Consider the following 225,878-nt stretch of genomic DNA (forward strand, 5'->3'; position numbering starts at 1 on the left):
TTCTTCTGGATACAACACTGACGGTAGACAACAGGTTCTGTACAGATTATAAGCATACCTGGGGACTCCATTTGAACCCACCTGGTTACAGGGAATGACCCCATAACCATCAAGGGCAGGGGCAGCTAGAGAAGTTATTTGGTATAATTATGAGATTAATGACAATGCACAATTATGGCCATAGGCAAACCAGACATCACCTTGGCTCGTAGACTCAAAACGCAAGCAGCTTTACATCCACCTCGACAGACATATACTTACAGTATGTGTTACTGGAAAAGGTCATATAGCTTCTTGGCTCAATATTACACTCCTTCCCACTTACATGAAGCCAAGCTTCATTCTGGTTGCGTAGATGAGCCAATTTTTAACATACAGTGTTTACAAGAAGGAACATACACTATATGACCAAACGTATGTGGACGTTCCACTTAATTATTGGGTTTAGGTGTTTCAGCCAAACCCATTGCTAACAGGTTTATAAAATCAAGCACATAGGCAGCCATCTCAATAGACAAATCCTGGCAGTAGAATGGATCGTTTGAGCCCAAAGACTTCAAAAGTGGAACTGTCATGGGATGCCACCTTTGTCACAAGTAAACCACTGGGATCTGGAGCAGTGGAAACATGTTCTTTGGAGTAATAAATTACATTTCACTGTTTGGAAATCTGGGTTTGGCAGGTGCCAGGAGAATGCTACCTACTGAATCCATGGTGCCTACTGTAAAGTTTGATGGAGGAGAGATGATGATCTGGGTCTGTTTTTCAGTGTTTGGGCCCCTTAGTTACATTGAAGGGAAATCCTAATGCTGCAGCATACAAGGAAGTTATTCACAAATGTAAGCTTCCAACTTTGTGGGACCAGTTTGGGGAAGACCAATTCCCTTTTCTACCATGATTATGCACTTGAGCACAAAGCAAGTTCCATAAAGACATGGTTTGATGAGTTTCATGCCCTGTACAGAGACCTGACATAAACCCCACTGAACACCTAGGATGAACAGGAACGCCAATTGCTAGTGAGGGATTCTTGTCTTCATTGGTGCTTGACCTAAGAAATGCTCTTTTCCATCCTAATGGACACAAATTCACACAGACTTTACAAAATGTTGTGGAAAGAAGAGTGGAGGGTGTTATAGCCGCAAAGGAGGGGGGGACGCAATTCCATACTAATCCCCATGGTTTTGGAATGGGATGTCCAACATGCTCATAAAGGTGTGATGGACAGACGTATACATACTTTTTATCACATAGTGTAGCATAGTTAAAACATGCAGAATATAGTAGCAAAATGACAAGAATTAACTTACAACAGCCATCCTCAATATATGCTTCTTTTAGCACTGTTGAATTAATCCGTTTTAAAGGTGCACTGCATTATTGTTAAGTGCATATTGGTGTCCATTTTGCATGGATTTCAATGAATTGTGCTGCATGTATTCTCCTTTAACCCCTCCCCACACCTGATGCTAAAGAAAGCAGAGAACATGCTTGTGTACAATTTTTGCATATGCTCAGTAGTACTCTCACTCTACTCAATTACGTGTGTTAGAAAAACACCAGTGCTTAGATTGGACAAAAGTATTGGGACACCTGACCATTACACCAACAGGGACATACATAGAAATTAATATGTAGTTGGTCCCCCTTTGACAGCTGTAATAACTTACACTTTTCTGGGAAGGCTTTCTATAGGATTTTGGGTGGAATTTTTGTCATTGGCCTGGCTCGCAATCTCTGTTCCATTTCAACCCAAAGGTGTGGGACATGGGGTTGAGGTCAGGGCTCTGTGCATCCCAGAGAAGTTTCTACCCCAAACTCATCCAACCATGTCTTTATGGACCTTGCTTGGTGCACTGGGGTGCAGTGATGCTAGAATAGAAAAGGGCCTTCCCCAAACTGTTCCCACAAAGTTGGAAGCGTAGCATTGTCCAAAATGTCTTGGTATATCCCCTTCAGCATACCATGACATTTTGGACAATGTTCGCAACAGATGTTCCCAATCTGTTGGGACAATTAATTCTATAAACGAAAGTCAAGCTAAATACCAATACATATTGTGAAAAAAAATAATGAAACTTTAGATAGATAAAATTTGGGTGCAACTTAGGTACAGCTGACTTTGGCAGTGACAGCTTATGAATTGTGAGGTATTTATGGTTTTTAGCAAAAAAAAACCAAATGGAAACCTAGCCTAAGGCTAGGTTTCCATTTGGTTTTTTTTTGCTAAAAACGCCCATAAAAACGCCAATAGCGCCACCTGGCGTTTTTTTAGTGGAAAAACGCAACAGCCAGATGTTAGCTGTTCTTCAATAGGAAATCGCAAAATGCCATTTCCACTTGGCGTTTTTCTGTCTGGCGTTTTTTCAGTCCTCTTTGGCGTTTTTCTGCTTTTTTGGGCTCTGTGGCAGTTTTTCAAAATCGCAGCATGTTGACACTCTGGCGTTTTTTGCAAGGAAATCTTGGCGTTTTTCTCCAATAGAAGTCTATGGGAGAGAAAAAACGCCATGAAAAAGCCATGTGGGTTTATTGCCTTGGCGTTTTTTATGGGGTTTTTTCCACAGTTACAATGCAGAGGATGGACCCAGTATCTGTGTGTCCTACGAGAAATAGGCTGAAAACTGGATCCTGCGTGCCAAAAGCAACAGCAAACAATTTGCACCATCATTTGGGGCCAATCTTCCCAGAGGAGCAGACATTCAAAATAAAGCATGCCTTACAAACCACAGAAAAGAGACAAAAGGGTCTACCAAGTAAATGACATCAGGAGGGGCAGATACTTGCCATTTATCCTAATCCCTTTTAGCTGGGTGAAACTTCTAACTTGTAAAGGCTGGAAAAACTGCCTAAGGTCAAAAAAAGCAATTTCCACAGAAAGGCTAAAATGCCAGAAAAAAACTCCAGAAAAAACGCCAAAACGCAGGTAAATGCAGTGGCAGTTTTCTTGGCGTTTTTCATCAAGAAAAAAAAACGCCGGACAAAAACCCAAGTGGAAACCTAGCCTTATAGTATCATTTCTTCAACTTCTTCACTGTGGACCTACTGCAGCGGAGTGATCGATACAAAGGGTGACCACATGGTCCGAATTGGCTAGGACAGTCCCGCATTTTGACTTTATGTCCCCAGTCATGGGCAGCCTCGATCGGGGACAATGCATTGTCCAGGAATGAGAGCTCTGATTGAAGGAGGTCTCAACCATTCTGCTGATTGGTCCCTCCTTCACAGAGCGCAACATAAGTTGTAGCACAGGTAAGAAATCCACTGTGTGGTGTATGTGTGTACCTCACTGTTTTTGTTGGTGTGAATAGAAGGGTTACTTCACTGAAACTGCTCATGTCTAGTAAAAGAGGGGTTAACTCTCTGAAACGGTTTGTATCGTAAAAGATGGGGTTATGTCTCTGAAACTGCGCATGTCTGGTAATAGAGAGGTTAATTGCCTGAAACTGCTCATGTTTGGTAATGACTGCATAAATATTGTAATAGAAATATATGATTAAATATTAAATCAACATGATTCCCAATGCTTCCTAATACTTTTTATAATCTAAAATGTATTTATTTGTATGTGATGGTGTGTGATTATCTTCTCACATAAGAGAATTGCAAGGCACCGTTATGAGATCCCTTGTTAAATACTATTTATTCAAGTAATACGGATATGAGAATTTACTTTAAATATCCCGAAGCACCATCTTGCACAAGAAACACTTCAGAAAAACGGCCGCCACAAAGGGCGGAAGAGGCAGGTTTGTCACACGCGTTCGCCGATTGGTTAGAAGCGAAAGCGCTCTGGTAGGTAGAGACTGAGTAATGTTACTGACGGAAGCCGAACAGCGTTGCCTTTCGTAATATCGCGATAGGAAACGCAGCGTATTGATTAAAGGGTTGAGGAGAAGCCGATGGACCTATATGATGAGTTGCTAGAACCCCCGCTGGCTCCTGGTGAGGAAGCGATATGTATTAAACACAAACCGTGATAACACAACGCAGTCTGTCTCAGGCGCAGCTGCGGTAGCGAAACGCCATGTACACACAGTGGTGTAACCGGAGAAACGTGTGGCCTGGGCCTTTAACGTGACTGTCCGGGTTTACATGTATTACCGTATGTGCAAGCATTGGCGGAAAACACAGTGCCTCCCGGGGTGTGCGAATTCTCCCTGAGGGAAATGCGCGCTTGCCGGCTGTGCACCCATCCTTTTCTCATTATTGCATGCTGGGTGAAAGTATTCGCTGTAATAAAGCACTGTCGTAGTATGGTGTCCATAACACTATCACATAAATCTGTAGCCCTTCGAGGTCTTTCCACCACTATTCTTCTTGAATATAAAGTCCAGCTATGTACACATGAATATAGGTTAGCGTCAACTTTCTCTCATTTGGCCCCTTTTAGCATGCTTTATGGATGGATAGTTTCTCCTGAGCTACCCGCATACTTCAGTTTGTGAAACCTCCTGCAGTAATCGTGTATTTTAATATTATACATTTAGGGGGGCCCCTAAGCTATTTGTGGTCCTCATTACAAACGCATGGGGGTTCTGCTGAGTCCCTCCATATGCATTTGCCATCTCCTAGTCATGTGACACACCGCTGGTTTGGCGGGTGTATTTTTGTGGATTTTTTTTTTTTTGGAGGGAGTCAATATTTCTTCAGTCCCTTTCTTTTGTTGCTGTTTAGGAAGTATGGAGGTTTCCGCACTATGATACTCCCTGGGGAACATAAGGTGTGGGCGTAAGAGGACTGTTGGATGGCGCCTGTCTACTTTTGTTTCTTTTTCTAATATTACTAATTGGTCAAAACCTAATCTCGCTTTAGGAATGACTTATTAACAATAACCTTTAATTTCAATTCCACTTCAGCACCAGCTATATCACCGCCTGATGCAAGACCTCCACATGGTAACCCCAGCAGCAAGCGCAAAGCGGAAAATACCGACTCGGGGAGCTGTGAAGATGGGCAGCAGGAAAAGAAAGTATATAAAGGTTTTCACACAACTCAAAACCACAAATGGGACTTGTGTGTGGGAGTAGTGTTGTGTGTGTGTGTGTGGGAGTAGTGTTGTGTGTGTGGGAGTAGTGTTGTGTGTGTGGGAGTAGTGTTGTGTGTGTGGGAGTAGTGTTGTGTGTGTGTGTGTGTGGGAGTAGTGTTGTGTGTGTGGGAGTAGTGTTGTGTGTGTGTGTGGGAGTAGTGTTGTGTGTGTGGGAGTAGTGTTGTGTGTGTGTGGGAGTAGTGTTGTGTGTGTGTGGGAGTAGTGTTGTGTGTGTGTGTGTGGGAGTAGTGTTGTGTGTGTGTGTGTGGGAGTAGTGTTGTGTGTGTGTGTGTGGGAGTAGTGTTGTGTGTGTGTGTGTGTGTGTGGGAGTAGTGTTGTGTGTGTGTGTGTGAGTAGTGTTGTGTGTGTGTGTGTGTGGGAGTAGTGTTGTGTGTGTGTGTGTGTGTGTGTGGGAGTAGTGTTGTGTGTGTGTGTGTGTGTGTGTGTGTGTGGGAGTAGTGTTGTGTGTGTGTGTGAGTAGTGTTGTGTGTGTGTGTGTGGGAGTAGTGTTGTGTGTGTGTGTGTGGGAGTAGTGTTGTGTGTGTGGGAGTAGTGTTGTGTGTGTGTGTGTGTGTGTGGGAGTAGTGTTGTGTGTGTGTGTGTGGGAGTAGTGTTGTGTGTGTGTGTGGGAGTAGTGTTGTGTGTGTGGGAGTAGTGTTGTGTGTGTGTGGGAGTAGTGTTGTGTGTGTGTGTGTGGGAGTAGTGTTGTGTGTGTGTGTGTGTGTGTGGGAGTAGTGTTGTGTGTGTGTGTGTGAGTAGTGTTGTGTGTGTGTGTGTGGGAGTAGTGTTGTGTGTGTGTGTGTGTGTGTGTGGGAGTAGTGTTGTGTGTGTGTGTGAGTAGTGTTGTGTGTGTGTGGGAGTAGTGTTGTGTGTGTGTGTGTGTGGGAGTAGTGTTGTGTGTGAGTAGTGTTGTGTGTGTGTGTGTGGGAGTAGTGTTGTGTGTGTGTGTGTGTGGGAGTAGTGTATCACATATATTTTGATACATTTATTTCCAGCAAGTTTTGAGATGTGTGTTTTAATTCCTTTGTCTGCAGCCTCTTCTTGATAGTTGATATTTGTTTAATGGAAGCTGTGGATTATGCTTGTGTGAGACACATTGGTGTATTATAAGTTTATCATGTCATGAAAAATATATTGAACATTTCATAGTTTAACATAGTGTGCTACACAGTCGTATATTCCAAGTGCTGCATTTATTCTGTGTATTTATTTTTACACTTTCTGGAATGCATACTAATCTGATGTCTGTTTAGATTTATTATTTAAATATTTATTTATCATTAAAAAGAAGATTGTCATTTCATATAAATTGTACTTATCAAACAATATGAGATATTTAGCAACTTAAGCAGCACTATGTTGGTGCTGTAAAATGAACACGGTGCTTGGATTACTGGCACCCCACATACTTCTGTAATGGAAATACAGAAACGTGTGGTTATCTTTTTTTTGTTTTTGATTGCATTTTTTTATTTAATTTAGGAATTCTGTGGTTAAAAGCTCACGTGGCTGAGAGAAAAGGGGAACGTGAGGAAATGCAAGATGCTCATACTATATGTGACCTCAGCCAGGATTGTCAGCCCATGCCAGCTGACATGTAAGTACTGTATAACCTCCAGTTCTCTGTGGGGGGCACCTATCATATCATATAATGCTGACACGCAGGGATCAGGAAATTGTTACTGCGCGGTGACAAGCTGATCTAATGGCAAACATGAAAACAGACAGCTACACTAAGCTACAGGTATCCATACACCAATGCCTGCTTAGAGGTAAGAATCAAACATTTTAAATTTATTTTTCAGAGATGCTGCTGATCGGTTAGTGACCCGTCGGCAGCATTTATTGTTCTTATAGTGAAGCTGTCATATTAAGAAGTAAGTGTGAGGCTTACGCCTATTACATAAGTCTTGTGTGCATAGGTGAGGAATATGGCTGTCGATGGCGCCACTACACTACAGAAAAGTTTTTAGGGTTAGGTGTTGTTGCCACTGGAATGCTAAAAATGTGGTGAACAATGTGCATGAGAATGGGGTTTTCAATTGACCAGAGTGAGTGATGAACTGTGGATATTTTTTTTGGTTTCCCAAAATAACTCTGCTTTTTTAGTAAGTTTAGAAAGAATTGAAAGAGTTTGCTTAAAAAAGAAAAAAATGGTAATAGACACCTTTTACTCTCAACTATCCATTTTTGGTCTCCTTGCCAGCTCACGTTTGTTATACTTTGCGGTTTTTGATGGTCATGGTGGCAGCCGAGCTTCACGATTTGCAGCACAAAATCTGCATCGGAACTTGGTGAAGAAACTGCCCCGAGGTAGTATGAGGGTGAATGTCTGTATGAGAAGGGTGGTAATGTGTTCATACAACCTGACAGATCACTGTTGCAGGTGAGGGGAACAGTGTAGAAAAGGCAATGAAGAGGTGTATATTGGATGCCTTTAAGCAAACCGATGAAGATTTCTTGAAACAGGCAGCCAGCCAGTGAGTATAAACTATTCATTTCCCAAAATGTAATTCCTTATTTAACATGTGTGGCAGTGAGAGTCTCGATATAAATCTGCATGTTTTTTGTTAAAAAAAAAAAAAAAAGGGTGGGGTGGGGGTACTAACACGTAATAAATTGTCCTTGGTGTTTACAGAAAGCCAGCATGGAAAGATGGAACAACTGCCACTTGTGTTCTGGTTGCAGACAACATCCTATACATTGCTAATCTTGGAGACAGCAGGGTGAGCTTTACACTAGAATGTGAAAAAGACGCCTAGAAATCATTGCTCATTGTACAGTTTGACAGTCCTGACAACCAATGATGTATCCAGGCCGACTAGGCTCAGGGGACAGTAGTCCCCCGGGTACAAAACTGTGGGCAGGGGGGTAGATCACCTTCCCGAAACCCCCAGTGCCTGCCAGTTACAAGGGAGATCTTGAATATCCCCAACTGGCCTGTTTATGCTATGGACGCTGTGTCGGCCCAGCACAGCCTCCATAGACTTCATTAAAAGGCAATATGCACCTTTAAGACACGGCATGCAGTATTTTAATTCCAGGGCATGCAAGTTGGAAATAGAAGTGTACAAACTCGGTGGTGTTTAAAAGAAAGTATTGTTTAATTATCATTGAGAACAGTGGTAGTTTTTTGTTTATCTTTTGCCAACTGTTGGTGTCCAAATGTATCAGTAGGTGTCTGAAGGATAAGAATGTAGATTTAAAAAGATTGTGTTCCAGGAATATCTTAAGAAAGCACAATGCTATGAAGTGTCATTCCCAGAACTTCACTGTTTGTATTTACTAACCATTTAGTTTTGCGGAACTCGCCTTGCATTGAAGGAAAGTGATCAACTTACTTTACAGTGTTGTCGTGAATAACAATAAGTCCTCAGGTTGCTAACCATATATAGTAAATGATTTCTTCTTACTCCCTAATACCTCTAGAATTTATATAACAGACTGCTATAGTAGTGTTCCTGTGTGCAAATGTAATTTTTTTGACCTGCCATTAGTTTTTAGGGAAGCCACGCCAATTCAGTGTCTGATTCCAAGTAACAGCATTTTCCTTGAACAGATCTGAAGCAACATCAGCAATAATTTATTCAGAATTGCATCATGGATTTTAAAGGGAGCTACACCACAACGTTTAAACATTGAATTGGCGCAAATTACTGCCAGTAGCTTACAATAACTTCTTCTGATTGCATTTGTGTATTTTTCTAGTTGCAATAATAGCGTTTGCTTGTACCAGGCGTTGCTGTGCCGGGTGAATGAAGACTCACAGAAACCCGCAGTACTGAGTTTGACCAAGGCTCACAATCCTACCCAGTACGAGGAAAGGATGAGGATCCAGAGAGCAGGGGGCAATGTAAGGTCAGAAGCGATACCTTTCTACCTAGGTTTATCACCAGCCAAACCCACGGGCCCCACTCCATTTTATGTAGAGCACTGCGTTGCATTGCAGGGTAAAATAGGTTTATGGGTTTAGACTGGAGCATGACACCCTATCAATCAAGAATGTGAACACCACTTCATCACCGGCAACCCCCGGGTTAGGATGATCCCACCACAGTATGTAATGCTTTTAGTTAAAAAATAAATAAATACAAATATCTGGTGGGCTGAATGTGCTTCTCCCACAAGTAGTACTTCTAATGTGTTCAAATGCCACAATAAAAGAAGGTGTGATCCAATAAAGGTTCTGCCCAACAAGCACAAGACATGCCTCCCCCTGGCATTCTAAAAAGCCCTAGGTTTTAACAGAGAGAATATGCAACTTGCTTATATTGGGTTAGCCATGTTATTATTATTTGTTAACAAAACTTATACAGAGGAGTCTTAACATGAGTGTTTGGCTGTTAGGAAGCCCCGCTGGCCTGTTATGGGTTGGTTAAATGTGGAAAAAACCCTTACAGCTCTTTATTCCTGGGTGGAGTAACCAGCAGTCTTGGGGTGTGAATGTTTATTTTTGAAGAATCAGCAAATTCTGTGAAATGCCAGTCTGTTATCAGTTGGAACCATACAGCAGCTCGAGCTCTGCCGAGTATTCCACAATTGGCTTTGAGTTAAGAAATGTAGTTCAGTATCTGTAGAATACCGCCATATATGTGTACGGTCCACTGTGAAGCTTACGTCTGAATTCTTTTTTTCTCTCTTGCAGAGATGGAAGGGTTTTGGGTGTGCTGGAGGTATCCCGTTCCCTGGGAGATGGACAGTTCAAGCGCATGGGCGTGATCAACACGCCTGACGTGAAAAGATGCCCACTCGCTCACAGTGATCGGTATGCATATACTGTCTACAGTGGACACGCCACTGAAAAAATATTGAAAAAACAATATTATCTTTTGTTTGCAATAGCATTTTTTGGTGAGCGCTTGCCCCAGTAGGCAAAACCATTTTCACTTGAAAAGTTACTTCTGAATAGACCTGTTCCAAAAACCCATCTAAAATGGCTTACGGGGCTAAATTGTGTTCTTGATCCGTTGAAATCTTTACCTGTGACTTTCAATGTAAAGGTGTTACTTTTGCTTTCATATTCTTAGGTTTGTTTTGCTGGCTTGTGATGGCCTCTTCAAAGTATTTTCAGCAGATGAGGCTGTAACATTCATCCTGACCAATGTGCAGGTAAACAAATTCAAAACCATATACTAGGAACTAATATGTTGCTCTCAAGTATACCTACCCATGTATTTTATGAAACTTGCCTGATCGTTTAAATGGAGGTATAATGCCATGGTATTATGGCCCTGGAAGGGTACTTTTAGGCAGCTAATTAAATGGTTTCATTGCATCTCAGGAAGAAGGCTCTCTGGCAGAAAATAGTTCACCCGACCTCGACGCTCGCTATGAATCCGCATGTCATCGCCTCGCCAATGAAGCTGTGCGTCGGGGAGCTGCTGATAATGTCACTGTGATATTGGTGCAGATTCAACAGCAATAGGCGTTAAATATAATATATTTTCCAATTACCCTTTTTATTTTATTAGCATTAAACTGCATTGCAGAGGAAACACGTTATGCATTGCTAATATTTATTGTGCAGAAAAATTGGCAACTTAAATTTGGAGATTGCAAGTTAGTGTGATAGTGTATTTTTATCCTGAATCTGTGTGCCTTTATGTGAGATTGTCAGTGGTTTTTTGTTATGTTCCAGCAAGTTCCAATATGTTTTGTTTGGAGATTTTCCTTTAGAATTTTGTATGTTCTTTTTTCACCTTCAAAGTTACAATTAAAATTTTGTGTTAAAAAAAATTCATCCTGTTTGAAATTCTGTTTAATTCACTGCTCCACAATCTGTTATATAAACGCACTATAAATAAATAGCTTTGAATGATTGTCATCCTAATGGCAGTGAAGCTGCAAGGTCTTTGGAAGGCTAATCTTATGCCCTTGTTCTTAAAGTGCATGATGGCTATAGTGTCCCTTTAAGGCATATGTTAGCTGTGTGGTCTCTTTAAATTTTCATAGTATTACTTTTGCAAACGGAGATGTGTTCAGCCTAATGGTCAGGGGTCTTTTCAGACCTCAATGGGAGCGCCACTCATTTTTCTTAGAGAAACAAGGAGCTCAGGCAACATCTACAGGGCTGCTGCATACTTTCTGCATTCAGTAATGCTGCAATTTCTGTAAAGGTGTGTTGATCAGAATTGGATCGTGTGCATCGATCGTGTTTGCCCTCTGTGTCTTGGTTTTTGCTGTATTTCTTGGGCCATTTTGCCAGACTTTGTATCCCCAACCTGAATGTTGTCTGTCTTCCCTGACTGATAGCCAAACGCTGCTAATCAGCTCAGCAGTTCCACTACACCACAGAAATATATCATCATATCCCTTATTTAATTTGCCTCTCCCATATCATTCAATGCATTTGTATTTCTTTGCTAGCGGTTGCATCCTCCACAGCCCAGATACATTTATTATAACATAGATGTAATGTTTCATGCAAACTGCCTCCCTTATTGCACCAACAATGCATAAAGTTAGAACAGTACAACTATATCTTTAGATAGCTTTTTATAAACTGTTCAGTGAATGCTTTAATATTTATCCAGTACAAAATAATTTAGGAATGAGGTGGTAAGATGCATGCCAGGAATTGTGTTCAAGGGACGAGAAAAAAGCTTAATTAGAATAAATTGTTGAAAATATATTAGAATGCTGAACAATAGCAGAAGATTTTGATGTCTCAAAGAAAGGAAAAGAAAAAAAAAAAGTGGTTCTTTAGTATTCTGATTAATGCAGCCCTCTTGCGTGACAGTTTTTATGTAAATGTGGCAGAATCAAGCAGGTGGAATCAATCTCCAGCAATTTATTTGTGCGGTGCTTATAATTTCCACAAAAAGAAATATTTCAGGTCGATGATACTCAGTAAGATGGATCACTCATGGCCCAGACTGTCACCAGTATTACTGCGGGAGCAGCTTGTATACACGCAGAACCAAATCTGCTTTCAATATCCATGGAATAATGATTTGTGATCACTGACCAATCAGCACGCCGCTGAAATCAGAACCCTTTTTCACCACGAGCCAAGAATCCATCCTGTTCTCCGCAAAAACGGATACATACTGTCCTGCCTGAAAACAAGATATTGTTAGTGGCCTTTCCGCTAACGAGGTAGTAGGCTATGTTGAACTTAAACTATTTTTGTTTAAATGCCAAATTTATAGCATAAATACATACATATAGGCCTGATTACTTAGGTCCATAACTATTGTCAATTAGTTTATGTGCTGACCACCCTCATTTTTATTACCATGACCTAAAAATAAATACCAGTATTTATGGTATTGTCTACACATTACTTAAAAGAATCATACAGATAATTATACCAAGGCAGACGCGGATTTTGGAGACATATATATTTCGGAGTAACTGTGACAAGTGATGTCTGTTTTTACCTGTAGGTATAAGACTCCGTTCACAGTCACTGTGCGATGGACATCATTGCTGTTGAGACTCACTGTATTTTGCAGGGACCTTTAGCAAAGAAGAAAACAAAGGATTATCAGGTGGCTGGGCTATATTTATTCATTTGAAAGGGTACCAGGCAGGGGCAGAAATGTTCTGATAAATCTATATTCCAGCTAGAAGCCCTATATTCTGAAGGCGTACATTCTAACCGGCCTAAATGCTCATTCCATCTATTCTGTAACCCCATTCCAGTAGATATTTTTTTAACCCTTCTAATATCTTTGAGATATCTGAGTGTTGCCATTGATCACAAGGAAACGAAAAGTAATTTCCTATGTGTCCTTAAGCAGCACTTATTTTGTCTCCCAAGTACATTTGTTTGATGTGTTTTATCATTGGCATTTTTATTTCACTTAAGCGGTAACTTGCATTTTATTAATTGTGTGTGTGTGTGTGTATATATATATATATATATATATATATATTTTATAATTGTATATGTTTTGTGGCTGCCCTAGCTAGGAAAAGGATGTGCTATACATCATTGGCGTGCTGCCAGATGATGCAGAAGGAAAATACATTTCCCAGGTCTGAATTTTCTGCTTCTGCCACCTGTATAATAGATTAACGTGACATATAAACACACTTGCTTTGTGAAGTATGCTGAACTGTAAAATGTAGGATTATTTGGAAGCGACAGGTGCAATTTACTACAGCATGATAGTTACAAATCACTTAGTAGGCAACTTACAAGTTTTCTTGGCAGAGAGACTGGATGCATATTTGGACTCTAAGGAATCCATGAATATTGTCCATATCTTCCAGCTTTGGTATATCTAAAGACAGATTAAGGTTATAACAGCAGTCAGATTGCAGAGAAAGGGGGACTTGCACTGTATTCAAATCACTCTTTTGTTTAACATATTATATACGTACGATGTATAGCTTACATAGGCTGCAACTTACCAATTACCAGTCTGGCAGTGAATATATAAATGCCACTAATTGGAGCTGTGTATTGTCCGCTGGTAAGGCTGAACCCAGATCCTCGGTGGAACGATCCTTCTAACTTTGGCTGCAGAATAAAATGAACCATATATTAGCTCTTGCAGTCAACACATGTTCATATCTAGAAAATATACAGAAAGAGGAGCGCACAACCTAAAAAAGCATAAAAGGCTTACACATTCCGATTCCCGAATGCCGCTGCTAGAACAATAATGACCAATAATGACGCTAAACAAAGCGAGACTTCAGTGCATAGCCAGAAAATACTGGAGAGTTTTATCTTAGGTTAAAATGCAAAGCAGTACCACTGATTCATCTCCTTGGTTAGCAATATAGCCATGGAAAATTAGACAGGACTCGCCAGACTTGGTTACAGACTAACCCACTACAAATCTTTTGCAAACCAAAAGGGTTGATCATTATTCTCCATCCCAGGACGACTTGCTATCCCAATCTAACATTGCTCTTGCTGCCCACCTGCTGCCAAGGACAATGGCAGTGGCAGGCTGGCAACATTCAGTCTGGGAAGGTACTTTTTAGGTGGTGGTGGGACTCAAGCTCTTGGCCATAAGGCACCCTGTGTGAAGCCACCCGAAAAAGACAGATGTGTCCAAACCCATGACAAACATATAGACGTACACTGACAATGATACAGACACAAAGGAGAATCTGTGCTGGGTACGAAGCTTGCTGACTCCGACTAGACCAATGGATGTAGAGGAGGCAGTAACTATAGCTCAGCGGGACCCCCGAGACTTTGTATTGACTTTTGTAATTATTTCACAGCTGAAGGCCCTGCAACAAGAACCAGCTCCCCCGTAATATACTCAAATTATACAAATCACTAAAACAGACAAGAAGAAAAGCTTAGAGCTGCAACATAGGTAGGATGTTCTGTGCATTACGATGTGATTGTAATGTATTTGTAAAATGTAACGAGATTCCAGGAGTAAATATCTAACCTTCACTTTAAAGCTTTCATACGAGCCACCCCACCCCACCCCACCCCTCAGTTCTTATTGTCTAACCTGATGGTAAAGCCGTAACTCCATATGGGCTTCAGGGTCCAGGTTGGTGTCTTGTTCTGTTTTGCAAGTGAAAGCAGCAGGTACGGTCTCAGACCTGCCTTGTCCTGTTGTATGCTTACCATTCTGCCTTCTCACAAGTTCTGTAAGATACATGCAACCATAAGAATCAATCACTTGGGGTCAGGACTGTTGGTTTGTACTATTCCTGTCACTGGCTCGCGGCAGGGCTGTTATACTCTTGTGCTATAATAATGGTTCACAAATCCTGAACTTCTCTTCCCTAGTTATACCTGGATTTTGCTCGCATCTGCCTATTAAGGCTTATTAGTAGGTATCCCTGCAATAGTAAAGCACTAAAGTGAACAAAAAGTTTTCTGTATTTTCTGCTTTTTCTGCTTTTTTGCAACACACAGCAGAGGCAAAGACAGATAAGTATAAAGGCATGGCAAGATTTGGCTTGGCTTTGGAACCGCCATATGACGTTAAAAACGTTAACAGCTAGCATTTAATGATCCCCTAATTATATCAAGTTTATGGTGACAGAGCCACATTTTTTGTTGCTCAGAATGCATACAGTGCTGTGAAAAAAAGTACCGTATTTATCGGCGTATAACACGCACTTTTTTAAACTAAAATATGAAGTTGAAACCCTACCTGCGTGTTATACGCCGATAAATCCTAGAGCTGCACAATCTTCCCCTGCACGGCTCTCTCGCGCGCCCTCTCTGATGCCGGGAGCCGGGTGATGACGTCACTCCGGCCCCGGCATCAGCACAAAAAGTAAAATGCTGGAAGATAAAGAGGACCCATACCAGATCTCCCAAACAGTAGGGAGTAATATATAAGTTTAATGTGTGTGTGTCTGAGTGTGTGTGTGTCTGAGTGTGTTTGTGTATCTCTGAGTGTGTGTCTCTGAGTGTGTTTGTGTGTGTGTGTGTCTAAGTGTGTGTCTGGCTGCATGTGTGTCTGAGTGTGTGTGTCTTAGTGTGTGTGTGGCTTAGTGTGTGTGTGTGTCTTAGTGTGTGTGTGTGTGTGTGTGTGTGTGTCTTAGTGTGTGTGTCTCAGTGTGTGTGTCTGAGTGTGTCTTACTGTGTGTGTGTCTGAGTGTGTGTGGTTTCCCAGATAGCAGTGATTCTGATGAAGTTTTTTTTTGTGCTTTTTCTTTATTCTTTATTTCTTTTATTACATTATAATAAATGTTATAATGTTATAAACATTATTCCAACATTAAGTTCATAGCTTCCAAGTTTAAATTTATTTTTTCTTACTCAAATTTCCTTGTTAAAATGGGGGTGCGTGTTATACACCAGTGCGTGTTATACGCCGATAAATACGGTATTTGTTCAGATCCTGATTTCTTCTATTTTTGCATATTTGTTGCATTTAAATGTTTACAATCATCCAACTAATGTGAGTAAACACAAAAAATCATGTTTTAAATGATCGTTTAATTTATTGAAGGTTAGGAGTTCATCACAACGTATACAGCCCATGTGAAAACGTAAACCTAATAACCTATTAAACATTGTTTAATTATCTGAAACATTTAAATATAAGAAATCGGGAAGGGGCAAATACTTTTTCACAGCATGGGACAGAAGAATGCTGTTTACAGATCACGATTGGCATCTACGAGCAAGCAATGTTGTTTGCTTTATTCAATGTAATGCAAATCTCCATTGGTTTTGACAGCTACAGGAATAATCTGGCCAGGCATTATTCATGGAAGGATAGGAATTGCAAAGTACAAATTGTAATGAAGGTTTTAGGAAGGCGAGGTCTGTCTGCAGGAGTATCCTGGTATTGTTAATGATATGAAGGTCGCCACCTGAAGATACTTGTGTTCTCCTGTTTGTGTATATGAAGTTCATAAAGCCATACTAATCTGGTGCCCGGTTATATCATATATAGTAGATTGATCACCTACTAACTACAGATATACTCATGACAATTGATATGTATGCCAGGAGTATAGGTGTTCACAGGAGGTTTCTGCTCAGGCAAGCAAAACAATCTGATACATGGTTTCCAACTCTTAATGGCTGGAGGTGAGTACATTATTTCTTGGACTTACCGCTCAGCAGTCGCAGGAACTGATGTACTCGCTTCTCATGGGAAACTGTATTTGAGTGACTATTATGCTTTGGGGGTGCTGGGGGTCCGATTGGGCCAGGACGACGAGACTTGAAGCAAGGAGAAAAACACATGGAAAAGCACTGTAAGCACTTCTTCAGAAGGATAGACAAGACTTGTAAATATATGCGTTGTAAATATGAATAAAACACAATACAGTTGTTTATCATTATAGGAAGAGCTTATAAACTTTTTGTAGGCTTTTCCAGTCCTGTTTATAAGTTCCTGTAGAGCTCCCACTCAGCATAACAGGTTAGAGTTAACATAATTAAATGTATTTGCAAGAAAAGTCTTAAAGATCAACTGTGTCTGCTTTTTTTGCAAAAGATGCTCTTGCTTTTCATCCTAAGGAACAGCCCACTGTACTAGATAACAGGGTTTTAAGATCAGCTAGTGTGTTCCTTAACTGAGCTGTACTTAGTCAACTCCTTCTAATGATATACAAGGTCTGGAATGTATTCTTATTTTTTATTGTTTTTTTTCCCCATTTTCTATAATCTTATTTTGTATCTTAGGTAATGGAATATCCCTCAATAAAATCTGAACCCCCCCCCCAAAAAAAAATATCTCAATGCGTGCCAAGGTGAGATTGGCGATGGTGGACATCTGACATCTGTAATGGGTTTCACGGGTAAAGGAAGACAGTTGCAAGACATACTCAACAATATAATTGTGCCCCTAGACAGTAAAATACAGAGGCTTACACGCAGGTGGTCTTCTTCCCCTTTCTTTTTGGTGCTTGGCGTACGATCAGAGTGTCTGAGAAATAGGAGCCAGGACTCTCTAGGAGGCCATGGTGGACGCTGTACCACAGTGACCTTTTGTGTTGGGCTCACTCCTGCTGGGTCATCTGTATGTGGGGGAGTCGGCACAGGAATATATAAAAAGGGTAATCCCGTGACTAGAACATCCTGTGTAAATATAAAGCAAATGTAAAAGATTTTATAGGAATCTAGATTTTAATGGTCAGGGGGACATTGGCAAACCTCCAGTAGGGTACCAATCCATATGTGAGTTTGAGATCAGACATTGGATACAAGTAAAGATTACAAGCTCTGTATTTAGATTACTTTATGTATAATAATACACTTGCATGATTGCGAAGTGTTGGAAATCCACACATGTTCCAGCATTTATGAACGAGTGGCACGGAGTACTGATGATACAATATTAATATATATAATTAATAAGCTATTAACATTATTAACATAAAATTTGGGATCTTTGGAATGATAATGTGACTTTTACTGGGACTGCAGCCTGTTTATTTGTTAACCACCTTTTCTCTTTCTTTCCTTTTTTTCAATCGTTATTTTCCTCTTTCTCTTACCTTTTCATGTACCAGTTGGTATAACTAGTTCATTGACATGCTTGAAGTTGTGTTCAACCTTTTTTGTTGATACTGTACATGATATGTTGAAAATAAATAAAATGTTTTCAAGTGAAAAAAATAAATAATACACCTGCATTCCTTCCTGTGATTTAATATCTGGGGGGGGGGGTAACTAGGTCAGTTTTGTGTCCAAAAAGTGGTTGGGTTGTCTTCACGTCAATTTTGTGACTAAATGGTAAATTCAAGCTTTTCAGCCCATTTCCAAGCACATATATATCCAAATATATGAGAATTTAGCCAGGTAACACAATATTCACGTAACCAAGTACAACCAAGATGTGACAGAATTGTCAGTCCAGGTATTTAGATTTAACCTGAGACAAAATTCAGCAGCACCAGATTCAGTAGCTAAGATCAGTCTTATGACACTTTATACCCAGAGGTTTCACATCAATGCCTTCAACAGATGAACCTGGAAGAAAATGTCTTCCAACTTTGTCATGATGCTTTTCTACCAAGTAATGCTGTGGAGTTTTTAATAAAATGGAACAAGGATTCAGCTTGTGACAACTTGGAGGCCCATCGCATTCAGTTTTAATCTTTTCAGATTTACTCATTGGTGCTCACCAATAAAAATGTAACATTACGTGCTGAAGGTCAAGTCTACAATAAAACCACTCACAAAGTCCTCTGAGGTTACCTTTTGTCTGTAGTGGGTTTTGGACTAGTCAGCCAGGATTTGCTACTATTACACCGAAAATGCTAAACTTGTACAGAACTACATAGACATCGCATAAATACTTTAATGCGTGTAAAGGTTAAACACAACAGAGGTAAGGGACATATGAGGTGCTGTATAACAAAAATTGCCCACCGTTTAAAGGAGCCATTCCTATTTCGTTATATTAACATATCTGTAATGCAGCTACAATCACAACACTCTATCGCATACAATTTGGGTTGACTGCAAGTGCACCTTTGTGTCTGAAGGCAGTCAGATTTTGGACTTACTTGGAGTTTGGATCCTCTGTTCTTGTGAGTGCAAGCAGGTCCAGCACAGAGAAGAATCAACAGGACCCCCATGCTGATAGTCATTAGCAAGCAGCGCAGGGGGATAGGCCTGTACTTACTATCCATTGCACTTGGCTACTTATTGGCACAAACAATAGATACTGATAATGAATCACACGTCACAGTCCTGATGTAGCCCTATTGTCACTTTAGCAATACTGCAGTAACAGAATGTGACCATAGGCTGCAGTTACTAATTATACTCAGTATTATCTATACATGCGCAATAGAGCATCGCACAGACGCTGTGGCACACTAACCAGTTTCCTAGTGGTCAAAACTGTATTCTGAGCAATTATAATAGAAGTCTCCGGTTCTGTCAGTGGAATACAAATAAAAGGTTTCTCCAACTGCATGCTCTGCACTATCTGACCACACAAGCTCTCTGTACTCCTGCCTGATGTTGTGTCATTTCTGTCCCCTCCTTATAGCTGCCTCGTCCCTTTGCATAGATAACAAGGCAACAAATCCAACGCCCCACATGCGTTTCAAACTGTACAGTAGCTGAGGATAATCTTGTTTTTATTCCAGGAAACGGTGTTAGAAGAAATTTCTCTGTGTCCAAGTTTTAGAGGAACACATGATACGTTGACTGCATCCTCTACAAGACGTGCAATGAGGTTGGGATATCATTCTGCCAACATTTTACCAATTTATGAGTGATTTTCCACAACTTTCTAATCTTACTTAACCCTCCAGCTCAGCGTTCCTTTTGGAAAACTCTTTTCATATTTTCACATAGTAACATGCTTTGTGGCCCAGGGCGGGTTCCATTCTACTTACTTTTTTGTGTGTTTTTCAAAAGACCCCCAAATTCCCTATTTCTAAATCATATATTTATTTTCCTGAGTATATGTGATGTTCCTCATTCTGCTACGGGATCCACCTGATCCAGTACATTAGGTTAGGACCTCCTGTAGCCGCAGCCTGGCATACAACCTGGCGAGGAAGCCCATTGCTAAGTTGCTGACTGTTGTTGATTGGTTTTATTACTTTGCGCAGCCTGTGTAGGGGTCAGGAGAATGTTAATAATCTGAGGACAAGAAACATCATTGCTGATTGACAAGGAATACCCTTTAAGTTATTTAGGTTCACATTTTTTGTCTTTGCCATTATTTGCTTCCACCAACTGCAGTAGCTCTCTTTTTTGGTCCGAGGATTCTTGCCGCTGGTAACTGACATGAAAGCACTCCTATTGAAATAAATGGTAAATGATTCTACGCATGAGCATGAAGGTCTAAACAGACCCCCACTGCAGCTTTCTATGCGTCCCCGCTGCAGCTGACTGGCAGTGAGTTTATCACATGCGCTGAGATGTTTTCGGCTGAATATATACTAGCTGAGTCTCTAAAATGTAAAGGGTGCACACAGTGCATACGATGGCTGGAGTGTCCCTTTAATGCAGCGTTCAGTCATCTCCTATTATGTATGAGAGAAGGTTTAACTGGAATCCAATGCCCTTGGGGAGAGGATGGTTAGACGCGGGAGGTTTTGAACTAGGAATGTGGAGGGCAATAAATACTGGGCTAGAATATATAGTATAGAAAGGGAAGGCATTTGGAACATGGAGCATGGCAGTGGCATTGATTGTATGTTTGCAAATACCGGAGGTTTAACTAGTCAAATAGGGTAATTGGTCAATAACTGTGACTTCATTGGCATAACGGAAACATGGTGGGATGACACGAATGATTGTCAACCAATTTGAAGGACTACATTTTGACAAAAGATAGGTCAAAGAAAAGAAGTGGAGAGGTCTGTCTGTATGTCAAATCGGCATTATTGACTTATTTGCGGGAATATATATATATATATATATATATATATATATATATGCAATGACAGTAGTAAACATGTGGAATCATTGTAGGTGGAGGTACAACTGCCCAGGAAATATTAGTAAGTATTTGTTACAAGCCACCAAACATTGATGATCTTGAAGAATCACAACTCTTAATGCAAAAAACAAAAGATTTCTCAACTAGGAGGACTATAATTATTGGGGGTTTTAATTATCCAGAAATAGATTGGAAAAATAGAACCTGTAGTTCCTCTAAGGGGAAGAGATTTTTGGGTATGATGAAAGATAACTGGTTGACTCAGGGGAAGAGCTACAGTGTAACATTCAAGTGTCGCACAATAAGATGAAATATGCTGAAGGTCATTAAAGCTCCTGGATCAAATGGGAATCAGCCTCGGGTACTTAGGAAAATTAATTCAATAATCAACAAACCTTTATATTTACATTTTAAGGATTCCATTTTGGAAATCTTCCATTGGATTGGAAAATAGCAAATGTGATGCCTTTGTTAAAGAAAGGGGTCCCGAATAGGGGAGCCAAAAAATGATTGACCGGTAAGCCTAGCATCCATAGTGGGAAAACTGTTTGAAGCGATGTTAAGAGACGAAATCCAGGACTTTGTTTCAGGTAACAATATTATTACACATAGTCAACAGTGATTTATAGCTTATAGGCATACCTGAAAACTTTTAGGCTCTAGATTACTGGAGCCTACCCTTGCTGGATGCAGCCAGGACTACACGCTGACATCAGTGGGTGGTCTCACTGATGTCGCTGGTGGTCCTGCTGATGTCACTGGGTGGTCCCGTCGATGTCAATGGGCAGTCCTGCTGATGTTGTGGGACACCTCCCACTTAAGGGAGAAATGGGCGGGGAGTGGGCGTGTCAGGACTTTGGTCCCATGACCGGGAGGATTCGGGTGTCGAACTGGAGTAGCGGCACTTTTCCCAGAGAGTTCCCAGGTATGCTAAATGGTAGATTTCAATATAGACCAAGGCAATGCTGTGCATGTAATATACCTAGATTTCGCAAGTGCTTTTGAGATTGTGCCAAACAATAGGTTACTGAGTAAAGTAAAGCATGTCGGATTGGAACAAATATATCTGAATAGAGAGCTGGTTAAAAAAAACACATTATAGACGGTGGTGGTAAATGGCACATTTTCCAGCCAGACAAAGGTCTTAAGTGGAGTACCTCAGGGTTTTGTCCTTGGGCTGATTCTTTTTAATTTATGAGTGACTTGGAAGAAGGTCCTGGAAGCAATGTCTCAAGTTATGCAGATGACATAAAATGTAAGGTAATTAAATCGGAGCAGGATGTCATTTATCTGCAAATGGATTTGGACAAAATGGGAGAACAAGGAGTTAATTGGCAGATGCTTTTACAAGATACATGTAAATTCACTATGGAAAAGGATTTAGATGTTTTTACTGACAATAGACGGTGCACAATCCCAGGCAGCTGTTGCTAAGGTAAGTAAAATGCTAGCATGTTTTAAAAGGGGAATAAGTTTAAGAAATCAGAACATTATTCCCAACTGTGAAAAAAGGCCAAATTGGAATTGTGTTATTATGAACCTTTACAAGTATGTTCCATGTCAATACAGAGTTCTTTTTGTAGCTCCCTTTATAAAATGTACCTTCCAGACAACACATGGGCGTCCCTTAAGATTGGAAGAAAGGAGGTTTCGTTTTAAACATAGAGAAAGTTTCTGTTACAATTAACTATGTAATTAACTATGGAACTATGAATCCTACTGTCAGCCCAAACTGCAGCATCAAACATTCGTCACCAGGTTGCTCCTCTGTAAAGTGATTTTGATGACTTTCTGGGGGCTGCAATTTAAAAAAGATGATTTTACAGGAATATAGCAGCTATGATAAACCATATAACAAGGTGTGATTCCCTTAAGAAATTAATTTTCGATAAATAAGCAGCATGCTTCTGATTGGCTGTTTGGGAATGACGACTCACTGTTTGCTGATTGGCTCTGAGTCCCAATGATTTTCCTGGGCATCTGATGTATGGCTGTTTAAGCCTCCTGACACATGATGTAACAGAGCTTCCACAATAATCTATGTGTAGTTGGATTAGTGAATACAAAAAATAATGATAATGAACCCAGTGGCGCCAGGGTGCAGTATTTCTTTAGCCACCCTCCCAGTAACTAAAACACATGCACATAAGAACATGGAAACTCTTTCTAACACCCACTCCCTTAAACACCATACACTTACACACACACTATCTCTCCACCTCCTGACCTTCACATCACTAACCCTTGGTTTACCCCTGACACTCTAGAACCATAGATTGACACACAAACATTAACATTAACACAATACACTAAGGCCCACATACACACACACTCTAATTCCATATGCTGACACACTCATGCTAACACCATGCAATAACACACACATACAGTATGGTAACAGCATCTTTCACACACACTAACACCATACACTCACACATACTAACACCATACAGTAACCTACACTCACTCTACCACCATACACTTACACACTTTCCAACTTAATTCACTCATTTACAATCACTCATTCTGACACCATATACTTACACACACATATACACGCATGCACACACTCTCACCATCTTACCTCATGTGGAGGCCCATCTTCAGTACAGCTCGCAACCTCTTTGGTGCTGCTGCTGCCCGCTTTACAGCAGTGTAAGGTTTAAGATATAAGATAATCTGAAATATGATAGCAACTGTTTGCCACATTAACATCCCTGTATAGCCTACATCAGAATTGGCCAATATCTGTGAAATGGGGATGGCAACTCTCCTGCTGTTGTCAAACGTTAATTCCCATTATTCTCGAATCAGCCAAATCAGCCAAACACTGTTAGCTACCCCTGGTAAAGAACCAAGCTTCTAGCTGTAATCTTTAAAAGCAATAAAATAGTTAATAATAATCAATTTATTAAGAAGAGTAGTATCAGCAATAACACTTTCAGTTCACTTCTGTTGCAGGAATAAAGACAGGCAGTTTGTGTTGTTGGCTCGGCACATGTGAGTTATAGGTAAACAATGTTGTGCATATTACGGTATTTCCCAGATTTGTATTAGAGCTTTTATTCATTAAATTGTATGATTGATGTTAATATTTATGATCCAAATGTATGCCTTTTGTCTTTTTACAGCAGTTTACAAATATAAACATAAACAACGTAACATTCTATGTTCTACATATTAAGTCATTCTAAATGTAAAAAAAATCTAAAATATAACATTATAGGTCTACATTCACTACAGCAGTACAATGAAAATAAATGCAAAAGGGGTTGTTTTATGTTTCATTTTAGATTTGTGCAATAAATGTCAGGTTTCTGCAGGTTCCAGGTTTATTCTGATAATATTTTGTAGATGGACCTGCGATATAGTTTAGAAGACCCACTGAAAAATGAGGAATTAGTTCTTTGTCCAAGATTTTGTTGCATTGTCCTGCATGAAAGATACTTGTCAAGCATCTGTATGTGGATGTCCCTGAAATCTTTCTGTCCAGCGAGAAGAGTCCATGAAGATTGAAGTGGAGCAGTGATACATCCAGCGGCTTGGAAGGGCCCCTTCTCGAGACCAGACATCTTTGCTGCAGTCATAAGACTCCATGACTACACTGTACTCACGCGCCATCCCGTGCCAGTGTCCTCCTGTCACGTATAACCTGGATCCCACAGAGGTCATGCCTCCATTCTCATGAAGTGTGTGGAGCAGCTGTACCTGTAGAACAATACAGGCATTAATATAAAAATTGTGTTAGAACAAGGGGTCCATAGCAGAAGTTCCTGTGCATGTCGTTCCTTTATGCGTCGACCTCTCAGATAATAACATAGTAGTAAGATGCAGAATCTGGTTCCACAATCATTGCATTTTAGCTGCCATTATTTAACGTAATACTTAGGCATACACTTTTAGCAGTGGAGGAGTCATTGATGACTTGTGAGCACTGATTGTCTTGTCCTATTTGTGGCGGGCTGTATATTGCTGGGGCACCTAGCTGTGATTGCCTGTATTAAGACAGCCCTTTGACCTGTGGTGCCTCAGAAACTGGTGTTTATGCCTGATTCCACAGTCCCTCTATGTTTTCTTATTCCACTGCTGTTCCATAGGTTCACTGGGAGTGAGGATCTCTCAAAACGGGTCAGGCATCCAATCAGGTGTGAAACATCAGACCATGGAGGACACAGCGCTCCGCAGCTCTGTCTAAAGGTAAGTAATTATATGTACATTTTCACCTTTCGCTGTCTCCCAGCCATACTGGGGAGGACTGGGCGGCCCTGGAGCTTTTAGGACAGCAGGCACCAAATAACGTATGTGCAGGCGCCGGCTGGATATGCGCAGCCCTGTGTTACATTTTTATACTCAGTAGCGTTGTTGCAGATATTCAGCTGGCAGCCACACACAGCAAGACCTGATCTGTAAATATACAGCCCTACCAGCCAACGGCCTACCAGGTATTTGGAGGAGCGCTTTCCGAAACACTAGCCTATTGGGGAGGACTGTCTACACGCAAGCAATTCAGTTTCGCATGAATGCATATTAAAGTAGTTATTTTGTTCAAGACGCTGTCTTGGACACTGGAGTCCCTCTAACTTTTTACTGACAGACCACAGTGCCACCAGGCGGACAAACAATGTTAAAAATTATATGGCCAACGAATCTACCAGGACTGTATGGGAATCAACAAATCAGAGCGGTGATCCCACAGGAACCGTCATGCTTAAGTAATTGATTTCAATGCATGAACCATCAATTTATTCCATTTTTATTCATTTCAGTAGCAATCTGCTGAAAACCACTGAGATTAAAAAAAAAATACTTGTGAATGTCCACTTGTGAAGGTCGTCTATGTGCCTATCATAAAGCAGACAATCTGAACTGATTGGCATCGCTAAATATGTGACTCAACTACCAGTATCCCAAAAAACGAATTGGCAAAGGAGGGGGGACAATGCCACACGTTTGCAAATAAAAAGCATTATCAAAAGTAAAAAAAGTATGTGTTAATAAAAATTCAACTGCTATCAATAAAAATATAGTTACATGTATGAGTTATTATTGCAAAACATCCATGCATTAAATCCTGCTTGTTGATTTATTTCTTTTTTGTTACTTTGTTTTGATTTATATATAAGTTACATAGTGACATGGTTATATATGCTGAAAAATGACATGTGTCCATCAAGTTCAGCCTTTCCTATATCTGTTAATTGGTTGCTGTTGATCCAAAAGAAGGCAAAAAAACCCCAGTTCCCTTTTACTCCATAGAGTCGATGAAACTGGGTGAAACAGGAGATTCTGAAGACTAATATGCGTATATATATTGGCAGCTTGTTATGGACTTTCAAAAACCTCTGGAAGAACGACTCTGTGCAATGTGCTTTACTAATCAGGTAGTCTCTGCTATGTACAGGCTTCGTCTCACTCACAACCTGCTACAGGAATTGCGAGAACCCTTACGGTGACATTCCCTCATCTGTTCAACTGCTGAAGGAAATCATGTTACTTTTGTGTTATAATCCTGCAGAAATAAAGCAGAAGAGGTTGGCCTACAACCTTGTGTACCGTGTTTGGTGTCATGTCCTCTTACAAGGCCACTTAGACCATTTGGTACCCCAAGCAGCCACTTCTTTTATAGTAAAGCCACCTTTTGGTTCTGGAAATAACTTTTAGATCATTACAATTTCAATATAGGAAACAGTATCGAATAATACGAACAAAACACCGGAAACACTTCATATAGTGGCTCAAAGCCTCTAAGTGTGAGTAGCCCAATGTGAATAGCACCCTGTCCCTTACCAGCCCGCTCTTGGTGATCTGGAAAATGCACAAAAATTGCAATATTTTACAGGTAGTCTTTCTGAACTAAAAATACTTTTCAATTTCACATGTAGATTCGGTTTTTCAGGTGCTAATCACTTTATACATATAGGTACAGTCACTACCACATTGTTTTATAACAGGGGTACATTTATACGTAATACTTTATCAATAACATTAATCATTTAAACATGCAAGAAATGGTCGCTACATTCCACTATACACATCATTACCTTTTTCCACATGTTGGCTTCTGGTAAATACTTGTAAACTTTCTTTGTGTTATCAGCAACCAGATATATCGCGCCGCCTAGCACACAGCAACGAGGAGAGGACAAGTACTTGGGGATAAAAGGAGATGCAATGACGCTCCAGCCATCTGTAGGACACAACAGTGTATAATTTACACCACAACACACTCAGGTTTCTGATTACAACAAATGGGAATCCACGTTATGATGTTAAAGTTCACTGCCCCATACAATTTACATTAATGGCTGAAGTATTTAAAGACAACTATAATATTCCTATCCTGTTACGTTTTTACAATTGGTCCATAGCAACCAATGAAATGGCACAGTCGTCAGGGACATTCGGTTGGTTGCTATAGTTATAAAACAGCTTTCTAAAACTCAACCCCATTTTTTTCCAGAAACCACATTAGCTGGAAGTCATCGAGAACTCGAGAACCCGATGGCCAATCATACCCAGCTTCATCTAAAACTCTAGTAGAAAATGTACAAGATCGTACCAGAATTTAAAATAAGCGTAGATTAGAAATAAGTCATTGTATCTGTTTTTAGTGGTAGATGGTAGGGACACCCAAACCACTGGCATGGTAGGACAGTGCAAGTTGATTCAACATGCTTTAATAACACCAGGTTTGACAACTTGTATTAGAACCTCCAATGGACAAGCTTAAGGAATGTTATAGGTATGAAGAGATGATCATGGGAAAGCTAGACTGAAGGAAAGATGTAGCTGATACCTGTAGCTGGATTGTAGCATTGAAGGGTCAGTGCGTTATACTTAATTGCACAGGAACCAATCAAATATAGCTTCCCGCTGCATCCCACTACAGCAAAGTTACTGACGTACTTGAGAGCAGGGCTTACTGGAGACCATGTGCCCGTGTAGGGGTCATAACATTCCACCTCTACTGCATCCTGCAAAGTTCCTAAAAAATAATCAGAAATTACCAGTGATTCCTTGGTTCTTCCTGCTTAAAATATATCATATAAGATTCATCCCTCAATGAAAACTACAACATAAGGCTAAGGTATATTCTATGATCTCTGACCTCCTATGACATATATTTCTCCATTCAAAGTGGTGCTGGCATGGTTGGTGCGCGGGTTAATCATAGGAGATATAGGCTTCCATAGCCCCTCATTCAACACAAAACGCCAGCCTTGACGAGTAGACCATGAATCATCGCGAGACCCCCGGGATCCACCTATACAAGACAAAGGGAACAGTGTTTGTGTCATGGTTCCTAAGTTTGTATTCACAAACCAGAGTGGTCACCAAGACCATTCAAGGTTGCACTCACCTTGTGTATATATAATATAGGAAGTATGATAAAAAGAGGAATGTTCAATATTTAGATAAAGATATAGATAAAAGTAAGTTGAAGATATTATTCAAACCAGTTGATTTGCTTTGGGTTGTTTTTTTAAATACTTTTAATGTAAGTTTTGTTATCATAAACAAGAAAAAAATTTCACGGATAACGTTTCCAAAATGGCATATTGGTACATGATATTGGACAGACATAGCAACACATTTCAGTGTTACTGATTTCTTATGCAATGTTTACCAACATCTTTTTGTTCTAGGCAAAACAAGAAAGGTTTTGCTGTATGGCCATTGGTTGAGAATGAATAAATGACTGCCAGGTTTGGGTTATTTTTGACATTTCCAAATACCACACAGAAGAGGGGTGATCTATAAATGTTTTCATTAACAGTGTCTCAAACTTCATTATCAATGGTAAATCACAAAGTGAATGAAGTGTATCCTTTTAACCCTATATTTTCCTATGAGATGCTACTCTGTTAACATTGCCATGATGATCGGTTGACTGGTACGATATCTGCTCCATTAATTAATAACAAATTAAGAGTAATTCATATACTCACCTGTAACATATACATCGTTGTTCAGCGAAGTTACCGAGAATCCCCATTTATTATAATCTGGAAAATCTGGAAGCGCCATCCATGTTTCTGGCACAGAAAGAAAAGTCCAAAACCTATATGAATGATCTCAGTGGTGGTGTTGTGTTGAATATTGCTCATCTAAACAATTCATTATTTATAGGCTAACCAGACAAGACTGGCCTGTGCTTTTTAAAGTTGGGGGGTAATTAAAAATCCTGTTATTTTTAGGGAACAACTAGCATTTGCAGTGTTCTTAAAAGACTGGCCTCAGTTTACTTACTACTTTTGGTATTGTAGTAGGCAAAGTTTGGAGAGGTTCGGGGTGGTAGCTCTTCATCATCATCATCATCTTCTTCTTCTTCTTCCTCCAGAACTTTTCCTCCCACCACCACCACCACCTCTTGAAGTGAGATGGATGGCGGCTCTGTCGAACCGCTTGTCACCTGAACAGCAGAGAAAAAGAATTTAAACAAAACTTTCAACCTATAATCCTTCAGATCGTTGTCATTATTATAATCTGTCTATTCATCCTGTGCAAACTTCTGTTTAATCATTCAATTATTCATCTATAATTAACACAGCTGACACTGGTAACAATAGAATGACAGATGAGATAGGTGACACACATTTGAGGCCTGACAGGTATGGGAAACGTAACACAGAGTGTAACTGATAACTCCCGATGTGTGAGAAGCTATACGGATGGCGAGATTACCAATGTCATCCGGTGATAGGTTTACTAAGTGATTCAGGTTTAAGGAGCAACAGATGCAGAAGGTTATAGGAGTTCATACAATTGTGAGAGTTCACACTGATGTGAGGAGGGTGCCCAGGTTCACCAGGTCAGCATATGAGAGAAAGGACAACACAAACAAATGTTACCAGGCAATGGCAGACGTATGCGTTAAATTATGCATAAGCCAACTGAGAAATACATGACACCCTTTAGGAAGCACTTGTGAGACATGATATATAAGTTTAACGTAACGCAGGAGTGAGCAGTAGCATCAGTTCAAACAAAAGCAAATATATATATATATATATTATCCCCCCTATCTCAAAATAACTAAACACAACATAGTATCACACCTGCTAAGGAAGAGAACAAAAGAAAACTAACAATGCACATGTAAGAATCCCATGAAAATATGAACTAGAACACAGTTGTCCATCCGGTGGACAGCACACGGTTTGTAGGGCCTTACTGAATATCATTATTAATTTAATAGCATCCCAACAAGGGTACCTAGAAAATTTGGCACCATCCCCCCTCACTTTAAAGTGTAAAAACACCCACAATCTCACACACTTTGCAAAACTTGAAATCTTATGGAATATGCCACTGAGCACCTCTTCAGTTATCAGGCTTCTTTAGTGATCGTTATGACCTGTACTCACCTGCCCAAGATTTATGCTTATTAGGGCTCTGCAGGCCTCTGACTCATTGATCAATGGTTCAACATCCATCAATTCCTGAAGATACAGATCAGTCAAGCTGGAGAGCCTAGCCAACCTCAGCAGCTCTGGGAGGTAGCAGGCCCTGCACGCCTCATCATGTCTAACCCACTGGAGGATGGCTTTTGCCCGGCTTTGCTCATCCCTCACTTGCAACAGTGGGTCCCCCAGGTAACGAATCAGCCATTCTGGTGGCAGAAGCAGAAACTCCTCTTCTTGTGAAACTGCTTCAAAGTTCTCTTGCAGGAAGGACCAAGCCTTTGCTGTTACCTCAGGACATCCATGGGTTTCACCAAACTCCCAGATGCCCAAACAATTGGTAGCATCCATCTGTTGCTGCAAATAACGACTGCACACTTTTCGTACAACTGGAAAATGGAGAAGATTGGAGGTACGAATGAGACCTTCCACATTGCCTTGGTTAATAGTAAGCCGGCCGGTGTAGGAGAAGTCAATCAAAGTCTCCATCATATCAGCATCCACCTCTTTGATTTCTACATTGGCTGAGATGCTTTCTTGGAATTCGCCAGTGAACATGGCATGGAAATACTGGCTGCATAGAGCAAGCACAGCTCGGTGACAGGGAAACTCACGACCTTGGACTCTCAGTGTCACATCACACAGCCTGGGATTGAAACGCAGAGACTTGAGGCCAGAAAGAATAGAGTCTGAGTGAGAGGGGAGGCAGAACTCTAGGTCATCAATGTTCCTCACCATTATTTCCTCTGAAGAACACTCAGAAGAGGCAAATCATGAACCAAAAAGCTCTGCAGAAGTAAAACAGGTTGTAGTCAATAACAGTGATTCAATTGTGTATTGATCATTAACTGGAATGGTCCTTATGTTTTTTTTATTCTCTACCACTATCGCTTTTCTAACAACACACTGTAAATAACAATGACAAACACAATGATAAAACCTTACTTTACCTCTCTTTTGATTGAAAGCTTTCTCATTTGTTCGTGTAATGTTCATTGTCTATCTCCAGCACTACTAAGAATATTGTACAACTAATCTACTATGAAAACTTCCATCAGAGTTCTTACTCAGAAGAAGGTGAACATTTCAAATCCTAACAGGGATTTTTGTTAATATGTTTAGATATTTTCAGCAGATAATCACATATTACAGTTATTCTTCCCTGCCTTGCAAACAAGCTTAAACCGGATATGTTGTCACCTCCTCAAATCCTACATTTCAAATTTAGGTTAATATTATAAAGCTGTGTTTCTTCTCTTGTTCTGGTGCAAGACCTTGTAATGGTGGGATACGATTAGATTTTAGCACAGGCTACAAATTAGAACGTTAACTATGACACCTTTTGTCTTAGACATAATTGCAGAAGGGTTTTCTAATGATCAATTAGCCTTTTAAACTTAAACTTAGATTAGCTAATGCCAACGTGTCATTGGAACACACAAGTGATGGTTACTGATAAAGGACCTCTGTATACCTATAAATATATACGATTAAAAATCAGCCGTTTCCAGCTACAATAGTCATTTACAGCATGAACAACGTCTGCGCTGTATTTCTGATTCATTTGATATTATTTTAATGGACAAAATGTGCTTTTCCTTCAAAAACAAAGAAATGGCTATGAACCTCTGGCTGTATGACAATCACGATTTCTGAAAAGCTGGTGCATATCTGCGGTCTGATGTACATGCCTGCTTTGCAGTTTGTCTAGAATACCGTATTTGCTCTATTATAAGACAAGTTTTTTTCAGAGCAAATGAAAAATACCCCTTGTCTTATATTCAAGGACATCTTATAATCTGACCTCAAATAGAGGTCTGACTACAAGACTAGGATCCAGAGCCCCTGCAGTGGTGGAGGTTGTCTGCACGCATCGCGCAGACGTCCACTAGCAGCCCCCACTTGACACCAGGGAGTCTGTAACACAGGGTAAAAGTCTAGGGTGCATCGGTAAGTCGAGGGGGTGCATATAGGGGGGTATAAGTCATATCTGGGGGGCAGAGTGGTAAATAGGGGGGTATAAGTAGCAAGCTGTGGGGCAGATGTGCATAACTGGGGGGCAGGTTGGCAAATAACAGGAAATAAAAAAAAATGCATTTTTCTCAATCATAGTTTTTATTTAATATGAAAAAATAGTTTACATGTGAATGAATATTTACTAGTAAAAGTTTTTCCTATAGGGTAGTCTGATATTCAGGCTTTTTCTTTTTTTTTCTAAATTAATATTCACATTTTGGGGGGTTGTCTTATAATCGAGCAAATATTTTATTAAGAGGGTAAAAGCTGGGAGATAGGTGGAAGTGAGTATCAGCAGTATGGGAGTATGGAGTATGAGTGAAATTGTGTAAGCAGGAAAAAGAGTCATAATCTTAGTTTAAGCCGGAGAGGCCTGTAGACCCCTAGTTATTGCTTTAGGGATCCTTTGTGACAGGGGCCGGACGGACGACCGGCAGACTAGCGTTCAATGCGGCTGCAAAGTTAAAAACTAAGCGGCCGCGAGCAGGATTGAATGCGGCCGTCATGCGTACCTGGCGGGGGGTTGTGGAGGGGCAGTCCGCCCCGGCTGCCACTCATCTGAGGGGTGCCACCATGCCGGCACGCTTTCAGAAACGATGTGCGCGGCAACTGTGGCTGTGCGCCGGGACTTGATGTCAAATCCCGGCGCACAACACTGAAGCCACGCCCACCGTCTTCCGCGCTCAGTGCACCGGAAGGACAGGAAGAAGAAGAAGTAGAAGAAGAACAAGAGGAGGAGGAGGAAAAGTGAGAGTGAAAGAAGAAAAGGTAGGACAAGATTCAGGGCGAGTGGATTAGTAAGTGTGTGAGAGTGATGGGTGTTATGCTGAATGTAAGTGTGTAAGAGTGATGGGTGTTATGCTGAATGTAAGTGTGTGAGAGTGATGGGTGTTATGCTGAATGTAAGTGTGTGAGAGTGATGGGTGTTATGCTGAATGTAAGTGTGTGAGAGTGATGGGTGTTATGCTGAATGTAAGTGTGTGAGAGTGATGGGTGTTATGCTGAATGTAAGTTTGTGAGAGTGATGGGTGTTATGCTGAATGTAAGTGTGTGAGAGTGATGGGTGTTATGCTGAATGTAAGTGTGTGAGAGTCATGGGTGTTATGCTGAATGTTTGTGAATGAGAGTTTCAGATAGCATGGATGTGTAAGTGTTGGGGGATAGCTTGGCATAGGGAGTCCGTAATCACATTCCTTTCATGCCCAGATTCCAGCATGTAGGATCGTGATTGTTGTTATATATATGTGTGTATATATATATATATATATATGTTAATATTGATATTGATTTTTTTGTCTAATTTTGGTATTACTTTTAATAAAGTATTTGAAAGTATTTTTTTTTTATTTTTTTTTTTTTCAGTTTTGGCCAAGTGAATGCTGAATTTTCAGTTTCAGTCCAGAATTTTCATTTCGGTGCATCCCTACTATATACTATGCCAGTCACTAAAGTGGTAAGCCTACACCACATCAATGTTTGGCTTAGTATATAGTGATAGGGGTTGTCAGTGTCTGGCTCAATGTATAGGCACACATTGACGGTGGTACCGCATAATCCCTAAGTATATAATGATAACAATTTTGCTGTACCCCTGTCAATGTTTGCCTAACTATGCATTTTTAAAGTGTGTGTGTGTGGGGGGTGCCACATACAGGGTCTGCCACAGGTGCCAAATACTCTAGGTACGCCCCTGCATCATGCAGCTGTCAGACCCAACAGCCATGCCTCAGCTCCTCTTCCCACGTCTTAAAAGGGTTGTGATGAAGAGCTGAGGCATGCGGTGTTTGCACGCCGGCCACTTTAATTTCATTAGGCGCCAGTGGAGTGACTGCCGCACGACGGCCTCTTTCAATGTTGCTCGCAGCCGCTTTGATGGTGCAATGGGCCAGTTGACTAGACTTGCCCCCCAGGCCTTAGGCTGCCAGCCCTCCCCTGCTTTGTGACCACAGACATGGTAGCGTAACCCTTTCCAGACACGTAGGCATCAACTGCTTTCTTGAGATGTTCTGAAATGTCTTTTAAATGTTGCACAACGTGACCTTGGAACTTTATGGCCCAAATTATGTCTCATTATCTATCAAACTCTTTATAATCCCTTTCAATGGGTTTGAGCTTACTAGGGGTGTCTTCTTCGATGAGGGGAAACAACATTGCAGAAAACCAGACGGGGCAAATGCATTTCCACACAAAAGTTATACAATAGATTTCTAATACAAGTAAATGATTTCAGCTTTTCTGCTTGGTACATCCGGCCACATTGGTTTATCCTCTTATATCCTCATATGTTTTCTGCATCAAGCTGAAAACTTGTGAATGGTTAGTAAGCAGACAGGAAAGGTAATGGCAAACCTTAAATTTATAACAAACCATATGGCATATTTATATTAATGAAACATAGACGTAATAATGTTCTTGAAACTCACATATTCCACAAGCAGGTTAATATTACGTTACTTGTGCAGAGATGCGAGCCTTCTCTATATAAAGCAGCTATACCTTCCTATACGCCATCCCCTCCCACCACCGCTTCCACCTATTGTTTGTGTCAATTGTTTTGTGAGCTACTAATATTTCTCGGGTAATGAGTATGACATTCTAATTAAAACTTAATGCAATTTTCCAGAACATTCTATAGCCCCAACTACAGGTATAGATTTAGAGCTTCTACACTGTAAGTAGGTAGTCTGTATTGAGCGTATGGTCAAGGCACAAAGAACATCTCATTGCAAATGTTATAAACCTTTATTAACAAAGATACCATCATTCACTCGAAACAGTGACTGAGATCAACCACCAGACTTGCAGTAATAATCATTTTTAATTATATATTAAGTCACATACAACAAAAAACAATAATACCATTTTTTTAACACTCTCATGGGTCAGCCATAACTAGCATGCACTTATACTAACACACAAACCTGCTCTGTCACCCGCTCTCTCTAACATAGTGCATTTATACAGACATGCATATAAGTACTTCTTTCTCCTTTCACCTCTCCCAGGTGCCACTAACCCTAAGCTAACCAATAACTTGCCAACACCATAAGCGGACAGACACAGGTAAACGCTTAAACCAAGTACTAACAGACACATATTCATGCTAACACCATACACTAACACACACGCTAACACCATACACTGACACCATACACTAGCTAACACTATATGCTCAGAAATGCTAAAATCTTACAGTAACCCCATAAAAAAAAGTAATGAGGGAGAAGTTATAGACGGGGATCAGGAAAAAGCTAATCTATTAAATATATTCTTCTCTGCTGTATTCACAGAGGAAAATGAAATGCCAGGTAATATACAGCAGGATGAGATAAATGCCCCAGTACATGTCGCCTGTCTAACCCAGGAAGAAGTGCAGTGCCGCCTAAAAAAAATCAAAATAGACAAATCACCAGGTCCAGATGGCATTCACCCCCGCGTTCTAAGGGAGTTAAGTAATGTAATAGACAGACCCCTATTTCTAATATTCAAGGACTCTATAGTGACCGGGTCTGTTCCCCAGGACTGGCGCATTGCAAATGTTGTGCCAATATTCAAAAAGGGGACAAAAAGTGACCCGGGGAATTATAGGCCTGTTAGTTTAACCTCTGTTGTATGTAAACTGTTTGAGGGTTTCCTAAGAGATGCTATTTTGGAGAATCTCAATGAAAATAAATGTATGACTCCATATCAGCATGGGTTTACAAGGGATCGGTCCTGTCAAACTAACCTGATCAGCTTTTATGAGGAGGGGAGCTCAAGACTGGATCGGGGTGAATCGCTGGATGTCGTATATCTTGATTTTTCCAAAGCATTTGATACGGTGCCACATAAAAGGCTGGTCCATAAAATGAGAATGCGTGTGCTGAGAATGAAGGGACATTGTAAGGCAGGTGTAAGACAGGTGCAGTGAGCAGTACTCAGGCACCCAGGTAACCAAGGTGTCAAATGGGGTCCTATAATACTTATTACATTCCCTGTGGTGTTGGGGGCTGCTCACATGGAGAGTACAAAGCTGTAAAGACAGGGCTCTGTGAGATGTAAGAGGGATGGGGAGGGAGATATGTGCATGTATGTATGTAATGTGTAAGCATACAATCTGTGATGTGTGTTAGTGTAAGGTGTTGGAGGGTGCATGTGTAAGTGTATGGTTTTAGGGTGAGTGTGTGTTACTGTAATATAATAGAGTGTGTGTGAGTATATGTTGTTAAGGTGAGTGTGTGTCTCTGTATGGCATGACCATGTGTGCATTTGTTATTGTACGGTATTAGTACATGGCATTAGAGTGTGTGTGTGGTGGGGGGTGTTAGCCTGCACTTTGTTAAATGCCTTTAAGTATTTAAATGTTCCGATCACATTTCCCCTCTCTCTTCTCTCCTCAAAGCTATACATATTACGATCCCTTTGTCTTTCTTGATATATTATCCTGCAGGCCATTTTCCTTTTTAGTAGCTGCATGTCCCCTGAACTCTCTCCAGTACGTCAATATCATTATGTGTATGGGGTCCCCAGAACTGTACACAATACTGTAGGGGACATCTGACCAGTGATCTGACCAGTGATCTGACCAGTGATCTGTAAAGTGGCAGAACTACCGCCGTATTTCTATTAGACTTGGGCACCGGCCAACTCTTCGTGTTCGTCTTCGTGGGGAAAAAATTCTTCCTATTCCACGAATATTCGTCCGCCCCTGTGTTTGGTTCGGGCGAATATTCGTGTACATTCTTCATGTTAGTTTTTTTCTTCATTTTTTGTAGAAGGGGTTAATACGGGGTTAACGCGCTACGCACTACGCAGCAGCTTTGGCACCAGAATTTTAAAGGTCCGTACGAGCAACTCTATTGGTCGGCGGCAGGGGCCTCCTCTGCCATCAACTAATGAAGTGCAAGTGCCGTTAACCCCTGCGATTCTGTGTAGATAAGGTAGGCTATGCACCCTTCGTGTTCGTTTTCATGTTCACCCGAATACGAACGCACAAGTCTACTTTCTACTACTCAGTAGTCCCTGAGTCCCTATTCCCTCCACTGATGCCCCTCCTGTCTAAGCACTTGCGTGGTATGTATGAGTTACAGGGCCTAAACGTCACAGTAATGTATAGATAAAATAGCAAGGCAAAACAGAAATTGTGCTTGGAAATCAAAACCAGAATAATTGTGTAACAGACAATGCCATCTAAAATGGAGACACAAACAGGGATGCCAAAGAATATGTTTGTCTAGTCTACTACTGCGTTAACCCACTCTCACTAAATATATATTACAGCAAATATGGGTTAAATGCATGTGTGTAAAGCAGCGGATTCTCCGTTAACCTGTGTGTGTCCACGTACTAACACAAGATTATTCTAAAATGATATTATAGAAAGGGTATATAAGGGACACCTTTGGTAAAATTGATGACATTTTATGAGGGGTCCCTGTGGACCACTGCCCTGTGTTTGGGTGCCTTGCGACATGATAGTTGGAAGTTTTCACCAAACTGATACAAGTCATTCTGTTTTTAAGTGGTGGCCGATGTTTTTTTGTTTGCACCCAGCTAAACTTATAATACATCCGGAACCTATAGCGAGTAGGCTGGATACCTTGGGTCAACAGCTGGGAGAGTTTAGTCTGATCATGGAGAGAAGAAGAGTGTTACATACAAATAAATTCAAGGTACATGAACAGTACATAAACTGAGTGCTGTAGCTGCACTTAGTATAACCGCGTCTTTTAAAGGAACGCATTAGTGTATGGACATTTTGTATGGTCTTACGTGGCACGAGTTTGAACTTAGTTGAAAAGCATGAATTCTTATTTGCCAAAAGTCTATCAAACAATATAATTCTTTATAACAACCCTGATTATTTATTAATGGACCAGGAGCCCAAAAAGTAATTTATTATGCCATTGCAAGATCCATTTTCTTGTACTATGCTAATCAGTCACGCACAACGCTTTGCACCAGAAGAGTGAAACAGGGTCATAGTCATTAAGAATATGTTGTGCTTAATCTTTGTAACACCTTGTGACAGCTACACAAGTAACAGACATGATCATTACACACTTACAGATATGCTGCCTGGGAAAAAGGGCTTAGTAATTCTGCTGGGCAGTACAAATATATATATATATATTAAAAAATTATTACATACTACATTTTTTTTTCCTGGCTATTTTGGTATGAACAAATTTTGTCCTAAACACTGTCTTTGTTCATAATCTCTCCAGATTCACTGCCCTTTATGTAATGTATTACGCAGGGAAGAAGCCAATATAGGTTGCATCATTAGCATAATAGAAATAAAGCAAAACTAATTGGTGAGTGGGGGGCAAACAAATTATTAGGTAACATATACATATTGTTAATAAACACTGGCATACATTAAATGTAAAATACGCATTTCTGACTCAACACAATTTGGTATTATCGGTATGTCATCGGAAGCTTAAAATTATAGCCAAATTACCACGATATATATATAAATATATATATAAATATATAAATATATATATATATATATACACACACACATATATATATACAGGGTGATGATTAAATGGCCCTGTCACTTTAAGACCAGCAGCCGCCTGAAGAAGTAAGTGCGCCTGATGTCTGGATAAAATGAGAACTCACAATAAGTGCTGTATAAATCACTTTATAGCAAGTATATGTAAAAACTACACTTAAAATATATTGGTGAACCTGACATTTAAGCTCAAGAAGAGACCCAGTAGACTTTAACAAGTACTGCACTTGGTAATTATTCCTAACTAGCAATAAAAGTCATATATATGCATTATAGACTTTACTTACCACTTATGAAAACACAGCCTGTACCCAGGCTAGAGATGCGTATGAGTCCTTGGTTGAGTGCTTCCTCTGGGTTACTCAGCTGTTTCGTGGTAGGAGTATTTCTAGTATGTGACTGAGCTCAGAGCTGCTGTGATTATTAATAGCCCTTCCACTCGGTGGCAGATTGCCCCTTACATTCCAAACCCCTCTTAGCCAGCCCCCTCCTACTCATTTTAAAGTTAAACACACAAATACCTCAAAATCCCCTACCTGTCCCATGGTCATGTATCAAAGACAGAGAACCACCTGTGTGTGCATGTAATGCGCGGAAACCTATTATACATAAAGTAGAGCCAACTCAATTTTTATGAATTTCCACACCCATATTGCACACTAACATAGTCTCTTTCACATATAGATTTTAAATAAATAACTTTATTATTTTAACTGATAAAAATGACCATCACTTCTTTTTATTTCAGTAGCCTTTTTATAAGTGGCCATTGTTTTATTTTGATTATTTGAAAATTAGCAAGTAACCAGTCCATACCATTTCATATAATGCTGAATAAACTATATTGGAACCAGCGACTTTACGTTATCAAGCAGCGTATGTATCCAATGTACTGAAGGTAAAAGTAAAAACGTCCAGAAAAATACTATTTCTAGTCCATTTATTTAAGGTAGAAGTTTTATCATGAGGGCTGTGATACAATTGGTGAAGATGTATTTTAGTTATTCTACTTCAGTTTGACTAGCGAAGTTCCTAACTTTTAGAAAGCTGCCAGCTAACGCAATATTTTATTTATTACTGTTCAGAAGCAATCAGTTTGAAGTTTACTTATTGATCTTGGGGGTGATTTTGTTGTGGGTTGTTTTTTTCTAGCACAATATACACAAAGTGATTATGTGTCCGATCCAAAGAGTTCTGCTTCTTTCTCTTTCCAGAATGCAAAGCTTCTCTCAATGAACTTACATATATCATGGTTGTCTGAAATATGGGGGTTATTGTTCATTTCTTCTTTCTTTTCAGCACTAGGTCCAAAAAAGCGAGCTTTGACATCCTCAAATCCATCAGACCATGTCCTACGTCCAGTTGCTATCTCCTGTAGGACAGTGCAGTGGAAATCTCTGGCTGTTGCCCATCCGTGGCGTTCCAGCTGATCAAAAACCTCAAAGCAGAGGAGGTGCCTCATCCGCCTTTCCTCCTCTGGAAGTTCTTGCTCAAGAAGTCGGAAGTATCCAAGCATGAATAAGTCGAGAGTCAGGCTGTCATGATTCAGAGATGTTGGATTGCGAGATGTTGACAGAAACTGCTCAGGAGACTTTACAACAGATTGGTTCTCTGAAGAATGAGTGCTACTTGGTTGCACTGACCTCCAACTTCCAACCAGTCGCTGGACAGTGGTCCTTTGCCTTATTAATTGATTCAGTAGATCACCCATGCGAGGTGAGACCTGGCCCTCTGAAAGCTCTTGCCTATTCCTTGTTAATTCGTCAGTGTTATTTGCATTCGGGGACATCCCAGCCTCACAGCCATTACTGTCTACGACTGTCTTTAGTATTTTTGTAGTAGGATCCCTCTCTGGAGTATGTCCGTTTGATATTCCAGTGTCAAGATTCTTTGTTGCTTCACAATCATTTCCTTCCACACTTTGTTTTTTGTTAGAATCATCATTAGTATTGAGTATATCCTTGTGTGTTTCATTTTCCCTTACTGCCTTCTGCAGCTCCAAATTTCCCACATTCCTTGCATGCAAGGAATATGCTGATCTCTTCCAGTGGCTTAGAAACAAGAGGACAATGCGCTCTTTCCTTAATGTCCTTGGAGGTACAGGAGAGTCTCTAAGAGAGGGAGATTCAGCTGAACTCACCCCTGAATCACTGGCATCCTCTGTTTCTGTTGTCACCTTGGACATGTTCACATGCGACAAACTGCGTGGTTGTTGTCTCTCAAACTGAACTTTTAGTCTCCGCACAGAGACCCCACACTGTAGCAGCTCTCTCATAGGAGATGGTGAAGGAGAGCGATTCCTACGAGCTTTTATTACTTCCTTTGTCTCTCCTGGAATTCCGCTAGCTGTTGAGAGAAGTTGAGACATACTATTGACTACTTGCGACATGCAAGTGCACCAGTCTGCATCCTCTCTCTTCTGGAGAAGTTGGGTGTTAAGGCTGACATTAACAATGGGCGCAGGAAGCAGAGCTTGTAGCTGCTGGACCTGGCGATTAAGCTCTTGCTCATATTGCTGACATTCCCTGCGACAGCGAAGTCCTTCCATTTGCAGATCAAGTATACGAAGTTCCTCCTCAGTCACTAGTTCACCATACGGGCCCAGCATAGCGTTCCTAGCATGAGAATACCTCCATTCACCCTGTTCAACAAAAGAGTACAGTATGTCACGCAAAGTAAAAATCTAAAACATAATTTGGTAAGTTATCACCATCACAACTTTACCTAAAACTAAATACATCTATTGTGATACTGGCCCCTGATATTGCCACCTTTTAATTCTTTCTAATGCCAATTAATTTGTTATCCCTATCATTTCTTCTCTCTCCTATGCTTTTATTTATTTCCTTAATTGTACTTTTTCCTTTATAGGGCCCTTATAGGGCCATTCCTAGTTGAGCCCGTACCTGTTTGGTCTCTTCTTCTAGATGAGCTTGAAGCCGATGCACCATCACCTGTCTTTTCCACTCTGGTATCAGACGCCCTTGTTCATCATGTGTGGGCACTAAAGCATCTAAATCAGCCTGGCTGTCTTCTACCCGATTTGAGCTTGTATCAAGTCGTTCCCCCTAAAATAATACATTGTTGGTGGACATAAAGATGTGCAGTTGGTAAATTCAATTCAATGTTTCAAGGGTAGCTTGTTAGGTTGCAATCCATGGTGGAAGGAGAGAAATCTAGCTGAGGTAAGCTGACTTTTGAGAGTGAGAGGAAGTGTTAAAAAATAACGTGTGGGAAATGCGAAAAAATATGGTCACTAAGAAGCAGATTACCTTGGGGACTAATACAGAATGGTGGGGCAGGGGGACACATGGGGCCAAAAGGTGGCAGCCCTCTCCTGGTATAAACACTTACACATGCTAATAATTTTAATAGTATGTATGCTGGGAAAGCATTAGTGATCGGAAAGCATTCATGTCACTCGCTGCTGCTATTCCCACTGATTTCAGATGAATCGCAGCTCCCGTTGGTATGCCCCCTGCTTTCAGAAAAGGCAGGTGGAGAGTCATTTTTTAACGCCAAGAACTAAAGAATGTACTGCATGCTGTAAAATGCACTGGAGCCCATGTAGAACCGATTCCAATATGCATTTAACTTGACAATAGCGCTGTTTTACAAGAAGCATGCTTCCCAATTATGTGGAAAAGTGCCTAGCTTGACCAGATAAACCATTGATTGTTTACTCGCGGGATTCAGCAATGACTAATTAATTAACATTAGTTCTTGCTTAGACTATAAAAAATAAATCTTGAGAGTCCATGATGGGTGTTTTCTACAGGCTAATGTGATGTTAAAAAGAGAAAGGACTATTTAATGTAAGATGACTCACGGATTGTAAGAAGATCCCAGTGATTCTGGCTTTCTGAAGACACTGACTGATTCTGGATTTGTCGGGGAGTTGTAAAACATCCGTTAGCGCTTCCATTTGCTCCCCCCGTCCACCTCTCTAGAAGTAAAAGAACAGTGAGTGATAAGAGACAAGAGGATGTAATGACAGGAGCAGAGAGAAAGGGACGTAGATACAGATCCAGCGCTGGACCAAGCATAGACAATGACAGAGTAGAGAGATATGAACTTTATGGAAACGGAAAAGGACACCATCAGGAACAGACACAGGTACGCACAACGACAAACGAGATCCTGACGGCAGCATTATTAGTATAGTATACAAATCTGCATAAACAAAGTGTTCACATGCACTATAAACTCCAAGATGTATCATACAAAACACTGTAGCCTTCTGTCAGTGCTATGGAAAATCATACATCCTGTACATAAATGCTTCTCGTTTCGTTAGCAGACTGGTTAGTTTTTGTTGTTGCCATTCTCATAATTAGAAAACAGCAAAGAGGGTAATTCACTGTAATGAGTGCACAAGCTGTGGGATATACACTACTGTTTGGGGGCGCGTAAAAGGGAAGCCTCTAGCTGTCACATCATTGCTAACGATCAATAAGCCTTTTAAACTTGGATTAGCGAACACAACGTGCCATTGGAACTCAGGAGTGATGGGAGTGATAAAGGCCTTTGTGCACCTACGAATATATTCCATTAAAAACCAGCTGTTTCCAGCTACAATAGACATTTGGGCTGGATTTCTGATCCATTTCATGTTATTTTAATGGACAAAATGTACTTTTCTTTCAAAAACAAGGACATTTGTAAGATACCCCAAATATATATACATACGACAGTTAATAATATTAAGAGAATGTACAATTTGGGTAATATATAGAGATGAAGAAGCATTAGGGAGAACCTTTTTGTTTCTCGTGTTAAGTTAAACAGAGACTGGAGGATCCTAATCAGATCTGGTTATAAAAAGGGTGAGCTTGGAGTTTTAGAGAGATTCAGTACAAAAGGAATACATAGTTTTGTAAAAATACAAAGCCATCAAAGGGACAGGGGAGAGAAGGAAAAAAACGACAAGAGGCAAAAGGATCCAAATCAAAGAGTTAAAATTAAAGTCCACATACACTGTTGGTGAAGATCGCTGTGATCTTGGCTTTCTGGAGACCTCTTCCAACTTTATGCTCTGAAATCACTGCTTGGTCCACGGGCTCCATAATCACACCAGAGATATACATCTAACACGTATCGCCAAAAGCCCAATAATTCCTAACGCAGATCAATAATTCTTAAAACAAAAATGATTTTTCTACATGACTTCTGCTTATCAAACATATCTAATTGGGTGTCTCTTCACAAAGCCCCTCAAACGCACATGATGTGCACTTTCACACATCATTAATCTACTTAATGGGGATGTTTGCTTACCACCTGTTCAGCTGTTCTACAAAAGCACCCAGAACTGTCTCTGATACTCATCTGTCCCAAACACGCCTGTCTGTCTCCCTCCTGCTAACACATCTTTCAGGTGCACTGCCTGCTTGGCAAGACAAGGGAAGGGATTGTGTAGCAATAATAACAGATATGTAGGGAAGGAGGGGGAGAACTTGGTGTTGGATATCTCAAAGGAGGAGGCACACTACTGGCATGTGGGCAATTTTACCTGAAGCCATTGTACCACTGAACCACCTCTCTCTCCTCCTCTACATTGCCTATAAAAAAACAAGCCCCGCACCGATAGACAGAGAGATCATGTAACTACACGGCAAGATCCGTGTTACCTCCGGCTCATTAATGAAATGAGGCGCACATAGAGCACCTTGGCCAAAGGTCATAGGAAGAAAGGACTTCCAGAGCTCCCATAGAGTCGAGAGAGAAGGAAAGACTTCCACCACAGGTGCGACAGGAAAAGTGACACATTCATTTGGAAAGCTATGTCTGTCTGACGCTGTGTACTTACAAGACTTCTAAGTTAGCCTTTCGTGCGCTAGATGCCAATCACTGGTGTCAGCGACATCACTGTGATAATATAAAAGAGAGTTCCAACTAATATCAGCAGAACACGCTTATGTGAGGAGTCACAGCTTCTACGTAAACTCTCGTAAATATTAAACACAATGACATACTTCTTAATCTTAGCGGGTGCCTCGTCATATTTATCATGGCAAACGATGGAAGATATTAAATGAGAAGGTCTCAAGATATGAAGGTGGCCCTTAATAGCAGCTTAATGTCTAAGATGGTAGCACCACCATGGCAGTCCTGCTCCAATATTGCAAATTATCACAGTTTTGTAGTTTTTAAATTATTATACTTTTTACCTGTTGAGCGCTTTTACCTTTCTCATTACTAAAGCATTTCATAACAAAACATCTTTCCACCCAACATAGAGCAGAATAAGCCGCATGATCCAATAAAGAATTTCAGTCAAAACATGACTCCAAATCAGATGAAATAATATTCATATTTTGCCAGCCAATGGCGCTCACTATGTTAAGTGGTGTCTCCAATTGATGGTAAGGGAAGCATATTGATCACCAACCAAAAAAATATGGGACCTGTTGTCGTAGGTGCGTATTTAACGCCAAAATGTAAAATCTATCGTGTGCTAATGGCTCCTTATCCTTAACACTCCATCGGCAGTATGAGATCCATCTGCGCTACTACATATCCAGGTTTCGTTAATCTGGAACCTATGGATTCTACATGGATGGAAGAACTTGGTTACTGATATGAAATGCAAGCCTTTGTGCACAACAGTTCTTTATTTAAGTATAAGTACAAACAGAGAGATTGTAAGCTCGCAAAAGCAGGACCCTCTTATTACTTGGTGCCAGTTTCTTATTGTGTGTGATTTTAGATGTATCATACCGACTCTGATTGCAAAGCCCTGCGGAATCTATATAAATAAATGTGATGTAATGTAATGAAGGTGGCTCAGACTGAAGGCCAGGCAGCAGAGAATCAGTCTCCCTCTCACACTGATTTTGTTCCCATTAATATTTAAGCTGGAAATTTGGCAGCTCCCTAGAAATTTGACCTCTCGGCACTTTAGTACTGTGTGTCTGTGCGGGTCCTATGATGTTAGTCACTGTAACACTGTGTAAGTTGTGTGCGAACGCTCTCCATCACTAAATGCGCACTAGAGGCAATCTGTTATTATAGCTGCCACTAGCTCGCCAACCGTTAGAGATGAATAGTGAGATTAGTCGGCAGGCGGCAGCCATTGGGAAATGCACCGGCCAATGCGTGAGAAAGCAAAGCGTGAACAGAAGTCACTCTAACCTGCAGCGTTCCTTCCCAACCACCCATTTCCACCCACTGCCAGACTTTTAATCCAAGCCCAACTCATTGGCGTACTACGTAGACCAGGCATAGACCACTGGAATTAACAAAGTAGCAGCTGATGACCTGAACATGATGTATTTTTTCATTGTTATTTTCTACATTTAAAGCAGTATATGCAGAAGGGCTAACCATTGCACAGATTATCATTTAATGTATGGTATGGTTACACGGATATAATAAGTGCAGCAGTTGGACTTGTCCTTTATGTGTAGATAGGGCGACATATGTCACCGGGGCGTATCGGGTATTATCACATTTTCTGATGTTAAGCTTTGTTTGGAGGTTGTCTTGACTACTAAGTGACAACAACTGACAATGAAGTGCTAAAAAGCGGCTTCGGTCACCAATCCTCATCCAGCATCTAGAAGACGGAAGTCAATGTTTTCTGCACATTCCCGCAGATACTAGCGATATGTGCTAATTATTGGTAACATTAGCAAAGCTTTTATTGGACGAGCCAGCTGTTTCTATCGGGATCTGATTACTGCATTGCTGCCTGTCTCTGACGAGTATCTACAGTATGTACGAGTTCCTTAAATCTGCTATCATACGCTTCCTCTCTCCAGCCCTCTTATCATACGGTTAAGTGTGCGGCATCTAAAAATATATCTCCACTTGTCTGCACAACGGTATAGGAGTTCACATTGCACTTACTAAAGTATTCTGACAAGTAGCTGGCTCATCATATCATTTTAAAAGATTTGCTGAATAGTCAGCTTTTCATCCATCAGCTGAATTACAATTCACGGTTTAAGGGGATACTCCAGCTATCACATACACGGCAATGCATTTGATAGCTGAGAAGTCCCTTTAAATGTCCTTGGTGTTGCACTTGCAATGGATGGAGGCATTTTGCAAAATACCCCCATATGCATTTGCACCTTTTCCCACCCTGATGCCATTCAGCTCCGGCACTGGCTCGGCAAACACTACGGGGGTCCCGTGAACAGGCGCAGAAAGCATTAACGGTGCTAAGAATCTCCACATCACAAGAGAGAAGATGAGTGCAGATTCTCCCTCAAGTAAAAGGAATATACATCAAAGTACTTTAATGAGTATTCTTTTTTCATGGCGCTGTCTCTACGCAAACATTTTCGTTTTTTTATTCTAGTATTGTCCCATTCGACGCGCCAGGAGGTGTTTAATCCAATGGTATCAATCACAAAACAATGGTATCAATTGCACAAAGGACTAACTGAAAACAGCGTCTTCCATTTAGTTAGTGAGTAGATAGTACATAGTAACCGCCGCTTATCTGTCGATACCTGCTGTTGGATCACTCTAAGCGATCATATCCTGCAGCTCTATAATTGTTACACAGGGGGAGTTGATAGGGGCTCTGTACCCTGCAGTTTATCTCTGTAAACCGATTCCATTCTTTAAGTCTCTGGCAAATGAAAGTAACATGAGATCCTTAGTCAAAGGATACATCGAGTGTGCGAGTGTCAAGTAACTCCCACCATTGTTACGAGGTTAGAGCTTTGGTCCTGCTGTTGAGGCTATTTTTTTACTGTGTAGAACATGTAGGGAGTGACGTCTGTAAAGGAAACTACCGTATTTGCTCGATTATAAGATGAGGTTTTTTTCCAGAGAAAATGCTCTGAAAAATACCCCTTGTCTTATAATCGGGGTCGTCTTACAATCAGACCTCAAATAGGTCTGACTATGAGACGACTAAGATCCAGATTCCCCGCAGCTGCAGGGGACCTGGATCCTCCTGCCCCCCCCACACAAACTTACCGTTGCTTCTGAGTCCCCTGTCATGTAGCAGGGGCAGCGTGTAGATGTCTACACGATTCGCGTAGAGAGCTTATGCTGCAGCCGGAAGGAGGTGTGGCTAGCAGCGGGGGTTGTCTGCGTCCATCGCGCAGACGTTCCCCGGCTGTCAGAGATCAGAGTTCCCCGCACCGAAGGACGCAGACAACCCCCGCTGCTAGCCACACCTCCTTCCGGCTGCAACGTAAGACATCTACACGCTGCCCCGGCTACATGACAGGGGACTCAGAAGCACCGGTAAATTGGGGGCGGTGAGTGTTAAATGGGGGGCATAAGGCATTTCTGGAGGCAGAGTGCTCTACGAAATGCCTTTTAACCCCCTTAATGCCACTTTGCCTCCAGAAATGCCTTTTTAACTCTCTATACGCCACTCTGCCTCCTGAAATGCCTTAAACCTCCCTATATGCCACTCTGCCCCATAATATGCCTTTTAACCCCCTAAATCCCAAATGCATATAGGGGTATACGGCATTTCTGGAGGCAGAGTGGCACATAGGGGGTCAAAAGGCATATAATGGGGCACAGTGGCATATAGGGTTAAAAGGCATATCATGGGGCACACAGTGGCATTTAGAGGGTTAAAAGGCATATCATGGGGTACAGTGGCATATAGGGGTATAAGGCATTTCTGGGGCAGATGTGCATAACTGGAGGGGGCAGGAAATAAAATAAAACCAAAATATTTTTCTCAATCAAAAATAGTTTAGATGAATTAACATTTACTGGTAAAACTTTTTCCCTATAGGGTCGTCGGCTTTTTCTTTTTTTCCTAAATTAATATTCAGATTTGGGGGGTCGTCTTATAATCGAGCAAATACGGTATATCTATACATCCTACAAATATACAATGGGCTGTACGACAGTCTACTCCACACAGTTTCCCAAACTTCATATATTTCTGCATTGAGAATGTATCGCCTTTGTAGTGAATTGTGACGCAAAGGGGTTAATGTTAGTGTGATGAAGGCATATTGGTGTAAGGGTTAATTGTTGAGGAAAGGGTTAACAACTGTACGTTATCTCTGTATAACGCATGGTTAAACCTGTAAGATAGATTTAATGCAAGGTCACTGACTTACTTATGCATTATAGTAGAATAATATGACCTATCTTGGGTTAAAAATACCAATTTCACTGTGTTGATTATTATTATTTAAAACAATATAAAACATATGTTCATAAATACCTCCACCAAATGGGGGCCATTTTGGGGAAAAAAGAATCCACCTGGGATAGAGAAGCTCACTGCGATCATTTGCATTAACATTAGCATTTAAAGCAGACACCTTAGAGCTGCTGGCGTGAAGAGGTGTGATATCCATACAGCTACGAGCAATTGAATGTTGTCCACAGGACCATTAAAGATTAAGGAATCTTGCAGTGTCCGTTACATTTCATTGTCTAATGAAAGAATTAATTGAATATGTGTTTGCAAGTTTCAGCGTAAATAATAAATATACTTTTTGAAAATCCCCTGCATCACTAAAAAATACATTAACTTCTGGATAAAGTCACATTAGATCCTCGGAGTTCTGTGAACTGGACTATGACATCATAACTCGATGCTTGGTAGCAGAACGCGGCTCACAGCATGTGAGATGTGAAACGCGAGTCAAAAAGACACGCGACTTACCGGTCAGAGATCTGATTTCCCCGACCTCCCTCTTGAAAATGGGTATTGGCCTCACCAAGCCAAGTAAAAAACCAGAGATGTTCACAAACAAGGCAATAAAAAAGCCGACATACAACAAAATATTCAATTGTTTTATTTTAGGCAGAACGGTATTCAAACAATACAAATATTTTATTTTGACATCTTCTCTATTTGTCAAGCAATTACCATTATTTGATCAGCCAACCCCAGCTAGCCCTCATTTCCTACATTTCTAAGCATTGCCCAGGATCACCTCTCCACGGACGTCACATCTTGATTAAACGATTTGCTCACGATTAAATTCCCGTGCATTCAGTACTAATCTCTCCTGCCTTATACTGTCTCCTTATTTCTATACAACGGCATTACAGATCCTAGATGCTGGCCCTGCTCACTTTTTGCTATGTGACGTACTGCTTGCCATGGCCTGTTTACCCGCTTTACTGGGTTAGCAAATCCAAAGGTGCTCTATAAATTAATAAATAATAATAATGCATTATATTCTTCCCATAAGATCTTATAACAAGCTCACGACAACATATAAAATCAGCCGCTATTAAAGTCGGAATATTTGAAGCGCCATTACGCTTTTTCAACAGAAACAAAAATAGATTCCGCTTGTTTGATGGAAATTCTCATGAATATTCTGATTTGTACATGGTTGCTATTTGGTGTGTTACACATGGAGATCATTTGGCTTCTCCTTGCCTCCCACAGATTTTATTACATAATAATGGGACTGGGATCTGCCCAAGCCTCATATACCAGTATATACATATGTCCCGGAAAACATGGCGGATATGATCAGGTACCAGAGGAAAGGGCAGGCTGGTCTCCCATATAAGCTCTGGGTCGCGTGTGGCTGATGTGGTCGCCCTAGTTTAATGACATTAAATTGCAGAATAGTCTGCTTGCCCAACGCAAAAAGATGACTAACCGAGGTCGCGTTCCACCGGCACTCTTGTTTCGTTTATGCATGTGCTGTTTCAAGTATTACAGGATATCTATTTAAATTGGTATGTTTACATCTGCATCAGATTACACGTTCCCAGGTGATCTATATAACTGCAGAGTTCAGCTTATTCATCAATAATGTATATAACGGAGATGTATGTTGGAATTCGTGTTATTCACAACGGCTTTTCTTTTGATTTGAAAGCCAACTGCTAAAGTTTTGCATTAGAAGAGCAGGTTCAGGATTAAAAGCCATTTCCATGGTATATTATATGTTACCACAGTATATGGCATCCAAATACATACAAAGAACATTATGTAGTGCAATTCTCAGTTTATGCCATTTAGACTAAAGGGGCCAGATAGTTATGCTTCAGATTCCGATTCCTCCATTTCATGACAATTTCATAATATGACCAGATTAAATCTATCGACACAATCAAAAAAATGAAAAAGTTTGGTATTATGGTCCCTGTTCTCCCCCCCAAAAAAACGCACCCTGTAAAAAGGGGCATTTACCCCATAACCTAATGGTCACCTTCCTATATCTGTACAGACACCCATGCCCCCCCCAACACCTCCAACACAATACGTTTTGGGCCTGAAGGCCTTCCTTTCACTGTGTTTGCTGTGTTTCAAAATGCTGCACAGCTTTCTGAAGGTCTTTGATGATCAGGTCCACATCTTCTTTAGAAGTCTCTCTTCCAACACTAAGACGCACTGCCCCCCGTGCCACTTCATGGGGTATCCCGCAGCTCAGCAGCACTGGAGATGGGCTGTTAAGACATATATATATATATATATATATATACACTCAATATATCTAGGTGCCCTACATACAATTCATTACAGTAAAACAGTTGTCATTACTGTCCCAATCTCCACAGTATGGAATACGTGTTTGTGTAATGGAATGATTAATAATATGCACACGGGACAGGCATGTTTAACTGCATCCCCATGTTCGTGATTGATTCAGATGTGATGGTTCAAAGGCTCACCTATCTCCTCGGTCTGAGTGACAAGCAGCTCCAACACTAGCCAGCAGGTAACGGCACTGGGACAGCCACTCGCGACCTGCCAAAAGCCACAAGTTTACATTTCACGAACGGCTAATACCGACGCAGACAGGAGTTATCCATTAACACGGAAGGGTTAACATTAGTCTGAAACACCTGGGCTCTGGAACTTTTTAGTACTTGGCTCACCTTTGTAACCACACTGGCTTTGGGTGTAAAGTATTGAAAGGCTAGTGAGGAAAATGTGCGATAATGGCTTGTTTTACAATAAATTTGGGGAAACAGTTACCTAGAATGGATGGTCTCAGCAACGATACATTGCAGGTATTTGGAAGCCGCTCTGTGCCAGGGAAGCGAGAGTTAAAACAGATCCTTTCACCAAACGCAGCCTGTAAATTTAGAAAGAAAATGCTTATACAACAAGGTCAGAGCATCCTGGCCGTTCCTTATGGATTCTGCAGAGAGCCACAGGGTTCTGAATACAAAGAATTCAAGTCAGAGTGTTGTGACAGCTGAGCTAACATTATCTTTCTGCTCTGGAAATGACCATAGTTTTTCCTTTAGACATATTTACTACTTGTATGTGGAATCTAACACGCAAGTCATCAGAATAAAATCCAGTGACTGTGTGTACAATAGGGTTCATTAGTTAAAAAGAACAGAACCCCTGCCCCCCTGGACAATTGTCATTGGGACCACAAGACTTGGCCTAAGGAGAATGGGGCACTTGCCGGCGTATTATGGACCCTTGATTAGTAAAAAGTTTTTTGCATCCACATCCGATACAATGACTCTGCTTACTGGCAAGAGGCTTAACATTATATCCAAAAGGCATGGTAAGAAGAAAACAATCATATTCAAAGTAGATACACAGGGAGGTAGAGAAGTGGAACTGCTGCTCAGCAGACGTGGTAGAGGTTAACACATTAAGGGTATCTAAACATGAAAGGCATAGGCATGCGGCTTCCCTGAAGCAAGACAGAAGGTCTGAGCCTTTAAGGATATTTTTCATCCTATGGCTTTTCTTATTTAAAGTATGGATTTTTTCATAGGGACTCTTCTCACCTCTAACCTCTGCTCCAGGTAATCCCGCACACTCGTCATATGTGCATTGTATGAACTGACGTGTAAGGACACCAAGTTCGCAGCCTGTGGGGAAAAGTAATGAAATCTGCAACTAGTAAATGTAAAATAATAACACGGGTTACTGTATTGTACAGCATCTAATACAAGGAGTACACCGCTGAACTTGAAGAACAGGTGAGTAATATAAACACAAACAACATGCCTGCATATCTTTTTCTACTTTTGGCTTTCATTGGCTGGCAAAGTGGATTGGAGACTTCAAGTTACTTATAACAAAACACTTATTATATTTGTAGATCAGTCTGTGCGGAAGCCTAAAACAAACAAATGATAAAAAGGTGATAGATCTGTGAGTCATGAGGGCAACACACGTTGATCCCAAACAGCGGACCATCACACTGGAGAGGCAGGTAGCCAGTCCCAGCAGCTCACCTTCCCCAGCCCAGCAATCATTGGCGTGTTCTCTGTCCTGCGAGAGAAAATTAAGTAAACAAGAGCTATAGTTTATTGAATTATGCTGCATTTTAAAAGGGCATACGTGTCGGTGCAAAACAACGCAAGGGGCAGTTCTCACCCCGGGCGGAAGTTGCGCTCCTGTCCTCCTCCATACAACATCGGAAGCAGAGGGGACGTCTGACCAACGCTATTCACGTACAGGGCACCGATACGTGGTCCGTAGAACTGTTTCAAAACAAAGGCAAAATATTAAAGCCTTGGTGCGCCATCCGTTTAAACAATTATTTTTGGATGGAGTGTGGCTGTTGCCCCTTTGGTCCATGTTAAATATTGTGTATCATTGCTACTGATCAATCACATAATATATTGCAATTTATTGTTTCTTGTGGAACTAAAAAGACCTATACATTATTTCTATAGGCTACAGAGAACTGACCTGTGTGTCACACACTGCAATATATCAGAAACTTTACTATCCATTGTCCACACTTGTGGTCGGAAGTTCAGGTGCACCCCACAGTTTCCATTTGTGTACTGGAAGACCACACAATGATTGTTACCTTGTGCCCTACAATCGTCAGGTAATTCACACCCAGCTCCTGGACATCAACCTCCACCTTCCCCAAAGCCTGGGCAGCATCGGTGTGCAGTAGAATTTTGGGAAGCCCCTGCGCAGCCCGTTTTTGGGAAATAGAAGCCAAATGTTGGGACAACTCACCTATAGGCTGCGGAAAGAGAGTAGAAAGGTTTTAGCAAGAGCACTGATGAGACCTATTGATTCAGAGATAGCAAGTAAATATCAGCTGATATGGTTTGAATGCATTTATTTCAAGAGTGGAATACGGATACAATATGTATGTATATAGATGAATTTATCGCCTATGTCACTTCAAAGCTGTGTGATCATGAATTACTTGATTAGAAATACAACAGAAACGAGACGCAGGTATTTCCTTATGAAACAGCGACCAAAATGAAGAATATGAACGTAATGAGGTTATATGGGTCCACTCACCATGATAACGCCAGTTTCGTTATTTGCCAACATGATGGACACTAGACAAGTGTTGGGACGCAAAGCTGCAATGATATCTTCCACCTCCACACGACCAGTCAAAGTAGACACCGGCACGAAGGTCACTTCTGGATTAGACAAACATCAGTAATGAGCATCTTTAGCACTACGGTGGTGTCACCGGCGGTGTGGATTCGATAAACCACAGAACGTGTATAGTAACGTCAGTGTAACACATCAAAAACTTTAAGCGTTACTCTTTCAGTGTTACTGGTACTGCACTGACTAGAAGCAAAACTGGAGCTACAAACGTTTATTCTTAGTAATGAGCACCGGGTGGCACTACGGTATTATGAACAAAATACGTATAAGAAAGAAAAGTCTGAGAGTCCGGTCCATCAGCAGACACTCCTTACTAACTCCTGGTGAAAAGGCTGTTGCCCTCTATCTCATACATACTGGAATATTAATATTTACTACATGGTGTTATAAGCAAAACATTGCATTTGATAGAGGATTTGGCCCATCTAGTCAGACCATTTTTCCAGATGTAAGACTCAGACTTAGTTTGCCCCTGGTCTTGCCTTAGCTTTATCCCTATACCATGGGTATTTAAATTCCCTCACTGTATTAGCTTCTACCACTTCTGATTGGATACTGTTCCACTTATCTACTACGCTTTCAGTAAGGTAAAACTGGATGTAAAGCCTTCCAGCAGGCGCATGGATAGACATAAGGCTGTATTTAAAATAACACAAGACAAATGACCAAATCAGGCTTGATGTAGCAGAATAGATGCGCTAAATCTGCCATCAAACCCTGTGTTTCTACATTAAAGAGCATTTTACCCCTTACTATCCTGCAGAATGTTTTATACGGAAAAAGCATAGTACAGGAAAACAGTGGTCTTCTTTTTCTGAAGTGATAGTTCCCTGAGAATTTCTGGTATACAGAAGACTCCTGTTGTCCAACTGAAAGCTCCTTTTTGTATAACCCTACACAACATCCAATAAGTTCCAAATGATATCTTGGAAAAGGTGTGAGAATCTTCACAGTCTTAAGAAGCTTGACAATAACAAAGCAGACAAAGAGCGAATGTCCAATGGATTTACTGATGGGGGTTGCTTTAGGAAAACACAGTCTGCCCATTTTTCTAGCTCTAGCAAAACCTCAAACATACTAATTTGGTATTTGGAGTTTTTATACATTACAATAGCTTTACGTCTGTTGTGTCGCGTGTGTGTGGGGGTTTGGAGGGTATTACAGGACAATGCACACACTCCCTCTTTCGGTGTGCTCATAACATGGGACATACCAGCTTTCTGAGTCCTCTGCAAGTGAAGCAGCGGTAGTGCCACGGAGTCGTGTTCCACGTTTGAGGTGATGATGTGCGGCAGAGCCCCGTCTGCTCCATTACTGCTTCTTCCTGGGGCAGCAGCGCTGAAATGTTCCACTGCTGAGAACAGCACCATGTTGTTGGCCTGGAAAACACAGAACGTTTAGATCACAGACAATGTCTCAAACGGAATGATTTACACAGCTCCCGAAATCACATACTGGCTGAAACTAATTGAGGACTGGGTACTAATTTGCAATAAAACTTGTAATTTGCAATAAAAAATAGGCCAGGACTCACTGATCATCCGGGCTTTCGACCTGTGTGCCCTGTGGCCAGTCTACGATAAAGCTCATTAAAATGAATTGCAAGGAGAGTTTGAAATCACATGGCTGTGTCCCTTTCAGTTTTCTCACTAAGACTAACTTATGATTTGTTTTGTACTACAATGATTTGTGAAACAGCTAGTCCAGCAAACCACCAGATGTTGGCGAACTAAGCAAACGCCAGGTTTGGTCACTTTGGGAGAGGTGGATGTACATCAGCTGGCAGGCTGTTTGTTCACCGGTTTGGTTGGTAGGTTCTACTATACCTGCACAGCAATAGTGATGATTATACGAAATTATTACCGTAAATGTCATTTATACTCTCTACCTACTTTCAGTCAAAACGTGCAGACAGAAAAGGAAAATGAATCATTTATCAGACATCTACTGAAATGTAGAAACAAAACGTGTTTGGACCTAAATACTAAAAGGTATTTATTCTTCAGCCATTGCAAGCTTGATGGGGTTTGGCAATGATTCTCAATGATACATTTGGATCGTATACTCTTGCTAATACTCTTGCCAATGAATGAAGGAGAACTACAGCCACCAGTGGCAGCTATACTTTATTATTACTGCATAGTAAGTAGTAGGCACTCATAAAACCCTCTTTCCCTCTAATATTCAATTGTATCCTAGGCATGCATTTTAACTATGGCTGCACTCATTTCACGCAGTTCTACGCAGCCAAACCTTCATACTGAGTACGGGAGAATATTCTCACTTCTGTGCCTCCGGAGGTAAAGATGATGTCCTCTGGTTTTCCACCCACCATTCTTGCAATCTGCGCCCGTCCCGTGTCTATCATTTCCTTGGCCTTGCATCCTACAAGTGAGGGGCGATGGTGTTATCAGCTTACAGGTAAGTGATAAAATAACAGCAAACAGGATCAACGCTAAAACAATGACTCGCAGCTTGAATATCATTACTTTGTACAGTCCAGGCCCCCCACAGTCACTAGTTTCCTAATAACACTGTTTGGACACACATGGCACTATTTATACAAAACTTGCTTTGTAAAATAAAATGCCAAAATGTAAACCCAGTTACCCACATGCTCATATGATTGCCAACACAACAAAAGGGGTAACTAGCTCTAAAAGAGAGGCACACACTTATATCAACACTAATTAAATGAAAATACATTAAAAAGAATAACACATATTTTGTACACTATACATTTTAAATATACTCCCTGTGATGTGTGTTATATCACTTTGGATGTAATCTGCAATGAACACAACACATAGCTGCATGCCAACTGATGTGCTGTAAGTCTATGGGCTCGTTACTGGGCATCACCGTACACTACATTCTTATAGCAACAGGTTTTTATTTCCATGTCCCTCAAGCTTATTTTTAATTCACCTCTTTAAGTATCTCAGTATCACTAAATAGCACCGGCACAACCTGCACTGAACCAGAACCGGCAATCATTTTTCACAGTATCAGTTTATCTTCACTGGATTAGCCTCCCCTGTCTGATATAATCTGCTACCAGTTGCTTCATGATATTTATGTTAATAATACGCACAATGTTTGGGAATAATATATATATATATATATATATATATATATCGTGCTCATATATTATTAGCAGGGCTTCTTTCTTAACACAAAAAGTACCAGGTCACCCAAACTTGAGATGTCGCTCAGCAGAGTGTAGGCCAAGTTCCCCATTTTCTTGCTGATGTTGAGTAAGATCTGAGAAGCACACAGAAAGCCGGGCTGCTCGCAAAAGGTACTAATGTACTTCAGACACAAAGCCTGCCAGGTTGTCATTTCAATGACACACAAGGTCCTTTTTCACGGGGTATAATTCACTCACAGAATGTGTGATGAGAAGACAGTCACCAGTGCAGACCACGAGCCCCCCCCGCCCGCCATGCCGCATTTTCAATACCTGCAGTATAACTGCTACTTGGGTTACCCCAACCTTCTAGCAAAGCTTCTGTCACCACCTCAACCACTTCTGCTGCGGGTGGAGTAGTCGCATTGTAATCTAGATACACCTTGCTGTTCAGGGTAGGAGACAAGCATAGCGTGAATATAGGTGAAGACACATCAGTACCTTACAAAATCTACTTCCACTGCAGAAACATACTCTGAAGGAGCAAGAAACCGTGGCTAGCAGCAAGCAACTATCACTGACTATTCACAAACAACAACAAGTGCTGACTTCATTAATAATAACAGGTACGTTAGGAAATCATTCTCACAACTCACCGCTGCTGCGAATGCTTGTCTCTGCTCCCCAGACAATTTCCTTCTCCTGACAGCGGATTTGTCCAAGATTTTTGTTCCATAGCCACAAAGCTGCGAACAGAAAACAGACAGGCATAAGTAACCCCAGCACGTGTGTGTTACCCCCTCACAGAACAAGTGGGGTAACAAGCCTGGGATGTTTTGATGTCATGAAACACGGAATCCCAGGAGGGAAAAGGAGATTACCCCGGACTCACACTGTATACAGGTTCAGAAGATCGCACCATCCAGTCTATACGGGTTCTACATACATTTGTTTGTTATTAAATAAAGCTATATAGTTCACATTCGCTGATATTTACGCTGTGACATTCATTCATTCATTCATTCATTGCATAATTGGCGATATCTTACGCTGCATTCATGACTTATTTTGCTGGGACTGTTTTTCCTCGATCTCTGTGCTATTTTGTAATGGTCTCGGTGTACATTTACCTTGAGGAGTTATGTCATATACGTCATACGTTTTGCTTTAAGGCCAAGAAACACGCGCCCCAGATAGTGAATACGGAACGTGTGTTTCTCGGCATTCAATGAATACAGGGCCCATGATAATAATAACACGGATAACACACGGATTGCTTTTCTCAGCGTTATACACAGTTATTCCATAGACACACAGATAACGATGCATTAGCTTTATACCACCATAAGATCATTAGCTTTAATCACCATAAGATCAGAACATACATGCAGGACGGGATGTGACCCAACTATACCATTGTCTCTGCATCTGAACAGGAGACCAATGAGGTCCTGAGAGCTTATGTGACTACACCTTATCGCTTTCCACCAAAGTCACTGCTTTATGTCCTCACACACCTGGGGATGTACAGAAGACGGGGGCGCGGGGACGTACAGAAGACGGGGGCGCGGGGACGTACAGAAGACGGGGGCGCAGGGACGTACAGAAGACGGGGGCGCGGGGACGTACAGAAGACGGGGCGCGGGGACGTACAGAAGACGGGGCGCGGGGATGTACAGAAGACGGGGGCGCGGGGACGTACAGAAGACGGGGGCGCGGGGACGTACAGAAGACGGGGGCGCGGGGGCGTACAGAAGACGGGGGCACGGGGACGTACAGAAAACTGGTAACAGAGTAACTTAATGTAAACATTTCATACACACCATTACAGTCGCTGATATACTAGATTGGAGGAAAGCACAGTTCCCGGGGGTGTTTATAATGAACCGGTCAACAAACCCTTTTTGAGCATGAAATGCAAATACAGCAACTTTACAATAATTGGGAACTTTCCTAAGATTTAATATATGATGGTTCACAATCTAAGGCTCAGCTGGTAAACGGCCATTACTTGCGCGCAGTGTTCTAATAGAATCTTTAGACGCTTAAACATGTTATGGGTCAGCATAAAAAAATTAAAGGTTATTCCCGTTTTGGAAGCCTCAGAGGGCTCTTCTTTAGATGTTGAAACCACCCAGTGGCACCCTGCACAGATAAGATAACGCCCATCCCATACAGCAATAAAAAGCATCTCCACACTCACTTTTCAACCAGGAAGCGCAGCAGGGACCATAGAGAGGAGGGTTGGAGGAGAAACTGTCATTAACCATAGAGAAAGCACTGTATAGACAAGCCCGGGATCGTAGTACATAGCTGTGTGTTGGAGGGACAGGCTGTGGGTAGTGATTCAATGCTTTATGTGAATCCAGAAGTGTTTGTTCTTTTAAAAACTGAACCGCTCAGTGCCCCCCCAGGTGCTGACGTTATAAGTGTATGATGGTACTCCTGCAGTCCAGACTCTCGGCAGAGGTGGTTCCTTGTAGCCTCTCAGGACACAGGCACCTGCCTAGGTTATTTAGATGGCAGGGCAGACACTGCTTTTAATAAAAAAACACAAACTAAAGAACTAACCTCACAGCCTTCTAACCCCGTGTCAGTTTCCAAGGGAGCCGTACCGGGTTACCATTTCATCTATTATACAGTATTTTCTCTGTGTTTACACAGCTGCTGTCATTGATACAATGATTAATACTATATATATGTGTGTGTGTGTATATATATATGTGGAACGAGGGTTCCAGCTTCTGTTACTGGTACATTTGATAATTAAAATGGACATACAAACTACATGTTATGTACATAGGAATTCGCTGAGAGGCATATAAAAAGTCCCTAAAAATCCCATACGAGAAAATGTCAGATGGTTCATGTAGCTGGAATTTCTTTTTAACTGAGGTTTGTAAGACATGACTTAGTGCTTGATGTGGAAATAAAAACAGAACTTTGTGAACTTTTTGATTTCTGTGTAAAGCAGAGACGCTCTATTTCTGGTTGATGTCATAGAGAAACGAAGTGACCGGAGATGTTAAGGGACGGTAGATTTGTGCATTCACATTCTTACAAACTTGGTTTTTTTTTTTTAACAAAAATTGCCTGTTTAATGCGTTCGTACGAATCTCTGATAACGAGGCCACCTCCGACAAAATCAATGAAAACAAATTGCAAAAGTGCCAACATTTCGCTGCCACCTGTAGACACCTCCATTACAAGCTGTTTTCACTCTGCCCAATCAGCATTTACAAGGGGAAGGGGGAAGCGTTAGATATATACGGTAAGTGTGCCGGTGGTCCTGCAGTGTGGATCTCATCCTTAATCTTGAGATGGTGCTGATGTAGATGAGTCCAGAAGGTGTCAGGAACTGGGAATGTCAGGAACTGAGAATTGGGAATGCCCCCCAAATGTAATTTCTGAATCGGAATTTCTTCCGAGCCAAACAGCTGAGAGAGGAATGTTGTTGCCTGTCAACAAATGCGGTAAAAAGCAAAATAAAAATTTGGTCTGAACCAATTTTTTATATATAGAATTTGGAGGGTTTTTTTTAATTTCCAAAAACTGACTTACTTTTGAAGTTAGCCGAAAGTCAGAAGGTAATCTTTTGTTAAAAACAGAAAGCACAAACCACTAAAGAGGCAATGTTCTACCACCTTGTTATTGTTATTATTATCTGTAATTTATATAGTGCCTACAGTTTATGCAGCGTTATACATTCAAAGGGTTTGACAAAACTAGAATTGACAGACTAAGAGCCCTGCTCACAAGCTTATTACATGCAGATAACCGTACCTGGGAACTCTCTGGGTTTGACCCAGAGACCTCTGGGAGAAGCACTCCGGGTTTGACCTGGAATCCTCCGGATTGCGGGGGCAGGGTCTTGACATGCCCCACTCCCCACCCATTTCCCACTTTAAATGGGGGTGTTTTCCGCTAAAGCCCAGTGACATCAGCGGGAATGCCCTGTGACATCAGGGGGGTAAGGCAAGGGTAGGTGCCGCGTGGCCTGAGCCCAGAAGATCCCAGTTATGCATAGAACAATATTGTGAATACTATTATGGTGCTTTGCCCTAGGTCCTCTTAATGGCATCTGTGCTGGCCCAGCATGCCTTATGCTAGAGAAAATAAAAGGTCCAGTGCTGGGCTAGCACAATTGGTGTTAACATTAGGCAGATTTACAGGACCCAGATGAAGGTGGAGTTTGGCTCATCGTTTTCTCTGCAGGTGGCCTCTGGTAAAAGGGAATGATGGATGAAAGTTTTTCCAAGGACTCTAAAAGTTAATTTATTATGTATTAGCAATTAAACGTGAGACGTTTGCCGCAAACACCTTGCCACAAACATGTTTTTATATTAGAAAAGCTAAGTCTTTATTATGTATCTCAAATATTTCTTTAAGAGGTTTTTCAAATTGTAACTTGATCAGCCATGTACAGGAGGGCCATGTTGGGCAAATCCACTTAGTGCCCTTCTGCTTACTTGAGTTTGAGTTTTGAGGCAACAAATTCAAATTGCCCTGTTTTCTTACAATGCCAGTCCTTTGTATACTGCTCATGAGTCAGCTGGGAATTATGGCTGTTATTTAATTATATTAAATTCTTTTTTTCTTGCTTTTATTTATGATATTGATTAGGTTACGTTTTGTGTGTTTTTATTAAATTTTGGAATTCACTAAAAATAAGTTTGCTATGCAGTCAGGGTTGTAACTAGAAACCATAGGGCCCTGGTGCGAAAAATGCCCCTGGGCCCCCCAACTTCCACAGCTGGTCTGTGCCTTCTTTGCCCCTTCCAACATACAACATATGTAAACACACTTACACAAATTACACACACCCATACTCACTAACACACACTTCATCTCACCTCACTTACACAAACATGCTGACACAAACATGCAATTACTCATCCATATTCACACGCACAAACATTACACGTCCATGCGGCATGGGCCCTGTCACAGCTGCGACCGCTGTAGTTGCCCCAGTGCATACAGTTACTCTGCACCTTTGAGCCAACTATGTTTAAACCAAAATGCAACAACAGCTCCGCCATGTTGCTCAACTCATTGGAAACATGCTCCCACTTGCACTGTTTAGACAGTTAAAAGTATCTTTAACAAAGTAAGAACTTTTCTCGATTCCCACCTGTTTGTCACAGATTTTTTTTACTTTTGTCCTAAAACTCAATGCTTCATAAATCCACCACTCAGTGGTCTAACAGGCATGGTGACAAATGGGGTAGTTAAAACCAAGTCCAGGAGTCTTAAAGCAGTAGAAAACTGTTCTCCTCTCGCTCTTCTTCCAGGTAGTTTATCATGGAGGCAAAATTAGATGTATGCCCTGAATGGCTCATATCTGTTTCCTTACCAATCTTCTTAAAAAATTCAGAACGTTTGGAAATCAGATTGAGATTTGGATTTCTCAATGTCATTATTTCTTTTTTTTGTAGTAGTGTGTGATTTTGAGTGGTTTTGTAATTATCTTAATTTGTTTGGTATTTTTGTTTATATAAGCCCTTAGTATTTTGATATATATTTGAATGCTAGTGTCCAGGTACTTAAAATGTTTTAACCAAATGTGGATTAAGCAATGGTCACTGGAAAGTCCCTGTTATTCCATATTTCGATGCAGCCAGATAACACAGCTCTGCTTACATTAAATTACCTGTACTGAAAAATCTTCAAAAGTATGTATCTGGGTCTTGTGACTCTTCTGCCTTATCTAAGAAAGCTGTCCAGTTTGAAGATAGTTAACAATATTATTATATCTAAGTAACACAATATACAGTAAGCATGCAGGGCCGGCCTTTGGGGTGTGCGACCTGTGCGACCACCGTAACGTACCGCTGCCGCCAGCAGCGTACCTAGCGGGGGGGGTGGTCCGCACCGGGTGCCGCTCATCAGGGGGGCACCCGGCACCCCTCCAGAGACGGACAGTAATGTCCGCCGCTGGAGGGGCAGGCTCGCAATGGAGCGGTATCGGAGGTCTTTAACAGACCTCCGGCTCCCTTGAGTGATTTTAAGCCGGTTCAAGGATCTCCCTTGAACCCGGCTTAAAATCACTCAAGGGAGCCGGAGGTCTGTTAAAGACCTTCGATACCGCTCCCTTGTGATCCGCGCGGCAACAGCTGCTGTGCGCCGGGGTTTGTTGTCAGATCCCGGCGCACAACACTGAAGCCGCGCCCACCGCTGTCCGTGCCCTCTGACCCGGAAGAAGACAGAAGAACTGAAGCAGAGGAGCGAAGAGAAGGGAAAGGAGCTGTAAGGAGAAAAGAGGAAAGGAAGGAAAGCATTCAGCGAGAGTGGATTGGTGTATGTGTGGATTGGTGTATGCGTGTGGATTGGTGTATGTGTGGATTGGTGTATGTGTGGATTGGTGTATGTGTGGATTGGTATATGTGTGGATTGGAATATGTGTGGATTGGTATATGTGTGGATTGGTGTATGTGTGGATTGGTATATGTGTGGATTGGTATGTGTGTGGATTGGTGTATACGTGTGGATTGGTAAGTGTGTGAGAGTGATGGGTGTTATGCTGTACCATTTCCAATGTCTTTTTCATGATCTAATTATGCTCTAAAAGTACATCATTCTATACTGTTCCATACAGTGGCAGAGCTGGGAGGCAGAGGCCTTGGACCCCCACCGCAGGACTCCTGAAAGGTAAGTGAACTTCAAAGAGGGAAAGGGTAGATAGTTAGGAGGGGGTAAATAGGGAGAAGGGAGTGAGAAAGGGGAAAGGGGGTAGATAGGGAGAAGGGAGTGAGAAGGGGTAGATAGGGCAGAAGAGAGTGAGAAGGGGTAGATAGGGCAATCATACTCCTATCATGCCAAGTCTGCAAGTACATCCTGGAATCTGGGTATGCCTGGGCATGATAGGAATGTGATTGCTGTTAATTATATATATATAATATTGTTATTTAATTGTTTTGTCCTATTTTGGTGTGTTACTTACTTTAAATAAAAGTGTTAGATTTTTTTATGGTGTGGGGGGGTCATATTCGGTTTTGGCCAGGTAAATGCTGCACTTTCGGTTTCAGTCCAGAATTCGTTTCGGTGCATCCCTACTACTAAGCCAGACAATGAAGTGGTAGGCCTACACCACATCAATGTTTGGCGTAGTATATAGTGATTGGGGTTTTGTTACAAGTTTTGTTACAAGTTTTTATTCCTTTCTTTTTTTGGGATGGGGGGGCGCCAGAGGAGTAGTCCGCACAGGGCGCCAGAACACCTAAGGCCGGCTCTGTTATCATGTGGTGTGTATGAGAAGCATGACCAAAAGCTTTGTCCTCCTCAAAGTGACCCTAATCATCATCCATCTTACCCTCATAAAGTAGCGTGTTTATGAAGCCTTCCAGTCTATTAGGAGACAAAAATCTATGAAGAAGTCAGAAGTTGTACCTTCAGTGGTGGCCCCTTACTCGCCATCATTATCACATTCACTGCCCTTATGACAAAGCCGCCAACACTGCCTAACCCAGGGCAGCTCCACCAGTTGCAACCTCCTCACTACTGCTCAGCACTGCGATATGACATCATATCCTGGGGCTTCGCCTTTTAAGGACACACGGCGGTGGGTGGAAGGAAACTATGGTGGACTGTGCCAACTGGCACATCCCTCTATACAGGGCCGGACTGGCGATGGTAGGACAGTCTTGGCACTTTAAGGCTGCGACTGCCTGATAGTGTCTGCCGCTCAAAAGAGGTGCTGTCTGCGAGAACCCTCCATGCATTGGCCTGGTGTGCCAGTTGGCCAGTTCAGGTGTGCCTCTATAGTGCCGGTTAGGGAGATCAGTGATCTCTCTTTTATCTGGCTGATTGAGAAGCGGGGTTACAGGGGGCCTGAGTGCCCAATAGGGTGGCTATCCTGAACCTGCTTTTCCTGGCCAGAATACACCACTGCTGTATGTCTGATAATGAGAAACAGTACAATTATCAGTGCTGGTGCTGACAAATGTCTGGTCTGACACTTCAGAAGTACATCAATACAAAGAACAATATGGAGGAACAGCACTGTTGGTGCACTGGCTTGTCTGATCACGTACCAGAAAGATGAATAGAGCATCCTTGAGGAAGGGCAGAAGGAGTAGGCATGAAAGAGTGGCATCACTACAGAGGGGAGCTTGATAAGTGAACACCTGACAGTGACACACACTAATCCAAAACACAAACATGCAGCTTGTGAAGTTATTTCCTGGGACACACAGCAAGGGTGGGAATGACAAAGGGGTCATTCTTGCTTTTTTGAACAGAGATGGGGCTAAAATTGACATCCAGTTGGCTTCAACCCCAGTAAAGAATACAATTCATCAAAGTATCCTTTGATACCACCTGGTACATCCTCTCTGCGCTTAATATGAAGCAAGAAGTGGGGCCTCAAAATATTGTTTTACGCAAGTGCAGGAAGCGGAAAATTAGTTGCATAATGAAACACATCCACTGTGGCAATAAGCGGGATAATTTATGGTGATGAACAGAGTCCAGTTGATACATTTATTGCCTACCTGAGTAGATTTAGAGTGCAAGCTTTCAGGACCTCTCAGGTCTCTTCCTCAGGCACATGCTCCCACACAGCTAGAACACATATGAACTGTTTTCTCCATCAGTTTTGCTAGAAAGCAGAGCATACACAGTTTCAAAGAGAATCATCTGAAATGTGAATGCATTCTGTAACATGGCGGCAGCTTCTCCGCCTCTTTAGTGAGTATGTGGTCACCATGTGGCGTCAGTTCAGATCCAAGCCTTTTCACTAATATTGGATCTTTCTGAATTAATGAATGAATACACACAAACACCCAAATTCTCTTCATGTAACCTATACACTTCTGCTTTACATGTTTCATGCCAATGAACCTTGTCTATCCAGTTAATTCTCGAAAAAATGGGCTGTCTCATTGGTCGAACCTAATACATTCTTATTGGCTTAGTTATTATCTTAAGCATCATATAAGAGCGAAGCATGCAATACTAAAATTAGATCGCAAATTGGGAAACAGGGAGTTCGAAAAAGGTAAGGCAAAGAATTATTGCGGGGCATAATAGAGACAAAGCAATAGAAAATTATATGAGAATTATGTGCTAGGAATATCGTGATGCTCCCTGTGATTTCCCTTTTTTTTGCAGTTTTAGCCAATGTGATGGAATATTATGTTTGGTAAAGCTGCCTATAAATGCATCAAAGCATGAAAAGGCAACATGGTTATTTATATATGTGTGTGATTTGCAGCAGATAATTGTTTCCCGAATGAGTCTTTCTGCAGAATGTCAGAAAAGGACCCTGCAGACCTGAGAGCACTACTTAGGTGGCACCGCACTGAGATTGCTGTGGCTGTGACTGATCTGTTCCCTTTGCTGCATGGGATGATGGACAGGGACCTTGTCCCTGAGGACAGATTCCAAGTAAGAGTCGGGTACCGCCATTGTTCATGAAGAACAATGCTATATTTCTTTTGTAATCAATGCTTTTATTCGTTTTCAAATAGACATTGCCACTTTTTGAGCAGACCAGTGGTACAGTGCCTTGTTGTTATCTATCCATCTGTGGTTGGGTTGGCAACCATTGACATTTAGCACGTGAACAAAATTTTTGTCAGATGTTTTACAGATGAAACTATTAGCTTTATAAACATGTCTGAAATGCGCTACTCTATTTAGCTTTTCTATGAAAGCCAAGTTTACCACAATGCACAAGACTTAAGCACTACATGTGTGATGGCGATAGCACTGTCCATGTCCATTACCTATACTCCAACCATTTCATGCATGCTCCATAAGGTATTGGATACTATGCTGAAAATGTGTGGTGGGGGTATGCCATGTCTAAGAAGAGTGATCTTGTGATATCATGTGCGGGTGCATATTGTCACAAAAGGAACTCAAAAGTTGATGGCAACACGCTGTAGGTGTGTAATTTGTTAATTTATGTCATCCTTGCATAATCTTCACGCTCCACCCTTAGATAGGGGGACCCTAAATAGCCACATGTACCCCTGACATCTAATCCCTGTGTCCCATGCAAACATCATTTCCATTGAAAACCGCAATGATATACAATCTGCTAAGCTTCTAGACTGTTATTTCTCCCTCAATTCACTATAGATAATAAATGCATTTTATCTTTGTGTTATGCAGCTTCACATGGCAGATGATTGTCTTAAATTAAAAAAACAACACTATAATAAAAACCAGCAGTCAACCATTTTTTCTAGGAGACACAGCAGGCTGGAGAAGGGGTTGGGGCACAGAAAGCATCGCATGCTCTTCTAACATGGCTCCTTGGTCAGGATGCACAAACTATCCGTGGCTTCTGGTCCCTTTTATCCACCGAGTTTATTCTACGAAGCTACCCCCTTCTGTCTGGAATACACAAAACCCTTCACACAGGTGATTATACATTTGTTGGGTGTGCATACAAAATCACAAATTACACATCTTTGATATAAGTTTTGAATTATAAAGACCAAAAAGAATGATTTTCATGCCAAGCAGAAGTTGTTTATTTGGTATTTTGCACTAAAATGAAGGAGGCAAAATAGAAATATGGGAAAATAAATTATAGAAATGCAGAAACATCAGTTGCAAATCCCCTTTATTTTTGAAAACAATCAAAACGCATGCAAAAAATAACCCATTATTTTAATCTCATTAAACCTTGGAGTGTTCTGTTATCAGGTTCAGTCATTCGCATTTAAGGTCTAGTGGCAAAAAAATTGTGGTTATTCGCATGGTGTACTTCAATTCAGGTGGAGCTGGGAGAAAACAAACTCCATCAAATGGCTCGAAAGTAGCACTTTCCACCGGGAGGAACTCTGATCCAAACTCTAACGCAAGAGTAATTACACATTTTATTTCATGTAAATAAACTAAAGACCCATTACTGTACCTACATTATCCCAAATTTAATCTATTAATGCCTTCCTAACAGAAATATGCACATACTAGTGTCCCACACTACTCAATGTACAGTTTCTTAAGTAGGAAGACTGTGCTCAGTGTAACATAGATTAACTAAGGGGCATTAAATATAAATTACACTTAGTTTTCAATGGGCAGGCTGAATAGAAACAGCCCTATTCATTTATTATCGTACATGTGCAGTAGCGATTTAGTACATTCTTCACATCCACAGTAATTTCCCATAGAATAGATTACAGCGCCTTTTCTTCTCCTACAGATGAAATAATGTTAATGGGTTCCATCTACTGGCTACGGAAAACCGCTAATGACTGCTATTAGTATAAACTTCTAGCTGAATATGTTAATGCTATAATCTCGCTTTATTGAGAGAGTCGTATAAAAGACTCATCAGAAGTGGTAGAGGATAATACAGTAAGGGGATTTAAACATACATAGGATAGGCCAAGTTTATAAAGCTACTCTGAATCTTATGGTGAACTCAAAGACTAATTGAGGTTTACATTTAAGATGGGCATCCTCGCCTGTACAGACAGAGAAAAAGCCTTTGTCTCATGTCTGTCTTATTTATTCATGCACAGCTGATGTGTTATTCTCATCAGATGCCTCTCACTTTGTCAGTGTCGGTCCATTTGACTTAATACATCGTCTCCTTCCCAGTCACAGATTCCTTGTCTCAGAGAAAAGTCCGAAGGCTGCCTCCCTCCTCGAAGTCTGTACCTCATCCAAAACCACAGACAAAAAGGAAGGCTGGATCCATTGCGTATTCACATGGAACTGGTAGAGTAATCTGCTGAGGCAAATGATATGGGTATAAGATAAATGTGATAATAATAAGCCAAATGTCTTCTGCCTCTAAGGAACTGCTAAGGAATGCTTGGCCTGTGGGTTGATCATGGATGCTGTTCTTCTCCACAGCTGCATTGATGTCGGTTTCCTGCTTTTGGCAGGTGGTGGCTAGGATCGAGCACATTGGCAAATAATGAGGACATGCTGATTAATATATCAAACCATACTGTTATATTAATTTGTATTACGTGAACTGATTTCACAATGGTTTCATTGTTTTCTCTTCCAAATAAGTTTTTATGAAATGCATTAGTGTGACTCGAAAATTTTCTGTATGCATTTTATTGTTTATCTTTATTATTTATTGGTTATCTAATACACAAAAGTGCCAATCTCCTTTCTAACTAATTACGATGTCGTTTGTGAGATGGGCATCCGAAATATCAGACAGTTGCCTAAATGGCAGTCCTTAATGTCACCATTAGAACCAGCCATTTAGCCCTTTAATATGTATATTGTTTTCTGATGCTAAGTAAAATAAAAGTTTGGTTTCTAATCCAGTTTGGACATAGCCACCTATAGCACAAGTGTTTCTAAGACTATGGCACTATGAGCAGACATGCAGCTAATTCAGTCATAGAACATCATATCATGTATCAGTTAACAGTTTCTGTAATTTTAACACTAAACTTTGTGTTTGGATTTACTCAGGCCCCCCAATAAAATCTAAGCCCCCTCGTAAAATTGAGAAGATTGTCTTTACTCAGGAACAGCCGACAATATGTGAGTAACTCATCCTTGGCTGGTAATCATTATTGGTTTGACGCGGAGTCTCCGGCAGAAGCCCTGCTACCTTTGGGTCCTTAGGTCTGTTTCTTCTTTCTAAAGGCAGGGGATGGCTTTTGCCCACATCCACTCTCTGCCCTCTCCCCTCGCTCTCCATCCACCAGAGACTGTTAGGGACTGCACATACACACTACACATGCCACTTCAGGTCGCCAACCTGGGAACTTTCCAGGTATGACTTACACAAGAAACCCTATCTTTAGGTATACAAGGTGATGACAGAAAGAGTCTCTTTACTTACCTACACATGAGAAGCATGAATTAAATAGTTAAGCTCTCTGTTTTGGCAAAAGTCTACTTAATAGAGCTTAAGGTCATCCTCTCCCAGGTACCGACAGCTACTAAAGCATTCTCACACACCTGAGTTCATTATGGCTGCTGGGCAATGTCAGTATCTCTTACTTACTCTACATGTATTTTTGTTATACATGTTTATGCAATGATCACCTCTTTTCATTCTGTGTTACTGTACCTGTCAGGCAAAGCTGGCCCCACCATATAACACACCAGGCAATCAGCAAGTGGCAGGGAAACATTTGAGGAGCTCTCCAATCTCCTTGATACATACTTAAATAAATGCAAAGAAGTGAAAAGATGAAGCCGAAGCAGACCTTGACAACAGGCTCCATCATGGAATTTACAGACAGTGTTGAATGTTATTCTTCTGTGATCTGCTTGTGTACCCTACGCTCTAGCTCTCATTGCTCCTCTGATCATGCATGATAGTAACTGGTACTCTAATGTTCGCAGCTCCACTCAAAGTTCCAGGCACCATGTCCATGTGTCATGTTGAAGGGAAACCTCTGACCTTCACCATAAGCAGATCAGCGACTACTTCCGGGGAGAACACAGGTACAAAAATGCCCTCACTAATGCACTCTTCACATTTGTATGTTAGTATGGGCTACTGAAAAAAATGGTTGAGTAGTGTGGCAGCATGGAAACAAACAGGCCGTACATTACACTATTTACGTTTGTGGGTAGTGATGGGCTAACTAGCAGAACTATGGCTATGTTAAAAACCAGGCATCACCATTAAAAGACATCTGTCACTGGTAACACCCCAGTACACTCACAGTTTTGGATGATGGATTATTCTCTTATATTTTTTTGGCTTTTTTGGTGCAATATATTTACCAGCAATTAAAATAAACTACTGAGTTTTGAAGATGGGTCCTGTGTAATATATTTTGATCTGTAGGTTATCATGTACATATCCTGCTGGGGATTCGGAGATTTAGATTAAACTAATGTGAAACTTATCTGTACCATTCTAGTTTTTGAAAGTGTTTTGTGCAGTTAGAGAAGTGAATCGTATTAATGATATAGATCAGGGCTGTTCAATAGAATCATAATTAGAAATGGGATTCTATTATAGCATGACTTTGACCTACATATGTTGACAACGACTCTACACTCCTCCTTAGGAAAATAAACGGTACACGGGACTGTTAGTACATTAGAGACATGCAATAACATGGCAAAGTGTGTGTGTCACTGCTTTTAAGTATTCTTCCTCAGAAAGGACTGTACAGAACGATACAGAGATGGCTGTCTTAGAGGAAACCCAAAGCCAGTCCATGAAGTTGACTCCACGACCGAAGCTGGTCTCCCAGCATGTGAGTAACAACATTGACATTCCTTAAAACTGTTAATATTCTGCATTATCTTATTTTTCTGAGCGTGTTAATCCTTTTCTCCAAAGAATTATAGTAGCATTTGTGCAGATATACCATTTATCAGAAGTTGTATAGGACAGCAACCTATCACATTGTTTGACAATTCAAATATTACATTAATATTACTATCAACTGTTGCTTAGCACCTAATGCTAAGCACAGTCTTTTTTAAGTTTGTTGAGCCCAAGGCCAAAGATTTTACTTGTAAATTATTTATGGAATGAAAAAATTATTCTATATTATAATATCACCGTTCCTTCACAATCCTTTTAATTTATACAATGTAACCGTAAATGCTGATGAATCTTATCTTTCATTCCCCATTTTTGTCAGAGTAATGATGATGAATGCTCAGTATGTCATGATGGTGGAGAGTTAATATGTTGTGATGGATGCCCACGATCCTTCCATCTCTCGTGCCTGGTGCCCCCCCTTACCCACATTCCAAGGTATGTAAAAGTTTATGATTTAAAGGCATATAATAGAGTTACGATGGTTAGCTTTGTTGTGAGTCATCTCACTATACATTAACTCCCTGTTTGATCAACTCTTAAATAATGAGTGATCTCATGACCCCATAGATTTTCTGTCTCCATATTGTTAGGTGTTCCTGACCAAAACTATGTGGAAACATGAAACCTTTTATTTAATGTCCCTAACACCACCATCACCACTGGGCCAAATAATGTGTTCATATCTTATAGCAAGTCGTGGGACTTAATCCCTCTCTTTATGTTTAATATGTTCACAGTACATAAACAGATATATGTGCTATTTAAAGTCATTGAGTGAACATTAAGCATGGATGCACACTAAATATTTTTTTTTTTGCCCCATCAGTGGTACATGGAGATGTGAAATTTGCAGCTCTGAAGAACCAGCACTAGAAGGACATCACAGCAGTTCTATGGGAAATGATGCAGCGTTAAAAGTAAGCATTTAATCACTTTCAAAGTAACTATATTGTGTTTTAGAATGTTTTGTTATGATATTAATGTCAATAGCACGGTTATATAGGATGTTACAATAAGTAAATTGCAACAACACTGCAACCCCATACATTGCTGTTGGATTAAATATCATGGATTTAAATGTTGCGGCAGTAGAGAACCAAAGAGAAACAGAACACTTTGTGTAATTTTGCAATGAGATAAATTCTGGTTCTCATCACACAGGATTCTTCTGAGGATACAGGTCAGAACAGAGCCAAAGATTCCAACCCTCTTCCAGATTCTGGATCTCACAGGTTAGATCTCATAGAGGAACACTCCAAGTGTGCCAGGCCTTTGATGTCGTGTTTCAGCATGATGGGGTTGGGAAGGGTGGGTGGTGGAGTATATTTCTGCCCATTCTTTAGGACATTCTGTCTACTTCTTCACTCTCAGCTTTTGAACACCTATTAAAGGAAAAGGAAGGGTTGACAGACACCGATATCAGCCAAATATACTGAACTGTGAAAGTGGCAACTGAAGGAATATGATGAAAACACACAAATATACGTCAAAAATATTTGCAAGCCACTAAATGTTATAAAACTATCTAGTATATACACAAGTAAATACTTAACTTGCAAAAGATTTCAATGATTTGGCCTCATTTACACTCAAACACGTCTAGTCGTAGTTCATAAAAACATCTTCATAAATCTAAAAGCTGTATGTCTATTTTAATAGAATTAACCTATTCATCCAGTATGTCCTGTCCAACTCTCAAGCACATTACTTAGCAGTAGTGAATGACAAGTCCTGAAATATAGCAAACATATGGGGTCTTAAGATGCTGGGTGGCAGTTACCTACCCAAAATGCTGCTTCCCCAAGCCACAGCATTCATGGTGTGTCTGAATATTGCTTGAAAAAATTAGTAATTGCTTCTGATTAATAATTGTTTATGTTGAATAATGGAACTAACTAGTAGATGTTTTATTGATGAAAATTAATCAAATAGATTTATAATCAATAATACTCTTTTTGTTTTTCAGCGTAATACAGAATACAAACCCGTGTTCAGATCAGATATGCCCTCAGCAGGTTCCACAACCAGATACCTGCCCCACACCTGTATCTATACCCCAAGTCAGCACACAACAGCAATCACAGAGCAGCTACCAGTTTCCATCCAAGCCTCACAACCACCCTCAGCCTTTGTTACGTATATGTGCTTCTCAAACACTCGCACGCCAAGTTTGCTCACAGTTTCCACCTAGGCCACAAGTGAAAACCCTGCACCCATTTCAGGCTAATTTTCAGTATCGCGCCCATCCTCAGCAATTCTCCACACCTGTTCTACAGATGCCGTGTTCTCCCATTGTCCAGCCTCGAAACTACCCAGCACCTACAAACCATACACGCACCTGTCCTACTCCCATTTTCCAAGCCCTCCAAAACACAGCATCTGTATCTCAGCAGGAGATATGTCCCTCACAGCAGTCTGAACACTATCCCCCAACTATATCTGTCCAAGAGGCATGCCCTCCAAATGAATCACAATTTCAGGTTAGCCCTGCATCTTTGCCTCAGCGTGACATTCACTGTATCCCAGTACAGAGGACGGAATCCTGCACTGCACCTTCCTCGGCTCAAGCAGAGATGAGACCTACTTCTGCAGCATTACAAACAGATATAGGAGACGTTAAGGTGAGTTATTCCATATAACAATTAGGTAGATTTCCAGGATTTAGGGAAACCGAGGGCAAGGACCTTAACCGTAAACCAATGGCAAGGACCTTAACCTTAAACCAAGTGCAAGGACCTTAACCTTAAACAAAGGGCAAGGACCTTAACCTTAAACCAAGTGCAAACGACCTTAACCCTAAACCAAGTGCAAGGACCCTAATCTTAAACTAAGTGCAAGGAGCTCTTCACAATGCTCAATTCAAGTGCAGTTACACTGAAAGCTAGAAAGCATCAGCATTGTAGAGATCCTAAACGATCAGCACTGACCCTGCATGGTTCTCTGATGATCCTTCTGCTTGTGCTTGTCTTAGAGGAAACCCAAAGCCAGCCTCTGAAGTTGACTCCACGACCGAAGCTGGTCTCCCAGAGTGTGGTTGAAAGACAGGAATATTAGACCGAGATGAAGGTTAAACAGTTTCTCTATTTTCAAACAAAAAATCTAAAACCTGCATACATTTGAAATGTATTGTTTGCCTTCAGGTACTGGCCGAAAATCAAGGACACAACTTGGCACTGAGCCGACAGGAATTGGAATGTCTTATTACTGAGGTGAATGGAACAGTTCTGTCTTTAACTTGTAATGCTGTGTGAAATTACATGTATTTTTCGACTGTGAATAACTGTTTTCCTTGTGAATGGCCAATTACATGTTTAATTGTATGAATAACTTACTTTTAGAGAAACAGAGGTTGTTAAAGAGACTGCTGTTGGTTCAATGAAATACGCCAGTGGAGTTCCTTCCTCTGTTAATAAGAATGCTCTGAAAATCATACACAGTTTCCAGTCAGTAAAGAGTTTGTGTCATGCCAGGGCCTTACTGCTGGTGTCTGGTCCTCTATGTCTGGCTGCCAGCTGCGTAGGCACTGTCCTATGCTTTGGTGTCCCTTTGGCATGCTTTCACACCAAGTCCTTGTGCATTGGCGTATGTTTTGGGCATCTTTTGTGGCATCTCTGTGCTTGGCTGCCCATTAGGACGTGTACACATCTAGCATTTCACACATTGGTGACTATTTAACCCAGACGAGGGCACCTTATCCTAGTGTAGTGAGCTAGTTTCAGTGATCTTTTAGTTGAACACATTCTGAATTGTCTTCTACATTTCGACTTCAGCCTGCCTCTACATTTGCCCTGTGTCTAGACTACAACATAGTTTTGTCCTTTAGTACTTCAGTTAAGCAGCTGAAGTCCTTGCAGTTGTGGTACCTGGAGACTCAACTGAAAGGGGACGAGACTGTTTTAGGTAGAAGACCTTACCAAGTCATTTCTCGATGAAGGAGCCAACCATAGACTCAGTATTAATTACAGTTTGACAACAAATCTCTAATTCTTTAAGCTGTACAGAGAGTGGGTTTGAAATGTTTAGTGTTGGGATGTGAATAAAGTCGGGTTTAATTATATTTCCATTTAAGTTCATTTTAATTATATTTCTTGAAGCAACTGATTGAAGGCTGATTTTGTTTTGCAGCTTTTGGCTAGATAGAAGTCTGTTTGCTGTATCCACCTTTGGTAATATGTATAAAGTTTGGTCTAAACATGGAGAAACCTTAAATATTTTACCTGATTGAGAAAATATGGGGAAATGGATTGAGAAAATTCTGAACCAAGGGGCGAGGTGAAAAAGGACACGATTGCATTTCAAAGCTTCCTGAAATCTCTTACTTCATCCTTCCAAAATAAAGGTTTTCCTATATACAGAGCAGAGTGCAAGATGATGTTTTTATTTAATTCAATTGTGTTGTGAGTGCCATAAATTGGACTAATACAAGAATATTTGTGATGAAGTCTCAAGACATGCAGATGAACCTAGATCTCCTAAAATATAGCCAGAGACAAACCAGTGTGTTGCAGACATCTTCTGCTGACAAGCATACAATATGTATAGATGAGATATGTATGTATGTATAGGGAATGCATGCTTTCTATGACATTCCTAGATGTCGAATAGTCAAGTTTCCATTCTTTCTTGAAGATAATATATTTAAATTCACAGGTAACATTGAGCAATGTAGCGTCCGTGTAGGTGATGGGGGAACCACTGCTGGGTTTTATTTTATTGCTTTTCATTAAACATACAGTAGGGTTGAGGGATCATACAGCGTGAATTTATGTGACCCAATGAAGGTGTCCACCTGCAGCAGAGACAGGAGATACACTTTACTATACAGATTTCCCAACAACTCTTGCATCCAGACTTTGCTTTAAATGGTTACTCTGATATAGCAGCAAGGAAAAGTCAAGTGAGTGATGCTACACCGCTAGAGGAGCTTTGGGAAGGAGTAGGATACCCTCACCTATCTCCTTTTGAGAGTCCTTTCTGGCCAGGCTGGCTATCAGTAATGACCCAGAGACCCTGCGCAGCTGAATGATAGCTGGCAGTACAAGCAGAGTTTCTCTGTGAACCACTGCTTGAAATCTACCAAAGTAAAAATTCAATAAAGCAAATTGTTTTCACTGAACTTCAAAAAATACATATTGGGCATTATTGCCTCTTTAACACATAACAGTGGCGATTTAATATTTGATACCTATATGCTGAAGTTGTACATCATGTATCAACCAAGAGGTCTTTCTATAGGCTTTTTTTCATACAAAAAAAAAGAAAAGGCCTCAAGCTGAAAAAAGAATATTCCTGCATTATTGTTGGTCTTCCAGGTTCCTTGCAAAAGGTCCCTTTTGTTTAATGCTTTAATCTAGGAAAAGGGTATTATTGCGTTTCTTGGTTCCTTGGAGCTTGTCAGGGCTGAGATTTACACTCGGCCTTCGTTTTCTGCACCATTGGTTATTCTGGCCATATCCCGCGTGACATAAGAGTAAATGCAGAAAAGAATTTACAAAATCAAAATGTACATGCTTGGGCCATGCAATTACCTCAAAAACTACACAGAGCTGCTGGAACTTGCCCACTCTCATTATACGACTAGTCTGTGGACATGTCAGCAATTCAGCGCAAAACTATCCCAAAAGGCAGAGGTCAAACAGCTTAAACGGAGACAGCTCAAAGCTGGTCACAGACGTGCATTTCTCGGACTAGTCTGGGCAAATATATCAATATTATGTGTGAAACCAAAAAATATGAAACATGTTCTAAACCAAGGGTTCAAAGGGTTGAAGGCAACGTAATTAATTTCACATGGCGGTTGGTGTATGCCATGAACACAATCCATTATTTAATATATGGATTATATTTATATATTTATATTTATGCTCAAGATGAATAAGTAGAGACGTTTTCCATGACAAAATCAGTCTTGATACATCTCCATCATATCAACATCTCAAATGAACTAATTTGGAAATAAATGGTCCCATAAAATAATCAAACCCAAATAAGGAAAAGAAAGACTAAGGTCTCTTATGGAGCATCCCACCCTGTCCAGAAAGCTTTAAGCCTAAGGCAGCCCCACCAAGTGTGTGATCACCTCTGGCCCATTGGCACCTCCACCACCTGTCTGTGCCGAAACAAAGAATGCAGCACTGACAGCACCCTGTACCACCTTCCCTGTACAGCCATTTGTGTGATCCTGAATTGTGTTGCTAATAGAACAATGATGTGCTAAGTCCATCATTTTCTCCCATTCCCTTTGGGAGAATTGCTTGCCCAGATCCCTCTCCCATAGACACAGGTGATATGCCCAAGATTTGCCTGGCATATATAAATAAATAAATATATATATATATATATATATATATATACAGAGGCAGGGACAGCTCAACTAATATTTTACAGGACCCAAAGTTCCTAATGTATTGTTGATTTTAATGCAAGACTAAAGGCTTAAAGGCTACCTTAGTTGGTCCACAAGTAGTATATAAATGACTAACCACATTAGCACAAAACAAAGATCTGCGCTCACTTTGGAATGTTACGGTACTTTGTACTGCTGGGTATATTACTGAAATGATATACACTATGACGGAACAACCCGATGAGAGATAAATATAATTATTTGACATCTAATCACGTGAAAACGCTATTTCCCCCGCAGGTATCCGGCTCTGTACACATTGGGCTTGAGGCAACAGGAATATAAAGTGTGATGATTAGGACACAAAAATCATAAAAGCACTTCCTGGGAATTCACCAATCTTGAAGTACATTTGTGTTGATGGACTAACTGATAGCTTCCAGGTTTCAGACGGGCGCTCTTTCTAGTAGTGTAGTGGTGTACGATTGGTGCAAGTCTAAGGACAGGTGGGATTTTTCAGCCGCTAAGGCATCATATAGATTATTAATTACTATATAATTAAAAAGCCGGGAACTACAAGATAAAGTTCTTCTCCGCCATTTGCTTTTGGTAATGACATCAGATATGACCGAACAAATAACATTATCAATAACATAGTGATGATACCAAAAATAACATCAATGACATAACGATTACATCACAACTGACATCATCGAGTACCCAAATATTTCTTCAGCCACCTCAGCCCCACAATCGCTCAAATCAACCACATCAGACTCATTGGACTCAGACAAGAGCTTAATCTTGATTCTTATCTGGTGGATGTCTCTGCAACTGCACCAAACCTCAGCAAGAAATAATATGCAACACGCAAATGTTTTTTTTTTAAAGTGCAGAACATTAATATTACGACATACTTTGGGAGAGATTCGTGACAAAATGTGTATGTGACACGTGTCCACGTGCTCTGGATTGTCTACTTTTAAAAAAGATATAATCTATATATATATATGATCTTCTAGATGAACTCCTTTGATTTTAACACCGTGATTAAGAAATGTAATGAGCAGGATCAGTGTAATTTTTCTAGAGTTCCTTTTCCTTTATCCACCAACAGGTGGCAGTGTAATTCTAAAAGCGTTTTCCCATACTTAGCAAATGTAATGCCAGCTTTACTATATAAAACACTTGTCTATAATAAAAACATGTTTATTAAAAGTTTGCTTTGATCTTGAAACTGTATATATAAGAAAGCATTACTTTAAAGCTCCCCAGCTTAGTTATATTCTTAACCATCCAACAGCATAAATGATGGGGGTTATGGGTGGGCTCTCTGCACCCACTCCCTCCGTTCCCAATCATATTAGAAACATAGAAAGTGACGGCAGATAAGAACCAGTAGGCCCATCCAGTCTGCCCAACCTCTGAGTACCTTCCTTTAGTACCTGCCTTTATCCTATATCTAGCTTGGCCTTATGCCTATCCCATGCTTGCTTAAATGTCTTTACTGTATTAACTTCTACTACTTCTGCTGGAAGGCTATTCCATGCTTCCACTACCCTTTCCATAAACTAATATTTTCTGATGTTACCATTAAACCTTTGCCCCTCTAGTTTATAGCTATGTCCTCTTGTTGTGGTCGTATTTCTCCTTTTAAATAAACTATCTTCCTTTACCTTGTTGATTCCCTATTGGTGGCAGGCCATGTAAAATAAACTTTTCCCATTTTCTGTATTTCTTTGTGCAAAGTTTTTTCTAGCCCACCCGTTCTAATGATATGAAGAGACTTTAAAAACTGAGTGCAGATCTGTCACTTTTTCATATCCTACATTTTAGAATCCGGTATACTAAATTTATCTACACCATCTCTTTACAGATTTAAAAAAAACGCATATTTGCGTTGCACACTGACGTTATGAGTATACCATGAGTGCGACCACTTTAAAATCCAGGTTTTGCAATATTATTCCTCTCCAGTTGTGAAGACAGAGGTTCCAGGAAATTAAATAATTGTGTTGGTTTTGCCTAAAATGAAACAATGAAACAGTGTACCTCTTAGTGTACCTCTAACCTTTAAATAATATGGTTTAAAGTGGACCTAGAAATGGCATCCATACAGCTTCTTACAGCGAATGAACGACACATTTTATTCTTCAACCACTAGATGAAGCAGATTAAACGAGAAGATATACACTGATTCCCCGAAAACGAATGGCCAATCTGCCGCCGTCAGGCAGAGACCAACATTATTTTTCTTGCATGGCCTCTTTTCATGGACTGAAGATGAGGAATCAGGGTGTTTGACATTGATGGATGCCACTGCAAGGCAGGTTTAACAGGTTTTACAGACTGCACCCCAAAGAGTTCTATTCTTAACCATCCAGCAGTGAGGGGTCACGGGTGGGCTCTACGCACTCATAAATAAGCTGTGGATCTAACCTCATTACACCCCACACAGGATGGAGGAGAAGGGAATGGATGGGATCCGTACACCCAATGGGTTTATCGTTAACCACCAATCCACCATAAATGAGGGCTAGCAAGCAGTCACCGCTTTCCCCACCATGTAGGTCCTTGACTGTAGATCAGCTTACAAGCAACTGAAATGTGAAGAAATATTTGAGTTGCTTTGCGAGTTGCAGCATGCGACTGCATCCAGGCTGAGTTTTTTGCCTGTAGTCTGACTGACAACTTGACTTCCAGTGAAATAATCCCAAACTCTAAGATGGTATGGAGGCTGCGATTAGAAGAGGAATACTAGACACCAGAATTAAACAGGAGCTAATCCACAAACTGTTTCTATAGTGTAATAACAGGAATAAAGCGCACTTGCTGATCACACAAATATTCCCAGGCTGAGACTGATCACAAATGACCACCTTGTTCTTTAACCCACATTGTACAGAAGTGTTTAGAGAAGTCCGCCAGTGAAATGTCTGAGGAAGTTTCCTTCTGGCCAATGTGGGCTGAAGAACAAAGACAAAGGACTTGCGTAAGTAAAACAAAACTACGTGCATTCAATTTCTCAGGAGCTTCACCGCCCCTATCAGAAATCCCCCATGTCATAGTGAAGAAATCTCCCCAGTCCCTTCTCTCCTGTCTTTTGAAGACTTTTTGCAGAAGTCATTCCCCACCAACAGTTATTGCAAAAATGACTCGACTAACCCGTGTCCTGAAAGAATGGGGGACAGTTTTTAGAACACTCCTGTTGATACTGGACTTGTGCAAGTTTTTCAGTCCATGTTTGACAAGGGGACTTTAGATTCAGTAACTAAATTCGTTGCCCACCGCCTACATTTACTCTCACTCTCTCTGAATGTCTCCCGATCTTCTCTGCTGACCACTTCCGCGTCTCACAGCTCTGCTTCTGTGTCTCGCATCTTCTTGTTCTCCTTTCTCCTCTCTTTGTTCCCATCTCTGCGGTCATAACCTCCTGGTGAAATTCCACCAAAATTGTGACATCCTCTCCTCTGATCCTCCAATCGGGGGAAAGGATGTCACCAGAAGCTCTGCCATTTTGGCAGAAGTTAAAATGAGGTCCTCTTCCACCGATCCTCCACTCACAGGGACGGGACGTCACCGGAAGCTCCACCATTTTGGTCGAAAAGTCACACAGAGATATCTTAGGGCAAAATGGCGGAGCTTCTGGTGACTTCCTCTAGAAAACCATGTCTCTCTACATAACACTCTCCTTACATTTATTAAGATCTGCTTGGCTGGCAATATTTACTGGCCTTCCACAAAAACCAAGTAGCCAACTGAGAACCCTCCGCAGCCTGTTGGTTTGAGGGTGGTGCTTTAATATAGCCATCTAATTACAGAATGATTTACAGATTAAGGTTAACCATACATTCATATGACCACATGAACAAAAAGCCACTGGGACTTCTACTCGTACAATAAAGCTCCATCGCCATCTGGAAAGCCTGATTTTAATCCCTTTTACAAAACGAGATAATAGGCCCAAGCATCCCAGACTGGAGAGGGGGGAGTAGATCCGACTCTCAGAGAGGAAATCACTTTGTTTCTTTAAGTGATGATGGCAGTCAGGTGAAGAATTAACTCCTACCGCGCCAAATGCATCGCCAAGAAATTCTTACCTGTGCTGCTATTTCTATACTGATCAGGGATGTGTGGACAGCTATGAAGTGGTGTAAATTTAACGGAATTAACCACCAGAATCCGTATCTATATAGATAGTCGGCAATTAAAAAAAAAAAGTGGTCCATAGGTGTCTACCAGTAACAGAACAGACTGCGGGCTGTTATTGGGTGATAGAACATACCATGCCGGTAATATACTTTATAGTACATATAGAATTATTAAGAACATGATAAACAAACTGAGATAAGGCGAGTCTAAGAGGCCTTTAGTGGCTAATACGTAGGGTGAGTGTGAGTGTGAGTGTGTGTGCATATGTGTGTGTGTCAGTGTATATGTGCCAGTACTCCCCCGCCAATACATTACAGGCTCTCACGCGACTGGATGATAACAGCATCGAGACGCCCGACCTTCGCCAGTCCGTGAACCCCGGCTGCCCACAGCGGGAAATGCTGCGTTATCTGCATTTTGTGGGCAGCAATAAAAATAGTGTAAGAAGCTCATTATATCAACATAAATAACATATACCTGTATATTTATATATATATATATAAAGCACCAAGCACTGCTACCAACTTGAACTCCTTCACTACACGTTTGGAGGACGAGCAGCACATGAGCTTCTGCCGCAGGGGGAGTTCGCTGTTTACACATTGTACAGCGCTACAGAATATGATGGCGCTATATAAATCCATTTACTGTGTAACCCCCAGCATGTCTCTCCTTTTACACCATTAAAGTGATAGCATGAGGTTGAGAAGTTAAGAATAATAACCCCCCCTCCAGCTCCGGGTATTCTTACTCTTTCCTCGCCCTTTGCTACACCTGTTACTGTAAGGCTGATACTGGGGCGGAAGAAGCGAGTTCTGTCTTCGCAGGGAAAGTTGCGAGTCCGAAACTCTCCTCCTCCCCCCAGCTCCTCCCTTCTCAAACTCCTCAAAGCAGCTGGAAGTTTGCGAGCCCTCCAGTGCGCTCTCCCCGTGCAGTGCGCTCTCCCTCTTGCCCCTTCGCCGTGCAGTGCGCTCTCCCTCTTGCCCCTTCGCCGTGCAGTGCGCTCTCCCTATTGCCCCCTCGCCGTGCAGTGCGCTCTCCCTCCTGCCCCCTCGCCATGGCAGAGGCTGAGCTGGCCCAGAAGCTGCAGCGCCGCTTGGTGCTGGAAGATGCGGATTCCCCGGCCGGGGACAGCGCGGAGCCGCAGGTGGAGGACGGAGAGAAGCTGCCCACGGCCAATGCCGACAACGAGCTGAGTGCCAAACTCAACAGGCGGCAGGACATCAACGCGGGCAACGCCGTGCCGGCCACCCGGACCACCGTGTTCAACCCCTACACCGAGTTCAAGGAGTTCTCCCGAAAACAGATCAAGGACATGGATGCCATGTTCCGCCGGTGAGTGCGAGCGACGACTTCTGTCACTGGAAGAGGGGGCGTGGGGGCTACTGGGGCATTGGGCATAGGGGGGGCTACTGGGGCGTTGGGCATAGTGGGATGGGGGCTACTGTGGGAATGGACATAATGGGGTGGGGTCTACTGGGACATTGGGCATAGTGGGGTGGGGGCTACTGGGGGAATGGGCATAGTGGGGTGGGGCCATTGGGCATAGTGGGGGGCTACTGGGGAATGGGCATTGTGGGGTGGGGGGCTACAGGGGGAAATGGGTATTATAGGGAGCATGGGTATAGTGCTGATGGGGGAGGGGGTAGTATTTGTGTATTATGAGTCCATTCATATAATTATATATGTTCTATAAAGCTGAGCTTCAGGGCTGCTGTCTTTAAAAAAAAAAAAGTGTAAGAGTGGAATGCATAACTTATTTCTGGCACCCAAAGAGTTAACTCTCCATTCTTTTCATGTAGTTTAAAGTGATCCTTTTTTTTTTTTTAATCGCATAATCTCTCTATCTGTATATGTATGTATATATCTATATTATATACTGTATACACTGTGTGTTAAACGTCTCCCGATCTCTCGTCTTGCCCGGGGTGAGCCTTTGGTCTTTCTCCAGCCCCTCGGCTGATTCACACTCGAGTTCCTGCTACACTCACTCGTTCTCGTAACTTCTCTTATGAATCAGCGTAATTCCTCTTTCTGAACTGAACTCCGCGCAGATAACTGCAAAGGGTGCTATTCGAACCTGCGGGGCTCGCTGGGATCTTGGCACAGATGCCAACTGTCGATCATCACTATGGATAAGACTTTGGAACAGAGGAGCTGCTTGTGGTTGTTGGAGTATAACTCTCAGCATGCTCAAAACAGCCAGAGCCAATGGAAGGCGTAAGCGACGCTCTGATCAATGCGCCTGGCGGTATACCCAGGAACAGCGCTTAGGGCAGGGCAGATCCCGCCAGATAGGTAGCCCTGTTCCGGTGCCACGTAGGTTTCGCTCTATTCTGCGTTGATCTTTATGGCTCTTATCGCTGGCATCAGACCCACATCCTGGCTACCGCATTCTTCTTGGGTGTGGGCCAGCAGGTGTAGGTAGCCGCATGTTGGACTGTATGCCATTTATTCCGGTACTTCTAGCGGCATTATTACCCCATAGGGCAAACATAAAGGAAGAACATAAAATCCTATTCAGTCCTAATGCAGCTGGATTGTGTTGCATCCAAGCGTGATTCATACAGTCACACCTCTCTGTATGTGCTAACTCTTATGTGTCAGTTTCCTCACTTAGAAAAAAAAAAAACGTATTTATTAAAATAAAACTGCACAGGAAACCCCTTTTTAAATAAAAAATGTTTTACTTCCTTTAAAAATGTTATAAAAAAACCCATAAACCTTTAAAAGACAATCCACCGGTGCAATTTAAATCATTAACGGTATTTACGCCAGGAGTGTATGCGCTTTGTTTTTCCTTTTTAATAGGAGCTCCCGTTAGCCGCGTGGTTTACCTAAAAGGACACCCGCAAAAATGTGGTTATTTATGTAATTCTGGTGCAAATTTCTAACAACAAATTCTACCACCTAAGCAAAAAACAAACAATATTTTGCTGACTGCACATTTTTATTACATGAATTGAAATGGCGCCATCAGTTTCTGTAGCGTTGTTACAATAGGGAACAGTATAAATATTTAACAACTTTTAAAAAACAAAACAAACATTAACACCATATTAGTACAGAAGAAGCGGGCCCTGCTCTTGCACGCTCAGATATGTATATACGGCAGCGTGTATTTTAGAGTAATGTCACGTGATACACGGGATACAGTGGCGTGTGTTAGTTTGTGTGTGAGAAGAATGCGTGTTTGTGAAAGGCTTGAGGTGTGTGTGTGGGGGAGGCAGACAGCGTGGCTACTTGTTTCCCGGCTGGTTTAGGCTGCGGTTGTGTTTGTAGATATGAGATGACTGTTAGGTCAGTGTGCGTGGGGACGCCTGGCACCGCTGCTGCCGTGTGTATGCGTGTGTGTGTGTATGTGTGTGACCTCCGCCCCGGAGCTCACGGTGTAGGGTGTGTTTCTCTTCAGAACACTTGTTGTGCAGCTGTGTGTCACTGACAATCGCCGCCTTGTGCAGTTTAACACTATCACTGCTGTCTGCCTGTCTAATTATTACCGGGGAAGAACACATGGACTGTGCAATATGTCTATATGGTGCATCTATAAATAAGAATGGCTGAAAGTGATGGGAGGTGTACTTGTATGGCAGAAATCCTGTATAATCTCTCAAAATCATAACTTAGTGCAAAGTTAACCGAACTACACTGCGCTGGTCTCACACCTTAACCCCTTGAGTTTCAAGGACTTCCCCCTTCTTCCCCCTTCTGCCAAATGTGCTTTCGGCTGCTTTATAACCGGGCGTCTTGGCTACGCTTGCCCCTCGGGTCCTCCTATGATCTGTGCCGAGGCCCGGGGTTTACGTGTTTATTAAACTGATGTTAACCCACCAGCGTTTTATGTCTTTTCTTTCCTCATTTCTCCAGCTTACTTCTCCTTTTTTTCTCCTCTCTGTGCTTGTTATCTTCCCTTTTACTTGGCTCTTTATCTCTCATCTTGGCTGTGCTGTTATCGCCGTAGATGTTTCATACAAGTTAAAACAGCGAGCGTTGCATACCTGGGAGTGTCGGAATGGATGTGTGACATTCCCGCGGCTCTTCCACTCGCATACCGTTCACAGATGCACACGAGGCATGTAGCGTACAAATGGTGTGGGACACTTGGCTTTAACTGTTTCTACTGCTGCACACATCTTCACTTATGTCACATTATATACAGTATATATAATAAAAATATGTGAGCACCTAAAGATTCAGTAACACTTTTACAAGAACACCAAATTAACAAGAAGGGACAGTTTAATGTCATGGGGATCCGTTTCAAAGGATAATGCATATTAAAGTAATTTCTGACTGCTTCAAAATGCATTATCCTTTGAAGCGGATCCCTGTGGCATTAAACTGTTCCTTCTTGTTAATTTGGTATTCTCAGCTCTTGTAAAAGTGTTACTGAAAAAGTAATAGTAATAACTTACCTTAGAGAGAAGCTGCAGTTCCTTCGTGGTCTGATTGTTGCCGCAGCAAACAACCAGTGGCAAGAAAGCGAGCCTAATGAAGTCAATGAAACCTCTTTCTTTTCATGTCAGACTCTCAGCAGTAAGTATGTCGGGATAGGTGTTCCGCTGAACATATCTCCTGCGCAGAAAGTAATGGGGGGGGGGCAAATGCACGCGAATCGCCCATTCATTTGCAAGACAGGAATCTTGGAAATCTTTAAGGGATCTCTTGGCTATTGAATGCATTAAAGTGCATACGATGGCTGGAGTGTCCCTTTAATGCCTTCCTACCAATGAAGAATGGATATTAAAGCACCCTGTTTAATAATAATCATTTAGTGCTACATTTTCTCAATTGGTCAGTAGCCGGGGAGTGCATGTTTTGAACTTGCCGAGCTTATTAGTTACATTACATGATTCATGTAATGTAACTAATAATCCTTAATACAAACAGATGCAACTGTCCTTTTAAAATATAAATGTATATAAAAGCACTGTTTTATTCCAATACATATTAATGATATTCTTTAAAAACCGTGTTAAATTCTTTCCTACATTGTAGCAAGTTATTGCAGGTGAAATTGATCATTTCTGCATTTAATACGGTATATGCATGGAGCAGTTTATTCTATTAAAGTGTATACTGTTTACATTTTCCCTCTTCATATAAGCAAAATTATTTTTTGGCTTATTTTAAACATTTTGAGTAGTGCCCCAATTAAAATAAATAACTAGTAATTTACATGAAGCAGTCATTTTACTTATATTTTAGTTTTTAATAATTGCGCACGTTCAATAACTCTCGCCCTTGATCTGTGACATAACATCTCAAGAGGGGCGGCTTTGGCAACTGGTTGCCAAGAAGACGAGACCCCAGCAGATCGTCTCCAGCCGATTTAAAGCGGATCACCACCAGTGAGCTTTGTGATGACGAAGGAAATCTGCCTCCTTCCTCCTCGGCTGTGAGTTGGTGAGACAGAGGGGTCTATTCACTTAAAGAGCCAGTTTAATGTCCCCAACGCCCACACTATAGAAGCATAGAATTATGCATATTAAAGCGCTCTGTGAGCTGGAGCATGGTATTTAGCTGGGGGTAGAGAAAGGGGCACATGCGTTTGGGGGGGATTCTATAGAATCCCCCATGCACTTGCAAAATGGACTACGAAGCTATCGTGTACTTAATGTATACAATAGCTGCATAGTGATAGGCGTGTGGGGATCCGCTGTAAATTACTGGAACGACCCTTTAAGAGGGAGTGCTGCAGAAGTTGGCATTTCAGTTCTCTGATATTGCTATGCATTATCAAGGGCAAACCTCACAGAGCTTCTCTTGCAGAAAACGGGCTGAGCTGGCCCTGTACACTGCATAGCTAAATAAGGCAGAGTGTTAAGAAATGTCCCACTCCTGCATGAGACTGATTGGGGTTGCCCTTGTTAATGCAAAGTGACATCAGACATTGTAAAAAAGGCAAATAGCCAGCTGTGATGAAACCCCCCACTTTATTGAATTTGCTCCAGAAGCAGGGCTAGGGTAAATGTTTTTTTTTTATATATATATATATATGTTTATTTTTGGAAAGAAACAAAATGCAGAAAAGCAACTTTCTGCCCATGAACCCACATGGAGTGCTATTAAACTGTGTGTGTTTCAGCGGCTGCGAAAGTGCAAAGGTTCTGTGAATGACTCGGTTATGTTTTGCTACGTACTTTAGAAGAGGTTAAAGAGTAAATGGCTGAAGCGTCGTGGAAATACTGTGACCCTTTCTAGGGTTAAAAATATTTTCTCCTTAGGGGGTTAATTTGCCTCGTTGCTGATGCCTGTTAGTAGGCCCAGGGCAGTGAAAGGGTTAGCGCTTCTCTCTGGCACAGGTATGCCCTTCGGGCGACAAGGTGATGTGACGTCTGCTCACACGCACTGAGTGCTCCTCGGCTCTTCCTGGCTCGATGCGTTGTCCTGATTGAAGCTGGGACCTTTGTGATTTGAACAGTGATTAGTCAGTAACTCCTGTCTAATAATTAAACCGATCCATAAAATGGCTTCCTACAAACACGCTAGGCCGAGACCACATAGATGCTAAGCAACTTCGCATGGTTACGCGCACCTTTCCTCGTGTTCTATACGGATAAGTGTCCCGTCTTGCAGCTGTGATTTAATGCGCTATTTTACTATCCCTGACATCCCTGCTAAAGAAGAATGCTTATTAAAATACTCCTGTGAGTACTTTTTAATATGCTTTCTTCAAAAAATAGGGGATAAAATGCACTTGCTCCAGGTTGCTTCTTCCATGATGTGACGATTCTTACCACTGACTGGTAGGAATCGGTGGCCGGAAAGCACTCTAATTGAAATCAATGGGAGCGCTGTCCGCGCATGCACACAGGGGCCTACAGCACCCTCTGAGCCAGCGCTGGAGCTAGAGGTAAGTATATCACGTGCTGGAGATGTGCTCGGCACGTAGCTGGGGGAAAGGGACACATGCATATGGAGGGGATTCTGTGCAGGGAACACCACAAAATTTAAAGGCGCCGTGCAGATATAATGGACATTAAAGTGCGTATGATGGGTGGAGTGTCCCTTTAAATGTCCTTGTGTGCCCGGAGGTATAATTTCCATTTGTATCCTTTAACTGTAATGGATGCAGCGTTTTCTGCACTGATAACGTGTACGTTCCGTGTTATGCTGTAACCCATGTCTATAAATGGTCTTTGGTATGTTGCTGGCCGAGATCCCCTCCTCCTATGACACAATCAGTTCTTCCTTTTCTGTAACTTCCAATTTAAGACTCAAAAAGCATTTTTTGCCTCCGCTCTGGTCTTGCTATATCTGAGCTGCACTATTTTCAGCTCTGGCCGCTGTTCCCAGGAAGCTTGTGCTGCGCTCCATCAGCAAAACCGCTGGGGTTTCCTGTATGCCATAAAGTAACGCGCGCGACGTGGGTTTCTTTTCTCTCCCGTACTTTTAAGTGAAGCATGCTTCTGTGTTTACACGCTCTGCGCTGCTGTTCTGATTTGTATAAAGATATAGAGGCAAAAAAGGTCATCATTGTTGGCCTTGCTTGCATATATATATACCCAGAATCCCTTGCCGCGGCGATAGCGCTACAACATTTCTGTGGGACCAGCAGGTGGTGGTGTCTGGTGGATGTGAATGAGTGTTTAATAATGCCTCTGCTACCCCGTTAAAATGAATGCACACCGGCACAAACCGGGATCATGTCACTTTTACTACCAGTGCCCATTAGGTGTGAGTACAAACTCAAGACCCAATGCCTCTGATAGCCAAGCAGCTACAGTCTGAGTAGGGAACTGAGATAGCGATGTAAAGATTTTTGGTGTAACAATGCGGAGACTCTGCTTAGTGGAACCTAGCTTCATCCACTAGGTCCTCTATAATGGGCATTAGTCTCAGTTTTCTTGATGACCACCATTGTTCTTTTGTGGTGTCCCAAATCTCTGGAACCCTTTGCAGTCTCCATGTCTCCCCGGCTTTTTTCTTTACTTCTCTCTTGGTTCAGATCTTCTGCTGATTCTGCATATCTAGATGTTGTCCATTGCCTATATTGTTTACTTATTATCATGGAAGTTCGCAATGTTTCTGCCACTTGAGGGTATTAATCGTTGTCCTTTCAATGCAGGTATGATGCTGGACGAGATGGCTTTATAGACTTGATGGAACTCAAGCTGATGATGGAGAAGCTAGGGGCTCCACAGACGCATCTTGGGTTAAAAAACATGATATCAGAAGTAGACGAAGACTTTGATGGGAAGTTGAACTTCCGAGAGGTAATGCTACATCTTGACAGGCCTGAGATGATATAGTTGCGTGAAGTGTTTAAGCTATGGGTTTATATATTTAGATCTCAGGCTTGGGGGGGGGGGATATGTAGCAAACCATATATTGTGTATATACTCCAAGGGGGGAGCTCTTTACATGTGCTGGTAGGTGACATGTAAAATGTTTGTATGTCATGGGAAGAATGTCTGATGCGGTCACCTTTGTTTTGTAGCAAGGTTTATCTGGTTCTTGGAAATTACCTCCCTCTTACCCATGGAGTCAAAGCAACATAATGTTTCACTCTGTTCCCAATGCACGCTTACATGAAAACTCCTGACTTGTTCTACACAGCCATATATGTCAAAGAAGCCTAAAAAGAATGCAGATCGAAGTACTCCGAGTACTTTAGTATTCATTCTTAAAAACGCAGGGGCATAGAGCTTTATTCCAAAGTAGAAGCTGTAGCTGCCCTCTTCCTTCTGGTCTAACAGATCTTGCCACAGATTATATGGTTGAAAAATGAAATCGTGTTTTGGCATTAATCTCAGCACAAAAAAAGGGTTTCTATGGCCAAGCAGCTGCATGCAAGCATCACATCACCAAATACAATGCCAGGCGTTGGATCGAGTGATGTAAAGCACGCTGCCACTGGACTCTGGAGCAGTGGAAATGTGTTCTGTGGAGTCACGGATCACGCTTCTCTGTTTGGGTGAGTCTGGGTTTGGCGGATGCCAGGAGAACGTTACCTGCCTGACTGCATTGTGCCAACTGTAAAGTTTGGTGGAGGGGGGATAATGGTCTGCGGCTGTATTCAGGGTGTTGGCCTTTATGAATACGATGTCATAAAAGTCCCTGTTGGTGTATTGGTCAGGTGTCCCCATATAGTTTACACTGTGGTGCGGCTGTAATGTGGCCGATGGGAGAGGCATTTATCCTACTTGTCGATGTCTCAGGGGAATGGTGACTATTGTGTGGATCAGAACAGATTAACCTATATTTTATGTAGCCACCTGTTGCCGATGCCTGGTTAAGTGCACTCCCATTCCTGGCAGATTTACTGTTGTTGGTGCTGGTTCTCTGGGGTAAATATGGGTTTCTGCGGAGTCCTATGCCTCTTGTATATTTTAAAACATAATTTGGCTGGTTCTTGTGGTGTGTGTGTATAGTATGTACACTATGAGTGTTCCAGAAGGTATCTTCTAAAATCCTTTTTATATTGGAATAGCCGAGCCATCACATGCACTTTACATTTTCATGTTGTCCATTTTGCAAATGCATGGGGGGGGGGATTCTGCAACCCCCCCCAAGACATTTACCCCCCCTTCCACTAAATGCCCTGGAGGAGATGCACTTGGCTCCCCCGTCAGATCCAGTGCAGCAGCAGAAGATATTACAGCATGGATTTTTTTTTTCTTTATTTCCGCTAGGAATGTATATTAAAGTACTTGCAGAATATGCATTCTTCTTTAGTAGACGTGTCGGGGAGATTAGACTGTCCCTTTAAGATAGAAACAACTTGAAATTTAACACCACCCTAGAAAGTGCTGAACTTGGTGGCTATTTTTGGTACAAAATTGGTTTTGTCCTTTTCAGTAGAAAGGGTAACTGATTATTTGAAGGTTGCTACAAATAACACAACTCTCCTTAGATACTGTGGCTGGTTTCTTCCTATTTTTGTAATGTCAGCTGATTTATAATTTTTTCAATAAAACATTTGATTTCTGTACACCAAGGTCCTTTGGTCGCAGCTGTGTAGCTTAAACTTTGTTTGATTTTATTGACAAGACAGGATGTTCCTGTTAATACCGAGAATTTATTTGTTTTATATTCAAAGTTCTCCTGCATTATAATAGTTTACTTGTTGAGGATAACAATATTCACCATTGTATTTAGTGGTGGGGGGGTGGAATCTAGGGTACATTTGCTCAGTTTTTTATTTAAAATAATCTTGGATATGATTGAAAATCCCACGACTCCATAGTCCTTTGACCCCTGGAGTTCCCAATTTCTTGTCGTAATACGAGCTTGCTCCAAATATCATGAACAATTAGGAATTTATTTCCTGTCCAGCTTTTTTATAGTTGCTGTATTTTTTTTCAGTAGAATCCTAACTAATGCAACAGAAATGTTTTGCGTTTCCTGTATAGTATTGTGGGATTATAGGAGAGCCTCGTAAAGGGACACTCCAGCCACCATACTTTAACACGTGTAATAGCTGTGTCCCCTTTTAAATGCATGGAGGAATTTAGAGAAATCCTCCCACTCCGTGCATTTGCTCTCCTTCCCTGCCCTACAACTCCTTGTCTTGCAGAAGAAGCGTTCTGCTGATCACGTGTTTGCCAGCGTACATGTGTGTTTATACTCAGGAGTTCAAGGTGGTCTAATTAGCCCCCCCACCCTGTTGATTGTGAACGCTTTCCTGACCGTGATTGGACTGTATGCTAGAGCTGCAGCTTCTCCTGAAGCTAATGCATATTAAAGTAGTTCCATTATTTTGTTGATGTGGCGGCATAGGGTACTAAAGTGTTCCTTGATGAATTGACAAGCTAACCGCTGTAACGTCTCCGCGCTGGGGCACAAGTAGGAGGGTGAGAAGCGTGGGAAGCTATGAGTGTACAATAGACCCTTAGTGCTGGATACACAGGATGCTCTGGTTACCTGATATAAGATGTGGCACAGCAGTCTGATTGGCATCTTCCCATGCCAACCTTGGGAGTGGGAGACCTAGTTAGCGGTGCTGTCGGCATCCTCTTGGGATCATGTAATGAGAGAGCAGCTAGAAGTTTTAAGAAAACCCAAGGTCTATCATGATAAGCGTGTGTGTGAGAGAGATTATTTTGTCTTTTGTTTCTTTGTGGATGCAAAAAGAGATTATGAGCCAGTAATGTGTACCTTGTATTAAATGTCCCATTAGATTCCCACCACACTATCTGTGTAGTCGCAACTATTTACACTATGGAGTGTTACAAAGCTTACAATTTGGGGCAGTGTGAAAACAAGATGGCTATTTGCTATACAGGAGGTATAAGTTGAAGAAAAGATGACACTACTTGAATACGTTTTGGGAATTTTCTTTAATGATGTGAGGGATGGAAAGCGCGGATGGACACCAGACAGCAGCAGAAGACACATCTTATAAGTGGATAAGTAGGGGTTGTCCGTCCTAGGGTTGTGCATAACTATCTATTTACGTTTATTAGGGTGGAATTTAACTTTTTTTTTTTTTTTTTGTTACATCTTCTTTACATAGTTCCTACTGATCTTCCGTAAGGCAGCTGCCGGAGAGCTGGAACAGGACAGTGGCCTGATGGCTTTGGCTAATCTCTCTGAAATTGATGTCTCCACGGAAGGAGTGAAGGGGGCCAAGGGATTCTTTGAAGCCAAGGTGATTTAATGCAGGGGCATTTGGGAAGAGAGGAGATGGCAATAAATATGGTGGGGGGGGATCGAATTTCTGCCGTTAGGCATATGTTTACCGTTTCTACCACTTGATGTCGGCTGATCATTGCATAACTTGTTTCCCTTCCTCTGTGTGTGTCTGTGTCATCTTGTTTGTTTCATGTGCTTTGTCACAGGTCCAGGCTCTATCTTCGGCAAGCAAGTTTGAGGCAGAAATCCGGGCAGAGCAAGATGAGAGGAAGCGGCAGGAAGAAGAGAAGAAAAATCGCAGGGCTGCATTTAAAGAGCTGAAGTCTGCGTTTAACGCGTAGCTGCTAACTCATGCAAAAAAGAACCCAATCTTGAGTTTAGTCAACTTAACCAAAGTTCAGCTTGAGAGGTGATAGCTGGGTGGCCACAGCCCCCTGGCTATTGGACTGCAATCTTTAGCATGCCTAGCAAAAGCATTTGAGCATTCTGGAGATTCTTATCCACGCAAAGGCACCCGTGGGACCCATTAACATCCTCCTCATAATGCATCAACATCCTTCACGTAAAAATCATAGCATTCTGTCCTGGCCCCTCTTTATTGCATGGACGGGCATTAGGCCTTAAGCCATGTTTATCACATAAAGCCTTGAGGCATATTTCATTATCTGCCTTCTTTTTGCTATAAACCAACATATTGTGTTGGAGGATATTCTAAGGTGATTTTTGTTTTTTAAAGTGTACCTGCATTTACTTGCTGGCTAGATCTACTTGATCCCATTGATGCTGTAGTGGGACAAATACACCATACCATTCCTGTTAATAATACTTAACGCACAAATTTGTACATGAGCCAACAACTACTTTTTAATAAGCAGGCTTTGTTTCCTGCAGTTTATACACACAGTATTCTGTTAATGCTCTCTAATGCCCTGTCCCTTAAACATTATTTATCATTTGTCAATAGAACCTCTTGACAAAACAATAAATAGCGAGGATCCGGGCAGATGTCTGTGCAAAGCAGGTGCCGAAATCCAAAATCCTTCCATTTACATAAATTTTTTTTTAACTTGCTTTTGGAATATGGGGGGAACCCTTATGTTGTTGAGAATACAACTCTTGTGATACTCGGCCAGCCCTTGAGTATTATTTGAGTAGTAGTGCAACAAGAGGTTGTACAATGTGGTCTTTAGCAAACTATAAAGAGTGTGTATGCGATGATGATATAAAGTCAACTTATTGACATTAATTGTGAGTTTATGGGTGTAAATATGAACAATATATTTAGTGGACCAGTAAATGATAGTGTGATTGAAACGAAGTACCACAAACACTGTATAATGGGGTTCTCTGTGCAATGTCCCCAAATTCCATGTTCCATAAAAACACCCCTCAGATTTACATTGATTCTAACTGTGGGCCTTTGTGGCTAGTATTTTCATACTGTGACCTGACAAGATTTTAGAGTAGGAGAGTGCTTGAATGTGAATGGTTTTATTTTTATTCCCGGTCCAAATCTCAAACACTTTTACATACGCGCGTACCCACACACCCTACACAAATGAAGCAATTTCCTGGTTAATACTTGGTACCTAAGGTGTTAATAGATTATATCTTGCTTCTTGTGTAAGGGGATGTAGTGTCCATGATAAACTTTTCTAGAATTATGTGCAGTTCCTTGCACACCACGAAAATGTTTCTGCTGGTTGCTGTTCTTTATACATTTTATATTAAAAATAATAAATATGTTTTACTAATGAATTGTCTCATTGTTTCTCCTCTTGATCTCATGATCTTTTTTTGCATTGTCTGGCCTCGGCTTCACAGGGTAGTTGTGGGGATTTTACTTAATTCCTTTATACATAATGAATCCTGGCAAGATTCCCTGGCACAAAGGGCTGAGCTGGCCCTGCACAATGCATAGTTCATCCAGCAAGGTGACTGAAGAAATCTGATTTCGTTATATGACAGGAGTAACCAAGCTCTTTTGCCAGAATCTTGATGGTATTGGTCCTTGATAATGAGAAGTAATGTTGGAACAGAACCCCCTCTCCTGCCAACTCCCACTTTAGGGAATATATACCACTTTGAGGTGGTTATGATAAAATTATTCCACATAACAATGTCATGATCTGGGACATCTTACTAGATAGTAAGAATATGCAATACGATACACAACCTTAAGTAATTCACATTTCTTCTAAGTCCATTATGAGTTTTGTAGTTTCAGGAATGTTTATAAATTATACACTCAAGGAAGAATTCACATTTTTACTATAATCATTCTAAAATGACTTTCTGTAATAGTCGCCTAATCTTTGTTTTAGGAGAGTTATGACAAAAGCTTTATGATGTAATAGCCTCCTTTACCTTGGAGTAAGGGCTTAATGGTTTAGAACCTGTTCTAAATAGATTCAGTTCTACCCATAATCAGGCTTGTTCCAGCTGTTACTTGGTCATGCATGTATCTTTCCATTCACGAAGCCTTTTCATTACACCATCACAAGCCACCTTTTAAAAATGATACATGATATATATATATATATCATGCCATAATTGTTGGGTCTCCAATACTCACTAATTGGCTTCACTCATTGTATCCTGGTCTGTGACTTGGATAATAAACAATGCGTGCTATTGTTTAGATCTTCACAGATGTGGACAGATCTCCTCTAGCCTGTTACTTGTGTATATATGCATATCCGGAGAAGTTATTGATATGCTCATGCATATGCCAGGCTATAATTTCCTAATTATAACAACCCTTTACCTCTATGGCTGAGTGGAAGTGCCGGTTTCTCCTGCTTGTGTCTTCATAACACAGGAGGCATAAGAATCAATGAAAGTGCAATATCTGGGCCAGCAACATTCCTCTGCCCAAGAAGGTCACAGTCTTCATATGTTGTGATTAAAGTTACATGTAATATATACTCTCATTTTTTACTCTAAACAGTAAAGGGGACCCCCACCGTTTTGTTTTGTTACTAGTATGGTTGTTCTTTTTGAAAAGTTTTTACTTAATGTTTTCAGGCAGCTGCCTATTAGTCATTCGAAGTGTTGTATTAGACAAACACCCTGACTTCTTATCATACTGCCTTTAGGCAAACAATGAAATGGCTCATTGTTAAAGGGACAGTCTGGGGTTTTAGTCATGTTTTATGGGGGTGTCTATTAAATCACGTACCTATAGGCAGCCCTCCTCTCCATGATTGCTCTTCAATTCTGCAGAAACAAGGAGAACCACACAAAAAATACTCACTGAGCTATCACATGGATTGAAGTACAAACGAGGGCCGGAGCCTCCATATAATCACTCAGCCAGATACTCTGACTAATGAAGGTCAATAGAGAAACGTACTTTATTAGCATTTGGGCTGGGAACGTCAACCCAAACCCAACCAAATCCTACATGAATGACAACAATGGCAGGCGCTAGCCCTGAAATGTATTTAAATAAATCCAGCACTGTATTATATGCTTAAGGATCAAAAATACCCTGAGATACACGTGGCTGCTTGTATCCCCGTTCTTGTCCGCTGCTTTAATGAACCAGGGCTGATTTGAATCTCTTGTCCTTCCTTGGCTATTTACTAACAGAAATAGTAGGGAGTGGACCCCAGTCTTGGGAATTGGAGTAGCCACACTATGCAGGGTATTTCTTGCTAAGCATTGAGGTCACTTAAGTGCAGAACTCCACCTTCCACATGAAATCACTGCGGAGGGCTGTGTTGGTGCGCACTGGATGTATTAATTGCCTCGGTTTTTAATCCTACATGGGTTCCTCGAACAGCTTCAGAGTCTCCATTCAGAGCTCCAGTCCCCTTAACCTCTCAAAATAGTCCCGTTTAGTATTTAGTCCTTAGTTACATTGTAGCCAATTACATTGAGAAAATAAAACAAGCAATATAAAGCTGTAATAAATGAACTTTGCTATCTTAAAAGTGGTGGAGAAAGTTCCACATTTGGGCACAGTTGTCTCAAACGTAAGGTTTCTTCAAATGGGATAAAATATGTTTGTCTAAAAGAACTTCCAACATTTGGACACTTACAGCATTTGTAACAGCAGCCCTGCTGCGTACAGCCCTGGAGATCACGCAACAGACTTTCCATCCACCCAGTCCCTGCCATGTGCTATACTAGGGATTTCCGGGGAGGGGGGGGACCGAGATGCCTACAAAACCCTTTGGTTTGTATTCTCTGGGGAGTTGGACTTTTAGCTCCCTGACTTCATTATAGCTTATAAAGGGCCAAACCCAAAGATTTCAAACAAGCAGAGGTGATCTCAGATTTAGCTATGCTGTATGCAGGGCATATGATTGTATGAGAAGTTAACCATACTTGGCCCTTCATAATGCAATTCTACAGTAAAGTTGCAGTTTAGTAAATACACCCCAATGGCTTTATAGTTACTAGATTGGCGCACATCCTTTGTGTCACAGATATACTCATGAGGCTTCTCCCAGAAAGTTTCCAGGTATACCTATATGTCAACTAAATTCAGCTACAAAATAGCATACAATTCCCAAAATATATCTTATAAAAGCATAAAAGGAGACTTCTGTGGTGCTTGATAAGTAATCAAATATAATTAATGATGCGAGAGAAAATTAGAAGATAATATCTGAAATAATGTTTATGTTGACAATCCTGATTGGCTAAAAGGGTTAAAGCAATCGAGCCGCTGTCTTCACGGATCATCCAGCTGCAGATGTTGGATCTGGAACTGCCAGGAGTTCTGGGAAAGAATAATAGCTTGGCCGGCAAACAGATATCATAGCAGGCTTCAGACACAGCAAATGAAATCTGTTTTCTAATGTATCCTGTGATTATAATACGCGGAAACAATGTTAGTGGAGCTGACCGATGATGGGGAATCACTTCTTTATTTATTATACAAACATGGCTGTGTTTCCCCATCAAGGAGTAATGAGCTGACCCCGCATAAAGCATAATTCAATGGGCGAGGAGACTTTTAAGAAATCTACCCAGTCCTTGCCCCATTCCCAACACATGTAATGCTCTCTGGGGCTAGTGCCACCCTTGTCGCAGATAGCCCCGTTGCTCACTCCGGGTAGCCCTCCCTATGGTAACGTTAATATTAGTATAGCGCAGGTGTTTGCATTTAGCCAGTACATTTTACAATGAAGGAGCTTCCATTTAAACTGTTTACCCCAATGTTCTTTTACTCGGGCAACCTCCCAATGGCTTGTGTTTAAAGGGAGAACCCAGACATCATATGAACTCAGAGCTCTTTTCCTTTTGTTTAATTTTTGGAAGAAAGCATATTAAAGAACTCCGCGAGTACTCGTAATAACATTTGTAAAATTACAAACCTAGTATTCTAAATGTAAATATATATACGGATATATATCTGAAGAAGCGATGTACAACTAATTCACTCTGTAATTAGAAAGATTCAGTAAAGTCTATACGGAGCAGCCCAAAGTATGAAATTCAAGACAAGGCGCATATTTTGCAAAGTAAAAATAAAAGTTTAATCCAAAAAGTGGGTACAGTACTACAAGTAATGCCCAATTATAGAACAACGCATGTCAATAGCGGTAACAAGTCTCTTCCTTACAGTTAATAATATACCACAACATGTGAGAAAATATTACAGAAATACAAACGAGAGACCCTGGACCTGAGATACCTCCCACCATACTAAATGGATAAACAATGCGTGATTAAAAAAAGTTTTTTCCATATATGTGTATATAAAGTGGATCCGTATTTGAACAAACATATGGTAAAATGGCAAAAAATAGGTATAAAATACCCCTGCTAACCAATGGGGTAACCATTAACCAACAATGGTACACAACTCCAATCCCAGTTCCAATTGTGTTATGTGTATATGTGTGTGTATATATATGTATATTGTATAAGTCCCATTTGTGTGGACTTCAATGCATACTACTTCATGGACCTAGAAAATGAAACATCAAATAACACCCCTACATGATCCAGGAAGTGTAAGCAGCATACTTAAGTACACTTAAGTAATGCTCCCACTACAACCAATGGGAGTAGCAGGAATTTTTTTTTCATCCCCCAGGTTTTTATTTTATTTTAATAAACTGGGTTATATTAGATTACATGTATGAATATATATTTTTTAAAGAAACCCCGCTTCTCATGAATTGAGTTAAGTAAATCTGAAAAACAAAAAACAATTTTTATTCGTCATACCCTTTCTCATTTTCATTTTACCAAATACAGCGTATACTTTCCCTTCCTTTTCTCATAACTTCTGTACTCAATTATTTAAAAAAGAAAACTTTATATTAAAAACTAGGCCTGTATATAGTAAACTGTATACACAACTAGTACTGAATAAATACAATAAAACCCCTAAATTCTGAATGAAATAGCAGATACCCATATTATCAATCTCTTCAACCCTTCCTGCGTAGCATGTGTTATTACCTGGCACTTACCAGTACCCGATATGGCGCACGCTAAGACAGCTTCCTCACGTGACCTAAAGTTCACGCAGCGATGTACATGGTAATACCTGTCCTTTTTGGCTTTGACGCACTGTACGTTAAGAATCCTATCTACCATTTCGTCAGAACTTTATGGTTTCATTCATCCCATACATATGATGCAATTCGCTACTCCGCTGCGCCCTATTCAGGAGCCATTATTGTGGAGACAATTGTTTACGCCTCAATGCATCTTTGTCTTCGAGAAAATGGCGGCGAGGCATTCAACTCCAGTGTAGCCCTGAAGACCCCGTGTACTACGGCGTCTGTTACCGGTTCCTTCCTCTAGGGTTTAGATCTCTGGCTGCGCTGCTCTGTCATTGGTGACGCGAAGCGTGGAGTCGTCAGGTGACGGTGCGTGGCATCAGCCATCTTGTGTTGTTGAGCTTGTGGATTCGCTTCTCGGGTGTGAAGCAGAGTGAGAGAGGTACTGAGAGATTTAGCCTACGGTGTGTATTTATACCGCGTGCTGCGGGCGGGAAGCAGCGCGGCTGCGGCTCACGGATCGGGCGGATCAGTCTGTGTGAGCAGTCGCTGGGGACGGTGCCAGAAACCTAGAGGGGGCATCAGGATAAACACATGTGCAGGAGTGCCTGACTTTTAATGCGCTACCCAAATGTGATATACGCACATATATGTGTGTGCGTGTATATACACATATGTATCTATATATTACAAAGATATCCCACGTGTACGTGTTTAGTGTTGCCGTACATGCTTGTTACTCCAAAGAGAGACGTATGTGAGGATATATGTGTATATATATATATGTATCTATATATAATATTTAATACGGCTTAATCAATTTACATAACATATTTAATATATATAAACTGAGAGCTTCTGGTTGTTTGCTTGTTTCTGATATCTGTGGTCTGTGGAAGCAGCCGCTACATGTAACACATGTTGGTATGTATAGGAATTGGAGCTGTTACTGCGTGTGCTTGCTGCATGGACTCTGTGCATTTATGGTCTTACGCCCTCCATTTAAACCGCTAACCTTTTCTCTTCCTTCCTGCTGTATTAAAGGTAACGTAGGAGGTCCTGATACGTGTTTTAACCGTCGTGGCTTTCGATGTGGTTATTTGGTGAACTCCGTGATGTTTGGGTTAATAAGTCACACATCCACTCGTTTAATAAATAGGCAGTCTCTTATTAGAGCGGAGGAGGGATATCTATTCACTATAACATACAGGCAAATCAGTGAGATTTCTTCAATGTTTCCTCACCCCTTAACTTATCCATTGCACGGGGCCGGCTCAGGCTGCTGCTGTTGCCCCTCCATAGTGAATAATAAGCTTTCTTGCAAAGTCTTCTGACAGCTGTCCCGTTAGTGAATAGACTCATGTAAAGCAAGAAGTGGCTGAAACATCCATTCTAGTGATTTAACGTTAAGGTAAACGTGGCGTGTGTCACCGGTTGGCCTAAACAGCTGTTCGTTACATGAATGATGTCATATTATTAATAAATGACACTTTTTAAAGCAAAATAGCAGCATCTGTTCCGGTGTATAACGCTGTTACGCTGTGTAAGACCTTCTCATTGGGATAGATTATTTTCATTGGAGTCACTGAAATAGCGGGTGTATTGATGATGCCCCCATAAACGTTGTAGTGACGTCTAATCGTTTGGTGTGTTGTTTTTGTGTTGTTTAGCAGCTGGTCGTACGATGTTTCTGGTTTTAACGGACGTAGATATTTTGTTTAAAGCGGAGATTTAGCGTCGTGCCCTGTGTGCTACCAGCCCAAAAATGGTGATGGTGTGACACAGGCGCTCCCAGCTGTTGCACACTCGTCCTGCCCTTTGGTTACAAGGGGTCGTGCCTGTTGGGTGCATCGTATTAACTGTAGGTGACATTAATGTCAATTATTTGTCTAGCGCCGAGCATACTTATACCCGTGACGGATAGTTAAATTAATATATAAAATCGAGTCTGCTCAGAAATAGCATAGTTACCTCATTAAAATGCTTTGATTATAAAGCGCCGTAGCGGCGTCTGGTTTTGAAGGTGTTCCAAGTTGCGTTCTTCGTGTTAACGTCGTTGTTACGGCTCTTGCGATTGTTCTCTGCATTGCCAGTTGTGTTGGGAAGTTCTGATAAACATTCACTGATACTATTGTGTTAATCAGAAATCGGCTATACAGTCAATCCTCCTGCTTGTGTTTTTTGGAGTAGGGCCCTCTTTATAGTATTGGTTTGTCTTAGTGGAGCAATTCTAGTTTTATAATCCCTTTTTAACATATAATGTAAACTGTTGGCGCCATACAAAAAGATAATGGAAAGAAGATAGAAACGGTTAACACTTGGTAGTGTGGTTTTAGCGAGCTGGAACATGCTGCGGCTCACCCAGTTACACTTGCCGCTTCTAGTTGCTAAATTATATTGCCATCCGTTTTTCCCCTTTACTTTAGCTTCTCTTTAAACCTTTTGTACCCCTTAGGAATGCGTCGGTATGTAATTAAATGCTCCGCCAAGACGCCCATTAGGACATGTCTTATTAATGATAATTACATTTTCTGTATTGATATGAATTTGAAAGAAGGCCCTACTTCTGATGCATAGTTTGTGAGGGTTCATCTAATATGGAAAAGGGGCAATCATGGTATGACAAAAACTTCGTAGACCCCCCCCAGGCCTGAAGGGGTTAACATTTTAAGCATAGAGATAAGATATTGTAATATGTGTCTTATGGTACACCTTGTTTTTTTTTTGCCGTTTCTTGGCAGAATAAATAAAAACAAATGTGAAGGAAAAATTTCGGCCATTCTCTATCCTCACACACGCAGTATTTGCTCTCTTCGCTGGAGTAGCGTTTACAAGCTACAGTGTAACTTAATGCTAAATCATTTCACTGTCACAAAGTTTTAGGCAGTTGTGAACAAATTCTGTACAGCAACAATGCTTTCCAAAATAGACACGTTAATAGTTAATTTATGAAAAGGAACAGAAGAAAAATCTAAATCAAATCAATATTTGCTGTGGCCATCCTCTGCCTTCAAGACAACATCAAAACTTCTAGGTACACTTCTACAAAGTCATGGGTTTTGTAGGCAAATAGTTAAGTTTGATTAAACAATTATACCGAGCGTGTCGTCATCACTTTAATATGTAGGTTGAAACAAAATCATTCACTGAAACCAACAGCTGTGTAGGAGGAATAACACTGGGCGAGGAACAGACAGACTCACTAAAAAGGTGAGGTTGCTGAAGACATCAAGTCATACACGATGGAAACACTGAGCGCAGCAACAAGGCACAAGGTAGTCATACTGCATCAGCAGGGTCTCTCCCAGGATGAAATTTGGGGTTTCCAGATGTTCTGCCCAAGCTTCTTTTGAAGAAGCACAAAGAAACCGGGCAATGAGGATGCAGTAGCCAAGCGACTCAACTATTCATGAAAGCACAGGAATTGGGTTGCAGAAAAATGGCATCAGATGCTCTGGGCGGATGAGTAAACATTTTAAATATTTGGCTGTAGCAGGCGGCAGTTTGTCAAAGAGCTGGAGTGGTACAAGTATGAGTGTTTGCAGGCAACAATGAAGCATGGTGGACGTTCCGCCCAAGTTTGGGGTGGCATTTCTGCAAATGAAGATTTAGTTAGAATTAATGGTCTCAAATTTATTATGCAGCCTGACAATGACCCCAAACATCCAGCTAAAGTCATTAAGAAATAAATCGGTGTAAAGAAGTATAAGGACTCCTGGAAGGGATGGTATGGCCCACACAGAGCCCTGGTCTCAACATCGAGTCTGTCTGGGATTCCAAGGACAGAGAGAAGCAACTGATGCTGCCTGAATCCACAGAAGAGCTGATGTTAGTTCTCCAAGATGTTTGGAACGATCTACCTGCCGAGTTCCTTAAGAAAAACAGTGTCCAGGTTTACCTAGAAGAACTGATGCTCTTTTGACAGCAAAGGATAGTCACACCAAGTATTGATTAGTTTTTTTCTTCTGTTCACTCGCTTTGCATTTTGTGAAATGCTAAAAATTAAACTTATATCTATCTCTATTTCTGGATACATTCTATCTTTACAGCGTTTTTCACACCTGCCTAAAACCTTTTATTTTTATTAACACAGGTAAATAATTTGCAGTACATGTAGTCTTTGGTAGTGTATGAGACATTTTCATCCCCCCTTAGGACGTACTTGGCAAGAATCCCATTACGACAGACAGGTACGTCCTGACATTGCTGCATCGCTGGCTTCCTGCCGACATAGTGTCTAACTTCCCTCGCTGTGGTACACCATCGTTCAAGGAATGCCAGTTACGCGATTGGACGTTGCCTTACGTGTCACTGTTGACACCCAGCTGAAGTTCACTTGAGGACAGGAGAGCCGCAGCAGGGTCGAGCTCTGCTCTCCCGTTGCTCTTCCTGCTGGCAGATTGCAATCACTTGCAATATGCAAAGCAGGGCCATGGAGCCTGCTTGCTGATCACGTTGTGGTCGGCACAAAAAGATCAAGGGAAACAGTTTCTCCCTCTTCAAAATACATTTTTTAAAACAAAAAGGGAAAAATGAAATAGTTTTGTACTACAGAACACCCAAAAAATCTAAAACATTGTTGAACATAAATGGGGTCATTGTTCAGCGGGGGAACTCACAGCATAGGATAACGTTTAAGCAAGATTGAATTGTTGTAATCTATCATCGCTACTTTTTATTTCTATTTTAAAAGGAGTCCCTACTTCCAAACAAATGACGTATAATATGCAAAAGAGCATTGATGGATTAACAGACATGGTGAAAATGACAAAAAATATTTTGGTCCTTTGCTTGGCTGTGCGCCTATTACTGTATTTCATTTAGGATCTGTTGGTTCCACCGCTGGGTGTTCTTTTGCGTGTTGGTTTCTGGTAGCGCTCTTTACTTACTACCAGGAATTGACATGGAAAGTGTTTGACACGGAATTTGCATGTAATGCACACGTGGTGTCAGAGCTTGAAAACATACATCGGAGCAGCTAAGTGTCCATTTCTTCCAGAGTGTTTAACCCCTTTCAGATGTTTTCCTCCTTTGGACTGTCGACTTCTGCATAGCACCAGTATTTTGCCCGATGATCAGCACATCCGGAAATTAACATATAGACTGATACCTAAGGTTCTGCGCTCAAATTTACAATCCAGGCTAACTGCGGAATAAATACATTTCTAAGAACGCTCGTGATCAGGCCTGGCACTAAGTAGCTTCGCCTCCTCAGATGTTAATAACATTTAGGTTAGTTTTGTGATCTCTGTGATAACTCTTCTTGACCCAAAGCAGTATCCCAAATTCCTCTGAAATGTGTCCCTCTCACAAGGGCGAATACATCTCCTGGCATGTGATCTACTTCCTGCCGGGGGGGTGTAATCAGACACCTGTGCGCATGCACCAAATGCTCCCATTTAATTGGTTACAGGGGGTCACTGTGGTACTGGAGTACACCTTTAGCTATAGTATGTTTATATTTAAATACGGCACAGTCCATATCTTATATAGAGTGACTGGTATTGGGTGAGCCCGTGGCTGGATCAGTTTGGGATTTCTTTTTTTCTTGTAATGCCTTACATTTAAATCCAGGTTTCTGAAGGTAAATACCAAAAAATGAAAGTGTTTATGAAGTTTAAATACTGCTGACAATGATCTGACTAGAGCTCAGAATTTGTCTAAAATGATTTGTGTGTAAATACTGACTGAGAATGTATGTTTGTATTTGTACGTGTGTATAATTATATAATATTTTGTCGGTAAGCTTGACAGTGTGGTTGCCCAAATAGGACTTTAGCATTTTAGGGCCTTCACTATTAAGCCCAGTCCCTGAACGGTTTGTGTGTGCGATGGCACGTGAATCGAGATGAGATTGGGCTGAGATTACATGAAGTCACATGACCTGGTTGCCTAAGTAACAGAAGTAACATTGCAAATCTTCCTTTTAGTTCGGCGTGATTAGCATGATTAAAGCAATAGAAGTAGTACATTATTGCGAGGCGTGCGACATCTTTGTTATTGCGCTCCTCTCAGCCCCGTAATTATGTTAATTGCCTCCGAGTTGGGGAAAATCATGTAAACAAAGGAAGAATGAGCCGTATCGCTGGATGGGGGCAAGTGAGGTGAATGAGCGAAGCTGGCTGAGAATACTCGTTTAAATGCATGTCACGTCCCCAATCTTCCAATGGGAAGCGTGAGAGTTACAACCTTTTAATTCTTACCAAACAGTTCAGAAAAGTGCTATGAAATGCAGCGTATATAAAAGTATCCTGCGTGAAATAAAAGGACAGCTTATTCAGTAAATCGCCTAAATTTGCTTTTTAAAACTTTATTTTTTGTTGCAAATGGAACAAGGTCTGGACGTGTTGAGAACCGGTAACCTAAAATTACAAATGAAAAAGTGAAGTAACTGGCATTATTTGTGCTTCTTTCATAAAGGTCTTCATGCAATATACTTTGAATGCCGTGTAATAAACATTTATCATTGTAAAAGAGGATAATCCACACTTAGTTTTTCTGAAAAGATCCAAAAACAAAAATGGCTTTGGAAAAAACCTATTTTTTTTTTTGGTTTTTTTTGTCCCCCCCCCCATCTCTGGTCCTTCTCAGCTGGCTTTTGTGGTCATTTCTATTATAGATGTTATTGAATATCCTGTAGATTCCAGCTTTCAGGTTTTAAAGTGGTCAAATTTCAGAGAGTGGGTGCGGTAGATATCTGGTGGCAGAATGGTGGTAAAATAATAAATTAAAGAAGGAAATTTTTCCCTTAAATGTTTCAAACTTTCTGTCAGTCGCGTCGTCGGTGGGTTATCGGGGGTGCTTACAGCGGCTGTATAGACGTGTAGACTGTACTTATACATATATGGTAAGAAACCGGAGCTATGTTCTGTGTAATCGGGGGAGTGCTGCATGTTTAGGAAAGTGCTTTGACGCGCAGTTAAATAAAGTTAAATAACTTTGAGACGCGTCTCTTCCTGCTCATTGTATCGCACGGTTACACCGCCCATCGGCTTCCTGCGAATGGAATAATAATGATGTCTGTTTGATGCGGATCCCTTTAGGAAGGAGCCACGATACGCTGGCAATTCCAGCCAAAGGATTTCTGTGCCGCGTTAATAAATTGTTGCAGTAGGGGGCAGTAAAACGTCACAAATGCCAGTGGCTTTCAAATGACTTGCGTGGGAAATGTCCCTGTTCCTTCTATTCATTGATTGTAATACAAATAAAATATTTCTGGTTTCTTTGGATGAACAGCAAGGCCAAGGATACAAAAGCATTATGTGTGAAAGGGCATCCGAGTAAATGTTGAATGTGTATGTACAGAAGGTGCATCAACTTCATTTGGGTCACTTAAGGCTTTAAAAAAGTTTTACTGGCCCCCCCTCCCCCCACCGAATCAAGCGTGACGTTTATCGGTACCCTACTAACATGTATGTGGATGTTATCGTTTGACATGTTTGTGCAAGAATGTGTATTGCAGTATGCTCCCTTCTTTCAGTGCAGGCAGCTGGGGAGGGGATACATGAGATGGAAGAATGGCTGCACAGATTTCGATGCAATTAAATGCACTTGCAAAACCATCGTATTGTATTCCACACAGTCACAGAGCATGTGAAAAAGCCTACGTGCCATAAAGAGTTAACATTAAATTACATAACAAGTGATCTCTATATAATAAACAACCAAATCAAAAGGCAGAAAATCAGAGAAATCAGTAAGCTCTTAGCAATTTCTTTCTCCTTGTTATTATTATTGCCTTTTGGTTACTGTTGCTTTATATGTAGACCCAATACACGGTGGAGATCACTCATATACAGGGCCAATTAAACTCGATGCAAACACTGCAGACATATGATTTGATCTGCTAAGCAATAGCGAGGCGTATGATTAGGGCAGCTGAGTGTGTGTTTAATAAGGACACTTCTCTGAAGAGGAGACAGGATGGTAAATCGCATTTAGAGTTACTGGCAATCTTATAAATGTTCATCTACTCGTGTGTGTTTTTTTTTCTTCTTTCTAGTTTTTCATCCTCTTGATAAAAGCAAGAAGAAACAGAAGGCATTATGACTGCCGAGACTCAAACACTGAATTTTGGCCCTGAGTGGTGAGTGGCTACATTTGCACATTCTCTTAAATGGAGTTTTTATGCATGTGTGTGTCTGTGTATATGTATATATATAAATATATATATATGTGTGTGTGTGTGTGTATATAATCTTTTTTAGTCAACCAGTTTTAGTTACAGGCAGTATTAGCCGATTGTATGTTACTTTAGCCTGCTCTATTGGACAGCGTGTTAAACATTAAAGGCTCACCCAGCCGGACTCTGCTAATGAAAGTCTTGTAGGAAGGGACTTCGCTAGCGCTGCCATAAAGAATCGGCTCCGTGTGGTGTCTGAGTAGAGAGAGTCACCCAAAATATCACATGACAGGGACAGCCTCTAGAAGTTTGTCAGTGCTAACCCGTGGCTGTATTCAGCGCTGTATTTTGTGCTCTAGGAGAAAGATATAGTTTTACGAAGGGCTTTCCCCTTTAACGATACCATACGGTTTTTAATTTGTTAAAAATATTTAGTCATATAACTGTCATGTTCCGGTAATGTGGTTTCTGATATCACTTACATCACCTATGAAGACACACTGCAGTTTGTGTCACTTTTATGTTGATTTGTTACAGGCTCAGGGCTCTGTCTAGTGGGGGCTCTGTTGTTTCCCCACCACTCTCCCCAGCATTGCAAAAGTACAAACTTGCAGATTATCGGTACGGACGGGAAGAGATGTTAGCACTTTACATAAAGGACAATAAGGTGAGATTTCATCCATTCGCTATTGCCTGTCTAGAAATCACACCAGTTCCGTGTTTGCAAATGAAGGGGAAATTGTCATGAACCCCCCCCCAGTTAAGGTGATGTTTTAAGGCATGTTCCTGCCTGCTGGCTCAGAAGCATTAGATAGAAGACGATGGTCCAGGGATCTGTTTTATGGGATGTCAAACTATGTATAGCATTCGTTTTATAGGTTTTCAAAGAAAATGTTATTTAAAGAGCGCCAGCAGGTTCCGTAGCACTGTGGTGCAATGAGTGTGTTTTCCATTCCTCGGATAATCAATGTATATATTCTCCAGATTCCTTCAGACCTCATGGACAAAGAGTTCCTGCCAATTTTGAAAGAGGAGCCCCTGCTACCATTGGCACTTGTCCCGTTCACTGAGGAGGAGCAGGTTGGTTTTGCATATGGCAGCTGCCCCGTTGGCTTAAAAAAAAAATTGTCGCGAATAACATACTATGCACAGAGATTATATATAATATTACACGCTGTGTACGATGGTTGCTTAAAAATATTTTTTATACATACTTTAACAGTCAACTTATGTTTTTTGTTAACTTTCTACAACATGCATTTTGTGAGTACCGTGCACAATCCAGGTTATGTAGTTTGTAACATCCTTCTGTGCAGGACGCCAGCTATCTAGTACATTTATTTTTTTATAGTAGTTTAGTATAGCTGGGGATCAACTGATGGTGTTTCTACATTTCTTTATTCCCCCGACAGAGAAACTTCTCAATGTCTGTGAACAGTTCAGCCGTGCTGCGACTCACGGGGAGAGGCAGCGGCGGAGGTGGAGGAACGGTGGTAGGGGCGCCTAGAGGTCGGAGTTCCTCCAGAGGCAGAGGTAGGTTGAGGAGAACAGATCTGTATATTTTGTGCGTGTTTGGAGGATTCCAATATGTTGTGGACAGGCCAGTCCCTCCAGGAGAAACTGGACCCAGAAAAAATTTCTATGTGACGCTCCCTATTAGAATTCCGAACCGGAATCCCACACGGTCAACTTTACCCCAGGCGCGTGGTGAAGGAGATATCCAGCGCCTTATTATCTTGTGATAATTAGTCTAGTGAGCCAGTCATGCAGTTTTAAAGATAGTCTGTGAGCTGTTCAAGAAGGCTGGGGACAATCGGCTACTTGATTTCCACGTGCATCGTTCTTGGCAGAATCTGACTGCAGATTATTTTTACATTCTGATCACTGATTGGTGACATTTGAGGTCATTGGTTATTGCTCAGATTCACCGATCAATGTCATGATTCTATGCTTGTCACTTATAAGTGATCTGAGTGGCTTATTTTTATTTTACAAGATTTCATTCAGTTGATCAATGATTTAACAATCTCGCTGATCCTAAAACGGTGACCTAATCTGGTGGGTGCCTATTATCCATCTGCAGTGGATGCTCAGAGCTATTCTTGCTGTGGCGACGTTGTTTTGAAAGCAAGGATGTGCACTTATGCCCCTTTTTCCATAACCCATTCATCAAAGCATCTTGAATTTGTGTTGTTTATAATCACGAAGCAGTAGATCGCTTTGGTGCTAGAGCATGTACAAGAACTCCCGTAGAGGCTGAGCCAAAGCTTGTCAAAGACTTGCATTATTTTAGATTATGCGGCTTGTTCTTGCATTAAAATCAGTTTTCATTGTCGTGATATTTTCCCTTTAAATAGCTCAGAATTACCCAGAATTATAGGCAATGGTTTAAATCTTTATAAAGCTGATTACTTAGTGACAACATTCCTAGGCAGTTTGTGATGTAAGCCCCTGAAATTAGTCAATCGTTTCTGGCAAACGGCAGATAAGTAGCGGCACAGCCGCGGGGAACAGTTTGTGCCGTCTGTACGGGCGGCTTGGCGGGCTGTCTTATTCAGTGAAAATCTTTCTTACTGTCAATTACTTTCTAAAGGTGGACATGGACCTCATTTATTATCTATTCGATAACTTTACAATTACAAAAAATGTTTTTATATGAGTAGCACGGATGGTGTGTGCGTGTATAGGAGCCTTGTGTTACCAGGCCCAAGCCATGATTCCCACCTACAGCATGCTAGTAAATGTTTTTAGCTATGTTTTTAGTCATTTTTTGTAGGTAGAATGAGTCATTTTGTGGCATTTCGTTAAGTCTCCACTGAGTGGCGCTGTTCTCGTTCCATAAAAAAATGTGGCGTGTAGATAAATCTCCTAACGTTTCCATCCGTTTAACGTAATAGTCATAATGTGTTGTGATTTTGTGGGTTTTTTTTATTTTTTGTATACCGTTGCCGGATCTGGTGACTTTTCAGTTTATTTCTCACATACCCTGGGATATAATGAGCGTTCAGCACAGTAATTTCTGCACGTTTTACAGGGATCTGCGTTACTGAAGTATCGGCGACGTGCCTCCCAAACCATTACTACTTGAGTAAAGAGCATTTTAACAGATGAATTTAATGATGCCAAACGCAGTTATTTTGGTCTGTGCGAAGTACATTATTTGTATTTATAGAGCGTTGTCATTCTTTTTATTGCTCCGAAGTCCATTACAGAGGACAGGTCCAGAGAAACGGCAGCTGCAAACATCTAGTTGGTTAGGGGGGGATTTAAATGCCCGCTGAATGTTAAGTTAAGCCTCTAATGACATGATGAAAATATTAGATCTGCCGGGTTGTCTCTTCCAGTCTACGGGGAAAACCGTGTTTAAATGTCTACACACCGCTCGTGATATCCCTGTGACCATTGCTGCAATTTGGGAATACAAACCCACAACCATTCTAGTACTATATCGCGATCCGATTCAATAACCCTTCTGTGGGCATTTTGTCGCACATTATCTATACGTTTTATCCTGCCTTCCTCGTTAACAGTGGTTGTTTTTTTGGTGATACGTCCCTTGATGTTTCCCCCACGGTTTCTGTCTGTTTCTACGTGATCATCGTGCCGTTCTTATTCTGTTCCTGTCTCGTGTTGGAAACTTTACGAGGTCCGCACCATGTACAGCACATTAGCTGTGTGGTTCATGTGTATAGACTCCTTCTAAAATCAATGCGAAATGCTTAACCTCTTATGTCATAGAATAGAATATTGTATTCTATGTTAACACGCCTTTGGTGAGGGTAAAGGATCCTTTAGCACCTTTTCATGTGTTTAACCTGTTTTTTTGTGTTCCTAAAGGCAGAGGCAGAGGCGAGGGTGGCTTCTACCAAAGAAGTTTTGATGAAGTTGAGAGTGGATTTGGCCGAGGGGCCCGTGAAATGCACCGGTCACAGAGCTGGGAAGAAAGGTGAGCGTGTGGAGGATTGCTGGATAACATGGCTTGCCGTGCTTGGAAAACTTACATCGTTATTGATTGTCCAAGAATAGACGAGGGTCTATTGGATGTGCTGCCTGGATCCTTAAATCAAAGTCTTTGTAAGGAAGAAAATATCTGAATGAGGTTTTCAATGTTTGTAGGATTCAGGGGGGGTTTGCTCAGTATAGTATGATGTGACTATGCACACCGCTGATGTAAGTGGCTTTGAATGCGCTAGTGGAGGTAGGACTTGGCATTTTGACGTTGTTAGTAGGAGGGGTGACACCATTTGTCCTGGTGTTCTGATGTGACCCAACTCAGAAATGTTCTAAGCAAATAGCCCAAGCTCACGATACCGATGTATGTTTCTGTTTGACACCTATGCTGTATACTGTACTGTGAGACCGTAATCTGTCTTGGGTTCAGGATAACTGTATACCTGCGCCATGCAATTTCTTTACCATATTCAGATCTACTACTTCTGCTCACAGGCTGTTTCACGTATCAATCACCCCCTCAGGAAAGTTTGTACTTTGCATCTGAAACTATAGCTGTTGAGATGTTTTTTGCTTTCTGGTGGTAGAATACTCAAGAAAATAGCTAGGGTATACACTGAACCCTTTCTCATTTTGCTTTTGTATTTTCTACCTTTCCAGGGGTGACAGGCGGTTTGAAAAACCAGCACGAAAGGAACAAGGTAAACAAATATAAATGTTTTATATTCATATAAGTGAGTGAATGAAGAGTTGGAGTGTAACCTGATTGCATTCATTGCATATTGCCCTGGATGCAACATCAAACACTGGGAAGAGTGAGGATGATTGGAAGGCTGGAGGTTAACCCTTTGGGCCAGACGGTGTTGGAAATTTAAATCATGAATAGTAAAGGACATCTCAGGTGGGGGGGCAAGGACTGTGGTATACACCAGTTAGTGTTATTTTACATAATAAAGCATTACCACATATAAGCTTTCCATTCACTAAAGACGCGGTTTACTTTTTGTCTGCTTTGATGTTATTGCTTGCATGGTATGTAAGTGAATATTCAGCTATCGTATAGCAGACTGATTTTGTGTCCATGTACTACGTGCTTATGATATTCTGTGTATTATGGTGGCTGTACTGATTTAGTGGGCATCTGTAATTGTAACGCTGGTCCCAGAGTCTGTGTAGTTTTGTGCTCAGACACATTGATCAGCACCAGGGAATCAGCTGGAAGCGCACAGTTTATTCAGGTTTATTGTCAGAAGTATATGCAATGAATGTTACGGGGCCGGCCTCCCTGCCATCCCTCGGCTTCTTCCTGCTCTGCCAACAAGCCTCTTTCTTTCTGCTCTTCTCTGGTAATCCGCTAGCTGGGAATTGTTAAGGGTTAGTACAGCAATTCTACTAAGAACACAGAGCCAGATTCAACAAAAGATTAAAGGGAATGCATGTGCTTTAGCATATTTTGCATATGTATTAAACGTATGTATGTAAAAGAACGGTTTTAGTTTTCCCGTTGGATATGTACATCTTTGGGCACCTCTACGTCTTGGGTGTTGTATTGCTCCTTGGTAGAGTATAGTGCGCTCCACTTTAAAAGGACAATCTGCTAGAATAAGCCAACCGTATAGAACAGCGAGGTTTAGCTTCTCAAATGTCCATGGTTTCATTTGCACTTGTTGCCTTTTATGTACGCTTGCCTGCTTTACAAATGCATACATATATATATGTTATTGTATGAGCATGTCCACAGTTTTTGCACAACATTTTGCCCCTTAAACCTACTCTGTCCTTCTTCTCTCTGGAGTGCTCTCACTCCTCTGAGCGATGCTGTATTGTTAACGTTGTTGTACATGTCGGCTGGGCAATGCCCTATAGGCCCCTCCTGCAGCAAAGGCCATACAGTGCATGTAGTCCTGCAGTAAATGATCACAGAACAGTCTTTGGAGCCTTAACACCACCCTCGTTTCCAGTGTGAAAATCCTTTGGCGAAGGGTCAGCTTGGTTATTAAAGTGAGGATGGCTGAAAGGGGAAGGACAGCAATGTAGTGGCCGGCTATTACTCCCCCAGGCCAGTCTCGCAGATTTGGAAGGTGTCCGCTCTTTGCCCATTAGCACAGACTTCCAGTTCAGTTCTGTACGACTGTCTGTGTGACGATTGGGGTAGCTCCGGGAGCGGCCGTCCAAATGATTCCATGCAGATGCGATATCCTCCTTCAGCCTGTCTCATTAGGCAGGGTGCAAATCGATGGCCTTGGAGGATCTCGCTGGGCAGATAGGATGTACGACTCTGACAGATTTCCCCTGATGATTCCTGAGTAGCTGATAAGCAGACGACTAACTCCGAGTGAGCAGAGTTGGGTAATGTCTCTCGCTGAAGTAGGGTTGCCAGAGGACTTCCTGAAGATAGGCTATGATTGTAAGTAAGTGGGAAGGAGAAAAAGGGGCACTCTACCCCGCTGTTTTGACTATCCAATGAAAAGTCCACGCTAGTCTGCTGGATTTGCCCATCACCCCTCTCTTGGTAGAGGATTCCACTCACTCTCACCATGGTTAATGGACTTGGCCGTGTATTGGCCACCTGGAACATAAGACATGGCTTGCCTTCTGGACTTCCCACCACTGCCAGCTTTGAGAACAGTATTGAGGGGGATCGATTCTTAGGACGTGCAATTTTTGCTACAAACACACCTGTGGAATAGATAGTTTTGTAATAAGTATCAATGAGAATACAACAGAATACCTTACCACCCCCCCTATTTTTTAACATGTTGACTTTAACTCAGTGTACTTGGTCACACTAACCCACACGTTCCCCATAACAATTTGCAAGCAAGAATGGAATTGGCTCTGACCTGTAATGAAGGCTTCAAGCATTAATCCCAGAAGCATCTGTATTGCCAGCAGTGCAATACCACTAGGGCAATCCGCACTGGGGAACATGGTGCCATATCCAATGGTGAGCTGCGTCTCCAGGGAAAATGAAAATGCGGCAGTGAAGCTAGTGATGTATTTAACACAAATAGTGTGGTTCTCTGGAGGGGCATCGTGATCCAGTGCCAGGTCCCCATTCATCCCTGCCAGGAGGTACCAAAACACAGCAAAGAGAAGCCAGTGGGCCAGGAAGGAGGCAGAAAATGCCAGCATCATCCAACGCCAGCGCATGTCCAGTAACAACCCCCAGATATCACGCAGGTAGGACAAGCCTTGGCCTTGCATTCCGACAGCCGTTGTGGTGCTGTGTCCATCTTTGGTCACCAGCCGGTGAGAACAAGAGTTGAGTAAGGTGCATTTTGGGGACCTATTATGAGGTTCCTCCTCCCGGTCTGTGCCGACCTGCAGCACCACTGTGAGAAAAGGAAAAGTCACATCAAACAATGTATAACATGCGTTCATCTTCACAACGAAAGGGGCGGCGTTTTTATTTTTCAGTTACATTAACTAATGGACTGTGAGTCTATCAATGGTGGTTAAAGTGAGGATGAAACTTTTTTTTGTGCTCTAGTCACAAATATAGTGAGCAGCCACACTGCAACAATCAGGAATATGCATGAAATAGTAGCTTTTTTTATTTAGTGTAAAATCATTAAAAAAAAAAACTTGTCACCACAGCAGCTTATCTTTCTATAGTGTCACTCAGGCTGTATTAAAAAAATAATTATGTTCACAAACAGTGACACACTGTAGATAAGCAGCTGTGGTGACATCTTTTTTTAATGATTGTACACTAGATTAAAAAAAAAATGCTGTACATCTGTCATGGTCATGAAGCGAGCTGGTAAGAGAAGTACAGATAAAAAGGATGTTTATTAGCATGATACGTTGTCAGGATAGAGCGTAAAGCTAGCATTCTATGGTGTGATTGCACCGTTAGAAGAAAATACAGAGCCCTCTGTGATCCCTGCAGAGAACGGTTGGCTTCGGAGAACATAAAGTTAGCGACGGGCAGAGAGTGCAGGAGAGTGTTATTTAACATACGACATGCTGTCACAATGAAGAGAGCGGATAGGTCGTCCTACGTTAATAGCCAGCAATCATTCCGGAAGAACAAGAAGAAAACATGGCATTCCAGGTGTGGACAGGGTGGAAAGTCCACTGAGGTGCCCGTTTTTTTTTTTACTTACTTTTCAGCTTGTCAGAGACCTGATGCTCCACGTGTGCCACCTGTCACTGTGGTCCTCCCACAAACATCCGGTGTGATGGGATAATGTGCTCAGCGGCTTTGGCAGAGAGACGCTTCTTCCCTTCTCGGCGAGCTTTTTTCTTGTTTGCTTACTATGTCGCCTGTTTGCCGACCAAAATGAACAGAGTGCGTGACACCACACATCAATTGCATACTCATAACTTCTACTTCAGCGGCCTTACTCTTTACCCGAGTTACAGCCGCCCTCATTTTCACTCATCTCCACGATTTCCCTTTATCCCAGCCGCTCCCCTCCCCCCACCTTCGGCACCTGAGCTGTCTCTGGCTTTATTCCCTTAAGGCAAGCAGGGGCCTGTGCCTAGCTAACCCCAGTGTTCTGAGCTCTTGCCAGACCCAAAGGGAGGGGTATGTGCTGGGGGGGAAAAGTGTTTGTGTTATGATTTCACGCTCAGGGGTAAGCTGCTTTCAGACGCACACATCATGATGCTCATGTGACATACCCCGCTGCGGGAAAATATCCAGGCTTTGTTTGCTCCGGGATGCATGGGAGGGCAGGTAGGATTCACCTGGACCTGACACCAACCTTTCTGCCTCTTACCGCTTACCCTGTCAGCTCCCTGCAGGCTCCGGCCATTAGTGTGTATTAATGACATTCTTGTCACAGTGTGACCAGTTAGAATAAATACGCCGTTCTCTCATGCTGTGCTCACAATCCTTCTCCCGACGGAGGAGATTATGGAATACAAACAAACCTTACACTTTCCTTTTTTTTTTTTTTCTTCTCCCCAGAGCTAGCTTATTCTATAATGCCTTATACTTGAAAGCGGCTCAAACATTGGTACGTGGGGGTCTCTGCAGCTTCCGGGTGCGTCCGAAAGCCTTGCGCATACCTTTTCGTCTCACTGTAGCAAAAGTTTTTTTGCGTGTCTTTGTGACCGTACGCATGATGGATAAGTTGCCAGTATCTCATACTAGTTCAGGTTTAGAGAATATTTTTGTGTAAGTAGTTCAAATGGATTTAAAGAAACTTTGACATTTACAGTGGCTAAATCAGTAACCATATCATTGATATAATGCAACATTATTGCTTGTTTCACTAAACCTAGAACAATCTTTCTGGCTACCTGTATGTACTCCTGCCATATAATCACGCTGAAGAAGCAGAGGCTCAGCACTTCAAATAATAAGGTGAGTTTATTTCACACAGGCAACGTTTCGACGCACAGGTCTTTCTCAAGCCAAGGCTTGAGAAAGACCTGTGCGTCGAAACGTTGCCTGTGTGAAATAAACTCACCTTATTATTTGAAGTGCTGAGCCTCTGCTTCTTTATTTTGGATTTATTGAGGGACTTGGTGGTACCCTGGCTCGTGCACCATTTCACTGCTGAGTGCTGCATTCCAACCTCTCTTTTTGTGTATATAATCACGCTGGACTAGCGGATGTTAAGCTCCCATTAATACCAATGTTATCACACCTGACCTAATGACAAGTCTGATGGCCCACCAGGGACGTCGCACACATGAATAAACATAGTGCATTTGCTTTAGGGGGGAAGATCTTAATCTAGCATCACAGGGGTTAAGCATAGGATTTGCTGAGGTTTAAGTAGGGTTTCTAGCCTCCAGCTGCGGGCTCTCTGTCTGAATTCACTGTGAGACGCATCACATGCGCTGCATGTGCCGGCTATCCAGGCTCGGGAAGGGTAGGGCAAAGGGATAAACTCACAGGGTTAACAGTGATTGGGGTCATATCTGGGCCTGCGTAAGCTGAATATAGTCAGAACGGAAGGGATGCTCTCGAGTAATACATTACATTTTATCAGTATTTACAGCTACATAACTAGGTAAAGCATGGTTTGCAGTAGACCTCGCGATAACTTTGGCATGGGCTTCATGGGGCTTAAGGAGTCACTTACCGGTTATCAGAGCGATGCCGCTAGGAATCTGCCCTCTTTGTATAAAGTTTATATTTTCCAAAGTCTTGTCTTAGTTCTTCCACTTCTTTCTAGCTTCTTTTGTACATTCACAGTCTCCTGTGTTGTGGTTTTCCAGTCCCTGTCCACCAGATCCCCTCCCGGTAGTGCCTTGTCACTCTTGGGCTTTATTCTCCAGTCCGGTAACTGTGTCCAGCATGCTGCGGTAACTATGGGGGGAGCCCTTGCTGGGTCTGGAGTCATAACCCACATTCCTGTGTTTTAAAAAATCAGGGGGCCGGGTTTGTTCGTTTCCGCATTTGATTGGGCATCAAACCATTGGTGGTATGCCAGTAAGGGGCCGTGTCTTGAAACTTTCCTCCCCACCCACCATTTTTTTTTTATTGGGCTCTGCACCGTAGGTCAACGTTATCTTCAATTTAACAATCTCGTTGCTACTAACTTCATAAAAAGGGTTAATGGAGCAGCACACCTTGCAGTATTCAAACAGAGCAGTATCTATCTTGACTGATGGATGGAGATTAAAGTTTGTAGAGTGTTATCTGTTCTCGATACAGGAGACGGCGTTCTAGCCTTCTAACTATATCTAGGTGCACGTGAGAAGGGGGGACTCTGCAAGTCTCTCACTGTAGAGTGTTTAACGATTATAGCTTATTCGGCATAGAAAGGTTGACTAAATATATGATGATGGGAACCCAGTCTTTAAAGAAGTCGCAGCACTGCAGGGAAGAAAAGGTTACGGCGCAGGTCTTTGGGAGAATCGGTGCCTTCAGTGCTATATAGCTGTTAAGCCAGAGGTCGATGGGGAGGTTCTTTGGAGGGGTTAGCTAAACCACCTCCTTGCTCCACAAGGTTAGAGATTACATCCCTTACAGGGGAGAGGACAATAATTGTTGTACTTTGTGGTGATTTATTCGAACAACATCCCCCATGGTGTCATGGAGGATTATGTTCTGGGTAAGCAGATCTGTCCAGTTCAGGGAAGTGAAGATGGTTGCTGTGTGCACGGGCTGGGGGAGGTATGGAGACAAGGGGGAAAGCGCTCTGTTCATTTCAAGGGGAGCGAGAGCTTGTTTTCCACTGGACTTTGCTCGCCTCTGTCCAGTTAAGCGGATTGGGAAAAACAGAGACCCATTGTTCTTGAGGAGCAAAGCCGTCTTCAGGCCTGCGGTGCTGGATATTAAAGTAATGACCCAAATCCCACCCCCTCAGGGCTTCTGTTCTGTCACCCTGCCCAGCGTTTGGACCTCCTGCTGTCAGTGGCACGTCAGTGCATGCCCAAAGTGAATGGGGAAAGCAGAAGCTACGCAGGTGCTTGTCACATTGGCGACCACTTATTACCTATAGAAACCACTTAACCCCCTCTGCTGGCAGAATCCCATTTTTATTTTTATACAAAATGCATTTATGCAAATCTCGTAAACCAAACCGGCTGATTGTCTTCACGATGAGCGGCCGAGCTCCCAAAGCTGCTCGTCTTTTTAGATTAATTTTAAATTAGTCACATAACATAATTTTCTTGTCTGGCCTTTGCCTTTTTGTTCCCTCTTTGCCGCTCTTGCTCCGTAGCCATGCACACTAGTGACCCCTCTCCAGTTGGGGAATTTACACGTATGCATTTGGAGGTGATTTCCAGGTTTATGGGTTACTTTGGGTGACTCTTGCCTGCGATAGGAGATGTGTGAGCCCGTTTCGGATTTGTTTTAGTGTCCATGTTCCTGGTAAAGCCCAACAAATCTGCCTTACCTTTTGAGTTTCCTTTAATCATCAGACGTACGAGGTAAGCTTCTCTTTGTTGCAAGAGTCCCTACTTGGTGACCGTTATAGGAAATGATCCCTTTATACACCAAGGTCACTGGGGATATGTTGAAGGTTGCATTTCACCGTGTAACATTTCTTTTCTAAACGGTTCATCTTCCTTTCTGACGATATTTTGATAAATAACAGAAAGCAGTTAACTTACATATGAAAGCAAGTGCTAATGCCTTAGCATCATTCTGATAATAAAGCCCTGTACGTGGGCTCATATTCAGGAGTGGCCTTTCACAGCGTGTTGTATTTTGATGTGGATCTTTAAAACGTTACTAGGGGTTTACTAAATCTGTGCTTCTAATAAAATCAGTTATGTCAAACTAAGATGACTTTTTATAGGTGCAGGGCAGTTTCCCTTTATTTATGGTTTATTTGAAGTCTATAGGAAGTTCTCCAGATCTTGCAGAGCTCCCATGATGCATGTTCACTCTTGGCGTTATAGGATAGAGAGGGATTTTCTGTACTTCCAGACATTCTGCTTGATAACCACTAACTTGGGCCCTATCTAAAGGATTATTCCATCTTTGTGCAGAAGCATCTGTTTTTTTCAGTGTATATTTGGACAATGCCTTCTCCGTTTGGTCGCCATCTTGGATTGGTTTTCATTACTTTTTTACACTAGAGCTGGACCTTGTCTTGTGAATGTAATCCAACGTTGGTGAAGATTTGGATTTCCAATGCAACCATTTCATATCCTATAAATACCAGAATGTGGGAATCCTCATGTAGGAGATGAGATTTACACGTGGCATTAAACTTATTTGCTCAAGAAAACTATTAAGCAGACCTTACGTATATTATAAGTAAGCTTTGCAGCTTTGTGTCCTTAAGCAATTCAAAGATCAAAAAATAGTTACCCACCGGCTATTTAAGTGAGGAGGCAGGTGTGTTTTTTGGACCCAGCAGGCTCCTGTACTGTTGGAGACAGGCTTTTTCTGTGAATACCAGCAGGTGGAAGTCCACATCTGCAGGTAAGTTAAGGACTTTTTTCTTCTAGCAGCTTAAGAAAACAATTCTTTGCAATAAACTTTTGATCGGTAAAAAGTCAGCATATCTGTTTTCTTAAGAGCTCAAAAAAAGTTTCATACCACTTTTAGTTCTCCTTCCATGAAAGAAGATAGGATAGCGACATTATTTTACACGTGAAATCCCTCTGTAGAAGTTCACTCTGTAGATCACAGAATCCTTCTACTATAGTATATATAGTCGCTAATCGCTTGGGCTTTTCTCTGTGAAGCCTGTCCAGCAGTGAACAGGTGAACATGTCCACTATAAACACTGTCCAGACAGAGGTCTTGATCCTGTGTTCTGCCCCCCTGCTGGAAAGCGGCCACTTCACACAGCTTCCGACACACACACTTCTGGTAACTTTTTCCATAAACATATTTTTGGCTACAGGTCAAAATGCCCCACTAATGAGGCCTTGGGCAGGATCCAGAGTTTGTGCTCCAGCTCTGACCAGCTGCTGAGGACTGCTAAGACTGCACTAGAAAGGGGGTGCGTGTGATATAAGAGGGAATGGCGGGGAATGGAAGTGATGAGAAATGGGATGGTGTTTATGTGGAAATGGGTGAGTCTTTGGCGTTGGCTCGCTGGCATGAGAAAACCAGTTAAGGGTTATAGACTTAGTGGTAGATGTCACTTTAGAACAGCATTAGAATTCGGTGTAGAGTGTTCTGCTTTTGACAGATATATTTCTGTTTTGTTATTATGAGAAGTCTGCAAATTGGAGTTTCGCAGGTACCTTCAGCTTAAACCGTGTTAAACCTTTGGCTGCAAGGAGGCTAGCATCGCATTTTTTTTTGGCTAAAGGGTCAAGTGTTGGGTGGAAATGTTTTGCTGAAGTTACCTGTGAAGTGTGTTTGTACCATGTTCTTTGTGCATGTAACATCTGGGCCAGTGCCTTTTGACTTACTAGGCAGTTACCTTTTCCTTAGTTCGACCGGCATTTGAAGATGCAAGCGTAGCACCTACTGTGAGAAAGCACGAGTTTGTACGTTCAGAGAGCGTACGCTGGCGCAGCCTCCGGGAGGAGTTAAATGGCGAGGAAGAGGAGGGTGGAGGTGTGTGGCGAACTGCAGCACCCAGAAGGGAAGGAGAGAGATGGCGCTCCAATAGTCCAGGTTAGTATATACAGCCATCTTTGATTAAGGATGCATGCTGCCCGTTATTTTAATGGTGAAGTAAATTGGACCCATAGAGCCTGTTATAGGTCTGGCTGTAAATACTGTGTAGGATACAGTACAGGAGCCTCACGTTTGCGGAATATAATATTAGCTTTTCACTTAGTATAGAGTATAGACTTTCATGGTGGGACATTCAAACGCATTCCATCGAGACAATAAAAACTTCTTGTCAAGCCTCATTCGTGTGGTCACAGGTTTAGGAGCCAGAAATGTGTCTCCTAATTTGCCTGTCTGGCTCCCGAATCCTATGCAAACTTGTCAAACCACCGGTGTAGCCTAATCAATGGCACGTATAACGAGACGTTAAACCTCATTCAACTAAATGTTAGATATATATTTGTTGCAAAACAAAACCCAGGTCCTGGTGGATGGCCAACCTTGGTGAGGGTTGGAGCTGTTCAGCACCAAGTGTTTGAATGAGTTTTGAATGGTGGCCGTTTTTGGATAGTAACCAAGATTGGGTGCGAAGCCCGGCATACACAGGCGTCTGTGTAAACTTGTTTTCAAATGACTCCCGGAATTTACTGCCACGGAGCAGTTTGATTCAGTGCAACTATTTGTATGGTTATGTCTAGGTAATGTTTTTTTGGAATGGGTTTGAGTGTCTCTTGACTCTTCGTTTGGTAAGGACTTGCTTAGAGGCAGTTCTGTTAATCTGGCCATTGAGGGCATTTGAACCACCCGTTGCTGGAATACCATTGTTTAAGTTAAGTACACCATATGTGTAGATTAAATATTTTAATTTAGTATCAGGTTATATGCAGTGACATGGCTAGTCAACTGTTCTACTAAATAGCCTTTGGCGCCCGACCCATTTCTTGATTAGCGTTTTATTATTTCAACGATAAGTGAAGTATTTGTATTGACCATCCGTATCATGTGAAAGAAGTCACATTACTTAGTTATGGTCAGATGAACTGGTCACTGATGGATGCCTCTCAGACCACACTGCCCGGCTATCCTTATCTATAGCCCAAAGCCTCCGGTTGGACACAGATTCGTTGTTCCAGAGACATGGTCTATTTGTTATGCGTTCACGTGGCATGAAAGAGGATACTTATGAAAAATAACTACACGTTTGTATTGAAGAGGTATCTGACCAACTATATGGCATCTGCTGGCCTGGTGGATAAGAATCTATTTAATTGTGCGGTGGAGTACGTGACATTTGGAATGCAGATATAGCCAGGGGTCGAGCACATGGTAGAACATGAGTCAAGTTGGACACTGCATGAAAACAAGAAGCCCCTATTCTCTAAATCAAATGGTAAAAGTTACTACTCCTTCAGCAAGTATTTATTCAGATGGTGGTGGTAATGCCCAGGTTGCAGCGTTTTAAACTTGCCCCTGACAGCTGCAAAACTGGAGAAGGTATGAGGTCTTTCAAGCAAAGTAGATGTGCGTTATATGTGCATGTATATTGTATGTTTGTGGGGTAATTAGAAATGTTATTTTTTTTCTTTTGAATGGAATCTCTGTAATCTTATGGTAATATTTGACAGACATTGAAACCTGCATGAGTGGTTGCCTGGTTAGGCAAATAATGTTTGTTTCCATTGTCCAGTCTTGTTCATGTCAACATTTTTACCATCCTTGTTCAAAATGCTGTGAAATATACGGATTTTCTTATTTTGTGGTGTAAGCGGCTGGTGAAGTGGTCGGTATACTCATCTAGGCAAAGCTTATCATGGAGTAAATAAGCATGTCCGTTCATGGGTTTTAACCAGAGGGCATGTCATGATTCCTCGTAAAACGGCTGTTTTAATCTGCTCCAAACTTATTTAATGGTTTCTAGGAGTAGGCAGATCACTAAGGTTGGCAGAGCTTTCTTCTGCTCTGGACCATTGCACACTGGAGTAGCTCCATAGCAACTACCTGGAAACGGGCTTCCAGTTTGCCTACATCTGGTTACAGGGAGTCATTAGTAAAGTGCTAGCTCCTGAAACACCGCATCTAACAGATTCACGGAAAATGTCCCTGTCTTATCTGCTTCTCTCTTGAGGTGAGTGTCAGGCCTCAAAAATCAGTAGTTATAATAATGGAATAGGCCTTTTGTGTAATAGATCCTTTTTTGCAAGCTTATTGAAATGTGGCCCTTTAAATACTTATAAATTCTGTTCTGATTTGTAAATTATTGAGGATTACCTTTTAAGAATACCAATAATTCTTTGTAGCGTCTTCATTAAAGGAACGCTTAAAGGAACAAGATGTGTACCAACCTACACCCACACCAGGCAAATGCATGGAAAGAGCTCTCACTAATTCAGTCAAAGCACTTTCCTGCCATTGATTAGCTGTAGCTTCAACACAAGGTGATTTTTTTTTTGTTTGTTTGTTTTTTTAAAACACAAGAATGCAAATTAAAGAACTATAATTGTTTTAACGGCGTTATTCATTACTCTGATACTACAGTATATACACACATGCACTGACTATAGTACTATACGTATACACACATACACATTGACCCTGACACTACAGCACACTCACATACACTACTCCCCCTCCCCTCTTGTAGACCTGCCACACGGCTGCCTATCTTCTGCACCCTATGCTTTTCCTGCGGGATGCAGTGAAGAGACCAGCAGGAAAGCATAGGGTGCCGCTGTCACTGCAAAACCCTGAGCGTTGGGAAGCGGCTTCTATTCGCCATGGCAACCTGGTGCCCAGGCTTTGTTGAGCCCAGTACTAATGCATTTATCAACTTTAACAAACATTGAATTGTTTTCTCCAATCATTAATTGTATCCGTTTAGCAATATAGTTATCAATTAATAACTTAATTTACCAATAATTGAATGCATTAGTTTATCAGCTTATTAAATGGACGTTTACAAAGCTATCAATTTTTTAAAAAAATATTGCCAAATATTTATTGATCAATAAAAAAAAACAAAAAAAAAAAACTTATTTGTTACATATATTTTGTGAGATACCTTTATCTTTAGATTAGGACATTTTTCTTAATTATATTTATATGTATTATACTAAAGGGGGCTTATGATGGTGGAGCATGTTGAAACTTAAAATTTATTAAAAAAAAAAAACCTGACTCCTCCTCCTTGTTTGGCTGTCACCTAGATCCAAACAAAATTTGGCAACCCCTAGGCTAATGCTTTCAGCCCAGATTTGTGTGCGCTATGACCACAGGGCGAGAAGGCAGCCTGTATGTTTTGGTTTCCCCAATGGGTTAATGGATCTGTCGCCAAAACTATTGCACTGAGAAAATGTATTTTGAAAATCAGATTTATTTGCCACCGGTTATATGTTCCTAGTTGCTGATCATGGTATGTTAGGGGGTGCCTTTAATAATTTTCTGTTTAGTAAAGATCTGTGGTGGTGGCAATTGTAGAAGTTATTTTATTTTAGCTGTGGATTATATTCATTGCTCTAAACACAGCAGAAGAATTCTAATTATGCATAAGCACTTTGCCGAGATTAACACCTGCTTTTTGTATCCAGCAACGTATAATGGCGTTCAATATTTAACTCTGACTTTGCCATTGCCATCATAGAGCAATTTTCAAAACAATGGATATGTACAAATCCTTATTTTTTTTAATTTTTTTTAAAAAAATTTTATTGCTGACTTTTTTGACCACCAATGGGTCCACACACCTAATTGGTATGTATTGTTGCAATCAAAATTATTCAACCCCCATTGCAAATCAGGTTTATTGTCAGCATTTATAGACTTTCAGCTGTTTGCCTTGAATAAATCAAACCAAAGCATTTGAAACAGCTCAACACAATGTATGCGTCAAGTGGTTTGCCCCAATTTAACTGAAAATGCAATGTGTGACTTCTACAGTCTCAAAATAATTCAACCCCTTAAATAGAATACCTCACAACGGCACCAATATGCAAAACAGATGTTGACTCAAGCTCACCTGATGGAATTAATCAAAGGCTTCATTAGGTGCACCGGGTGTTCTTGAGCTGGAACGCATGAAATATCTGAACTGGTTTGCTGTGTATTATGTTGAAATGCATGTTAAAAAGACAGCGAAGGCACTGAATGTTCCTAGAGACACCGTTGGAAGCATAGTTTGCAAGTTCAAAGCTAAAGGAACATTGGTTACACTACCTGGATGGGGCAGAAAAAAGAAAGCTATCAATGGCTGCAACCAGATTTCTGGGAAGGTTGAGAAAAACCCTCAAGTGACTGCAGAAGACCTGCAGCAAGCCTTGGTGGTAAGAGACACTGAGGTTTCAGTGAGATCGGTAAGGCACATACTAGAAGGTTTCCATGCAAGTACTTCAAGGCATACACCGCTAACAGAAATGTTGGTGTTTTGTTCTGTGGAGCGATGAAACAAAACCGGAAACTTGGGCGTCATTGGACCTTCCACCTGGAGAATGATTCCAAGCGTACCTCAAATTCCACCAAGAATTGGTTGCAGAATAAGTCCTGGAAGATTCTACAGTGACTATCAGTCACCTGACTTGAACCCCATAGAAAATCTCTGGAGGGATTTGAGGAAGATGGTTGCAGTGTGCATACCCAAGAATATTACTGACCTTGAGTCTGTTGCTCATGAGGAATGAGCTAAGATGCATCAGGAATGCTGCCAGAAGATGGTGTCTGGGTATGCATGTCATTTGCAGAAGGTCAAAAGCAAAAGGGTGATCTACTAAGCACTAAAGATGTTTGCCATGAAGGAGTTGAATCATTTTGAGGCTGGAGAAGTCATAAGTTGCATTTTCAGTTGAATTTGAAGCATTTGTTGTGTTGAGCTTTTTCAATTTCTTTTGTTTTATTTGTTCATTGCAAACAGCTTAGTCTGTAAATTGACAATAAACCTGATTTGCAATGGGGGTTGAATAATTTTGATTGCAACTGTATAATTTTATTACCTGGTGGTTTGTTGAAATAGCTGATGGTGAGAGTCACTGCTTCAGGGACCATCATGGCAGCAAACTGGGTCAGGATGTCAGATCATCTGGACTTTTACAAATGATGTATAATGTTCATGTGTTATGAATGCGAGTCTTAGGGTACTACTGTAATGGTAGGTTTAGCAAAAGATGACTGAAAATAGAGTAGAAAATTTTTCAGCTTTTTTGGTTTCTTGTTATCCAAATGACCAAGAAAGAAAAATAGTATCTGTAGACCAACGTTCAAGTCAGAGATTGTCCCTTGTGATTGTCTGACGTTATGGCAGTTGCTGATATGCACTTGGAACTCAGATAGTCTGATCATGTTGATGCTGTCCGTTTCTTATCATTAACTGGTGCCATTTATGTATCCTTTAAGTATGTTAGAGAATTTGTTTTTACTGAAAAGGATTGGTGTTACCATCAAAAAGTGATTTTGTCCCAAGAGCGAGCCTTATGATCATTACAGTGGCACTGCTATGAAAACGTATGTGTTATCAAATTATGGTCTGTAGCGGGTCTTGGTATCCTGGCTGGATATACCCGCTTAAGTCTGCTTCCCCCCTGCCAACCACTGAGCCTCTCGCTGGTTCCTGGTTGGTACCAGAATATCATCCGTTGATATAGCTACCCCCACGAACGTGAATGCTTGAGGGTCAACCAGGAACTACTCGTGTTATTAGAGGATGTGCACACATTTATACCAAACCTTCCCACCAGACAAATAGGGCACAACAGCACAAGTCCCAGGAGAAAATTACATCAACAAATAAACAAAGGTCTCACAGGATAAGGTTTTCCCACCAGAACAGCCGTTTGGTGATAAAACAGTCTTTTACTCACACCAGGGAGAGATTATCTCAGGAACCTAATGATGGAGCTGCTGAGGAGTGATCCTACCTACATCTCCTTTCTGGTGCTCCTGCTGCCTCTGGGCAGATGGGCTGGTTACACCATCTCCCAGCCACTGGGGAGTACGGTGGCCTATGTCCCCTCCTTGTAGCCCTGTCAGCCACTGGGAAGAACATCTGCACTGTCTCCCTGATGTACACAATGCCATTGGGGAGATGGGCCCCTCTGCTCAATTTCCCTGCACCCCCAGGGCTGCTGAAGGGTATACAGGAAGGTTGAAGAGTGTGTGTGGGGGGGTGCTTGTGGTGCTCGGGTTGCGGCTGTAACTTTGGTGGCCGATATTTAAGGGTCCTGTGCCACCAATAGCTGTTGTAGATACTGCTCTGCTGCCTGTTCTTACGCTGCCGTTCCTTTTGCTCGCTGTTGGAGGGATGTCGTGCTGGATCTCGTGCATGTTGGGGACAGAGGCCAAGGGCTCTGATGCCAGATCTTCTGATGGGGTTGCATCATATTCTATGTCCAGCAGCATACTCTGGAAACCCATGAACACACTGTAGCGGACTTTGGTATGCTCTCTCCAGCTACCACTCCTAGGTAGCCATACTGACCAAATCCGGTTCTAACTCTGGCACTCCAAGATCCAGCTGGGTTTCTCTGGCATCCCAAATTTCCCAGAACTGCAATTTGTAGTCCTTTCCAAAATTGTGGTCTTCCTTAAAACTCTTGCACAATAATCTGGGGCCATAAAAACCATCCCCCGCAGTCTCCTTCTGGACCCTATTGCTCCTGTGCTGCACACCACCGCAGCCCCCGATATTGGTCATCCAGGTCCACCTCCATATGAACTAGCCACTCCAGGTTTAATATCCATTTGGCCTGGGGCTGCTTGCCCGTGATTGAGATAGTACATGCCAGAGTGTGGGCACCACACATCAAGGGCTTTACCCCAAGCCTCTGTCGAATATCCTCCCCCATTGCAGAAGTACTTTCTCTGAGCTGGGTACGTCACGGCTTGCCTCTACCTCTGGTTCTCAGACACCCGGTTACCAACTTCCCAGACTGAGTGGCTAGCGTTTGATATCTGTCTGTTTTCCTTCCTAAGCATCGGCTGAAGCCAATATGGCATGATCTTCTTAAGCCAAAGGTTGTGGAGCGAGGAAGTGTGTGGAGCCCTCCTGCACTTGCCTATAATGAAGCCACTGCACAAGTGCTGGCCCAAGCGCCATCCTTGAGCTCTCCTCTGGCCACTAGTGACGGGTCTTTGTCAAGGTTGCAGTGGTGGTTTGGAAATGCCCCGTGAGGAAGAAGCAGATCACACGTCTACCACCTATTGTAGCGGGTCTCGGTATCCTGGCTGGATATACCTACTAAAGGCAGCTTCCCCCGCCAACCACTGAACCTCTCGCTCCCTCCGGGGCATGGAGGCGTGCTTGAGATGGTCTTAATACCGTTCCTTGTCAATATCTTAGTATATGTGATAATGATCATCTTCTGATTGATGGAATCTGTAATACGACTGATTATTTTATCTTCTTAGCGATAAGTGTCCTTGGCCAATTGCCTTTATGTAATATTTAGTTCACCCACACAAGATATTTGTTTTCTGGACAAGTTTTTGAGACTATTTTCATACATATAACTCAATAATTTGATTTATTGTTATATGTACGTGAACCTGTGTGTCATTATTCTGTGACCTTATGCAGGGAATGTTTTATTTTTGTGGTCTAGCTTTGTGGGGACCCCATAAGTAACTGCAAGCAGTTTAGTTGGTACACATTCTTCTTGATGGGCATGTGTGCCTAGCCCAGTACAAAGCAACTAACAAGCTTTCACATTTTCTATCCAAACATTTGCTAGTAGTTTTGACTCTTATTAACCAACCCCAATGGCCCTCATACATACATAGATATCATTGAAACCCATGTTTCTAGTTGTGTTCATATGTATCTGAACATGGCAAGGTAGGCATCAGCTGTATTGTTGCCTCCAGTTTGTATTTTTTTTTATGTTTTTGTTTGCTTCATGTCCACCTTCAGTCTCCAAAGGCATATTTGGTTTAAGGGGTATTCTGAAGACTTCTCTGTAAAAATAATAATACACAGTGTTAATTTAAAGAACACATGATAAGTAACGCAATCCTAAAACTCTGGAACATTTTTTTGCTAGGCTGTATAGAAACATTTCTGTATGCTCTGGAGCACTGGGTACCAGACACCATTTGCTTTCTGTGCCAAAAAAATGTTAATCACTTAATTTAAGATTGCAATTTGTATAGCTTATGTAGTATAATTACTAAGCGTATTAAGTTGGTGAATGTGTTGGTTCTTGAGATTTCTGTGAATCGTATCCAATAACGGTGTCTTTCTATAAAGATGGTGCACGAGGCAGTGCTTGGCGGGAACATCCAGACCGCCGTAAGCGGTTTGACTATGACTTCAGAGAACGAGATGACGAGCGTGGTTTCCGGAGACCACACAGTGGCTCGGGGAGTGCAGAAGATGAAAGAGACGCCTTGCCTGAGTGGTGCTTAGAAGATGCTGAAGATGAAACTGGCACCTTTGACTCTTCAGGGGCATTTCTGTCTTCCAAGGTACATGCTTTGGTCACTATACTGATCATACCGCTCTGTGTGCGAATGTTCTTCTTTCTCTGCACATTTGCATGTTGTATTCTGTAGCATTCTATTACCTTAGATTACTCTTCCTTTTCAATGTACATATACGTGTGTTTGTTCCTAGAAGGTTCAGAAAGAGTCAATACCTGAGGAACAGGAGCTGGACTTCCGACCAGCAACAGAAGGCCATGAGCACTCTGACTCTGATAGTAGCCATACGGAGGAAGTCAAGGAGACAAATCAAACCCAGTCAGGAGAACATGCAAAAGAAGCTGGCAGAAATGGTGAGAAACATAATGCAGCTATTGTTTCATAGTTGAAAAGAAATGAATGTCTGAGGTCTTCCATCCTCGTATAAATTGTGTACTTGTAGTGGTGCAGGCTGCTTCGGAGCGAGAGCACAGGACTCCCTCCCCAGCAAAATGGACAGAGCCTTGTTCACAACCTCCTCTGAAGAACGCCAGCTCTCCTCTTTCCAACCACAATGAGCAGGAAGTGAAACCACTGACATCTCCCGCACCTCCCACCCCACCAAATCATAAAGAAGGTAAAATGTTCCCACATGCCATCTTACAGCTAATGTCAACATAAAATATTGTTACTGCTTCATTTTTATAATTTCTTGAATTACGAAGTATTAGAGTAACTCTTGTGTTTTTCACAGTTAGCATTGTGACTTGATATATGAATCCTGCCTTAAGTGCATGTCATAAAGAAATACATACTTCGGAGCTTGGAGCAGAAACATAAGATTTTTTTGGTCCTTCAGACTAAAGTGTGCTTCTCTCCACAGAGGGTCATAGGGGATCCATTGAAAAAAATGCTCCATGCATACCTCACTCCACATCTGCTATATTCAGCCAAAGCACTGCTGTTCGGCAAGTCCATGACCCTCATTCCAGTCCTCCCATCCATCCTGCCCCTGTCATTCCATTAGACACCACTACAGCAACCATCCCTCCGTCTGTTTCTGGAGCTCCCGGTATGGGGTCTGTACCTCACGAACCTGATGAAGAGGATGGTCTTGAACACTTAGAGCAGGTAATAAACACAATTATAGTTAAGGATAGGATGTTTTTTTTATTTTTTGTTTTTAGGAGGGAGGAGGATGACAAGTTTTAAAATTGTTTTTAAGGAATTGATCGTCTAGTAAGGTTTTGAAGTACAGTAGAAGGGTCTAGGTTTTATGGATAGCCCTGGGTTTTCACAAGTTTTACAGTCTTAATTTATAAACAAAGGTGGTCTCTGTGCAGAAGGTACAATGGCCTTCAGATATGTACTTCAAGCTAGGGTTCAACCTCTGCACAATCTATTGGGGGTTCACAAATGGTGCCCTAGAAAGTAAAATAGGTGTTAGACATGATGAGACAAATATCAGTATAAGCAGTTGTTAAAATATACTATGACAACAGCAGGCACAGCAGCTGGTGGCGTACCTGCAGGACGGGACGCTAGATGACGACAGACTATCAGGCAAAGTACCTGACCACAGAATAAAAGGGCCCTCTCCTGACAATCAGCAGAAGTGGTACTATAAAGATCCTCAGGGGGAGATCCAAGGTGAGTAAAGCACATTTTCAGATCTGCTTAATAAACATTAGTGTGGTGTATTCTGGAAAATCCCATATGAACCTGACAGTCTCTCTGTTATGTAGGTCCTTTTAGTAATCGAGAAATGGCAGAGTGGTTCCAAGCTGGGTACTTCCCCATGACCTTGTTACTGAGAAGAGCCTGTGATGAGGCCTTTCAGCCACTTGGTGAAATAATTAAATTGTGGGGACGAATTCCTTTTGTCCCCCCTCAAACACCCAGACTGGTAAGTTACTTTTGTCTTTGGGCTCAGGATGAAATATATATTTGTTTTTCCCCTTCATTTTTAATTAATTTTGTATTATTGTTACAGGGTGAAATGGTTCTTGAGCATTTGGGTCACCAAGACATGAGAGCTCTGTACCAGTTACAGCATCTGCACTACCGGCAATTCCTTATCCAGTGAGTATAAAGTGTGTTGTGTGATTGTGCACACATGAGTATATAACACTGCAACATCCCCAATTGATTTTTGTGACAAGTGCTTGCCTAAGGCTGTGCTCTATCAGGTTGAGTAGCATTAATCCGAACTTTGGATCCCCGTGTCCTCGTTTTTTGACATTTAGGCAGCAATACGCTCAGGTCCTGGCACAGCAGCAGAAGGCAGCTCTGTCATCACAGCAGCAGCAACAGCTAGCCCTTCTCTCTCAACAATTCCAGTCCCTAAAGATGAGGTACGTAACTTGGATCAATCTGTTAAGCAGCCTAATAAGTCCACGTGTGAAACTAATGATCAGTAATACTTTATGCTTTAACCGAGAAACTAATATTCCCAGTTAAAATAATTCAGTACAGTGAATATTTCCCTGAAAATGACAAATGGTATTTAAGTCCTTTTTTAATTTAACATATTTCCTATGTAAACTACCAAACTACTGTAATTTCTGGGCCTTGTCTAAATAATTCAGGCACAGAGAATAGACTGTCTCCCCACCTCCTGCAGAACCTATGGTCTTTGGTATTTAATTGCAGTGTAGGCAGATCAGACTTTATTATTATGGGTCACTAATACATTGATTAGAAGCTCAGTGTGCTGGGGATAAAGCTTAGGGACCAGACATAAGGACCTGTGATCTACATATCAAAGAGATTTTAAGTTAAATACGTATAGAATTAGTGGCTGCTTTTGGTAGTTTAGTATAAATAATATTTTGTGATTCTACTTGGAAAGAGTTTCTAACTTCCAGTGTTCTGCTCTTACAGTTTCTACTCTAGGGCCCAGTGGCTTGGGTAACATTCTCCAGTTAAATTGCACCATGTATTGAAAATTTAAAAACACATTTTAATGAAATCTGTCAGTTTCATAATTTTGACTTGAACACAGAAAGACATTAATAGGGATTAGCATCTTTGGCAACAGCCTACTAACAGAACTCATACCTCCCGCGCGGTCTTTTACGTATAACTGCTGACACAGCGCCCTCTTTCTGACAATGTGGAATCTAATCATTATATGACATTAATTTATAGAGCACTAGCCCATCTGTAGCACTATAACAAATTGGGGATCAGTGAAAATAACGTCAAACAGTGATGCACATTGCCATACTAGAAGGAGAAGCTCTTGCTTAAATGGGACATTTTTGAAGATTCGTCTTAAGATTTTTATGGCTTTAGTTTAAGGTATAATTTTTGTTGAGAAAAGTATAATCCACCTTAGCTGCAAGTGACTTTAGTTGCATTACTTATGCCATAAAACATGGACTCCTTAACTAGTTGCTAAGTTGTGGCGGTTTGTCTTTCTAGACACATGTCTGTGCCAGATAACACTTCATTGTGGGAACTCCAGTCTGCTGCCTCACCTCCCACAGGTAAGTGGTCCTTCTACCTTTCCGTGATTAAGGGAACACTAGACTGCTGTATACTATAAAGGACTTGGCCCATGTTTTAGTATTCAAGTATTCTGTAGGATGTATCGATGAGGGTTGTTGAGAAATCCCTACATCTCTTGTGTTGGGGTTATCTCAGCCCCTCTTGCAGGAGAAATTCACTGGGGTTTTGCCCTTCATAGTGTTATCAGGGAATGTTCAATTCTCCTGCAAACTCTCTTTAGGGGAGAGACCCCTGTGTGACATGGTGGAAGGAAATTGTGTCTATTTTGTAATACACCCTAACACCCTCCAGATTATAAGGCTGTTTGAGCAGGGCTCTCCTCACCGGTTTCTGTAGGTCAAGTAATTGTTACATACAACTTATGTCCTGTGTACCCGTTGTACAGCGCTCTGCAATATGATGGCCCTGTATAAAACAATAAAAATAGCTAGTTTTACCACGTTTTTGTCCAATGTTTGTATTGCGCCTGCCCTTTTTTTCTTCTCTTCATTAAAAGAACCTCTCAAACATGGACCCAGCATCTGATCTGAAACAAATGTGGGTTCTTCTGCTCTTTTATGTGTAAAATCCCTAAAATGCAGACACTGGTGTGTGTGTTATTTAAAACCGTCTTTGTTTGCAGTGTGGGAGGGCAGCAGCGTGTGGGACCTGCCAGTGGAGCCGGTATCTCAGGGAGCAGCGCGAGAGCAGCTGGAACAGTTGGAGAAGGTGAAAGCTGCCAAGGTCAGCTATCTGGATTCGTGTGGCAAAATGCTTGGTGTTACTATGGAAGACACAAGTATCTTGAAATCTAGGGTATAATACACACAATTTACAATTTCGTGAACCTAATCTGATGGATGCTTAATATACAAGTACTGATTCTTGTGCCTGCAAGATTAAGTGTAGTATTAACACATGTGTATACACAGTGATTGCTCAGTCAAAGTTTTTTCAACATGTATGCATGCTTATTGTTTTGATGGTACCTAGCATGTATTTGGATGTTTACTGTCATAATGTCCCATTTAAATGTGTATAGAGCTTTAGAGTTGGAGTACATATCCCCAGACAGCTTTCCGGGTTTCAGGTTTGTCCTGGTTTACATTGATGCTAGGAGCGTGTGTAGATGTGGGATGTCTTATTTAGCACTGGGCAAAAAATATCGTCTACAAAATGTAGTTTTAAGTGTCTCTGAGCCGGTTGTCATGTCCTGTATAAGAAGAAGTTTGTTAGTTTGCCTATTTAATAGGTCAAGATCCAATCTAAGGAGACACTGGACAGCCTTGTCACGTGCCTCTCACTAATGGGTCGTTTGTATTGGCAACCAAAAGCAGTGGGATTATAGTACAAGGTTCAAAAGAATTTTAAGAAGATTGACTCAACATGCTGAAGTATACAACTCAAATGTGACCAAACACTTTGTATCCATGTTTATCTTCATTCTACGTTACTTATGTCAGTAGCTGTTGAATCAATGTACCAATCAAAGGGCACAAACAGTCCAGCCTAATGTACTTGAGAATAACGGAGGAAGACCCTTCTAAATGTATATGTAAATCTTAAAAATGTAAAATCTATAAATTGAGATAAGAATTGCATGCAGGAAGTACCTGTCCGTGCCCAGCGTCTTTTCTTTAATGCATAGATTATGAGCAAAGTGGGAAAAGAAGCTGTTGTGGTTTTGGGTGCCCTAAACTACAGCAGAAAGATGACCTGGCAAGAGATTTCAATGGAATATGAGCAGTGCTAGTTTAGATCACTGTTTCAGTAGAGTGCCAAGACCTGGGCTCCTATGGGGCACTTTCCCCTGGCAGGGCATCTGCTTATTGAACAAAGTACCCTAACCATAGGTTTAAAAAGTATGCATCATAGCGGGTTTAATAGACATACAAAGTTCTGTAAGATGACATAGCTTGCGCATACTCTGCAGACTGGCATGGTGCTTCTAGTTAGAACATTGGTAAAAAGTGTTGTCTTCATCTGCAGTTGGAGCAGGAAAGAAGAGAAGCAGAGCTGAGGGCCAAACAAGAGGAGGAAGAGCACCGCCGGCGTCTCGAGGAGGAGAAAAGAAAAAGACAAGAGGAGGAGGAGCTGGCACGGCGCAAACAGGTGCGGACCGTTTTTTTCTGCGTAGATTTCAAAGTGAAAGCGCCCATAAGTTCCTGGCACCGCGGATACTAGCTTCACACTAACTTTTTACAGGAGGAAGCGCTGCGGAGGCAGAGAGAGCAGGAACTGATCATAAGGAGACAAATGGAAGAAGAAGAGCGGCAGCGAGAAGAGGAAAGGCGCCAGCTGGAAGAGAGGAGGCGGCTGGAAGAGGAAAGGAGGCGGCAAGATGAAGAAAAGAGGAGGCAGGAAGAGGAAAGGAGAAGACGTGAGGAGGAGAGAAAGCAGTTAGAAGAGGAAAAGCGAAGAAGGGAAGAGGAAAAGAAAAAAGAGGAGGAGAGGAGGCAAAGGGAAGAGATGCAGAGAAAGCAGGTGAGAGCCTTTTTATTCACACCACTTAACAATTTTCTCGTAGCTATGTCTTTTCCCTTGATTATATTTGTTTTCCATTTCCTATTCCACAAAATAATTTATTAACGTATTTGATCTTATACTTTTAACGATGCATTAGCGCACAACTCGTGGAGTTTCATCTGCAAAGTAACCGAGAATTCATTGTTAGCGCTGCTGTTCAGCAAATGCCGAATGTGACGTTTTTGTGACCAAATCCAGCATTAGAAACATGAGTGCTGTTAGTTGCCAAAAGCAGTCACTGTTGGAGTTCCTTCAGGAGCAGTTGGGTGTAGGGTGGCCATTTTATAATCCAACGTGGCGTCATGGATTTTAAATGTTGTTGTTTTTTCTCATCATTGTTCATTGAATAAACCTAGTAGGTTTGTAGTAGTTTTCCTGTTGGTGGGAATGTACTCTGTACATTGTGCTTTTGTTATTTATCTGTGTAAATCCTACTTTGATTCTTTGTATTGTGGCCTCCTCATTGCCTTTGTTTTCTTTATTTCTATATCCACAGCATAAAAGTTAACCTTGGGGAATATATTGTCTATAAGTGTTTTTATTTTTCAAGTGCTGCCAACGATCGCCCCGTTTGTAGGATGTCTAGTTGTAACTGAGATCTGCTCGTAATTATTTCTTTAAGTTCTAAATGTTTGGATCGCTTCCAGGTCATTGCTTTGTGCTTCCATTTCCTTGTGTGTATCTGCACTGTATGTACAATGCTGCTCACCTGTTTGTGTTTCTTTAAAACTTTTTAATTTATATTTCAGGAGGAGGCAGCTAGGTGGGCACGAGAAGAGGAGGAGGCAGCAAGGAGGTTGTTGGAAGAGACACAACTGAAGCAAGAGGAGGAGGAACGCAAAAAACGTGAAGAAGCTCAAAGGCAAAAGGAGCTTCAAAGACAGCGGCAGCAACAACAGGAGGCTCTCAGGCGCTTACAACAGCAGCAGCAGCAACAGCAGCTGGCACAAATGAAGGTACTGCCACGGACTTCCATCTACTCCACCACTGCGTGGCTTTGGATCAGAATTAGGTTCAATAGGTTAATCTAGGAATATAGGTTCATCCAAAAGGGGGGGGGGGAGACAGTTTGCAGCCATTCTACAAAATCTTCTTCCATGATCCAAAACTTGCCACTGATTGGCTGTTTAAGCTGTCAATGAGCGCAGTACAGTACTTCCAATGAAACCAGTGGGAGTATTCCTGTCATCGATTAACAGCAATCACGTTGAAATCTGTAGGAAGACTTTACATACGCGCTTGCAGCGATCAGCAGAGCCAGCGCTGAAAATGATATCATATGCAGGGAGAGACGGATTCGGGCCGAGGGCATCTCTTGCTGGGAATTTAGCGGGTGGTGGGGAAAGGCAAATGCAGAATCCCCTCATGCAATTGCGGAATGGCCCACATTAAAATTTAAAGTGCATACGATGGCCAGTGTGTCCTTTTAACAACTGGCACCCTGACTTATATTGTGATTTTATATTTTTCAGCTACCGTCATCTTCCACGTGGGGGCAGCAGGTGATCCCAGGAAATAGTGCCCAGTCCGCACTGTCACTGGCAGAGATACAGAAGCTGGAGGAGGAACGAGAGCGACAGCAACGGGAAGAAGTGCGTATAGAGAGATTGCCTGTCATGCAAACTAGCATCTGCTTGTTCATGGGAATAAGTTCTCTGTCCAGACAATATACGATGGCTATATTGGACTGATGTAGAATGTACAGTTTTCATAGTGATCACCTGTCCTGACAACAATGTTTAGCGCCCAAAGAGGGTGCATGGTTGTTCCATGCTTATAATGGCCTTTCAAGTCCCCGGGGCATTCATTTATAGCCTCACTAGGTCATGAAACGTAAAATGACATCCTTGTCTGCCCCAGGAAAAGGCACTCTGTAAACATGATAATCGTGTGCGTGTGTGTGAACGTTTTGCAAGCTAATATTCTGATACACTTATTAATGAAGCTGTTCTTGTAATAAACTTGTAATGCAGCAGCGCCGTCAACAACAGGAGATGAAGGCTATCCAGCAACAGCAGCAACAGCAGATGCAGCAGCAAAAATCACCTGGGTGGGCAAACATGAGTAAGTCTGCTGGCGGCACCAAATCTCTGCTGGAAATACAGCAGGAAGAAGCCAGGCAGATGCAGAAGATCCAGCAGCAGGCTGGCCGTGGCCGACCAGCAAATATCAGCGTGCCACCTGCCACCGTTGTTTCTGTGAGTACTACATTTTCTAATGTTGACCACTACCATCCAGCGTTTGATGATTGTAATTTTTTTGTTTATATGCTCTGAACCCCAACTTTTAGCTTCTCATCTTGTTTCCTTATGATCATAGATTTCTATCACATAGGTACAGACGTAAATAATGCCTGGTGGTTAAGTACTGTTGATGGTCTCTCAGTTTATAGGATGCATAGCAGTTGTGTTGAAAATGCACGTGGGGGAAACACTTTATTTTTTTTTACAGTAACTAAGCCCAGTTTATTGTAAAGCTTAATCTCCATAGAAAGTTGTCCTGTCCTTTAAAGTCTCCATATTTATTTAACCATCGGCACACTGTGTGTTAGTTTTTATTCACATTTCCACATTGTGTGTGAATTTCTCCAGCATGCATTGCTACATTGCAAGTGAGTAAGGCCTACCCAGTGTGTGTGTGTGTGTGTGTGTGTGTGTGTGTGTGTGTGCAGCCCTTGAATATTCTTTTTCCCGGGAAATTGTATTTCTTAATCTTTTGTAATTTTGTTTTTGTGTTTATAGCCACCCCAGCACAACAGCAGCAGCAGTAGCAACAGTTCTGGAGGCTCAGTTTGGGGGACTCTGAACAACAACATTAGCGCCCAATGGTCACCTGACAGCATCAACAGTATTTGGAGCAGCACAGATAACAAGAGTTCTGGTGTAGGATTCTGGGATGATGCTGTAAAGGAAGTAGCCCCCAAGAAGCCAGCCCGCAAGAACAATGCCAGGTGAAGACTCCTGTTTTCAACATGAGTTCTCAATCATAAGGTTGATGACTTCAGATGACCTGCAACAGCAGACGTGTTACATATAGTGCATGCTCTACGTGTCCTTCCCTATCTGGACGCACGTGTTGGTGGAATGCTCTTTTTACAACACATCTGCAAACCTTTGTTTCAGACACCTCCCTGGTTCCATCTACATTACTGGCCAAGTTTTAGTTGAGGTTGACATTGGTTGGTCCAGACCTCTTCTCTCTGAAACGGCTTATGTAAAAGTAGATTGTAGCAAGCTCTGGATTTCTGAAAATAATTTAAAGGCACAGTTTGTTACGGTTGGGTTACACTTTAGTGAAAAAGTCCCCTGTTGCTGTTCGTTGCAGGATTTCAGTTTTTTAAAATTGTTCTGTATTGTATTACTTTGGGTCGTTGGTTTGCTTAACTTCGAGTGCACGTCTGCTATCTGTACTAACCAAACATACAACAAATGATATAATCGCTTTTGAAGTTGAATAAGCTTTTGGAACGTCTGGTCACACATTGTTTCTAACCCAATAAGTTATCCACTTCAAGATATCATTTATATTGTAAGTAACTTGCATGTTTTCGCATCCCCTCACATTGCTGTTTCAAACTTTCTCTCCTCAGTAAGTCAGCGGGCACAAGCAGCCGGCAGAATAAGAAGGTTGAACAGGAGGAAAAGCTACTAAGACTCTTCCAAGGAGCCCCTAAGACTCAGGACAGCTTTACTCAGTGGTGTGAACAGACACTGCATGCACTTAATACCGCGCACAGCCTGGACGGTGAGACAGCCGGTCCTCTGATACTCTCTCCATCTATGGCCTGTCTAAATTCACTTTTTTTCAGTGTTCATGCAGATCTGCCTATTTTCTCCCATATCCTACTTTTCAAACACTGCTATGCATTATGATATGGTGTTCAGGCACTTAAATAAATTGCAGGTGTTTATACCTTTACCGTACATCAAGAAAGAACAGGAAGTCCATGTAATCTGTAAATAACGCAATTATAAAATATCAGGAATGGGAAGGTAATAGACAATCTTGAGTTGTAGGGTTGGCAGGTTAATATGAAAGAGGAATATTACCTAAACAAAAATGAACATGTCCCTGAACGGGAGTGCAGCAGCAGGACATGTAAATGCTCTAGTTGCAAATCTATTTTCAGGAGAGAGAAAATAGCTGGTGATTTGTAAAAAAAAAATAAAAAATATATATATATATAGCTTTGAAACGGTTTAAAGCGTTTGGTGGTCCCTTAAACCATGTGTTACACAGATGTGAGTAAGGTGATGACATACAGGGATGTTGCATATTATTGGGAGAGCCCTAGATGGCGCCAGATTAAAACCGCTAGTAATATCGTTCTGTCCTCAGAGCAGCATTTTTATTTTTTTAAATTGCAGTACCAAACTTTGCTGCTATGATGGTCTTTTCCCTAATTGTTTTTTTGTTTGCTCTTATTTTCACTCACCATGGAGACTGGGTAAAAGTCTTTTTTGCCCATTTCATTTACAACCGTGTCTGCTCCTTTTTTGCCCTGTCTAAAAAAAAGTTTAGTGACTCTCATTCTTGTCTTTATTCCCAGTACCCACGTTTGTGTCCTTCTTGAGGGAGGTGGAATCTTCTTATGAAGTACATGATTATGTCCGTGCGTACTTGGGAGACACAGCAGAGGCAAAGGATTTCTCCAAGCAGTTCCTGGAGCGCCGGACCAAGCAGAAGACTGGTCAGCAACGGCAGCAACAGGTATAGTACTGGGATCTGGGTGCTGAGAGATCCACGGTATATGTGGTGAGAGAGAGACCATACAATAAGAGAAACCATTGATGTTTTACATGGCTCAGGATTCCGCATGGGGGACCTTCCAGACAAGTCAAAATAATGTACAGCAGACTTCGATGGAAACTGCACAGAGCGCTGGGCGCAAGAAAAAGAAACAGAAGATGGTTAGAGCAGATCCAAGTCTACTAGGTAAGATACTTTTCTGTTCAATTTTATCGAGTACTATTGCATGTTATGTACTCTTACCACGTACCCTCAAACCGGTAATAGACTTTGTGTTAACGTGGAGGCAAAGGAGTAGGGACAGATGTTCAATGGCAATAATATCTACACTGACAACAGAGAAGAAGAGAACGAGTGAAGCATGGGCTAAGCATGTTGAGGAGTACACTGGATAGGCAGGTTATGTTATGGGTGCAATCACATTGTGAAACACAATACGTACCTTTTCTCCCCATCTTGTCCTTGTTTGTATCCCTACATGATCTCATCTCCTGTTTCTCATTCTGCTCTAGGATTTTCCGTGAACGCTTCTTCGGAGAGACTGAACATGGGCGAGATTGAGACTTTGGAGGATTACTGATCATCGTGGAGGGGTAGGGGGAACCGCCCCCCCTCCCCTACCTCGGCTTCTTTGGGAGGGGAGAGCCGAACATGTAATTCCACCTACCCCGAACACACAACCCCAGTGTCCTGCTGGGGTATTCCCAGGGCACATCCCTGAGAGATGCATGAGCAGGACAATTGGATAGCTTCCTTCTCACTCCACTTACCCCTTCATGCGTAGGCTTCCGGCCGGGGTCAGTGGAGAGAGCATTCCAGGGGGCTCACAGTGATTTAAGGGGGAAATTTACCCTCCTCCATCACAGCACAGCACGGTCTCGTTTCAGAGGCTTGCATGTTCTGTCACTTTACCACCGTTATTAGGTGGAGAGAGGAGGCTTTTGGTGGGACTTTGCACCTCCCCTCACTGCCTCGTTGGGGTTCAGCTCTGTGGATTCATCAGACGGACTGCCTTAATTATGTTTGGAGCGTTTAAAAGTGTGTAGAGTGCGTTGACTTTGGGACTACCGGTGAGGTGAATCTATATAAGTAAAGGGTGATAAGACATCTCACCCTCTTACTAATCTACCCCCCGGTAGAACTCCTGTCTTCTCTCTTCATCCCTCCCACACCTTTTAAAAGGTTTGCATTTCTTTAGTAACTGTTTGAAAGCCACAGCAGGTGGGTCCAGGCTGAGTTAGAAACAGCGTTTCTTTGACGTGCTGCAGCCATATATATATATATATCTATTGTTTTGGTGCTGTTTGAGCGGATGTGATGAAACGACTCGCCTAGTGCGGAGAGGCAGTGACGGTGTGGGAGGGAGGGAGCACACTAATGTTTACACAGCTCCTGGACCATGTTAACGTTTGCCCCAGTGTGCAGTGACGTTTGAGAGGGGGGAGGGGCCAGGCCTGACCTTAATAAAGCGCTGGTTGTATTATATCACATACCTGATCTGGATGCCTTATTGCTTGATGAACATCAGAGTGGTGCAGACAATATTCACGAATCTATGTATGTCTTCCGCATCTTGTGAGAAATACCAGTGTGTAGGGACGGCTGCACGAGCATCAGACCCTGGCCTGCTGCCACCAGTCTGGGGTTTGTGACAGAGACAACATAATACTCCTTCGCTGGGCCATATGGATCCAAAAAAGGCCTGCAGTACTTTGTAGTTCTTATTGTCATTTAGGTGCCGACACACGTATTGAACGAGCTATGTGGAAACTACTAACCGCCAAGGTCAAAGGGAGCTGGTGCAAGCGTACAAAAAATGAACATAAATGGTTATAATTTCATGAAAGTTCCGCGCTACATTCATTGTATTAAAGCCTAATTTATTTAACAACATTTTAGCACTGATGGTTGCTATGTTTCTTAGACTTGATTCAAAAAAATATGCCCCACACGCATCCATATACGCTAGTACATTTCATCTATATATAGGAAAAGTGAAGTGTGATTGCTTACACATACAGCAAATGGTAGCCAAAGATGAATCCCACAGAAGTCCGTATGATTAGATGTGCTTTTGGTTTCTTTTGAATTTTCGTAGTTTCTCGAGGGGCTTTAAAGCAGACCTTTCACTCTTACCCACTAAATAAACGGTAGTTAGTAACCCCCTCTGTGCATACCGGTTTCTGCAGACCTACTTGAATTACTTTACCTGCCCATTAAGTCAGTCCTCGGCTTTTAATTTGCTATCCCTCCTTGTTGGCTATTGATTTCTGGTTGCCTTTGGTGAACAATTCACAATAATGACTGGATATGAAGAAAATGTTAGTTCTGCCGCCTTTTGAGAATTAACACACATTCCGCGTGATAATAGTCCCTTTACACCAAATGTCTCATATTATAAAATGTTACTGACACTCTCACAGATACTGTTAAAGTAAAGAAATGGGGAGAGCTTTATAAACAATTAGTGAGGCATATTATACACACTCGCTACCTTTCAGATCTAAACTATACGTGTATTATAATGTATATTGGGGCGATATATTATATAGTGCGCAATCATGCTGTACATACTGTTACCAGAGTAGTATGAATCAGACTGTCATGGCGGTTTTCCGTAGTAGTTGGCCCTGCTACATATACTAAGGTGTTGCCTTTTATTTTTCTCGCTCACTGTTGAATACCTTGGTATTGATACATTATTTATATCTATACTACATATAATACGCACCTCTGAGAGAATGTAGACGGCATTTTTAAGAAGAAAAAAAAAAAAGTGTTGGGTGTTTCTGATTGCTTATGTGTGGAGTAGGAGGTCTGTGAGGGGAGTGTGAGGTGTGCGGGGTGTGCGCTTCTCTCTTGATCCTCGGCTAAATATTTCCATCCTCGCTGGACAGAGACATCTTTGTTAACCCGGGAGCAGCAAGGTCCTTATAGCGTCTCACCTCTCTCTCGCTGTCCACATTCTCCCGTCCGTGTACGCAGGCAAACATGACTCGCTCGGCAACTCCACGGCTTCTGCTGCTGCTATTTGCTGGACTCCTGCTCCCTGCGATGCTTACAGGTAAATAAGGGGAACCCGGAATGTATATTGTAAGAGCGTGTATCGGCCTACGTGTCGTCGAGTAGGAACGTCGCGCTTTTTGGTGCTTGTTTTCAGGTGATGGCTAATTGAAAGTTCAGTGTTACTGTACAGGCATATTTGTTCAGGCGTACTGGTAGCTGTCCTAAGCTATGTTTACCATATTTTGCCTACTGGCATAAATTTTGTGGGGGTCATCGTAATTTTATTAAAATATTAAAGAGCGATTGTCAAGAGACATACATTTTAATTCGTATGAAGAATCTCATCGCGTAAAATATAAAAGTGAGAGCCACGTTGCGACACTCCAGCGCAGACATAGACCTATATTACACACCTAAATAAGTTGATGAAGCTTGTTTTGCGGCTGGACACAAGGCTGGGCGCGCGCGACTCTCCAAATGGACAAGGTCCCCTTTGTGTGCGTTAACAGGGCGCCTTTCATACTGTCACTGGCCATTCGCCCGCTGTGGCTACTACTTCTTCGTAGCTGTGCGAAAGCCTGACCGGTGGCCTTGTCTGATCCTACTGCTCCAAAATGTTTACCACACATACCCCATCAGCTCTATTAACCCTTTCCTTCATACAGCCTCCGAATAAAATGTTTCAAGGTTGCCTGCTCAGGGTAACGTTGATCTCTGTGTTTGTTCCTCGAACGTTTCTAGCGGACAAGCCCTAAAAATCAACCCATCTAAACGAACGGTGACCTGCGCCCCCTCTGCGCACAGTGATTGTATTCAGAATTAAATTCTTGTTACGGCTTAAATATCTAATCTGTCATTAAGAGATTGTGTAAGGTATGGCTGTTAGGAAAAGTAATTTTAGAATTTAGAGGAACGGTGTCTTAAAAATCATTTTCCGCTTTTTACAAGCCGCTTTGATTTTTTTCTAAAAAAAATTTTTAATTACAATTTAAATTATATTTCACAAAATTCTGGATTTTGCGTGTTTTCATCCACCTTTCACTGGTAAGAAGCCAGTTGAAATCTTTACTCAATTATTATAAAGAAAACTGAGCCTGGGTCTGATTTGTTCTACGGAGATTCTAGTGCTAGTCTTAAAATGAGCTTTTAATGAGTGCTATTTCATTAAATTGTTAGAATAATTATTTATGTCAATGAGAAACTCTGTCACAGATTATTTATTCTAGCAAAACATTTAAATTTGCCATTTATTTTTTTGTTTGGCAATCTTCAGATTATATTTGTATTTTCTATCTCTATAAATGGCATAGCTAGGAAATTTCGTACCAAATATTCAATCCCTTTTCCTGCAATTCTACACAGATTATAATCTTTCCGTTGGCCCAAATGGGAATATGCGGCACTAAGGGATCGTTGGCATGATGCCGTAAAGTTCTTATTATACATAACCGGTATTTTTGGGTGAGTTAGTAGTTTGAACAGCACAGCAGGAAAAAAGGAAAAATAATTCTAATACTCAAGAAGAAAAAAATGTTCGATTTGTAAGGATTGGTGTGTAGTAATTGAAGTGTAATTTGTGTTGCTCTTTTAAATGAGTGTTCAGATTTTGTTCTCATCAGTCACCGTTACCTGCCAGATTTTGAATGGTTCAGACGTGAGATGTAATTTCCATATTCCTGTATTGTTACCCATGTTTTCTTGGGATACTAACATTTATATGGGTAAATAAAGGAGCTAAAGTTACCTGTAATATACATATAAAAATACTCATAATGAAAAAAAAGGAAACCCCACCACCGGGTTATGAAATAATCTGCTTTCCTTAGTAGTGCCTCTTGGCCGGTGGTACAGATGCTTTCTCTGTCTCCTAGGAGTGGATGCTCAATGCTGAGCAACCGCTGGAAAACCAGACCCCAAACGCTTGATATTGACTTGATATTGGCTTCTCTCCTTAAATGGCGAAGGAAGGCATTTTAAAGGGAAAATGCTATCAAAGCTTTTAGCTTAAATAGATTCATTTATTACACACTCACAGCTTGTACTTTGTCACTATAATTTACAAATGCCGTCTGAACCAATCAGAAGTGAGCAGCGACTCAACAGACCAAATAGAGGATGGATAACCTGATGGTTGAGTTTGATGCTTCCATTTCGTACTCACAAGCAGGGTTCCCTCTAAGTTGTGCGCGTGCACATAGCTTTTGTCCAAAAAGCGCACGTCCAAAAATGTTTGCTCTGTGAAACTTTTTGCACAAGAGAAATTTTCTGCGCACGCCAACTAAGTAAAATTAGATGGAACATTGCTCACAAGGTGTGTCGGTATCTGGTTATGAAGAAGGCCCGATGAGGTCATCCTCCAAAAAAAGCTGATCTGTCTGCATTATCCATAGCGATATGGGTTTCTTGAGTAATATGTAACTATTATGTGAGGCTAGGAGGAGAGATTCTCCGGGACTTCTGAATAGGAGCATAAGGGAACTGAAATATTAAACCCTTTTAAAATAAAATATAAACAAAATCCCTGCTTACTGAACATTAAAGACCAAGTCATGATTTAGGTATTATGAGCAGAAAAGATATATACATTTCTAAGGTACTGTGTGAGGTCAGGTTGGACCAATGGAAGGTATTATCAGATGACGTGATCTGGTTTACAGGCTGCTGTTTTTTTACGTAGTCACATAGGCTTTTTCCCCATAACGTGAAGAAAAGGTGCAAGGAGGGTGAATGGCACTAAGATACTTTAGGGTAATACGCGTATGGCTGTTGTGACAGGTATTGTGTGCAAATGGAAAAAAAGAAAGCTGTTAAACCGAACAAAACTATTGCCTCTTCCATTCAGCTGTTTGTTTTTAACACTCACAATGTGGATTTTCTCCCGGGGGGAGCGGTCGTGTACGTGGGTATTGGAAAGATGGCCCCTAGTAAATGTAAGCAAGCCTTGAAAGCGTGGTGTGGTTACGGGAAAAAAAATGGTAATCCCCTTTTGTAGCCCGTCAGCTCTGGCAGGAGGGTGCAAGTTCTCCCAGTGGCGTGTGGAATGCGTGTCCTTGTGTGTTCTGCATTCACAGCGCGCATGTGAAGAAACTGCAACATTCACACAAATGAAGTTATGATGCCAATAGCTGTTTGCACCACAAATTGCTACACGTGTGTGTTTACAGATAAAGGCCCATAGGTTCGATTGGACAAATTGATCATCCCAGCTGGACACCAAAAGAACGTCGGTGAAATTCTGTAGAACTAAATAACACTGCTTCTTGAAAATGCAGTTCCTTTCTCTTGTAACATTTAATTTTCTATAATTCGGACTGCTTTATCCATCGCTGAAACTGTTATCAATGGATTCCAAGGTACCGATCGAGGCGTTTCGTATAATTGTAGCTTTTATTAATTTAAGGGTAAAATAAATGGAGCTGGAGATGTCGGAGAACGAGACGTAATCTGAACATTCTATTAAATTTACCAATACCGTACGGAGCTCAAGCTGAACGAGTATATGCAGTACAGTTGGTTCATGCGTGTCTTTCTTTATATCCATTACCCATGCATATGACTGGAATTTTCCAGGAATGGGTGGGTGGATATTAAGCTGGACAGTCACTGGTGGGGTGAGAGAGGTTTGATGTATTATTATGGGCTGGAGTAGTTGCCTTTCAGTAAAAACCAAATATAAACCAAATAAAAACCAAAAGGGTATACACCATAACATTGCATTAGATCAATATTACGTAGACATAGTGTAGAGGTGAACAATAAGCATACCAATAACACCTAGCATAATCAAGATGGAATCACCCAGTCATACACCCCTGTATATGAGAGCAGCACTGCAATAATGAGGAAACTCGGTATCCGGTGCCACAGAGACCCCGAAATAATAAAGGTGACGAATGAACTTGAAGTGGATATTATGTTGTGCGATGTGGGTGTAAATGGACATTGTATATAACAAAGATGAAATGGAATGGGGCATTGAATGCGGCGTATGAATCACATATTCTGAATCCGGATCAGGTCAAACCTGTAGGGTGAAGCAAAGATCAGATCAGTTTTCTTGGTGTTTTGTCAAGACAACAAAAATTAAAATTAAAACATAATATATATATAAAGAAAAAAAACATATGGCATGTCCTGTAGTTTAGGGTATAACTTCATGATGAGGCGTTCCAAAGGATCGGGAACCCAGAGTGAGGCATTGAGATCATTCATGGAGAATTGGCTTCACAATGTTACAGTTTGTGACATTTCCACCGATCAAATACCTTTCTATGTAGCATTTAAGTTCTCGGCAACCACCTTAGTGTTATTGTATATGTCACAGTGTGCAGGTATTGGGTGTGTGAAGTAAACCTTGATGTTGGTTTCTGGGTGCTTTCAGCAACAGCTCATGATGTAACTGTTCCATACCCTCTGACCAGACACCTGCTTGGTTTGGGATTATAAAATCTGCTGGCCCTTTGTAAATGGAGTGAACTGTAAAGACAGCATTGGCGGCTGATCTTATATTAACGATTGTTTCCGTACACAGTGTGTGGATGCCGGTGCTCCACTAGGTGGCACTCTGCTACCGCACTCACCCTTAATAATATACTGCAAATAATAATAATAATAATAGCTTGTGACTAAAGCATTCTGGCTCTTCACTTACCACAAACCAGAAAATCACTGTTCTGGTTAACAGAATAATCTTGGTTTAGATGATCCGTTGACTACAAGCTTCCGGTGTTGCACCTTTTTTCAGGTCAACAAACTGTTTTTTATGAAAACTATAAAACATAAACCTTGAGCAAAAACTATCGAGCAGTTAGAGGGTAAACAATGTTAAGAAACCAAAAAACATACTCATCAAAAAAGTTTATCTTTTCCTAGGAGGTTCTGTAAAAAGAAATGGGGTGTAGATACAGTCTTCTATAGTTTGTTTTGAGATTTTACTAATAAAGCACAATGTGCATTACTGTGGGTCTCTGCTTGCTATTAATGGGATTGGGGGCATTTATTTTATGCAGATTTTCCTTAAGTGGCCACATGTACACCAAGTGGGCATCTGACAAACCAGGTATTAGAAGGACCAGCACTCTCTCTTCCCTGGTAAACCGGAATCTCAAGTAGTCACCTAAGATTAAATTGACAGATTTGTGTATGTTAGGGCTGTCAGAAACTAGAGCCCTAACACAACGGATAATGTTCAATATGTGTGATTGAACTCTCTGACTTTACTGCACGTTAAAAGGCTAGCCATGTTGATGTTCTCCTGCAAAATGCTCGGTCAAGGAGGAGAGATTTTGAAAGTCATGTCACTCTTTAAAGCTCCTTATCCCAATCCTCCATATCTGTAGCGAAAAGTCAAAAGAATTGTCTGATTTTGACACGGATTACAGTTGTTAGAGAGGGGAGAAGGTTGCAAAGAAATTGCAAAAAGAGAAGGGGTAACAGTAACATTCTCTACTTCTAGTTCTTCTGTATGGTGCCAGCCCTTTAGAACATGGAGACGGGTGGTACCTTCAGGAACATATACAGTGCCTTGCAAAAGTATTCACTCCCCTTGGGTTTTTTCTATTTAGCTGCATCACAACCTGGAATTAAAATTCATTTTTCTTTGGATTTCCTGTAAAGAACAAACACAAAATAATCCAAATTGGTGAAAATAACGTGTTTTTTTTTAACAAAATTCTAAAAAATAAAAACTGGAAAAGTGGTGCATGTGTATGTATTCTCTTCCTTTGCCATGAAGCCCGTAAATAAGATCTGGTGCAAACAATTACCTTCAGAAGGCACGTAATTAGTTCACCTGTGTGCAATATAAGTGTCACATGATCTGTCACATGATCTCAGTTTATATACACCTGTTCTGGAAGGCCTCAGAGTCTGCGGTACCACCAAGCAAGCGGCACCATGAAGACCAAGGAGCTCTCCAAACAGTTCAGGGACAAAGTTGTGGAGAAGTACGGAAAAAAAAATATACATATATATATCCGAAACTTTTAACATACTGCGGAGCACAAATAAATCCATTATTTATGAAATACATAGAATATGGCTCCACAACAAACCTGCCAAGAGAGGAGAGGGCTGCCCATCAAAACTCACAGACCAGGCAAGGAGGGCATTAATCAGAGGGGCAACAAAGAGACCAAAGATAACTCTGAATGAGCTGTAGGAGTGGAGATTGGAGTATCTGCCTATAGCATCGCTTTAAGCCGCACACAGAGCTGGGCTTTACAGAAGCAAAACCCATTGCTTAAAGAAAAATAAGCAAACACATTTGCTGTTCGCCAAATGGCATGTGGGGGACTCCTCAAACATGGAAGAAGGTACTCTGGTCGGATGAAACCCAACACCTCTTATCGCCCGGAGAACACCATCCCCAGGTCCCCATCATCAACAGGGACTGGGAAATGGGTCAGGATTGAAGAAATGATGGATGTTATTGAATACGGGGACAATCCCAGAGGCTAGATGTGCCAATCGCATAGAGATGTCCTCCGAGAGACTTGCAGCTGTAATTACTGCAAAAGGTGGCTCTACAAAGTATTGACTTTGGAGGGTGAATAGCACGCTCACGTTTTCTGGGTTTTTTTTGTCTTATTTCTTGTTTGTATCACAATAAAAAATGGTTTGCATCTTTATAGTGGCAGGCATGTTGTGTAAATCAAATGATACAAACACCCAATAAATCCCTTTAATTCCTGGTTGTAATACAACAAAATAGGAAAAATGCTACAGGAGGTGAATACTTTAAGAGGGCATTGTAGCTACAGGCAGTTTCTTTAAAAATGTCGAGTTCGCGCGGACCGTTTCTTAATTACCCTATTATTTAAGGGGGGGGAGGTGCAGCCTATAATCGGGGTTTAGCGTAATTCGTGTTGCCCGACGCCCGGGACATGCAGTTCCGGGCGCAGGGTGGGTGTTTTTTCTTTTCTTTTTTCATGTAGCCCTGCTGCGGGCAAACAGCAGAACGCCGGCATAGAGGCCCCGGCACATGTGACGAGCAGCAGCAGAGGCATTGCGCAGACGTACACCGGCTGCCCCCACTAGGCACCGGGAGTCTGGGGGTTCATTGGTAAGTTGAGGGGGGTCAGAGTGGCAAATGTAGGGGACATAAAGCATATCAGGAGGCAGAGTGGCAAATCTAGGGGGCTTAAAGCATATCAGGAGGCAGAGTGGCATATCAAGGGGAGCATAAAGCATTTCTGGGGTCATAAAGCATATCAGGGGGGCAAAGTGGCATATCAGGGGCATAAAGAATATCAGGGTAGCAGAGTGGCATATCTGGGGGACAGAATGTCATATCTGGGGGCAGAGTGGCATATCAGGGGGGCAGAAGGGCATATCTATAAGTAATGTGCATTATGAATTAAGGGGGACCTTTAAATGGCTATTGGCTTTCCAAATGTCTGTATATAACCTATGCTGACTATGCCGCATAATAGATACCAATAATGTTAAAATGCATGTATTCCTGTTCATTAGCTAAAATACTGTTTTATCATTCCACTAATGTGTATTTCTTTAAAATAAATGTATCTTTAAAATAGAACCAACTTTTAAGGGTGCGGCTTATAATCGAGCCAATACGGTATAATGGTAGTTAGCATTAATTAATGGTCATTAAAAGTATGCTTTTTAGATTATTGTTTTAAATGACAAATGCAATTGATAAAACATCAAAAGAGGCATCAGAGATTTGTAAAAAAACAAAAACAAACCAAAAACATACTTTTTGAAAAAAAGGTGAAAACGGCATATTCCAATTTGAGTCAAATTGTTTCTTGATGTGCATTCATCACCTTCTCCGTCCTGTCCATGATAACAATGTGTATAGTCAGGGCCGGCTGGGTATAATGAGGTGGCCGGCGACTGCGTACGACATGATATGTGGATATGGGAGGTAAATGGCACTGTCAGCCATTGAGCATTTACCCCGCTGTGTCAGCCAGTCCAGGCCTGTGTATACATAGCATGCGGATGTGTATTACGAGGTATAATAATAATTTCCTGGTTGTGCCAGTTGACTTCTGTAATCAGTTGGTTTAGATGATCCGTCTAGTATGGGTCCTTATCCTCCTTTAGCTCGCATTCATGTTTTATGTTCCCTAAAGACATTCATTAAAATAGTGTTCATTCCGTAGTGATATTAAGTCTGCAGCATTTACTACCCAGATTCTCTAGATTACGTTATGCTTCCTCTAAACCGGCTCTCTGTCAATAAAGGAAAGAATGGAAATACACCATAACAAGTACAGATTTTGGGGTGCTGCTGAAATCATCAACATGTTCACGTAACAGAGCAAGAAATCAAATACCATCCAAAAAACATCCATCTCAAGCATTAACATTGGAGATGCCTTAATTCTATGTGGCCATTTATCACATAGGCTGATGCCACCTAATCTTGGCAAGTCCTATCTAATGCTAACATGAAGCTGGACCAGTGATTCTGGATTATTTACAACTCACTCTAGACACCATTAATAAGGGACCTGCAACGCAGGTCCAGGGTAAGCAATACAGGCAAGCTGGGATTTAGTAAATGATTGGAATACTTTGCAGTAGCGGTTGGCGAATTCCCAAGTTTATTCTTGGGATAGGTGTCCTTGGACGGTATTTGCTTGGGGTGCGTTGATTCCTTGTTTTGTTACCTGCACTAATAAATAAATACATTTATATTAGAGGGTTAATATTTCAAGACTGCATTAAGAAAATGTTATTAGGTATGTTTATGTGTAAGAACCGAAATTATTTACGTGAACAGAAACTATTAATGCTTGTGCCTGGGCTTCGGAAAAGAAAAATGCAGGATGCAACAGGAACCATTATGCATTTTTGTTCTTTTGTTCTTTCTTTCTTTCTTTCTGACACAGAATATTTTGGTCTCGATAACAAGTAATTTTTTTTTTAGTGAAGAAATCCAAAAGTATCAATAATGATGTAACTTACAGCGTGTAACATTAAAAAGAACAATATTGTTACACTGACTCCATATTGTGCTTGAATGCAGCAGGGTACCCACAGGCGGCAGCACCTACTCTCTGGCAGGAGCCTCCAGAGCTTCCTTCTGGATTGGAACCCATTGAAACCACACCGTCTATTCGTCTATCAGATGTCACAGGGGTGCCACCCGATACTCCTGAACCAGATCCTACGCACGAAGATCCTCTCGGTAATGGTGATGGTATGTAAACATTTTACCTATACCTTATTTCTTCTGAGCTGACGAGGCAACATGCTTCACTTGTCTACTTAGGGAATTCCAAGGAACAAGGATGCTGAAAACATTATATATTTCACTTAGCAAGATATATATTACTGCATATCAATATAGTATACATGACAACTTCACATTACATACAATCTGTACACAACTGAATATACATACTGTGGGTCTGCTTTCTATTTATATAGCAATTATAACATTATTGAACCAGTAGGTGTCATCAACAGGAATGATCAACAGCAGCCAGGAAAACACATAAAGTAAATTAGTTTGGGGGCAATCTGTTGAAAACTCAAAGTAAGAATTATGTCATTCAGTGTACATTCAGTACAGTGTACATCTGCAAAAATGGGGTTAGAAACATGGTGGGAGATGACCTCCAACATCCATTTCCTGAAGTCGTGAATAGAATGTTACGTGTTTTATGTGATGGGTGATATGCTATAGGAATGGGATGTGAACACCAAAGAGGAAATAGTCAACATGTAGAGCGTTTAATGATTCCGGCGCAGAAATTCATGAGAAGGTAGATATGGATGCCATTGGATGGAACTCCATACACCTCAAGGAACTACAGCTGGTGGACAGGATGTGGTTGTGAAATGTAGGTTTAAATTTGTTTACTTTGTAGGTGAAAGGGGGTAGAACACAGCCTCTCAAATATAACGTAATCCAGGAGCGAGGAGTATTTCTCAGATATTCTTTGAGGTCGGGCTGTAGGACACTGGGGGCACTGGTTCAGTGCAGGGTGGATCAAGGTCAAGTAGGGCACTGGGCAAGACATGGGGTCCCATTCTAATATTAAGTCCTACACATGCCGCAGTGCCAGTGCATTAGCAAGCCTATGGATGTTCAGTGTAAGAACGACATCTCCGTAATTCTGGAACTTTTTTACATGTGAACAAGTCATAGCACAATTCAGCCTGAGATTTGAAAGCCCCAGTTAATTGCATCACCAGGTATTAAATGTAAGAGTATAGTAATGAGATCAAATAAAAAACTATAAGGATCATCAAGCAAAGCAGGTTTCTGTTCCCTCAAAGCTGCATGAAATTTAAAAGAAAGTACACACACAAGCAAGTATCATGACAAGAAGGTATAAAAAGATATCTTTACATATGTCAGGGTTGTGGAAGCAGAGACAGTGCTTTTTTGTTGTGCTGCTACACTGGTATACGTAGACCCACAAAGGCATAATGCAGATACCTGCATATACACACATACGATAATATGCAGCCATCGTAGAGGCACAACCACATGTGTTCTTACAGTGACATCCCCACAAAATGCATACAAGCATGCAAACACACCAACTTCCATACAAATGAATCCAAGCTCCTGGCTGCAAAGAGTATCTCTGCTCCTACGGCTGCAGACTGTTGGTTGGGGACCTTTACAAGTTGAGAGCCATGTTACAGTAATAGAAGGTGCATGGTTCTCAACTCAACTCTCAACTAAAGCAACTTCTTACCAGGTGATCCTGTCACATTACAGGAAGCAAAAAGCTATCTGTCGTTACCCATCATGCTCCAGAAGTGGAGTCTGTGTCTGCAAGTACTCCTGCTGCTGGAGAGGGACCTCCTGCCCCAAGTGAGACACCAGTGCTGGCCACCTGGTGCCCTTTTGCCCCATTATGAACCAGCCCCTGGCTCAATGTGAGATTCTGCAAGAACACGTGCAAAGTCTTAACTGACTCTTCAACAGCTTGTCAAAAATATTTGTGAAGGACTTTGTTCAACACTGACATTCAATTCAAAAACATGTTACCAGTCTGGTGTCCTCAATGTTACACGTGTGATTTTAGTATTGTTATAGGAAACATTTTCTGCTCCTCAGCTTTGGAAACAGCTATTCGATGCAGGTTTTTGACAATGATTTCACTGTGATTCTCTGTCTTCCATGCAGGTTCTTTGGGTCCTGGAGCGGTAGCTGCGATTGTCTTGGCTGCTTTGCTGGGGACTTCTGTGCTAATTGCTCTGATTGTTATCACCCTCAGAAAATTTTCAGCCCCATAAACCAATAAAGAATCAAATTATGTGCTGACCTTGATGGCCTGTGTGCATGTATGTGATAAAAAGCTGACAACTAAATTGGAGATGACTCTTCTGTTCTAAGCCATAGCTCTCTATCTAAAGCATGCTTGGTGGAACTATGATCCTGCAGCACAAATGTCTTTAAATTACATGCGTTTAAAAAAGCATTACACAACCATGAATGTGAATATAATGGGGGGTGGGGGAAAGGATTTTGTTTTGGATATGTCTGTTGATCAGATAAATAAAAATACTGCATTTAAACCCTAAATATTTAATTATAGGAGGCAATGTGTATAAAGAGCAAGTGGCCAAACAAGCATGCACTTTGCTTAATATGGCTATTTGTAAAGGATTTGGTAAAATCCTAGACAGGTCATTTGTTGTGTGGGAATCCATGTTCGTTGGTGAACTACAAATACAATGAACCTCTTCTGGCGCAAGGTGAGCTGTGAATAGTCAGTGGACTATCATGGGGTGTATATCAAAAGCTGGTTTCCCAGCACTGGGTTATACGTGTGTTCTTCCTAAACCAAAGAACGTCTCATCATTCATGTCCCATAGTGTGTATATATATATATATATATATATATATATATATATATATATATATATATATATATATATATATATATATATATATATATACACTATGGGACATGAATGATGAGACGCTCTTTGGTGTGTATATATATATGTATATATATATATATATATATATATATATATATATATATATATAATATGATATCAGCATAGACTTTAGTCCATGATTGTTCAGGTCCCTGCAGCAGCCAGTGGTCTACCTGTTGAACATATATACACACACCTGAAGCCAGCACTCATACTACAATCATTCCCCACTACATTATTGTTATTATACATTTGGTTCTGGCCAATGGTAATCCAATGCTGGTCGTTATGCTGTCTAGATAATATACACATATTTATAGATTATATTTGCATCGCGTCACAGACACACTGCTCCTCTACCATGCCCAACCCTGTAGATGCTGGACCCCAAGTCTTTACAGGGTCACTGCCGCGTACGGCTTCCCATCTTCCGTCTGTCCTTGTTCTGGCTGCTGTCATCACATTTGTGCACCCGAAAACATTCCTTTAGGTTCTGTGTTCTGATGTCTCTGTTCATTATTTCCTCTGCCACTGTGTTGGGGAACCAACCTTTCTCCTGGTCATGCAAGCGCTCTCCAAAAATCCAACCTGCAGCACAAACCAATGGAAGGAGAAACAGAACAGAAGAGGGCTAAGAGTTGATGATTCTCATATAATCCACAAGTGCTTATCTTTATAACGTTGGCATTTAGCAGTTTTCAAGGGAAGATGAAGAAACAATCCAGAATATGGTTTCTTAACTGGAAACCACTCTGGCAACCAGTCTGTCCAAACAATCTATAGGTTTTTATTACACTAAAGATGTATTTAACAGTCTATGGCCCACCTGCCTGGTTGTATGTGGAGTTCCACAACACTAATCTGGAAGAAAAATCGAAGAATTCATATGAAATTCTAACGTAACACTTCCTCTCCGCTGTTACGGATCCCCGTCAGAGTAAAGATTTATAGGAAAACTACTGCATTGCTACAGTATATCAATGCAAATTCAGTGCTTTGTTCCCTTTATTTACGTTTTATTTTGTGGTCACAATCAGTTGAATATTAAGCCTTTTTTTTTTATCCATATACAAATGAATTATATATCATCCAGCGTTATGCTGCAATACAAAGGGAGAAGATTTCAGCTGAAGATGGAATGAGATTGCCTCGCTGTCACTCTCCTGCGAACACTCACATGCTATTAATAACACTTCAGATGCTGTCACTATCTCATCCTATCACCGCACTGCGAAAAGACTGCGCCTTTATTCGGTAAATCCACTTATATGGCACACTGGAACGCTCTCTCTTTTGCAGACACAGAACACCCACTTATAGTTAATAAAAATAATACATACTACGTGAACAACTTTTGCTTAGGAACGGCAACTTTACTGTGCACCGTATTCCATATTAAACGAAAATTAAATTCATGCCTTTTTGGTGCAACCGTCTTTATTCTCGAAAGCAGGGCTTGGCAAGGGAATTACGCATTCAGTAGTGACAACAATAACACGTTTATGATGGAAAGGTATAGCAGTGGATTCTCACCCATCTATGCAGCTCCGCTATACATGCAGTAGAGACGTGCTAAGGTTGGCTTTGTAATGCATAACATGGTACAGCAAGTACGTGAATATACAGCAATGTCCAGACAGACAAAGCTTAGAGATTACTTTGTTATATCTCAAGTACTTGTGCATGTTTAGCCATTTAAATAAAAGGGGGCACAATATATTTAACTCCTTGCCCTTCAAATCCTTACACAAACACTAATACAGCAATCATTCACTTGCTAAAATATTCCAACGGCTGTCTGAATAGAATAGAAGTGCTAAGAACTACTAACATGTTGAACTCCAGTCACTGTGGACTATGACTCTCGTGGTGAGTTGATGGGAGTTGTAGTCCACAGCAGCCTGAGTGCCTTTGGTTGCCTTAGAAAATCCACAACCTAAAATACAAGACCTGTATTGGGCAGCTCTCCTTGGGTTCTTCAGATAGATCTATTAAAAATACTCCCTGTAGATTATTTAAGTAAATTGTGATATGTATGTGTATTGCGGGATAGCTAGTCAGTCCACAGATTTCGTGCATCTGCTCCAAATTAGGACAGATATTTTTGCAATATTCCCAGATTTTAATTCCTTTATGTTACTGCGCAAGAGGAATGCTTTCTTTGCATACAAAAGTCCTATTATTAGAAATGTTTAAAAGATTCTCAGTCTGGTTATTTTGAGTCTCCTGCTAGCACCCGTTCCTGCGATTGTGGCTCCGACCTGTCACTCTCTGTCTTCAGGCTCTTATATCTACCTATTTAACAAAGACTCTCAATCTGTCATTGTGTCTGAATTATCACAGCATGCAGCATGACAGGGCCCTCCGCCGACCCTGGAGTCTGCCACTGACATGGGACACCTACCATCATCAGTTTTATCCAGCACATTGAGAATATCAGCCAGGTCCAGTGTCAGCTCATCAGGCTCCTGAGCGATGTGCGGATGGACGCACTGCACCTGAGGGCAGTCTAAAAATGAGCAAAATACTTTAAAATCAAAAACGTTGGTCAGAAGTGAACAATAGTAATAGTTCCTTAAATAAACAGAAATAAGTAATACATAAATATTGTCCGACCATGACTGGCCATCAGGGAAACCGGCAAATGGTTCCCGATATGTCATTTATCGGCCACAGGCCTTAAAGTGCCAAGGCTGATTTTAATCCCCAGTCTGGCCATGACTATTTTTATTTCAACAAAACAAGTCGACAGGTTTGTACCAAGCACACACGAACATATGATTGGCCGTGACGGTGACATCCTTTTCAGAGTTGGTGTGATTCTGCTGTTATGTCAAATTGTTATGATAGCAACATACTTTACATACTTCAAAACGGAATGGATGCCACTGCTCCACCCTCATTTAAGAGGCTAATAACGCATGCAGGTCAACAAGTGTATATGAGCATAGCATGTGTGATAATCTGTAACAGAAGATATGCACTGGGAACTGAGGTCAAAGACACATAAATCCAGACCGAGCTTTTTACCGATAGGAAACACAAAGGGATGTTAAATAGTTTCAAGCTGCACCTGAAGCACCTACCCAGAAGCTTAGATGTTATTGAAAAGAACTTCGTTCTTCTGTTTGGGACTAAAGATGTCATCCAGCGTTTCATTTCACTCCTAAAAGAAACATACGCGTTACATACACAGTTAGCCTCACCAGACAGGTAACAATTGGTAGAATGTTTCAATTAAAATGTAATGAGCAAATAAACTTAGTGTGCAGTAAAGCCACATCATAGGTTAGGAATTCAATCCAAGGTTACTCATTATTTGTTACATGTCCAGCAATCAAAAAGGCAAGGAGGTTTGGTCACTTTGGTATAGGATGTCTGGAGGTCAATACTCACTGGGATGTGGCCTTCAACATGTATGTGAACTCTCTCTCATGCGCGTTCTCCAAAAGCTTCAGTATAAATACATTTGCTAAAGTCTGCCCTTGGTCCTCCAATTCCTCCACACGCAGCAGACCACGTGCAGCTGAGTCAAACACTTGATATCGATCTCTAAGAGCGGATAACAAGTTAACACAGAAACAGATTAAAAATGACTAACAGCAAACATTCTTATCACAGAACTTGCGTAATGATCATGTTCCCTGCGTAGAGTGCTCTGTATCACACTTACCCTGCGAGGCGCTTGCACAGCAGTAGCAGGTCATTAAAGAGGAAGAGATACACCGAGCGGAAGAGTTTCTTAGTGCGCAGGGTGCGGGAGGTGCGAGGCCCAGACATCTGTTGCAGCTCACCTTGCTTTAATAACCAGCGAGAGTGAGAGATGATTGGTACTGACTGGGAAGAGAGAGAAAGAGGGGTGTCATAAATGTAAGACCACTGGAGGAATATGCCATCAAAATGGCATCATTATTTGTAGCACTGTTATAGTGGAGGTGCACCAGGTAGAGATATGTTGGTGGTCCGGAGAATGACATCACTGAGAGATATACTGCAAATATTACTTAATCATGGGACTAAGGAGGTTGTTCTTCTCATCTTCTGTTTCCTGCAAGGAACATGTACACTGCTTCCAATACAGAGCATGAAGCAATGCCTAACTGAAGTCAGAAGTGCTAATGGTAATGGCTTATTTTTGTGGTTCGAACCACAAAAATGTTTTGGCCAGGTCAGTCTTAGGGTTCCTGGTGCCGTAGGTTTCCAAGTGACAGGGAGCACTCCAACTAAGTACCCTCACAAAAGAGAGCACCAGATATATTGATATTGTATATTGATACAGAAAGAGAAGAGGGCCCTCTTCTAGTGACCTTACAAAATATTACTGTGTGTCTCATTGTGCTTGACCCAAAAAATGTATTATAAGTGAATGAGACAAACCTCATTCTCCTTGATATAACTAGCTTTGCAACATCTGGGGGAGGGGGAACAAACCCTCATAAAAGAGCTCCCTCTCACAATGTACAGGCTGGTTGAGTGCCATGAAGTTAAATAATCTCATAGACATCTCCACCTGCCCTGCTCAATGTGGGCACTCAGTGGTGGCACCCTCTGCCTTTGTATCCTAGCCAATTGCCGATTTTTTTAAATTTAATACTTGATATATATAATATAAGCTTCTTTTCTAGCTTTTAGGCAAACTGAAAATATGGAACTACTTGGAGAAAAAAAAATCGCTTTTAATGGAAGCCATCAGTGGCACCAGGAAGCTATTAAGAATTGACACAGTAATACAATTTTTACATTCAACAGCAAAAGTAAATTGAAAATGGCTGGTAGAATAACGAAATATGGGGAAAACAGAATTACATCTATCAGAAATGATAAATGTCTATTCCCTAGCCAGTAATATTTAATTTAATGCAAGCATCCAAGAACAGGTTGGAGGACAACCATTTCAATCTGAGAATTTAGAGGTCACATTGGACATTTTCATACCTTGATCTTGAATTCAAGTGTCTTCTCTATGCTGATAAGTTGCTCTGTGCGGCTCATTTTTCTCACCCCGTCATTACATGCCCGTACCAGCTGTCAGACACAAGATCGTTAAATGAGCATCAAAAGGACTGCAAATAAATTGTGCATACTTGACTAAGAAGCCACAATTAATCCCTACCTTCTCCAGCTCCTGATGTGCTTGCAAAGCTGAGGCTTCTCGCTCTGATCCTTCTTCCACCTTGGTCAGAATGTTCTACAGACAAATGTATCAGTTACTGTTATTCTTAATCATAGATACCAACAAAAGGTAGATGTGAAGACATGAATCTAGGCTTCCTTTGAACTTGATGTACCATAGAGTTCAAGCATTCCTATGCATCATGCTTTGGATAGACCTCTTACTGCTTACACTCTTCAGGAATGGGGGTAATAAAGCTCTTAGTTGGCACCAGATATTAGGATGGCCTCAAGGCTTGCTGGTGAACAAGTGGGTTCTTTGTTGCTGTCCCTGATAACACCATCTGTAATGCCATCTGTAATTATCTATTACTATGTGCTTGATGGTAGTTATCATATCCCTGGCCTATTTTTATGCAAAACAAACACCTTGTGTTTATCTGTTCCATATTATAATTCCAGCTAAAGGTGTACCAGTTTCGCTCACGTGTAATGAATGTTCTGAGACACCACCAATTAGCTCCAAAACAGGATATACACGTAGAGGGGGTCTTCAGTACATCTTTGTGTTATGCCATTTCCTACCTGCTGATTTGCAAGAGACTTAAAGCTAAGCTATAAAAGAAGTGTCAGTTTTTAAAGTGATCACTGATACCATAATAACGGCTGGACAATGATTTAATTTAGGAACTATATGTCTGAGACATAGCAATTGCTTCCTGTGGATTTCCTAAAGTGCACATAAAACAGGGATAGGCAGTAGAAGGGCACCATTGTCAGTGAGGAGGCTTGTGGAAGTTACCATAACCTATGAAACATTTGGTTGGTGAAATGTCAGCCACAAAGCCTAGAGTTGCCTGCCCATGAAATCAAGTATAAGAAGTTTTGTTGTGTTAATATGGTTATTTCATGCTGGGGTGTTCCTTAGTGCCTGATGTACGGTGCTATTCCTCTTTCTCCCCGTATGTATTTAGTCTGGGAACATCTCTCACCATACATGGAGCTACAGGCTTCTATAACACAGAGGCATGCCGACTGTGAGTTGGATTTTGCTGATTGGGACACGGTCCAGGAGAATGTTCCAAGTAAAACATGCTTTTAGTTAAGTTCAGCATTTTCTGTTTACTCCACTTTTTTCCCATTCTGGAGGATGGATTAGATTATAGCATCCACTTGCAGACGAAGGCTGAACTCATATGTGTATAGACATGGATCAACACATTAACTTAATAAGGAACTTTATCACTTAGATAAATAACATTTAACCAGCAGTCTGTAACATCTCTACAGAAAGCCTATGCCTTGACAGACATACCCGAGGATAAAATCGTTAACATCCGTAAACAAGATATAATAAATTGTTAACATCCGTAAACAAGATATAATAAATGTAGGGGGGGCCTACATACGGGAACCACAGATTCTCCATACACTTATATGTCTGTACTGCATTTTTCCTTGAAACAAATTTGTGATAAACTGCGCCCTAAATACCTTATAACACAAGTGATAAAATTAATAATTAGGCAAAAGTATTTTCACCTAAGGACCTAGAGCAGCACGTGCAACAAATGCTGAATCCAGGATTGCTTGTTAGATTAAGTCTCCGTCAATGTACCTGTTCTTTACCATTCTCAATCCATCTCCAGTATAACCAGGGTAGGACTGTCCCAGGGGGCAGGGGAGCAATCTCCCCCCCAGGTCTGTCCAAAACTTTTCAAAAAGGGCCAGGTCTGACCTGGGCCCACCTACTTGCAGAAATAGCAATGCTGCGGGGGTCACGTAATGTTATGTTATGTTATGTGACCGCCAAGGTAAAGTCGTGGCTGCTCACAGTGAGTGAAACCAGTTAGAAATAGGGCTCAAGGCAATATAAAGGGTAAGGGAGTGAGGGACAGAGTAAGAGAGTGACAGGGCAAGGGACTAAGGAGGGAGACAGTATGTATGTAATGAGTGTGTTTAATTCACCCACCAAGACATGTCATTCCAATGCACCCCCTTGGTTGCTGTTAAAACACCTCTACACATAAGCTTTCGTAACAATGTGCAATAGTATGGCTCTGAGTACAGCTGGGCACCTTTAAAGAGCTGTGATCCGTGAATCCTCAGAGATCACGCACACAATACAATGAGAATTTTAAGTGTGGGTGCGGCTGGAAATATTCTAGCAGTGCTACTCCCGATAAACCGGTAAAGTTGTATGGTCACTGTCTAAAACCATACTTCATAACAAGAGACAGGACCTTCCCATTGTTTGAAGGTTCACTTTTTAAATGTGTACATACAATCATGTTAAGCTTGTGGATTTTGTCAAAACAGAGAAAACCACTTCACGTTTAGGTTTACCTATAGCAAACAGCTGAGAACCAACCACAAACTGTTGAGTAAAACACAGGACCTAAATTAGGTTGGCCAAAGCTATAAAAGGTTGACTGCAGTTATTCTTTTTTAAGTCGACATACAAGCTTGGCCCAGTTCAAAGTCTTTAATAACTATTGTTTAAACAAAATCCGGGGCTGTGGAAACATTATAACTGGGAAAAGTAAGAGCTGAGCTCCTGGCTTCCATGAAAGTCACAACACGTAAGACAAGGGGGGAGAGCACGTAAGGCTAGGAACAATATAGATGGTGTCCACCATACTGCATTTCAATTTATTACATTTTAATCCCCTTTCACTGAAATAGTTAATAAAGTGAAATCATATAAAACAGAGGAAGCAGTTGATTTTATGAGCATGCCGAAAGGCGTTCACTCACACAAACCTGTTAGACTGCTGCACGGACACGCTCCTAAGGCATTGTTATTCTTATTATTCATAATGTTCTGATGTTTTCTGTAGAACTATACATCATGGAACGTACATTCCTCTGTCTATATTCCCTTGCTTGATGCCTCTGTTTTCTGGGATGTTTGGTGTGTCACAGCGATTAACAGTCGTACAAGTCGCTTGGCTGCATAAATGGCTATTAACGTGTCACAAAGTCACATAAAAATTCTTGGTAAAGTCCCACCCTATAGCCATAACTCTAATCACAGCTCTTAGAACAAATGTGTCCCTTCTGGGCCATTTGCAATGATTGGAGATACGTGGATACATATAAAAGGTTTGTTACAGTGGAAGCTGTCAGTCAAAAGGTCCAAAATGGTCCAATCACAATTGAGGTACCGGACACTAATTGGGCCTTTGCAGTAAGCTCCGCCTAGTGTGACTGATAATTGCCATGGCGATCTGTCATTAATATGTCCTCCTTGGTGTTGGAAACAGTGTGGTAGCTGCTGTGTGGCAAGGATGTTGTGTAGTGGGGTAGTACGGGCATGGGGGGAATATGCTGTGCATGCGGTGGGGTAGTTAAGGGTATGACACAGATGTAGAGTGGGTAACTGTGCAGAGGAGTAATGTGACAGTTACTCAGGTGGGTATACCTGAGATGCGATGTATGGGCAATGATATGGGGAAGTGGTTGTAAAGCAGATAACTAAATAATACGGGTAACAGGATGAAAAGGTTGATGTAGTGTGAGGAAAAACTGTAGGTGTCTGTAATGGATGCTGGACCCCCATTTTATGAAAATTATTGTGACTGCAATTTTAGATTTTAAAACAATACACTGTGCATTCATCCTCTTGTTTCCATTTCTACTTGTATTAAGAATGAGTCACCATCTAGTCTACATTAAAGTGTTACATCTCTTATCCTTTCACCTCTGTTGTGTATTTGCCATTGTTGAATGTGTGAGAAGATGTCTACATAATCGCATGCCGTTGTGCTATGTGTTAATTATGTTGATCCTTTCTTGTTTCCTGTGTTTGTCTATGTCTCCTCCCATGGCAAAGTGACTATATACAATAAACTATGCCCAGTCCCAAAAAATGTGTGCTCTCTTGCATCCTGACCAGTGTGTTGTGGTGGCACAGGTCATCTTGTACACGGCTTTCGCTAGGAGGAAGGCGGCGACAACAGCCAAGGACGTCCTGGTAGAACCCTGGTTCCTGTTACACGCTATAGGCACGCTAGTATGAAAAGTAAGAAATCAAGTTTGGGCCACATGTGACACCTGAATGTCCCCTGTGAGGATTTTTTCTCTCTATTTAGACTATATGTGTATAGAATGAATGAAAATATTTTATTCTGAGGTTTTACTGTCCATCCAACCTCCAGCCTCCTGCACCAGGTGTTTGCAGATATTCGTGGCTGCAAACCATGGCATCATAACATGTTGTATAATTGTAATATAACGGCCTCAAATATAATACAGTTGTTTTTTTTTTTTAGCAAGAACATTTAGGGAACTGAGAATTCGAAAAGAAAACTGAATATTTGAAGGATTTGCAATGAAACATCTGTGTAGACAATGTGTAGACAACACACTGCTTGTTTCTGCTGAGTACAAGGCACCATAAAGCCAATTTGTTTCAAGTTTGTTTAGAAGGAACAACGCTCCATTTATTCAGCATCAATAAGCTCTTTCTGGATGTTCTAAAAGAGGTGTCTGGCTGTGCTGCAAACTCTGCATAGGTACAAATCTCAGCCTTGGAAAGCCTGTTCTATGGTGTATAAATCACTATACAAAAGTTCTGATGACACCAAAGTATATCTTACGCAGATCTGACTGTCACAGAATCACATGATCTGTTTTGTGCAGTGTGTCAGTGTTAATATCATGCTATCTCATTTATAGCTTCAGTTTTTGCTTAGTTGAAAACTCAGCAGTGGAACTGATGCTTATACCGCTTTCACCTATGCAGTTCACTACCCTTTTAAGAAAATAGGAAGCATCTGTACAACCTCTGTGTAAGATATACTTTGGTGCCATGAGGGCCTTTCTGCAATGCACCCCTGTGACTCTTGTAATTGCATCACTGGTTAAACTTATGTAGTTCAACTGACTCCTATAGACTTCTAGCAAATGAAATATGGGCTGCTACAAAGGATTCAGTGAACTGTTTGCACTGTTATACAAAACTACAGAATATAGGGCATTCTATTCAACGACAAGTCTACAGTACAAAAGCAACCGCTTGACCTGTTTGTGGATATCTCAGTGACAAACAACCTATAGAACTACAGTGGTTTGGCCCAGGAAGTCTCATAACCCTCAATCATGCCCAAGGCCATCGCTTCATAATCACAGCCCTGTAATTCCTACACAAGGCAAGTACTGCTGTTCTTTTATGGATTCTAATAAGGGAGTAACTTTATGAGATATGACAGCTATTAGATCTGTACCTGCACCAGCAGTTTGAGCCGAGTGATCCTCTGGAAAGGCAGGATGAGAAACGAGGAGAAAGGAAGCCCTCTGCAAACTGGATCCAGCTCTAATTGCCCCAATGCATCACGGAAGTCTGTCCGCTCCTGACTAATAGATAACAATAGAATAAAAACAGATGCAGTCAACAAAGGGATACCGTCTAGGATGGTAAATTAACAGACACAAACACAAATTACAAAATGAAGAAAATGGAATGGTGTAATGCATCCACCACATGAAAAGAAACCAAAAAAGGAAATGACCTGCACTTTGTCTAGACACATTATAGCCAATTATTTCATATAATAAAGCCAATGGGGTCCTTGGGTAGGCTTGGGGCCATCATGCAGATCTCGCTGGACTGGAACCATCCTAGGAGGCTTATAGCACTGGGCAAGAAGAGTGTAAAGAGATTCTGTTTAAGAGCCCAAGTACAGCTAGATTCCACAATGTTAAATTAATTCCATGGAGATATCCCCTTTGGTCAGATCCCCATTTCTTGAAAGATCCCAAGGGCTACAGACCCCTGCTGGGGCATGCCTGGGACAGTATACTATTATGATAGCACATTGCTGTATTTAATGGCAGGAGAACAATACACTGTGGTAGACACAACACACAGAAGGAGAGGGAAGACAAAGCGAAAAAAGACCAGAGGTTACTTTGTTACATTTACATTTCTGTCATTGCTGAACTCACAGGAGCTTCCTGTACATTCTTTCTTGGTAGGTCTGGTTGCAGACATAGGTAACGTAAACCCCAAAGTGATTGGCAGCATGCTGGTAGACTATATCACAGACGTCAGAAATCACTATGTTCTCCTCAAACCTCTGCTCCAGATCTAGGAGAAACCTGGGGAGAAGTCAAGTAATACAGATCTTCTGTGACAAGCTGAAGCTGAATCCAAATCAAATTTCCACATACTATAAAATCTCATGTACTTTGTGGTGTATAGGGGTATATAGTAAGCTCTGTAGCCTAAGAATTCTTCCCTATTATGAAAAATGACTTGTAATTGTTGTGCACCATCTGTGTGCGAGGTGATATATATCCTAAACTGTTTAAACACTCACTGGCCACTTTATTAGGTACACCTTCCCAGTACCAGATTGGATCCCCTTTTGCCTACAGAACTGCCTTCATTCTTCGTGCCATACTTTCTACAAGGTGCTGGAAACATTCCTCAGAGATTTTGGTCCATTTGGACATGATAGTATTATGCAGTTGCTGTAGATTTGTCCCCTGCACATCCATGATGTGAATCTCCCGCCCCCCACACCCAAAAGGTGCTCTATTGGATTGATATGGATTGGGTGAGTGTGGAGGCCATTGGAGTACAGTGACCTCATTGTCATGTTCAAGAAACCAGTTTGAGATGATGTGAACTTTGGTGCATGGTGCATTATCCTGTGGTCATGAAGGGATGGACATGGTCGCGTTTAAACAATGCTCAAGTGGCACTAAGAGGCCCACAGTGTGCCAACAGAATGTCCCCACACCATTGCACCACCAGCCTGAACCATTAATACAAGGCAGCATGGATCCATGCTTTCATGTTGTTTACGCCAAAGTCTAACCCTGCCATCTGAATGTCGCAGCTGGAATCGAGACTCATCAGACCAGGCGACGTTCTTCCGGTATTCCATTGTCCAAGTTTGTTGAGCCTGTGCGAATTGTAGCCCCTTTCTTCCCCATCCGGATGCTCGGTTGAACTTCAACAAGTTGTCTTGACCACATCTACATGCCTAAATGCATGCCATGTGATTGGCTGATTAGCTATTTGTGATAATAAGCAATTGAACAGGTGTACCTAATAGAGTGGCCAGTGAGTGTATAGTTTGTTAAACTTGCATTCAAACAATGCTACTAGATGATTGTAAGTTGCACTCTATAACTGCATCATTGGGGTCTCATTCATCTGCAGGTTATGACATGGGGTAAAATGCACAAAGTTATTAGGGTGCATCTGTAACCAATAAAAATAACAGGTGACAAATAAGGGTCCAGTAGCACTGTACCTCAATAAAAGAGAGGATTTCCACTTAACATATTAGACCAGTCAATCAGAGTGAAATATACTGTAACCATTCCACCTGTAATTCCTTTACATCCTGGTGCTCACATATCAATATTCTCAGGACATTGCTGCAGTTAAAAGTAACACATGGTATAATCCTGATTACATTATTTAAAACTATAGGGAGTAGTTGGCAAATTTGCCTCATCTCTCAAACATAATGAGTAAACACAAGTCACGAGGTTAACCATCAAGAAGTATTTGTCTTGCACACACAGTAATGTTGGTGCTGTATGACTAGAGCTTTATTTAACTCATTAATATACAAATTTCTTCCCATTAAAGTTTTGACTCAGAATCAGATTCATAGGTATGTGGTGCTTTCCTCCAAAGCCAAAAATATTCAGAGAATAATTGGTAACCGTTACAATTTTATTTTATTTTCTGTTTATTTCAGAAGGTCTCCCTTATATTTTACCTTTCACTGGTGGCCAACACCTCTATGACATTGGAGAAGATGAAGTGTATCTCAGACGGGTTTAATGTAGATCTCAGTCTTTCGCTCTCCATGAAGTGAGACACCAGCAGGCGTAGGCTCTTGTAGTAAGAGGCCTCTGAAGTCACCAGCTCAAACATGGCCTGTGAACAGTGTAATAGTTTTTAAATAAATAATCTGCATTATTACGGAACTGCAAACATTGCTGTTAATTTGAATATACATTAAGCAGTGAACACACTGGAACCATTTCCCATTACTGTCTATCATACAGAAATCATGCAATTGATGCCATGCCCAGCTTCACTGTTATTGTGGCATCAGATTTACTTTTTTCTCAGTATGTGATACTTGCACCAACACTTATCCCTTCGTCGTTTTTTTACCCCAGCTGTCCATCTCACCTCCTGTAATTTAATTTCTCCAGGTTGCAGGAGACTCAGCACACTGCTGCTCTTGATTTCTGGTAAATCCTGCCATAAATTGAATCCAGAAACTGAACTTGAGAGACGACTGAAAGTAGAGTCAGTCCTCCGGCGCTCAATGGGTGGGGGTGACCCCTCTTCAGGGGCTTGGGAGCTGTCCTGAATCTCTGGAGTCTGCACATAGTTATCCTGCAGTCTTCGAGCTTGAATCTCATGTTGGTTAGCTTTATCCCTATACTCCTGGTATAGGAGCTCTCCAAAGGAAAACATAATGGATTAGCATCAAGACAAAGCCTAAATCATCAGCAGCTATGGAGGTAACCCGTTAAACAAAATACCTTAAACAAAAGGAGAGAGCAAAACCCCCCAAAAAGAAGAATATAATTATAACGTTTAATCCAACCTTATCAAAATCTGATAATTCATAATCCCTCCATATATTACATAATACTGAACACATACAAAATATTGAGATAGTGTGCATATGGTAAATGCACAGAGTGAACACCAAGGCTAAATTGCCATAAGTGACTTAATAGTAAAAAAAAAAGATTAAAAAGCACACATCATACTCCCAGTAACCCAAACCCAAATAACTGAATATATTTCATGTAATATCCTAATTGGAAAGGTATAGGAAACCCAAAAAGCTCTGATGAAATCTACCCTTTCTATTACTGGAGATCAATCCGCACATATTAAGATAACATTTTGGCTATCTCAATGTAATTGGGAAGCCCTGCTCCTATTTTAGTGCAAGCATGCTATTTATCTTGATTTTAGTGTCCTGCTTCTTTGTAGCACAGGAGCAGAAAATATCCAGATGTAAAATGGATCAACAGAAACATGGATGAAAATTGGTTGTCTGTCACCGCGGCCATGCCGACAGATCACCCCCACCTGTGGATATAAAGTGATTTCTGCAGACAGTTCCTCATTTTAACATTGTGTGCTTTATCAGAACACTACATTGGTGAATACAAGCAGAAATATTAAGCCAATCAGTTTTGGAAAAAGACTGTTAGCAAGTATATTATTGTTGCTTATTTTTGCAGGTTAGGTATCATCTCTCGACCTTATTCAGTCACCCTGTATGACAGCTATTGAGGAGCCATACAGAAGCGCGAACATTTTGTCTTCTTTCTTGAATTGTAGACCTGACATATCGTTGCAGTATTTTGGCACTGGTGCCATTGGTCTGCTTGTCATAAAATGTCATTTACTTTCTAACTAAGCAAATAAATAGAAAACCATAGCCTAACACAAAGCTCGGGCTCAGTGAAAATTCACTGTTCATAGTATCTATTGGGAGTCAGAACTGTCCTAGACATCCCAGAAGTCAAGTATTTAAAAAAGCCGTCACCAGGGGTGGAATACCTGTTTCTATATAAATGTCTATTTCATTTATCTACCACCCTCTTAGTAAAGTACAGTACATCTAGACCTTAGACTCTCTAGTTTTGGACCATAACTTCTTGTTCTAACATTTCTCCTTCTTTCAGATAAACTTCCCTCCTGTACTTTGTTAAATCCCTTTTTGTAGTTAAATGTTTCTATCACATCCTCTCTTTCTCTTTATTCCTCCAAGCTATACATATTAAGTTTCCTTAGTCTTCCCTGTTTGCTTTTTAAGGTGTCTGCTTACCTTTAAGTCCTCAGAAATAATTACTCCTAAGTCCCGTTCTTCTGTTGTCACCAACAGTGTCCCCAATATTTTATTCTGTCTTTGATTTTTATGTCCCAAGTGCATTATTTTACACTTATTAATATTATTGAATATGGAAATCTCTCACTACATTCTATTTCTAAAATTATGAAACCAGGCAACAAAAGGCAGGTATTACCAGAGTTATATTACAGAGTTATACATTATACATATCTGGCCAATTAATTTCAGGAAACGCTAAACCTGGCTTGTCTTTGGTTCCAGATATTTGTCTAAATATCCTAGCTGTGAATATTACCTGTCTCTATACATATGAAAGGCATGTCATTGCGGGACTTGTCGGTTGCACTGGTCGGGGGGGGATTAAAGTTGGGGTTGAACCCTAGTGCTGTATGACTGGACACCGTGCCATTCTGCAGCCACAGTCAGTGGAAGAGGGTGAGTTAACTCCTGAAGGAAAAGGACACTGGATTGGAAAAAAGGCAATGGGGGAGCTATGTGTTGGGTGGGCGGTTAGAGCTATGTGTATACTGCTGTGGCTTGGGGGGCACAGAATAATGTGTGTACTGCTTTGGTGGTGTTGGTATGTGTGTTGTGATTTGGTGGTGGTGGTGGCGGGGAGAAAATTATATAACCTGTTAACTGAGCTTAATGTTTATTATATGACATTTTCTGTATTTATGCATGGAGGATTTCAGGTAGGAATATTTTTAATTACCATGACTGTGCATACCATGGTATAAGCGCATAACAACAATAAGATATACAATATTTATGTGTCTCGTGTATATTTACTTTTTTTAGCCTGTGTTGTCTCCATCTTTGTCACATTTATGTAACTGAGTGTCTTATCCAGGACGTCTCTTTGTCTCTACATCATATGCCAAAAGTGCAGAAGGCTGCTTCGTTCAGCTACTGACGTTTCTATTAAAAATATCTCCATATGCTTTTTATAAATCCCCCGGCCTCTAAAAATATAGCAAAACCCCTTTCTCTCCTAATAAACTGCTTTATACTGCCGCATACTACAAACAAATTAAATATGCTTTAGTAGCCTTTCAGAGCAACAATAATTATAATTCAAAAGGAGAGTGTGCAGTTACATGCAGCCCTCCTCACGTTTACCTCAGGTTAGAGGAAATGGTGGTGTAAGATAAAACGATGTGAGGCAAATCTGATTTTTTAGATATAAATAATACATCAAGTTCCTGACCGAAGGGTTTTTGGTTGGAAATGTCTGTGAATATGTTTTAATAAATATACTTAGAACACTAAGCACATGCAGTACACAACAACATTATATGTTTTAATATTTTAAGCATGATAATAATGCGGCAGCGTGGTTTAAGTCAGAGCATATCATGATATAATTTGAGATCAGACCAAAAATGGAGGCACCATCTAGGTGAATTGGGTCAGGGATAAGAGTTGAAAGTGTAAAACGAGCGCTGCCGCTGCTGTGGGGTTATTGGCTTTTAGTGCAAATAGACAGAGCACCGAGGGCTTCAGGATGTTAAGCAACCAAATTAAAGAGCTATCATTGTATTCTGTGTCATTAAGGTTTCAACGCGTAGAAACAATGATGAAACTTTTAAAAAGAGTTTTCTAGTGCCGCGGCAACAAAGCCTTTCAATCTACATGCACAGGCATTGTGTCATGTACCTACAGGCTAGAATTAATAATCCCAAGAGAATACACGACTAGGGTAAAATTTAATGTGATTAAAGAATTTCAAATGGGCAATTAAAAAGTTCTGGGAATGCTTTTCCCGATGCTGTATTTAAATATGAAAGCATTTTTTGATATGCAAGATATCGCAGTTTTGTTCTGCTGGGGAAAATTCTCATTACCACACAAAAAAATTCTATTATTACAATTCAAATATATGTCTTATTATAATTCACCAGAATCAGGAATCTGCACACACTCCCCACAGGAACTCAGGTGCTTAGCTGTGCCAGGAAGGGCCAGCTCCCCAGTAAATCAAAATAGAAAAAGGCTCCAGGCACTCAAGGGTTCCATCAGGCAGATTTATTGAAAGAGACGAACAACAACGTTTCGCCTTCACGATGAGATCAAGTTGACCACACAAGTAAAAAGTAAAAGTTTAAATAGCACATATCAATAAATGGATAGCCAATCAAAAGACCGATCTAATCTAACACCATGTGTAATATAATTGATAATCATGTTTTAACATAAGTAAATATTCAAAAGTATACATCGCATAATAAATAAATGATACTTGCAGATGTTAAAAGAAACCAGTGACAAATAAAGAAGTATATTAAGATATGTGCTATTTAATCTTTTACTTTCTACTTGTGTGGTCAACTTGATAAAGACCTCATCGTGAGGTCGAAACGTTGTTGTTCGTCTCTTTCAATAAATCTGCCTGATGGAACCCTTGAGTGCCTGGAGTCTTTTTCTATTTTTATTATAATTCACAGCCTAACAAGTTTGTCTTGGGATGCATGTCTTCCATATTGTTAGCAACATGGTTGTCACTTGTCAGGGTTAGAACAAAAGTTCAAACACATTGATCTAACAATCTTATGACATTGCTAGATTCGTGACTATCTGGATGTCCAAAGACGATAATGCTGAGGTCTTGAACTCTTATGTGACACTATATGTTACTCTATGAATGTCCACTAAAAGTATTAAAACACCTTTGTATTCTTTTCTATGAGTCCAACATCCATATTTGTGGTATGGTTGATCCAAATGTGTGTATGATGTTATTGGGTTGAATTCTGTAGGAAACAGAGGAATCTGAAATCAGTTTTCAAATAATGGATTGCAAACAAGGAGGAGGCCACCAATGGTAATTAAGAAACCTAAGAGGTTTAGGTGTAAGTCGATAACCTCTAGACAGCATTCCACTTACCTATGTGTTCAATCAATGTTTTCCAAGAGTCTGCAGGCATGGGGTACACAGCTGGCAGTGCCTCAGGTTTAGAAGTGACACACTCAGCCGGAGATTGGTCTTCAGGGGGATTACTTGAATCTTCAATGGGAACATATTCTCTGTTGAAAGAGTACAAGGCATAGAAAAGAGGACTGAGTGGCATAGGCAAATAATGGTGAAATGTAAAACATCCTGTTTTTGGTGGTAATAAACTTAGGAATCAGTAAGCAGTAGAGTTGCTTTTTCTGCTCCTAAGATCCAACCTCATTGACCTTCTGCTGTAGGAAGAGCGTGGCTGGTCTGCTATAATGTATAGTTAAATTAGATTTCTTGAAATTGACCTCAGGGCCAGTTAAGCACCCCTTTGTGAAAACTTGCTAAGGATAACACTTAAAAGCATAAGTCTCCTGCTAACTCAAAAAATTGTAGGAAAGTGCTTGTATATAGGAAAAACAGTATAAAAAAAACAGTCAGGAAATGGAAAAAAAATCTGTGGACAAAAAGGCAAAGTTGGTGGATGACCTCCGTCATGAGGTCCGTGGCAGAAGATTACAAAATGAGCGTTATCTAATGTCCTGCCCTTCTCCTCAATTACCCTTTACAAAGGCTGACTGAACAACAGATATTAACTTAAAAGCAAGGGAGAGATAACGCAAGAAAACATTTTTGTATATATATAATACACTAATTTAATAGTAAATAGTACATTTTATTGCATATATTTTTTAAAAATATTTTACACTTTGAATCCAACCCGTCAGTTCATTCCCTGGAAGCCCTACCCTAGGTTTGCCAAATGCATTAAGCATGAACCTACAGTAAAATTACTGACCAGCTACCACGAAAAGCATTTTGAGCAGGTTGATCAGTAGTTGGCTGTGGGAAAAACAAAGTTTGGAACCAGACAAAGATCAGGTGGGACCAAATTTAAGCTAGTATTTTTAGAAGAAAGAGAGAATGTAAGATTGTAATGATACTAAATGTGATAAGGAGACCTGATGATAGGGAGGCAGATGTAGCATCCCCTCTATCCGCAGGGAAGGGACAATTACATGTTTGGAAGAACTGAGAGATCCTTTTGTAGTTTTGCAACAATAACCATTTTTAAAAAAGATAACATATATTTTGTCCTAGGTATCTTCTTGAACAGTATCACTTTTCGAACAGTAATACTGATACTTCATTCTAGAGTAGTTACTGTCTGAATTTAGAACGAAAGCATGCAAACCATTATTCAAGCCTTCTTTACGTGGTTAATTCTGTAATTCTCTAAATCCCTCCAGCTATTGCTCTCAGGTGGCTAGTAATATCTCTTTGATGTTTTTCAGTACTTCTTTGGGATTATATTTACTGGATCGACTCAATAAATTTGGCATGTATTTGTCTTTTAATTTGTAGTCTGCAATCAATGTTGTGTATAGTATAGGAGGCGCAATGTTGTTTCTTCTGCAGAACAGCTCCCAAGTGTCCCCATTTAGGAATTCCTTTTTTTGGCTTGGAGTGATTTACAGCCATAAAATTAGTACTTTACTTTGGTTTTAATCCCTAAGGCTTTTTTATGCTACAGGGCCAGAGCAAATTTCATGTTTTTGCCATGTCTTGCTTCAATCATTATTTTGTGTACCCTACTGGACAAGTAGTAGCTATTTTAAAACCATGTTCATATATGCAAGCCATGTTTTTATGAGTAACATTTTTAAAACTGGGATAATGGGAAATAATGAGAAAATAAACCCAAAACATTTATTCACAGCTTGTCTAAATGGGGCAAAAATATATTTGTTAACTTTCCCTAATTTGCAAACCAACCTCTATTCCTATATACAATTTTCATTTATTTTAAGGTTTTTTTTATTATTTTTTTAAACCATGAACACTTTCTAACCAACCCCACCACACTAAATACAAAATCTTAAAAATATACATTAAATATAAGGAATTTGCTGTAGACTGAAATTGTAACAGAGCTGCCAGCTATAGGCGATCACGAGGGGGACTGTTTTTTTTTTGTTTTTTTTTACCAATGGCATACCAGCTATGCCATTTGTCTTGTAGGGTCATCTTTTGATGACGTACCTGGTATGTTATTAGTCACAAAGCGGTTATAAGGAATATGTTTCCTTCCTGGAGATTGATTCTAATTATTTTTATAGACTTATATAGCTACATCATATTTCACAACCCTGTATAAACTTGTATGATATCTAAAACAAAGCCTTTTAGGGGAAAAAAATGACATCCTTTCATCCTCTATTCACTCATTTACCTGTAATCTAAAATTATAACCAAAGTGATTGGTATTAGTTTTCAAATATGAGAGTATTAGAGGATGTACATTAATTATTTCAACTGGACAACCAAACATTCATTTTTTATATATCTATGCAATTTAATAGACATGCCTCTTAATATTGTTATCTTCTAGATAGCGTCTAGTGTGTTTATTTCACTTATAGTTTAGCTATCAACATTTAAACTCAACAAATAAAACAATTGTTCTAAAATCTAAATTATATATTTATCGTTACAGTGCTGCCTGCCCTGGAACTACATAACACCTTTGTCTTTTAGTAGTGATGTTTGAGTTTATAGTAACTCTACCCCAGCTCCAAATAACATAAATCAGAAAAAAAGGACATCACAGGTCTTGAACACTTTTGCAATGCTATATTGTATTTTGATCATTTGTTGGCTTGCTAAATGCATTTTGGAAATATTTATTGTAAAAGACAGACTGTTTTGTCCTAATGAATGTGAGTTTAGTGACAAATAGTGGAAGAGTGCTCATAAATAAATATTAACCCCTCTCCCTTTTAATCGCCCAACTCCTGCAAAGGCTGCCAGAACCAATACACTTTCACCAACAGAGAACAGCAATGTATAAAACACGAAGGAATAGCCGAACAGGCCTAATGCATACACTATGTCTATTACAAATATACATGAATCAGTTTAGGTTCGGTGGTTATTTTCTTTTTAGTTTTTAAAGCTGAACATCCAATTTAAAAGAATTGATCAGGTTTATGTTCTGATGTTCATAAGGTCTGTCAGTACCATGGACAGGACTGTTACCCTGGACTGATAACACAAGTAATGCCTTTAGCTTCTTTACCTCATTCAAGAACATTTATCAATACATGTCTGTGTTATGGAAGTGCCTATCATCATTAATTCCTGGGCTGAAATGAAAAAACATATACGATATATACAAAGATATATATATATATATATATATATATATATATATATATATATACATTTCAGAAACGTTGATGGTAATATTCCTGCTGGTTGGCCTGTTCAATAAGTTGGCACATGGCTACTGTGTGTACCTCTTTATGCGGGGAATCAAATCCCTCTTTCCTCTACTGATACAACTGATAGAACAGAATATTTGCTGGGTGTGATTGTATTACAGTGTTCTATGTCCCTAAAAGTCAATAATTTGTATATAAACATTATTCTAATTCATATTCCTTGTAAAGCACCAATCACTAGCCACACATCTAACCACGCCTCCTACAAACCTGTCCCTATATGGTCATTGGAAATGTAGCCACACTGGGAGGAAGCTCAGTGTTTCCAAAGAGCAGATAAACAAGAAGTGACCTTGAAATGCTTGTTTTTATAGGACTGTTCATTGATAATCAGCGGCGGAGTCTGCAGAAAGCAGCAGCAGGCTAACTTGATTCATTGAATCCACAGACTGCTAGAGCAGTCTTCTTGGGAAAGAAACAGATTACTGTCTCCTGTACTTAGCATAGTGGATGCCCCCAAAGGGCTGGTCCAGGTCAGACTGTCCCTTTGTGAACAATTTTGGACCGGCAGGAGAGGCAGAAATGCAGCAGGGTCAGATAATGCGAGGTTATTTGACCCTGTGGTGAAAGTGAGGTTGCTAGGACAGTGTCCGAGTATGTATGTATGTATGTATGTTTATGTGTTAGCATAGATGTGTATGTGTAAGTGGTGTGAATGTGTGTTATCATGAGTGGGGGTGTATTAGTGAATATGAGGAAGTGTATGGTAGTGTAATAATGTCTATGTGTGTTAGAGTGAGTGTGTAAGGTTATATAAGTGTGTGTACATATGCGTATGTTGGGGTGGCAAGTGCGTAGATTAGGGTGGCAAGGGGCCAATGGGACCACTTGGCTTTACTTGCCTCCTGGGCTGTGCATTTATATCAGCTCCCTTTCCCCTTAATTTGAGCGTATATGTGAATGAATGAATGGAAATCACTTTATTGCAATCCCAAAACAAGGGTCTGGAATTTTAGTCACAATATGCATACCTTCCAAGTGTCCCTCCTTAAACGGCACAGTACCTCTTTGAGTTTTACAGTCCTACTAATAATGTGCAAAGATATTTTTGGAATTTTATTTTGAATTAATTGTTTTTTTCTCACTTCTGCTATAAACTATAGCAATTGCTTCTTAGGATAATTGTGCAGTGTGAAAATGTTACACAACACATGTAAAGGAAAAATCCAGACCAATTTTTTTCATCTATTTTGCATGGCCTCCAGTGTATTCTGCTGCATGCAAACAGGTACAGGCATTCTTTAGTCACTTGAGTTCTGAAAGCAGGTAGCATACAGAGGTATACTTCTTGCACGTACTTAGTTGAGTCTTATTTTCTCTAATAGCCAATGCATATGGTAACTTGAATTCGCTAAGAAGCATTAGGGTTCATGTAAAATAGACTCCAACATGCATTATAAAATAAATAAAATAAAAAAATATTGAATCTACTGTTCCTTTAACTCACATACATACAGTATACATTAACAGGTATCAGATATTGTAGGGCTCATTTCATGAAGTTTTCTAGGCATCGTCTATTACTGATAACTAACTCAATATGAGTAGTTTACAAAAGATATACTCCACATAAAATGAGCTTAACGTACGATTCTGGCCTAATGTTCACTATTTGGCTGGATGGGTAATGTTTAGTGAATGTCCCTAGAAGCAGTAAATTAAAGGATGCACTAAATCCAGAATCCAGAATGCACTACATGGATGTGGTAAGAAAGAACTGATGAGGTCATAGCTTCTAAAACTATGACCCTTTTGAAAAGCAGAAATTGGCAGTCAAATTATGTTAAAATTGTGTTTTAGAATCTGTATATATAACTGTTCTATATCTCTCCCTGACACACTGTTCTTCACTAAAAATGTAATGTAATTTATTAATAATACAATGAAATTCAGCCTTTACTGATGTAAGCACACAAGACTTATAGCCTAGTCTGGGTACATCACAGGGTACCCGGTATATATATATATATATATATATATATATATATATATATATATATATATAGATAGATAGATAGATAGATAGGAGGAATTAAAAAAAAAAAACAGACAAGAAATGTCACACCTTGTGCAGTTCAATTGAGGCCAAAGCAACAGTCTTGGAGGACTTTTCCCGTCTATCCCACCTTAAACTTAGGGGAGTTGATGTTTGTAGGAGATCTGCCCCTACTTGTGGGTTGTCTGACGCAGCTGTATCTAACGTTTATAGTTTGAAACAAACTTCTTGTAGTATTTATCAAGACTTTTGAGGTATATATTTCATTGTGATCTATGAGCTCCTTGATAATGTTATGGCACAAGGCTCTTATAAATCTGGCAGGCTTATTCCTCCCCCTGTTTTAAAATTGGTTACCGTGTCATGCTATCAAAAGCACAATCAAGATTCTAAAGTTAATAAATGAAAGCAGGGAGGCTTGTCTGTATCAATCTAGCTATAAAATGAAAATCCCCCACATTTCCCGTGGCATTGCTAAACAATAAAAGTCTGTTTATTTACTTTTTTCTTTACAGCAGGTTATGCTATAACTTTTTGGTGTCATTCAGTTTATTCTGTAAACGCCGAACTTGCAGATCAGAGCAGAAACATTTCAACTTCACTGAAGTGCCAACTATAGTGAGTCCCTCTCTAAGGAAGGGCTAAGCTGGCCCTGCACAATGCACAGGCAAATTTGAGAAATTTCTTAAAATTAACACATATTTAACTATGGCTTTTTCTGTATGACCAGCTGACATTCTGGCAGGAGAAACTTGCCCACTCAAAATGCATGGAGAAGCCAAGGGGTTATTATTATTATTTATTGTTTTATATAGCGCCATCAAATTCCGTAGCGCGGTACAATGGGTAGACAGGACATAACAAGTAGTATGTAACATAACAAATTGACTTACAGAGACAACAGGTGAGGAGGGCCTTGCTCAAACGAGCTTACAATCTAGAGGGTTAAAAGATTTTTAAATCACCTGCAAAACTAAAGGTTAATAACCCTTTTTAAGATTTGAGGTTTTAAACATTGATGCGATGTGAGCAGTGACTCTGCTAATGGGGGCCAAAAGGGCCATGGCCCCCTCTACATATTATCGTGCCACCATGTGCCCCCCAAATGAAACGCCTCCTAATGGGACTGTGTAATTGCGTAAGTTGTCAAACCCTGCAATAGAGTAGATAACATAGTAAGAGGGATCTCTGGTCAGAAGATGTTTTGGGTTTTTTTGCCACAGGCCCCTGAAGGATGAAATATAAAATCACTGTGCTGTTTAGTTCCATGCATACGCTGGGTAATTATACCACATAAGCTTTCTTTAACTGGGTCAGAATTTAGCCTTAACCCAGTTTTTGGCTGGCAGAGATGTAATAAACTACAAAAGAGGTTTACATAGGAGACCAGAGAGTACGGAGAAGGGGAGGCGGGGGGAACAGCTATAAAGTTCTGCTGATAGGGCTGTCACGCTACAGACAAAACAAACTAGGATTCTAATTAAAGTTTAGCCTTTGGCGTATCAACCCCCCCCCCCCCAAAAAAAAAACAAAAATGAAAAAGAGAGAAATCCAAAACCCATAAACCGTGCCAAATCAACCGCAGCCGGGAGCTATGATCCTTCCTGAACACCTTAATATCATTCTGGGGCACAAAAAGTCTAGAGCATCGGAGAAAGATCCTCGCTGATGTAAAGTATAAGCTAAATCTTTCCAAATATTCTCCAGCAAAGTACATGCGAAAATGACATAAACATACGTCAATATTCTATAAACCTCTGTTCCATTCCTGCGTGGTACACACAATCCAATCCATTTGTAAGCATCAATTACAGAGAAGACCCAATGCTTGCTTGTAAAACAGACTCTGATATATTAGGCACAGTAGCCACCTGTTTGTTACATCGATATATATTTTTGGGGATGCAACAAACAGGTGGCTAAAATAAACAACAATACAACCTTTATCTGACAGTCCAGAAAGAGTAATTATAGAATACTGTTTCTCATGAATCAGACTGCTTGCTGTGGACAAATAGTATCTTGTTATGTGCAGGGATCATAGGAATCACAGTTCCTCGGGTAGATCCTGAGGAAAGCAACTCTTGTCACGCTAATGCTTAATCTACGGTATATGTTTCTGAGTTCAGTCTGTGTGAGAACTAGAGTGCAGTTTTGATCAGAAGTGTGAGTGTGACATGTAAGTTGTGTACACATAGATCATAGTAAGCAGAGTGCAAACAGCATTAATCCATTACCAAATGGTATCACAGGTTTTTCCAGAACCCTTGTAATCCTCAGCCAGAAGTGGATGGAGAGTCATTGGACTTTGTAGAATAACAGTTACTAAAGAGCTCCTTACTATCTACCCCTATTCTAGAGGAACTATAGTTAGATCAGCTAATGAATGAATAACTCTGTAGTGAGACCCATATGAAGCAGAGAAATGAGGGACGTTCTAATGTCAATAGCAGCTAAAGAAGCATAAACATACATTGGTCATTCTATAGGAAGCAGTATATACCTGGATATTGTCTACGTTGGCCAAATACAAGACCACATTTGTTCTAGGACACACATTAGGAGAACATAGATGAGTAGGACATACATTTCAAAAGTTACTGACATGTACACGTAAAGTGCCCCCCTGCAGTATGGATGATGTACAAGCACAAAGACAGGAACACAGTAGTTTATATGTGTCAGTTAGCAACATGACATGTTTTGTAAAAAATGGCTGAAGTGGTCACTCAGAAGCCAAATTTACAGCTGCACACATATGGGTTTTTCTAGGAAGTCCCTCTTATAGTATATACGATATTATCTATTCTATATCACAGTACCCACATCACAGCAGACAGCATACAGGCAATTTATATGCGACACAAATTTAGCAGCAACTACATTGGCTATACCATTAGAAGCTTACGTTCTATCAGTAGTAATATGGGTTATTACATATGAATCACCCATAATAACAGTGCACATGTTCTATAGTCTCAAAACAATACAACCAAAAAACCACTCTAAGTAGCCTAGATACCAAATCATCGACATTAATCATATAAGAATTAACATATGGAGCAGTGCTTACATGGGCCATACCATATGAAACCTGTATTTTAGAACTCATTCTATACAGGGCCAAGATGCAACAGAGTATCCTCAGATTAGACTGCATTAAACAGGTACTGGAAGGTGCATATGTGTAAAGGTGTTCTTACCACGTAAAAGATCTATTTATACCAGGGCACACCAGTGTCCCTTCATATGGACCTTAAACATTCATACATGCTTTTTGGTTAACCATGATTTCTATGGAAAAGACCTTTCTTGGGTCCTAAAATAAAATAGCTCATTCTAACCTTATAAATATTTTCTCTGCCCATATGATATGTGCAGTAGTTTTATACTCGTACTTACGAACCAAGGTAAAACGGAAAGCTGCACAGCACTGGTATACCCTGTTGGGATGTGGTGATACTACATTATTGAAATACGGATTGCTGTTCTAGGGCCCCCATCTATTCTTGAACATTCCATAGATATGTTGTATTACACCATTCATGAAGTGGCATCAAAGCCCCCATGCAAATGGTATGCCCCCTAGAACATAGATACAGTTTATTTATGATTATATTATTATTATTGTTAGCGAGTACTGATTATTTGTGACTTGTACTAATAGAATTAGGGAAGGTATGCCCCATCCCCAGTCTGCTAGACCACTGGAGCACTAAATCCTTCAAACACTCTGCCATCTCTCCAACATTTGCAGAAACTTCCAGCTTTACTAAGAAAATACTATTGAGGCTGAATGATATAGAATCTTGAAATCTGTGCATCCAATTCTGAATTGGCTGTACTACAGGATCGCTATTAGCATTATTATATAGATAAGCAAATGGTTAACCCTACACATCAGAAAAGCTGGCTAATGAGTCACTGCACATTGTTGTATAAAGGTAAATTCATTGGATTTATATTTTAAGACATAATTTCTCTTCAATCTTCATCACTTTAGCTGTCAGGGTATTCCATTATTCTAGAAGTGCATAACCTTTTAACGAGTGTGTTGCATTACCTCATTACTGTCACCCTGGATGATGCATATTTGCAATCTGTCCCTGCTAAGCACAATGTAAAAGGTTGTCTTTCATGGCCTTGATAGGACTTGTAAACAAGGTGCACGTACGCTATGCAGAATTAACCCAACTGTCTGCAATAAACAGGTGACTTTTGCATTCAGGTGCACTGAAAGGGTTACTGGGTTATTCGGTGTCTGAGAATGATCTAAGTGTGTTGTCAAAGAGCCTTCCCACCTCAACAAAAGAGCAGGATTTTAGGATCTCAGGAGCACAGGTGGCTCTTTCATTAGGACAGGTGGAGCTGTCACTTCCATGGAGGAAATGATTGATTTACCCAAAGCTTATGCGAAGAGATCTTGAAATACTGGAGACGTACACCTTGAGGACGGTTTAACGCTCGGGTATCCTGCAAAAGTGCATCTCATTACAGATTTGTAAAAACACCCCTGTCTTTCACTTGTTTATGTGCAGGCGTAAATTTGTGATATCTCCTACAAATATCAGGCAAAAGATATTAAAATTGATATATTATGAAATAAAATAGAGCTTTCATTACATATCCCCTTTGATTGGGGACTGGGTAATGCATTGACATCACTGGGTTATCTTTAGATGGTTGAGTGACAGGAGACAGGTTGTAGTTAATGGTGTATATTCAGAGGAATGACTTGTTACTAGTGGGGTACCTCAGGGATCAGTATTTGGGACCCTCACTTTTTAATATTTCTATTTGTGGTATTACAGTAGGTCTTAAAGGTAAGGTATTTTGCAGATGATACCCTGGTATCTGCAACAGTACCCTGGGGTGCAACAAGTCAAATGGCAAATGAGTTAAATAAATTAGAAGAAAGTGGTTGATAGAGTGTGGCCTCTGCAGTTTAATGTTGATAAATCTAAAATAATACACTTGGGACACAACAATCCCAAGCCAGAATATAGCATTGTGGGCACTGACTCAGTGACAGAAGAACAGAAGACAGAGACTTAGATCAAGCAGGGTGCTGGGTTGCATAGCAAGAGGCATTAGTAGCAGAAAGACAGATCTCTGGTCAGGCCTCATGGTGCAGATCTGGAGACTTCAGAAGGATCTTGACACACTGAGGAAAGTTCAGAAGAGGGCTACAAAAATTGTAAGTGCTTTTGCAAGATAGAAACCAAGAGACTAATATATACCACTTGGAGGAGAGAAGGGAGGGGGGTGCAATAGAAACAATTAAATGAATAAAGGAATTTAACAAAGCACAAGAGGCAAGCTTATTTAAAAGAGGCAATGTTATAATAAGAAAACATAAAACTAAAGAGTCAGAGGCTTAGAGGTAACGTAAGTTCTACTTTACTGAGAGGGTAGTAGATAAATGGAACAGTGCCTCAGCTGAAGTGGTGGAGGATAATATAGTGAGGGAATTTAAACAGGCATGGGATAGACATAAAGTCACGCTCAATATGGGACCAGACCAATAACTGTTATGGGTTTGAATCCCTTACATCAGGAAGAGTTGTAATAGGAAAAATAGCAGATGTGGTCACTCTACATGGAGTTGGCATAGCAGCTGATTTGTATTGTTTTCGTATTTGTTTTGTATTAAAGAAAACGTTCATTTGGCTTCTGTTTCATGTAATTTGCAAAGTATCTTCCATGCATACAAAACCTAGTGTAACTATGTATGAACAGAAAAATGTATGAAAAAGAGAAGTTATAGGGCTTGACTATGGATGCATGGTCACCTTATAACAGATGACACATATCAGGTTTTTAAAAGGCTTTCTATTTGGTTCTGTCCAACTCTACTGGAAGAAAATATAATCTGAAGAAATTGACATTTCTGGCTAAACATTGAATATCTGATGCTCACCACTGTGGAACATAACATGTTAATGATTCGTGTGTCACCGGAATTACCTAGCATGTGATCCAAGGGTGAAATGTCATTTTAATAACAGACAAAACTGAAATATTTGTATCCCACAAATGGTTTCATGTTAATTTGGAGTATATCAGCTAATGGCAACCCCACAACAATCATACAGTATAACTAGTAAAGCAGGATACTATGTCTCTATGTCTGGTGTATAAAAGTGACATTCTTTTCGCCCCAATAGTGTAAAAATATTATTTAAATTGTTGCTAGTAATAAGAAGTTATTTGCTATTCCCCTGTTCTCATTTTAAATCTTGTATATATTTCAAAAATGAAAAACAGTACAAAAATAGTGCCTGACTGTATTAAGGGCCAGCTGCCATATAACTATTTTTGTACATACACTGATATAATCGGCAGAGCGCAGCCTGACGCATGCTTACAAAGCTTGTATCCTATTTACCCAAAAGCAGATCTATTCAAGGAAACACAAGACAAACTCATTTGGTTACCAAGATGCAGGGGTTATAGTCACGCCAGCAAAAACTGAGACATGTGTACTACTTTATCATTCTAAACCAGTTACATCAAGAAAGGTACACACAAATTATATCTATATCTATATCTTTATATATATATCCTGACAAAAATGCTCCATTTTTAGTAGATGGTGCTGTCGCAGTAGACAGTGATATGGCCACCCAAGAGATGTGGCTTAAAGTCTTCTTCTTGATGAAGAAAACTGCTTAGTATATATGTGCCAGATATCATGCCATTTTTATGGGTCATTATGTGTCACGGTACATGTAGGTGTTTGTGGTATGTCGCATACAAATGTTCATAGACAAATGAATGTGTTCATCTACACCCACGAGACCTATTAATGTTACAAACGCAGTAATTATACCAGAAATGACACATATACACTAACGTCCACCCACATCTCTTTTAACATTCTTAAAATCCTTACGGTGCCTGAAAGTGATCGTGTACAATCACAGTGACACACACCTGTTCAAACACACACACGGTCCTGCAAACAGGACGACATAAATGCCTACAGGTAGAATGAAAATGAGAAGTACCCATGAACAGAGGAAAGGTAGATCTAAATGGACTCAGAGGGGAGCAAAAGGGACGCAGGGAAATCTACAGGCACAACGATTCTAGAGACAGAAGGACAAACAGAAACACACACCTACACATGCGGTTACACACTCTCAGAACTGCCAGCACTTTCTATATATAGCTGTCACCAATCTGCTCTGCCCCTCCGTGCCATGTCTCTCACCCTTCAGTATGTTCTCCCTCGCTAGGGCTTGGTGGGTCATAGGCATCCGACTCCCCTTCCTCGGACAGCGCCTGGGGCTCCATGCTGCACTCTCTCAGACAGTCACAGGGTGCAGAGAGTGCAGGGACGCTGCTTGCCAACTGGAGACTGCACTCCAGTGGTTACCAGGGAAACGGGAAAGAAAAGAGTCTATGGATGGGGGGGTGTCTTTCTATTACTAAATGTGGAATATGTATAGGGGAGAGAGTGAAAGAAACTCAGAGGGGAAAAAGGAACAGAGGAGAGGTAATAATAGCTGAGGAGAGGGGGATAGACAAAGGTGGAGAGCAGAGCGGAGAAAAGAAACAGAAGAAAAAAGAATGGGAAACAGAAGAGGGAAAAGAGAGGAGGAGAAAGAAAAGGGAGGGAGTCAATTACAGGAGGAGGAAGGAAAAAATAGGTGCTTAGAGAAAGAAGATAAAAATAAATTGAAAATACTCAGTATTCTGAAGACAGATTACGGTTGATGACATTATCAATGGAAGAGATGGGATATGTGACCTCATAACCTATTTAGTCCTGCCACAAAGACTGACACAAGAGATTTCCAGAAAAAAATAGAAAAAAAGGCAGACGGAAGAGACTGACTAATAGTGAGATTTTGGAAAGAGAGGTGAGAGAAACACAGAAAGCAAAAGAGAACTATGCTCGGGGACACGCAGTGATAGAAGTTGTTAAATGAAGAGGCTGACAGGGTGATAACAGTCCTTGGTGCAGGTTTATTGGAAAATGAGACGCTACATATATTATGTTCTTGTTGTATTTAGGATTTTGCTTTAGCTGGATAGGAGGCGCTATATGACACGTTAGTTGTAAAGCTCCTTAAATATCTCGGATCAAACATTTTGTACACCGGCAGAGTGACAGGAGGAGAGCGGCATTGAGATTCCTCCTTCGCTGTTCCCAGGAAAGCATTTTTAAACTTGACAGCGCTGATTTGTAATTGTAAGCCTTTTGTGATCACAGCGTGATGTTTCACATCAATAATTAAAAGAAAACTACAGCAACTGTCTTGTGTCTTCCCTTGTTACACCAGATTAAAGCAGAGAGATAAAATAAATATGCAAGTTTGGATTTTTTTTGTATTAATCCATTTTTAATCTCCTTTATTGGATATAATTAACAGCTGAGCAAAGTATAACAAGGTGAATATACTGCAGCGCTGTCCAGATTGTTTCCCTACCTGGCTGCATCTCTCCTACTGCACATCTTATAGGGAACTTTAAGAGTTTGACCTTGGTCTCAAGGTTTGTTTTTGCTGCAATCTCAGGGTCTCAGGGCAAAATTTAAGGGTCACACATTCTGGAGCTGGAGATTCATACTGTACATTGCTCTGATGATATATAATATAACTCCTAATTAGTGCTTTTGCTATCTGATATCCCTATTTATATGCATGTTACTCAATTAAGTGTATCTTTAAATAACGGGAAACCAAAGCTTCCATGATGCAGGGGCTACATGTCGATGCATGTTTCAGGGTACTTAGAGCTTGTTGAGTATTGTGTTTAACAGCCTTGGAGCATTAACAGGACTGCTTGAGTGTATGGGAATTCATTAGGATACAGAGGCATAGGTTCAGGATAAAGGGATGTTTGGGTTCTAGAGATGAGATCACAGCCCATCATTCAGTGTCAATAAGGGGCTGCTTCATTGGGCATGGAAGATCGTTAGCATAGATAGCGCTCAGGGTTCAGGTCAGTGTGAATAGGTCAGAATGAATTTGACTGGGGAAGGGGCTGGTGAGCAGGAATTATGGGGGGTGTATAAATGGTAGAGCTTCACTGACTTCAGACCTCTTTGGAAAAATCTGCCACATGGATTTGTTTCCCTCCTTCCTAATTTGATCTGGTTTCAAGACCAGGATCAGTGCTGGCGGGTAGTGTTGAGGGCTGACTTCCTCCACGTGCAGGGAAGGTTACGGCGGTGGCTATGCCCGTGTCAGTAGTCTCAGGGACCCCAGCCCATCATCAAAATCACGTCAGTTAGCAGGTTTAAGCTAACATGTTTTATCAGTTAATCCATATGTTTATTACAGTTTGCCTTGAAATGAATTGCCACGTGCACAATACACTTTGGCCTTTTATCGCCATGTCTCCAGGTCTGTTTAATGACCATATTTACATCCCACCAGACAAGGTATTAGAGACACCACATAGAATCTGCATAATGGGTTATTAAAGGGTTACATAGTTATATAGGCTGAAAAAAGACATGCGTCCATCAAGTTCAGCCTTTCCTATATCTGTTATTTTGTTGCTGTTGATCCAAAAGAAGGCAAAAAAAACCCCCGGTTTCGCTCTTTCCAATTTTGCACTAACCAGGGAAAACCAGGGTTAATGTTTAAAGTCTCAGGGTCAGATTATTTAGAAAGTTCTTGAGTATGTATGTAGGCTTCCATAAGAGAATCGCTCCAAAACTTTGACCTTGAGAACATGTGCATGGTTGTGGGTGTAACATCACATCATTAAAGGTTATACTTACACAACATACTCCCGTAGTATTCAACCCACCATTTATTTTTTGGATACTTATTGCTACCCCAGTTACTTTGCCATACCTGAAATTCGTTGAGGCTGTCGAGACATTCGGATCAACATTCACACGAACGCTTCTTGGGTCCCTATATCCCTGGTGACCTGGATGAATGAGTAGAGTGGAATGAACAATTTAATTTCCATAGAATTATCACATCACAATATTTGTGTATTAATAGAATACATGTACACAACTGTGCTAAAGAGGCCATAAAAAGCTTGAGAAGCCACTTAGAAGAGTAATTGAGTTTATTCGAACTGCAATTTACTTTTCTTGACCTTTATAGGGTCCAAGCTGCTGAGGGCTCCAGCTAAGTTAAGCTGGTCTGTTGGCAGGGAAGGGCTGATAAGGGGGCTAGGGATAATTGCTTGGGGCTGATGATCTGGATGGCTAATAGAAAATTATTTTTTTTCGGAAGAGTTTACTCATGCAGACCAGCTGTTTAGAGTAAGGCACCATTCAGCTCTGTCTGGATACAGAATTCTTTAGTTAATATGTGAACGGAAGGACTTTCTCTGCCAGATAAGTTTCTGTGTCAGCTGGCAGGGCCAATTTAGTTCAATGTCTCTAGTGCTTACACAGGAGTTGGAGAGATTTCTTTTTCTGGATAGAAAACTCTACATCCCACTAATCTCTTTTATTGCCAGACATGAAAGTATTCTTCCTCTAAACATCGCTGTTGGAGACTTAAAAAAAATATTCCATATTCAACCCAGTTGCTAATGTGAGAAAAGAATGGTGGCATACTATTAACTTTGTGATCTTAACCACAGAAATGACATGATTTTCAATGCAACAATCCCATCATCACAAGTCAATCAGATTTCAGTTTATAGGTGGAAAGCGACTCCGTTTCCCAGTCAGGACAGGCGCGTAGTCGAATGTGCCCAAGATAACCAGAACCCACACCCTCCAGTTCCCCAATAAAGACACGAACATGTTTGTTTAATGGAAAATATACTTGTGATAGCTTTAATGAATATTTACAACTACCAAAATCATTGTCAAAAAGACCATCACAAATGAATAACAGTAACATTTCCACAACACTAAAACGATGACAATGACCCCCGATGTTAAACATTGTAGACATTGGCACCCCACCACATACAAATTGCCAACAACTTATTGAAGGATCCATTGTAGGGGCATACCAAGATACCCCTACACCCCCAGGTTCTAAGCCACAGGCCAGCTGAAACCCTACCACACCGACTTGAGCCAAGTTATTCCTAACCAAAAACCCACTCTACCATGGAACGTTACCAATCTAGCCCCGGCGCAGTGACAAAACAGAGAAAAAACAAACCAAAATGAATCAACGTAACCATAATGTAACGGAAAGGAGGGTGGGACACAAACAGGTCCGGAAAAGACGTTAGTGAATCCACATACAAAATGGCTCACCTATATATATATATATATATATATATATATATATATATATATATATGCCACCCGTAACCCCACAAATAACACCTTACCAATTAAAGCAAACTAACCCCTTAAGCCCACCTCCTAGCTCTGTTAAGGCTCACTCTACTAAACTGCACTCATCCATGGGCTACATTAATCATGCCACATTCATATCATGGAACTCACATGTGTATTTATTATTGATGTTATTAAAATGAGGGTTAGGAAATGGTTTAGAACACAGCGTTCAGTCCTGTTACAGGAGAAGTAAATGCATTATTTTGTACATTTACTGGATTTTGGATAAATTAGATACACTTTCACGGAAATGTTAAGAAGTAAATACCACCAGTGTCATAATGAGCAGCTGTAGCCAATCACATGCTATATGTTATATGAACACCAATGTTTTCGCTAGCATACAGAGCATTTACTGCATGTATGTGCTACAAGTGAACATACTAATGGGTTCTGGTTTCAGCCAAAGCAGCCAGGGGAGGAGGGCAACAAGACAGAAATCTTGTGTACTAAATACAATAACGGTTTGATCCAATGTGCATGCAGTAAAATGCATTGGAGCCCATGCAAAATGAACTCCAAATTTTGGGAAAATAATGTTTTTACAACCACTTAAGTGCCAGCTATGTAGGAAATAAATAGGCAGAAAGGGTCATATAATCTTAAATCCCCTAGTAAACCATCACTGAAATACTTTTATGTAATGTAGTGAGGATTGGCAATCTTCTCATACCTACCCTGACCCGCTCCCCCACCCTAAAACCCCACTGACCCTTACACTCAAAGCGTTAGTGACATTCTGTTAAAACAGTTGTATTAAACTTTTAATTATGTGCTTTCCTTGTAGTAAAGACTTTTGGGACAAGGTGACAACATTAAATGATTTTTTGCAAAATATATAAACATTTAAATAGGTAAGAGCTGATGTCTTCATTTCAGCATATGTAGTATGCAGTAAGCAATCAATGCAAGGCAAGCAAATCAAAATGGCGTACACTCAATGGATGCACACAGAGCGATGTTGCTTTCCTCTCCACACAATTTTTACAGGTCCTTTTGCTTATACAACCCTCACTCAAGCTTCGTCAAACAGATACATCATGCCACAAACTGAACGGAGTGTAAGCATTCATTATTATACACTAGAGACAAGGCATCCATTGTAATGAATGATAATAGCAGGAAATGCACACTGTTGAGCCCCATTACAAACATATAGCAACTCAGGAATTTGCACCATTAGAAGCTGTGGTCAACTTCCCTTAATCTTATCTCCTGCGCATTATAATTTGTAAAATTACTGTTTAACGATGAACGTGCACATAGCATAACAAAGTAGTCTTTGCAGCGATGTGTTCAATTTAGATAACAACAAAAAAATTGAAGTTGTTGCAGTAAAGTGGAAGAAGTGGTGAACTGGGAAACATTGGGGCAAAAATACATTTTTATGGATTGTGATTTTTAGACCGAGGACAAGGTTTCACAGAAATCAGTGGAGTTACATCAGGGGTCGCAGCGTTTCCAAATGTGACATGGCCCGTGCCTCTATGGTGCCTCGGACGACCCCTGTGACCACTTGTTCCTGTCTCCTCGTACCAGTTTAAAATTTTTAGAAAGGGACTGCCATACCAGGTGAAAACAAGGGGTTAAAACAGGAGATTAGGTGTTCAGACATGTTAGACATGATCACAGCAGACTGTGACCTGGGGAATCTACCCCTTCACCCTGGGATCCTGAGACTGGGGCAAAAACCCTGAGAGTTCTCAGGTATGGCTTTAAGGGGATCTAAGTAAAAGCACTGAACAGGGCCTCATACTCCAAATTGTTGATTTAAAAACTTGCTATAGCCCTGTAACATGATAAGTCGGTGTTCTTAACCAATTGCATAAATTGCATTCATGGTAGCACCACCTATGTCTGGATATCAGATCATTTTTCTGAGACCTTCACCTTTGGAATGCATACATAAAAGTATGTTATGACAACAGCGTATGCTTGCAATATAATATATGGTGAAATTAAGATACGGCAGTCCTGCTTGGGAATATCACTAGGAGGCTAATATAGTTATAACCTTCCTCCAAACATTGCAAACAAAAGCTCCATATATCACAGGAGGTAATCATAGCGATAAATAAAGTCCTACAGTAACTTCTGCACTGACATGTTTTTAACATCCGCGTGGCTGCTTCTCCATGTGGAAAAGTGCTGCTTAGTGTCAGCGTGAATTATAGGAGAGAAGACCAGATGCAAAACAGGCATATGTGGTCTTCAAAACCTAAGATGATCTGGACTACGACTCCCATCATGCTCAGCCATGAAAAGCTGGGTTTCCCCTGTGAACCCTATTGTACACTAAAATGCTAAAAGTCACAGAGCGGGGTCACCGAGTGCTGAGGGGCGTGGTGCGTAAAGGTTGCCAACGCTCTGCTGATTCCATAGCAGAAGAACTCCAAACTTCCACTGGGATTAATATCAGCACAAAGACTGTGCGGCAGGAGCTTCATGGAATGGGTTTCCATAACCAAGCAGCTGCATGCAAGCCTCACATCACCAAGTACAATGCCAAGCGTCAGATTGAGTGGTGTAAAGCACGCCGCCGCTGGACTCTGGAGCAGTGGAAACATGTTCTGTGTGGTGATGAATCACGCTTCTCTGTTTGTCTGTCTGATGGGTGAGTCTGGGTTTGGCGGATGCCAGGAGAACATTACCTGCCTGACTGCATTGTGCCAACTGTAAAGTTTGGTGCAGGAGGGATAATGGTCTGGGGCTGTTTTTCAGGGGTTGGGCCCTTTGTGGGAAATGTTTAGGGAAGGCCCTTTTCTATTCCAGCATGACTGAGCCCCAGCGAACAAAACAAGGTTCATAAAGACATAATTGGATGAGTTTGGGGTAGAAAAACTTAACTGGCCTGCACAGAGCCCTGACCTCAACCCCATTGGGAGGAACTGGAATGGCGCTTGCGAGCCAGGCCTTCTTATTCACACACATGCTCACCTCACAAATGCTTGATGAATGGGAAAAAAAACACAGAAACATTCCTTTATGAATGCAATGTCAAAAAAGTCCCTGTCCCGGTATAATGGTCAGGTGTCCCAATACTTTTATCCATATATTGTATAGTATATATTATATAGTGTATATTGCCGCCATTTTCATTGCACCCATACGTCAGAGGGATTCTGGGTTTATGCAGGTAATGTGAGTGAATAATAATTTAGAAAAAAAGAACAGCTTTTGACAGCAAAGGATTTGACTTTATGAAACAAAACAATACATTTTATGTGGGAACATAAAAACATAAAAAGATGTAAATACTTCATTTTTTAATTTAAAAAGGCTTTGTGACAAAATAACAGTAAATTATAAAAATAAGAAATCTTACTTAAGATTTCAAATCAAAATTGAAAACCCTAAGGCCCTCATTGCAAGGATTACAGGGTGTTTCTCCAGAACCTAAGTGCATTTCATGTGATAACTAGAAATTCTTTGATGTGCTTCATATGTATTATTCTCCTCTGGCCGAGGGATTTTTTTCCACTATCCCTGCATAGAGCCTACAGTCTCCAAAATCAAGTAAGGTAACTGAAGCAATAAACAAACCTTAACATCACGTGTGACGGCAATACCAAATAATTTACAAAAGCCAGTTGTTTCCAGACTGGCCAGCAGGAAGATTTACATACACCACAGGCTATTGATGTTTGTACATGGGGGTAATTTTTTGATGAAGTGAAATGCTCGTCATGTGCAAAAACAGATGGGCCAAAAAAAATGTGAACAAACCTTTTGGTCCAGTTTTGGCCCAATCAATCTTGGGCAACAAATGTAATTCCTTGCCCAATCATTTTGGTAAAACATTGGGGACATTTTTCACTCTGGAACAAAATCTGTTGCCTAGTGCCCACATTCACTCTCACTCACATTATCATTCCCGTTCTCTCTCTCTCACGCTGTTTCCCTATATTCTTTGTCAACCGCTTATGCATCTTCTTGTTCATCTTCTATCTTTTCCCTTTTCCTCTCTCTTTATTCTGTCTTCAATATTTAATCCTTAATTTGCTATATTCTTTTATTGTTCGCATTTCCATGGATATAACCCGGCGGCAACTTCCTCCAATTGGGGGGAGGACGCCACTGCAAGCCTCGTTATTTTGCCCTCAGGTAAATAGAGGGCAATATGCTTAGAGGAGAGGACGTCACCGCATTGGCTGTCATTTTGCCCTCATGCCAACTTAGGGCAATGTGACGGTGCTTGAGGTGATGTCCTCTTCCCTGATTGAAGGATCGAGGAGGACGCAACCACAGTGCTACAATTTTTGCAGAAGTTGACCCTGTGTTATGTCTGGAGATGCAGACAGAGAAAGAACATAGTGGATTAAGGACTGAAGGTAGAATAGCGAAGGGAGAAAATAGAAGTAGATGCAGAAGTGGTCGACAGAAGTGGAAGTGGTGGGAAGAGAAGGTAGGGAAACATTTAGAGTGAATTGGAATGAGAGTGTGAAAGAGTGTGAGCAAATGTAAACCCACGTATTTCGGACCAAAATTGTTTTCTGTCCTTCGATAAAGAAAAGAAAGGACCCCAAAAATAGTTTCTGTTCAACAAATACCAAAAAACACATAGAACACAACTTTTCTAGATGCAGAAAGAAAGTTAATCACAGGCTGGCATGACCACGCTCCTATATATATATACCAGCTTTTACAAATGGACAGCAGTGAATGGATGTTATTAAAATCAAATGAGCCATCTTAGCAGGGGCGTAACTAGAAACCTCAGGGCCCCAGTGCGAGAATCTGTTAAGGGCCCCCCCACCCCCAACCATCTATCCCTTTCTCACTATCTACCCTCTCCCTCCCTAACCCCCCTTCTCATGATCTACCCTCTCCCTCCCTAACCCCCTTCTCATGATCTACCCTCTCCCTCCCTACCCCTTCTCACAATTTCCCCTCTCCCTCCCTAACTCCCCTTCTCACGATCTACCCTCTCCCTCCCTTCTCACAATCTCCCCTCTCCCTCCCTAACCCCCCTCTCACAATCTACCCTCTCCCTCCCTTCTCACAATCTCCCCTCTCCCTCCCTAACCCCCCCTCTCACGATCTACCCTCCCTACCCCCTTCTCACAATCTACCCTCTCCCTCCCTACCCCCTTCTCACAATCTACCCTCTCCCTCCCTACCCCCTTCTCACAATCTACCCTCTCCCTCCCTACCCCCCTTCTCACAATCTACCCTCTCCCTCCCTACCCCCCCTTCTCACAATCTATCCTCTCCCTCCCTACCCCCCCTTCTCACGATCTACCCTCTCCCTCCCTACCCCCCCTTCTCACGATCTACCCTCTCCCTCCCTACCCCCCCTTCTCACGATCTACCCTCTCCCTCCCTACCCCCCTTCTCACGATCTACCCACTCCCCCCCTTTGTAGGTCACTTACCTTCAACTCCTGTGTTGGGAGCGTGAGGCGTTTGTCTCGGGTGCCGGCGCTTCACTGCAGAGCGCCGGCATATGACGTCATATGCCGGCGCTCTGCGTGAAGCGCCGGCACCCAAGACAAACGCCTCACGCTCCCAACACTGCACTCTGGGCAGCGCTGAGGCAGGCGGCGGCGGTGCCGGCGGCGGCAGCAGCGGGGAGCAGAGGCATCCTGGATTTCTGTCAGTCAGGGGGGCCCAAGAGTTGCCGAGCGGTCGTTTTCAGCAACCGCTCGGCACCCCTTGGGCCCCCCTGACTGGCAGAACTCCAGGTAGTTCCCGGTAGTTCCGCCACTGCATCTTAGATATGGACTTCTTGGTTTCCAAAGTTTCCCCTTCTCAATTTTTTCTATTTCTCTCTCCTTTTTTCTACTTATCTCTGGTTATCTTCGACTCTGAGCCATACTGTTTGGATACAGATGTCAACCTGCCATGCTATCGCTTAATCCACCACTGAAATAGTGTAGGTTGTTGTTTAGAATATCTAGAACTAACTCAGAGTCTGTATTCTGTTTAAAATCTCTTAAATAATTTATATAAAAAGGAGGTTATCTGGAAGCTCAAGTGTTTAAAGTGGTGCATTTCAAGAACATAGTAATTATGTTACTAGCCATGAAGGGGAAAGCTACTCATCCTACCAAATGTTACAGATAGATGATGGTCCATCTGCTATTATTATTTATTGTTTTATATAGAGCCAACATTTTCCACAGTGCTGTACAATGGGTAAACAGGACATAACAAGTAATATATAAAATAACAACTTGACCTGCAGAAACAACAGAAAATGAGGGCCATGCCCAAGGAGCTTACAATCTATGTGTTTTTAATTTCCTAACTGACTATACCTATTACCTAATTGCCAGCCCTGTATATTATACTTACATATGTATGTATGTGTCTCAGATATATACTTCAATAAAATGTCTAAATTAGTGACCATTAAATAAATTTTCCCAAAAATTTGCATATGAAAAAGTGTATATATATAATATAGTTATTGATCACAACTTTCATTCTAATCTCTTCTAGACTTGCCAATATTGCCCCAATTTTTTCTGTATTTCAGACAAAACAGTTAAAAATGAAAATGCAAAAAATACTTTACATTCCTAAATGTCAGTGTACGGATGACATATATAGAAGTTTTCTCACCATTGATTCTTCCTATGAATTTAATGCTTTAGATCACAGTTTCAAAATGTTGGTCCTCGATTACCCCAACAGCGCATGTTTTCTGCCCCTGCTTACTTCTGCTCATTTAGGACAACATGCACTGCCTGTACAGTAGACCTAGATGACTGATAGTGAGAGACGATGTGTTTGGAAATCAACTTGATTAAGTAACTGCAGTATTCCAAGCTTTGGATCTGAATTTCTCTTCCTATCACATTAGTTTCACAAGTCCTACATGAGTCACAGCCAGGGCTGGATGTTCATGTCATGTGCCCCTAGGCACAGGATCTTTGGCATCTTCACTCACGCTGTTATTTAGTGTGCATGTAAGCAAAGCCAAAGACTAATCACTGTGCAGCATTACTCTGCTCTGCTGAATGCAAAGCTCTAAATTTCATCTTTGTAAGTCCAGAAAAGACCACAGTTCGTGAGTGGCTGTTTTAACATCACAGGTATTATCACAGGTAGTGAGGCCCTTGTCATGGTGGGATTTGGTAAAAGTGACAGATTTACTTTAAATGTAAATTAAGAATAGAAGAATACAATGTCCAAAACTGTACGTATTGTAGCGCTGCACCATGTAATTGGGAATATCATTATGTTTCTCCAATATCCGGTAAAGTCCAAAGGTAGGCTACCTAAAGCTCTCCCTCTTCTGGTGGCGTGGCCTTGTGATGGGGCAGGGCTAATCATGTGTGGTGGAGAGGCTGACTGTATGCAGTGTGTGGTTATCCCCAGAAAGGCTATAGAGGTGGGATGCGGGGCATGAGTCAACACATCTACTCCATCCCAGAAAAAAAACAACCCGCTCCTTCAACCTGAGACTCCAGGTCAACCTCAGAGACTTCCCAGGTACCATAATGATCTTCCTCTCCATCCCACAGTAAGTATACAGTAGTCAATAAACAACTGCCATAGCATGGTCAGTAAAGGGCATGCCCCAGTTTGCTAGGAAATCCAGGAACATTGAAAAGCTCTAATTACCAACAATCATTTCATTCTTATTATTGGCTAAATTCCATGCTTCACTGAAACTTTCTCCAGCAAGATTGTTTGTTGGGAAGTCAAAGCTCATTACAGCTCACCAACTGAGGTTTATAGCTCAAGCGATGATGAGGCTGCTACAGGTAGTCATAACCATGGATTCTTTTTTATGTTGATGCATTTTACACAAAAATCATTTATCACAATATAGTCCAGCGTAGCTATACTAATAGGCTTGTCTCATTTGTTTTAAATGGGCTCATATCCACCTTGACAAGCCTGGGGTATATAACAAACCATGATGTATTGTAGGTGCATGATTAATAACATGTGTAGCAACTACTCTCTTGTAGAGGAGACACATACAAACAGGTACATCATTTGCCCCTTCTGGAGCAGAGATGACGCATTGCTAGAAGGATTGTTTCAGCTACCGCCCAACCATTCTGTAGAGCGCTGTAAGTTTTCAAATTTTAAAAGGGAGCTGCCCCCATGTTAGCTTTTAACGTGACTACGTTAATTCTTTAAGGCTACCTACAGCTTTTTGTTAGTCAATCACAATAACTGTTTTAAGGGATTTCTTTATCTCATGGAAACCAAGATTTGTGGAACAAGGTAGCAAATCTAGCATATCTATTTAATAATCATGCTAAAGACAAATGTAATGCTGGCGACTCCCATGTTGATAAAGTTGATTTCCATTAAATATATTACATATTTTAATCCATTAACAATACATTTTTGAGTGTAGAGAACTGTTACATGTAAGATTTAGTAAAAGTGACCGACCCACCTCATGTGATTTGGCATTACTTTCAAATGCCTATTTGGTAAAGATGATACGACTTTTCAGCCTATTCATGTCTCTTTCTTCAGGCATATTGGTATAAATAAACTACAATTAAATAACCCAAACAACAGTTTTCAGGTAATAGCATTAATGAGGGATTATAACGGGACAAGGTGGGTATGAGGCAGACAGCTAAGACTGAGTTCCAGTATTCAGTATTTAAGATATCAGATGAGGAGCGCATGAACGAGAGCTTTCTTATGCATCTTGTGTTAGAGAGGGGTGAATGTTTGCAGTGTTTTTAAGATGCAAGCAGCCGTTTTGTGGAAAGAGACAGAATCCGAGACATAAATGAGAAGCCAATGATGAGACTAGGGTAGGGATGATTGTTTCCCCCATTGATATTGAAAGGGACCAGTGGCGGAACTACCGGGGTCGTAGGGGTCGCGACTGCAACCGGGCCCTGGAGTTCTGCCAGTCAGGGGGGCCCAAGGGGTGCCGAGCGGTTGCTGAAAATGACCGCTCGGCAACTCTTGGGCCCCCCTGACTGACAGAAATCCAGGATGCCTCCGCTCCCCGCCGCTGCTGCCGCCGTCGCCGCTGCCGCCGTCGCCGCTGCCTCAGCGCTGCCCAGAGTGCAGTGTTGGGAGCATGAGGCGTTTGTCTCGGGTGCCGGCGCTTCACGCTGAGCGCCGGCATATGACGTCATATGCCGGCGGGTAGGGAGGGAGTGGGTAGATCGTGAGAAGGGGGGCTAGGGAGGGAGTGGGTAGATCGTGAGAAGGGGGGTAGGGAGGGAGTGGGTAGATTGTGAGAAGGGGGGTAGGGAGGGAGTGGGTAGATCGTGAGAAGGGGGGTAGGGAGGGAGTGGGTAGAGCGTGAGAAGGGGGGTAGGGAGGGAGTGGGTAGATCATGAAAAGGGGGGGTAGGGAGGGAGTGGGTAGATCGTGAGAAGGGGGGTAGGGAGGGAGAGGGTAGATCATGAGAAGGGGGGGTAGGGAGGGAGAGGGTAGATCATGTTAAAGGTGATATAGTTCATTGATATAGGAGTTCAAAGCTCCCAATCCATTGAGTTCATTAGGAGTAGATGTAAGAAATATCATGTATGTTAACATCGGGGAACATATATATGCGATTGGCTGCTACTAATCTCATTGACTTCAATGATAATAAGTAAGCCCAAGAAGCCTACACATAACTGTTTCCTTTTTTTTAGTAGACGTAGACTCATTTTCTAACAACTACAGGATGGCTACAGTGATAAATAGTATTGGGAGTCCACAGGAAACAAAAAGACATCCATGCATTAAAGAAATGGGTCAAAACCGTTTCTTTAAAGGAAGACCACCATCCTGCTGTGAAATGAATAAATAAAGAGTTTGCTATAATTATTGTATAATTCATGACAGTTTTCTTTTAGAGGGCTTTTAGGCATTGAAACTGCTGCATCTTCTAAAGCCCTGTTCTTCAACCGTTATGTATTTGCCATATATTGCTTACATAGTTGTAATGTATAATGACATCGTCATGAGTCAGACCATTGTTGCTTAAGGTTATGTTTGTATCAAAATCTGTTTTGTCTGTCAAATAAAAAATGTACTAAACGCAGTCTTAAAATATTTCATGTTCTCTTTTTTCTGAAATAGCATGAACATTCATTTTGTTATTAATGTTTTGTATTATCATACAGTGTACACACTTTTGGAAAGAAAATATTATCTGAAAATTCCTTACTTGTGTGATATATGTATATATATTAAAGGACACTCCAGGCATCAAATGCACATCATATGATAGCTAAGTACATAAATGAACCCCCTCCATGAATTATCACCCCGCCATATACACACAAGAGGGGGTTTTGTGTTTGCCCCAACTTGTGCTTGAAGAACTTCAAGGTGCATTCTTTGTTGGTGTCACTGTATGGGAGATTTGACTGGTGCAAGATAGTACAATATTTTGTTGTACATCTGATGAACATAACTGGTACCTTCCCAGGACTCCCCATTCCTGAGGTTTCCCTTTTTTGCTCCTTATCAAAGGCAAGAAAGGGACTTGCCAAGTTAAGGAAGCAGGGCTAGCAAATGCATAGGGGCAGGTGTAGCCACCAACAGACTTGGAAGGGGCAGCAAGTGGACAGAACCTAGTAAAGGTCAAATGCTACTCCTTTTACCCAGAGATAAAACGTTGAAGGCCTGGTTCCCAGTTATGCTGCTACGCCCCTTAGTTTTTAAGATGCATTTAGTACAATAGCTTACTGATTTTAGAATATGAGCACCCCCAACACATTTTAGTTACAAATAGCCCATACCACACAATTACTTTTTAGCCATTATCCAAATGTGATAACAAGAGTATCTCGAAAATCAACTCTTTATGCAATTTGAGCTTAAAATCTACATTCCCACTTAATTGCATGGAAAGTGTAATGTAAAATGTGCAAGCAAAATCAAGGTTTCATCAACTTTCTTGCCCCTACCATAATATAAGTACTATATATATATAAATATGTATTATGAGTACTAAACATATACTATATTTTAAAACCTTTCTTATTTGAATTCTGTCTCAAATCCCTGACACTGCCAAACAAAGGTTCACTCACCAGCGTTTGGAGAACACATCTCCATTCCCTCCCTGGTGCTGAGCCTGCCTCTTCTGTGTCTGTTTCGGGCGCGCATTGATGTATAGAAGCGAGAGTTCCTGCGGATAGGGATGTGTTGGGGCTGCATGTCACATTCCTCCATCATATCTTCAGTACAATCCTCTTCTTCAAATATACAATGCTGTTGACTCCCAAAGACCAGAGAAGATGCGCTTGCGTCTCTGCCCATTCTGATATTTCTGGTTTCGGTCTCTCTAGTGAAACGCCTCATCTCTCCACTTCACTTTAGGATGCAAGCTATGGGTGATGCCTGCTCAACTCATATTACTTGTTGAATATGTGTATGGAGCCTGAGTAGAAACAAAAATAATTATATTGAGACATAATTAGGAAGTTGTAAGCTAATTATCATATGAGCTATGACCAACACTATTATGTCACTTCTTAGCACAATATCTTTTTCAATACGTTTTTGATATTGGCATTATGGTAGAATATCATCCTTAATCAGTTTTATATATAATAGTTTAGTTGTTTCAGCTGTTTTCAATAACATATCGTGACTTTGTTTGAGACGATTCATTGTTATACTTTATTTTGTTTCTCTACGTGTCCATGTCTAGAATAGTCAATAGTACTTTTAAAACGTTTTTTGAAAACTTCTAAACAATTAAAAAAAACAAATTAGAAAGGGTTAACAAACATAATTAGGTGAGTTTGTGTGCCTTATGGGTGGGAAAGAAGAGGAAGTCAGGGATAGTTTAGAAAAGCAGAAGAAACAGGTAGACTGGAGATGTAGGGTGTCATAACAGTAAAAAGAAACAGTGATAAAAAAGAATGGAAATAAATAAGTTGTAAATAAGTAAATAGATAAACCTGTAGATATGATATTAAGAACAATACTAAACGAAGGAGGAGGTTTAGAAATAGAATGTGGGATTGATGCCAAAGAACAAGGGGTGAACAATAAGAAAAGGAAGGCTGAGACAATATGAAGCCATGTGTGGTGACAATGACATGAAAAGGAGTTTGGGGAACAACAACTGGAGATGACTCAAGTAGAAATAAGATGCCTGGATAGGTGATTAGGAGACAAGAGAAGAGCCTTCAAGAAGCAGAGAATCTCTACATCGTTGGTGGATGAATTATATGAAATTGTAAAAAAAATCTAAATTAAAGATGATAATGGTATTAGCTATAATGAAAAAGTTTTCTCATCTGCTGACAACAAGATTATAGGAAGCAAGGGTTAATGAATCAATTACCCAACTCCAGTGAAAATATTTACCAATAATTTAGATTATGATTTTAGTAAATCAAAATAGAAAAAGGCTCCAGGCACTCAAGGGTTCCATCAGGCAGATTTATTGAAGGAGCTTGATAAACTTGATAAAGACCTCATCGTGAGGTCGAAACGTTGTTGTTCGTCTCTTTCAATAAATCTGCCTGATGGAACCCTTGAGTGCCTGGAGCCTTTTTCTATTTTGATTTACTGGGGAGCTGGCCCTTCCTGGCACAGCTAAGCACCTGAGTTCCTGTGGGGAGTGAGTGCAGATTCCTGATTCTGGTGACTTTATGATTTTAGTAAAGGCACATTATATTTTGCATATTTAGAACAGATTCAGATTGATAGAAAAAAATGAATTTTGAGAACAAAAATCACAACGGGGAAACAGTTGTTTTAGAAACGTATGATCTGCTTGGTGTTTTGTGCTGTATGTTGAAGACATGTAGAGAGTTATGAAAGGACATAGGTGATGTTGCATTGTGGGATATATTTATATATCGCACATGAATTATTCACGATAATAATAGGAACTAGAAAAGGCTCCCATTGTCAACTTCCATTTGGAAGTCTATAATGAAAGAAAATATCTAGAATTGCTAAGCAAAATAATGCTGCCTTCTCCTAATAAAAAGGTTGCAATTCCAATGTATTTCTCTATGTATATTCTATCTAAACACATCATGATAAAATAAATGTACTATTAATAGCCTGTTTGCATGGTTCTTGAAAATCATTTACAGATCTTATGGTAGATGGGAGATCTTATCAAGCAGAAAAGTCCTGAGGGGTCTTTGTTTAGTAGATACAATAATTAGTATAGGAAATAGCAGCTATGCTACAATGTGAAGCCCGAGAAATAAAAGGGTTATTTGCTGTGAAGTTGATTTAAAATGTACACAATTGCAATATTCCATGTTACATATATAGTCACCTTTCCTAGTCCCTCTCCTGCAATACTTAGTGTGGCTGGTCCATCCCTAACCAAGGCACGTGGATGTTCTTGTGGGTTCATGTTCCATGCTGATGAGGATTGAGCAACCTTTATTAGCTCTCACTAATATGGGTGCTTTTTCATTTCTTTAAAGCCTATCCCAGTACCACAGTGTACATTAGGTCTTCCATAATTCATGTCTCTACATATCCACTCTGAAAACCTGTGACCTAAGTATACCATCAGAAGAAGCTACACCCACAAGAACATCCACAGGCGGGGATTGCACTGCCCATGCTGTTACAATAGAGTTATATTTAGCTCTATATAGTGTAAGTGTTTCCTGTTATTATTCACCTTGGCTCCATAAGACATACTGCACTATTTTTGTTTTTTTTCTTCATCTTACTTATCTCCATCCCCTGGTTATATTGGAAGACCCTTACAGCCATCATACCCTTAGGCGCGACCACCACACCCATCCAAAAGATTCAAACCCAGAGAGTTCCCAGATATGATCTGGATTTGTTACCCTTCTCACTCCAAGACAGTCATACCTAATCAGCCCCACAAAAGTGTTATGGACAGAGTAACGGGCATGAAAAACGATGCAAATGGTTTGCTAAATAGCTAATATGGCTGCCCTTGTTAGCAAACACATTTAATACCCCCAAGAGGGACAATTTTATTTCACGAGGGGCCACGAGTGGCATTAAACATATAAACATTTATTAACACATAAAATACGTTTTTATGCTTAGGTGTTTCATAGCAGTTTTGCTAATCTGGAACGTGTAGATTCCGATCAGTTAGCTAATTATTACCTGCAACTGCTTTTGTGCCCAGAAGATCAAAGACAAAATTGGAGACTCCATTGATCAGTGACTATTGAAACAGTCTGATAAATCTGTAACATGTAACAATGTACCCCAATCTCCAAGGTCTTCCAAAAACCGTCCCCAACACCAAAAACTATATGATATTTTTTATGTTAAGTTTTTATGATTTAGAGTTTTTAGCTCTAAAATGCCATCTGCCCTTACCAAGGGCGTAGAGAAGACAATTCATATGATCTCTCAGTAAAGAATGCACTGGAATGCCAATCCAAATAAAATATTTTAGCATTTTTTAGCACTATTTTTGACACTTTCTAAACACTGAGTATGCATATATTGCTTAATTTAGCGAATTCTATGGGTTGCCCCTTCTATGCTGCACATCACCCTTCTTTTTCTCTTGATAAGATTGATTTTAGGTGTGCATATTTCATCTTTCATACCCTCTTGAACCCTACATGTTGAGGATGACTGCAGATGTTTAAACCATGTGAGATGACAGCAATATGTCAGCTCTCTCATAAAGCAGAACATTGCAGAGGTAATGGGAAAATATGTGATAAATATATTGCATGGAGATGTTAAAGTAGCATTGAACACAATATAGAACACTTACAGTGACAGATACCAATACTTTAATGTGTTATTAAATATCAGACACGGAAACCACTAGAGGTGGTGGATCAAGTAATTCCAGTGAAATGTTTCATAAATTTCATATTTATGTATACAGCTGTCTCCGAATGGATTAAATTAGGTAGCTGGTAGGTGTATGTGATTTTGTATAGCGCATAGTCGATAATAAAGACAAATTTGCTGAAATCAGTCAGTTCCCAATACTTTGGATTGTAAGTTATTGTCAGGACACCGGTTATGGACAAGGATGATGTCAAATTTCTGCCATTGAAATATAATGTGGCTTAATGGAAAAATCTCTCATACAGGGGATAAAGTGCTTTAAATTAACTGAACATAGGGGCACACACGGGACATTTTTAAATGAGCTGACCCTTACATAGTCCATCACTAGATTCTTCAGCTGTGATGTAACTATGAGGAAAGCCTTGATTGGGATGATCAGCCATGATTAAATCGGATTAGAATATTATAAAACTGCATAAGCCTGAGAAGTAATCCTTTCACTCGGAAATTGGTGTAAAAGAAAGAGTTAAATTGGCACTTATTCACCAGGCAGGATGAAAGGGACAATCTAGTTTTCACTTGGATAGTATAATTAGTTAGATAGTATAATTCTTAGTTAAATCCGTTTTAAGTCACCTGACTGATTGAACTATTCACTGTATAGGGTCAGCTCAAACATTCATGTAGGAGAAACTTGCCAGGGATATCCCTTTATAATGCATAGCAAAGTTACTAAGTTAAAACCACAATTCTCCTTCAAACATGGCGCGCCCTCAGTTTCCAGGTATGCTTTGTGGATATATATATATATATACCGGTATATATATATATAGAGAGAGAGAGAGTAAAAATGCATCATTCTTTTAGTTACATTGGTCGTTGTGATGATGTTACCATAGTGTACCATAATTATCTTGTCTAAAGAAACCATGTGTATTGTTCTTAGTTCATGGCAGCCATATATTTAGTATACAGTCTGCAATTGCCATAGAAACATCTATCATTATTTTAAAGGCTGGCAGATTCCAGGCTGAGTGCGGTTATTCACCGTACCTGACCATACTTGTACAGCAAGCTCTAAACAGCGTTTTTATTAGCGTACCTTGTTTAACAATGTTGTTTCGGATCTCTTTGTTTCTGAGCTCTAACAAAACTCAAGGGAGAAACAGCTATACAGACATATTAAAGTTACAATGGTCTTCTCTACTTTACAATATCCTACCTACAGCAGTCGTAATCCCACAGACATTAGAAAGTATTAGGATCACTGTATGTTATAAAACGTCTTGAAATAGGTATATACTGTTTCTGTTCTCAGAAATGTAATTTTGCCTCTCTATTCAATTGTCCTGAGATACTTAGGAGATAAGATAGCCAGGCTGCACTGACCCATACAGATAAAAACAATACGACATCTCAACTATGAACCCTGTAATAGTTCATCAGAAAGAGCACTATACATTAGCACCCACTAATAAATGTAACCATTTGGTATCTGTGGAAATCATAACATCTCATGAGTTAAAAACATTCTGAAAGAAGTCACCTGTATTCAAGCAGAGATTTCAACTGTGATATATCACCAACACCAACTGGGATCATTGTCTAGCACCCTAGACAAACTATATCTCCATTTGCTTGCTGATATGAGAGAACCTCATGACAGCACCTCCTACCAGCACGGCACCCCAGACAGTTGCCTATTTTGCCTATATATAAGTTAGCTCTAATCTTTCCATTCACCATGAGCATTGGGACTCAGAGACGAAGACATGTACACAAGGCATGCCACTTTTTGATTCTTTACCCATGCATATATCGGATCCCTCAGCCAAGGCCATCGTCTTCCTTTTAAGGATGCCCAGCATTGGCAAAAATAAACTGGGGAGGCGGTGCTGACGTGGCACAGTGCTTTCTTTGGGAATGTGGAGATATGAAGTGTAGCTATTTTGATATTTTTATTTATTGTTAATTGTCACTCTTGCCTTGATGTGATATTAATTGCATTAACATGTGCATTTAATACATGTCAGAGGATCAAGTGCCCACCCCCAGGTACTCACTTTATTTTAGCACAAGGCCCATTCTTGCAAGAAGAATAAAAATATATTACAGTCCAGGAAAACCATTGCCCTGTCTGCTCAAATAAGGGGACTATTTATATTAGTGCTCTGTGGATCTTGCGTTTTATGTAATCTAGCTAGCTAACTTCTAAATTCTACACTGTTTTTTCATCACTAGTTGATGTATTACATATTCCCATAATATGATTATTACATAATGCCATGATTGCAGAATATGCATGTAGTATTCACTTATTTATTAAAGCTTACAAAATAGTACTAAGTGCCTTACACCCCCCCCCCCCAATAATTCAGGTGTGCACGTGAGAACATCTCTATTGGGGTTGTGGGAAGAAGCATGATAGGACATGCCACCAACCCACATTACCCGAAGACCCACGTTGCAGCATTAAGCTTCAGAATTCTGCAAGGTGACCACAAGTGAGCTGTAACAGAGTTGTGGGCTACAACATTGCAGACCACCATTGATTTTATAGCTCCCTGGGATAGTCAGGGGAGATCAGAGGATCCCCCTACTCAACGTTCTATGAAGCAGTTAATTAAGACACACTTTATTATGTGTAGTTTTATTACAGAGTTTTGAGTTGCAAACATGACCTAATCAAAATATACAGACACTTCTTGAGATACAACTTTTTACATAACCATATATAGAGGCTTGTCATTTGTGGTAACTTGTCCCTAAAACTAGGCCTCGTGGAAACAGGGTGACAACATCGGCGCTGCTGTCCTTTCTACTGGGCATCGAGATATAATGTCATATCCCAGCGCTCCACATTTAAAAGAAATGCAGAAGGAAACTATGGAGGACCGTCCCAACTTGGCACAGCCCTCCATGGTGTTAATGGTCCCGTTGTAGAGGTTGAGTCGTGCCGTTACAGTGAGTCTGATCGTCCAATATGGAGATAAAGCTTCTTGTTATGTAGCAGAGGAGCTGCAGCCCCTAGGCCAGAGCACACCACTGAGTTATGGAATGGATGAGCCAGCGTGTGGTGGGATTGGTCCTCTAACTCCCTTAAAGCATAATTTTGTGGGTCTTATATTAAAAAAAAAAGTTGATTTAACAGCATATTTAGACTTCAGTTCAAAAAAATGTATTTAACTATGTGCCAGAAAACAAGGTATTGGAACCCAACAAAATGTGTTAGATGCCACCTTGGTTTTTACAGGGATCACATAGGGACACATCTACAGAGTATAAAGGTGGCATAAAACATTACAAGCCCTAACACTGAGAAGCTGTGTGTAAAACCTAATCTTAAAAAAACAAACTGACCCCGAAAAATAATAATCTCCAAAATAATCTCCAAAAATAATTGGATATTTTAGAAATGATATAATCCTAGTTAAGATATTATGCACAGTGGTATATGACACATTCAAACCTCAAAAATCCCTGATCTCTGCAGCCTGTTATTATTTTATTAAGCAAATATTCTCAGGCCTTCATTGACTTTGCAAATTATCAACACTTTTAATGAGCTATAATCATTGAACAAGATTTCAACCCTTAATTAAACTTGAATTGTAAATCCTGTTGCAGTGTTCAGCTTGTACGGTAAGTATGGCGGCATTACGAAATGATGGCTATTTTTAACAAACCTTGTTATGGGAAAATATTGCATCCAGTGACCAAATAATAAAATAAAAATACCTGTAAAAAGTTAACATCTTTAGCTATTCTGAGATGAGGGAGATGAGAATTTAGGGGTCATGGTCAACATTTGCTGTGAAAGATTCCTCTTCCCTGAACTAGATGGATTTGATTTTTTCCTGCATTTTTTATCCCTAATGTAATGGAGGTAAATTCATATGTTTGCAGTAAATTGAACATTTCAAAGCCTGATGCCACTATGTTTACGCTTTCTTTAGCAGTAAATACAATCCTAATGACTAAATCCTAGTGATAAAGAATCATCATTTTTAGTGTATTCTATCACTGACCAGCAGTGCCTATTATAAAAAAATATCTGCAGAGGACGGCTGGCCACAGGGTAGGGGCAACGGTCCCCGAGGCTGCTCTGATTAAAGGTTTGGGGCCATTTTACTTGGTATTCTACACACAGTCACCAGAATGTACTCATTAACCTAAACATCTGTGATATTGAACATGGCCATTTTATTTTCCAAATGTGTTTTGGGCAGCTTTATTATTGGGCCATGTTACAGGAATGGGTCATATTAATGCGCGGTTCCTGTTGATATACAGTATGCCTGTTTTTTTATTACTGTATGTTGTTTGTGTTACTATATTTTATCACTGTTATAATGTATTATTGTAGCCCCGCTGGCAGATGTGTCCCTCATACTCCATGATTCTTCCCGGTGCCCACATGACCACATACACGTTTCATATAGTAGGCACCTTTCTGGTGTCTCACCTTCCCAGGTTCAAATCTGTCTCGCCCGACACATTCAACGTCCCATTGGCTATAGATAACACCAAATGATTTGTGACACTCCTTTGCCCCGTGTCCTTAAAAACCCTGTGTTTTCCCCAATAAACAGTTACTGAAGTACCCTGACTGGTATGTCTTGTTGTTACTGGTGGTAAGGGCTTGTTAACCGCAGATGATGTGACAGGTCTTAGTTGTGAATTACAACTCCCATGATGCCTATACGGGGCCAATAGGGTATATAATGTATGTTCAGCTTTTAGGCCCCTGAGCACTGCTATATTGCAGCAATCAGCTTGAGACTAGCAATCATTTCAACTTAAATTTTATACATGTTAAAACTACCTATATTGTGCCTCGGAAATAAATCGGTTCCTAACATTTTGTGAATATATCACTTGTAAAGTGCAAATCACCTTATAGTGTCTACTGATACTGTTATCAGAAAGCTGCCCCGGAGTACGTCAGCCGGAAATATAATGCCTGTTCCTGTAAGAGTGGAGGTTTAGCTGGTTAGCTGTTTATATGCAGGAAGATATGATTTTTAGTTGAAAGTTATACCTGTTATGGGTTCCTTGAAGTTTAACTTTACATCTTTATCCATGTTGGCCCAGTAAGTGGTACCACCTTCCACTTATGACTTCATTGTCTCTTGGATAAATGTAGCGATATGAATGTTCCTTACTTACATGCAATAAGGAAGAGTACACATTGCATCAAAATGCAATTAAGACCTTCGTATTCTTGAGAGAAGAATTTTCTTTTGAAATGTGTAAGCAGGAAGTGAAATAAACCCTATAGTTGTTTAACCAATAAATATGGAATGTGTTAACTTAATAAGCCTATTTAAAAATAAACATTTTAGGGATGACTTGACAAAGGTCAATGTTTGTGTCATACAGGGCTGCGCACAGGTGGATTCACTGGTGGCACCACACTCGCTGACGTCAGTGGTCAGTCCTGGCCTCGTCCCGCAAGGGAAGGCTCCGGGTAGCCGGAGTAAACAAGTTCCCAGGTATGCCTATATGTACAGTCCCACTTTGGGAAAGAAATCCCTTGTGCCTCTATGATTATCTAAATATATTGCACAATTACACATAAACCTACCAAAAGTCACATAAAATACCCTGACCATTAGCAACCCCTTCAAGCACACCACCTAAAACAACAGAGTTCCTCTTGGGCTATTTCAAATGTTGGGTGGTACAGGCGGACACGCACCTGTATACAATGTTGCACACTGACAGATGTCAACAGGCAGCCACCAGGATTTAACTAAATGGGGATCAGTGAAAAATACACATTCCTCTCCCTTTATGTTCATGTAGCGTCTAAGTTTACTTTCATGGCTTTGCAATGAATAATTCACTTTTAATAGCTTCTCATTCTCACGTTGTAAACTATTATCACTGTGAAGGGTGCATTCAAGACAGTGTGTCTTTTGGTTAACCATTGCGGTACCAAAGGACTGAGCAACACATTGCAAAGTAACCTCTTAATAATCGAGTAGAGGAAATCTTTGAAAAACTACAATAGTAGTGTGATTGCTTACAGCTAAGCATAAGACAGAGCAATACAAACAAAAAATTGCATGCCTGGTGACAGCTTTGTTATAAAAATAAATGATATGCTTTCTTACATTCCTGAAGCCTGCAAAAACTTTTGGACCTAGGGCTATTTTACTTATGTATTATGTAGTGTAAATTCATTCTGTATCAGATACATCTTCTTTTACTATAAATCAGTGCATTTCAGTAATTTTACCTTAACCAGCAGTATTCTGCCTATTATGAAAATAGCACACTAGTTATAATAATAATAATACACATAGTAAAAAGTAATCATTTTCTGTGTGGGGCCATTTATAGATACGTATCTCCTCCAGATGATAGGTTGAGCTTGTATTTCATATCATATATCTATATATATATATGTATAGTGGTTCTATATTTTCATTGACGTATTTATGTATCCTATACCTGCCTAATTTCACAAGCAATTGTATGTTTAAATCTTTCTCTACCCAGTAATTGGCATTTCAGTGTTATCAGAGATTAACCCCTAGTAGTTTAAAGATCGATTCCAAATATGCGACCTGCTATAATATAATGCGGCACAGCTGTGTCTATTATTAGTATTATACTTTTTGTCTTAGATTTAATAAAAATAAAAATATGTTGCTCTCCAAAAAAGTGCAAACCCATAAAGGTATACCCTGAAGAAAAGTCCCCTGTATGGGAATGGAAGACTCATAATAAGAAGCATGGACATGAATAGTGATTTTATCAACCAGTGGGATATCCTGCAAAATGGACCGTTCCATTGGTTGCTATGGTGATAAGACCACTTTTCAAACTTTGCACCTTAATTATTCCCCTCCTGTACCCACACAACAATCCCAGATTATATTGCGGTTCCTCCAGCATCCTTAGAGTCCTTCTCACAAAGGTCCATATTATATTATCCCGTCCCCTCTGCTCCACTAGATTGTATTTTACACAAGCAGCGCATTCACTGTATATTCTTTACCCCAGCAGCAGTTTGTTACACTTTGTCTTTGCCCCAGCAGTGCCCAACAGGGTGTTGTTTTACCCCAGCAGTTCTCTGTCACACTGAGTTCCTACCCCAGCAGCACTCTGTTACAGTAAATGAACATTACCCTAGCAGTTCCCTGTCCCAATGTGCAGTTACCCCAGCAGTATCATCACCGTATGTCTTTACCCCAGAAGTTTACTTTCTTACTCTTCTCTTGACCCAGTACCCCCTGGCTCTTATGTCTGCAGTGCTTATTTACAATGAGAACTTATCCCAGCAGTTTACTTTGACACTCCTCGCTTACACCACTAGACCATTGTTATTGTGGGGCTATAACCCTTAAATTCCTTGTCACAATGTCGCAGTGAGCTTTTACCCTCCAGTGCTCTGTTACAGTGCCACAACACCCCAGCAGTGTCCATCACTTTAACCTCAAACCCTTACAGTACTTTGTTTCAGTGCGACAAAACCCCAACAGTGTCCATCGCATTAACCTCATACCCTTACAGTACTTTGTTACAGTGCGACAACACCCCAGCAGTGTCCATCACAATAACCTCTTACCCTCCAGTGCTCTGTTACAGTGCCACAACACCCCAGCAGTGTCCATCACAATAACCTCTTACCCATGCAGTGCTCTGTTACAGTGCGTCAATACCCCAGCAGTGTCCATCACAATAACCTCTTACCCTCCAGTGCTCTGTTACAGTGCCACAACACCCCAGCAGTGTCCATCACAATAACCTCTTACCCTCCAGTGCTCTGTTACAGTGCCACAACACCCCAGCAGTGTCCATCACAATAACCTCTTACCCATGCAGTGCTCTGTTACAGTGCGTCAATACCCCAGCAGTGTCCATCACAATAACCTCTTACCCATGCAGTGCTCTGTTACAGTGCGTCAATACCCCAGCAGTGTCCATCACAATAACCTCTTACCCTTGCAGTTCTCTGTTACAGCGTGAATATACCCCAGCAGTGTCCATCACATTAACCTCTTACCCTTGCAGTGCTCTGTTACAGCGTGAATATACCCCAGCAGTACCTGTCACAGTAAGCTGTTACCCCTACAGTTCTCTGTTACAACATGAATATACCCCAGCAGTACCTGTCACGGTGTTTTTTACTGCAGCAGTGTCTGTCACAGAGTGGCTTTAGTCCAACGTTGTCCCATCCCACTATAACCTACCCTGCGGCAGCACCTGTCACTGTATAATCGGGGTTAATACCTGTTAAGTGGTGATATCCCTATTGTACTTCCACACAGCCACCGGGTTCTTTCGTTGTTTCGCTCTCCTCAGCCTTCATTGAAAGCTGCCAGTTCTGCAGTACCAAAGGTCTACTGGTATTTGTGTTCAGTTTCTGTGTACAGGTGGAATGCCAACTTAAAGGGACAGCGCAACCGGTTAAAGGTGACTGCTTGGAAGGTACAGCCACTCCCTATCATAGTATAAAGGTAATACCACATTCCTTTGTGTTATTTACCTAACCACTCCTGTGTTGGTCCTGAGGAATGTCAATACATACAAACAACATTCAGACATTTATAAACATTGTTACCAAAATAACACCCCAAATTCATACAGGGTATATCAACAGACGGTAGTAATACTAGAATAAACAACTACATTGACTTTCATAGACCTACTATCACCTTTTCCATCTTAAATCATTATATTTAACCATTATGTATGATATAAGCACTTTATAGAGAAGGAGTTACTGCATACTGTAGTTAGCGCAGGACAAGCAGAGAAAGGTCTGCTGTTGCAACAAAGTTACAGAAAGAGCGTCACTTGAGCAATCGTGTTGTGGAGCAGTTTATCTGGTGACGTCATGCATTGTACCACTCCACTCCATTCTCTGAGTCACAGATATGGCACACCTGTAAAGCTTAAACTACGGAGGAAGGTCTGGTTACCTTACGTAATTATATTAGAAAGGGTGTGCAGAGTACCATCGGATAGTAAAAGTTTCCTGTAAAGTTGGTGTAAAATTGTTGGTGAGAGTTGTCGGAAAGCTACCTCCACAAGGGTTACATTGGTATTGCAATATCATCAGGGGTTTTTTTTTATACAAGTTAATAATTATCATGCTTGTACAAATAACAGCTCCTAATAATAGCTCCTAATAATAGGTAACAAGTTTTTTAAAATAAATTAGTGAAAATGGCATAAACCTCTGACTGTTGTAGCTTCTTACAAGGACAAGACTGCAGAACTAATGCTTAATGGGTAAATTTATTTTTTGTAAAAACAACAAAAAAAACCACAATGTAAAGGTGACTTCTCCCGTGGTGGTTACTGCATTTCTCCGAGAGACTCTTCCTAAATGAAATGGAATTCACGTATTCACATGTTACTCTTTAGAGGTATGGGACATTTTGGAACCAGATTTACTCACAGAACTCTACAGCAATGGAGTATTTATATTTACCAGGACAGCACTGGCAGCTACTGTTAAAGGGGTGCAGAGGGGATTATGGAGGACTGTGTGCACAACCCTCTATAGTGTTAATAGGTTGGTTAGGGAGGTCAGTTATCTCCCTTTTAACTGTCCCGCTAGGTAGCAACTCCTTGTTATATGGCAGAGGAGCTGCCATCCCCTTGGAACTGCCACCCTTAGGCTAGGTTTCCACTTGGGTTTTTGTCCTGCGTTATTTTCTTGATGAAAAATGCCAGGAAAACGCCAAGAAAACTGCCACTGCATTTACCTGCGTTTTTTCTGGATTTTTTTCTGGCGTTTTAGCCTTTCTGTGGAAATTGCTTTTTTGACCTTAGGCAGTTTTTCCAGCCTTTACACGTTGGAATTTTCCCCCAGCTAAAAGGGATTAGGATAAATGGCAAGTATCTGCCCCCTCCTGATGTCATTTACTTGGTAGAGTTCTATTTAAACACGCCCCTTTTGTCTCTTTTCTGTGGTTTGTAAGGCATGCTATATTCCGAATGTCTGCTCCTCTGGGAAGATTTGCCCCAAATGATGGTGCAAATTGTTTGCTGTTGCTTTTGGCACGCAGGATCCAGTCGGGTATGTTTGTTTGTAATGGCATGTTTGTTCCAAATGGTGTAAAATTCAATATGAACTTTGTTTTGTGTGAAACTGTTTGTTTCCAGCCTATTTCTCGTACTACACACAGATACTGGGTCCATCCTCTGCATTGTAACTGTGGAAAAAAACGCCATAAAAAACGCCAAGGCAAAACCCACATGGCTTTTTCATGGCGTTTTTTCTCTCCCATAGACTTCTATTGGAGAAAAAACGCCAAGATTTCCTTGCAAAAAATGCCAGTGTCAACATGCTGCCATTTTGAAAAACTGCCACAGAGCCCAAAAATGCAGAAAAACACCCAAGAGGACTGAAAAAAACGCCAAACAGAAAATGCCAAGTGGATATGGCATTGTGCGATTTCCTATTGAAGAACAGCTAACATCTGGCCGCAGCGTTTTTTCACTAAAAAAACGCTGTGTGGCTGAATTGCCGTTATTATAGGAAACCTAGCCTCAGCCTGCGCCTAGTCGGCCAGAATATGTCACTGTTCTACGGCAGAACTCATGTGTCAATCTGACTGTGCCATAGAGAACAACCAGCTTAAAGGGGCTGTTATCAATTTATACAGAACCCAGGGTCCAGTAAGAGAGGATATAGGTTGGAGAGCTTAGAATAGACCGATAATTAGCATTAACCAAAGAGTTAAGAGTGAAAAAATAATTCCACGTAAGCAAGTGAATAGATAGTAATAAAAGATTGATACGTTCCCAAAGTACTGCAGCAACCCGGGAATTAAAATAACGATCAATACAGCATGGGAGCATGTAGATTGGGAGAAAAAAATATAATGGTTCAATTTTGTATAGACAACCCCCCCAAAAAAAATATATATTAATAGCACCCACAAACGTGATGTAAAGCGAGCTCATCAAGAAAAACTTCTTTAATATCTTCTTTTAAAACTTGGTGGCTTGATTCAACATTCCTGAGTAAATCTGGTTGTAGTCAGAAAGTACAGTTCCATATACATCTGTGCGGCGCAATTCAATGCGTGTGACTTACAGATAAGAGACGTTGTCAGCCAAATTGCATGTAAGAACCATACAACGCAATGCAACGACAAGGGTTTGCTTTGAGAACAGCCAAACCACTTTACAACCAGTTGGCCCAAAGGGACAATATTGCACCATTATATATTTTTTTTCTCCCCATGTATATGTTGGATAAACAAAAGAGTGACAGGATTCCAGAAATGATACACCTGTATGAGTTCCTGCTTAAGCTATACAGTTTAGATATCAGGCCAATAATTAGCATTAATGAAAGTGCCACTTGACTAGGTATGGAATTCCATTAACATACTTAGTACAAAGGGTTCAGGTTAGTGTGAAATGGGGCCAGAAAATGAAGCCAACAAAGGAGGTATTCCTCCTCCCCAATATTCTTCAAAGGGTTAACAAAAAGTACTTAAATTACTTAATTATTATAACTTAATCTTCTAATCACTAGGCCCGGTGCCCAAAAATCAATACTTTACATCAGTTCAGTGACCAGTGCTGGCAAGATGCATATAAAGCCAAAAGTGGCTCCAGGTTTTTATGGTCAATAGCAAAAATTAAAATGGTTAGAATTAGACATCTCTTTTAATTGTGAGTAATCCAGGATCCAATCAGATATCATCTCATCTTGTGACGAAATTGTTAATTCCAAAATATAGGTTTTTATATATATATATTTATGTTGTTTACAGAAAAAATGATTTCTAGGCTTATTTTTTAATTAAATATAATTATAAACATAACTGTACAGATGTTTTCAATTGATATTGATTATAATGCTAGATAAGAACATATTATATTATAACATAAGCGTTCCGTCTAAAGAAAGAGCGCCTCCGTTTAGTACTGGCCAATATCAATTGATCCTTATTTGTTCATACATACCGTATTTGATATAAACAATAATTTAGAGACCAGAAATTACACCAAAAAAATTTAAATACTGAATGTGTCTCGTTTCACTTGAAATCAGTTCATCTGTTCTCAGTTTACATGAATAACTCTCCCAGCGATCAGAAATTAAAGTGCGCCCTGAAAGAACCTGTGTTCGTCATTTCAAAGTAACTATTTATTTTTTCCCGTAGAACCCGATACAGCGAACCTGCTGATTTGGGATTCACATGATCAGCATTATGACTACTCTGTAATCACGGCAAGACCAAGTTGTCAGGAACTGTTTATTTTTGTGCACGCGGGTTTTGTTTTTTAGGGGACAGAAATACTTTATTTTTAATAAACTGTTCAATCACATAGTAAATATTTAAGGCTCAGATGCGTGTAATTAAATCACAGGTATAGAAGCCGACTGGTTTTTAAGGGATGATTTGGTGAAACAGCCTGTGCCAGAGAACTTTAATGATGAGCTGTAGCCTGCAGTGTAAATACACTACATTGCCTGTTTTCAACTTTTAATAGACACAATCCTATAATTCAGAATAAGAATTCCTACTATTACAACATGCTGGGGTCTGTGACATTTGTAGACACTCTGTGTGTGTTAAGCGATGGTGTTTTCTACCTCCTAGGTGGCCCTTGTGGTGGATGAGAAGCTAATAATACTCATAAAGCCATGTATTTACAGGTTAGTGGTTATTCATAACCAAAAAGAGCTGGTAGCGTTAAAAATTACTCTTTTCAGATGTTTTTATAATGTATTTATACAGCTACAACAACTTATGCAGTGTTTATATGGTAGACGATTGTTAGCCTTTTTCTCCTTATCTATACGTAATAAACTGTACGATTCAGCCGTTCTATACAAAGCTCAGACATTCTATAGAATATATTTTTCACAATTGCAATATCTTCATTTGTGCCTTAATGTGTTCATTGCTTGTAAAATTAGTCCTCAATCACTGCCAAATTTAACAGATTTTGACGAGGGGGGAAATATTTACTGTTATTAGCAGCCGACATGCGAGTATGACAAGCAAGTTTGCCAATTAGGCCTGTCGATATGGGTATTAACTGTACTTCTTAGAATTTCATCTAAGTCCATCTCTAATTCCAACCCTTATTTTCCCAGAATTAATTCACCGGAAGATGAGCCTCCGCTTTACTGCTTTACTTGTAATACTAATTTCCGTGTTCTCTACTCATTTGTAGTCACAGTCAGGTCCAAGATTTGAGGCAGGGAAGGTTCAGGTGGGGTTAAACATGAGAAAACCAGAACCGCAAGTACAATATATCCAAACTTCACCAAGCACTGGACAAGCAATAGAGAGCATCTGCATCTGGATTTATATAGAAACAATGAAACATACGTGGCACGTACAGCAACCCTGGGCCACCATACCCATGGTAAAACTAGAAATGTGGCAAGAGGGTCACATCCACAAAACTGGATAGATGCCAGGGGCAATGGAATGAGGTCTATTCATTGAAGGAAGAGCTGACAGAAGAGTTTGTGGGACACTTGTGATTTCAACTCCTCGACTTCACAAAACAACATGAAGGTCCGACCCCTGGAAGCTTCTGCTGCTGAATAACGTGGCAGGCCCTATATCATGTATAGTTAATTCAGGGAGATTTCTCAAAATTCTTCTCATCCATTGAATAATGCATTGTAAAGAGCCAGCACAGCTGCTGTAATTTTCTAGTGTTGGCATAATTAATACTGAACGCAAGGGAGTTGAAGCTACTATCCTGCATACTCTACAGCCAACTCTCTCTTTAGTGAACCCTAATGTGTGCGACAACACCCACCAATGCTGAATGTATGCGGGAGCTCTCGTTGGAGATTATAAGGCACTCGTGTGCTAAGATATTATACATACCTTGTTGTTTGGAGGCATTTAGGTTTAACCCCAGTACTGTGCTTCTCTTATGAACCAGACACCTCATTGACTGAGCACTTACTTAGTTGTGTTGTTTGACTTACTGTTCATGGGTTGTGATTTGGCTCTGATGTAATCAGGTTGATTAAACTCTGCATACCCTGAACCCGGACTGCATTACTACTTTGTTGCAGTCTTGTTGAATCTCTACCTTTTGACATGTGAGCATGTTTCCGTACTTTGGCCACAAAAATGCAAACTCTGAAAGCTTTGTGGATTGTGGTCGCCTTGCACAGGATATCACTTTTATCATTACTATGCATCTTAAGTTCACACTCAGATCAAACATAAAATCAGCCTAATTTCCTGGCAAAATCTTGAATGCGCAAATTACATTTTCTTGTAAAAGAGAACTCCCATGCTAAACATGTTTTATTTTTTTATCTATCTTTTTATCTGCAAAGATCAAGCTGATTGTGTCAGATAAAACACTACTTACCTAACTCCATACACGATATAATTAGAAATAAGGCCATTGGGTTTAATTATGTTATCATGATGGGAGGGACAAGCTAGATCAGTCAAATCTCACAATTTCCCTGCTTGCCATATCATTTTCATGGTGTCCCAGGAGAAACATTCCCCATGGTATGGGATTTTTTGGTGCCAAAACATATAGATGAATAACCTTCAGCCTAACTCTGTTTTTTTCATATTTTAATTAGTTTTATTACATAATGCATTATTAAAAATATTTGCATTTGCCACAAAGAACTTGTTCGAATGCCATATCTGTCCAAATAGGGAAGAAAGATTCAAATGTACCTTCAGGCGTATCTTTATATACACTAATATAACCAGGGTACAAAAATACCTGGATAGTTTCTAATATAATCCATCTGGATCACTAGTTTTCATCTAGCGATGTAACATAATAATTGCAGTTACTTTAAAGAGTATGTTGTCTCCGTATTGTGTTCTGTTAATAAAACTAAGCATAAAATATAAGTTAAATGCAAGTGAATGAAAGCTTTTCCGTTCTGTGTACAGTATACTCCATTTCTATGGCTCCCTCTTTTGGTATATTTTATAAAATCATGTTGTCCTTTAGATTTCCCTAAGAAAATAGGAAGGGCCTGCCTGGGAGTGAGCTTTGCCCCCAGGTACACCTAAAACGGAGGTTACAGAAAACAAGGAGCAGCAGGCTGGGCGATTTACAACGGCGGGAAAATGTGGGGCAGGGACAAAGGGAAATAGGCGAAATGGGCCTTTTGCCAGAAGCACGCCAGGGTGCGGATGGGGAGGGCCATTCTGATAATGCCCCGTCGATCCTCAGCGATAGCAGCTCGCTATCTGTTTCTCGGTGAGGGGTGGACGACTAGTTGAGCCCCTAGCCTGCCCCTCGGACCCACGTGTCACGCCAGATGCAGGTTGATCTGGGCGCTGACTGGATGCTGAGGGCACAGTGATTCAGTAGCGGGAGAGAGAATGCCGCATTATACGGGGACTCCTTGTCCTTCCTGTGTAATAAATAAAGGGACTTAATTTGCCACAATCCTGTTTCATTGTGTTTATTGTATCAAAGTTAATTCACAGTTAAGAACCAGGGCAAGGGTACATATCGGGGCCTACTGTATATACCTTAAACCAATCTTGATGGCTTGTGTTACATATTCAAAAAAAAGTATTTTAACTGCAATAACCATTAGACCTGTCACCAAGCTAAATAAACATTATTAATATACTTCATAATTATCTAGGCACATGTAATGCTCCAAGTTATAGATTTCCCAACCAGCTTATCTACAACACAAAACACAGATCTAGAAAAAGATAATCTGAGCCGCAGCTGATGAGGAACGAGTGACACGTTTGTGCTGGAAAGTGTTCTCTTTTCTTCAAAGTTGAATACGGCTTCTCTCTGTATTTGACTTCACAGGCGCAGACCAGCGTAAGTAAGAATACAACACTGATTTGCTTTGGAGAGAGGCTTTTGTCTCACCCATAAGTCTTATTTTATGAAAACATAGAATTTTGATGGCAGATGAGAACCCTTCGTTCCATACAGGCTGCCCATTTTTTTTCTCATGTAAAGACCTTTGATCTTGTCTTAGATTGAGGATAACTTTATGTCTATCCCATACATGTTTACATTCCCCTTCCCAACCTAAAAGTAGACTATAATATGGAATTCTGTGCTATCTGCCTTTGAGTCTCTCCCTTCCAACTTGTTACTTGGCGTGCAATCATCAGGAGAAAGAGTGATTCGTAAGTCTTGTTTGTGCTCCACAAACCTTATCCATATCAGGATAAATAAATATTCCTACATTTTACACACCTTGAGTCTGGAACAGTTTTATCACCTTGTCGTTGGACTTATCACTAGGTACACTCTCTGAGTTTTATTTATTGGTAGGTCTAAATGCAGTTAGCAGTGGAAACAGGTTGCTTATATTTTCCAAAAATATCCAAGGGCACCGTTTGAAATGATCCAGCATTACAATAAAGAAAATACTTCTTCTTCTTCCTCCCAACCGATCGAGATGCTGCCCCAAATATTTTTATTTTGTCGGTGAAGCAGAAACCAACCCGGCATTTTTATGAAAATGATCCACGGAATGAAATGAGCATTGATTTGTGTGTTTTTGTGTATTCTAAGAAACGACAGGTCCCATTGAATTGAACAACTGCAAAGGTTAATTTAGATTATTTCTGTAAACTACTGATCCAAGACTCTCCCTCTTAGACATGTTCAATAAGGTTTAATCTACTGTATATATAAGTTAAATGTGTTCCCAAAATATTTAGTTTATTCAGATGTGGACTGAACCTACATTTACAGCAAACTCTTGGCAGCTTGAGGTTTGCTAGCAACCTAGATGTAGACAGATCAATCTAAGTCAATCGAATTACTTGCATTTAATCAGGGATATATTGCTGATCTGTTTGAGGCCATCTAGGCCTGGTAGTTAACACCCCTGATCTGTTGTATAATATGTTTTGTAACAGAGTGTTATCCCCACCTGCTGGTTTGTTTTGGTAATACACCAGGGCCATTTTTTTTTATCATGGCATGCTCAGTTCTGAAATGTTTCTAAATATTAAGTGGACGGAAGCTCATCATCAACTGCATAGCTTATATTGTGATTTGTTGACATTTACATTGTTATGTTGAACAGGTTTACATCCCAGGTGCCCCCATGGCAAAAACTGGTGTGATACAATAAAAATTGTAAAAATGGTTTGATTGAGTCAAGAATTCTCCATCTCACAGTCACAGTGCTATCCTGCTCATGAGTTTTTTCTAAACGCGACAATAAACGTGTTCAGCTCTGACTTTGAGTTGATCTCTTTCAGTTTGGCATTCCTCAAGTTCAACTCTAACTCAATGGCTTCAGCTCCTTGTCATTGTATTACTTGGTAACATAAAGGCAAACTCCAAGGCTTGGGGCACCTAAATCAACGCGGTATTGGCCTTGATGGTGGGCGCTCAGAAGGGTCATTTAATGAGAACCCACACTTCCCTCAACCGTGCGTGAGAGGGAGCGTTCACCTAGCCAGAGGCCTGAGAGTGGAATTTGAGCTCTCTCTTTCGCTTGTGTGTAGAACTGGAAAATGCAGAAGTAAAATGTGTCTGTTTAGAAATCACATTGATATCTAAAAATATGTAATAGTTTCTACTCCTTGTGACCCTTGGACAGTAGTCTAACATATGCTTTTCCAGTCAATGCTACACAAAGGCTTGGAATTTAATTCTACTTTCACACTACAGGTATTAGAAATGCCTGTCTTTCTACGTACATACAGTAGCTATAAAATATAGTATTGAAATATAATTGATATATATGTGTGTGGAGAGGATGCACCAGAAGGCATTCTTACCTGGGGTGCCATTTGTTGTAGGGCTTCAGATGCTCTTCATAAAGTACTCAAGTCCCAGTAGTAGTTACCCAGTCAGTTTAATGTTTTTCAGATACTTTATCAACCTCAACCTGATCTCTGTTTCCTGAGAACCAAACTCAGCTTGTCTTTTCACTTCGATATTCAGCCTGCAGCCAAGTCCCTTCACCCTGATGTCAACCCTCGAGATGCACCATGATGAAATACCTCAAAATACACAGCACAAAGTTTCAGATAAGAGGGCACAAAAGAAATGGATACATTTAGGAAAATAACGTTTTTCCCAGACAAATAATAAATGCTTAAAAAATGTAAACTAAAGCTATTACTGTATTATTAGTATAATTTAAGACAAGTTTCAAACATTGCTACCCTTTACGGTAAAAAAGAAGTCTACTCTATCAGATTGTGATGATTTCTTTACAGCAAGGGCAGGCAGGTCATACAAGTAAGCGCGGGAGGGATATCTACCCCCAGGGGCACTGAGATTTTCTGAAGATTTACCCTATTGTTGACATATGGATTGGTGGATACGCTTCTTTCCTCTTGACCAGGCCATTCTGGTAGAAGCATCCATTAGTTCCAGAAGAGGTTATAAAAAAGAGTGTATTGTCCTGCTAGTAAATTATTCAACTTGAGTAAGGAAGCAGCTGTTCTCCTGGGCAAATATTAAGTGCAATGCTTCCAGCAAAGCTTCTTTATAACACATGGGGGTGTTTGTTGTGAGAGGTGTCATTGGCCCTAAGACCTCAATACTGTCCTCTCACTGATAGCCCCTGCTACAAGTGTTGACTGGTCATTTGAGGAAATATTTCTACTTTTAAAAACCTTCTGATAAGTGGAGTGCAGATAAAGCACTATATATATATAGGATATGTGGATTTTGAGATAAACCACCACACAGGATGATTACGAAACAAACTGCAATTGTCCAAGAGGAGGCATTGACTTACAAATGAACATCTTCCTCTTCCATCTTTAAGATGTAACTCTCGTGAAATGAACAACAAATACGTTATTTAAAGAAACATCAAACCTGCTTTATATTCCATGATAATTATGGTGTTACTGTATCTAGGAGTGACGTTCAACGAGAAAAGGGTACCTGCACTTGCTCGTGTATTTTTTTACGTATACTAAGATCTATGACACCCCTGCCTTTTGTAAGAAGGTCTATGAATATGGATTTGTGTTGCAGAGAAAGATGCAGATAACCTTGAAGTTTAAATTTTGTTCTCCCTAGAAAGATCCAGGCTGACATCCTTTACTTTGCCAATGATCAAAAATAGTGTTGACTGTACCATGAAAAATACTCATAATTTGAAAATAACACATGCATATAATCTGATTGATCCACTTTTATGTACAGTCATGTGAAAAATAAAGTACACCTCTTTGAATTCTATGGTTTTACATATCAGGACATAATAAAATCAGCTGTTCCTTAGCAGGTCTGAAAATAAGGTAAATACAACAACACATGACATATTACATTGTGTCATGATTTATTCAACACAAATAAAGCCAAAATGGAGAAGTCATGTGAAAAACTAAGTTCAACTTATTATTCAATAGCTTGTAGAACCATCTTTAGCAGAAATAACTTGAAATAATCGTTCTCTTTATGACTTTTTCAGACTCTCACACCACTGTGGAGGAATTTTGGCCCACTCTTCTTTACAATGTAGCTTCAGTTCATTGAGGTTTGCTGGCATTTGTTTATGCACCGCTCTCTTAATGTCCCACCACAGCATTTCAATCCGGTTGAGGCCTGGACTTTGACTGGGCCATTGGAACACCATTATTCTTTGCTTTTTCAGTCGAGCTGTTGTAGGTTTGCTGGTGTGCGGTTTGTTCAGATGCAACTTTGTGCTTGTTTTTTTTTTTTGCAATTTCTCAAGCATTGCACAGTTTGACCTCGGGGGGAATTTGCTGGGATGTCCACTTCTGGGAAGATTGGCAACTGTCTTGAATGTTTTCCACTTTTGAAAAATCCTTCTCACTGTAGAATGATGGACTTTAAATTGTTTGGAAATGGCCTTATAACCCTTCCCAGATTGATGAGCAGCAAGAATTGGTTCTCCAAGATCAGTGCTCATGTCATTCCTCCTAGGCAATGTGTAAACAGACACCTGAATGCTCTAGACCAGCAAACTGCTAAAACTTAAGCTTTTATAGGAGGCAGTCACACTTGCTGATGATTAATTAATCAAGGGCATTTGATTAACAGGACCTGCTACTTAGCATCTGAATGGAAGCAGTAAGGGTGGTTGGCATTGCTCTAGGCCTAACTCAGGGCAGTTCCACCAACCACCCTCCCAGTACTTCCGTCATTACTGCTAAGCGACATGATACAATGTCATATCCAGATGCACAGAACTGGGCAAAAATCAACTATGGAGGCTGTGCTGCCACAGTACAGTCCTCCATTGTGTTAATGGCCCAGTTGGGAACACCAGTAATCTCCCTTTTAACTGGTCCATAGGGCAGAGAGCCTGATCACCCATAGTCATGAGTATAGTTTATAAACTTGACTTAATTGCAAGGTAAGGAATTTTACTTGACTGACGGGGGGATAAATAAGTGGAGCAACCTCCCAGACATTGTAGAGCTTACGGTGCTAGTAAATATTTAGAGCACGGAAAACAGGTAGACCAGGTGGGCTGAATGGTTCTTATCTGCTATCAAATTCTATGTTTACCCTGTCTGTCAACACTGTGGTAAGATTCTTAAAGGTGTAAGATCCTGCTTGACTGCTGACTCACGGGTCATCTTGGCACAGGCAGGCAAGTTTTTGGTTACTAGTAAGCACTTATTGAGGTAAGGTCTAATGTTGTGGCACATGTCAGCCTATGTGTATTTACTGTCACATTAACAAAGGTTTAGTCAAATAGTGTTGACTGTACTATGAAAAATACTCATAAATTGAAACTAACACATGCATATAATCTGATTGATCCTCTTTTATGTACAGTCATGTGAAAAAGAAAGTACACCTCTTTGAATTCTATGGTTTTACATATCAGAA

The 225,878-nt window shown here is 40.9% G+C and overlaps 11 protein-coding genes and 1 long non-coding RNA gene across 23 annotated transcripts; 6 read left to right on the forward strand and 6 right to left on the reverse strand.

Moving 5' to 3' along the window:
* The first annotated feature begins 3,817 nt into the window (after positions 1-3,817).
* ILKAP (ILK associated serine/threonine phosphatase) lies at positions 3,818-10,762 on the forward strand. The gene is made up of 10 exons (XM_053459121.1): positions 3,818-3,942; positions 4,857-4,979; positions 6,509-6,623; positions 7,233-7,339; positions 7,413-7,506; positions 7,665-7,752; positions 8,763-8,884; positions 9,672-9,791; positions 10,054-10,135; positions 10,308-10,762. Exons 1-10 carry the CDS (start codon positions 3,900-3,902, stop codon positions 10,449-10,451), a joined length of 1,038 nt encoding a protein of 345 aa, XP_053315096.1. The 5' UTR covers positions 3,818-3,899; the 3' UTR covers positions 10,452-10,762.
* A 563-nt stretch (positions 10,763-11,325) lies between these two features.
* Positions 11,326-19,390, reverse strand: ERFE (erythroferrone). 2 transcript variants are annotated; one of them, XM_053460758.1, is made up of 8 exons: positions 19,255-19,390; positions 17,295-17,501; positions 16,532-16,640; positions 14,458-14,597; positions 13,388-13,496; positions 13,173-13,257; positions 12,409-12,487; positions 11,326-12,084 (listed from the first exon to the last, which is right to left on the reverse strand). In XM_053460758.1, exons 1-8 carry the CDS (start codon positions 19,348-19,350, stop codon positions 11,986-11,988), a joined length of 924 nt encoding a protein of 307 aa, XP_053316733.1. In that variant the 5' UTR covers positions 19,351-19,390; the 3' UTR covers positions 11,326-11,985. The 2 variants fall into 2 exon arrangements, with proteins under 2 accessions (XP_053316733.1, XP_053316730.1); XM_053460755.1 differs by having other exon boundaries at positions 18,935-19,388.
* A 4,453-nt stretch (positions 19,391-23,843) lies between these two features.
* Positions 23,844-39,137, reverse strand: KLHL30 (kelch like family member 30). Its single transcript, XM_053459533.1, has 8 exons — positions 39,045-39,137; positions 30,201-31,024; positions 29,083-29,245; positions 28,782-28,868; positions 27,941-28,096; positions 27,629-27,817; positions 26,874-27,019; positions 23,844-24,540 (listed from the first exon to the last, which is right to left on the reverse strand). The coding sequence occupies exons 2-8, from the start codon at positions 30,972-30,974 to the stop codon at positions 24,283-24,285; spliced, it is 1,773 nt and encodes a 590-aa protein (XP_053315508.1). The 5' UTR covers positions 30,975-31,024; positions 39,045-39,137; the 3' UTR covers positions 23,844-24,282.
* A 791-nt stretch (positions 39,138-39,928) lies between these two features.
* On the reverse strand, positions 39,929-42,787 carry LOC128484107 (espin-like protein). The gene is made up of 3 exons (XM_053460425.1): positions 42,587-42,787; positions 41,664-41,825; positions 39,929-41,398 (listed from the first exon to the last, which is right to left on the reverse strand). Exons 1-3 carry the CDS (start codon positions 42,680-42,682, stop codon positions 39,929-39,931), a joined length of 1,728 nt encoding a protein of 575 aa, XP_053316400.1. The 5' UTR covers positions 42,683-42,787.
* Positions 42,788-50,655: 7,868 nt separating this feature from the next.
* On the reverse strand, positions 50,656-59,382 carry SCLY (selenocysteine lyase). The gene is made up of 13 exons (XM_053461103.1): positions 59,350-59,382; positions 57,803-57,892; positions 57,480-57,592; positions 56,301-56,401; positions 55,230-55,395; positions 53,915-54,042; positions 53,460-53,624; positions 53,018-53,124; positions 52,876-52,912; positions 52,423-52,506; positions 51,647-51,746; positions 51,340-51,415; positions 50,656-51,114 (listed from the first exon to the last, which is right to left on the reverse strand). Exons 2-13 carry the CDS (start codon positions 57,880-57,882, stop codon positions 50,955-50,957), a joined length of 1,317 nt encoding a protein of 438 aa, XP_053317078.1. The 5' UTR covers positions 57,883-57,892; positions 59,350-59,382; the 3' UTR covers positions 50,656-50,954.
* Positions 59,383-66,395: 7,013 nt separating this feature from the next.
* AIRE (autoimmune regulator) lies at positions 66,396-75,722 on the forward strand. The gene is given in 12 exon segments (XM_053460426.1): positions 66,396-66,533; positions 67,343-67,517; positions 68,709-68,846; positions 69,549-69,620; positions 70,434-70,535; positions 71,205-71,325; positions 71,671-71,811; positions 72,203-72,293; positions 72,538-72,608; positions 73,343-73,997; positions 74,517-74,585; positions 75,502-75,722. Coding segments are annotated over 12 exon segments (1,788 nt in total). The 3' UTR covers positions 75,517-75,722.
* A 7,085-nt stretch (positions 75,723-82,807) lies between these two features.
* EFHD1 (EF-hand domain family member D1) lies at positions 82,808-93,984 on the forward strand. The gene is made up of 4 exons (XM_053461105.1): positions 82,808-83,209; positions 89,946-90,093; positions 93,336-93,470; positions 93,661-93,984. The coding sequence occupies exons 1-4, from the start codon at positions 82,932-82,934 to the stop codon at positions 93,793-93,795; spliced, it is 696 nt and encodes a 231-aa protein (XP_053317080.1). The 5' UTR covers positions 82,808-82,931; the 3' UTR covers positions 93,796-93,984.
* Positions 93,985-100,265: 6,281 nt separating this feature from the next.
* On the forward strand, positions 100,266-142,573 carry GIGYF2 (GRB10 interacting GYF protein 2). Of its 7 annotated transcripts, none has more exons than XM_053461095.1 (28): positions 100,266-100,366; positions 107,927-108,010; positions 108,584-108,713; positions 109,031-109,126; positions 109,459-109,579; positions 111,884-111,992; positions 112,658-112,698; positions 121,812-121,997; positions 130,165-130,382; positions 130,531-130,690; positions 130,780-130,953; positions 131,200-131,447; positions 131,819-131,966; positions 132,062-132,222; positions 132,310-132,398; positions 132,563-132,670; positions 133,743-133,807; positions 134,452-134,624; positions 135,798-135,920; positions 136,014-136,292; positions 137,084-137,290; positions 137,807-137,926; positions 138,308-138,532; positions 139,076-139,284; positions 139,924-140,078; positions 140,884-141,044; positions 141,143-141,269; positions 141,596-142,573. In XM_053461095.1, the coding sequence occupies exons 2-28, from the start codon at positions 107,970-107,972 to the stop codon at positions 141,661-141,663; spliced, it is 3,942 nt and encodes a 1,313-aa protein (XP_053317070.1). In that variant the 5' UTR covers positions 100,266-100,366; positions 107,927-107,969; the 3' UTR covers positions 141,664-142,573. The 7 variants fall into 7 exon arrangements, with proteins under 7 accessions (XP_053317070.1, XP_053317073.1, XP_053317072.1 ...); XM_053461098.1 differs by having other exon boundaries at positions 138,311-138,532; XM_053461097.1 differs by having other exon boundaries at positions 130,534-130,690.
* KCNJ13 (potassium inwardly rectifying channel subfamily J member 13) lies at positions 113,209-118,639 on the reverse strand. Its single transcript, XM_053461104.1, has 4 exons — positions 118,045-118,639; positions 116,110-116,269; positions 114,841-115,332; positions 113,209-114,676 (listed from the first exon to the last, which is right to left on the reverse strand). Coding segments are annotated over exons 2-4 (1,125 nt in total). The 5' UTR covers positions 116,111-116,269; positions 118,045-118,639; the 3' UTR covers positions 113,209-114,044.
* Positions 142,574-143,957: 1,384 nt separating the features above from the next.
* On the forward strand, positions 143,958-155,610 carry SNORC (secondary ossification center associated regulator of chondrocyte maturation). 2 transcript variants are annotated; one of them, XM_053461107.1, is made up of 3 exons: positions 143,958-144,147; positions 153,094-153,264; positions 155,212-155,610. In XM_053461107.1, the coding sequence occupies exons 1-3, from the start codon at positions 144,075-144,077 to the stop codon at positions 155,319-155,321; spliced, it is 354 nt and encodes a 117-aa protein (XP_053317082.1). In that variant the 5' UTR covers positions 143,958-144,074; the 3' UTR covers positions 155,322-155,610. The 2 variants fall into 2 exon arrangements, with proteins under 2 accessions (XP_053317082.1, XP_053317081.1); XM_053461106.1 differs by having other exon boundaries at positions 143,962-144,147; positions 153,091-153,264.
* A 648-nt stretch (positions 155,611-156,258) lies between these two features.
* Positions 156,259-213,545, reverse strand: NGEF (neuronal guanine nucleotide exchange factor). 3 transcript variants are annotated; one of them, XM_053460089.1, is made up of 16 exons: positions 213,357-213,545; positions 201,416-201,765; positions 188,978-189,056; positions 173,829-173,968; positions 173,611-173,694; positions 169,252-169,526; positions 168,830-168,990; positions 167,034-167,186; positions 166,313-166,442; positions 161,086-161,160; positions 160,908-160,997; positions 159,646-159,809; positions 159,369-159,524; positions 159,059-159,138; positions 158,377-158,481; positions 156,259-156,560 (listed from the first exon to the last, which is right to left on the reverse strand). In XM_053460089.1, the coding sequence occupies exons 2-16, from the start codon at positions 201,684-201,686 to the stop codon at positions 156,376-156,378; spliced, it is 2,148 nt and encodes a 715-aa protein (XP_053316064.1). In that variant the 5' UTR covers positions 201,687-201,765; positions 213,357-213,545; the 3' UTR covers positions 156,259-156,375. The 3 variants fall into 3 exon arrangements, with proteins under 3 accessions (XP_053316064.1, XP_053316065.1, XP_053316066.1); XM_053460090.1 differs by lacking the exon at positions 173,611-173,694 and having other exon boundaries at positions 213,357-213,544; XM_053460091.1 differs by lacking the exons at positions 188,978-189,056; positions 201,416-201,765; positions 213,357-213,545 and adding an exon at positions 186,379-187,340.
* A 3,711-nt stretch (positions 213,546-217,256) lies between these two features.
* Positions 217,257-219,057, forward strand: LOC128484426 (uncharacterized). Of its 2 annotated transcripts, none has more exons than XR_008351150.1 (3): positions 217,257-217,339; positions 217,700-217,755; positions 218,200-219,057. It is a non-coding gene; the product is annotated as an uncharacterized LOC128484426 (long non-coding RNA). The 2 variants fall into 2 exon arrangements; XR_008351149.1 differs by having other exon boundaries at positions 218,280-219,057.
* Positions 219,058-225,878: the final 6,821 nt, after the last annotated feature.

Source organism: Spea bombifrons, chromosome 3 (assembly GCF_027358695.1).
Source record: "Spea bombifrons isolate aSpeBom1 chromosome 3, aSpeBom1.2.pri, whole genome shotgun sequence".
In the NCBI taxonomy this organism is placed as follows: Eukaryota; Metazoa; Chordata; class Amphibia; order Anura; family Pelobatidae; genus Spea; species Spea bombifrons.

Coding starts and splice junctions, on each gene's coding strand:
- SCLY (XM_053461103.1), bottom strand. CDS start 57,882: ATGGAACAAAAATCTTGGACAAATCCGCTGTCAGGAGAAGGAAATTGT. Junction 54,043..55,229: donor GCAGAGGACTCAGAAAGCTG/GTATGTCCCATG, acceptor TGTCTAATCCAG/AAGTGACCTTCGTGCCGGTG. Junction 51,747..52,422: donor ACCTGGAGCAGAGGTTAGAG/GTGAGAAGAGTC, acceptor CTAAATTTACAG/GCTGCGTTTGGTGAAAGGAT.
- ILKAP (XM_053459121.1), top strand. CDS start 3,900: ATGGACCTATATGATGAGTTGCTAGAACCCCCGCTGGCTCCTG. Junction 4,980..6,508: donor GGAAAAGAAAGTATATAAAG/GTTTTCACACAA, acceptor TATTTAATTTAG/GAATTCTGTGGTTAAAAGCT. Junction 7,753..8,762: donor CTAATCTTGGAGACAGCAGG/GTGAGCTTTACA, acceptor TGCTTGTACCAG/GCGTTGCTGTGCCGGGTGAA.
- LOC128484107 (XM_053460425.1), bottom strand. CDS start 42,682: ATGGAAGCGCTAACGGATGTTTTACAACTCCCCGACAAATCCAGAATC. Junction 41,826..42,586: donor CTGGGATCTTCTTACAATCC/GTGAGTCATCTT, acceptor GTATTATTTTAG/GGGGAACGACTTGATACAAG. Junction 41,399..41,663: donor TAGAAGAAGAGACCAAACAG/GTACGGGCTCAA, acceptor TTTGTTGAACAG/GGTGAATGGAGGTATTCTCA.
- SNORC (XM_053461106.1), top strand. CDS start 144,075: ATGACTCGCTCGGCAACTCCACGGCTTCTGCTGCTGCTATTTGCTGGA. Junction 144,148..153,090: donor GCTCCCTGCGATGCTTACAG/GTAAATAAGGGG, acceptor GCTTGAATGCAG/CAGGGTACCCACAGGCGGCA. Junction 153,265..155,211: donor TCCTCTCGGTAATGGTGATG/GTATGTAAACAT, acceptor TCTTCCATGCAG/GTTCTTTGGGTCCTGGAGCG.
- GIGYF2 (XM_053461095.1), top strand. CDS start 107,970: ATGACTGCCGAGACTCAAACACTGAATTTTGGCCCTGAGTG. Junction 130,954..131,199: donor CCCACCAAATCATAAAGAAG/GTAAAATGTTCC, acceptor TTCTCTCCACAG/AGGGTCATAGGGGATCCATT. Junction 131,967..132,061: donor TCCTCAGGGGGAGATCCAAG/GTGAGTAAAGCA, acceptor TCTGTTATGTAG/GTCCTTTTAGTAATCGAGAA.
- KCNJ13 (XM_053461104.1), bottom strand. Junction 114,677..114,840: donor GCTTGAAGCCTTCATTACAG/GTCAGAGCCAAT, acceptor TCTATTCCACAG/GTGTGTTTGTAGCAAAAATT.
- KLHL30 (XM_053459533.1), bottom strand. CDS start 30,974: ATGGTGAGGAACATTGATGACCTAGAGTTCTGCCTCCCCTCTCACTCA. Junction 29,246..30,200: donor TAAGCATAAATCTTGGGCAG/GTGAGTACAGGT, acceptor TCTGCTGTTCAG/GTGACAAGCGGTTCGACAGA. Junction 27,020..27,628: donor ATGCTACAATCCAGCTACAG/GTATCAGCTACA, acceptor TGTGTCCTACAG/ATGGCTGGAGCGTCATTGCA.
- NGEF (XM_053460089.1), bottom strand. CDS start 201,686: ATGAGGCGTTTCACTAGAGAGACCGAAACCAGAAATATCAGAATGGGC. Junction 160,998..161,085: donor CACATCAGGAGCTGGAGAAG/GTAGGGATTAAT, acceptor TGTGTCTGACAG/CTGGTACGGGCATGTAATGA. Junction 159,139..159,368: donor ATGTTGAAGGCCACATCCCA/GTGAGTATTGAC, acceptor TGTTTCTTTTAG/GAGTGAAATGAAACGCTGGA.
- EFHD1 (XM_053461105.1), top strand. CDS start 82,932: ATGGCAGAGGCTGAGCTGGCCCAGAAGCTGCAGCGCCGCTTGGTGCTG. Junction 83,210..89,945: donor ATGGATGCCATGTTCCGCCG/GTGAGTGCGAGC, acceptor CTTTCAATGCAG/GTATGATGCTGGACGAGATG. Junction 90,094..93,335: donor GGAAGTTGAACTTCCGAGAG/GTAATGCTACAT, acceptor TTCTTTACATAG/TTCCTACTGATCTTCCGTAA.
- ERFE (XM_053460755.1), bottom strand. CDS start 19,060: ATGGATAGTAAGTACAGGCCTATCCCCCTGCGCTGCTTGCTAATGACT. Junction 13,497..14,457: donor AGTTACGGCTTTACCATCAG/GTTAGACAATAA, acceptor TTTATTCTGCAG/CCAAAGTTAGAAGGATCGTT. Junction 12,488..13,172: donor TCTCTCTGCCAAGAAAACTT/GTAAGTTGCCTA, acceptor TCTTTGCTAAAG/GTCCCTGCAAAATACAGTGA.